The sequence below is a fragment of the Colletes gigas genome, unplaced genomic scaffold (genome assembly GCF_013123115.1).
Source record: "Colletes gigas isolate AHSC1104 unplaced genomic scaffold, ASM1312311v1 Colletes_gigas_Sc00015, whole genome shotgun sequence".
Taxonomy (NCBI): domain Eukaryota; kingdom Metazoa; phylum Arthropoda; class Insecta; order Hymenoptera; family Colletidae; genus Colletes; species Colletes gigas.
In genome coordinates, this window is record NW_025106644.1 from 6,091,981 (window position 1) to 6,379,458 (window position 287,478).

At 41.0% G+C, this 287,478-nt stretch overlaps 19 protein-coding genes and 1 long non-coding RNA gene across 56 annotated transcripts in view; 9 read left to right on the forward strand and 11 right to left on the reverse strand.

Annotated features, from left to right (window-relative positions):
• The first annotated feature begins 48,485 nt into the window (after window positions 1–48,485).
• LOC122400028 (nesprin-1) lies at window positions 48,486–137,283 on the forward strand. 17 transcript variants are annotated; one of them, XM_043401218.1, is made up of 53 exons: window positions 48,486–48,761; window positions 50,987–51,384; window positions 52,101–52,329; window positions 64,083–64,144; window positions 64,622–64,717; window positions 64,799–64,882; window positions 64,944–65,036; window positions 65,689–65,867; window positions 65,935–66,337; window positions 66,402–66,548; window positions 66,625–67,165; window positions 67,238–68,921; window positions 68,999–69,107; window positions 69,307–70,351; window positions 70,425–75,965; window positions 76,032–76,320; window positions 78,075–78,594; window positions 78,687–79,135; window positions 79,212–79,407; window positions 79,604–79,678; window positions 80,050–80,202; window positions 80,273–82,520; window positions 82,597–83,908; window positions 83,972–84,335; window positions 84,425–85,033; window positions 85,121–87,067; window positions 87,157–87,936; window positions 88,036–88,686; window positions 88,758–89,359; window positions 89,450–90,092; window positions 90,152–90,490; window positions 90,564–90,869; window positions 90,957–91,108; window positions 96,344–97,154; window positions 97,474–97,632; window positions 97,717–98,079; window positions 98,272–98,382; window positions 100,898–110,299; window positions 111,218–111,322; window positions 111,432–111,737; window positions 111,988–112,122; window positions 115,427–121,266; window positions 121,352–122,048; window positions 122,137–122,436; window positions 122,511–123,467; window positions 127,592–127,897; window positions 130,137–130,394; window positions 131,764–134,529; window positions 134,646–134,830; window positions 134,931–135,431; window positions 135,536–135,779; window positions 136,333–136,388; window positions 136,643–137,283. In XM_043401218.1, exons 2-53 carry the CDS (start codon window positions 51,025–51,027, stop codon window positions 136,863–136,865), a joined length of 45,933 nt encoding a protein of 15,310 aa, XP_043257153.1. In that variant the 5' UTR covers window positions 48,486–48,761; window positions 50,987–51,024; the 3' UTR covers window positions 136,866–137,283. The 17 variants fall into 17 exon arrangements, 11 of the variants coding, with proteins under 11 accessions (XP_043257153.1, XP_043257159.1, XP_043257158.1 ...); XR_006259322.1 differs by lacking the exons at window positions 48,486–48,761; window positions 50,987–51,384; window positions 52,101–52,329 and adding exons at window positions 54,458–55,631; window positions 135,900–136,010 and having other exon boundaries at window positions 136,643–136,728; XR_006259324.1 differs by lacking the exons at window positions 48,486–48,761; window positions 50,987–51,384; window positions 52,101–52,329 and adding exons at window positions 54,458–55,631; window positions 135,921–136,010 and having other exon boundaries at window positions 136,643–136,728.
• Window positions 137,284–140,320: 3,037 nt separating this feature from the next.
• LOC122399901 lies at window positions 140,321–141,794 on the forward strand. The gene is made up of 5 exons (XM_043400959.1): window positions 140,321–140,623; window positions 140,686–140,864; window positions 140,965–141,198; window positions 141,324–141,462; window positions 141,732–141,794. The coding sequence occupies exons 1-5, from the start codon at window positions 140,321–140,323 to the stop codon at window positions 141,792–141,794; spliced, it is 918 nt and encodes a 305-aa protein (XP_043256894.1).
• Window positions 141,795–143,294: 1,500 nt separating this feature from the next.
• LOC122399701 lies at window positions 143,295–151,790 on the forward strand. The gene is made up of 5 exons (XM_043400579.1): window positions 143,295–144,729; window positions 146,481–146,633; window positions 148,314–148,664; window positions 148,835–150,702; window positions 151,678–151,790. The coding sequence occupies exons 1-4, from the start codon at window positions 144,139–144,141 to the stop codon at window positions 149,057–149,059; spliced, it is 1,320 nt and encodes a 439-aa protein (XP_043256514.1). The 5' UTR covers window positions 143,295–144,138; the 3' UTR covers window positions 149,060–150,702; window positions 151,678–151,790.
• A 4,728-nt stretch (window positions 151,791–156,518) lies between these two features.
• On the reverse strand, window positions 156,519–162,883 carry LOC122399771 (rab3 GTPase-activating protein non-catalytic subunit). Of its 3 annotated transcripts, XM_043400713.1 has the most exons (19): window positions 162,477–162,883; window positions 162,296–162,403; window positions 162,049–162,130; window positions 161,826–161,952; window positions 161,534–161,735; window positions 161,126–161,453; window positions 160,477–160,917; window positions 160,022–160,401; window positions 159,565–159,942; window positions 159,278–159,478; window positions 158,871–159,207; window positions 158,712–158,806; window positions 158,380–158,631; window positions 158,116–158,289; window positions 157,856–158,037; window positions 157,529–157,750; window positions 157,156–157,446; window positions 156,924–157,076; window positions 156,519–156,835 (listed from the first exon to the last, which is right to left on the reverse strand). In XM_043400713.1, the coding sequence occupies exons 1-19, from the start codon at window positions 162,559–162,561 to the stop codon at window positions 156,668–156,670; spliced, it is 4,206 nt and encodes a 1,401-aa protein (XP_043256648.1). In that variant the 5' UTR covers window positions 162,562–162,883; the 3' UTR covers window positions 156,519–156,667. The 3 variants fall into 3 exon arrangements, with proteins under 3 accessions (XP_043256648.1, XP_043256649.1, XP_043256650.1); XM_043400714.1 differs by lacking the exon at window positions 162,477–162,883 and having other exon boundaries at window positions 156,522–156,835; window positions 162,049–162,126; window positions 162,296–162,390; XM_043400715.1 differs by lacking the exons at window positions 162,296–162,403; window positions 162,477–162,883 and having other exon boundaries at window positions 156,522–156,835; window positions 161,126–161,466; window positions 161,534–161,716; window positions 161,826–162,210.
• A 247-nt stretch (window positions 162,884–163,130) lies between these two features.
• LOC122399772 (exportin-1) lies at window positions 163,131–169,967 on the forward strand. Of its 5 annotated transcripts, none has more exons than XM_043400717.1 (14): window positions 163,131–163,261; window positions 164,353–164,587; window positions 164,732–164,926; window positions 164,991–165,341; window positions 165,413–166,129; window positions 166,210–166,444; window positions 166,624–166,787; window positions 167,776–167,910; window positions 168,001–168,144; window positions 168,216–168,362; window positions 168,455–168,703; window positions 168,774–169,023; window positions 169,121–169,371; window positions 169,469–169,967. In XM_043400717.1, exons 2-14 carry the CDS (start codon window positions 164,390–164,392, stop codon window positions 169,613–169,615), a joined length of 3,183 nt encoding a protein of 1,060 aa, XP_043256652.1. In that variant the 5' UTR covers window positions 163,131–163,261; window positions 164,353–164,389; the 3' UTR covers window positions 169,616–169,967. The 5 variants fall into 5 exon arrangements, with proteins under 5 accessions (XP_043256652.1, XP_043256653.1, XP_043256654.1 ...); XM_043400718.1 differs by having other exon boundaries at window positions 163,141–163,356; XM_043400719.1 differs by lacking the exon at window positions 163,131–163,261 and adding an exon at window positions 163,366–163,561 and having other exon boundaries at window positions 164,336–164,587.
• Window positions 169,968–174,155: 4,188 nt separating this feature from the next.
• Window positions 174,156–178,514, forward strand: LOC122399731 (protein HIRA homolog). Its single transcript, XM_043400636.1, has 12 exons — window positions 174,156–174,184; window positions 174,491–174,663; window positions 174,743–174,805; window positions 174,913–175,023; window positions 175,102–175,700; window positions 175,806–176,087; window positions 176,221–176,486; window positions 176,576–177,119; window positions 177,228–177,417; window positions 177,492–177,776; window positions 177,846–177,940; window positions 178,105–178,514. Exons 2-12 carry the CDS (start codon window positions 174,627–174,629, stop codon window positions 178,225–178,227), a joined length of 2,595 nt encoding a protein of 864 aa, XP_043256571.1. The 5' UTR covers window positions 174,156–174,184; window positions 174,491–174,626; the 3' UTR covers window positions 178,228–178,514.
• Window positions 178,515–181,130: 2,616 nt separating this feature from the next.
• On the reverse strand, window positions 181,131–183,806 carry LOC122399809 (START domain-containing protein 10-like). Of its 3 annotated transcripts, XM_043400780.1 has the most exons (9): window positions 183,685–183,806; window positions 183,451–183,615; window positions 183,089–183,260; window positions 182,859–183,006; window positions 182,616–182,768; window positions 182,410–182,534; window positions 182,212–182,334; window positions 181,995–182,102; window positions 181,131–181,939 (listed from the first exon to the last, which is right to left on the reverse strand). In XM_043400780.1, exons 2-8 carry the CDS (start codon window positions 183,492–183,494, stop codon window positions 182,013–182,015), a joined length of 855 nt encoding a protein of 284 aa, XP_043256715.1. In that variant the 5' UTR covers window positions 183,495–183,615; window positions 183,685–183,806; the 3' UTR covers window positions 181,131–181,939; window positions 181,995–182,012. The 3 variants fall into 3 exon arrangements, with proteins under 3 accessions (XP_043256715.1, XP_043256714.1, XP_043256716.1); XM_043400779.1 differs by having other exon boundaries at window positions 181,131–182,102; XM_043400781.1 differs by having other exon boundaries at window positions 181,131–182,102; window positions 183,089–183,302.
• Window positions 183,807–184,440: 634 nt separating this feature from the next.
• Window positions 184,441–186,754, forward strand: LOC122399714 (microfibrillar-associated protein 1). Of its 2 annotated transcripts, none has more exons than XM_043400602.1 (4): window positions 184,441–184,668; window positions 184,970–185,646; window positions 185,720–185,889; window positions 185,959–186,754. In XM_043400602.1, exons 1-4 carry the CDS (start codon window positions 184,572–184,574, stop codon window positions 186,392–186,394), a joined length of 1,380 nt encoding a protein of 459 aa, XP_043256537.1. In that variant the 5' UTR covers window positions 184,441–184,571; the 3' UTR covers window positions 186,395–186,754. The 2 variants fall into 2 exon arrangements, with proteins under 2 accessions (XP_043256537.1, XP_043256538.1); XM_043400603.1 differs by lacking the exon at window positions 184,441–184,668 and adding an exon at window positions 184,702–184,728.
• Window positions 186,755–186,758: 4 nt separating this feature from the next.
• On the reverse strand, window positions 186,759–195,439 carry LOC122399713 (endoribonuclease Dicer). The gene is made up of 26 exons (XM_043400601.1): window positions 195,371–195,439; window positions 194,813–194,979; window positions 194,400–194,577; window positions 194,007–194,246; window positions 193,558–193,849; window positions 193,421–193,497; window positions 193,213–193,316; window positions 192,917–193,055; window positions 192,720–192,850; window positions 192,388–192,628; window positions 191,956–192,201; window positions 191,543–191,812; window positions 191,286–191,462; window positions 191,016–191,220; window positions 190,209–190,530; window positions 189,777–190,135; window positions 189,496–189,647; window positions 189,195–189,305; window positions 188,824–189,123; window positions 188,459–188,674; window positions 188,061–188,261; window positions 187,851–187,932; window positions 187,531–187,751; window positions 187,260–187,431; window positions 187,082–187,157; window positions 186,759–187,014 (listed from the first exon to the last, which is right to left on the reverse strand). The coding sequence occupies exons 1-26, from the start codon at window positions 195,404–195,406 to the stop codon at window positions 186,855–186,857; spliced, it is 4,875 nt and encodes a 1,624-aa protein (XP_043256536.1). The 5' UTR covers window positions 195,407–195,439; the 3' UTR covers window positions 186,759–186,854.
• Window positions 195,440–196,369: 930 nt separating this feature from the next.
• LOC122399825 lies at window positions 196,370–197,339 on the reverse strand. Of its 2 annotated transcripts, XR_006259296.1 has the most exons (4): window positions 197,271–197,339; window positions 197,027–197,183; window positions 196,722–196,817; window positions 196,373–196,649 (listed from the first exon to the last, which is right to left on the reverse strand). It is a non-coding gene; the product is annotated as an uncharacterized LOC122399825 (long non-coding RNA). The 2 variants fall into 2 exon arrangements; XR_006259295.1 differs by having other exon boundaries at window positions 196,370–196,649; window positions 197,027–197,295.
• A 315-nt stretch (window positions 197,340–197,654) lies between these two features.
• LOC122399804 lies at window positions 197,655–202,337 on the reverse strand. Of its 2 annotated transcripts, none has more exons than XM_043400772.1 (10): window positions 202,215–202,337; window positions 200,721–202,139; window positions 200,262–200,623; window positions 199,851–200,204; window positions 199,503–199,773; window positions 199,010–199,428; window positions 198,719–198,934; window positions 198,151–198,626; window positions 197,961–198,072; window positions 197,655–197,856 (listed from the first exon to the last, which is right to left on the reverse strand). In XM_043400772.1, the coding sequence occupies exons 1-10, from the start codon at window positions 202,228–202,230 to the stop codon at window positions 197,701–197,703; spliced, it is 3,801 nt and encodes a 1,266-aa protein (XP_043256707.1). In that variant the 5' UTR covers window positions 202,231–202,337; the 3' UTR covers window positions 197,655–197,700. The 2 variants fall into 2 exon arrangements, with proteins under 2 accessions (XP_043256707.1, XP_043256706.1); XM_043400771.1 differs by having other exon boundaries at window positions 198,719–198,937.
• A 349-nt stretch (window positions 202,338–202,686) lies between these two features.
• Window positions 202,687–207,048, reverse strand: LOC122399805 (serologically defined colon cancer antigen 8 homolog). Of its 5 annotated transcripts, none has more exons than XM_043400773.1 (10): window positions 206,953–207,048; window positions 206,144–206,229; window positions 205,929–206,063; window positions 205,491–205,830; window positions 204,631–205,405; window positions 204,292–204,530; window positions 204,024–204,135; window positions 203,724–203,841; window positions 203,151–203,227; window positions 202,687–203,074 (listed from the first exon to the last, which is right to left on the reverse strand). In XM_043400773.1, exons 2-10 carry the CDS (start codon window positions 206,167–206,169, stop codon window positions 202,728–202,730), a joined length of 2,169 nt encoding a protein of 722 aa, XP_043256708.1. In that variant the 5' UTR covers window positions 206,170–206,229; window positions 206,953–207,048; the 3' UTR covers window positions 202,687–202,727. The 5 variants fall into 5 exon arrangements, 3 of the variants coding, with proteins under 3 accessions (XP_043256708.1, XP_043256710.1, XP_043256709.1); XR_006259289.1 differs by lacking the exon at window positions 203,724–203,841 and adding an exon at window positions 203,457–203,548 and having other exon boundaries at window positions 202,944–203,074; XR_006259290.1 differs by lacking the exon at window positions 203,724–203,841 and adding an exon at window positions 203,336–203,548 and having other exon boundaries at window positions 203,062–203,074.
• LOC122399807 (major facilitator superfamily domain-containing protein 12-like) lies at window positions 206,793–209,555 on the reverse strand. The gene is made up of 7 exons (XM_043400776.1): window positions 208,836–209,555; window positions 208,571–208,778; window positions 208,184–208,395; window positions 207,549–207,908; window positions 207,318–207,468; window positions 207,140–207,258; window positions 206,793–207,070 (listed from the first exon to the last, which is right to left on the reverse strand). The coding sequence occupies exons 1-7, from the start codon at window positions 209,140–209,142 to the stop codon at window positions 206,958–206,960; spliced, it is 1,470 nt and encodes a 489-aa protein (XP_043256711.1). The 5' UTR covers window positions 209,143–209,555; the 3' UTR covers window positions 206,793–206,957.
• Window positions 209,556–210,065: 510 nt separating this feature from the next.
• On the reverse strand, window positions 210,066–210,971 carry LOC122399794 (ribonuclease kappa-B). The gene is made up of 2 exons (XM_043400757.1): window positions 210,795–210,971; window positions 210,066–210,437 (listed from the first exon to the last, which is right to left on the reverse strand). The coding sequence occupies exons 1-2, from the start codon at window positions 210,861–210,863 to the stop codon at window positions 210,216–210,218; spliced, it is 291 nt and encodes a 96-aa protein (XP_043256692.1). The 5' UTR covers window positions 210,864–210,971; the 3' UTR covers window positions 210,066–210,215.
• Window positions 210,972–211,555: 584 nt separating this feature from the next.
• LOC122399767 (pleckstrin homology domain-containing family F member 2) lies at window positions 211,556–214,249 on the forward strand. 3 transcript variants are annotated; one of them, XM_043400707.1, is made up of 9 exons: window positions 211,575–211,604; window positions 211,932–212,062; window positions 212,230–212,294; window positions 212,402–212,539; window positions 212,681–212,744; window positions 213,078–213,203; window positions 213,298–213,404; window positions 213,486–213,743; window positions 213,825–214,249. In XM_043400707.1, exons 3-9 carry the CDS (start codon window positions 212,262–212,264, stop codon window positions 213,876–213,878), a joined length of 780 nt encoding a protein of 259 aa, XP_043256642.1. In that variant the 5' UTR covers window positions 211,575–211,604; window positions 211,932–212,062; window positions 212,230–212,261; the 3' UTR covers window positions 213,879–214,249. The 3 variants fall into 3 exon arrangements, with proteins under 3 accessions (XP_043256640.1, XP_043256642.1, XP_043256641.1); XM_043400705.1 differs by lacking the exon at window positions 211,932–212,062 and having other exon boundaries at window positions 211,556–211,604; XM_043400706.1 differs by lacking the exon at window positions 211,575–211,604 and having other exon boundaries at window positions 211,727–212,062.
• A 973-nt stretch (window positions 214,250–215,222) lies between these two features.
• Window positions 215,223–217,004, forward strand: LOC122399827 (exosome complex component RRP43-like). The gene is made up of 7 exons (XM_043400821.1): window positions 215,223–215,368; window positions 215,677–215,713; window positions 215,771–215,908; window positions 216,082–216,376; window positions 216,465–216,585; window positions 216,674–216,777; window positions 216,867–217,004. Exons 1-7 carry the CDS (start codon window positions 215,352–215,354, stop codon window positions 216,992–216,994), a joined length of 840 nt encoding a protein of 279 aa, XP_043256756.1. The 5' UTR covers window positions 215,223–215,351; the 3' UTR covers window positions 216,995–217,004.
• A 315-nt stretch (window positions 217,005–217,319) lies between these two features.
• On the reverse strand, window positions 217,320–218,951 carry LOC122399762 (caltractin). Of its 3 annotated transcripts, none has more exons than XM_043400699.1 (3): window positions 218,837–218,951; window positions 217,999–218,095; window positions 217,320–217,915 (listed from the first exon to the last, which is right to left on the reverse strand). In XM_043400699.1, exons 2-3 carry the CDS (start codon window positions 217,999–218,001, stop codon window positions 217,406–217,408), a joined length of 513 nt encoding a protein of 170 aa, XP_043256634.1. In that variant the 5' UTR covers window positions 218,002–218,095; window positions 218,837–218,951; the 3' UTR covers window positions 217,320–217,405. The 3 variants fall into 3 exon arrangements, with proteins under 3 accessions (XP_043256634.1, XP_043256633.1, XP_043256632.1); XM_043400698.1 differs by lacking the exon at window positions 218,837–218,951 and adding an exon at window positions 218,730–218,835; XM_043400697.1 differs by lacking the exon at window positions 218,837–218,951 and having other exon boundaries at window positions 217,999–218,195.
• On the forward strand, window positions 218,819–224,861 carry LOC122399760 (protein PFF0380w). Of its 2 annotated transcripts, XM_043400693.1 has the most exons (10): window positions 218,819–218,954; window positions 219,196–219,539; window positions 219,782–220,373; window positions 220,457–220,664; window positions 220,747–220,943; window positions 221,015–221,119; window positions 221,215–223,977; window positions 224,044–224,288; window positions 224,392–224,644; window positions 224,719–224,861. In XM_043400693.1, the coding sequence occupies exons 2-10, from the start codon at window positions 219,415–219,417 to the stop codon at window positions 224,770–224,772; spliced, it is 4,542 nt and encodes a 1,513-aa protein (XP_043256628.1). In that variant the 5' UTR covers window positions 218,819–218,954; window positions 219,196–219,414; the 3' UTR covers window positions 224,773–224,861. The 2 variants fall into 2 exon arrangements, with proteins under 2 accessions (XP_043256628.1, XP_043256629.1); XM_043400694.1 differs by lacking the exons at window positions 218,819–218,954; window positions 219,196–219,539 and adding an exon at window positions 218,961–219,161.
• A 322-nt stretch (window positions 224,862–225,183) lies between these two features.
• LOC122399761 (glucose 1,6-bisphosphate synthase) lies at window positions 225,184–228,217 on the reverse strand. The gene is made up of 9 exons (XM_043400695.1): window positions 227,753–228,217; window positions 227,393–227,649; window positions 226,860–227,322; window positions 226,479–226,666; window positions 226,232–226,409; window positions 225,937–226,160; window positions 225,736–225,841; window positions 225,409–225,635; window positions 225,184–225,323 (listed from the first exon to the last, which is right to left on the reverse strand). Exons 1-9 carry the CDS (start codon window positions 227,828–227,830, stop codon window positions 225,221–225,223), a joined length of 1,824 nt encoding a protein of 607 aa, XP_043256630.1. The 5' UTR covers window positions 227,831–228,217; the 3' UTR covers window positions 225,184–225,220.
• Window positions 228,218–265,572: 37,355 nt separating this feature from the next.
• The window catches only part of LOC122399792 (lachesin-like), a 139,485-nt gene continuing 117,579 nt past the window's right edge, over window positions 265,573–287,478 (reverse strand). Inside the window, exons 8-10 of the mRNA XM_043400754.1 lie at window positions 287,263–287,325; window positions 281,427–281,582; window positions 265,573–265,682 (exon numbers count right to left, since the gene is read on the reverse strand). Of these exons, the coding sequence (XP_043256689.1) occupies window positions 265,573–265,682; window positions 281,427–281,582; window positions 287,263–287,325 (329 nt within the window). The remainder of the gene's footprint in view (window positions 265,683–281,426; window positions 281,583–287,262; window positions 287,326–287,478) is intronic.

Consider the following 287,478-nt stretch of genomic DNA (forward strand, 5'->3'; position numbering starts at 1 on the left):
ATTGAGGTTTGCACGGTGGTAACCACTGGTTCCAGGGTTGCAACACCTCCCTTGGGGTATTTGAGAACTTTAGAGGCAGCTACATTATTATGGAGGCGGAGGGAGCGAGCGCCTCGCAACCCGGAATAAGTATCGACAGTAATAATACTGCTAACCAAAATGGTTCGACCCCGCGCCTAACGGAAACCGTTCGTAAGAGTTGCGGAAAATCGCTCCAGGAATAAAAGATGTTTGAAAGAATAAAACAGTAAAGATAAGACGGATAAACAGAAATGGAAACAGCGATGAAAAATTTTGAAATCGCGAATATGCATGGAAATCCTCGCGAGGATAAAGAACAATTGCTTCCAAAGACCATTTCCTTGCTCTCAAAGTAATTTTACGCGTCGACCGAATAGACGATCCTACAACTTGTATCAATAATAAATTTCTAAAGTCGCGCGATCAACTATTTAACACTGAGCCCTGGATAACTAACAAATATTGAAAACTGAACTCGATAGCACGGAGATAAAGCATAGTTCGCCTTCCCAAGACATTAGGAGGATTTACTGCCTTTTCGAGGGCTTCTGGAACCGGAAGAATAACTATATATCTTAAGTGTAATTACGTTCCATCCCCCGGCGGTATTCAAAATTCAATCAACCGGTACAATTCTTTGGTGATTTAACGTTCGATGCCGCCGAAAGTAGAATATCCGTCTCTATTTCAATCGAACAGACTTTTCGCTGGTATCGAAGCGTATGAATCGACGGTAACTCCTTCGTGCTAGTTCGATTGCTGGCGGTCAAAGTCCGCCCGGGATACGTTTAAGCTCGAGCAATTTCTTCGACGAGCGAAACTTGCACAGCTTCCCAACCCGCTGGCAGACGTACAACAGGTAAATTCGCACGGTTCGAACACCGATGCCGCTTGTCGTCGTTGCCTCGTCGAATTAGCCGACGCTGAATCTAATTTCCAGCATTTTCGTCGCCGGAATTTCCGTGACGCGCGTTCCGCCTCGCGATCCTTCATTGTGTCGCGAACAATGAATTTGCTTGTGTGTACCGCTGCTCTTGCGGTAAGTTAACGTTAGTTGAATTAGAGCAATTTGAATGGCGTGACGCAGAGTTATACATATGCATACGCGTGAGCGTAAGATTCACCGAGTTTTGCAGAGTGTTCGCAAACGCATACGACACGATTGAAATGTTCAACGAACCTCTAGCGTTGCGTCCTAGAGTCGATGCAGGGACGATCGTAATATAAATAAATTGTATCATGCATCGGCCGGCCGATCGGTTGGTTGGTTGGTTGGTTTACATAACAGAGCGCGGAATATACACGCCTGTTTCCACGGCTATTTCAATCGGTGCCGCTCAAAACGCATGAATCCGGGATTTCCCGGTCGAATATCGCTCTCTATTATCGAGTTCGGTCCGTTGATTTCGATAAAATCAAATCTAGCAATAGAAGCTTGCGCCGCGTGGATCTCATTACCCTCCGGTGTGTGCGATAGGTTGCATCGCGCATAAATTATGTCGCGTCATTCTACTTAACCAACTCGCAGTATTAAACGCACCGTCGTCGTCCGCGTGCCTGTGTCGGCAACAATCGATGAAAGCTTTTAGGGAAATTGAAATGTCTTTTCATTAAACTCGTTCGCTTTGCCGGGACCGGGAGATCTTTAATCCATCTTGGAAATGCAACGTGTCGAAAAAGTCAGCGGTGGTCTCGGAATTACGACCGGCGAATACTTTTCGGCCCATCTTCGCGGTCTGTAGACGACGCCAGAATTCTTTCCGTAATAATAATCACTGGCTGTCGAAAAGATCCACTAAAAGAGAGTAGACTCAAAAGTATTTCCTCGTATTAAAATCTTTCGTAAATGAAAATACTTTCTTTCCATTAGTCTACAAGTTTGACAACTACCAAGCAGTCGAAACTGTTTGAGAATTAGATCGCGGAGTCGACGGATCTGCAAGATCTTAAAGCGACGAAAGATGAAACAACGCGGGGGAAGATGGGCAGAATTTCGGCAGAAAAGCAATTTGATTCGCACAATATCCAGCCGGCACACTCGCTGGTGGTCCGTGGAATCGTGTCCGGATACTAGGTACATCGTTTTGGCGTGTTGGCTGGAGCTCGCGAAATATATTGCACTTTCGGGACGAGGTCAGCTGCGACTGTAATTTTGGTACAACATTTATCTCGCGGTAACACCGCGGCTGAGATCTTTATTGAGTCGGATCCAAATATATCGAGTTTAAACGATCGCGCGTACAAAAGCAGCCAGTTTGTACACAAACCGTGAGCCTGTTCGATCTTGTGTCCAACCGTGGAATAATTGGAATTGTTCTACACAATGCTCGATTGATCCGGCTTCGGAAAAAACATCTCTCTCCGTCTCTTTCTCGTTTTATCCGTGACAAACGCGTCCAGCCAGCACTAGTCTCTTTCACGGACCGGCCTGATAACAGTTTATTAATGCGACGCTATACTGTTTATGCGCCGTTGTAATGCGACCGGAAAATAAATACACTCCACCGTTCGAGATTTATTTTTGGATTTTAAATTGCATAAATTTCGATATACCCTTCAGAAACCTGCGTAATCGTTAATTATGCACCGCACCGTTACGTAGCCCACGATAAAATCGACTTATTTGCCGAATCGTCCGTGTTATCAAAGCGTACATTGTGTGGAATTTAATCGCGAGTGAACAACCTCGTTACTCTTTCGTTATTAACGGAAAGTTATAAATATAACACTCTACATCGATCGACGAAATAAAAAATAATTTCCGAACGGTGGAATCGTTCGGAGCTCGAAGAGGATGGAGGTCGGACAAAGATATTTGCAAAAAGGTGCCACGCAAAGTTCCACTTTTGAAAGAATGTTGCCGGGGGGATGCGATCGATTCGCCGGATTTTAAGATCGCTGCACAATGAGAAACACGACGCCAGAGAACTAGGACACTTTTAATCGGTACCTAGGAATCTAGGAAACTGCTTCTTCGTATTACGGCTTGTAAGCTCCATTGTCTTTCAAAGACATTTTCGTTCAGCCCGCGTGCATCACCGAAACCCGCCAAGATTATTTCTTCTTAAACGTGCAAGCCAGCGCATTGCATTTTTATGCGCGTTAAGAAGAGAAGGTACATTTATTTAGGTCCCGGGTATTGCTAGTAACTGTTAGGCAACTGCTTGCGCGGCCAATAGTAACGCGATTTAATGGTAAACGTTTCGTGGGAGCAAAGTTACCATCGTGTGTCTGATACAGATGGCCAACGATGGGTTACGATTGCGTTTCACGGACAAATGGATTCCGGTATATTGGGAATCGTAGGCCAAACGGCTCTCCAGCCTCGCGCATTCCTGCGACTCGACGCGATCGAAGATGTGCCCATGATGGTTGGACAATCTCGCAGCTATCATTTAAATAAAAATGAATTTCCACTGTCGAACACGCTCGACGGGAAGCATTTTCTCGTCCCTTTGCTCCATCTTTACCACCGACTACGGACCTCGCATCCAACGTCTACTCTTATCGTTATAACGCGTCATTTCTACGCGACGTTAGGTTCACCTTTTTACTTAGTAGTCACAGATAACAACGCTTTCAAGGATTTTCGCGTTCGTCCGATCCGAGACCGGTGCGTTCGAGTGGGAATTTATGGCTCGGAATGGTAGCCATGAGCGTTACCGTTCTCACGTTATGTTCCCGTAAACTTGTTAAAGAACAGAGTGGAAGTCTCGTTTGCGTCGTCGCGGATTTTCAACGAGAGATCTCTACGCAGCCTTCTGGTCTCGCTTTTTAAATCACAGTCAACGAAGGAATTTAGGGCTCGCAAAGGAATCAAATATTTCGAGCCCTAAACTCGTGGAAGATATCTCGAAAAACATTCACGAGTATTTCCATTTCCGGCGGTAAACGAGCGGTCTCGTCGGTGACCGCTAAACGCCAGAAAGCTGCAAGAAATCAATGGTTCCTTCGTCGATGTAAGGTCCATTTGTAATCTCAGAGACGTTCCCGGAAAATCCTAAAATTTCTTCGCCGCGACGACGACGACGATGACACACGATTCGGCCCCGTTCCCATTCGTCTTCATGATTTCGCAAAGCCAGTAGTTCATTGGCCGTTTGTGCTTGCTCGGCTTCCTCCGATTTCCCATTATTCTTCGTTTATGGAAATAATATCGGCGCGCGGGACCGCCTAATGACATCCGATTCCGTCCAGGCGTACGCGAAATAAACATTCCCATCGGCTCACGATTTTCACTTGCACCCTAATTAAATCGGTAAGCTTTTACGAAAGAAACCAAACGTTCGGGACTAGGTTTAGGCGACAGTTAGATATCTGTCTGGAAGATCGATCAAAGCAACGGTAGAGGAAACATAGAGCGACACAGTACAGCCATTAAATCGCTGTTTATGGTGTCGTTAACGTAATGACCGTCTCTGTCGTACGTTCTAAGAGCCAATTGCCGTGTCTACGGAAACGTACAACGTGCTCCGACGTTCGCAGCACTCTCACACGATTAACAGTCGAGGCAAAAATTGGGTATCGTCGGCTTTTTTAGCGCCGGTACAGTGGCCAACTTCTTTTCCATCGATAGACGCTATAAATTCGGGCAATAGAAAACGCGGCCATAACTCGAACCGAAACGACTCCGTCGACGGACGATTTTTTTCTTCGAATCGTATGTAAGAAAACTAGGAGAGAATCTATGTGTGTACGCGTGCACGGAGAAAAGGATTCCGAATCTTTTTCAAGCCGAAAGCTGTATCGACCAACAGCGTCCGGGCGTGATCTATCGCTTTCCATACAAAAGATCTTTCGTCTCTTTGTTCGCGCTACCTCGCGTCCAAGAACGACACTTTTATTCGGCGAATCTCTAATTTACGACACCTATAAAATACCGCTCGAAATTCGAATCGCAAACATTGTATCGCGCCTCCAAATCATTCCGCGATATTATATTCGTAACGCCATATAGTTTTCGATAAATTTCGCGACACGAAAGCGCTTAGGTTCGTCGTCTCGAGCGAGAAACTAATGTGCTTCGCGAAAGAGGAACGATACGCGTACCCGTGAATCTGCAGTCGAGCGAAATCTCCGTTTAATTAAAACACAAAATCATTCATTTCGTCGGCGACGATTACAGTGATCGTCGCGAACGATTCGAGCCGGTAGCATCGAATAATTGCGATCGACGTAAAAATTATTTCGCAAATTGGACATCGGCCGATCGAGCGCGATCCATGGAAGCTGTTAATCACAGAGACTCGAACCCTCCGCGATCGTCCTTTCCCCGTCCCTCATTTCTCTATCATTTAGTCCTCCCCCGCAGCTCGAAATTTCTGCTCGTTAAACGACGCGCGATTCTCGGGACGTTCCCATTCGACCTACCGCCGCGCCGATAGAAACGAACAACGCTGTTCAGCGACCGACTTTTTTACGTTAATGCATTCGCATGCGAAAATAGGAGAGAGCGGTTCGCGGGACAACGAAGAAAGTACTTTGTTCTCGCGTTAAATATGCCGCTGTCTCGCGCATCGCGGAAACCATTTCCCTCGTATTTCAATATCGCTGCCCGCGCGATGATATTTTTAATAACCTTTAGCGCGATTCCGCCGAGAACGGGTTCCCCGCCACGTTAATTACCTTCTATCGTACAACGATCAATTATAGTTTTAATAGTTTAAAACGTTCCGCGTGGAAACACGTTTTTCCGAATCGTGGAAAACGTACAGGTATCCGAGGAATGCAATTGCGGTGCCGTCGATTTTTCCCCCAATCTCTTTCAACGGTGCGTGTCGCGGTTCGCGTGCGCGCGTTTGTTGACAGTTCAAAGACCAACGCACGCGGTTTGATCCGATGCTCTCCGGCTTCGATTCTATTGATTCCACGTCGACGTAAACTCGCTTTGAAATCGTCAATGAAATCCGTTCGTCGACTGGAATGAACGCGTTCCACGAAATCGTCGCTTACGCATTTTCGTTCCCCTGCCCGCCTCGCAGCTCTGTTTTTTTAAGCCCCCTGCCACTCGATGACTCTTTCAACGATCCTCCTAATGATCTTTCCCCTTTGCGACCAACAGCAATGTCGGATCGCTGCAGTAAATGAAAAGAAACCGATGCATCGAAACGAGAGGTAATTTCACGTGCAACGCGTAACCGCGACAAAACATCGTAAAATTTCTTTGTTGGAATCACGGCATCCGTCCAACTTTGTTCCCGGTTTCTACGGCGATCAGCGATTTTTCGTTTCTCGCGAGCGGAACGACTCGACGATGGAGGAATCGGAAAAAAACACGCGGCGAGCCGAGCATCGAACCGTTACGATTCCCCGAGTTTGGATCGCGTCCAAGGGTGGACCAGGATCGCGGCGCATAACTTGCACGCTTTCGCAACAAGCAAACCGACGCCGAGACCGCACGGATCCGCCAAACCGTTTCATTGTTCGCCGCCGTGGGCTTAATCGCGCACTCGAGCATCAAAAATACTGGCCAACGGAACGATACGCTATCGGGGAGGCTGTAATTCGCGAGAGTGTACCGATCAAACGGCACGCATTATTTACTTTCGTTTATTACACGTACAGAAAATGAAAGAAAAGGATCTGCCTCGGTTATTTCGTCCCTCGGTCCTGTTTAATAAAAAATTCTTCATTTCGGAGCCAAGGTCCCCGAGCGTCGTCGAGGTTCGAGGCAAAAGGCAAATAAAGGAAAATTAAAAGAAGAAACGATATAAAGGGCTAGGGATTTATTTAAGAATTCCGTCGGCCGAAAGATTAAAAGCAACCCCTCGATTCCGCTGCATCAATCTCGACGCGTCGACGAGCCCGAATCTCGTTCCTACTAGCCGCGAGACGCAATTATAATTACGAGCCGCCGAACCGACACTACGTGGCCGGGGGAAAAAAGGGGCAAGTAGATAAAACCCGTTTCAGGTCGGACGCTCCCGAAGCCTCGATCAAAGGACAGGAAAGACGTTCGCTCTTTCATCAAACACAGGGCAACTTTCCAATTACGCCTCTGTGTTCTCGAGTCGATGGCGAACCGGGTGGCTTTCGATCCACGAATCCCGCCAACCGGACAACGCGCAGACGAGCCTATCGAAACGCGTCCACCGTTAAAAAAAATTTAATATCGATCGAGCTTCTTCAATCTAACTTTGAACAATTAGATACTAAATTCTTTCATTACACGGCGACCCTTCGACGTAGCAGATAATTAAAAATAATAGATACTAAGTAGTATTAACGACGTAGGAAGTACGATTAAGTAAAGTTCGAAATATGAAAAGATCCGAGCAGGGGATGATTCTACGTGTAATAACAAGTCTGTAAGAAAGAATAATATATTTTCGATCGTGGCTTTGTTCTCGAGATAATTAAGTTTGAATATTTCGCGCGTCTGACCATTATCCGACTCTTACTACTTGGATCGAGTGCATTCCTCAAAGTTGATTTTCTTGTAAACGGAGCCTCGAACGAACAAATATCATTCTTTCTTTTCGACTTATTTTCACGCGTAGAATCACACTCCGTCGTATAAATCCATCTGGAAACGATTTCAAAGTTTCTACCCACAGAATCACGAAATATTAAACGGTTGTCTTTGGGCAGCGACAAAGCATGATTTATTTCATGGAAATTGTCAACCATCAGAGGTACACAGCGTCGCTGACAGCGGATATCGAAACGCCCAAACCTACAAAGATTATTCAACGCTGGAATTAATATCTAATTATGTATATGACGGGCGGAAGCTGTCAGTAACAGTATTTGAACGTCCACTATGCACACACTGTGCTCGACCGGGCCAGTTCTCGTCGTTAACAGTGAGCAGGAACCGTCGTAAGCCGGCTGTCAATGGTCCGCGGCCTGGACACCCGGTATCCCATTTCCATTCGAAATGAAGCTCAACAGCCGAGAGTGGCCGCGCTTCCTCGAGATTCCCGATACGCTGCTTGCGCGTGGCATTCGTGAACCCGCGAAACTCGATGCAGCTTCCTGCATACGAAGCTTATTATGCGATTCAATACAGATCGCATTGTGCGGCCACCTGTCCCGCCTATCGATTCGATCGACAATTAAACCGCCGATTACCGTGTTCCTTTTTCTCGAAAATATTTACAACTAATAACTTTCATCCACGAACGTGAGATAGAAATAAATTGAAACGAGCGACGGGCAATTCTTTTTCAATACTTTTAACTAGACTAACGAGCGTAATTTGCAACGAGCGGCTCGTTCTCCTCGATAAAATATAGAATTTGCGTCCGTAAACCGCGACGCGGTCTCGGATTCAGCAGTTTTCGAATACCCCGTTGAAAATGTTCAATGCGGTGAAACGATTTATCACCCTGCACAATGAATTCGTACACAACATTGAAATTGTAACCGTACACGCGCGCGTATCATCATCAATCCACGCTCGTCCAATTATTTCGTTTACATTGTGCAAATTCATGATTTATGGGGCGACATTTTGATCGGTCTCGCGCTCGACGCCCCTGAGCAAAAACTGTCGTTCTCGAAAATCGGGAAACTGTTTAAACGATCCTGTATAAATCGAGGGGAGAGGATCGGAAGCAGCCGATTTGCGATCCGAAGAAGAATGCAATCCCAATTTCGAATTATCGACGGGAGGAAAGAGAAGCGTTCTCGAAGAGCGTCGTTAGCGACGTGATTCGCGTGTGAAAACGACCAACGACACGGCGATCGACGCGTATCGACGTCAACGTGCACGATTCACGGGAGCGTGAGTTACCGGGGACGATTATAGTCGACGCTCGTCGAGATATCTCAATGTGTCGCTAGGCTACGTGACTCAACTTACATTAGTCTTATCGAGACGAGGTTGTACCACCGTCGGGAGGACGAACTTGCCAGACCTAAATCGCGTCGGAGCAACTGCAGATCAGGAGTTGACGCGCGCTCGAGTTTGAAATCGGCTTGCATTAATATAACGAAGATAATACGGCCTCAGAACTCGGGCTTCTCCACGAGAGTTCGCGGAAAATCGTGAGTTCACGCTCCAACGGAGTTATCGAATCCCGTCGCTCGCCGGAAATGATATACGCGGCCGAATAGACGAACCCTGTCGCGGAGATACGAATATATTGAAATAATTCAGACGTTAAATATTCCGCTGGCGACAGAACCCCTTCGCTGCTCCCCGAGATTCCACTCCCACCCCCGACCGATCCTATCGGATGCTCTTCTCTACCGAGAAACTGACAAACCTTATGCTAGAAACCGCTAAAGAAGATTTATCGGCTAGAAATCACACCGTACTGACCACGATTCTCTAATAAAATAAAGTTCCAACGCTTGCAACGTGCGTGAATGAAATTATACGTGTTCAATGCGGCGTGTAAAACTAGTTTTCTTATGCAACGATCGCGAGAAATGGATTATAACAGCGTCGATTCATCACCGATTAGCACGCAGACTGTTACACCGATTTACTTATAATCCGGTTAAATGGCGGCGGCTCGATTTAATCGAATTAGAGTGGATTGATTTATTTTTATCGTCAATTACCACCACAGCGTGCAATTTCCACTACACGGTTGTGTATTTACCTGGACATTATACAAGTTCGTCCGACGGAGAGAATGAACGAGCACGGTCGATGCAGTTTCCACATAAATTCTTCTATCCAGGAAATTGCTGTTTTTCCTCTGGTCCTACCTTCATCTTCCTGTCGTCCGTCGAACACAGATATGCTAATAGTTCGCTGGTCGCTTTCATCGGTCTGAAAGTAAATCTCATTGAACCGTATGCCTGAATGAAAATTCAGAGCGCCGGGGATTAAAGAGCGAGGCATTACCGTTCGGCTCAGAAATAAATAACGCCAAGTGAACATCGTCAATGGACTTTCGACTTGGTTGTAGGTTAGCCGTGTCCAGGGTATATTGAATATTTAAATTACCGTTTCAAGACACTTTGGCATTTGTTGCCTACGATAAATAGAACGTACAAACACGCCCTTATCAACAGGTCAACCTAACTTTCGCGACACCAAACTCTTTCTACGCTCTTTCTATGCGTCAACATGACGCAACAACGTCATTTTAGCCGAGCAAACAGCTTCAAAGAGTCATTGTCCGCAAACTGGAAACGTAACGGTGGGTAAACATTTTAAAAATGTACGCAGCTAACGCAAGCCAAAGGAGCCAGGGACTAGGCGAGTCTCGTTAAACATTTCGCGAACCGGGTCGTGTCGTTTCTCGGATTTAAACCTACAACGTGGTCGTGTCTCGTCCAAGAGGACAGTTTCTTAGAGTTTCTATCGCGCGAGTCTCGAACCAAATGAAATTCAACCGGCTTTGTCAGGAAATTAAAGCCAAGTTCTCCGCGAGACATTAACGCGAAGCGAAGGAACGTACCGGTCGCGTCGCGGTGCCGGAAAACGAGTAGTCGAGCTCCTTTTGTTAACGCCCGAGCCGATAATACCTCGCGACAAACGTGAAAAGCTAAGCACCGTTCAGCCCCGGAGGAAATTCGACCTTCTGATCCGTTTCCGGGACGGTCAATATTTGCACTCGACTATTCCTACAACGAAACTCCCCTCCCGAATTATTATCAGCACCCGAAGGAAATGAGAATTTGCGCCGCGACGACGATATCTCGTTCATTTGGACGACTAAACCCGAGAAACGACCCCTTTCGATCGTTATAATACGACTAATGAAGTTCGAGGGTTAACTATCGGAAACTACGATCGATAGCTGCAACTTCGATTCCTGTGACGAGGATACGGACGATCCTACCTAGGAGCCCCGCGAGCGATACGTAATCTGCCCAACTATTGCACGGATTTCAACCAGAGGATCAAGTGGAATCTTGCTTACCAGAACAACTATAACGAAATCCGGCAATTAGAGCCTTCTCGTTGCCCGAAAAGATCAGGGAAAATTAAAAAGAAACAGTGAAACCCCCTTAACTTATAGACGTAGGATATAGCATGGATGGGGGTGGGTTTCCATCGCGTGAAACGAACCTGGCAATCTCCATTCTCCGACAGACCCTAGCCGAGCACGAATGCAGCTTTTTTCTTCGTTTGCCCGGCAACCGAAACATCGTGCGGAATCACTCTCGTCGCGGCGTACAAAACATTCCCCAAGATTGTTTACGGGCAAGCCCGCCGGGCATTTTTAATTTCTCACCGTCTGCCATTAGATTTCGCATCTGTCTCTCTAATCTACCCTCTGACGTTCAACCCTTCTCATTCGCATCGCCACTGTCTTTGTTCTTTCTCATCAACGTCGATACGTTCTCTCTGTTTTTCATCCCTCGACGTTCCGATGCCATTTACAGCATCAAACGAAAACTAAGGTACGAATAAACCTACGTGGACGATATTTGGAGCGACTCGATGGCGAACGAGCAAGTTTTAAGTAAAAGAAAAGAGGCAGACTGAGAGAAAGGGAGAGTTCAACGACGGGCATAATCCCAAAGACGCGCGTCGAGAACGGGCGGAAAGAGGCCGCGTTGAGAAAGAAAAGTCTCAGCGCGGTTAAGGAGGAAAGTTTCCCGGGCCTTAGAGTACTCGAGGGTGTACTGACCGAGGAGTAAAGGCGGTGACGGAAACTGTAAAATGAAGGTCTAAGTAGCGGAGAAGCTTAAACCGCCACATGTGCGGGGGTATTCCGAGAACCATGTGGCCGGGAGGGGCTGGCAGAGTAATCCGGACTACCATTTGCAGCCACGAAAACTAAGTACGCGGAGCGAATTATTATCAGACCGCGGAACGAGCTTCGAGGCACCTCCGAGTCGAGCTATCAGCCTTCTCTTTACCTCGACTCCAGAGTTCGCGGACCGGTTCCCACGAATTCAACTGGTTCGTCGCGCTTTTTCGACTCGATTCCCATCAAAGACCGAGCTGAATCCACCCTCGCGTTCTACTTCAATTTAATTCCCGCGCGAGCGTTTCACGATCGTTCAAAATTCGATCGAAAAGCGCCTGTCGTTTGAAACATCCGCTAGGAATTTACGACTCATTGGAATTCGAAACCGTACATACACGCGACAGAAATTATAGCGAAAAGCAATACGCGCTACTTCGCTTTGATTATCTTAAACTTCTATTAAACTAGACTCCTTTCGTTGGTCGAAGCAAAAGCTCTGGCACAAAATTGGCTTGGAATTCGGGATAAGGTACCAATTTAGCCAACCACGTCTACCGCCGATTCTACTTCTCTTCGAGACCGTTCTCAGTCTCGTTCGAGCAAATTTAACTCTTCCGCTGGCTGTCTTTTTTGGAATTAGTTTTATTCGCGTGCGCCAAAGTTTATTTCAAAATTATTATATGCTCAACCCCTCTTCGCGTACGATTTAATTACAAGTAGTTTTTCATGCGTGTACCATTTAATTTCGTTTAAATTTGTATTTACGAGTGGCTCGCAAATATTCGCGATAGAAACCTTCCGTCGACCCGTAGAATTTAGCGTACCGCGTAGATATTCGCGACGAAAGGCGCGTCGACTGGCTGCGAACGTGTCGGTTATTTAGGACTTTATCAAGGAGTTTATGCACCGAACGTGCCAGAATCTCGCGGCGTACTTCGTCAGGAATTCCTCGGGTCCATGACAAATACCCGCTACGAGCCGGATTTGAAGGAGAAACTCTGGCCACTTCGTGCGCGGCATGTAACTGTTCCGGCGCCGCGACCGCAGCGATTCGTTACAACGGCGACGGTTAAGTGTGCTTGGACATTTTTTTTTTCTTTCGACTTTGCTCCGAAAAGCTCGCGGCACATGCGCGACACGGCTTCGTTCTTGGCACGGATCCGTGCCCGTTCCCGTCCATCGTCGATCCAAAAATTCCACGCAAACCCGTAAATAACGCGAACCTCCTGTAACGATCGTTCCCGACGATGTCCGTGATTAGTTTTGGAAATTCGACCCAACTTTCCGACGACCGCAAACACCCGAACCCGCCGCGCCGACTCTGCAACATTTACGAGCTTTCAAACTCGAGACGTTGCGCTCGTTTTTAAAAAAATCACGTTCGATCAAGGATCTGGAACAAAGTTTGCGCCGATTACGCGTGTGCCCGGGCGGATACCGTTCGTTTCGAGGAGGGTGAATAAACTTGAATAATATCGCGCTACCCTATAAACCTGGCAACGGATACGAACACGGTTCCCGAAGCCCGGACATTCTTTCCGCGTTCCCCGAGGAACGCGCCCGAGCCCTTATAAATACCGACCAAGAACTTTCTGCCTGGCTTTATAAGAACACGGGAAATGATAGCAACGCGCTCGAAATGTGCAGCTCGTTGGTAAGAAGTACGCGGCGATAAATCCCGAGCGTGACCCGAACGACTGGCTTTCCCGCAGCGTTTTGGTCTGGTTACGCTGCAGCTAGTAGCTCGACCACCGCTGAGAACCGAAATATTACCTTGTTTCCGCGAAGAAGGATAACCGCGAACAACCATACGACGGATGAACTGCCTTCGATGATTTAACCCCGGCCAACGCGCACAGTTTTCCTAAAATTTCCCCGCTCGAAACCTAGCCTTGATTACTTGGACTCGTATCTACACTTTCGACCACTATTCGTGATTAAAATCTTGGAGCAAAACGATTTTAAAATAACCAAACTTCCTAACAAATTTTCACAAGATTTTCTAGCTTCGTTCAAAGGATAATTCGAGGATACGTTCCGCGAAACTTTGCTCTCCTTCGCCATAGCACTTTCATAAACTACGTACGAAGGTAACGACACTTGATAACCTAATTAAGGTTCGACGGGAAACGCGTCTCTGCTCCCTTCGCGACACTAAATCCAGAGTATCGACATCGTAGGTAAATCTTTTTGGAGTTAACTCGGGGGATGAAGGAAAGGTCCGAAGAAGGACCAAATTTTATTACGAGGAAGAAAGATCCCCGCGAAAGGGAGAAACGCGACGTCAGAAAATTCCACACGCAACGCGGTGCCATCGTTATGAGAATTCCGGCCAAGTGGCCCCTCGCTTAGAGTCTGCCGTTATGAAATTCCGTCGAGACGCGAGTCGAGCAAACGGGTTACAAATCCGCAGCGTCGCGACAGTAAATATTTCCAAGTACGCGACAAGTGTATCGGATTAACATCGCCTATTGATTCTGTACGTGTGTCGCGACAGCCACGGATCGTTAATGGAACAATAATAAACGCGCGTTCGGATGCTCGTATTAGCCGCACGAGTACGACCAAATTACAGGGATGGGTAATTAGTGCTCGATAATGGCCGTCGGACACTCGGTAAAATTATATTCTCGCGAGTTTTACGTCGCCTGAACCGCGATGCATAATCCATCGGGACCGGGGTCATACATAATTCACGGCGTTACAAATTATTACCGGTAATACGAATGCCCGACATCGCGGCGCATCCTCTGTCTCCGTTTCTCTCCGATTTCTGTGCAACGATACACACCTCGAACCATGATTATTTTTCGCTCGAACGGATCGGTAACGGCGTGCAGAGTCGTTCCGTACGCCGTAAAATTCTATTTCGTCGAGTCCCTGGTGTACGCGCAAGATTAGTTGGCCAGAGATAGCCATGACGACGATATGGACCGAACGAATTAGATCAGAGGATCCTGCGGGGCCTCTCGAAAATGTCGAACCGAGCGAACATAAAACAACCAAACTAGTCTTTGTCGACTAGAAAGGTTCGCTGGCTCGTGTTGTTATTATTTTTCCGAGCTGTATCGATCGAAAGACTGAAAGGCGGCTGACACCTTTCGTGCATCCGTCGACGGAAGAATCGTTTAAACGGAGTGTATAATGCAAAAGAATCCGTCGATCGCCGGAGCAAATATACACACCGACGAGGCGCAATTCGAAGAAACGCCATGCTCCGGAATGTATTATTCACGACAAAGAGCTAGGAAAAAGTTGCGAGTTTGGTTAGCCTTAATTACAGTGGCCCCCCGACGGAAAAGTTGAAATCTCAGCGTTCGCCTGCTGGCTGTAAGTAAAACGGAGAAAAAAGCTAACCAAGAGAAAAAGATCGAGCCCCGGGTTCGAGGGGAACGTAGATAATCGAAGCGCGAGACATTATCGGCGTGTCAGGAGTTTTCAATAGTTAACGAGCTTTTGATCTGATTATCGACGAAACTTTCCAAGAAGAGCGACAGCCTCTCCCTTGAACCAGCCGTTAAAAGTACAGCGGACTGGACTAATTTCGCCGTTTTAATCCGACCCGATGGAACTAAAATAATTTATAATAACCAACACCGGCAAACATTATACGCAGGCTTATTGGAACGCTGAGAATAGGAGGAGCGAGGGGCGAGGGACGAGACGAGAAGTATCCGTTTGTAGTAGAACCGCTTCAGTTTCTACGATCCCATTCGATGGTACTCGACTTGGTCGGCTATCCTGTATTTCCTTCGAGACTCTTTCTCTCCCCTCGATTCTCCTAGCTTCCTGCAGGAATTATTTATTTTTCTATGGAACACGCTTTGGACGACGAACGAGAATGCTTCCCGAGCGGAGAACGAGCCGGCTCCGGCGATCGTTTCGATGATCGAACAGCCGAGAATCGACGTTTCTCGTGCACGCCACAAATATCGAAACAATAATGGAACCTCGGAATCTAGGGCCGCGGATACGTTTGTCATAGTTACTTGGTCCGCTCGTAAAAACTCCCGCTACTTTCCAACCGTTCGTGTATTCGGGAAGAACGTTCCAGCGAAATATGTCCCTGGTACGTGATGCGTGTTTCGAGTCGCCAGAAATCTGCGAACTTACAGCCCACTCCTAAATATGGGAAACAATATCGTACGTGCTCCGGCGAGTTTACGATCGAGTGCATTTGTCGCGTTTTATATATTATTTCGCCCAATACACGCTGCTTCCAATTCCTACGCTCCAAAAAGATACAAATACACACCACGAATCGGGGATATTCAACGTACATTCTCAAAACAAACACCCGCTTAATTAAGTGATCTATAGTTTTCAACGCGCGTATGGAACACACGTTTTCCAATTAAGATACAATCCGTTGTCGTTGGTTTGCGCGCGTTACCACTTTTGCCCTGCCTTAATTTACTTTCGATCTAATTAGTCAAGCAAAAGTCGCCGAGCAAACTCACCGGAAGCCCTGCTTTTCCGCGACTCGGGGCAACGAATGCAAGAAAAACGCCAACGAAACCGTTCGGACGGAACTTGAGGCAAACTTTTTCGTGCAATGACGAGGATCGACAAAACTTTTTATTACGTTTACCTACGATGCAACTTAATGTTTGCTCCGAACGTAGTTTGAATTTTAAAATAGGCATCTTTGATACCAATTTCCTATCGAAGCTAGAGAAATCGGTACTATCCTTACACCGTGAACACGATATTCGATTGCATCGTCCGCAACCGCACAGTTCTCGCTGGCCACACGCGATAATTTCGCTAGCTGCGTACGCGGTTGCAAACCAATGGCATTCGAATCCGGAAAGCATTTACTTTAACCCCAAGTGTTTTTCCTTCAACTTTACCCAGCCGGTCATTGTTTTGTGCCCCGGTGAAAAGGGTCGAGCGGCTTTCAATCGACCTTCCTTTATCGGCAGCATGTACACAAAGACCGCCGCACGTTCCTTTGTTGGTATTCACGACTGATTCGCTAATTAAGGTTCTCGAAGCCCGCTCGATATTTCAAGTAAACGGAAAGAGTCTCTCTGTTGCTCGAGGATGATTTTCAATAGGGTAGCATCTGGTAACTGTGGATTGCGCTTCGCGTTTAAGACCGATAAAAACTATATTTTCTATCGAAACACGATTCATATGCAAGTGCATACCTTCGCTAGGGTGAAATGATACGTTACAATAATAGAAAAATAAAAGAGAGCGATAGCAAGAAAAAAAACTGACAAGATATATTTATCGTTGTATCTATTTGAAACAACATCTAGAAACAAACAGAACGTAAAGAGATCTTGAGCACTGTGTCTCGAATCTCTGATAGAAGCTTTAGTGTACTTTGCGAAAGAAAATCAAGGCTTGGTGTCCTCTGAAACTACTTTTCCCGTCCCGGGTCTCTCCGAGAAAGCTCGTGTCAATGAAATACCAAGATCGAAGGATCTTCGTTTCACATTTTCGCATAAAAACACGCAGGAGATTCGTCGCTTCGAGCAATAAGGAAAGTTTCCTACCGACTTGTTATCGTTTCCGTTGACGTGTCTATCGGTAACGATTTCAATTTTCCGCGCCTGGCTCGCTCGATGATATCGATCCAAGGCGGATAGTGCTAGTTGACCCGGATTCAAAAGCCCCGGAAACGATCTTAAAACACAAAGAAATGAATACAACTGTATCGTCGATTTGCGGATCTGACTTTCCATTAGCGAAATAGCGTTTCTCTCGTTCGGTCGGTCGCCACTTTCAGATACGCTGTGCGCTCGCTTGCCTTCGTATTTTTGCGTTTTTTCCCCTCCCTTTGCCCCGTTTCGCCGGCCTCCTCAGGAATTAAACATCGTATAACGCGCCAACGAAAACTTCCAACCACCCTCAAGGAAGGGAAACAACGGATAATGGGACATTGTTATGCTCAATAAGCAATAATGGAATTTTCAGTTTTATAACAGTCGCAATTACCGAACAGAGGAATCTCCATTACAGTACATTAGAGAATGTACATCTGCCGTTGCGGGTAACTGCGATACTCGAGTCCCATTGCCGCGAATTTCTAAGCACGCCAGAACGACGACTATTTTGTAACAAAGAGACAACCGCCAGAGTAAATAATAATCTTACGAGCAGAAATTGCTATCGCTGTTTGTGATACGAACTAGAAGATCCTCTCGGTCGACCGTTACGAGAGTTTTATTCGAGACCACTGAATAATGGGGCTTGAAAATACGCAGCGCGGAAGAACGGAACAAAATTTGCTTCGCGGATAAATAATTTAAAATGCTTGTTTAAATTCATGATGTGTTCCGTGTCTAACGTACGGTACTTAAATATTAAATTGCATCGAATAGCCGATAGGCATGGTGAGCAAGCACGATTAATCATTGATCCAAGTGTCCATCGTAGAGTCAATCGTTCGAAACTGTAATAGCGTTGAACCTCGACGCGGACGAGAGCTCGAATTTCAAGCATACAGCAACGAAGATAATTAACGATAGATGTAACTATTTAACAAAACACGAAAATCGGATCAAAGATTAAATTTAAACTCCGAAATACGAGCACAATTACCTAAAGATTTAATTTTAATGGATATCTGCTCGATCCATTAAGCACAAATTTAATTATATAGTCATATATACCAACTGAAATACAGTTTAATTCCAATGTAAAATCAAGCTCGTTCGCGTGCACGAATAAACATAATTGAATAATTAAATCACCACCGACGAAGGAACAAAAATTGTAACCTGCTCGATTCACTCGTAACTTTATCAAGCATCAGTCGTCTCGAAATTAATGCCACTTATATGGTCTAATCTCGAATTCGACTCACCTAAATCAGTTTAAGTTCCGCATTTCGCCTGTTCGCATCCGTGAAAGAAGGCGAAACCGATGAGTTCGTTTTCACAGCATGCGGGCAGCGAAAATACGTCGCTCGTAACCAGTTCGCGAAGAAACCAAAAATATCGGACCACGCACAAACGACACACCTTTAATCTCTCTCATGCACGGGACGATGTTTTCGTTTCTGCAACCGTAAACCGAAAATATCGATCGGCCACACGATCACTTCGATCGATACATCGGTCCGCACTTGCCGACGACGTGCGTAAAATTTTCGATTACTCGTTCTTCGCGATCACGGTCACTCGAAACGTTTAATCAGGAATCCATGGATCCTCCGTAGATCGATGGTTCATCCTCGAAAGGGGAAAATGTCTCCTTGAGCGCGGACACTGTATCGTTAAATCTGTCTGATCGGCCGATCGTCGCACCACTTTTACCAAACTTCCGGCGACAGGAGCATCGATAAAACGGTCGATCGAGTTCCGTTGATCTCGCGGGATCGCGCGTTGTCGATATTCTCGCGGCGGGCAGTCGATACTCGCGGCATGGGCCACTCTTTAAACGACCTCGTTATCGCCGATTTCACCCCCGCCAAGAGGACAAGTATAACACCCACCTGAAAACCGTGCGCGCCGAGGATCGGGCGGTGACTGAAACCACCGTGCCAACTCCGTGCTATCACCCCCTCTCTTTTTCGCGTCGAACTCACCCCTCCAACGCTTGCGATCGCTCTGTCTCGCTTCCACACGCGAGCAACCAAATCTTCTTTTTCTAGTCGCCCCTTCGTCTCCCTGTCATTCTCGGTTTCTGTCTTGCTTCGCGCCACTATCTCCCTTGTCCTCGGACCTTCTCCCTCCCTCTGACGAATTCACCAGTATCACCGTTACCCTCCCTCTCTTGGTTTCCCTTATCAGTTATCCGTCCTTTTCGCCCCCGCGTCCCCTCGACCCCCCGCGTCTTCTCGACACTCGGCGTCAGCCTCTGTCGCAACCGCGTTTCGTCCGTCTAATCTGTCCTCGCGGATCTTCCGTCCTCGTTCGCGACAGAGGATCTCGCGTCTGTTCCCGTATCGCACGCGTGTGTAAGCTCTCTCTCCGTTTCTCTCTGTGCACGCGCAACCACCCGACGCGACGCGACGGGGCAAGCGGCGAGTGCCACGCCTACCCCTTCCGTATATGTGCCAGCGATGCGAGAGAGTCGCCTAACCTCGGGCTTCCTGGAGACGCTCGAACTTGAAGCTTTCTTTCCGCGACGCGGGCTGCATCCGAATTCGCGGGCTCTCCCGGCTATTACACCCCCTGCGACGAGGCTGATCCGATGCTCGCCAGACGCCCGCTACGATTCGCTCACGGAATGCCTAACGACGCTTCCGACGATAATTACAACCTCCGAGGAAAAAGCTACTTAACCCGTTAACCTGCCCGCGGATATTTTACTTCGTTGCAACTCCATCCAGTTGCAATTTTACTACTCCCGTCGACCGTTTACGCCAAATTTTTCTACAATTCCTTTTACTTTCTTAACGTCCGATGCTTGCTATATATTTTACTGCACCTGCGATATTTCAAATATGAGCCAGGTATCCGAGTGGATAGGAATGATCAAAGCGGAATGGTCGTATCTTAAAGAACAGCTTATATCGTCAAGGATAGCAGTTTCCGCTTTGAATACGATCCTCGTATATTCCTCTTTAATCCCATCTCTATTATCCGTTGTTACTCTTCTCCCATTTTCCAAGAAAAAGAGAACGTTGCGCGCCAGCCCTCTACCACTACCCTTAGTGGCGAAAATTGTATCCCTAACGGTTCGGGAAAAATTGTCGAGCGAAACAATTTCCCCGAAACTGCATCGCGGCTCTGAAGTCTCGATACCGCGTGATCGTTACACCGACGCTTTATAGGCCGTTAGTGGAAAAGGGGTAGGAAGGGCAAAGGTTCCTTTGCAAGTCCCTTGCGAAAACGCGCGATGCCCCTGCCGTGTACGTAGGTCAATACATATACTACCGCGTATAGCCACTTTGCCAGTGGAGTAAACCAATATTGCTGCGACAGTGGTATCAACCTGTGGAGTATCAGACTCGCACGCAATACACCCGTGGCTATTAAATTACCACGCACGAAACGAAGCTAACACGTCCACGGGTATACGCGTTTGCAAATTATTCCATCGAAATATTAATTCGACCTCCCATTTTTCTTTTGTTCCTCGCACAATGGACATAGTTAGCTAACTTCGACTTTTTCTATACTTCTTTCCCATACAACTGTTCCGTGAGAAATACTTGGATCGTTTTCACGCGCTCTCCTTATTCATTGAAGTTTCGGAAGTAGAATTAGTCAGTCTCCCGACAGAGGCAAAAGCTCGCAACTGTCGTGGCATGCAAGAGTTGGAGTATCACCTCCGAGACACGCCACGTTTCTGTTCCCGCCGTTTCGCGTGGACGGCCTTGGTGGGCATTATGCATACATAAGACAGCGCGTGATTCCCATCGAGCAAAGGGGATTCCCCGACACGTACCACATCGCGATAAGGATCTACCGATACCGTGAAATTACGTAAGCCCTGTGGCTGTTGTACTTCCGAATCGTCAATCTGCATATTTGTCTCGGGAGCGTTCTGTATGCGCGTCCGCGATTCCGTCGATATCGCGAGTTGCAATTTACCGCGACGAACAAAGACAGGGCTCAACTACCGGATTGTCAATTGTTTTTCGTTAGCTGATACGGCGTCGGCGGAAAACTAATAATATCGTCGAAATCCCGAAATTTGCACAGCTCCGCGGAAAACAAATACCCGGCGAAACCGCAGTCGAAGCGTATCGTCCGCGAACTAGCCAGAGTGCATCTCCCGTGGCAACTATGCAAAGCATTTCCAATTTCCACGTATGCATACGCGTGGCTATCGACGCCGGACCTTCTTTATCCTCTATCTTCCACCTTGCCCGTTCTATAGAACTTTTCCGGGCCAGCAGACTCGCTCCGCGCTTCTCCGCTCGCTTTATTACGCGGCGGACATCGCGTCGTGCAAAGAACGAGCGTTCATCGCGCGGTCGTTTGCTTTCGACTCGCATCCCCCGACAATATCTGCGGGATATTTCTCCCGCCGCAAAAAAAAAAACAAAAAAACAACGTCCGCGACGCTACGCGGACCAAGAAAAGATATACAACGCTCGATAAACTCTTTTCAGCGAGATTTTTACGCCCGATCGACTTGTACACCGATTTTCATCAAAATTATCGCGTTTCGAGCACACTTTGCCCTCGACTCATCCATTTCGCGAGCGCATGCATATATTAATAAACGGTTTCGGCGACAGAACGCCGTGTAAGACATTCTAGAGCGGCGGGAAAACAATGGACAATTAATGCACGCCATTCGTCGAGCGAATTCCACGATGTCTGAACTCCGGCGGCAGCCCATTTCCTCCGAGAAGTTGCACAAAGGATGGCCGAATGCCATCGTCGGAGAAGCCGCGTATCTCGATTCGTTTTTGAAAATTAACCCTTTGATTCGTCTTGCGTCGATTAGGCGACGTTGGGATGGAGCACGATACAGAGAAATTCCAACGAAACCAAGACAAAGCTATTACACGTGTGAGCTGAAACTTTATCCAACTAAAAAATTTTATTTTAATAAATGTATAGCGTTTGGTTTTCAAAGAATTTTCCCTTTATAAATAAATTTCTCTGTTCGACTCTTTGGATACGTAAAGAAACGAGGTCTAAGAACGATTAATAAAAATATAACGTATCGGAAGTGGAAGGAAAAACGAACAAAAAATTCATATGGTTTGTACGCATCGCTCGGGGGCAATTGAAAATCCAGCCTCCGGAACTCCGGCAGCTTAAAAAATGTTAAGCTTCCGCACACTCTTGGCGGCTCCTTTGTATCTCGAATTTAATAATACTTTTTAATAGCGAGCCGTACAAAGCCGTGTCGTTTCTTTGGTCCGTCAGCCTTCATTATTTAATATGTACCAGGGTCATTCCACGTGAAATTGTTTCCAATTATTTGAAAGAAATGCCCCGCTTTTGTGCCGCAGAAGTATTTAAAAATCTGAAAAAAAATTGATAAACATGGCCTCATTTGTTTTCTTCATAGAGATTTGTAGAAATTAAAAAACTGCACCGTATGGCGTAATGAAAATCATGGAATTCTATAACCATGGATAAATTAATTTTCAGAGGGCCAATTTTAAGTTGCATTCTCATTCGTTTATTAGTACAGCAGCTCGAAAAAGTCTCCGATTTCGCGTGGAATGACCCTGGTTATGCTTTATGGAGGTTTGCCTACGAGGACAGAAGCATTCTAGGAGAGTGGAAGAGCAACGAATGATAATTAATTCGCACTGTTTGCTGGCTTCAAAGTTTCGCGAAGAATCCGGACTTGTTCTGCCGTTGAAAGGAACTCGGTGACCGTGCAGCGTCTCGAAATTGTCTTTTTTGAATGAATCGCTGAAAGGAGCCCGGTTCAGTCGGTTTATGCCACCCGAAACTACGGCGACATTCTTCTCGACGCGAAAATAGAAAAACATGCAAGTCAGTCCTCCGGAACATAAAAGCCCCATCGTTATTTCGTCGTGTCTAACGTCAACTGGAACTATTTACTCGATTTTCTTTAAAAACTTCGTCTACTACCGTATCGTATTACTAAATAAAATAATACAAGAAAATAACTATCTCTTTTTGTACGTTGCATTAATTCTCCACGAATTATGCTTGATTTCGTTTGAAACTTTGCTACTCCGAATTACCAAATTATAAACTAGCCCAGGGAAATTGCTTATTTGGTGCAACATTACTATTTGAATAAATTTTCAGGCTTCGGTGGAGCACGCTCCGAAACCCATTCCCGCGTCGGTCGAAAATCATGTGTTTTAGATATCTCGCTATCGAACACGCCTGTTTCCCCTGTAGGTAACCGCTGGTAAGGGCCAAAAACCTCCGAGGAAGTTCTGTTTGCCACGTACGTGTCCAATTTCGTGTTCCCAGACACGGACCGTGTTTCGCAAACTCGAACTTTGACCGAGGCGGTATCAAAAATTTACATAATCGTGTAAAACCTATGCATTCCGTATTTTCTGACCATGCATGCGACGCGATTCACCAGGGTTTCGTGACTAGACAGATCCGTGTACGTATGCCGGGACGAAAATTTTAATTCGTTCATTTTTCGACGATCCTCATCTCCCTTGATTCGGTGCAAAACTCGTAAAAATTTCTGGGACAGAAACCGAAAGCCTCTGACACGTGAAATGCTGTTTCAAGATTTTTCAACGTCTCCGGATACTCTGTAAACCCCTTACGATCTACGAAATTTCCACCTTGGAATCGTTTAAGAGATTCCGGTGCTCCTACACGACTAGACTCCCAAGATCTACGGTATCAATTTGACCTCACGAGAGCATAAGATCGACATAACGATAGATCGAGCAACCAACCGTATCCCAGAGACGTACACGGAAACGTTTCGCCACGGTATCGACGCAGCTTTGGCATTTTCAGTTCCCAACCAAGCCAAAAGTCGATTACTTTTCGGCTTTACATTAATTAACCAGAGATTTGGCTAATTAACGTAACCCAGTCCGGTCGTATCCCCTCATTAAACAAGGAAGAGCGGTTTATCGAAACAAAAGAGGTACTAAAAGTTGCTCGCCGCGATAATTATAATAATTACTTACAAAGTTACCCTCCTGAAAACTTGATAAAACTTAATAAACCGGATTAACCATCGGGGAGTTTCGAGCTGGACGGCGGACTTCCGCAATTATCGTTTAAATACACACGATCGCGCGACACGCCGCGGCGTGGTTCTTCTTCCCTTTTTATTCCCGTCGTCGATTAAAACGCCTGCCGAAAACCGGTACCGGCAACTCGCGAGTAAACCCTTCCTAAATTGCTACGATATCTTCTCCCGGAACGGCTCAATTTCATTCACCGACGCGAATTAATAATGATTTGTCAGCTTCCGGGGAACGTTTCTCCAAACAATCAGATAAACGTCCGCCCATTAGCGTACAAATTATTCCGAATTCTGCATACTCGGGTCGCTCGCGAACTCGAACTCGAACCGAACGAGCCGCATCGCATCGAGCAGAAGTATCGATCGATCCCATCGTGGACGAATCGGCTCGTTCGACGTTCGACGTTCGACGTTCGACGTTCGACGTTCGACGTTCGAGATATCGAACTTTTTCTCAGCGACGCTCGTCGAACAGAGATATCGGGCTTCTCTCGACGGCTCTCGTCGAGCTGAGATTTCGGACAAATTTTCTTAATAATCCGTGTTCTTTCTTTCCGTCATTTTGCCCAACGAATCTCCCCTGATTTCGATCTCCTTACGATGCAACTTTTCATGAAAAATCTCGGCGTAACCTTTCCTTCGTCTCAGGATCGTCGCGTCTTATTTGTTTACGTTCGGATGACCAAATTCTGTCTAAATGTTTCCTGTAGTCTCTCGAGCGGCTACTAAATTTCAAATAATTCCGCGTATCGACCCGTCGGCAATTTCCAAAATCGCGGCCTCTCGTCCCGGAAACGACAGGCTCGTCGTCGATTCGAGAGAGAAGTCTCGGCTGGAGCACGGAAGGAGGACGCACGTGTCCGGCTTGTCAAGAAGTACCTTTTCGTTCTCTTCCGTTTCACGACGAAAAGAGCCACGGAGCATTCTCTCGCGCCCAGCTCCGCCTTCTGTTACCGTTAGTACGTACTTTGCATTTATCGCATCCCGGGACGTGCTGGGCTCCAGCGAAGAAACGTTCCTGAGCTCAAGAGGTAAATCGAAGTATGATCAAACAACTTGTTCCGTGGAAAAACTTTCCATAGACACGGTTTTAAAGTTGCATCAATTATAAACAGCAGAAATTTCCTTGAAATTTATATCGCGTTTATGAAAGAAATGCACCTCACAGAGGAACCGAGGAACCGACAAAGCAAGAGACTTGTGAAAGAATACGATGATATCGTAATAAATTAAGAAAACATAGAAAAGATAATTCCATCGGTACTTAAACCCTTTGTACTCCAGTGTAATAAAGAAAATTGTTCGAGTTGAAAGGATTAAGTAATAGGAAGAAGAGCTCGATGGTCGGGGCACAGAGAGTACATATAACACCAAGTACGCAAAGCTTCCGAGTGCATTACCGTCTGGCTCCAGGATAGATGTAAATGTTCTAACATTGCGTTTCTGAATGCCGCGTGTGCAGCCATCGTGATTACGTATGTTGCAAAATATTAACGCGGTGTTGCACGGAAGGCCATCCACTAGCCAACCATTTCTAGAAATTCCCTGGATGATAAAGCTGCGCTGAGCCGAGGTTTCGAAAAGCACAGCGAGCTTCCCTTATTAAAAGTTAAGTAAGACAAGTATATTCCAAAATAAATTTCTGAAAAAGTGCACTCGGAGCGCTCGAAAACAGCGAGAAATGGAAAAAACTGTACCGCTTCTCTGTTAAATTCAATAACAGTCGGTAGAGTCAAAATGGATGACGTTAAAATGTTTTCGATCTTTCCGTTTCAAATGCATACGCGGCAACGTCACTGTTTGTGCCTTGAACAATAGAACAGCTATTCCACTATCCAGTTTTAAGTGTTCCGCCCTGCATTGTTGACACATTTCCAATAACGATAGCGCGATAATACTTTTCAACGATTATAAATCGCGACAGCAAAAAATTCCAATATTTTAGGCGACTTATCAGCGCCAAAGTTACAGGTTACGTATAAAACAAATAACATTTAAATATATCTACGTAAAACTTGGAAAGTATCAACATTGGTGGACGAGGTGGTCGTTTAGTTTTCAAACGATCCACGTATATCAACTTTTGTAAGCGGCAATACCATGTTAAAGCGTATCGCGTAGGCTGGTTTATGTCTCCTCGTTGGTACCGAAAGGGTTAGAACGCCTCTCGAGGCAAGAGGCCATCGTACCGTCTACATAAACCCTGTAACTCAACGTAGGGTGGCAGTAACCGAACTTCCAGCTGGCTCTGCTTCATCAATTCGAAACAGTGGGAGCGCGACGTTGATTGTTTGCGTTGATTTGTTACAGTGCTAGCTGGGAGCAGGAAAATCGCGGTTAATTTCGAATCTCGATAACCGGGGGAACCCGTTTCGAGCCATGTGTCTATTGCTCGCTGGCTGCGCGTGAAATTTCATACAATTCTCGGAAGAAGAACGCGCGTGTATCATTTAGCAAGGCGGTCTCCTATTATAGGAGAATTAGCGTGCCGAAGGCGCCCTGTTCCGGCTAGATCATGAATATTCAACGCGGCGAGCGCGTAATCTTCAAGAGGGTACGTAAATTTCGAATCGCGAGAACCCTGCGCCTGTGTCAAACGTATCGAACCGGGACGATTTGTACGATAAATTCGATTCCGGTTGGAAATTTCGCGCGCGTGCCTCGCGAGAAAGAGAAGTTGCTCGAGGAAAAGTTAAAACGTACCCCGACTGCCGTCGCGTCGTCGCGAAAGAACGTCCCGGATAATGGATACCGGAAAGAATGAAAATTTCCGGCTCGAGCTATATACACGGGACGGAATATGATCTCGGTACGTTCGAAAACAAAATTTCACGTTCAATTAGAGAAACTCCGGGGCGAATAAGTTCGGGCAGCTTGCAGGGAAGTCGGAGCCGGTTAAAAATTCCGGGGAGCAACTCTCGGAATTTAACTACGCGAATTGTCTCGCGGCGTCGTCTTTAATCAAGGCGGGCGAAAGCGGCGGACGCGGCGGAAAGTTGGCGCGGAAAGATCACGAGTCGTTAGCGCAGGAGTTTTCGATTCGTTACTCGCCAAGGTGCTGAAATCCTTGCTTTCGAGCATTTCCGTGCAAAACGGTGTGCAAATCGTACCGTTCTCCGTGTTTGTTATATAATATATATATATATATTCGTTAAAAGAATAGAAAACTCAAAAGAGTTACGAACGATCGATTGGCTCTAATTTTTTCCAAGCTGCCAGTGGCCGACGACAGACAAGGTTTTATTTCGCGAGATACATCGGATGATAAATGCTTGCCCCGCTAGCTGGAGTTGACGTAATGGGGGAGGCCACGATATAATTAAAATTGAAAGCGCACGGATGTCGGGCTGCGTTACTGTAAAATGCACTTTGCATACAGCCGAGCTGGTCCTGCAATATGCATACAGAATGACTCGCGCCTCGCGTAATTCACTGCCCGTCGCATCCTCCGCGGTGGACTTTTTATTGTTATGCACTTACGAGCATCGCGTTTCTCCTTCTATCCGTGCTCTATAAACTTTGCACGCTCGCAGGCCCAACGGGTTTCCCCGAGACGCGTCCCACGCCCCGCGACCACCCGCCTATTTTCTTTCTCTTTTCCATTTTCTCCGGAAAAGAAAAATGAACGGGATCTATCGGAGCTGGGTTCTCGCGATCCTCTACCGGTGCACAGTCGATTCTAATTCCCGGCCTCTTGACAGACCGGAGAGCGACTCCTGCTTACCGCGCGGAAGAAATATCGCGACGTGCCAGAAACGCGGTAAAGAATAATGACGGCTGTGGAGCTCGAATGTCGCCAGTCGATACCCTAGGGACGAATTCTGTACGGTGTTTCAACGCCAACACGACAGAGGAGTTTTACCCTTTTACGCATTATTTTATGAGAACATTACAACTGTCATCGACCACGTTTCCCCCACGCTTCTAACACAAGGAATAGTTTAGATGCAATGGCCCGAGAAAGTTGATAATCCTAATGATCGACGATCGTACGCGGCAAGTTTCAAAGGCACGAGAGAATGAACGAGCGAATGGTATTTAGGTGGTGAACGAGGTTCATAAACGGCGCGGTAAAAGGTGAAAATCTCCGGCGGAAGTGCAGGCTGGTCTTAATTAAAATCTTAACGCTTATCGCGATCCCGGACGGCCGAGTCGAACCAAACTTTCTCAAGCTGAATTATTTAATGGAGGATTTCCAAATTGTAATGCCAGCTGCTGCTAGCGCCGGTGCTCTAGGCAGACTGCTGCGAATTTCATACGCGAAACTTAAATACCTCACACGCTAATGCTCTCGCGCTTGTCGTACACACATTTAACCGTTCCAGAGACTGCCTTCGATGAACTCGACTCGACCAACCTTCTGACGAAACTTGCCAACAGATTCGCCAAAATCTTCCCGCTTTCCTTAATTAATCTTTCTACTGCATCGACTTTAAATACGACGAGATGTAATATTTTTAAGAATTTCTGATTGCTGGTCTCGACGAGGCGACGTATATTTTAATATTTAAATTTTGATAAATATTATGGTTACTATTTTTGGAGCCCGGTGGCCTCTTAAAAATGAAAAACAGGACACCGCGACACGCGGAGCAAACGCGATTATTCCAAAGTGGAACCGACGAGGGAACTGCATCGCGCGTTAATGAATTGCGCGGCGAGTTGCCCGTGAAAGTTCATAAAATTCAGTCACAGTGGAACGGCTGGAAATTGTTTCGGTCACTCGATACGTGTACCACCTCGTTCTCTGTATCGCCGCACAGAGAGTGAGAAAATATCCCAGATCGCGGACAAGCTGCAACTTGAACCGCTTTATTTATGCGGTCGCTTTGGGGAACGCGCGAACGTTAATACACGTCGGCCGGAATCGTTTCCGAATTGGTCGGATTTATTTCGACGGCGCATTAATGCGGCCCTGCCCGGGCAAAATTCAATATTTCATTTCGCGAATGCGTCGTTATGGGAACGTAATTTGGCAAATTTATGGCTCGAGTGCGGAGAACCGGACGACACCGAAAACGCGTTTCAAAGTCATCGAGCGGATCGCCGATGAGCGGACCGTGTGAAAAATGCGAAGGCAGCCGCGACAAATCGAGTTACGCGGTAACGCCGGCCGACATGCAAATCGACGGGTTCCGGTCGCGACACCGCGCCGCGAGTTCAAAGGTAAACTGAAACGGAGCAACGTCCTGCTCTTCTCCGAGATAAATTTAATTACAACACAAGCCGGGTCGATGCAACGCCATCGATCGATCATCATCGTCTACAATTACCGGATCAAGATGGATAAATCTCATTGATTCCAACAACATCGGGATCGAGTGTCCTCGAAAGTAACCAGAATCTCAAACGGACATTACAGCTCTTTACAATCGACGATTAAAATTCTTCGACTAATTTAAATTGCTAATAGTAACTCGGAGACACCGTCGTCGATTTGGAATTAATTTAAATCTTGGTAAACGAGTTTGGGTTCGTTATTCCGAAAATAATCTGAAAGGGTCAGCAAGAACCGGGCAAGTATCGGACGCCGCGGCGCGACCGGAGAATAAGGAGATACCACGGGGCAAAGTTTCAAGATTTCCGAGTTTCTGGCTACTTATTGAGAATGCACCAACACCCCCGGGAAGTTTTAACCACAAATTTCGTCGACTCGTGCCGATGCTGCTATCCCAGCGAAATCTTATCGCAGCTTTACCGCCCAGAACTTGGTCGTCCTGCATATCATAATACAGCCACCTCCTATAAATAAACCTTTCGTCGGTTTATCGTTCATCGCGGGAGAAAGTAACGATATCTCCTAATTCGCAAGTTGACAAAAAGTAACAAAGACGCGACTGTACTTTTTCCATTAGAAATGTGTTTCGGACCAACGCGTATCGATCAGAAAATTCCAACGTGTAGAGAAACGAATTTACATGTTTCTATTTACCCGAGCTACGTTTGGGATCTGACAGGTCCCACTGGAACATCCATGTTACAATTTCCAACTGGAATCCGAAGAGTTTAAGGACATTTTTATCCGCAGAAATATATGTATATTCTGTCGCGGATCCATAGAGTTGTCGCGTACAAAACCAATTACATGTCAGGAATACAGTTTTTCGACGAGCAATTCCGTTTAAAATTGTTCGTTTAATCTTCGGGATCTCACGATTATCCTTTGTGAAGCGTTAAAGCATATAAGAAGCGTAATGCGACCGGCGACGTTCAGCGATATTGTTTACTTAAATAACAACGTCAACGTTGAAAAAAGACCGAAGCTTATTAAGAAATTTCCAGATCCCGCGTCCCGATACGGCTGATAGCGAATGCATGAACAGCGTCGGAAAGTTTTACCCAGGAAATTTCATCCGTTCGTACCGATAACGTTTTTATACAGAAACCTCATTCCACTTTTACTGCGCGGAACATTTTCGTGGAGAGTGTTTCTAAGCGTGGCTCTGCAGCATAATGGAGAATTACGTGCATTCGGTGAACGTTTTTATAATCTATAAAATGTACACTTCGCGTTCGATATAAACTTCGTTGAAAGCTGCAGTCTCCGTGAGCGTAAATACACTTTCGCCAGCGCGATTGAATAACACTATCTCAATACTCTTTTCGTTGTCGGAGGAATTGCATAATTTTTCTTCTCAAAACTAGCTCAAAATGTAACAAGGTTCGCCAGGTATACGTAACGAAAACAAATTTCACGAAAACTGATGCACTTCCCGATCCGATGTAACCTGGATATCTGATCTTTCCATTTGCTAATTCAACACTTTCGACGCTTATGAATATGCAACTACCTTCTACGAGTACTATGTCGAGCTATTAATTTCAATATCTCTACTAGAAAGTGTACATTTTAAGAACCAGTGATCGATCTAGTGGAAAACTGCTAGCCACGGAATGTCGTACGAATTCTATCGCGATCCAAAAACATGGAATGCGTAATTCTGTTTCCGGGATGGTTTGGATAAGAGTGCGGCAGAGGAGCAAGTGCGGTGGCGGGGGCGTTTATTAAGAATGCAAGAACATCCGCGGAAAGTTTCGGCCGCAAATTTCACGGTGTCTACGCCAGTGGCGTGTCCCAGGGGCGAAATCTTATCGTGATTTTACCCAGCGCGACTCCGTGATCGCCGGATGCGCATATATCTCATCCCTTGATAAATAAGGGTGACCTATTTTAACAGCGACACTGGCGAAGGGTCAAAGTGCATTCCGTATTCCAACGCAGTGGCGGCACAGTTTATAGAATGGGGTCGTGGTAGCGACATACCAATTAGCCGGTTTGCATGGCAAGCCGCTAGTATTTTCTCGTTCGTGGAAAACAACCGACAAAAAGATCCTCGTGACACACCTTCGCGCGCACCCCACACGCTCCGAGCACTCACTCGCTCGTGATAGATGTCGTAATTCGTAACACGGAATTACTGACACGCCGCGCATCGTCAACTCTGACACGTCAAAATTTCCAGAAAATATTTCAACCAAGAACCAAAATTTGTTAATTATAAGACCGACGAGAAACAGGCTGTTACAATTAATTTCGTTGCAAGTTGGCCAAGAAATCTGGCATGATCCCATTTACCTATAAAACCTATCAAATCGAATTCAAAGTCTCCTAATAACAGTGCTTTCCACATTCCCTACGAATCGAATTCCATTTTAGAAACTTCCATTTCATTTTCATGTTACTGCTATTCCGATAACTGGACGAATCGTCTGCTTCTCGAATGAAATTGTCCACTTAGAGTCGCGGTGATGGAATGAAATGCAAAACCGGTAGATTCGGAACGCACATCGTCTTCCAAAATTGGCCTAAATTATTTAGACGGGACGAGATGCAATTCCACGACCACTACTCACGGATCTCGTCCATAGTAATTATGCAAAGATAAACGTCTCTACTACCCCGCAGACTTTCGTAAACCCCGTCTCAAAATTATGAAATTTCTCTATTTGTTCGTAAACTGGCCAAGAAGACAGCAGCGTTCCAACGCTGTGACAAGGGTGGTTTCTCCGATGCTATCGAGAATACCCGAAGAAATATTCAGGGTGTCTCGACGGACGTACATACGTGTGGCACACGTGTGGACCACACAAACCCTGACACGAACGCGGAATTGGCGAACCTGATACGCCACCTCCCAAGATACCCGCACACCGCGCTTATCTGCCTTCTTTCCCAAGACAATTTTCACTCTTCCGGCAATGTGATTTAGTGGAGCATCGGGCTACGGGAAACAGTAATTTCCATGCATATTTCGCTCCAGGAAGCAAACCGGTAAATGTATTTACTGCGATCCGGCGGTAAGTCAAAGCTGAGAACGTGAGGGAAATATGGCGATTTTCGTAGGATGAATGGGCGTGGGAGATGCATGGAAGCGGACACGATGCATTGTCTTGAATAGTATTAGCGAGAGGGCTGAGAAACAAATTATATTTATCGCATGATACACGATGGAACTTTGAACGCAAAAATTTCGACGTATCAATTTTAAACGTTATAAATAATAGGCTCCTCCGTCCTGTTGTCGCGAAATAATTCTATGCGTTATTGTTTCGAACCATGATCACGATGAAATTGTATTAATGACACCGGACGCGCGCGCACATTCTTTCAATTTTCCGGATTAACAAACCAGAATAAAGAAACGTTGGACAACACGATGAATGCCAAACGAGCGGAATGAAAAGTATTTCATCAACGAATAATGGAAAATCATTAACTGCGGTGTTTCGCTATCTACATATGTATATGCCATGACCAACGAACGAAGCATTTCAATAATCAAGAGAGTTAATCAAGCTTTCAAGAATATTCGTTTACAGCTTTACGAAACAAAGGTTGCCACCAGGCTGATTGCTTGGATAAGAAATAGATTTTTAATTAACAGTGATCAACGTTTTCTTTCTTGCGTAATGTTCGCAAAGTTACGGCTGGCAACACTTGACGCAATAAAATCAGTAGCCTCGATTAAAACGTTTCGTAACGCCGATAAATAGAAGGGAACTGAGACAAATTACCAGCTTGTTTCACTTTGTCCGGCGAAACAAAGCCCTGATTTAAAGGCACGCCAAGTTTTACCGTCGAAGGTGCTCTAATTTTTCTCTGGACGCGTGCTTGTTCTGTCCATTGTTATTAATGAATATACGCAGGAAAGGCGAAGACATAATCGTCGAGTTACGCAAAGAGTACAGAGAACAGTGATTCCTTGTTGCCACGAGCTTGATAATTTCGTAGGCTCGAGGTAACAACCGAACTCGTCGATGTTCGATCGTTCGCAATTTGTCCGGCATAACGTTATCCTTTGTTATCAAAGCGGCACTTTGAAACTCTGGAGAACCGTGAACTGGCAGGAAATCGTTCAAGGAAGTACGAAAACGTACGTCGACGCGATCTGATTCGGACTAGCGGGGTTTTTGGAAGTTTCGGAAAATGGCCAGTAACTGGAAGCCGTCGACAGAAACATACTGGCAAGGACATACTTCCGCGTCCTTCCTCCGTTATAACTCGGGGCCATTTTTGTAACAAATGACCCGTCGGTCCGGATGCTGTGCCGGACGGACACCGACAAATACCTACGCCGTTTCGAAGTTTTCGGTAGCGCGCGTTCGAGCGAAAAAAAAATGAGCCAAGGTAACGGTACTGCTCATAAATATTTAACGCGCGCGAGCTGCTTCTGTGGGAATTTTACTGGCCGTTTTCCGCCGCTTCTTCAACGAAAGAGCGAAGCTCGAACGACTGCAACCGCTTCCTTTAAGCGACCGCCCAAGGAAAAAATTAGGGCTTTCACGACGGAAGTTCTCGCGTATTTAAGCTTCGCACTTATTATTCCGGAATGAATAGGCCGCTTCAACACGTTACCAGACCATAATGTATTAGACACGAAACCGTTTCACATCGGAGGTCAGTCGACCCGAAAAGCCACCGAGCTACAAAGATCCCTAATATCGTTTGAAGGAAACGATTCTAAACGATTCTTCGTTTGCAATTTTACAGACAAACTATAGTGATATTAAACACTTGCACCTTTAAAGAATTTATACGATAACGTCCGCCTCGTTATATTTGCGTTTTCACTGCGTTCATACGTTCGCTCTTTGCTACATTTTATCGCTCATTCTATCTTCTTTTAGGAGAGTACTTTCGTAAGAGTTAGCCTGTTAAGAAGAAATGATAATAAACGGACCGCCTTAATGGCGAATTTGTGCCCAACATCGACCATTATCGAAGAGCCGCGTTATTTTATTTTTCTTGCCAGTTTATTCACCGAGGACGACGGATGAGCCTAACTTAGAGAGGTTAATACGGGGTGTTCGGCTACTACTGGGAAATAATTTTATGTTTCGTCTTATTTTGGCCTCTAGAATCTCCCGTTAAAATTTTTCCCAGGGGTGGCCGAACACCCTGTATAATCCTTCTTCCCCTCTAGTTCGTTACGGACGGCTAAATTACGTAGTACTCTGACGGTAATTATCAAGTCAGCAACCCATTAAACGAAGTGTGCTTCGATAAGGACTCGACGTCGGTGAAACCTTTCTTTCGAGAATATAAAATTAAGCGGATGGGTACGATACCCTTGTCTTTGGCGTCGATGTTGCTTTCATCGCCGTCATCGTGCTCGAATACTTGAATTTTCTCTGCGACGATGACGACGACGAACGCTCGAAAAAGGAATACGAATAACGATCGACGTAATTGGACGGTCAATTCGCACCGCGAATGAATCTGTCACAGATACGGATGACAAAACATAACTTTCGGATTACGTCGAACGGTAGTGCAACAGCCCCGTGAATTTCACACGGTCCTCCCAGGCACGCCGCGCTTTATTAAACCTATATCGCGTTTCATGGTCCAATTTTCGTTCGATTCTTTCTGCCAGTTCGATTGGATCGCGGAAAGATTTGTACGGACGATCAAAATTTAACACGTCGTTGTCAATTCGTAACAAAACTGATGACTCCTCGAACATTTTATGACAATTTTCAGGGAAGAATATCGAAATGCGTAAACAGTAAACGACGGTGAAACCACGCGTTTTTAAATAAGAAAACAGTAAAAGATCAAACGTAAAATTTAAAGTTTGCGTGTACTTTCGGTTCATAGGAATATGCAGCTTATTATTAGTATCGACGCGACGTGTCGTTTCGCCGCGCGTGGTCGTTAAAGCTGATAAAAATTGCAGCCCTTGTCAGTCATTTTCTCCCCCCTTCGCTACAGTCTTTTCGCTAAAAACCACATTTACGTTGCTTTGATCTACGTCGCGACGCGTGCAAATGTTTCTGACACGTAACATACGCGGTTGCAAGATACAAATGCGGTCACCGCGTATCAACTGAGAGGAAAAATAGAAGCCAGCTACCGGAACGAGTTCCCACCCCTGCGTCGCAAATGTATTAATTCGCGCAAAACGCTTTCATCGTGTTTTGCATGCATTAACATTTCATCGCCCGTCACCGTGTACGTACGCGCTGCCGCGGCAGATTTAAAATTCAAATTACGCGCGCACTCGTAAACGCGTGACACCAAGAACCGCCCTTACCGTGTCGCAATCTTTATTGAAAATGCATTCTTTTTTTTTTAAACGCGACATACGTTGGGCTTATCGTTAAAACTCGCAAGCTGTTTAGGGTCGGTGAAATTGTCTCTATTAAAAAAAAACAACAACAAAAAGGAAATGTAATTCACGGTATCGTAGTAGGGGATCGCGCAAATTTATAGATCCTACTGATTTATTATTATTTGCAGCATGGATTTCGAGGCATTTAGTTTTATTCGCGTTGCATTCCACAGTATTTCCAAAGCATCAATCTCCCGATGTTTCAACGACACATCGTAACCTGCATTTTTGGCTAGTATGCAGCGAAACGATATATCGCCGTTCGACGATCAAAAGGGTCATTTCACCTGCGTGGTTTCGCCCCTCGTAACCGTTCTCCGCAAATTTATTTTACGGCTCGCTGCTGGAAACCGTCTAACGCAATAGAAGCGGAAAACTGCGGCTCGAAATGGAAGTACTCGAAACTCGCAACTCTATTGGACGATCCGCAATTAGTCAAGGAACGATGCTGCAATTACCCAGGACGCGTGGAGTGTGGACCGCTTTAGAAACCGGTTGAAAAAAAAAAGAAAAGAGTTCGACTTCCGATAATCATATTATAATAGGGTGATTCTAGAAACTGGGAGAAGCTGCGACTCTTTTCGAAGCGAAGATACGAAAATACGATACGGATAAAAATTGGATTTTCCAACGAGGACCATCTTCCGTACGATTACACACACGTTTTCCAATATACCGGTAAAGCCGAGCTTTCGTTAGCGTTCGAGAGAAAATAAGGTGTGTAGACCGGTGATAGACATCCTGCAACGCACAAACTACGCGATATCCTTACCTCTAATCATCGTAATCGATTTGCACAGGGTAACAATCATCGTAATTGCGGGAGAACACACGACTAAATCAGATCTGGCAGAGTGGAGATCCTGTTAATCAACAACGGCCGTTAGTGCCGGCACGGAAACGCACTGTCGTTATTCTCAAGATCATTGCGCCGCGCCGGCTGCTTATTTGAAGAGGAAACAAGCCCCGTCGCGAGCTGCATTTCCTGCAGCTATGCAAAGCCATTTCGACGGAGGCTCTACGCGTATTTCGTGTTTTGTCGTTGTATAAGCACGGTAAGCTCTCGTGCCAGTCGCGTGTTCTCGGGCCTGTTCATTCGAGTAATCCGGCTCCCGCCGGACGAGAAAAACACACAGCATCCTTTCAAAAGCGCAACCTATTCTAATGCCCTTCAAATACTACATGTACAAGAATTACAGGCCTACGGTTTATTAAGAGCGTGGACGCAATACCACCGAAACTTTATCCGTAACGAGAAATTCTGATACTATAAACGCTTCCATGTTTTGCAAACCATATTTAAAAGTGCTTACAATTATGTACACTTTCGCTCACTTGTAGAAACTGATTCTTTCGCTTCTCGCGTCCTATTCACCAACGCGAATAGAAGCATCGAGCAAGAAACAGAAGAAACAGCTTCCCTACTACGTATTGTTCCTCCATTGCCATCGAACCTATCGTTGCATACAAAAAATCTGTCGACCAAACGCAGAATTTCGGCTTCGCGTATTTACTTTCGTATAATCGCGTGCCGTCTTCCGACAATCGCAAACGGAACAGCAATCTTTCGTTTCGTTTCCGTTCTCGTGCATTCATAGACGGGCGCACGAAGCGAGAATTAAAAAGCTTCGAGAGGATTGGTGTATCGAAAGGGATCGTTGCACGACTCGCGATGAAAGAATCGAGCAACGAAATCTCGGACAAACGAACCTCTTTAAAGGAGTAGTTGTATTTTCGGGCCGGGAAGTAAGCATTTTTCTGGAATTTATTCTAAGTAAACGGTACAATCGACTCGACCGAGATTTTCTTTTTTTACCATTCATTCGGCGTGTTTTTTTTTTCTTATTGCGGTAAAATGAAAAACCGGTATAATACTGAAAAATAGTACAAAGGTATTGCGTCGAAATTATGGACGTTCATATAATAGCTCTGTAGTTGATTCTGCGGCTGCGATTCTACTCGCGTCAGAGATCGAAAGACGGTAGGAAGGAACGAAACCTAAATTATTATTAAAGTTATTAGCTTGTTTCATTTACAATTGTTCTGTCGGTTAGTGTACTGATCTTAAGCTCGCCCATAATTACGATCTCGAACAAACATTGTTATATTGCTATATGCATATATTAGCCATCTGATTGCCGTTTATCGATTGTGTTTTTCTCTGTCGCCTGTTACTCGTCGCCCGCAACGAGGAACGATTAACCAACCCGTTGTATGCAAATTAACAAAAGCTTAGATGATCCGCTTTGCGGAAAATCCGCGGTGGTAACGTGCGGCCGATGATTTAATTGCTATTACCATAATAGCGATTAATTTTCTGGCCCACCACTAATTATTAATTACAACGAGCCATGGTATGGCGATGGGATCGATCTTGGTCGGTTATTCGATCCCGTGGCGCTAGAGGAGAATCGAGATTGCGCGAAAACCTCCTGGACTTGAATGAAATTTCAGAGTTTATCTGTTTACATAAAGCTTACATCGAACCACATTATGCCTATATTACTAGCTACGTTATCGCCTAATCGCATACCAGAATTTCTTCAACAAATTCGCTCATTAAATTACTACTCTTACTTGCGCACAGTGTGTTTTAACACGTTTCTTCGCCGAGACGAGGAAATTCTAGTCGGATCTAATCTCGACGAAACACGGCTACGTATGTTTCTCGACGACCCGAAGTTGAAGCGGGACTTACAGTCGTAAGCGAGGATTAAGGCAGTAAGCTTATAACCAGGCCGCTATAATTATCTAAAATCTGTCCGTTCCGGGTAAAGTGATTACAAAGACTCTCGTTCCACGGAGTTTCTTAGTTAATTTCCAAGATGGGACTCGGCGTATCGCCGAGCAGACCAGCCTGGAAATTACAGACAATGTTGCATCAGATTTAGCGATCGCCAGCATCCCTCGCAAATCCGATAAATGTTCTAGACGTGCCGATTACCATTCTCTCTTTCTACAGACTCGCGTATATGTCGTTGATGGAACTATTTTCAAAATTAAACGAATTCATCTATTCTATCTATTCCTCGTCTGCGATAGTAAAATAAAACGACCTCGTGGAAAATCCAGTGGTTAATATAGCGCACTCTACGTTTAAGAATGATGACTGTATGAACCACATTCCACGGAAACAAACAAGTCAATAATCGTGTGGTAGAAATCTACGTTAACCCAGTTCATTTCTGAGAACAGTCATGCACTTTCTTATCACGGTCTAAAATTCACACATATGTCTGCACTCGCTTATCATTGCACGATAAACACGAATCCATGTTATCGACCGCAAAATGATCTGTACATCATTCGTGTCCATTACAAGAGAATTCTGCGCAAGAATTAAAATTACTAATATTAATAAAATTGCAAACACAATTCGATATGTTCGATCGAACCTTTTATTCAAAGACTCTGAGGACTGTAGAAAACCTCTTTGCCATTTCAACATTATTGATTTAGTATGGAATAAGAATTCAACGCTGTTCACGGTGAGAAATAAAACTAAGTATGCCGAGAGTACCTATTTGAAAGTGATCCAAACCTCAATCGATCTGCATTCGACGAGTGTATCGTAATTTTTATGAGAACTAAGTACACAATGAAATGCTTTTGCGATTGTTACGACAAATGGGATAGTTTCGGAAGAACATGTGTGAAACTATACGAGGAAGATCGCAGCCATTAGCTCATTTTATTTACTATGTAATTAATAACTATTAATTACATACCAAATAATAATGACCCAGGTCTCACCACGAGGAGGTTGCTGCGAATGGAGACCCGCCCTAGCCTCGCCCCAACCACCCTCCTTTGGCGAGGAATCCTAACTATCTTTGTCCAGAGAAACTAGCAACAGAGGAAGAGTTTTCGAAAGAACTGCTCGAAAAAACAGACCAAACACTAACAAAATACATGCGTGGCAATCCACCACATGTTTTCTAAGAACGAAATTGGAATGTGCAACTGCACGAACAAACTCTGATCGATCAAGAGATCAAAAATCTAACAGAATGTTGATACACGCGTGACAATTCATCACATGTTTTCTAAGAACGAAACTGGAATGTGCAACTGCACGTACGAACACTGACTTCTAGAATACCTATAGGTATCTTGATATCAATTGTTCCTATTTAAATGGAATCTTGTATCTTGATGGTGTCTAATAAGACACTGAAGAACCATGTACAAATCTACAACTGCACCTATGAACCTTATTTACTAAAATACTAATACGTAACTTAATATTAACCATGATAAGACGCCGCTCTTACAATATGTTACGATAAATGTACGCACGCGTGTCTTACAGTCAAAGTATTTATAATCGCGTAATTATAATTAATACTTATATTCTAACGCAATCTGCAGAAATAATCTTCCTGATGATGTCTTTGTCAATCCCACGATGCTTTTCTAAAACATAACTCCCATACAATAAATACAATTCATACAAAACAAAGAAATATGAAGAGATATTTTCTTCTTGAAGATCTTCTATCGATGCCACGATGTTTTCCTGAAACATAAATTCAGACGATAAATAAAGTTGTATGCAACAGATATTTCCCTAAAAGCGATCAAATTCGAATCCAATTTCATTCTTCGATGCTTATGTACTCTGTAAAAAGAACTTGTAGAAATGATTAATAGCTGAAATGAAAATGTATTAGTACACACGGAAAATAATAATAATGTATGTCAAAATAAGATGACGTTCATTGATCATAGTAAAATTGATATTATAAAATTAATTTTTGAGCAATTAAAGAATTTTCATTTTATTCGATGCGTGAATTAAGACGTATATATTGCAATTATTATATTTTACTGTATTGAAATCAAGATTAGATTCGTACTAAAAAAGCAATGACGATTCTACGCGGAAATTAACTCTCAATACGAAATATCCTATTGCAATTCGCATACCCTTTTCATGCAAGCATTTTATTTTTCATTAATTAAAAGAATGATCGCGATCAAACTTTAATCAATGCAAGGAATTCCGAAAATTTATAAAAAAATCCACTATTTACAAATAAATATTGCAGCCGAAAAGATTACTATACCCCGTAAAAATGAACAACTCTAATAATAAATAATTACTGATATATTGAAATCGTGAATTCAATCTATGATCAATTTAATTATAAAAGAGCATTTTTAAATACATGAAAATTATAAATTCATAAAAATTACAAATTTGTACACGTTATGAAAGATGAAACATTTGATCTGTATAAAACAGTCATTTCGAGCAGTATTTCCATTGATAAATATATATTTTAGATAGTTGGAATAAATTGTCCACTCATAAATTCAGAAAACAACCCGTGAGTGGACCATTCTTTTTTTCGCAACGCTAATTTATAAAATGCAAAAGTATACGCGAGTGGTGCTTATTATACGTAAAATAAACGACAAAGAATTGTTTTATTAATTATATCGCGTGCACCTATATTCAATCATACGCAACACTAATTTTTATAATAACGTTGAGCCTTCTGAGGCTTTGAAGAATAACAGCGGCGTCTTGATTCTGCAGCAATGGCCAGCATCATTTTTTGGGCAATGTATCGCAACATTACTTAATAAAAAACGCGATAAATCATGATCGCAACTCTAATTTATAATAGAAAAATTCCAAACGCGATTTATAAGATTAAAAGCAACCGCGAATGCTGATTATTCGCGACACTACCCTGAAAAGCAAACGCGAAAAATAGTAATTCGCAACGCTAAGATCAAACCGATCGGTGAACTCGCAACGCTATTTTTAAATAATAATAAAAGCAATCGCGTATAGAATTCGCAACACTACCCTGAAAAGGAAACGCGAAAAATAGTAATTCGCAACTCTACAGGCAAACGCGATTATTGTATATTTTTCGCAACTCTATCTTTAATGGAAATATATTTATGTTTCGCAACGCTAATTCAAATTGCGTTTTGCCCAAAAATGCTAGATCAGGTGCTGGCGTCTTCAATTGTAGCTAGAAACATACATGCACACAATAAACTAACTACTTCAAGCTACTTCAAACTACAATAGAGTGGCACATATGGGGATGAAGTTAGACGTTTTAAATAACGCAACACTAAGGGGCAAACAACGCGATAAATCAACAATCGCAACGCTAATTTATAATAGAAAAATTCCAAACGCGATTTATAAGCATAAAAGCAACCGCGAATTTTGATTGTTCGCAACGCTACCCTGAAAAGCAAACGCGAAAAATAGTAATTCGCAACTCTAATGGCAATCGCGTTTATCAATAATTCGCAACGCTATTTTTAAAGCAAACTCCCGGTTCCTAGGTTTGCATTAAAACAATCACGAATCGTGTTTATTCGCAACACTAACATATCAACGCGATAAATATTTGTTCGCAACTCTACGAGCAAACGCGAACATTGTATATTATTCGCAACTCTAACTTTAATCAGGGGCTAATGGTACATGTAAATTTACATGTACTGGCCACAAGATGATCTAACTACTTCTAGTACTACAAATGGGGTAGAATTTGGGCATTCAAAGTATCGCAACGCTAAATAAAAAATCGCACGATTGATCAAGATCGCAACGCTAATTTATAATATGAAAATTGCAAACGCGGTTGATATCCATTATATGTACAAGAGTAAAAAAGCAACGCGAATCGTGATTATTCGCAACACTACCCTGAAAAGCAAACGCGAAAAATAGTAATTCGCAACTCTACGAGCAATCGCGTTTATCAATTATTCGCAACGCTATTTTTAAGCAAACATTCGGTACCTATGTTTGCGGAAAACCAATCGCGAATCGTGTCAAGTCGCAACACTACCCTGAAAAGGAAACGCGAAAAACAGTAATTCGCAACTCTATAAGCAAACGCGATTATTGCATATTCGCAACTCTATGTATATCATAACCGCGAGTTATGGGGAGAGATGGCTGGCATGTATGGTGCAATCATGTACCATCAGGTACATGCATACGTGAGCCAGCTAAAAAAACAAACTAACTACAAAACTACTGACGAGATAAAGTGACAAAGTAGTAACAGGAATGACTTTCCATTCTCATCCGAGGATGAAGATGAAAAGCCATTTGTTGCAGCCCGCTCTTGAAACAGTTTGTCAGGGCCTCTTCGACTCCTTGAGTCTTTTCTTTCTTCGGCGGTCCTGCCGATGCCTGAAACTTACATAAGACTGGGCTCGAGATTTCGTGCAATACGTAGTCTTCCAACAATGTACGAATTGTTGCAAGAGCATACGTGGTCATCTCGAGGGGGACGAACGTTTCGAAAGGGACCTGATCACGACCGCGAACGCGAGAGAGCGACTTTAAGAGTCGCGCGATTCGAGGAGTCGAAACTAAAGCCGAAACAAACAGCATACTCCGTTTGAATCAGCAACATTTCTACTCTCGAAATCGTAACTACAGGAACAGAACTGCCACGCGAAAACGCGCCTACCCGATCTATAACTAATGTGGACAGTCCTGCCCTGACCCTACCTACTTACAATTAACACACATACCAGAAAGTTACCTACCTACCTAACGCTATATTTAAAAAATTGCAAAACTCATTCTCTCAAACATACACTCCACGGTTCTCATTCGGAATGTCCGGGCGCGACCTAAACTAGAGGGGACTCCCCGGGGTTCCCCCGACACCCGGACATAACACTTCATCATTCACACTCTAAATGTACGTACCAGTTTCTGAAATCGATTGACAAAGGCTAGAGACCATTGCGTATTTTTATTATATATAAAAACATATCTATGGAACGTTTTAATTTATTTATTTAATTCATTTAACGTTTGAAAGTACTGAGATTGTAAATCTATTAAGCATTCGATAATATTACTTTTGTGAATGCAACATTGACAATTATCAAATAAATGGTATACAAAAATTTTATATTATCATTACAACTGATAAAAATCTATTCTTAGTAAATTCTGTATAGATATTATAATTGCAAAAACTTCTGAAACGATGCAATTCCCACAACCTAACCACACACACATATGTGGAAAGTACACCGTGCACGATACACTAGCCAATGTCAATCGTCGATATATTATTAGAAATTGTTATAATCTAAGTCATCGTGCCCGTTGCCTTCGCTCATGCAAATAGCACCTGGGCATGTGCATGAACTTAGGCAACGAACACGGAAAGAATAATCTGAAAATCCTGACTAGAAAAAGTTAATTAAATATATCTAAACGGTAATTTTTATTTAATTTTTAATCAAAAAGACTCGACTTGTTATATCAAATATATCAACAACACAATACATTAATATTGAAAAATATTATTATTCAAAACAAACTATTAGAATTGAAATTTAATTATGTGAAAAAAAAAAGACTTTATTGAAGGTTCTATGATAATTTACTTTAAAATTGAATTAATTTATTTGAAAATTGAAATATATTATTGAAATAAGTGTAATAAATCATTATATAAAAAATTCAACAATCCATGATCGATTCTATCGTCAAAGTAAATTTTTAAAAATATGAAACTAGTATACGATACATGTTACTTTGACTCAAAAATCGACTAGTCGCGAAATGTCTTCTTGCACGTAAAATACATCATATGATGTATTAATTAAGGAAACGATCAATATATAAGAATTATATTAATGTTATTAACATTATTGCATAATGTTATAAAAATTGATATTTATATTATGCTCTATCATATCTTCGATATAATGTGAAAACATTATATCAATTCATACTCCATTGAATCATATAATTCACATGAAGTTAATAAAAATATTTCATATATTTTATAAAAACTATTTCATATATTTTTATACAAATTTTATAATAATCATATTGTCTAATATTTATTTGTAACTTTAAAAACGCGAGTGCAAGAAGACTCTAGCCTGCACTAAAGAAATATAGCAATTGGTGTTACTACTCATGGGTATTTTCAATACCCATGGTCACTTAACTCGTCATAGAAAGCAAGTATACAACTGGTCACCCGTGTTGATTCGGATCTTTCATCCTACAACATGATCGGGGACCAGAGGAACAAAAATCACATGCGACTCACCAGTGATGAACTTGTACCTCTGCAATGGCTGCGTTAGGTTGTCCTGCTGGTTAGGTTCGGGTCCAGACACTGTAAGAAGAACGCAAGAAAACAATTAGAATCTATAGTTCAAATTACAGAGATTTTTAATTAGAAATTTCAAACTATAAATTTGTACTTACGTTGTCCACTCATGGTCCAGCGCCAGATACCCCCTGGGTACAGCTGCTGCATTCCACGATCAGGTTTGGAAACTGTAAAAAGACTGCAAGAAAACAATTAGAATCTATTGTTAAAACTATAAAGATTTTTAATTACAAATTTCAAAGTATAAATTTATACCTACATTGTTTGCTTGTGGAGCATTGTCCAATATTCCTTCTCAGTGATGTATTGACTCTAGTACCGGCAATGAAAAGTTTTAATTTCAAAGGGAAAAATTGATTAAGTTTAGTGGGAGGAATAAAGCTACATTATCGCGACCGAAGATCAAAGTCGGCGAACAAATGACTCTATTTTCGCGAGCATAAAACAAAGAGAGCCACGATGCTCTAGAAATAATTTAAAATTGCGTAAGAAACACTGATTCTATTGTCGCGTTTGCCTAACATATAAAGGACTATTTACCGAGGGCCATTTTGCCCCAAAAAACAAAACTGTTGCTACGAACAATCACTGAAGCTACCAGCCGCATTGCGCGCGGCCAACAAATTTGCTGAAAATAATAATGGGAGAGGACACAAGAAATATACAAGAAGCACGCCTGTGCTTTCCTATCTTTTGTTATTACTTAATATAGTAACTATTCATGGAAATACTGCTATTTGTTTAAAATAATACATGTAGTACCTTCTTATTGTATTAGATCGTAAAGATAAAAGTTACATTTTAAAATATTATATATCAGCGTTTTATTGCTAGAGTCGTAAGCATGATGGTATTAACCGAATTATATTTTAATATATGTTTCGACTTCTATAAATGTTCTGAAACGTGCAGCAATTAAAGTTTGTTATCTAATTGTATCTGCATGGCATATAATAGTTACGTAACTTCTACGTTTTATTCAACTTGCATAGAAAATTGTATGCGAATGCAATCGCAACGATTCATAGTGAGATTTGTAAAAAGTCAGCAAGTATTTGACACCCCGAAATATATAATCGCGATCAGAATGCAATAAAATACGTCAATTAATTCTCATTTAATTTAATTTAACCTCAAAACTGACACATCATGCTTCTGACATATAATAACTCGATAAGACGATAAAAATATATTAAAAAAATGTATAAATTACATTAATTTTACTAATCCTTAGTAAACCATTTCAAGTTGGCGCCATTGCAATGTTTCCAAGTGTAATGGCGTTGGTTGCATGCCGATAGTTTCCCTCGTGTTTGAACTCCAATCAGAGACTGCAACAGAAATAAAATAGAAATTAAAATCAAATGCACTACACTGAACATACCTAATCGTAATTAAACAGTAATTGAACTTGAAATAATATGTACATGATACGAATATAATATAATGAATCAACACCGGTCGGAGAAAGCACGCCGAACACGATTCACTTTTCGTCACGATTCCGACTCAATTTGTAATAGAAACGTATAAATTCTAACCAAAGACACCGTTAGAGAGTAATGAAGAGTAAGAATGGTGATTAGAAGCGTTTAGATGTCGATATGTAACACGTATATACCTTAATAATCGAGAGATTGCCGACGCGTCTGCTCGCACCAAACTCTACAGGACAAATGGCGGCTGACCTTGTGCGTGCACGAACCTGTTCCGCCAGCAGCGACATCGCGGATCGGAGCGGGGGGTAGGGGGAAGGTTCAATGTTCCCGATAGCTATTCGTTTCGAAGTAAACTTTAATTCTCGTAGTAATATTATACCTCAGGTAGAAATTACGACGTAGTGTAATAGGTTTCGTTACGTTTCGACAAGCTTGTTATCTGCTGGCGTGTTTTCTCGGAATTCCGTCCTTCTCGGAACTACGGTCAACGCTCGACTCTCGCTCCCGAACATACAAGGTCAATGCCACGAAACAAACACGTTCTCAACGACCGTAAATACTTTAATTTAGCAAAGATAAAACTTTCACTGACTAAGCTATGTACATTGACGATGCTACGATATTTATTACGTTAGACACATCACAAACGACTTGAAATACGGACTTGATAGAATAGGATTGAAAGTCACGTACGCTACGGTCAGTCTGCCCCATGGAACTAACGCACAGTTTCTCAGCTGACCACCATATGGGGAGAGGGCGCTAAAATCATTACTTAATTTTTATGTCGGTATGACAGTCGATTTAGACCACGTTTCCGCCCAATGGTAACTTTGCTAAAACAGAACACCATCGTTTACCATCGGTAGTAAAACTTGTACGAATTTTATTTTCGAAAGTGTGTAGGAATTTAGGGGTATGTCTATTGATAAAAAATGATTGTAATTGACCCCTGCAACTAAAAATAATTTTTTTAGAACGATTTGGAATTTTTAAATTTCGCCGAAAAATTTTTGTTTTTGTTATTTAATAAACTTGTTTGACGCTCTACGGAAATATTGTTTAATACTTTTTTGTAGGTGTCCACGAGCTCTACTTCATAAATAAATTTCAATAAACGTCATTCGCTATTGTAGGAGACCATTAGAGTGAAGTAGTTCCTCCTCGTATTGCAAAATACTGTCGCAAAAGTTAAACGAGTCAGAAACAGACACGACATTCGAGCAATATTTAGGGCTAAATAGAAATAAATATCTGTCAGTGGAAATTGATGAGAATAGTTTCCCCGGTAAACGCAAAGGGGTCAAGGCGATCATCAACATCGCGGGCACCAGCTGTCAACTTCCGGTGGCAGTTCCCACTCCTGCACTCGTTCTAAACTTCACCCATAGAGCCTACGATCGTTTTACCACACGTATCGAATCGAATTGCATAGAAAATACTGTTCGACGTGAGAAAAGTTAATCCATATTCGACGATACTACATTCGATATATCGCAGAAAACGGTTCGACGTGCTAGGACGTGCAATTTAACATTCGTCGGTTAAAAGTCAAAGTCATGATAAATGCAAGTGTTATGCAACAAAGTTGCAGAGGAAACTGAATGTTTGCACGTTTAACAGTCGAGGTTTTAATTTGTTTGCCATCCCCGTTACTTGGACAATGGCGTTTCTGGGGAAGTTAGTTATCAAAGACCCCATCCCTGACGGTCCCATAAAGTATTCCTCTTTTCCTTGTAGAGCCTTTGTCGCAGGCTGTAATCTCGTTTGCATTGGAAAAGAAACGAGCGATTCTTGGTGTTACATCACCGGCGTTAATAAACGGAAACGCGCGATGGCGGTTCGGTCGGAGGTAGGAACTCGCGGACCGCGAAAAGATAAAATAAAGAAGGGGAAGAAGAACGCATCGCGGGCGAAAGCGCGGCAAAGGGACGGGGAAATGTAGAACGGGAACGCCGGCAAGAATCACCGAAGTGTAAACCCAAGCCGAAACTGCCGAAAGTCGAGCGACGCCAAAGTTAAATATAAATGTCGCGGCAAGCGTCCTGGACCGATGAACCAGCGTACCGACCAGTCTCTTCGTGGTCTTGGTCGTGGACCGACACGAAAAACCCGACTACGGATCCGTCGTTGCGCGAGACGCACGATTTATTCCGCTACGATCGATCTTCCTCGATCATCGCGGGCCTTATTCGCTGGCCCAGAAAGTGTTTACGCGAAAAACCGTGCCCGATGAGAGTTCGAGGAGTCGCGCATTGAACGAACCCGATCGAACCGCTCTTCTTGATCACCGGAACGAACCGTGACCATTACCGGTGTGCCCTGCTGGATTTTAAAACCTCGATTACGCTCAACGTCCTACCGGTATTGTTACATTTCTTATTTTCACTATCGTTTTATCTACAGAAATTACTGGTTTGCGAAATTTCTTGGACTAGGACTAAATCCTCCGCTGGAGATCGCGCGTGGCTTTTATTTATTTCGGTTCCTTTTTTATCGAGAAGTTTTCGGGAGTTTAAACGGAACTCGCAGCACTGTTTTGTTCGAGCTGCTACCCGTTATGGAGACGATGAAATTTTCGACCCTTCCTTAACAGCTGGTTTCCCAAATGCCTCGACGAGACTGTACAAAGATCTCCATGTTTAATTTTAACGATAGACTCATGCTAGAGAATTGGTCGATGGTTTGAACAGTAATCGCCCATCGGGGTTAACCGATACGAGCAATCTGTGTCAGGAACATCCGTTCTGAACCAAGACTATTTCTGTTCGTTAATTCGGCGGTAATCTTATTTTTGGACGCAGCATCCGAGGTCCAGGATCCAGCGCGCTAACAACCGTGGATAACGTCCGTGCCTCTTCTCGATACGATAGAATTTCAATCTCGTTTCGTTCAACGTAATTTTATTCGATGCAACGGCTGTGCAACCTTTTGCGCCAAGTTCATTGCGTTCTTTTAAACCTCATTTAGGAGAAATCGTTTCGAAATACTTTGACTGAAAACGGTTTCCTTCCTTCTCGTAAATTTCTTCGTTTCTCGTTGGCAAAGGAACAAACAGTTTTCCACTTACTTTCTTTGTATCGTTCAAAAGGAACCCGAGCACCCGGAATCTATGTCTGAATTCGTACAAGATCGTTCTCGAGTGATCGTTATAAATAGACCGGCACTTGATTCTTCTCGATGCTTTATTGAAATCGGTGTATCGAACTCGAACGTACGAGCCGTCGAATCTTGGCCCGTAATGGCGCTCGTGAACTTTAACAAGAACAAAATGGATGCGTGCCTTTGACCAACCGTTTGTTGGTTTTAGAGGAGAGGAAGCTCCTGTATAAATCTCGGCCGGTTTTTTCCGAAACAGATGCACCGTTCGCCCCGTTTATTTTTACAGCTCGAAAACGAAACAGTGTACAATGTGCATAATAAGCAATCTAATCTTGGCCGTAGAAAACACGTTTTCAATTGAAAAAAAACACGCGTATCTTTTAGTAAATTGCTTGTAACGTTCAAATCACTATTACGTTGCTTAAAAAGCGAAAATAGAACGAAGACTCGGTATTATGAGAGAATAGGCTGGTCGAATGTCGAGTATAAATTATTGGTTTTAGCGGTAAACGTGAGATTTTTTCCTCGACGGAATTGAATGAAAGGAGAAGACGCGTGGCGTTGCATCGAACAATGATGGCGCCATGCACCCCCGCACATTCGTTTAGACGCACGCGTGCGACAGCAAGGCTAATTGTAGGTGTTAATATTCGCGTCACTTTCTGAAATATCTGACGCAGTCGGTGCAAATATACCTGGCGTGTCGGACACGTCTGTAGGCGCTGCTCGAGTCTCTCTAAAATAGAATTGTCGCTATATTTAGTCGGCCTACACTCGATATCCAGCCAAAATCTTTAGACCTTCGACCCGTGTAACCGCACTGTCTTAACTTCCTTATATTCTCGATGAAACTAAAGGAAATATTTCCTGATGCTACATTATTTTTAGGGTTAGGGTTTCTCTTTTGGATCTTCGTTTGTCGTGTCGTCTAGGAAGGTTGTTTTTACGATCGAATGCTCGGAGGAAAGTTTTGCTAGAACTTATTTTTTATTGCTTCAACGTGAAAAGTTAATCGACGTGTATTGCTCGAAGCATCGTTTAACGCGAGTGCTCGAGCGTAATTTCAAGCGGTACGCGTGTCGAACAAGTACACGATCTCGCCGATAAGAAGCGCGGAAAGTATCGCGAAATCGTTTCATTTAACTTTGCCGCTTCTATTTCGACGTCTTCGCATTGTGTAACGTCACGCATGCTGCGCGGCGCCACGATTTTCTCCATTATCCATTTTTCACACGCCAGCCAGCATGGCCATGTCGACGGAAAGGCAGACGATCTAAGCGCTTATTTCGAGAGACTTTTGGACGAATGCCCATCCTAATCTATTTGCTCACTGCCACTGCGCGACCCAGAGCTCGTTAACCGTCCAAGATGCTTCGGCTTCCAGAAATTACCACCGGACAATAATAATAAATAAAAAACTAATAGTTTTAATCGAAAGGATTAACAGGAATAACGAAGGTATGAACGAGAGATTGTGTTGGTTGCAGCGATGTTAGGTGATTGGGAAGTTTCGAAATAGCCAAACATGTCGCAGCCACCTTCGAAACCACCTGGAAAACCCGGCCCGGGGGGTGGTTGGTCCGGCAGACCGAACGTGCCGGGTCATTTCAGACCCCCGTCGCCGTACAGCCCCACGAGTTCGCCGCACATGCAACGTCCTCGGGGAGCAGCCACCACCCCGGTTCATCATGCTCATCCTACGTCCCCCTTGACGTATTCCGGAATGATGCACCCAATGAGCCCGGTACCGATCGGGATGCCGATTTCGCCTGGAATGTCGCCGGTCTTTGGATCGCCGACTGGCTACATCCAGTGTCCAAGGCCCAGATGGCCTTCGCCGATTCCGGTGGCAAGTCAGGCACCCAGACCCTTCATACCCACACAGGTACGTTGTTGTTTACCAGCCGCGTACTTTCATCTCTACTCGTGAATTGCAATTAAATTGGCTCGTCTCCGTAAAGATAGAATCGATCGAGGAACGTCGATAATCGTTAGTCTCGAAGCGTCTCGAAATGATTTCGAAACCGAGAGGCGTTGCATGTCAAACGATGCTCGCCGACACGGAACGCGTGTCAACTCTCGCGAGAACGAGCGGAATTGAACGTGGCAGCGAAAGACTCGACGTTTCGAGGGTTCTCACTCGACAGAGTCGAAATTCTTTCGAGTCACGAATACTCGAAGGCAAGAGGCGTCGCGTCGTTTCATTGTTCGTCGAACTCGTGTTAAATTTTACGATCTGTCCGGAACTTTTCATTCAAGGTACGTGTAATCTTGGCGCGAAGAACGTTCGACGCTACGCGCGATGCTTGTACTTTCGCCACCCACGCAACGCGAAACGTCGGTCAAAATAAGGACCTAAATAAAATGTAGGCCGTGGCGAGTTCCAACGAACGGGTTCTGTAATGCACGCCAGGTGCAAATTGCACGCCGGTAATTTGCTAACGTGATAAAATTCACGTAGACGCGCGTTCACCTCGGCCGATTCGGCTCGACAAACAAGCGCTATCGTGACTCTCGATACCGAGAGAACGAATCCTGCCTGTTCCTGTTAATTTTTCTTTCGTTGCACATCCGATAATAGATTTCTTTTCGTTGAAACAGAGCTCGATGGAAAGTGGCACAACGTCGCCTTTAGTCTGTGGACCACCGGAATACATGATCTCGCCGTACAGACCCGGCGATTACGAATACGTCGGCGTGCCGTTGGATCACTCGCAGACAGAAGAGGAAGCCAGTGGTCCCAGCACCGCAGAAATAATAGCCAACCAGAGTCAGGATTACGTCGACGAGAAGCTCGCCGAGTACCAAGCTACCATACAGCAACTTCAAAGTGAGTACCGTCTTCTAAAACTGCTCTATCTTTGCTTAGCCATGCCTATCGAAGGCGACAAACTAAATAGATCGTCCACGATGCAACAGAATTCTCTGAGAACCAACGCTTTCACCGATCGCTCTTGGACTATAAGGATCGTTTACTTGACTGAAAATGTAGGTTTGATTGACGTCGAATGCCAAGAAATGTTATTCCCGTGCAGTCCGTGACGGACATTGACAATGATCACCCGACGTTGATCATTTCACGTACAAAAAGCAATGTGTTCGTTGTGGTTACATGATATTTTTGGCAAGCACCAAGTCAATGAAAATCGGCCAATTCAAATTGCAGCTCGAGTCACGCTTTCGACGTTTCGAAGCGTTCGCGCAAATTGAATTAAATCAGCCCCTTGAACTCGAACGAGAGAAACGATAGTTGTTTCTCAACTTTGTAAAAATATAATAGACTAGCTATCAAAAAATCAGGCTAGAAAATAATTTACGAAAGAATCGGTAAATCCTGATTCGCAATATTCCGCGTGGATCGATTGCTGATCGATGGATATCGGTAGTCGGGACGAGTGTCTGATTCGCATATTTATCCGGTGAACCGTGCGGGAGAAATAAAAGACTATAGCTCGACTATTTATAAATAGACGTGACGACCACCTGCCCCGTGGTACGTGTACGTACATAATTGTCACCATTAACTATTTTTTTCCTTGCACGCACAAAACCTTGTCGACCTCCAAACGTTATGGTCAGATAATCGGTAAGATCGATCGATTTCGAGTCAAAATGTGTATTGCAATCGGAATAGATCGAGCGAAATCGAATGCTTTAACCCACCTTGCGATCACAGAAAAGTTTTTTCACAGATAAAGCGACATAATTCCGATATAAATTTATTAAAGAGCTTACCGCGGACTTTAAATAATCCCTGGTTCGAACAATGGGTTCGATTTAATTGAAGACGATTAGATAGGAATCGAACGATAGGAAAAGATATTTAATTAAAGAATTCTGCAGTCGTTTAAAAAGACAAGTACCTGCGTTTCTTAGAAAAAGGGAACGTACATAAATGCGATCGAGTTACAAACATTATTTCGGAAACGTTCGTCGAGTAGTTACGAGTTGTTTTATTTACTACGTACTGTTATCGCGTTGAATTTGGATTACGCAACGGTGACACATAACGATCGATAACACGTAAACGTTTCGCAGAATTACGCTACCGACAATATACGTACTTACAGACTTTTATATCCTGAAAACGATAACATTTCTATGAAATGTTATTTAGTTACATCGTTTTAAAGCACCAAGAAACCGAAGCTTCAAATCGAATCTTAGCACCGATGATAATATTTGCCACAGTCGCGTTTCGCGCTCGCTTTTCGAAATTTTATCCGCGGATTAATAAGATCCTCCGGACGATTAAGTTTCGCGTGGGCGACCCCTTCGATTTTCCCATGGAAAATTGTATTTATTCGCCGGCGACTCCTATCGACGACAATTCACGCAACCTTCTGGAAATAGAATACTTGGTTCCAATTAGGTACTTGTCTCGGTCGTGAAACTTTATTAATTCGCGAGGGCTCTTATCAACGATTTTTCCACCGTTGGACGCGTAATCGACAGTTTTTCGCAAACATATTGGAGAGAAGTGCGTAGAGCGAGTCGAATTCAGCCGTTAGCTGCGGTTACGTCATAATGCGAATGACACGCGGAACGAGCCGAGCCGGTGCCGGCGCGCGTGGTTTGAAACGAAGGGACGCGTCGCGGCGCCGCGGTGCCGTGCAAAGTGACATTTAGCCGGCTGGAGGAGAAGGACGCAGGATAAAGGCATCGATCGGCCGGCATATTGCCATCAGGAAGGTTGGATCGGGTAGAGGAGAAACGAGTTGAAGCGAGAGGGAGAGGACGCGGCAGCCGGTCTATAGAGGACAACGGCGTGGAAACGTCGCGTCGCGGCGCATGGCTCGGCGGTTCGTCGGAGACGTCGTGATCGTGCCGATCGTGCAATGCGTCTCGCGGGCACATCGAGTCGGGTCTCGGGGGGTATAGGAGGGGACGGAGGGCACCGCATGGAGGAACGAGGTGGGGACCCGGCGAGAGGTCGGGAAGAGAGGCAGCAATATCGAACCGGCGCGGCGGCCGTGGTGCGCGCGGCCAGAGTGCATTCCGTGAGCGGTGGACGCGTATCGGACATACTCCTCTAAACGGCCGATATGCTCGCGTACGTTATTTCTTGGACGTAATTGCACACGCTGGACACTCACCGAACACGATCGAACGTTGTACGAGACCGCGATAAAGGTTCTCGTCGTGCTCGTGTTGTTTCCCAACGCGCAGCGGAGCCGTTGATGTACGTGGTGGTGGTGCGCGTAGGGTGTGGTGTGCGGAGAACAGGTGTCCACGAGCTTAGCTCGACCGTGAAACGATCAAAGGCCGGAAACCGGGGAGCGCACCGCGTTCACCGGCATGAATTTCGAAAGATTCGCGTCTAGGTAGGTATGTCGACGCCACCGAAGAGCGAGAGTCCTGCCGGGAACCGGACCAGCCCCGGCAGTCCGAGGACACCACGTGGTGGTCGGCTACGGGACAGGGTTAGCTTTTTCGAGCAGGTGTGGTCAGGCCGACGTGCGGCCAGCACCGAGGAGCTCTTCCACGAGATCGATGCCAGGCGACAGCACGGTAATTTTCGATCGGTTACCAACACCAGGCCCTCCTCCAGAGCCAGCGACTCCTCGTTCGAGGAGAGTTTCGAGAGATTGGTAGAAGAGGGAGAATTGAACGGCTCGAAGGTGGTAAAGTTCGAAAAGATTACCGTTAGAAAGAGCGTGAAGGAGATCGGTACCGACGACCTGACGGCGCATCACCATCGGGTCCTGACCGCGTCCAACAGGACGCCTAGCGAGGAACACGCCCTCGAGGACTCGGCTTATCAGAGCCACAGCCACGGCGCAGCCAGCCATGGGAGCAAATCCAGTTCGGTTACCTCGTTCACGAGGTTCCCCTCGGAGGAGAGTCTGTCGCAGAGGAGAGGAGGTAGCCCTCACCAGCATCTGGGAACCGACTATCGAATGCCGTCCGAGTGGTCAACGGAACATAATGCTCCGGGTTTCCACAACACCGACAGAATCGAAAACCTGCACAGCAAAAGCGAATTCGACGCTCAGCAGCATCTGGGGCCCGACGATCGAACGTCGTCCGAGTGGTATGCAGAGTATCATGCTCAGACTTTCTACAACACCGACAAGATCGAAAGCGTGCTCAGCAAGAACGAATTCGATGCGCTCATCGTTAAAATTAAAGGTATTGATTCGTTTATCGCGGATCCAGCTTAAGGTTTAAGAGTTGATTCACCCTGCCGGAGGGGGTTGCGAGTGCCGAGGGCGGACGAGGGACGCCCGAGGGACGCCCGAGGGGGTGGGTTCGCTATAATCGGGAAACGATTGGGCGTTGTGCCTGATTTTAAGTATGTTTTATTTTTCCAATGTTCCCGTTACTTCCTGAACCAACGACAGAACAAAGATAGAATCGCGAAACGAGGGACCAATAGTACGTCCAAGATAAAATAAACTTGGCTACGACGGAATTAAAAAACGTGAGGTGTTATCGAATTTACATAACCGACGATTCTTTGTTTTCGCCGAATATGAATTCTCATTGCAGTTAATCTGCCGTTAATTGCATCGCCGTCTGGTTTCTTTTCGCGTTCCTACGAGGGAAGTGGTTTCAAGTTGTTCTAGTTCGAAAGGTAAACTAAGTACTTGTGTCTCCCTTTCACGGAGTCTAGGAACCTTTTGTCGCTGCTCGAACGATCGAGCTTGCCTTAAACTGTACGCGCACCGCGTCGATACTACCTACTAGACGGCTCCTCGAACAACGGACAATACTATAATGCATCGTAAAATGTACAAGAGAAGAATAGTTTTGACTCGAAAGGATCGTTGCCTTCGTACCGAGCATTTACATAGCACCTCGTCCGAGAGTCGAATGAACTTTTAATCGGCCAACGCAGATATGTATTTGTTCGTAATTTCATGGCGAGTCGGGCAGTAGCGACACGTTCGCCTGAAAGGACGAATCCAACGTGTCAGTCCTTGTTCCTGTTTCCAGCGTCTGCAAGGACGAGCCACGATCTCGATACCGCGGTATTATTCCATTTCTATCTTCGAAAGACGTCTCTGTCCTTCCCGTTCGTCTCCGAACGCCAAGATTCGCCTTAGTTCGCGTCACGTATTGCGCGTCAGCGACGAAACGACCTCGCAGCTTTTTTAATACAGCCAAATTGTCCCAGTTTCCACGGTTTCCGACGATTCCCGTGTCTGGAATCTCGCGGATTTCGAGTTGCATTCAAGTTTTTAACTCGGCGACCGAAGCACCACGGTCCAAGAACCTGCCTATTCCACGATCAATAGTTATTCGTCGGCGTTAAGTAGCGTATTAGCAATTCTTCCCTCGGACCATAGTCCTTTTCTCGCGGAAAATTTCTGCTGAGAGAAACGTGCCAGATATTCAGAATCTTCTCTTCGTTTCTGACACGACCGGAAACTGATCCTCCGGGATAAGATAAGAAAAGAGCTTGCGTATCTTGGCAGATTCGAAACAGTTCTTGCATGTACACGAACATACGAGGACGAAACGGTTAATAACGCGTGTCGCGTGATCTGTCTTGCACTTTGATCGATAACATCAATTTGCGGTTTGCGTTCGATAATGCCGTTTGCCCACGCTTCGCGTGCGTTACGTGGGATAAACTGGAAAGATCGGTCGAGAATGCAGCTTTCAGGGCCACGGTCGGTGTCACTGCTACGAAATATTTTTGCCTCGAACGAGACAGACACACGCGTTGAATTGAAACATGGTCTGAGTAGAGGACAACGAGGATTAATGCCACGCAGTGGCGGTGCTCGCAGTAATTGACGGATCACGTTTCTGGACAATTTAGGAGAATGACTTCGATACGAACCACGATCGAATTACTTTGCGTTTAGCGTACAGGCTGGTTATAAAAATATGGACGTCCACGATATACCGAATCGAATTAGGATCGTTTGCGAGGTTCTAGGGTCGTCGCTTCGTCTAAATCGAGACTGTCTTACGGGTGTGTGTTAGGCTTGCTTCAAGATATTCGCATTGTTCCATAGCACACGGAATCTTGCTATGTTCTACATATATTACTCATCGGTGAGGTCCGTTAGAAACGGTGCCGGGGGCAACCGTTTCGGGCCGGGTGCAAAATCGATCGATTGCACGTGTCGCGGAATATTCTCGGTCCTCGAAGGCCCGAGAATGTTCCGCGGCGCGCGCCTCGAACTTTTGCACCAGGCGCGAAGAAAATCCAAAAGACGATCGGGACCCTGGCTATATACCCCTGGTCCCGATCGTCTTTCCGTGATGAAGATTCCGTGTGCTATGGAACACGCATTGACATCGTGGCTATTACGATTGAAACGATCCGATTGAAATTCAGATAGTAGCAATTTCGTTGCCAGATGGAGGATAAACGGCTGCGTCGTTGGCGTTTCATTGCCAACAACATCGATCATCCGAGTGCTATTCCGACGCGACGTTAATCCACGCGAAAGAAGAAAAAAAAGAAATCGATCACGATGCGGTTTATATGTTTTCTGAAAGTCGACGATAGTAACGGACAGTATGCGGTGAATACGGCTCGTTCGAGACGTTTCTTATTAAAAAATGGGGAGAAAAGTGGAACAAAGTTGTCGGAGAAGTTGGCTGAAAAGGGGCTTTGTATTCTCCGCGTTCAGAGCAACGCGATGCTCCGAATTCTACGAGACACGATACAATTTTGGCATCAGTTCTCCCACACTGCGATACCGCGGCACTGCGTACGTAAATGGTTACTCAATGAGCGAGAATCAGGGCAACGAACCGTTGATCTGTTCCACGCGAATAAATAAAATGAAGCCTGTTGGGTCGAGATAACGAGCAGCGCCGTACGAACGATCTGCTCGCACCCGGTGTCAACTGTAATCACTCGTCGTGCGTTCCTTCTTTTTTTTTAATTAAAAATCTTTCTACGAGCATCCTGCACGCGATAAAACATAAAAATATATATATTTCTTCGAGTTCAATATTTAAAAGCGTTGCTAACGTCTGCGTCCGGTTCACCGCGCACACAACAGACCGGTCTCCGCTTTAATTGGAAGCAGGGGAACGGAATAAAATCTCTAGACGGATAAGACCAGCAACGAGTAAGCTAAGAAAGAGCGGTGGCGGGAGCGAGGTCAAGGTCACCGCTAGTCCGCAGTTATTATATCGTTACGTCACCAGTGGCCACCGTTCCGAAAGACTTTGAATTTCGTCAATGCGTGACAACCTTCCAACCATTAAACTCATGCTGTTTCGTTTAAATTTATAGGCGCGCTTGTAAACATATTACATCAGCGCTAAACTCGATCTCTAAATTTAACAGGACAGAGTCGAACAAAACATTAGCAAATCGTTGGAAAATCTGATACGATCGAATGTGTTGATGATGTCTGGTGTATGGCGTGCAAAGCGTAATGTGGTAACACGTGCTAATAGTAAACGATGACGTTATTGGGCGTCAGTTCAAGGCCGCTCCCACCGTACTCGCCTTCTCTGGAACCTTTTCGTTCCGACTTTCCTTGTTCCTCCACGACTTTCGACGTCTAAACGACTCCTGTTGGTCGTTCCTTATTATCACGTCATAAAACACGAGGAAAGACGAATCGTTCGTTCGTCGATAGCCCCGAAAATCGACCGCGCGAGGATTGTTTCGTAAAATTGCACAGCGCGCAAATTAACGAGAGGAGACGACCTCCTGGCGAGTGTTATCGGTGTTACCTGCCAATCAAATTGGGTCGATCGATAATCAGCTCGCGAGACGCCGTTCATATTACGAAACTTTAATCTCGAACGAAAGACAAATTCGATCCGATCCTCTCGAGACGCGTGCTACATCGACGTAGGCTTCGCTTCCGGGTAATCGGATTTCATTTTTTTTATCCAAGGTCGATGCAAGTGTTTAATAACTGTACGCGAGACGTTTCCTCGTGCCATCGCTCATACCTTTCGGATCTGTCGTGCATTGATCGATGCTCCCAACATTGAATTCCGTGCCATCGAATACGATAACGAATTCTGTTCGAAACACGCTAGAATTTAGCGAGCATTTTATATTATCGTTACATTGCGTGCAGGTGCGTTTCCATTCATAAACGGCTGGCAATTATCGCCGGTAGGTACTTGCAATGTCTTGACAATTGAATGATACCGTGTTATCAGACCAGACGTAGACCGAGTAAGTGATTACCTATGCTCGAGACACGTGACAAGCACGATAAACTCGCAGCAAAAACGAGCAAGTTGCGCGTTGTGTAGGTCGAACCTTTGCTAAAACTAGGAAAACCGAAACGTAAAAATAAACAAAGTTTTTTACACGTGAGACTCGAGAGGATCGAATTGCAGTTCGTAGAGCAGAGCTTGCAAGATTTATGCTTCTTTCACCGCTTTTATGACATACACGAATAGAGAGGCGTTTCGTTATTGCCACGTAACAACTACAAAGAGTATGTATACTCTTTCGCAATAATTTCAAAGACCGTTATATCATCGTCGCGGAAGTGAGTTCATTTGCAAATTTGTGAATGCTATTTACATTAAGCGTCGATAAATTTCCACTAGAAAATACACCCGGCTCTATACAATTTAGAAAGCATCATAGATTCTATTTAAAGCCACGACGCTATAGCCGATTTCTCGTTCCGAGAATCGAGCGTTGACCGAAAAGGTTACGATGCAACTGTCCCGGTTTTACGCGGCTCAAGCCTTGCGACTCCGACGCGATAAAAAAATCCTATTTAGGCTCGATCCGAATCGGCTCACGTACGGTCAGATTTATGGTCGATTCGAGGACAAACAAACGATCGTTTCGCGATCGGGAAAAGAGGGAATGCCGGGTGGGGCCGCGTCGACCACGAGAAGAGAGTTTCAAGCTCGCATGGTCGAGCTCGCATGCCTCGATTTCTCCAATTTGCTTGACAAGCAACGCGCGCTCCCCGGTGGCATGCGATCTTACCTCATCCCCTCTGAACGCTCATTAGGAACTAATTAACAAACAATCGCTCGTGCAAACATACGGTCAGTCGTTTTTAATGGAGAGTGATCGTGACGACCGCGGCCAATTCGATCCTTGGACAGATTCCTTTTAATTTCACGAGCAGTCGTATGCTTCCAGAACCAATTAATAACATGCATGAATGATCGACGCGAGCTAATTATAGTTTTCGCCCCTTAAAAACTTCGATCCTCGAACAGTCGATTAGACGGCGTGTATACGCGACTGCATGCATGGGAAATGGCGTGCAGTTGCATTCGATAATTGGAAGTTTGCTTTACGTTCTTACGAATTTCGAGCCCTTTAGGAAAGTCGTTGCAGCGAACATTATTATCGCGTTGTGTAAACTTGTTGCTGAAATCGCCGGCTATTTTAAGCCACGATCATCGCTAAAAACAGAGCTTAACAGTCGCGAACTAAATGTACGTGCACTTCACCCTGGCATAGGTTTCTCGGACACCTCTAATGATATCATTTGGAAAAAATAAAACAAGCTCACGCCGATGAATAATTACGTATGCACGCATCGTGTTAAATTCGTTCTAGGCGATGCGTTCTTTCTACTTGTGCAATGAATCAATTCTCTTATCGCGCGACGAATGTCAAGGTTGCATTTCATTATCACGAGATACATTATATTTTACTCGTTACGATCAATGACCATGAATTTCTTTCATCGATCGGATAAAAATGAACGTACGCGAGTAAGTACAAGTGGTTCGCGAAAATATTCCAACGTAACAACGTTAGCGTTTATAAATAATTCTAGTTACAATGTTTTATTATGAAACATTTTATTGATGTAATTAAAAGCATCCGAGTCTGGTATCATCAAGAGATTCAAACTTTTATTCGACATCCGTTTCGATAGGATTGCTGCGCATTCGCGATCACAATTATTTAGAATACCGTTATAAATTACAGAATACACGAAGAAGAGCTAAAACTGACGTCGTAAAAATTTCGAAGGGACGCTGTCTTTGAAGATTTCTCTTGATCTTTGTTTCGCTAATGAAAGAAACGCCACGCGGACGGCTTTTGATCAAATGGAACACACTGACGCGTAAATATAGTGTAACCCGGTCGAGTAAAAATGCACAGAAATCCACGGTTGATGAACCAAAGGAAATTGTAGATTCGTCACGGATATCGTTTACTCTCGATGAATTTAATATCCTTTGCGAGCATCGAACGTACAGTGGTTACGATCTCTTTTTACTAGTTCAAGTTCGACAAAAATTCGGAGCAGGAGAAAAAGGAACCTCGATCGATTTCCTCTCCCCCGAAAGACGTTATCGTGCATATGAGCTCATCCACGAGAATTTGTCCCACATCGCCGATCGCCGCTCCTTCCACTCGGTGGCTTTTGCTTTCGACATCACGTGGCCCAGAGACGAAAGCGCTAAAAATACAGATTTATATGTGCGTCCGGTTTATGCCTCTACCTCTTTTTCGAGGGAGAAAGAATTGGTGGGGGAGAGAAAGGCGAGATAATTTTAAATGTTAGCGACGATCGAACGGGGAAAAACGGGCAAAGAGAAAAGGATCTGCGTCGTCCACGTTTCCATCGAGCAACTCGAAACCGACTATTATGCGTTCACGTTAAGTAACGACTCGCCGCGTTAATTGTTTCTGTTAATTGTGTGTTTTTTTCAAAGCACTCTTCGAGTCCAAGACATAGCATGCTGGTGCATCGTTAATGAAAACTAACTTAACTATACCGACTTTGACAAGATTAAATGATGCCAAGTAGAAAAAACTATATGATACAAGTACCAAGGCAACGCAAATTGATTTGAATGATAAATCTCCGTAATTTGGTCGTATGGTTTCTGTTATTCGAAAATGATTATGGCCATGAATCTCAGCCAATTTAGAATGAGCCCTCGAAGGATATAAATCTCGGAGTTCGATCCATCGATCTGCTAATTGAGGGAGTTCCTAGACGTAAACTCCAGTCGCTTTATTAATTCATGATGCAATCGGAGATCGCGTTGATCGTATGATTGATACGCGTCGCGAAGAAATGCACGCGTAATGCGCCGTGAAATTACACGTTCCGAACGAAGGATATAATTTAGTTGTTCGTCTCGATCGCTAGACGCGCGAGGAACGGGTACAAAAAAAGATAAAGAGTTGAAACGAGGCGTCGTTGATTCGTAGATCATCGAAACGGAAAGAGGCAAAAACGAATGAAAACGAGGTGCGAACGAACGATTATGTTACAGCATGTACGACGATGCATACTCGGTATTTTATCGGTGCTTTTAATGGCAAGGTACTGAGAATCTTGGCCAATAAATTTTGGTGATCTGGTATATCTCGTATACCGTTAGAATTAAGCGTAATGATCAACTAATATGCAGTTCGCGTGCAGTCGTAAATCAGTCGCGTATAAAAATGACCAACGACGAAAAATTCTATATATTATTGTAGTTTGGGTCAGGACTATTGCCACTTTTATGCTAGCTCCGATATTAATCGTTCGAATGGCACGGTACCTCGCGCGAAAAATAAAATTTGAACAGACGCCGCCTGTTGGAACAGGGTTGGACAGCTGTTTATCGTACATCATATGGCGAGCGTATAGTATACCGGTAACGATCATTACTATGCTTGCATGTAGACTGCTATTAAAAACTGTCTCCGTGCCAATGACACGGCTCGTTTCATCTTCCGCTCTCTATGTCTCGGTAGTTGTTCGATTTTACGCGCGGCACTATGGCAGCTACATATGCAAACAAGAGGATACGTATTCTTTGCTTTCAGATGCAAATACGCTTTGGAAAAAAAATTTCCATCGAAAGACGAATGGTACGAAGGAAAAAAATCGTTGAGACAACTCTTAACGATAAACGTATACATATAATAAGAATTGGCATGCTACGATCGTTTTCTTGTCAAAGAGATAATAAAGTTCTGACGCAGGTGTGCGATAAGCTCCAAGAGTATTTTAAGTCTAGAATATCGAAGCTTACTGCCGATCAAACCACGTTAAATTTGCAATGCGAGAAACCGATTTCGACCGCTTCTGCCGCGATCTATTCACCGTAAAGAATCGATCGATGAATCTTTCGATGTGTGGAAATTTTACTACTTCCCATTCTGGGAACGCGAAATGTAGCATTTTCAACTCGATTTACGGTTCGCACACTGTAATGATCACGAGAGTACGCAATTGACGATGACGTAATGCGAGTCAAGACTGAATCACTTGCAAGAACGTTGCATACATCATTGCATCATATATGTAGTTTTCTTTCGAACTTTCTGTCAGAATTATTCTTGATATACATATAGTTTACGAGGTATGTAATTCGCTTACTGGCGAGTATTTTTCTCCCTAGGTAACGGAGAATTTTATTACGAAGTAAAGTGTATTTCTGTCTACGATAAAATTATTTTCCCGCGGTATCTTTGCTGAAACGACTGACATAATTCCATTATCTAAAGACACTTAACATTTTTCATGCAAATATCCGATAAATGGCAACGCGATACTAAATCACGTAAGTACAAGTCGTTCGGTACGAGAACCTTGAGATTAAACACGCATCGAAGATTAATGCCAGTAGCTTTGCAGTCTCCGAAATATAAAAGATAAGATGGAACGCAGGTATTCGTTTGAAATGAAAATATCGTTCTCTTTTCAGACGAACAGGAACGAGTACAGAAGAAGACCTTTGTCAACTGGATCAATTCCTATCTATCCAAGGTGAACAGCATTTTAAATTTCTAGATAATAATAATAATTAAAAGTATTTTGTCGTCCACGTCACGTTACGCGAACCTTTCTTCTTTTCTATCGTCCCTTCGTATGCATATAATAAGGCAACGCTGAAATTACTTCTCATCACGAATATCAGAGGCTAACTGGGATAACTCGTGCCTGGCTCGCGAGTCTCGATACCGCTCCCCTACTTCCGCACTTCCGGATACTTGGAAACTTTGAATTAGACATCCCAGCCCGCTTCCTCGCGACATGCATGCCTCAGAAGCGGCACGACATTGCGTTCAAAGCCCGTTCCGTGGACTCGACTTAATTACCCTCTCGTTCCTGGCAAGATACGAGTAATCCCGTCATCGCGAGAAATCTTTCGAACTTTCCGCCTTCCCGATTAATCCACCGGTATCCGTTTCAAACGTTATTCCAGCCTGAGGACTAGTTTCAATAAACGGTGTCTGCTTTCAGAGAATGCAACCGCTTCAAGTAGTAGATTTGATCGAGGACCTAAAAGACGGCACCCGCTTACTCGCGTTGCTCGAAGTGTTATCCGGCGAGAAGCTGGTGAGTTTGTGTATGAAGAAGCCTCGAATAGTAGAATTTTGAAACGTTCCGACACAACGAAACGCGTTTATCTGTTTACAGCCGGTCGAACGAGGCCGTAACTTGAAGAGACCGCATTTTCTTAGCAACGCCAATACCGCGCTTCAGTTCTTGCAGAGCAAAAAGGTGAGCAAACGACAGAGTGTAACGCGTCTGGGAGTAATAACATGTTCCGATCTCTTTGCAGATTAAATTAGTGAACATCAATTCGTCCGATCTAGTCGACGGAAGACCGCCGGTGGTGCTAGGCCTAATATGGACCATCATCCTGTACTTCCAGGTAGACGTTGTTTCGTTTCAACTTCTACAGTCGACGCTGTACGCAAAAAGCACTGTTACATCTAGAATGCGGTAGCTGCTTAAGTCTGACGCTCTAGCCACGTATAACGTTCAATTACATAAACATGCTACGACATACGCGGTAGCATTGCAATCGTTTACAACGGGAATTAATTTGAGAATATCGAGGATCGATCGTTTTTTTAAATAAAATTCTTGACAAGGTCCCCGCGAGCAACTACACCTCCGCGTACGCTTCTGTCCGGTAAACATTATAAAGGGACCGTGAATCGTTCGATCGGGAAATACCTTGTCTCGAAACAGAAATGAAATTAGTTCTCGTTTAGAGCGAAGTAAATTACTTTCGATTCTGCTAACCGTGTTTATTCTATAAAAACAAGCTACGATCGAAGGATCGAAAAAAGGTGAGTAGCTATAAAAAGAGATTGCTGTCTAACTGGTACGACTTGATGAAACAGAAAAGCCGTAGAGAGAAAGTCTCTGTACGCAGAGAGTAAAATATAGCACGCACTTGCATGATTTTACGCGTCACATTGATAATACGCACGCTAGTACCTTATGTATTCCGTGAATTCTTGTCCATCGCGGGTCTCGTTGGTCCGCGATCTATCGATCGTCCGTTCTTTTTCTAGATCGAAGAGAACACGCGTGCTTTGGAGTATCTTGGACAAACGTGGGGCAGCCAGAGCAGCCTGGAGAGTCTGAGCAGCCAGGGTTTGGCCGCCAGCGAAAGGAAACGCATAAGCAGCGAGAAATGGAAACAGGGAGCAAGGAAGACTCTGCTCCAATGGGTGACCAATGCCCTACCCAAGTTAGTATTCGCGAAAATCATCGTCTCTACGGGTGGGTATAGTACACGCACGATTTCGATATTTCAGGGATATCGGGATCCAAGTTCGCGATTTCGGCGAGAGCTGGCGGGACGGCAACGCCTTCTTGGCGATCATCGACGCGATTAGAGCGAATCTGGTGAACATCGCTGCTATGCGAGAAGCCTCCAACAGGGCTCGTTTGGAAACTGCCTTCCAAGTAGCCGAGGTGGAACTAGGCATCGCCAGACTCCTCGACCCGGAAGACGTTGACGTTCCCCAGCCCGACGAGAAATCCATCATGACCTATGTCGCGCAATTTTTACACAAATACCCGGAACCAGGATCCAGCGCTTCCGACTCGTTCGCCGCTGTCCAGCAGGAACACGATAGATTGTTTAACTGGCTCAGCGAGAGAGTCAGATACCTGGAGCAGTTGGACAGAACCAACTCTTTCCCACTGAATTACGAGGTACGTTCGTTAAAAAATCAAATGGAAATACACGTTATGACATTACGACGACTCGTGCTTTCAGGAGTACGTTGCCTTAAAGACGGAAGCTGACCAGCAGTTTGTGGTGTACAATAAGTTGCAGCGTCTCGTCGAGACGCCTAGTATGATTAGTATTACGAGAGACTCTTGGAGACGCGTACAGAATGTATGGAAGACGTTTGAAATACTTGTAAGCCACGCAACCTCGATAGAATCGAACGCTCGTAGCATTTGTTCCAAGATTAAGTGAATAACCTATTTTGCAGATGCTGCACTGGCTCTGGTTCCTAGACTCTACCCTGCCAGGCGAGTTGGGCGAGCTGGGCAGATGGTTACGACGCGCCGAAGCCCTTTTGATCTCGGACGACGACATACCGGAGGAAATGACGGAGGAAACGGCCAACATAATATCAAACAAGCTGGAGGATCACAAAAAGTTCTTCCTCGACCTACCGCCTATGATAGAGAGGTTCCAAGCGGCTAGAAATTCTCAGCTCGCGCTGCAGGTGCAGCCTCAACAGCTGAACAACACGGCTGCCCGATTCGAGAGTCTAGCAGATCGCGCCGCGAAGCGCAGGATCAGATTAAAGTTCCTCGAGCACAAGTGCTGCCTTATTGCTTTCTTGTTCCTAGTCGAGACGAAGCTAAAAGGATGGAGCGTCAAGTACGGCACCGAGGAGAAGGTGCACCAGATGTTGGAACAATACAGAAACTTTGTATCACGAAACAGAATCTTCCAGGAGTTCCAGAAGGCATATTTGGACATGCAGCAAGTCGTCGATGATTATAAACGCGAGGGTAACGTTGGTAAGTCGGAGTAAACAAATCATATTGAGGATGATCGTATCGTTACAAACCCGTTCTTGTATTCTGTTCTAGACAAAGAGGAGAGCTTGAGCATCGATCGTTTCATGCGAGAAACCAGCGATAAATGGAAAAGCGTCTCGATGGACCTGCGTTGCGTGCAAAGCATGCTGGAAGAGGTTGTAGCCTACTGGCGCCGATGGAACATCATCTCGGACGAGTTCGAGGCTTGGCTGATTCGCGCGGAACCTGCCTTGAATCTACCCGAAGAGGAGAAAATGGAATTCTTTCAGGACATAAGCGTGTGGAAGGACAAACACCAACAACTTTCGGACACCGTCACTTTCCTGATCGTCACGTCCGACGAGCCTGTTGCTCTGCAACTCAAGCAACGATACACGAATCTGACGTCGAGATGGGAATCTCTGTTCCAAGAAGCCAAGCAGTACATGCACGCTGGCGACCTGATACGAAACAGAAAAGATTACAGAGCAGGGGTGGAGACCCTGCAAAACTGGCTAAGAAGCGTCGAGGCCGCGTTGGCAGCCACCGACCTCACCACCACCGAGAAGATCAAAGCCTACGGTGAGAAACTTCAAGTCTACCACAACGAGGTGGAGGGTATCGAGGATCTCTTCAAGATTATCAGCAAAAAGTTCCAAACTCTGATCCAAGACTTGTCTCGCGACGAAGTGGACAAGATGATGAACACGTTGAAGAAAGAGAAAGAGGCTCTGGTTAAAGTACGAGCCTTGATACCGATGCAGCTGCACTTGTACCATCAATTGCTGGTCCAGCAAGAGTCTTTGGAAGCTGGACAAAAGGAGATTGCCGCCTGGTTGGACGAAGCCGAGAAAATGTTGACCGGTATGGATCTTTCGGGCGGCAGGGAGCATATTTTGGCTCAGTTGGACCGCCACAAGGCCTTCTTCTCGAGAACCCTCTACTACAAATCGATGCTGGAGTCGAAGAACAAAGTTTTCACCAGTATCGTAAAGTCCGTGGACAGCCACGCCGACGTTGCGACCGCGGAGGGTGGCAGGACGCTCAGAGAACTGAACGAACGGTTCAACAGAGTGTCCCAGGCTGCTCAGACCTGGGATCAACGACTGCAAGAAGCAGTCAGATGCTGGACCAAGTTCAAAGAATGCGAGAGACAAGTCTCCGAGTGGCTGTCGGTGGCGGAGGCGATGATCAGCGACAAGCACACGGATAACAGACGCTCGATAGAGTATCACAAGAACTTTTTTAGCATCGTAAACGAGAAATGGGTTCAGGACTTTGTAAACGCCGGACAAGATCTAAAGAATATTCTGCCCGTTGGGCAGCAAGCTCCCATCGCCGAGGCGGTCGAGGCGCTTCAAAAACGCTGGAAGGAAGTGCTCACGTTCGCGCCTCTTCATCTTATGAGACTCGAGTTCCGTCTCGACGAGACAACGTTCCTACAGTACCTCAAAGAAATCGAGGTTGAGATCAACTCCGAACAGCAAGCTCTCATGAAGAACGACAACGTGGAAAGCATACTCCATCGAAACAGAGAGTTTTTCGTGAACCGTGGCACGATGATGGAGGTCGAGAAATGTTTGGAAACTTTGAAAAAGATTAGCCACGCGTATAGTAATCTGAAACCGAGCGACACCAGTCTTTCCGAAGCAGCGCAAAACGCCGAACGTCTATGGGAGTATTCTGCTCAGAAAGTGGAAAGTTTGAGGGAGCAATTGAAGCAAGTGCCTCAACAATGGGCTGCTTACAAAAAGAAGTTAGTACGGTGAAACTTTACTCAGAGATTTTCCGCGTTTCCTGTCTGCTGACGATCGTTGGTTGGTTTTATTTCAGATTCGACGAGATGGTCAGATGGATGGATCACGTGGACAGTAATCTCAGAACCATACTGCACGAAGTGAACACCTTGGAGGAATTCGAGACGGAGAAAACGATATTCCAGGTAAAAACCCCGGTTTTACTTTTGCATATTTCTGTTGCTTCGAAATCCTCTCGTTTAAATTCCACTGTTTGTATATTTTACTTTTGCATTCCACTCTGCTGGATACGTAGGTTCAACTTGTGACGGTAAATATAACCGTAGACGACATTCTATTTAAAAATGTACAGACTACGAAAAGGTGGTAATGTTTTTTGTTTAGAAAATTTGCCGAGAAGCGGACAGCAAGCGCGAAGAAATGAAGTGGTTGGTTCAAAGCCTGGACAGCTTGACTTCCAACCGATTCGACCACGAAGCTCTATCGGAACAGAATCGTCTGGAACAGCTGATAACTCGTTACAAGAACTTGATACCAACGATAGAGATCACGATGACGAAAACTGACATTTATTCGAAAAGCTACACCTACAGGAAAGAAGTCCGCGAGGTGTGCACGTTGTTGCACAAGGTCCGCGAGCAATCAAAGATCGACGTGGTATCCGAGAGTCCCGAAAATCTGCATAGCGCGGTATCCCACCAGGAAATTCGTCTCAGTCAATTGGAACAACAGAGATCGAACATTGTGAGCATGCTGCAACGCGGCAAGGATCTTCTAAAGGACCAACACGCGCCACCTTTCGTCTCGTTGGAAGTTCAGCAGCTCGAGTCCAGCTGGAACGACACGTACGGTCAAAGCGTGGAGACCCTCAAGTCCCTGAAGAGCTCGCAGAAGCTATGGAACACCTACTTGAATCAGAAGGAAGAAATCCTGAAGTTGATCGAGCAAGCCGAAGAAGAACTGAGGAAAATCGAGTCGACTAGCTATTACGATGCTTCCCAAGTGTCTTCCGACCTTCAGAGCAAACAAGACTTTGGCTCGACTCTGAGAAAGACTGCCGAAGAATTGCTTAAAAAGCTCCGCGAGACGTACGCGAATCTAACAGACGTCGCGCCAACGGAACGCAAAGAGATTCTCAAGAAGGAGATCACGCACACCGAAAAGAGAATGGAGACCACATTGAAGATCGTCCAGGAGAAGGTGGTTTATCTTCAGGAACACAGTACCAGATGGAACAAATTCCAGGCAAAGATGAACGAGCTACAGAGCTGGGCTCAACAAAGCGCTCCTCGATCGATCGCGGACACCGAACACTTGGCCACCACTCCGGAAGAGATGGTTTACAGAACCGAGAGCTTGCAGAAGGAAATCCACGAGAAGACCAAGACGCTCAAGTTCCTGGAGGAGGAGTCGCGGAAGCTCGTGAAAGGTAATCGTCGTTCTTCTCGATCATTTTTATTCTCGTTGTGTATTTTAAAATGTCAACGTGTTTGTACGTTTAGGTGACAGCGAGAGCGGGCCGGGCAGGCAGCTACGCAACGACATCATAAACCTCGAGAAAACGCTCGAGATGCTGAAGAAAAGTATCGTGGTTCAGAAGGAAACGGCCGCGCAAAATCTAGAAACATGGAAGGAATACGAAAAGGGCATCCGTGAGCTGAAACCCTGGATCGAGGAGGCGGAATCGAAAGCAGCCACGATGGGTAGCAAACCCACGACTCTGCCCCAGGCAGCCCAGATGCTAGAAACCGCCAGAGCGTTCGAAACACGATGCCAGCAACGCTTGCCGAAAATTCAAGAGCTGTCTATGATCGGTCAAAGGCTCGCAGGGAAAACGTCAGCCTCGGACGAAGTAGACGCTGTGCATACGCGTTGGAACGCTGTACACGACATAGCCGTTCAGGCGACCACCAAGCTGGACAAGCTGGTCACATCGTGGAACAGTTTCGAGTCCGAGATCAAAGAGTTCAACGAATGGTTGGAAAAGTCTGAAAAGATGGTCCTCGTAGAGCCTAATACCCAGACACCCGAAGTGTCGGTACTGGAGAAGGAATTGACGCGTTTGAAGGACTTCAACAAGACGATATCCGATCACCAGGCTCAATTGATATCGCTCACGCAAGTGTCCGATCACATCAGCCACGGTTTGTCCCTCGAAGGAGCCTCCAACTTGAAGGCTCGAGTCTCCGATATCAAATCCCGAGTCAGCAAACTGGCCGACACCGTCAGATTACAGATCAATAAGGTTTCCGATTCCCTGTTGGCGCGGCAAGAGTTCCAGATGAAGATCACCGATTTCGAGAACTGGATGTCGCGATTGAGATCGAACATCGCGGAGATCAGCGAAGCTACGGTGGACACCGTCGACACTAACCTCCAAGCTGTGCACGCTTACATTCAAGAACACTCGGAGAAGCAGCCCAGTTTCGCGGCGATCTACGACGAAGTGAAACAACTTTCGTCCAGAGGATCGGTCGTCGAGGCGGCTGCCCTCGACGAAACCTACACTACATTGGCGAAAAAGTACAAAGCACTGGAAGACGATCTGCGAGAGAAGAAGAAGGGTCTGGAGAAGTGGATCGAACTGTTGAGCTGGTTAAACGACGCGAACGGGCAGCTCAATCACTGCAAGTACGAGGCAGAAGCTAGAAAGCCGACCGTCGCGGATTTGGAAAGATTCTCTTCGGAGTTGCAATCGATATACGATAAGATAGATGGCTGGAAACAGCACGTATTACCCGACAACGCCGTGGGTATACAAATTCGCGACAAGCAAGGGAAGCCGTTGTCGGCCTCGGGTCTCTTGAACGACCTAGAGAACAAGGCTATAGCTCTGAAGAACGAGATATCCGCGAAACGCGACAGGCTCGAGAACCTTGGCGCCAGATGGACCAATTTCCGAACGCTGCAGCAAAATATCACGGAAAAGATACTGAACACGCAGACGGCTCTTCAGGAAACGGTTTACAACGTGGACTCCTGCAAAGAATTGGCGCCTGCCGTGGACAAGATCGACCGACTGATCGAGGAACACCAGAAGAGAGAACAGGAAAAGGAAGTGCTCCACTTCGAAGGCAGTTCCTTGATGAAAGAAGATCAAAGATCGACGACCAACATCCAAGTTGTCCTCTCTTGCGTCGATGCTAATTGGGAAAAGGTAAACGAACTTCTTCGAGAGCAGAGGAAAAAGTACGCTGACATGGACACGGATTGGAAGATTTACGAGGAAGCCAGACAGAGGCTGATAAAGTTCATTGACGAGGCAAGAACTCTTTGCCAATCCGTGAAGGGAGTTCCTTACGATATCACCCAAGCAAACATCAATTTGGAGAAGCACAAGAAGGCTTTGGAAGTGCTGAAAAAGGGTAAACAATTCTTGGAGAAAATGGACTCGAAAGCTCAACAGCTGACGAAGGAGGCGTCCCTGATGCCCAAGTTTAATTCGGAGTTGATCGAATCGGACCTGAACAAAGTTCGAGTCCAGTATCAGGATACGTACAACGACATAAGTGAAAAATTGCAGGCCTACGAATCCCAGGTGATCATCTGGAAGCAGATAGAAGAGTCAAAGTCCGAAGTGACAAAGTGGCTGACCAATACCAACGATGCTCTGACCACTGCCTGCGATCGTTTGCTCGACGCGGAAAATTGCCAGGCTAGATTGGTAAGATATCGAGAGGAACTACCGACTTACCAGCAACTCTATCAGAACGTCGTCGCAAAGATCGGGCAACTGATCAAATTTAACAACGACGCGGACGTTCCTACCTTGAATTCTTTGCGGAAATTGTTGGACGACCAGTTCAAACTGGTCAAGAGCTCGGCGGACAAGCTAGAATCCTTGACCTCGACCATGAACGAAAGAGAGAGAGCAATCAGACAGGAGATGAAACGATGCGGGGACCAGATCTCCAAGATCCGAGAAGACATAATAAAATGCGACGACCTGACTGGCGAAAACACCAAGATCCTTGGTCGAATCAACAAGTGCCAGGAGCTTAAAACCGAATTGGAACAATGCGATTACGCTCTGTCCAAGGTCGAAGAGACCCTGACGAAAATGTCCACGGAATATCCGAGCATTTCGCGATCCAGTCTACCCAAGGAACTTCAAGCTCTGCAGCTTCGAAGGGACGGCGTGGCTAGTCACGCGAACAAGGTGATCGCAACGTTGGTAGCGTTCCTCACCAAACTCTACCACGAAAAGTTCGGAGCTCTTCAGCGCATGGTGGTGACCCTGAAGGAAAAAGTTGCTTGGTGCGAGCCCGAACAGAGCAGCGATCGTTACAATCTCGAAGTGAAAATGGCCTCGTTGATGGACGTGGAGGCCGGTATTATGGACTGCACCGGCAGAAAGGAGGACACCGATGCTTCCTTGAAGCTTTTAGCGTCCGTCGAGAGCGCCGAAACGATGGCTGCCCTCGAGGCTGATCGCGATAGAGTCGATCTCGATCTCGAGTCCCTCAAGTCCAGCTACGGAAAGATTAAAAACGATCTGGAACGGAACATTGCTCTGTGGCAACGCTACGAGCTCACTTCCGAGAGCGTTCTGTCCTGGTTGAAAGAGAACGAGAACAAGATCAGAGCCGAGGCGTCGGCGCTGCTCAATATCAACGACATCGAGGAAAAGATCGCTGAAATGACCGATATGCAAAACACGGTTACGGAATATCAGACCGAATTGAAGGAGCTTTCCGCCCTCGCGGAAGACATCACGAAAGTCAGCTCCGAGTCTAGAGTGAATCAGTACATAGGGCATCTAAACACTCGATACGAATACGTGGTAAAGTTCTTGTCCCAACACTTGGACAGACTGCGGGGACTAAAGGAGAACAGGGATCAGTACGCGGCGAACAAAAATAAGCTGGTAGCTTGGCTCGAGAACGCTGAGAAAACGTTGAAAGCCTTCGACGAAATCACCGGGCCTAAACCTATCACGTTTTATCAATCGCGGTTGAAGGAACTGAAATGTTTCGTCGAGGAACGAGAAGTCGGACAAGCGATCTTGAATCGAACCGCCGAAGCGGGCGAAACTCTGTTCGCTAGGATCACGCCGGATCAGCGGGAAATGATCAGAGCCGAGTTGAGAAACTTCCGTAATCGCGTGGACGCTATGGCGGATCGCGCCAACGTAATCTACAAGAAGATCGAGAGCGACATGATGCACAGATCCTCGTTCGAGGACAAGTTCTTCCAAGTGAAGCAGTGGCTGGTGGACGCGCGGAACAAATTGGGAGAGAAACAGGATCTATTGCCTACGCTGCAGGAAAAGAAACTAGCTCTTCACGTGTACAGAGCCGTCGCGCAGGACGTGACCGTTCACAAAAACATCCTCCAACAGCTTCAAGAGAGGCTGAGTACAGCACCGGACGACGACGCGAGCGAAATGTTGAGCAGCGTTATCGAGGCCTACGAGAAGCTATCGAACGAGGTCCAAGGGCGAATAAACATCGCGGAGAAACATGTGTCGAACCACGAGGCGTACCTGCAAACGTTCGAAAAGACTCGCGATTGGATCAATACCGTGATAAACGAAGGCTCGCCGATCATCGAGGATTTCTCCGTGGAACGAGACACTGCACAGAACAAAATCGTTTCGATAGAGAATTTGTTGCAGCAGAAAGCGGAGGGCGATCGAATCCTGTTCGAGTGCAACCAACAACTGAACATCGTTCTCGAGCAAACCTCTCTGCCGGGTCATCCGGCCCTGCTGACCAACTTTGAGCAGCAGAGCAAAATTTGGGATGACTTCCTCAAGAGATGCGTCGCCGCCAGAGACAAGTTGAAGCACATGTTCGATCAGTGGTCCGAGTTCGAGAAAATCGTGGAAAGCTTGGAGGCCTGGATCAAGCAAATGGAGACTCAGTTGAAGGATCAGAGTCTGAAAAGCACCGAGGAGGCAAAGAAGGCCCATCTTCGGAAACTCAAGTCTTGGGAGGAGACTATAATCGCGAAGGGGTCCGAGTTCAATGCTGTGATCGAGAAGAGCCAGAGCATAGAAGCCGAAGCAGATCTGGCCAGAAGGGTTTCCAGGCAAACCACCAAGTACCAGGCCATTAAAAATCAGATAAAGGAGGCCGTGATGCGGTACGAGCAGTTCGTAAAGGAGCACAACACGTTCAACGCCAAGTACGAGCAACTGTTGCAATGGATCAATGATATTCAGACCGAGTTGAAAAGGCAGAGCGAGATCGTGGGCGATTTGTCTGTTTTGCAAAGCAGACAAAAGCAAATTCGCGATCTCAGCGATACCAGGACTAAGGAAAACGCTCGTTTCGAATCGGTGATCGATCTAGGGGAGAAACTGTACGTTCACACGTCTCCGGATGGCCGAGAAATCATCAGACAACAGCTGAGGAACCTGCGGACGCTTTGGGATGGATTTTCCGAGGATCTTCAAACCACCATGCAAAAATTGGATCAATGCTTGATGCACTTTGCAGAATTTTGGTTGTCTTACGAGCAACTGAGTACCTGGCTCCGAGACGTGGAGCGCGCGGTACACCAGCACACGGAATTAAAATGCACCTTGGAAGAAAAGAGGGCACAGCTGCAGAATCACAAAATCATGCATCAAGAGATAATGTCCCACCAGTCTCTGGTTGAGTCTGTCTGCGACAAGGCTCAACAACTGGTGGATCAGACCAAAGACACGTCTTTGAACGTCTTCCCGCCCTCCATCAAGCAGCTTTTCCACAATATCGTGGCCAAGTCGAAGGACTTGCTAGAGAACCTGGCCGACTGCGTGGAAAAGCATCATCGATTCAATCTACAAGTGAAGAGCTTCTCCGATTGGCTGAACGCCGAAAAGGAGAAGCTCGCAGAATGCAACGACGTCACCGGAGAACGTGCAGACATTTCGAGGAGACTCGCGACACTGGCGATGCTCAAGAACGATCAGATGCAAGGAGCGGAACACCTTGGAAAGCTCAAGGAACTGAGCGATTCTGTGGCTAAGAGGACCGCGCCGAAAGGATGGGACGCCATCAATAAGGAAATCACCGTTCTCGAGGGCAATCTCCGTCAGTACTTGGCCGAAATAGGTAATTACCTCCAACGAATCCTATTCGTTACTTACGAATTTATTTAATCGATCGTTCGCCTTGCAGAATCGGTGGAACAAAAGCAAAGAGCGGCATTGCAAAAATGGCAAGACTTTGAGGATAAATTGGAAGCGCACACCAAATGGTTCTGCACTATGGAGGCCGCGTTCAGAGATCAACAATTGCAACCTACTTTGCAAGATAAGGAAGTTCGTTTGCGAGCTCTGAAGGAAAAACGCGATTCTATATTGAAGGAAGAATCCACGATCGACGAGTTCGTCGATAAATCTCATAGTTTACTCCACGCAAGCGGCGTTGAACGGATCAAACCGATGATCTCTCAAATTAGTAACAGGTAACTGATTCAAACGTATTTACTATGCGTAGATCACGAAAAAAGAAGCAAAAGTCTATTTACCGAGTACACGAAATATGCAAAATATTGTTTACATGCATCATAATTCATTTTAAAAATATTATATTATAAATTTATTCTCGAAACATAACGATACGTACCTGATATATGATTGTTTCATATTTACAAAGAAAATAGAAAATGATAATGATTGTAGCCACATACCGATCGTCGAACAAAAATTAAAAGTGCAGTTAGTGCCACTATCGATGAAACGCCCGAGTTTAAAAAGAAAAATAGTTTCAGCTGCATCCGCTAGATGATGCGACATACATATGTTAGAATTCGCGTTTTTTAGAACGATCGAAAAATGCTTTCCTTGTCTATTCTAATCTCGCGATGCTTACAGTATTAATGCAAGTACATTAACGACGTTATTTTACATTATTACATACTTTAAGACAAGAAAAAGGTTTCGTACATCGTGTATGTGGCTACAGAATAAACCAAAAGACAAATTAAAAGATTTTACTCACGTTTGATGAATTTCCTTCCGAATTGATCAGCAATCGCCATGACATCGATGAAATTTCTTCCGAATTGATCAGCAATCGCCATGACATCGATGAAATTTCTTTCGAATTGATCAGCAATCGCCATGACATCGATGATGTTCTCCTTCTCGCGTTCGAACTTGTATCCATAACCTGTGTCAAAAAGAACAACATGTTTTAAACATATTCGTTGAAACAAACGCATGCTTACCATAATTAGGTACAAATCTAGCTGAAAATAACTCGTAAACGATTATGATTTAATTAACAAATAGTATTAATTGGTACGGGGCGGTGAACGAAAAAATAGCACGAAGCCGATTTGATTTTTCTCGCAATGTCGATTGAATTTACAACCAAAAGTTTATTAAGATTGAACTGAGGCACCAATAGAGACTTTACGGAAGTAGTATCAACAATTTTTAAGAATTTAAAAGTGAAATACGTACCTATAAAGTAGAGAAGCCAGCAACACGTCCACTCGCGCCACTTTCCAGGGAACAAGTCCAGACCTGCGCCTGTCGATTTAGGCGCGGGGTGGGGGTGGTCGACGATGGGGTCCAGTTACTGCTAGAGTCAACGTTAGGCTTCCATTGCTGTTAATACTTGTATAAGAAAAGTTTATCACGTTAGAAGCTGTATTTTCATTAACATTCTTGATACATGCAACCTTTAAAAGTAAGAAACAAAGAGTACCTGGCCAATGTTTTAATTTCGAAGCGATAAATTATGATTACACTTGACTAGCGTAGTTCCTCCATTTATTCGTCCTTTCGAATATCTTGAAGTTTAAAACTTGATGCTTGAACAATACGATTACTTAATTTTCGAATCACAAGACCGTACAATATGCATTATGCGTAAAATATTACACAAGTATGTATTTTGAAAAAGAACGACGATGCATGTAGGCACGTACGAGCACTTTTGTCGTATCGGCATGCACTGATTAGTGCTGCCAACTAGCGGTAGAAAAGAGAAGTACACTTTTCTTAGAGCGCGGAATTCTGCGCGATTTTAAAACTCCTCGGTTACGAATAGTATTGTTACTAGAAACAAGAAGTTTTATTTAATTTGAAGGAGCAGCTTCACATCGTTGCGGAACAGCCTTCACGTTGCCGCAACGATGCATCTTCAGTCCGTCGCAACAATATTAATAATCGTGGCTTGATGAAAAATCATTGGATTTGAATATTATAGGTATCAACAGCTGCACGTGCTCAGCAAAGAGGTAGTTACTCGATGTCAGAGTATCGTCGACGACCACCGAGCCTACGAAGAAAAATTGAAAGGTTTCGACGGCTGGCTCACTCAGCTGGAACAAAGTCTGTCGAGTCTGAAGAAAGACGAGACCGGTAGAAATTTGGAAGAAAAGGTATCGCGTCTGCAAATACTTCTAGCCGAGAAGGAGCAAGGAGAACACCGCCTGGGCGGTCTGGTTTCTTTCGGAGAGAGGATTCTTGCCGACACTTCGGCCCAAGGACGAGAACTTATTCGCCACGAATTGAGACAAGCTAGGGAACGATGGGACAAGCTCGCGGAGGGAATAGTCGAACAACAAAAGAAACAAGATACTCAATCTTTGCAGTGGTCGAATTATCAGGTGACTTTGCAGCAGATCTTGGCTTGGCTGGACGCCATGGAAAGATCCGTGAAACAGGATTCATCCATCACTTGGTCCTCCCTCCAGGAAATTAAATCTAAATTGCTCAAGAGCAAGGTAATCGCGTCTATATTTTACGTTACTCTTTTTAAAAATAAAGTAATCGAATCTCGCCGGAGATATATCGTTCGTTGACGAAACTTTTCCAGGCAATGCATCAGGAAATCTTGGCCTACAAGCGCATCATCGAAGGCGTCTCCGAAAAGGCTAACGCGCTTACGTGCACCGTTCAAGCACCCTCCGACGCCCAGCAAAAGGCTGCCTCGGTCTCCGAAAGATACGAAGACCTGGTCGACATGTCGCAGAAGAACATATCGAACTTGGAGACCCTTCTGGACACGTTCCAACAATTTTACGATCTTCAAAAGTCCTATCAGGATTACCAGAAGCAGCAATGGGAACAGTTGGCCAACTATAGCGACTACACGGGCAACAAGACCGCTCTTCAGGCTCAGTTGACTAAAATCATGGAACTCCAAGACGGTCAGAGGGAAGGGGAATTGAAGCTAAACATTCTGAGCGAACACGTAGCGCAGAGTGCTCATAATTTGACACCGAGATCGCTAGAGACCATGGAAAGAGACCTAGCTACGTTGAGGTAAAGATCAGAGCTTGTTTAAAGGGAACGGTTCTTCGATAAAGAAGAAACTTTCCAACGTTATTTTGTCCGACAGATTCGAACACAAGAAGTTCGCCACTGCTGTGAACGATATCGTCCGATGCATCGAGGAAAGGATTCAGCAATGGAGCGAGTATGAAAATTCGTTGGAACGCCTGTTGGCCTGGCTGACCGACGCGGAATCTTCTTTGAAGAATTACTCTTTGAAGAACACGCTGGATGAGAAGCAGGAGCAGCTTGAAAAGTACCAGGTATCGTTTTAAAATCGTTTCTTCTATAATTAATGGTTCGGATGGTAAGGGAGACACACTATGCACGCGATCTTATTTTACACCACGATGTACGAACACGTTTTTCTTTGCCAAGAAGAGGAAAAGATACGAGAGAGAGAGAGAGAGATCGAAACAATAAATAAAGTCAGGAATTGTATTTGGTAAACTTTCTTAGGCACTACAAAAGACCGCCTTGTCGTGGGACACGGAAGTCACGGAACTGGTGGCCCTCGGAGACCACCTCGATCAAGTAAGGAGAAAACCTGAAAATTCTTGTCATGAGGCGTGTGGACACTTTTGTACAAATTTCTCAATACTGTCCTCTTCTCTTCTTCTTCTTTTTCTTCTTCTTCTTCATCTTCTTCTTCTTCTCTGGTCTTACTCTACGTTCTGTTTCTATACTTCTTTATGTGTTTTTTCGTTAACGATTCAGTGTGATTTAAAACAATTACGTACCAAGCAAGAAAGATTAGTTTTAAAAAAATACTCGAAAGAATGTTTTACAGTACTTTTTTGCGTTTTCTTTTTTCTTTTTTTTTTGTACTACGCATCTACGCTATAAGACATCGATATTTTAACGCGCATACGTAACGTACATCTTAGATGCGTTTCACCCTACAGATGTTGATAGTGAATCTCCGACAAAACGAAGCAGAATTTGACAGAATGAGCGACGAGTCTTCGGAACTTATGCAAATCAGCGGCGAGACCAGATTCTCCGCCAGCGTTCAACAGATTACTTCTCGTTTTCAATCCATACAATCTACCGCTAAGGTAACGTAACTCTTCTTTACTGAACGATCCTGCTTCGAGTTTCACTTGGCTATTAACAACGGAATTGTAGGAACTTGTTAAAAAATGCGAGCAAGCGGTGGCGGACCACGCCGCCTATCTAGAACGCTACAAGCAGTGCTCGGAATGGCTAGCAAACACGCGAACATCTTATCAATCCATCAAGGACGACTTGAGCAGCGCTCGTCAGGAACTAGTCTCGAACGTGGCGACCCTGAAGGATCTTCTGGGACGGCAATCTTCGGCGACCCTCTTAATAAACAACACGGTCGAGGCTGGAGAGCGATTGTACCCAACGACTGGCATGGAGGGCCGTGAAATTGTCCGTCAGCAACTGTTGGACCTTCAGCAAGCCTTCGAGGAACTGTACGACAGCATCTCGTCGACGGAACGCGAGCTTCAGTCGAAGATATCGCGATGGTCCGGCTTCGACGAGTCGAACGAGGCGTTCGAAGAGTGGTTGAGAAGCATCGAGACTCAGCTGAAACCGGAAATAGAACTGAAGACGACACTGGACGAGAAACGGGCCCAGCTGCAGATTTACCGCACGTTCCTGCACGACGTGCAGTCCCACCAACAGGACTTGCTCGATCTCCGCGACAAGGCTGACAATCTGCCAGATTCTACCGACAAAGTGACCCAAACGTTAAAGAAATTGAACGAAAGGCACGCAGCGGTACTAAAGCGGGCCGCGGCGTTCGTCGAAAGATACGAGGGTATCGTCAGCGATCATCAACAATACAGCAAAGCCGTTCTGGACACTCACGAGTGGCTGGATGCAACGCACAACGCGGTGATATTGTGGGGCGACACGGAACTCGAACGAGTGTCTCTGCACACGAACCTCGATCGTCTCAGAAACCTCCTGCAGAGTTTGCCGGAAGACAAACCAAGGGTTCAGCAGATCCGAACGCTGGGAGAGAAAGTGATACCCGGGACTTTGGAGTCTGGCCAGATCAACATTCGCTCGCAGATCGATTCGTCCCAGCAGGAGTGGGAGAGTTTGGTCACCGCCGTCAAGTCCACCATCGAGACGCTGGAGAACAAGCTTCAACAGTGGAACGAGTTCGAGACGTCCAAGGAACGATGTCTCGCCTGGATGAGGGAAACCGACACGAAGCTGCACGCCGTGGACTTGAAGGCCACGCTGCAGGAGAAGAAAGATCAGCTGGAGCTGTTGCGCACTCTTCAAGGGCAGGTTCGCGCGAAAGAGCTGGAGATCGACGCCGTGACGGAGAAGGCCCAACAGCTGCACAAAAACCTCACGTCTCGCACGACCCACATGTCGGAGCTGAGCATCAAGTACCAGCAAATCTCGAACAAAGTGAAAGACTTGAACAGCCGTTGGCACCAGTACGTCACCACTCATCAGGAGTTCGACAATCAAGTGGCGGAGTGCACCAGGTGGCTGGACGACATCAGGAAGAAGCTGGCCTACTGCTCGGACCTCGGTGCGTCTTCGCAAAAGGACCTGGAGAACAAAATGGAGATAGTACAGGACCTGCTGCTCTACAAGGAAGACGGATTTGCCAAGGTTCAAGGAATCGTGGAACTGGCTCAGGCCGTCCTCGCCAACACTGCACCGACCGGACACAAAGCTATCAACGACGCGGTTGGAAAGCTTCAGGAACAGTGGAGCGCCTTAGCTTCCAAGATGTTGGAGGCCAAGACCAACCTGGACGACTCCATCAATAAGTGGGCCGGACTCCTCGAGCAGATACAGTCCATGAACAAGATGGTGGACTACATGCAGACGGCTCTCAACGATTTCTTACCCTTCCAGACGACCATGTCCGAGAAGAGGTGCCAGCTGGAGTGCATAAAGACCCTGGAGGAGAAGGTTCGATGCGAAAACATCGAAGTGGACAGCCTGAAAATGAAAGTCGCGGAAATGATCGCCAGCGGACCGCAAGGCTTGGCCGCTTCCCAGGCGCAAAGTATCTTGAACAGATTCGACGCGCTGTTCGAGAAAATCAAGTCGTTGCTGGCTGAACGAGAGGAGCAATACAAGGATCATCGACTTTACAAGGAGGCGCACGACGATATCATTAACTGGTTGAGCCGGTCTCGCGAGAAGATCCCGTCGATGAAGCAGAGGCCCCTCAGCGATAAATTGGCCATCGAGAACGCCGTGGCGCCGTTGGAGAGCTTGTTGAACAAGAAAGCTCAGGGTGAGCTGCTCGTCGAGCATTTGCAACATACTGGAAAAGTTGTTTGCGCGAGCACGAGTCCGCAAGGGCAGGAAATCATTAAGAACGAGGTGCGCGCGCTTTCTCAGAGTTTCGAAGAATTGTTCAAAGGTAAGAAATATGCTTTCCAAGATTTTGTTTCATCGTGTTTAGTTCGATTCCTATAAAACGATTAACTAAATTTCAGAAATTAAACAACAAAAGGACCAGTTGGAACAGACGGTGAGCCAATGGCGCGACTACAAGGACGAATACGAGAGACTGAGCGATTGGTTGCAGCAATACGACATCCTCATAAAGGCGCAGAAGAACTCTCTGTTGCCGAACGTCGCCGAGAAGGAGAAACAGGTGCAAGAGGTCAAGGGGATCCTGGAGAACCTTGTGAAGGGACAGGAGCAGATCGACAAGTTCAACAGAACAGCGTCGGACCTTCTTTCGTCCCACTTGGGCACTTACATAAACAACCAACTGCGTCATTTGAATTCGCGGTATCAAGTTCAGGTGAACCTGGCGAAGGACGTGTTGAACAAGGTGGAGACGAACCTGGCCCAGCACAAAGAGTACGAGGCGAACCTGGCCAAGACACGCGCGTGGATCGAGAACGCGAAACAGATAATTCGCAAAGGAACCGAGGCAGCGTCTACCAGCAGCCGAGAAGAATTGCAGAACAGGTTGGACAACATCCAGGAGCTTCTGAGGAAGCGAGAGGAGGGCCAAAACCTGGTGCACCTGACCGTAAACTGCGGCGAGAAGGTGATGCGGAACACCAGATCGGACAGTCGCGAGGAGATCAACGGACAACTGAAGGAGATCCAGAACGATTGGGAGAGACTGGTGAAGAAAATCTCGACGACCAAGGTTCACCTCGAGACGAGTCTCCTTCAGTGGGCGGACTACAGTTCCTCGTACCTGCAGCTGCAACAATGGATCAACGACCGGGAGGCCAAGTTGCAGCAAGTTTGCGAGCAGAAAGTGTCCAAGGCTAGGAAAGGCTTGGCTGGTCTGAGTTCTTTGGCGATCGGCGAAAGGAAGGCCAACTTGAGACAAACGAATAGCATCGTTCAGGATATAGTGGCGTTCGAACCGATGATACAATCCGTCACGACCAAAGCGGAAGATCTTCGACAGGCAACGCCGGCCACCGAGATCTCGATCAAGTACGAAACCCTGAGCAAACAAGCGCAGGAGCTGTACGCCAAGCAGAAGGAGACCGTCGAGCAACATCAGGCCTTCATAGACAGTGGGAACGAATTTATCCAATGGATACGCGCGGCTAAAGAGAGGCTCGGAAAGTGCTCGGAGCCTACCGGTGACAAGGAGTCGCTGGCAAATAAAATTACGCAGCTGAAAGTGCTGCAGAGCGAGCTGTCCGAGGGGCAAAAGAAACTCGAGCACGCCTTGGAACAGGGCAACGCTGCCTGTCAAATCGCAGACGAGGAGGACAAGGAAATAATCGAGGAAGAAGTAGCGTTGTTGCAGGAAGAGTACGACAGCTATGTGTAAGTATACAACTATTACGTTTCCATTTTGCATTTCGATAACAAACGATCTGTTTGATCCAGGGATTCGCTAAACAACACCAAGAGTTTGCTAGAGCTAGGAATAGTGAAGTGGACCGAGTACGAGGACCAGTTCTCCGAAGCTACCGAGTGGCTCACGCAAACCGAGCAATTGGTGCAATCGTTCAATAAATTGCAAGACAGCCTGGAGGAGAAAAAGAACGTTCTCGAACAGTTCCAGATCCACTTGCAAACCTTGTTCGACTGGCAAAAGGAACTCGATCGTTTGAACATGAAAGCTCAGATGTTGCTCGAGACCTGTGCCGACACAAGAATCTCAAACGCGATCACGCAGCTCACTACCAAATACAATGCGCTATTGTCGCTCGCGAAAGAAATAATGAGACGCTTGGAACTGCATTACCAAGTACGGTGAAACGTTTAACGCGATACGATTTCTACTATTAGTCTTTACGTCAGTTTCGTATAAGGATACGTGTACTATTTCGGTTTCAGGAACATCAACAGCACAACACGTTGTACCAAGAGTGTCAGGATTGGATCGAACGAACGCGCGACAAACTCGGCGAGTGCAAAGAGATTCCAAACACGCTGGTCGAGGTGAACAACAAATTGCACACCTGCAAGACCATCAGGCAGACCCTGGAACAGGGTCAGAACAAGCTACGGTACGCTCTCGAGTTGAAGGAAAAAGTGATCATGAACACCGAGCAGAACGGGGCAGCGAAGATTCAGGAAGACACCGAGAATCTGAAGACAGAGTTCGAGAAGCTGCTGGTCAACGTCGAGGAGATCAGACAGAAGCTGTCGGCGAGAGCCACCGCGTTGGAAGAACTCAACAAGATTCATCGACTCACCACGGATTGGATCGAAGAGATCGAGGGGAAGATACAGCCGGGCGAGATGTTCAAGAACGATCTCAGCGAGAAACGCGCGGTCCTCGAGAAGTATAAAACGGTTCAAAGAGATATCCAAGGCCACGGCGATACCGTAGATCGTCTGAAAGCCCGTCTCGCCGAGGACTCGAGCATCCCCGCCGGTCCTTACCAGTCTACCTTCGCAAAGTACGACCAACTGAATAAACTCATCTCCGAGAAAATACGCGTACGTACTTTAGAGACTGAAATAATTCAAGTTTAATAACCTTACTGTTCGTTAGTTTTAAGCAACGATTTATTTGTCAACTTGCAGAATTTGGAGAAGCAGGTGAACGACCACGAGAAATTCCAGCAAGCACACAACGAAGCGGCCGACTGGGTCCGTCACGCGAAACTGGAACTCCATCAACACTGCGACACCCACGGTGAGAAGGAACGGATCATCGAAAGGGAGAACAAGGTCAACCAGATCATCGCCTCGCTTCCTAGAGGAGAAACTTTGATCTCCAGAGTGATAGAGCTCAGCGACGCCGTGATTTCCAGCACCGGTCCGGAAGGTCAAGAAGCCATCAGGCAGGACATGAAGCAGCTGCAAACCAACTGGAAGTCCCTGCAAGCCCAATGCTTCGAGTCTCGGAAAACCTTGTCCAACTGCATCTCCAGTTGGTCCCAGTTCGCTGCTGCATTGGACAGCATGAAGAGGTGGATAGATCACTTCCAGAAGAAGGTGAACGACGAGCAATCGAAAGAGAACAACACCCCCGAGGACTTGGTGCGCTGCAAGAGTCTGGTGGAAGAAGCTGTCCAACAGAAGCCTGTTCTCGAGGACCTGAACGACAAGTGCGAAGCCTTGTTGGAGATGAGCGCGTGCAGCTGGGCACGCGACAAGACCGTGCAACTGCAATCGGCTTACACGTCCTTGTTGACCGACATGCAAGGTTTGGTTTCCAAGGTGGAGAAAAATTTGTCGGACCATACGGAGTTCCTCAAGGCAAAGAAAGAGATGGAAGATTGGCTGCGCGTTGCCCGCGGCTCGGTACAGGATTGCATGGGTGTCGGAGACGCTGAATGGGCAAAGGATAAATTGGAGACCATTAAGATCGTCGCGACGCGAATCACCGAGGGTCAACACCTGCTCTCGACGTTGCAAACTGCCTTCACCAAAGCGATCGACACGGCGGTGCCGGAACAACAGGAACAGTTGAGATCGGACATGGCTGGACTGCGCTCCAGTTGGGAGCAGCTCAGCATCGATCTGAACACGGTTCAGGCTCAGCTCAAGTCTCTCTTGAGTCGCTGGGACGATCACGCTGAGGCTCGCGAGAAGCTCAAACACTGGCTGGAAGAAACCGAGAAGAGCATGGAGGAACTACCGGATACCAAGGGAGAATTCGGCGACATGAAAACGATGTTGGAACGGTACAAACACATCCAGGAGGAAGTTCGCGGGAAGAAGACCGAGCTGGATCATCTGCTGGAGGAAGCGAGCGAACTGTCGAAATTGGCAAAGAACAACAGACCGTTGGATCGAACGAACAAACTGTTGAAACGTTGGGAGGACTTGAACGAGCGCGTAGACGATCGGAAGAAGCTGATCGAGAACGAGATGCAAGAGTACAACTCTTACTACGCAGCCTTGCAAGAAACCGAGAAGTGGTTGCTGCAGATATCCTTTCAGTTAATGGCTCACAACTCTCACTATATTACGAGCAAGGAGCAAACCATTAGCCAGATCAAGCAACACGACAGCCTGTTCGAGGAGATCGAGGCGTACACGAACGTATTGGAAGACCTGAAGATGAAAGGCAATGGCCAAATCGGTCGCTACGTGGCCGCGAATCCAGAAATTAAAACCGTCATCGAATCTCAACTACTGAACGTGCAGCAGAGCTACAATTCTCTGTTGAACATCGTGTTGCAGATTAAGAAACGATTAGCGGAATCGTTGGTGAAGTTCCAAGAGTACGAGAACACCCTCGAGAGCATCATGAAGAACTTGGACGCGTACGAGCCGGAAATCGCGCAGGAGATGGAAGCACCTATGGACAGTCTCGATCAAGCGAAAGAAAGATTCGAGAACGCTCGTGTGTTGCACAACAAATTGCAAGCCGAGAAGACACGATTGGCCTTGGCGGTCGAAGCTTGCGAGGCTGCGGTAGCTTGCGTTTCCAGGCCTGGAAGTCCCCTCGATGCTCCGCCCGTGCAAATTCCAGCGAGGGAGGTCGAAGTTCGGACCAAACTCGAAGATCTGATCGATCAGGTACACGGCAGAGCATTCGAGCTACTCTAAACCACTCGAATGGTCGAATGGTAAGTGTTTTCTAATTATTTAAAATTCTATTTTCACAGGCGCAGGGACACCTGATGAACGTGACAAAGGCTGTGAACGAGCTAGAAGAGCAAACCCGACAGAAGAACGCTCTCCGCACGTGGATAAATCAACAACGAGCACTCTGCGCCGAGTGGAAGTCCCGACCAGCAAAATTGCGATCAGAGGCGGCACACGCCGAGCTGCAAGCGATGAACGATCTCTTCGGAAACGTTGGAGAACGACGAACTCACGCCATGACCGAGCTGTCGATTCACGAGGACGATCACGACATCGAGGAAGGCCTGGACAAACTCGAGGCAGAGCTGACGGACGCCATCGCCGGGAAACAAGCGGCCCAGGAGCTGATACAGAAATACCGATCGCAGGTGCAGAACATTCAGTCCTGGTTGGATGCGCTGTCCAAGAAAGTCGACGTGATCGAGAAAGGCAACGGGCAGACGATCGGCCAGAAGATTGCGAACGTGCAGGAAATCACGTCAGAGTTCGAGTCCCAGGGACCCGGCAGACTGAACGAAGTGAAGAACTTGGGCGACCAGGTAATGGACTCTGTGAGCAATTTGGATTCTCAGCAGATAGAAGAGCAGATAAAATCGGTCGAGAGACGGTACGCCGACACCGCTAAGAAGCTGCAGAGGAAGGCGCAGGTGTTGGACATGACCGCCCAAGGCATCGATGCTACCCGACAGGAGATTGAGGAGAATCGGGATTGGATTCAGCTGAAGAAACAGCAGGCACAGTTATCCGAGCCTGTGGGATACGACAGCAAGCTGGCGGAGGAGAGACTCCTTGCTCTGAAGGTACATATTTTAACCAAGTAGTTTGATAAATTAATACTTCTGGTTCCAATCATCTGTAAAACTCTCTGTCTGTTTGGTAAATACTTTTATAATTTTCAGGCAATGCTGAAGGAAGCCGAAGGGAAGCAAATGGTGATCGATACCCTGGAAAAGCGGGTTGGAAACATGCAGAACGAGTTAGAGGCCAACGAGCAGCAACAGCTGGAAAACGAGACGAAGGCCTTGCGAGGAGAACAGGCAGAGTTGTGCACCATCCTGACAGAAGGAATTTCCAGCGCCACGGCTGCAGCCGATGCTCGTCGGAAATTCGAGAATGAACTGGAGCGAGCCAGAGCTTGGATCAAGTCCAAGAGCAACAACTTGAAGAAACTGACCGGCTACCTGCCTCTGAAGGCAGTCAAAGTCGAACAGGACATCGAACAGCACGGCGAATTGGAAGCCGACATCGATTCCTTCAGCGAGAAGGACCTGAACGACGCTTTGAAGCAGGGAAACAATTTGCTGAAGGAGTGCAACGACGAGGATCGAGCCAGGCTCGAAGCTATCTTGAACGAGCTGAACAACGACTACGAGGAACTTAAAAGCGAAGCGAAGGAGAAGCAAGCGGCACTGGCGGATCTTCTTCAGGGTCGGAAATCGTTCGAGAACGAGATAGACAAGTGTCAAAGGTGGATCAACGAGGCCGAAGTAGCTACGTCTTCGGATCTACGATCGTCCAGCATCGATATTCTGCGGGAACAGCTTGCCAAGGTACGATGATCCGTTTAAGCTTTTAATAACCATCTTTTTTGCACATACTCATTATTTATTAATTGTTCTAGTACGATCGTCTAAAGAAGGAGGCGAACGAGTACGCGGACGACATCGAAAAGATCATCCAACAAGGAAAGTCGATCCTCCCCACTGTGAGCGATGCTGACAAACTCGAACTGAACGAACAACTGCAAAACATGAAGGAAGCGCACGGAAGAGTGGCTGGAATCATAAACGAGAGAGCTCTGGCTCTTCGGAAGAACATCGACGAGGCCGAGGAATCGTTGGCACGAGTTGCCGAGGCCGTACAGTACATGACGGACGTACAGAAAGAGCTTCAGGAACTGAATAAACCTATCGGTGCACGGGTCGAAGACGTCGAAGCCATGCTGGACGCTTACGAGAGAATCCTGAACGACCTGAAAGAGAACAAGGCGAAACTGTCGGACTTGGGATCGGTCAACGTCGCCGATCTCCACGGCGTGCTGACCCAACAAGACGACCTGATGAAAGCCATCGAGTCGCAAATAGCGAAGCTTCGCCAATTGCTTCTATTGCGACAGCAATTCATCGCTCTGATCGCCGAAATCACCACCTTTATCGCCAAGTACACGGAAATCGTTCGAGACATCGAGACCTCCGGTCTGACTACGGAGGAGAAGATCAAGAGGTACGGTTAATTAACGCCGTTTAGAACGTTTATTTTCTTTAACAAGTTCCTGTCGCGGTTATAAAAGCTTTTCTTCCTTTCCTTCGACAGGTACGACGACGCGATCCTGAAGATCCAAGAGTGCGAGGCAACCCTGGCCAGCGCGACGGACAAAGGCCAGCAGATCGCAACGGAGGGCTCGACCGTAGACAGAAACAACATAACCGAGCAATTGCAATCCTTGAAGCAACAACTGCAAGCTCTGAGGAGAGCCGTGGAGACACAGAGAGAACAACACGAACTGGCAGCGGCGGAACACAAGAGATTAGCTAACGAACTGGCCGAGATTCTCGATTGGCTCGAGGATAAGGAGAAGGAGGTAAAGTCGAGGCCTCTTCTGGAAAGGGATCCAGCCAATGTCGAGACCGAGCTGCAGAAGCACAAAGAACTCTGCGAGGCTGTCAACGAACACCTCGACAGAATCAAGAACCTGAAGAATTCTATACCGTACGAGGAAGGAATGCCCGGCTCGTTGAAGGAAATGCTCAGCGAGGCGGTGTCCTTGTTGTCTTCTTTGCCGAGGGAAATGGAAGAGCGCGGAAATTACCTGGAAAATAACATGAAAATGCGTCTGGAGTACGCTGCGCTCACCGACAAACTACGCGGTTGGGTTCGCGAAGCGGAGATTCGACTGGAAAGCGACAAGGATGGACTCGATTTCGAAAACATTCACGGCGATCTGGAGGAGCACAAGGTTCGTACGCGACGATCCTGTGTACGATACGTGTACGATAAACACGAATTTTATTTCAGATATACTTCAGCAGCGAGCCATCCATGCGAGAGCTCGTGTCTCAACAGATCCAACAGGCGGCAGATAAAATATGGCCGTCGTTGACCACCTCCGAGCAAGAAGAGTTGAGCGCCGAACAACAACAACACACTCAATTGTTGAAGAACACACTTAACACCGCAAAATCGCAACGCGCCAGACTCGAACAAGGCGCCGAAACATGGAGAGATTACGCTCAAACCCTGGAACGGGTTCGAGCTGTCGTCGCGAGGTCAAAGTTCACGGACGAGCCTGTCACGACTTTGGCCGGTCTGCAGTTTAACATTCAGAAAATCACCCACGCGCTCAACGACATACAGGTAAAGTTTTAATTTGTTAAACTTTTAAATATCGTTATAAAAGTAATTTTATTTTTAATGTATATTTTCGCAGAACCAGCAGTTTGAACTAGATCTCCTAAACGAACGGGGTCACGAAGTCCTCCGTTTGGCGAATGCCAACAACAAGAAGACGATAGAGGCTCAAATTTCCGAGATCGGTGCCGAATGGAAAGAGTTGGTATCCGGTTTGGAGGGTCGCAGAGATGCTCTCGAAGCACTTTCGAAGCATTGGGAGGAGTTGGAGGCGCAATGGTCCCTGATCGAAACGTGTGTAAATGCGATCGAAGAGAAGAGCAAGCTTGTGGATACGGTGGTTCGATCTAGACAGCACTTGCTCGACACCATCAAAGCTTTGCTGGTAAGTTGGATTATTCTTATCATTAACGATTAAATTTCGTAAAGTGTTGGAGAATATGTGCCTAAATTTGTATTCTATTGTGCACAGGAACTGGTGACGGAAGCTGAAAAATTGAAACCAATGACGGAGGAAGTAAAATCTCTGGTAGGACCCGTTCTAGCTTATCTCGCAGCATTCACCGAAGCCCCGGCGCACGCACTCGAGAATAAGCTCAACAAATTGCAGAATTCCGTCGAATCGTGAGTCACAACGCATTTTTCTACTTTTATTTCAAGTCACCGAATCACCGCCAAAGACACTGCTGCACTGGTGTCGCTCTTACTCCGCAGGAATTTAAAAAACTTTATGAATATTGGAGCGTGTTAGCTCGCGAACGCGTTTCGATCAAAAGTCGGAAGAATTTTATGCAACCACGCTGCACGCGATCATTTCAATACAATGCGTTCGTTTGCTTCGTTATTTTTCTTTTAAAAAGTATCTAATTGTCTTTTACTTTGCGCGCAGCTCTATGGAAACACAATTTCGATCGATCATTCGATAAATCGACAATTTTCCTTGCAGCGACGACGACTTACTCCTCGCTGTTAAATTATTCGAACGTAATCGATATTGTTCGTTGTTTAAAAAAATAGAATCGCTCGTCACGACGCATAATCAACGACGAAGGAATAATGCGGTGCGTTTGTGTGCAATTACGATGCATGTGCATGCGTGTGTTTCCGCTTTTGCATAGTACCATCCCTCTCAAAGTGAGGGGCAACGTCTGCTTCTCCGACCACCCTTTTATAAGTTCTGTTTCAGGGTTTCGTCGCGTCGAATATCAATATGTTATTCATGTGATTCTCTTTTTAACGCACGTTTCTTTACAGGCCACTTTATTAAATCGATATTTTCAGTTATCATCTATCGTCGATGAAAAAGAAAAGCATACTGTGAAAAGTGACGTTAAGCGCGCCGTTCTCTTCTCTCGATTCGAATTAGCCGCCTCGAGTTATCGAGCACTCGACGCACTTTTCGCTTCGTTTAAATATCAGACGTTCGTCGAAATCTTTTCGATGGCGTCACGCGTCGGGAAATAAAAATGAAAACAGATGCAGACGCGAGGGAAAGGATAAGCGTAAAAGTTTCTCGATAGTGAACAAATTCCTTATGGGTTACGACACGCATCGATTTAGCATGCATTACGTGTCGCGTTGCGTTCCATCATACCCAAATTAGTCCCATGACGTAATTAGGCCTTGTAAATAGTTGTGCACCGTGTCTTACGATACTATGCGTCAGGAAATTAATAATCAGAAACGAATTTAAATAGGCCGGCGAAGGGCACGCGCTAGAAAGTTTAATGCTCTTCGACGATAGTCACGTCTATTAGAGTCCCATAATCGAAGAAATCGCGAATAGTGTCGAGTTTAGTTGTCGTACATTTTTTTCTCGTTATTAAAATATGCGACGCGTACGTGCAAGCAAACAAACTCGTATCTTTACGTAGAATACGAGGTCGTTAAATGAAAATACAAGCAAGATAAGTTAGCAAATTGAAATTTATAACGAAATGACATTTTACTCTGAAGTGCAATTGCACATTTCTCAGACGGAACTATCCGACTTCTCTGCGCTGTTTGTAAACATAGATCGTATATTACATGACGCGTGGTTGGAATTATTTACAGCAGCGGGGCGTCATTGATCGAGGAACATTTCAGAATGCAAGATTCCCCGGATTCCCATCGATTCAACGATCGCACGACAATTCCTCTGTCCAGACACGTAGCACGCCCACGATTCGGAACTCCCTTTCCATTGGGGTGCATTTCGCCCGACGAATCAGGGGTTCCGTTCGTTGTCGATCGAATTCGCACTAAATATAGATTTGCCGAAGAAAAGTGAGAAGCAGACAGTAGCGGCGGCACGTTGGCCCGCTTCTGAATTTCATAGCGTAATATCCGCGGCCGGTTTACATGCCAGTCACCGGTTGTACGCGGCACGGTACACTGGAAATAAAGTATGACGAGTCGTGGCAAATCCACACGTCACGCGTTATTGCGAGAATAATCTGCGCGTCCTTTAAGCAGTTCGTTTATTAACGTATCGCGGGAACTGTGATAATAGTATAATACCTCGCGTGACAGTTGCGCGTCTCGAGCAGTCGGAATTTACTCGCTATTTTCGAGGAACTTTCAACACTTTTTCTCGACGCCGCGGCGCTTTACGATCGCGTTAACGTTTTCTTTCGTTCGGTAAATCGTTGTTTCGACCGTGACGTACTTTTGTGAGGATAACCGTTACTGCGGAAACGTATCTGGCGTCAAGTTGTGCAAGAGTTGGACACCCAGGGGTCCGTGAAGAACGTAGACGCGATCTGTCGCGTGGTTCGACATCAACGACCACGGCATGTCGATTGGCAGTACGTAACGATGAAATTTTCATCGGTGTTTTCGCCTTTATTGGGTTAGTGGGATTGTACGCGGTTATTGGCTTAAATATTATGACCGTCGGAGGGCCTCCTCTATCACCAATCGATACGGAAACGGAACGGGACGGAACAGTAAAACGTGTTTCGATGCACGTGCCTGTCAGCGTAGTCTTCCGTGAAATCTAACGAGTCGAAAAACAAGTTCCCTCGCCCAGAAAATGATATCGATCGTAATGCGTCGATTCTCAATCGCCGGAAAAAAGTTTCTAGTGTTTGACGCAAAGGTAGATAAATTGCATAGTTGGGTTGCAATACGTTCCATTTAAACTGTCGGAAGTGTAATTCCTGCTATAGTGTTCAGCATTTCAATTTACATAACCGATTTATAATTATTCAAAGTTTAGTTATTTTCGCAATACTTGATGACGCATTCAGATTAGAAATCCAGCAGTAAGTAGTGTTTCAATGGCACTCTCATGTGCATTCAACTCTTTGAACTATTTTCGAGCAAAAAAAAAGCTCGTGCTCGTTTAATGCCGTGGATCTTTACTCGGTGTTCGATATTGGTTTGCAAGAGATAGTGATTAATCTGAAAGGGAAAAATGCAACGAAAAAATTACTCTACGGAACTTTTGATTTGCATTGTAATGGTATCGAACGGGGTCGGTCTGGCAAGGCAGCCTCTACGGATAAAAAGCACGATGGCAAAGATCTTCGAGGCAATGAACCCGCGCGTCGAGCCGTTCTCTCGTTCGCGAAGAAGACTGGTGTATTATTCTTAGGAACGGCGCGGCGTGCGCCGCTTTTCGGCTGTCGTTGATTTTCGTTCCTGGCCGGCTTGGCCAGCGTTTAACCCTAAGCCGCATGCGTCGCGGCGCATCGCCAAGACGAAAATTCAAAGCTAACGCTTTTATACGCCCTTCTAATAACGTTTCGAACCGCGTACGCTGCTGTTTAGCTTGATCGTGCCGCGCCATACTGTTGTCCGATTTCCACGGCGAACTCCAATCAGATTATCGCGAAAGACAAAACAGCCCGAAGGGAAAACCATCGATAAATCGACCAACTCGAGGGAAAATAGAGGAAAGAACGAGCGTGATCGTGAAATCGATACTCCTCGGATAGGTACGATCGCCGATAGATTCGAAGGAAAAGCCAAAACATTCTCGAGCCTCTGTTGACGCGGTAACCAACGTTTCCGGCTTTCGCTAGAGTCGTCTTTGAGTGTCGGAGAAAAGTTGTGTTCATTTTCTAGATCGTAGACTGGTAGTCGTTCGGTGATTCTTAGTGATCGATGCTTGTAAAGAGTGGACCGCTCGGTTGATGGTACAAAAATACCTCGGCGAGTGATCTTGCCGCGATGCTGTTGCCGGAGCACATTGAATCGAGAGTCACATGCCCGCATAAGGATTGCATCACGTGGACGGGACACTTCCGCCTCGCGCTACCGGCGCCGATAACGGTCGTCTTAATCCATTCTTTTAGAAACAATATTCGCTTTGCCAGCCAACATTTTTAATCGCCGAGTAAAGAAGTTTGTTAAATAACGGTTACGGTATTTAAATCGAACAGTACACTCGTATACGGAATAATGACGAGTCTAGTAAACATTTTACGAAGGTGATCAACGCTCGATGCAGCTTTAGATTGTTATCGATAAAGCACAGAAGACCAAGGTGTATCCGATTGTTCGTTGCACCGGCTCGTCGCGGCGATAAACATCGTTCATTCTTAGCACCGATGATGTAATCGTATGAAAAGAAACCAGTGACGTGAACGAAACGTTGACATTGACATCGCGAAGCTTCCCTGTACTTTGAAATCACGCTGCATCGCGGTGATATCAGCACGTGGTTCGGCATAGTTTTACGTGATACTTTTTCAACCAACTATCGGAAAGATTAACAGTGAATTCCGAGTCGTCCATGTCCGTGAAAAATCTGCGACAGTTTCCGCGACGCAGATCTTTCGTAAATTATTTACAAGCCAACGCGCCGGAGCAAATTCCGCGGCGATATCGCGCTTTTGTTCCCGCGAGCAATCGAAATCGTGGATTTAATACCGATATCATTGTTTCGCCACCAGAAATTACGAAAGCACACGTATCGCGTAAAACGCAATGCAAATACAAACGAAAAGACGTCTCGTTGCGACACTCCTCGTGGTTCTCTATACATACAACGACGATGTTGTCATCTTTATGAAAACACTTGGCAGTTTAGTTGGACGAAACCGTTGTTCCGTTCTCTCGTTCGCGATACAAGTAATAAACGATGACCGGACACGAATACTTGGCAATCGATCTTTGCCAACTAGGAACTTGTTAACTTATTCGTTAGATTTTTGTTCGAAGAAGCGAGAAGAAAAATATTGAAAATAATTGAAATAGACGTAGAGTGGCGGTGAGGAGCGAAAGAATAATTTTGATTCGAACAACTTCTCTTCGAAATAGAGGCGCGCGCGCGCGCATTTCGTTCGTCTACTTTTAGCCAAAGCGTCCTCTGCTCCGGCTGGAGTGAAGCCAACTACGGCCGAACCAGCGGCGACACGCATTTCCGATTCTAAATTTGTCGCACCTCTGACTCGGATAATTCCTTAAGGCCGGCCGATCGATTCGAGATGTATTCTTCTTTTTCTCTCGCTCTTGGTGTTAACCTTTGTCCTATAGTCGGCGAGGCGATGATGATCGCGGGCTGGCTGGCACGTATTATCGGAGACCGGTTCGCACAGAAAATATGCCGAAATCTATTTTTACCGCTGGCCGGCGCGGCGGCGTGCACAAGTACGCTGCTAAGGGGCAATTCGTTTTCCGCTAGTAAGGTAGCCAGTTGATTTGCTAACCGCAGACGTTGGTATTCCGAAGGTCTCTAAACATTCGTAAACACTCCGAGGAGATTTGGTTTGTTAGCCAACGCGGATGCTAACGAAAATCGTTACACAATGTTTGGAGCCCTCGGTGCCAGAATCCCTTCGAGCAAGGTTTCGACGAAAAACCTTCGTAGAACCGTTATTAATAGTTTGTTTAAAACCGCGAATGAAACGTATCCGGTGATCCTTGCAGGCTCGTTGACTCCCTGCAGACGAAATCCAAGAAAGCGGACGAGGACTTGGAGGCGTTCGAAAGCACCGAGCGTGAGATCGATCAGTTGAGGAAGCGTCTGAACGAGGCGCGAGATCGCGCCTCGATCCTCTACGTGTTCGGGCCGGATCAGAACGCGACCGAGGAAGAGCTAGAGAAACTACGCACGGACATCGAGGAGCTTCTCGACGCCGCGAAGGATTTCTCAGGAAGCACTAAGGCGCGGTACCAAGCTAGCCAGCAGCTGGTCCCAAGCGATCTTGCCCAGCATCTAACAGCCCTAGAGCTCTGCGCTGAAGCGACCGCGCAGGTCATGGAGGAGAAACAGAGAGAACAGAAACGAGCCAGAACCGTCAGGTCGGATTATCTGACCGACCTGGACGAGGTTCAGGCATGGATACGCCAGGCCGAGCTAAAGGTGCAGGACAGGTCGGTCGAGCCTGGCCCTCTGAAGGAACAGCTTAAGCAAGTTCAGGACGAGATGGCCACCATCGCCGACAAGCTCGAACGACTAACGAGAAACGGCCGTTCTATCGCGGAGAACACGAGGGACGAGACCGAAAAGCAATTGATCCTCAGCACCATTCACAATGTCACCGAACAGTTGAACCAGGTCAGGAGTTGGCTGGACGAGAGGAAGCAAGTGGTGGCCGATACCTTAGACGGCTGGCAACGATTCATGTCGTTGTACGAGGCCGTCAAGGCATGGACCGAGGAGAAGAGACAGTTCCTAGTCGAGCCCTTGAAGCTCACCACTCTTGCGCAGACCAGGCAGAGGCTGCACGAGTACTCGGTACGTGAACGACTACTCGGAAGGAGAGTTCCCAGGGTCTGGACCCGCGGTTTTACACAATCCTAGGTGTCACGGTCCTTACAAATAGTTCTATTATCTTCTTCGGTACCTTGACACCTACTAGTTACGGTCTCACCCTGAGACCTCGCCTCTTGGTCTTGGAACGCTCGGGTTTCTCAATAGTACCGAACACCGAAACAAACGTTGGCATTACGCTGATGTAATGCTATTGAATTCGGTGTTTGAAACCTATTCGGAATACCCACGCGTTCCCCTCGAGATTACAAAATTGAAATGCTGGTTCCGCGTCGCGTTGCAGACAGCCGTGAAAAGCTGCAAGCAGATGAACAAGAATCTCAGCGATATGGGAAAAGAACTCGAGAGTATCGGTCAGGTTTGCTGCGTGGGTGACTTGCCCGAAAAGCTGCTCGAGGCGGAGGAGGGCAAAGTTCAGGTCGAGGGTCAACTGTTGGAAAGGGTTAGTGTCGATCGTTTAAGCGGAGAGGGGTGCACGCGCGCGCGCGCGCGTAACATGTACAGAGTTCGAACTTGTTCCTTTCAGAACGCTTTGCTGCAAGAAACCAGCGAAGAATGGGAACAATGCGAGAAAAAGATGAAGGAAGTGAAAACGTGGATCGAGAAGGCGAGACAGAGCCTCGAATCGCCGCAGAGTAAAAAGAAACCGTTGCGCGACCAGCACATCGTTCGAGAGAAAATGCTCAGCGACGTCGCGATACAGAAAACGAAAATCAGTATATCGATGGAGAAGCTTCAGGTTCACTTCCGGTCGGGAATAGGCGGCGACAGTCGAATCGGCGAGACGGTAGACGAACTCCTGGCCGATTTGGACAGTCTTCATAACACCGTGAAAGAACAGACGACGTCCCTAGAGGCTTGTTTAAGTCAAATCGATCAATATCAACAGGTTAGAGGGCTTTATGCAGCTCGCTGACGACCGAGTACTCGTTGTATTCTTTTGAAAGGCGATTGCCGATCCGTCGAAAATCTAGAGTACATCCTTTCCTATTTGTCGTAATCGTAATCGGTTTATTAGGATCGGTAATCGTTTCTACGTTTTCGAAAAGAATACGGCTGAGACGTCTATTTGTACTTTTAGGAAATACAACAGTTGAGGCAGCAGATCGTACAGGTGGAGCAGCAACTGAGGACAGTACTCAGCCCAACTTACCTTTCCAGCGACAAGGAGAAAGCTTTGCAGGAGCAACAGGTAGGTTCGCCTTGGTCCCACCTTTTCGTCACCTGCACAAGTGCGCTAAAGCAGCAAGTTGATTGTTTGCATTTGCTCGATACCAACTGAAGGCCACCACCAGGATACCGCGTTTTCTCGCCCCCCTCGCCCCTCGACCCCCACCCCCACCCACCACCCCCCGTCCCCCTTTCGAGTCACGTCCGGGAGGCGTACGTTTATCGAACGGGGGTAGTTTTCCCTGCGACGCGCGCAAATTTCTCTCCTCGTGCCTGTTTTCCGAAGCGACTAACACAATTAACCGTCGACCGAGCCACATTAATCGTTACCCTTCGTCGAGACAATTTAAACACCCAATTGTATCGGCCGCTTCGCGATACACTTTCTATTAATCTCGTGGCGAGCGGAGCAGCCGATAGAAACGTCCAACACACTAATCGAAAATATTGCCCTACGACTGGAAACATTTTGATGGTCCTCTTTTGGGGATGTCGTTTACCGGGAGACAGAGGTCGAAATTATAATTTATTTCAATCACAGCTTATATCAAGGTGTTTCCATCAAGTTCAGTCCAACTCCACGCGTCCCGATCCTATTTTAAACTTTAATTTTTCTATTTTTAACCGATTAATTGAACCCTTTTAACGAGTATCATCCTTTTCCCTGTCCTTCTTATACTCGCAATTTATTCGCTGCTTCGAAACATTGGAAAGTTCTCGAATCTTTCGGAAAGGAATTAGCTTTTTGAAACGATCGCGATCGTGTGGGTATCGCGACGCATGTTATCATCATGGTGGTACATCTGCTACGCGGTGTTGGTTGGTATCACGCTCTAACTAAAGTTTTCACATTTTCTGTTTCTTTACATTGTACGAGACCAATCTCGACCATGTCACTTTCACGCACGTCCTGGTTTCAGTCTTTCTTAGAACTTAGTTTTTCTTTCTTTCTTTTTCATTCTTCTCCACGTATATTTTAACGACACCTATATGTGTTGTTGTTCCGACAGGGGATTACTTGATTTTGCTTGTTTTTGTGTAATTCACGTGTTCGTTCTTTTCTGTTACTTTATCTCGCCGTCTCTTGTGTATCACGCGAGGGAACACTTAAAAGTTTTCTCTCGACCAGACACATACGTAATCACCGTAGGCTTTTTTTGTCTCGAGTTTTTGATCGTCACGAGTAGCTCACCCACGCAAAAGCGAGCGTTCGTTGGTCGGATCCGAAACAGAGACACATGTTTCGACAGCGAACGCGTAAACGGAAGATATACGCAAGAAAATCAAGTGACCTCCACACGCGCGTCGAGACTTGTGCGGAAACGCAGCGTGCACAAGCCGGAAGTTGTTGAGAAAAATCGTTTAATACGTTTAATATCTCTCCTTTGTTTGTTTTTGTTCTTGGTGTGTTTTGTTCTGTCCTCTTTTGTTTCTTTCGATCCAACGCATTGGCTATTTGATTTACGAAATTTTGTTTGCCGCACCCTTTACCCGCTACCCTTCCAAAAATCGATCCAAACTGCTCTCCGTTCACCCCTCCGATCGTTCACTTTTTCGTTTTGGTCTCGACTCGTCGTTCGATCGGTTTTGTCATCGTCGTCTTCTGGTGTTCCTCGTTGGTTCTCGTCCATCATTTCCCTTGATTTCTTGGATCTCTGTCTCTCTGCCTCCCCCCGTCGAAACAATCGATCGACGCGCGATGCCGATGGCTCGCGTTCATCTTTCCCGCTCGCTCGGCGCGTCTTGTTGTTCGCTCGTCGCGAACAGATTCACCGGGAGAGGATCAAATCGTTGCAAAGCAAAATCCAGTCGCGCACGGAGAGATCGAAGATTCTCGCTCAGCGCGGTACGCCCGACCTGGAACCGTTGGATCCATGACGGTAGACGGCTGGAGACAACCTCGAATCTCGTCAATCGTCCCTCGCGTTCTTTATTTTTCCGGACCCGTGCGTTCCGGAGTGTTCCGTCCGCAAGAACAACGATCCACGTCCCTTTGTGCAACGATCGTCCACGTTCTTCGGACGGAATACCCCCGATCGTCGTTTTTAATACCTCGAGAATCTTTTTTAGCGAACTTTGTACCGTACACTATATCGAGAGCAAATTGTCCTACGCGCAACGTCGATCGATCGAATATATTAAACGTGTACTCCTAAACTGATATATCGTCTAAGAGTTAACTGCGAATAAAAAGCTCTCTTTGTTGCAAACACGATGAGCAAAGAGAACAAAAAAAAAAAAATAAGCAAAATGGTAACGGTGTTCAGTTCTTTTCTTCACGAGCCACGCCACCGCTGATCATAACGTTAATCTAGCATACACGCATACTAAAACTCTAAAGATTAATTTCTCCGATATTGTGCCCTGCTCCAACGCCCTCGAAACCGAACCCCGTCCCCCCGCCCCACCCGCCCCCCCCACCCGCCCCCCTCCCCCAAAAAAAAACAAAAAAAAACAATCAGAAAGACTCCCAGAAAATTCACGTATGTGTATTCCATTGTTGTGCCTTGGCTGTTCCTCCGTGGCGGATTAAGCAGAGCCTGCAGCAAAGGATGGACGATTGGAAGCTGCGCACCAAGACACTGCTGGATCAGATTTACGCCGTGGACCCGTGCTATGTACAGAGCAACGAGTGCAGGCCGACCGGTCAGATCTCGTACGCGGACATCACGGCCGGTCGTTCCAGCCCTAATTCAAGGGGCTCTAGCCCGTTCAGAAACCCGCGGGACGAGGCAGCCTCGTCTTCGCCGCTCGCGATTCAGGTGCTGAAACCGTCCGTCCAGAAACCGATCGTCGATCGAGCACGCCACGATTCCACCAGCCGAGTCGCTGGCAACGAGGATCGGACGAAGATCGAGGCCGCGGCCGCGACCGAAGAACAGAAGGAGTCCGAATCTCGGGCGCAGACCCGACACGAATCCAAGATGGACGCGATGGACGGCGCGCCTAAACACAGGCCCAACTCGAGGAGAGCCGCTTTCGTCAAGAAGGACGCGGCAGAGCCGATCAATGAGCCGATTAACAACGTGTCTTCCACGGAGACGGTCAACGCTCCGGAGACTCTTCGGCTGACCGATCGAAAGGTGGAGCAACTCACCCTGAAGAACACGTTGACGCCTCGGGAAGAGAGGAGAGGAAGATCGGCCAGTCCCATTTGGATGCCTGGCTTCACCTCCTACGCCGATATACTTCGTGGGCAGGCGAACGCGTCGCCAAGCCCCTCGGTAGAGCCGACCAAGACCAAGGACTCTGCGATCGAGACGACCTGCCTGGAGAACGAAAAAGTCGAACTTGGCGTACCGTTGGTCGAGATCGAAGAAAGCGTAGAATCGAATCAGCAGGCAACGGAGAGCTATCGACACCGACCGGAAGTTTCGAGCACCGTGACGCCTACCGAGGAAGAGCCGGAGACGGAACCCGGTAGCTGGGCCGAAGAATCCATCGAGGATTACGATCTGTTAAACGAAAAGAGTTACGAGAATTTAACTGGTACGCAGCAAGTTCCCGAGGTCTACAACTACGTTCATCCACCAATGCCAGAACTGGTTGGCTTCATTGGTTCCCAGATCGCCTATCCGGTCAGTTCCTACGTCTACATGCCGACTGCACCTCCTCCTCAGCCAATGGCTCTGCCCTGTTACGACGGCCAGATAGCATTCCCTACGGAACCGTACGTTGCACAGAGTACGTACATCCCAGAGACGGAGCTTTATCAGCAGAACCAAGCGCAGAAACAACCACAGAGGCAACAATCGAGATTTAAGAACCCTGGTAACCCTTCTGTCGCGATCCAGAACGTGGAGGAGAAGCGCGTCCCTTGTCAAACGTCGTCGATCGCGAATCAACAACCTATCGTTCAACCGGTTCAACCCGTCGAACCTGAAAAACCGGTAGAATCGGAAGCACGAGAATCTGCGTCTACTCCGGAGGCGACAGCAGCCAGAGCAAAAGCTCAGACAGATAGTAAGACGTTCTCGTACGCTCAGATACTGTCGCAGGGTTTGAATTCTCGCGCAACCTCGACGACCGGTTCGTTTTCTACGACTACGACCAATCTGCCGTTGAAACGGGCCAAGGAACGGTCTCGTTCGCCGACGAATTCGACGACGTCCTCGGTGCACGAAACGACGCCGCCGCAGCAGGAAGCCCAAAAGGGAACCCGAGAATCCTCGGTGACTAAACAAGAGGTCAGGCAAGAGGAAACCGCGTGGGACACGACCAAGAAACGAGACACCAAAAAGATTCAGCAGGAGAAACCGAAATCGAAGACGAAAGAAGAGAAGACGAAGAAGAAAGTTCGGAAAGGGCCCGAACAGCCGAAAGAAAAGGCTCAGAAGGAAAAGGTAAACCTGTCGATGATGGAAGTCGAGGTGAAAGACCAAATTTCTCTGGAGAAAATTGTTAGTTCTACGAAGAGCGAGGAAACCGAAGCTCGAAACGAGACCAAAGATAATCCTAGAAAGAAGAAACAAGCTGACGTTCTACAAGAGAAACAGACGAACGTTCAACAAGAAAAGCAAATCGTTGCTCCGCAAGGAAACGCATCGCAGGAGAAGAAACGGAAGGCAAAGAAGAAGAAAACGGAGAAATCGGTCGACGATGAGATCGAGAAAGCTCTGAAGGAGATCGAAGATATGGACAAGCAAAAGTCGAGAAATCAGAGAGACAAGTCGAAGGAACAGGCAAAGTTTAAAGACCCTCCTCGCTCGACGCCCGAGAAGATCAAAGAGGAAACCGAAAAGAATAACCCAAAGACTAACGAGAAGAAGAAACCGACCAAGTCCAAAGCAGAATCGAAGGCTAAAGATGCGTCGCCAATTATAGAGGAAACTACGGAGTCTCGGATCAGCACGAAGGAACAGTTAAAATCGAAAGACGATGCGAAAGGAAAGAAAGAAAATAAGTACATCGATAAAGTTAAAGAGAAAGAATCGAGAATCGAGACCCAGCCGATCGATACGAAAAAGTCTGAAGCAAAAATAGATTCGATGGGTGAAATCGTGTTGCTGGAGGAGCTCGATTCGAAAGAAAAAAAATCGCAAAAGGAATCTACGTTTAAGAAAAAGCAAATGGGGAAAGATCAAGAAAACGCAGCGAAGGAAAAATCTAATAATGATACCGCGAAGCCAACTAAGCCTGAAATCTGTATGGAAGAAACAAAGAAATGTACATCCACCGATGACACAACGAACGTAGAAGCCAAGAAAGAAGAACAGAGCGATACAGACCAAGCGAAGATACAAGAATCCAAGTCGCCTAAAAAAGATAACGTATCCGAACCGAAGGATAAAGCCCAAACTGAGTCGAAAGAAAAGGTTGATGCTAAAATCATGGAGCCAATAATAAAGTCCAAGGAACAAGATAATGCGAAAAAGATCGTGACCAAGGAAAATGCCAAAGGGAAGGGTAAAAAGGCAAAGCAAGCGAACGAGCAAGATGGCTCGAAGGAGCAGACATCGAAGAAATCGAGTCAGCGAAAGAATCCTCGAGAGAAGACGGCAGAGCAATCTACGCAGAAAGAAACTGTCAAGCCTGGCGAGAAACCGGAAACCCAGAAAGCTACGGTAGAGGAAGTAGTAGCAACCGACCATGAGGAAAAAGAAAATAAAACACCTGAGAAGGAAGTTTCTGAAACGGATCAGGGAAAAATTGTGGTGGGTGAAGGTGAACCGATCTCCGAGATTATTACAACCGAAGGAACAAAAGCAAATGTTGCGAATCAAATAGAAGATAGCGTCAAAGAAGAAATCACAGTGATGCAAAATGAAGGAAAGTCTAAGGAAAATGTTAGTGTACCGGATAAACTCGATGATGTGAAAATAGATAGAAAACAGACGACTGAAAGAACGATTCGCGACATCGATCCTACAGAAAATATCGCTACGCCTGATAACGATGGTAAAGAATCTAATTTGTCTGGCTCGGAGGCACCATCCAGCCCAAAACCCGATACTGAGAGCCAAGTTGTTACCAACGAAAAGAAGGATGTTATCGATCTTAAAGAGGTTCCACGGAAACCTGACGAGGAAACGAAAGCAGAGATATCTGAACAGAGGAATCGACCGCTCGGGACACCATCCAAGATTAAGAAACCGAGTAAATCGAAGGAGAAGGTTGTAACGGAAAAGATTGCGCCAACTTACATCGTTGAGTCTAAAGAGGAGCCCAAAACTAGTCAGCCAAGTACACCAAAGCTGGACAAGAAGAAGAAAAAGAAAGTAGTAGATTTGGATGCAGCATCACCGCCGATTCTGACGGATGAACCTGATGTTACCTTGACAAAACGCACCGAAATAGTGTCTGAAACGGAATTTAATAAAGCTGAGACGAAAGTTTCCAAGGTAGTGACCGAAGCAGAAACAGTGTCGTCTAACGTGGAAACTGTAAAACCCGTTGACGACAATGAGAAAGAAACTTTGAAAGAACCGCTTAAAGATGTAGCAGTTACGAATACCAAAAGCGATTCTATGAAGAAGAAATCGAAAGGATCTCGCACTACCGGGTCTAACGAGTCTGAATCGAAAGGTTCGGTAGCCAAGATGTCGAAGGAAGAAGAAATCGGTCAGGAGGAATCGCGAGGCAACGCGTTCGCCATCGAAAAGATGCTGACTACCGTGACGACCACCACCAGCAATCCTGGGTCCGTCGAAGTGAAACCACCCAATGTACAATCCGTTAAATCCGTAGAGATCTTAGAAAGCATCCCCTTACCCAAGATCGTAGGCTCCAAACCGACCGAACTAATCACCCTACGTCCCGAAACAGTAGAAGCTAGTCTAACCACCAGATATGCTAGGGTATCGGATGATTCAGCCGTTGGTATCCTTCCGAAAGCGTCGTTAGACACATTAGCAGACTCCGAGAAATTAAATTCCGATTACGCGATCTATATAGACAGACTATATACCGACGATGATCAGCCGGTTCTGTTCGGTAGCGTTCAGGATAGGAAGAGAGGTCGTTCTGGGGCACCGTTGTCGCCAAAATTGATAGAGGGCTCGAAAGGTGAATCGAAATTTGGTGTAGCGAAGGAACAAGGGCCAGATCCAAACGTTCCGCAAGGTAAATCGAGTGAAATTAATGTTAAAACGATTCAGGCTAAACAATCTGACGATATCGTCGAAGCAAAATGCACAGGTACGTTGGTATCGAAAGATGAAAATATAATTGTGGAAGGGAAGCAAGAAGGTAGTACGAATCTGGACAAAATTGTTGTTTCATCGTCTTCCACTGGGAAAAACTTTATTCCAGACGAAGAAAAGGAGGTGATTGTTGTTGAACGAATAACATCCGATGCGTCGAGTCAGCCTAAAACTTGTGCGAAAACAAAAGATGTCTCCTCGCACTATTACGAAGACTTGGTTAGACCGTATTGGTTGAATTATCATTCGTACACCGAAGCGGAAAGTGATTTCCATCGACGCTTTAAAGTAGTTGAATTAGTAGAAGAAAACTTACCTGCTTCTGCAGCTCCAAGATCGGCGAGCATCGAGAGAATCGTCCAGGAATCGGTCATGAAGAAGCCTGATGAGGAAAAGCCAGCCAAAGAAGAAATAAGTCGATCTGAAACGGAATTTAGAAAAGATGCACTGGTTGCAGAATCTGTGAAATATCCAATCAGTACGTTCTGCGAGTTGGAGTCTCAGTGGGTGAAATCTAAACTAGCCGAAGAGAAGAAGATCGCATCTGTTTTATTGGAAGAAGCTGAAACGATCGTTGATCAAACGCAGAAAGAAGAAAAACAACGACCAGAAGCTACAGATAAAAACGAAGGAACGGTCAAGATAACTGAAGTAACTGAGAAATCATTAGAAATTGATATTAATAAAGGCATTACAGATATTACTAAAAAGGATGCAACGAAAAATGAATCGTCAGAAAAGATTCTGAAAGACGAAACAGTGGAGGATTTAAATTCTACAGATCTAAAAATTGCAGTAAATACAGAGAATGAGATGCAGTCTACCGATGCACCAGTCGTTAACGATAATACGAACAAGGAACTTTGTACAACAATGAAAGAAGAAGAAGAGGAAAAGATACAGCCTGAAGAAACAAGAGTCGAGGCAAAGATGACTCTTGAAGTAGAAAAAGAAAAACAACCAACCGGCGAGGGAAAAGAAATGACGATGGAAAGTAAAATTATGACAGAAGAAAATGTTGCGGAAGAGAAACTGTTTCTCGATAAAACTGTTTCTAAAAATGAAAATATTTCCCAAGCGAGTAAAAAAGAAGATATTGAAAAATCAACGAAAGAAGAGAAATTAATCCTAGAGTCCACTGTCGTAAATGATGCAAAGAGGGCTGAAACGTTGGTAAATGGCAAAGTGTTAGAGCCTACGACTAGAATACCTCAGTCTCCAACAAAGGAAGAAAAAACCAAGTCGAAAGAAGACACAAAAACTTGTGTGAAATCAGGCAAGCAAAAGCACTCGGCGAAAAACAAGCCTGACGCTAAAGCAAAATCTATCACGACGGAAAAAGAACCGATGAAACAGGCGGATAAAATAGAAGCTAGTGTTTCAGAATCAAAGAAGAAACGCGACGGAAAATCAAAGAAAAGAAACGAAATCGTAGCACAGATACCTCCTCAGCCTGTTGATTCGAACGAACAGATCTCGAAGACAGAAATTGAAGGGAAAACGGAGGTAGCGGAGGTGGTTCCTGTACAGGAAAGCAAGAAAGAAGATAGTGAAATTGAAAGAAAGGATAGTCCTAAAGAAGATATTCACCCAGCATCGTGCGGCAAATCTTGGGCACTCGTCGTTAGCACAAAAGTGGCAACCGAAGGGACCACTGAAAGTTTACAAAGTGTAGCAGCAATTGATACACCTCGAGAGTCGGTGGTCGAGACCTCGAAAATCGAGAAAGCAGTGCAACAGGTAGAAAAAACTATACCGGAAGAGTCTCAACAGAAACCAACGAAACGTCAAAAAAAGAAAGATGCGAAACAAGAAAAAAGTGGTGGTACTCGATTGAGAACCTCTTCTATCGAGACTGAATCTAAGAAAGAGGAAGCAGAAACTGTTGTCGAAAAGATTCAAGACTTGTCAGAAGCTACCAGGGAATGCAACAACAAATCGTACGCACAAATTACAGCAACCAATCGCAGAACACCTCCGCAAACTGTTCAAGATGATGCGATAATCAAACCTGCTCCTCTCAAGTTTAATCAAAGCTTAGAGAAAGTGTCTGGAGATAAGGCAGTTGTACCAGAAGAGACAGAAACGACAGCTGTACAAGAAACGAAAGAAGAAGAAATTAAAATTGAAGAAATTCCAAGCAACAAAGCTATGGAACCAACTATTGAGCTGGAGTTGTCTTCGTGGGTAGAAGAAATCGAAAGAGAAGAGGAGGGAATCGATTCGATAATTAATGCTCTAAACAACACGACGAACGTTGGAACACCTGAAAAGACGAAAGGTTCGTGGGCCGCCATTGTTGGTGAACACGTCGAACCAAAAGAGTCTCCAGTACCAATCATTGATCAAAGTATCGTGAAAAAGGAGCAAACTTCCTCCGAGTTACGCTCTCCCGCTCAAGTAAAGATTTACGTGGAAGAGTCTGTGGAACCGATACCGATCGAGAACGTGGTTCAAGTCGACGAACATGGATTCATGGAATTCGTAAACCGAAGAGAGCTACGATCCAGGCGATCCAGATCGAGGTCTCGAAGCGCTAGACGGGACGAAACGAATTCGCCGATGGAAACAACCACGAAACAATCGAAAAATAAAGGAAAGTCAAAAGCGAAGGGCATCATCGATACGACTCAGGAAACTAAGAAGGGTACAGGAATTCCCGTTACAAGTACGCAACATCCTGAAGAGAAGAATAAATTAAAAGAAATCGAAGAGACGCAACAGACGGTGAACAGGTCTGAGAACCTGGAAGCAGATAAGAAGAAAACTACGGAACAACCGAAACTAGAAACGAAGGAACAATCTAAGACCGCGACGAAAAAAGGCAAGAAATCTAAGAAAAGAGAGACTGGTAAGGGTGAAGCTACGGAACAAGATGAAAGCAAAGAGCATGCGAAACAAACTGACGTTCGGTCGTGCTCAACAGGAAACTTGGAAACCACGAAAGAAAAAAGAGTGACGGCAGAGGAAGAGAAAACTGAACCAAAGAAAGAAAAAGACAAAAAAGTCATAGATTCTGATGAGCGTAAGTTTGATTCAACTCGTAAAGAGGAAGTACAAGTGTCAAAATTGAGCGAAGAAATGGCAAGCGCATCAAAATTCAGTAAAGATAATGTAGATGTATATGAAATAAGCGACGAGATGGAAGAAACGTTAAAATTACGTGATAACAAATTAGAAGCGTCAAAATCGAGCGATGAGAAAGTAGAAAAATCGAAATTAAGTAAAGAAAAGACTGTTGCGTCGAAAAACGAAGATGTTGATAAAATAATGCGTGAGCTTTTGGATGTAGCATTTAATAACAGAAAGGAGAGTGAAGTAACGTCTGAAACGATGTTAGAAACAGATAAAGAACCACAGAAGTCAGAGGTTGAAGAGGAAGAAACGGCTGAAGATAAGCAGAACGAGGAAGTGAAAGACGGTACCGAAATGAAGGAGAACGCCGATCTTAAACGTCAGATTGGTATAAAAGAAAGCGTGGAGGAAACGTTCGTTGTAGAAAAGAAACAAGTTACAGAGACGCAGAACAATGAAGATATTCCTAAAATAGAGCCAGCGATAGGAAACTGTGCCAAAGAAGATAAGGTTATGACCGAAAAGATTGCGGTAAGAGATCAGGAAGAAACGAGTAAAACTTTGGACAAAATTGAAGTAAGCAACGTGTCTACGAAAGAAGTAATAGATAAGAAAAGCAAAGAAACGTTAAAAGAACCTCAGCCACCGATCGTAAAAAAACCTGAAACTCTGAGCCAAGATACAGCGGACCAAGTTTCGAAAGTCAGCAAGCCGATAGACTTATTGGAAGAAGAAATTGAAGAAGTGCCAATAGTATTGGACTCGATCGAAACCCAGTTACAAACCGAGGAAGAATTTGAGAAATGCATATCGGCTGAGCCGGAAATAGAAACCGCCGATATCGTGATAGAGCCAGCAAAGCCAAAAGTACAATTTTACATAGCGGACGAGATCTTGGTTTTGAGTCCCGAAAAGAAGAAGCCTGTTCAGACACCTTTGATCTTGAAGACCTTATCGGAACTGAGCAGATCCAAGTTCCTCTCCCTCGACAGCGGATTCTGGCCAGAAAAACACCCCTATCACGAAGCCGAACGCTATCTGTTCGAGAACTTGGCCAATTACACGAAAGGAAAGCCTTCCCGCGACATTAAACGCGACTCGAACGATCCTGGGGACTTTGGCGGAGATCGCGACGGTAGTTTTAACGATCGCAGGGGAAACGATGGTCCCCTGAATTCATTTCTGATGGGCGGACCTCACACGGAACGTCTGATCGCCGACCTCCCCGGAGGCATAGGTAGTTGGAGCGATTACAGTACTTACTTGTCGAGCGAAAACGAACAGAGAACGGATCGGTCATTGTCGGAAGTCGTTGAAGAAGAGATCGCGACTCCGGTGTCGGGTATCCTTCCTACCGACGAACCTCCTTCCCAACGATCCTCTGTCTGTCTCGAGGACAGTCGATTCGAGTCTCCCTCGCTTCCGGCGACTTTCGACCAGCCTTCGACCTTGGATGAAGAGATTACGTGTTACGCGAGCTGCAGTCGTTTGCCGCTCGGGTCCGATTCTTCGATCGGTGAACAGTTAGAACAGTCCAACTCTTCCAATCCACGTGATTCATCATCCCCGACCCCACCAAGCATTCCTCGCCATAGTCCAGGTCCCAAGGAACATTTAGGTAGAGAAAGAGGATCGATGCAACGACAGAGTCCGAATGTGGAGACCGAGAGAGAGACGGGAGTAGCTGAAGATGAGGCTGAAAAGAGGATACGAGGGATCAAGGTGCGATCACGTGACAACCAGCGCTCGATCTTTACGCAGTTGATCTTGAACGAGCTCGCTGGCCCTGGCCAGCTCTCTTGTGCAGAATTAGTGTGTATGCGTATGTACATACGTACACGGCCGCGACGATCGCAAGCGCCCGTCGCCGATTTTTCAACGAAAAAATGGTGGCGCGCGAGCGACCGATCGCGGCGCGTATGTTTGAGCGTGTGCGCGTGTACTTGCCATATAATATAATGTTTTGTACTGTTTTTTTCTTGTGCCCTCGTTTTCTGTCGATTTTCTGTGTACTTTCTTTCTTTTTTTTTTTGCTCATCATTTTCACTTCTCTCGACCTCTGTACCATCGAGCGAATCTCTTTTCTACTCGCAGACTTTTTTTGCCTTTGCGCGTTAGCCGATTGTTGTTAATCGTTGCCGCTAAGCTATCGTACGTACTGCTATCGCTTTTACTATCTTCCATGGACTATTTTTCTCTTTTTGCCCTGCATGGTAGAGTTTAGACACGCATAACGCGTAACGTTACTTGATTTTCGGCTTGCGTTGCGGTTCGATGGGACCCGTAAATTTTGCGAGGTCTCGTGATACATCGACTTTCAGTCGAATCTTGATTCGTGGGAATTTCATTTTTATTGTTCTTTACAAAACCTGCATGACGATAGCGTTTCTGACCCAACTCACAAAGCGACCGTAGAGTTGCAGGCTCCACGATAAACACAGTCCTTTTATGTATTTGTGTGTTATGCGTGCGTAGCCCCGTATTACGATTTCCTACAGTTTTTCGTGAAACACCCTAAAGCTAATCCATTCGTTAACAGATTGTAATTCAGTTGAAGTTGGTCGTGTGCACGGCATTGTATTTCCTCGCTATCGTTCGATCCACCGTCGACGCGTTTATTAACCGATCGCTGTGTTACAGGACATCATACAGGAGCGTCTGATGGTTTTACAGCTGAGTTTGTCGAACTTGAAAGGAACTTGTTTGCCCCGAGATAACATAGACTCCATGCTTTCTGCGCTTACGGTGAGACCACGTGCGATAAACACATAAAACGCTTCTCAACTTGGAAAGAAATAGTATGCTCGTTAAATGCAATTCGTAAGACGGATAGAAGAATATAAATAAATTTTAGATCCTCCTGACTGAACTTGACGGCTACGAGCAGGAGACGCGGAAATTGGAGGAAGAGTTGCGTAAAATTCCAGCAGACGCCGAGGCCCAGAGGCTTTTGAGCAATCTAGCGGAAGTTCAAACGCGCATTGCCACCCTCTTGGCGCAGGCAGAACAAGGACGCGCCACTCTCGAGGGGGCGCGTGGCCACCATGAACAACGTGGCCATGACATTCACGCTTACAAACAATTTCTAGACGAAACGGATGCCTGGTTGAAGAACATCGTGGCAAGCATGAGGGAGCAACAACCGATTGTCACGAACAAGGTGCGTTAAGTACTTGCATCTCGCGGAATCGAAACCATGAAAATAGTAAGAGTGAAAATCACGTTGGAATACTAAATACGTTTAAACTCGGTTGGTTTACAACTGTTCGTCTGGCGCCGATACGCGTCGCGACGCGCCACGCCGATACGCGATATCACCGTAATCCCCGGTTTTAGAATACCGGCGTTCCCGGTTTATTTTTAAACGGAATCACGGCGATGGTGCTACGTTTGTGTGTCTATGTGAACAGGCTTTGCAGGACGAGTTGAGCAGTCACGCGCAGCGAGTGTCGGAGCTTGAATCTCTGCCAGAAATCAGCACGCTGGCAAAGGTCCTGAAGAATGCGCTGTTGGAGGTGATGTCTCGTCTGCAGCAAAGGCAGCAGGTATCCAACGTTTTCCAATGCTCGGGGGCTTTCGCAAACTGCGCTGACCTTCACGCAACAATCTCGTCAAGTATGGGATGATTAGAAAGGGAGACGAAAGTCCAACGCGAACCACCAAATTCCGAGAGAATTTTTTTTTAAAAAGACAAATGCAAACTCGTTTCCATCGAGACAATCTTTCGATCGGTTCGAAAATAATGAGAAACCTTCGGTCTAATTTTCTAGTCGTTCTGATCGTTCTAGTCTAACCGTCTAGTCATTTCGAAGAAACGGAAACTACATATTATTCGATCTCTTGCCAAACCAAGAGACACCGAAGAATAATATAAATCTGCACAGTATGTATATGTAGAATTAATATACATATACTGCTTGTATCTTGTACAATAATAGAGGGAGCAGGGTGAGTGTTAGATGGCGAAGCATGTAATATTCTTTTACTTTCGCTGCTTCGACGTAGTAATTTATATTCGTTACAATTATGTTTCATATTGCACGTGTATGGGTAATCCTGAAGGTATGATTCCACTGAGGCAATACTATGCGACTTGTAACATGCCACATGTCGCGTTTGGTAACACTATGCGACCTGTAAGCATGCTACTTGTCATTAACTGACGACATTGCTCGACATGTTCAATCTTGTCGATCCGACAAAACAATATCAAATAATCCCGCATTTCTTTATTTCGGAAAGGAAACAAATGAATGTGTAGCAAATACACATGTCAAGTGTCTACATAACGTCGATTTCATGTTGCATGCGTCGTAATCGCATGCGACATGTTGCCTAAATGTTGCCTTAATAAAATTGTGTTTCGTCGCATGAGTCATTGCCGCATGCTACATGTTGCCTCAGTGGAATCACGCCTTGAAGGTTCGTCTTATCAAACATATATACGTTTTCACTCCTCTCATATGCTATAAACACCGACATCGCGTTAATTTCTTATAGGCTTTTCATCACGCAACATCGCAAACATTTCATCACTGTCGCCGTTTGTTTCTTTTCTTTTCTTTTTTTTTCTGCTCTTATCTCATCATGTATTATTTGCAACGCACTTTATATTCCTTTAGCTTAAGGTATTGGATATATATACATACATATATAGGCCACAGCATTTGTTTAAGGAATGTTAATAATATTGTTACTGTAATTTTTTCATGCAATTAAAGTATTCTCATTAATCCCCACCTCCCCCTTTATTTATCCCCGATGTCACTGTACGTAGCATATACTGTATATACACATCGTGTCTCGATATATGGTAACGAAAATAACGCGAAAGATAATTAATATGTAATCGATGAACGATGTAAATATTTTTTTATTCGTTAAGATTCGTAAAACAAACTTTTGAAAAGTTGCCTTGAATGCTATTTTATTTTCACCGGTACACCGTTTCGTCGAGAAATTTGGTTCGCTTGATGTGTCCAAATAAATAGATCGCAGGTTCTTTTTTTATCTACATATACTTTACGGTTCAAGTATATGACAAGTGTGCTCGAAATAGACGCATTGAAATAAAATCGGGCGTTGCGTTCATTTAAAGCTAAAAATACGACAGTGTTACGCGGAGTGTTCTGGTCCGCGGATATTCTCTTGTTCACGGTCCTGAGCGATTATAATCATCGGATAACTTTTTCGTCTACGTTTCCATCGACTCCATGCAGGTGCAACTGTGTTGATTATTAAAATGTTCAAAATTCAATCGAATCACGTAACAATCGGCATCGACAAACAAACATATGATTAACGTAGTGGTACCATTAACAAACAATCATTAGATTTTGCTACTTCAGGGTGGCTCTGCTGGTGCCTTTGGCGCTGCTCTCCAACATATTACATAATACATAATGAATTGATAAAATTTTCTTCATTAAATTCAGCCCATTGCTTCTACAGTTTAAATCACAAAGCTTACAAGTAGCGAAATTTAACACTAAACCTACCGACACTTCATGTATACCCATTCCTACCATGACCAGTCTAATGACCAGTGTTTCATTTTCTCTCTCACGAGGCAACGTAATTGTAATTTTTGCATTATATGTATAGAAAGTTGTGTTTTAAAGTTTATTCCGTAAGATATTTTACTGAGAACTGTATACAGAAAAATTACAAACCACGTCTACTAAAAAATGGTGTCATAGTAATTACGCAAACATCCTGTGTGCAAAGTTAAATTCATTTTCGATTAAATAAACAATTTATAATCTAATTTTATCGCACGTATAATCGATAAGAATTGCTGAAACAGTTTTTGGTATGTAACGTCAAAGTAAATTGCAAAATAAACATAGAAGACGGCATAAATTATGGTAGTTGGTATAGTCATCGGATAGGGGATGAAATGCCCTTTAAAATGAGAGGTCGTACAGGTCGGTTAGCTTAATTAGTTCCGGAGATATAGCGATTTTACAATAGTTTCGAGTCGATCGACGGTGGTCAGATGCGGAAGTGCATAATCAATGAACTCTCGCGCGCGCGCGCGCGCGCGCATCAAAACGTAATACAGTGCGTAGTAAATTCTTGGAAATACTACGCCCGAGAAACTAGGTCACGTCAGTCACGTTCGTGGGGTAGGTCAGCACGATGCACGTGCGACAAAGAGGTCCGACACTCAAGACGAAGACAGAGATAGTCCAATTAAAAAAATTACCTTTTACATAACTTACGATATCTCGAAAACGGAAAGTCATTTTAAAGGGGAGGCTTTGCCGCTTCTAACAATGCCTTAATAATTAATGAGACGCTAATAGTTTCGGAACTGCACGCGTCTAAACTTTTAGTATTTTTAATACGCGTGAATAGGCTATTGTACACGCGACGGACAGTGAGGGAGTCGGATTAAAAAAAATTACCTTTTACATAAAATTGCGATATCTCGAAAACGGAAAATCCGATCGTCAAAAACCAAAAGCCATTTTAAAGGGGAGGCTTTGTCGCTTCTAACAATACCTTAATAATTAATAAAACACTAATAGTTTCGAAATAGCACGCGTCGTAAAGTTTTAATATTTTTAATACTCGTTGTTAGACAGTTCCAAGACTCTCCTTTTATACATATATTTCCTATTTACATCGGAAGCTAACCTGAATTTGATACAAAATTTTGTTCAATTCATTACAAAAAAAAATATAAATCATTTAACCAGTTAGATGACCGGTCGTGGAAGGTTTAGTGTTAATGTCTGCCATCGAATTAAACTTCATTCATACTACATCCATTATTGAAGCTCTGTCAATGAAGTTGTAACACGTCTAACATGTTCGTTCACCCAGATCCTTTAAATTTTTCAGGAGCTCTGCGAGGAAGAAGCGCAAGCGGACGACATGTCGGAACGAGACGACGCTACCCTCGATCAGGCACCCTCGATTCAGTCGTCGTTCGAAAGTAGCATGCCGTCTCTGGTTGACGTGTCTCTGCAAACAGGACAGAGTTTGCTAGCAAACGATATCGTCGAGAAACCGCAGCAGCTCACCAAGCAAACCTCCACGAATCAAATCCCGGAGCCAGCAACGTGTCACTCGCTGACCACGCAAACCGTAGACAACCCTAATGAGAGTCCTCAGGTCCAGGAAACTATAAAGATTGTAAAAACCACGGACGGAAACCACGACGTGATCGAGATAGCCACGAAAAATCTGGCAACCGCGTTCAACCAGGAAATCGAACAGGAACGTCTCGACGCGATGCCGGAGGATATCGTCGTGGACATGAAGTACCAAGATCCTAAAAACACTGACAATCCACTGACTACCAGCGAATTGAACATAGTCCACGCAGCTCCGCAATCGTTCGAGACGGTCCTGGTCGAACCTGACGACGTGACCACCGAGGTCGTGGTAGACGAAGATGGTTCGAAAAGAATCATCGTGAGGAAATTAAGACGCACGATGGTGACGAGCAGACAAACCGCTCAACAACACTCGTCCTCGATGACGACGGCAATCGGAGACGCTCCGTCCGTGGTTCACGCGTTTTCGGAAGCCACCATGAGGGATCAGCAGATCACGGTGACCGCCGAAAAGCCGAATGGGACCATCGAGACCACCACGAAACAGATCTACGGTGGTAGAATCGCCACCGGGACGCCTTTCAAAGACGTAGACGTCGAGGAATACGAGTCGGCTCCTCGGTACACGCACACTGTCACGCAGGGCAACATTCGTGACGTTAGTCCGCAACCTCTCGAGGACGGAATCCAGACAGAGGCCGGAGAATATCAGGCAAAAACGTCCAGCGTGCACGCAATGGTGCAACAGGTGACCAGACGAGTGGTCAGAAAGACCAGAAGGATCATTCGAAAGGTGACGATCGTCGATGGCAAGGAGACCGCTTCGGAGGAGATAATAGAGGAGCCCGAAGAAGTGGAAGTGGACGAGAAAAACATACCACATATAAGCATCAACGTCGTCAAACACGAGGAACAACGGCAATTCGGTGGAGACGGCCGATCGACGGAGGAAAGGACGCAAGATCGGTTTCCGTCAAAGGAAAAGGAAGAGAGTAAAAGGGGAAAAAGTTTAGAACAGGAACAGGGTGATGACGTCGACGACACTCCCATGCAAGGGCCATTCTTTGGCGCATTCGCTAAGGACATGCATCCAGGACTTCCAACGGGGTACCTGGACCCAAAGAAAAAGGAATCTCTCCCCGAAATGGAGAAAGAAATCGTCATAATCGAAGAGATAGTCACAGACGCAAAGATTCCGAAAGAAGAGGTTCCAGAAAGTTCCGAAGAACAGCCTCCGGAAAGTCTCGAAGAATCTCTGGTGCAGATTGATCAATTAAAGAGTGACGGAAGCGTCGAATCGGTATCTGTTTCAGAGAATAAGGTACCTCCGACTGTGGACAAGTACGAGAGCGAGCAGTTCGCGATAGAGGTAAATGGGAAAAAGTCACTCGCGATGGATAGTCAGGCGTTTATCGATGCTGAAATATCCGCTGGTTTACAGAGTCCTATTGAAGAAATCAAGGTACAAGAGACACAACAGATACCAGTCGAGTCTCCGATCGATTCCGTCACGTTGGACGATCTACCAACCACCACTAAAGCGACTTGTAAGTCTGTCGATGCACCCGTAAAGATCGAAACACCTGGTATCGAGCTAGAAGAACGCACGGTAGATTTAGAAAAGCACGATGACATTAGCGGCACCGTAGTTCCTGACGTCTCTGTATTAGAGGAAAGTTGGACGATCAAACCGATCACGAGCGAAACGCAAGGCGGCGTACCGATGTTATCGGAGGAGCTACAACAGAAAATTGAAATTTCAGGAGATCAACCTGACCAAGTCGAGAAACCTGACGCGGAAAAGATGGAAGACGAACCACATATTGTACCGATCAACGACAAACAACAATTGGTGAAGGACTCGTTCGTTCCAGAGTCAGAATACGACTACTTTGACGAAGCTTTGAAACCAGAATACAAACCACTCTTCCATAAAGTAGAAATTTCATTAGCCGTGCGGAAGGAAGGAGAAGAAATCCAACCAATGGTGTCTGTGACAAGTCAAGCCGAACCGACTGTCGCGCCTTATAGAATGGTGAAAGAGGATGTAGACATCAGTTTGCCAGCTGACAAGGAAAGCACCTCGATAATTCACGACAAGATCGTTCAAACGTCGCCGGTACCGGCACCGGTACCGGTATCGGTACCGGAACAGCAAATTTCCACCGCGGATAAATCGATCGTCACGACGGAGAAGGAAGTCGCCACCTCTGACAAGTCGGTGATCACTTCGGAGAGAGAGGAGACGTCCGACAAATCAGTCATCACTTCGGAAAAGGAAGAAATTACGGACAAGTCCGTGGTTACTTCGGAAAAAGAAGACGAGTGTCACACAGATATAAAGACCGAAGAAGAAGCCGGCTCGCCAATAAAGTCCCCAGACACGAAATCGAGTACTTGGATCGTTTCGAACATCGCCGATTCGGTGGAGATCAACGTCCCGTTGTCAGACTCATCGATACACGTAAGCGAAACACCGCTACCGGACGTTGCGGAGATGATCGAGTCGACCGAAATCGATTTAACGTTAAAAGACGAAACTTCGGAGGACGAAGATGGGTACAGAGCCGACGACAGAACGATGGCTTCCACCACCACGCCGGACGATGAAAACGTGGCGAGGAAGAAGAGAAGGAAGAAGAAGAAACAGCGGATGAGGAGTTCCAGGGAGGAAGAGCAGTCGGAATTTCCAAAGACCACCACCGACGAAGGAGAATTCACGGACGATCTGGTTCCGACAGAAACCGAGGACGCAAAAGCTACGAAGAAGAAAAAGAAGAAAAAGAAGCGGGAAGATCTTAGCAAGGAGGAAACCGCTCGCGTTCCAGCGTTGAACGAAGCGGATACTCAGACCACTCCACGAGAATTTAATGTCACCGTAGCTGCTACGTCTCCGCAAGAGGAAACGATCTGCGAAACGTTTGTTCAAACGTCCCCGCAGCTCTCGGAACGGACAAAAATATTCCAAGCTGAAGAAATACAGACGTCGATGGAAATTCTGCCGGAAGATTCCGAGGAAATCGAGACACCGAAAGCGGAACAAGTCCACGCGAACGTGCAAACGTCTCCCTTGACAGCTTTGGAGTTTGGGGCGCAAACTATCCTCGAAGAAACCTCACCAGCCGTTACACACCACTCCGAAATACAGACTTCACCGGTCTCTGTCTTAGATTTTGGCATACAAACGGCTACAGAAACGCCACGAATCGAAGAAATAAGCACACAGACTCTGAACACGTCAGAGACGCGAGTAGAAGAGGTTCAAACCAGTCCGATAGAAGATGTCCAACCGACGATCGTTTCAGCAAGAACGGAAGAAACCCAGGCATCTCCGAACGTGGTTTCCATGGAGGCGCAGACTTCACCTTGGTCGGCTCCATCTATAGAAATAGAGACTCAGACGATAGAGAAAACGCTCGTGGCTACCGAACAACAAACAACAACTCCACCGGCGAGCGAGCAAAAGGATCTGACCGGTATCGGTGTTCAGACTGTGACCCCGGAAGAGTCAAAGACCATCGAAACGGAAGCACAGACCAGCATCAGTCCGTCAACTAGTCCGGAAAAGAGCACGTTAGACTTGAACATCCAGGCGGATCTAACGCAACAGCCATCCGTCGAGGTCGTCGAAACTCAAACCACTCCGGAGAAGAGTCCTCGACGAACCGAGACCCAGGAAACAGAGTCGCAGACGGTGTTGCCCGAACCGACTCAAGAAACGGTGACCCAGACCAGTCCGACAACTTCCGTCTCCCCGATTCAGGTCCAAGTTCGCGAGCTGTCCGCTCAAACCAGTCTGGAAGATATTAAACAAGAGACGATCGACGAACAATCGCAAACCAGTTCGCCAGAGAAGATAAAGACGTCGGACAGCTCGGTACAGATAAAGGCAACCGAACTGATTCCACGCGTCGAGGAAAGCGTGCAAATCGTTCCTGATACGTGCGAAGGCAGCGTGCAAACGCAACCAAGCGACGAGAAGAGGAAATTATCGTTGGTGACGGTTTCCCAGCAAACGAACGGCGATACGGTTGCGGATCACGCTAAAGAACAAGAGGAGACGATAATGAAAGACGATGCGGAAGAAGACGTGTTAGCAGCCGCAACAGTCGATGTACTGGATGCGGCGATAGAGACGAAAACGCCTCTAAAAGACAAAAAAATTCCAGCAGCACCTGATGTACAAGTACAAGAAATCCAAGATTACTCGAAAACGGAAAAAGTGAAATCGGTGGAGGTGGAGCCTAAGTCGGAGACAAAGGAATCGAACGACGCGATTGAGGATACCACGTTTGAAATATGTTTGCAGGCAACCATAGAATTGTCGACCAGCGACAGTACCACCGACACTAGGAGCATATTGACCGATACGTCGCCGGACACGACGATCGTCCAAGAGTCGAGCAACACGGCAAAGGCGGAAGATAGTAACGCCGCGAAGAGACAGAAGCGAAAAAGGAGGCACAAAACCATCGAAATCTGTTCGTCGGGAGAAAAGGATCTGGAATCCATATTTGGTCAGCCTATAGAGTCACGGGATGTTTCATTAAAGTTATCTTATTCCGACGTTGCTAGAAAGAACGCCGGCAAAGAAAAATGTCCAGTCAGTGAGGTGTTTGGTTTGGAAAAAGTGCCCGAACAAGGTGACGACGTTGGACAAAAGGAATATGCAAAATTTTTACCGGAAGAGACGGTCGACGAGATCAAAGAGTGTATAGAAGATACTAGTTTGCCATTTACAACAACGACGGAACCAGCAATCGTCCAAGCACCATTAGAGACGAAAGTCGTAGCGAGTATGCCTTCTCCGGAACCAATGACTACGGCCGAAGAATCATTGTCGCCCGTAGAAACGGAGGAGGATCGACCGAAGATCAAGACCTACGCAGACATTATAAGCGAATCTTCCAAGAAACCGTCTAGACGAAAATACGACGAGAAAGAACAACCTTCGTGGGAGATGCCTCATCAGTCAATTTCACAAAAAGTCGAAAGTTCGGAGGCTTTTATTTTGCCCGCGACCATGGATGCTGATTGGTCGCCGCCGCTTCAAATGACTCTGTTCAGTAAAACCACAAAAATGACTTCGGATCGAATGCAAAGTCTTCGAAACGCTAAACTACCGAGTCATCTGGGGAACATTCTACACGTCGTTCACCTAGATAGAATAAAGAGAAACATGCCAGAAGACCTATATTCTTTCGACATAAACAATGAACTGTCTGACCTGAGGAAAGCGATTAGAGAAAGGGATACGTTTATCGTGGAGGAAGCGCTGGAGAATATCGTGATAATGATTACAAATTGGTTGGAAACGATCGAGTACAGGATTTTTTGGAGAAAATCGTATCCTGTCGTTGATTCCGACGCCGATAAATCCTACACCGTGCTTAAAGACGAAGCGAAGAATGTAGAAAAATACATTCAGAAACTGAACAATATGTGGCAGTTATGCCAGACTGTTTATCCGAAGGAGGACCGCAACAATGTACAGAAATGCCTGGAAGCTGTGACGTGTCAAGCGAAGCACATCCAAGACCTTACCAGCTGCAGCGTAGTATACATCACCATGGAACTGGCCAGGTGGGAAAAATTCGAGCACGGAGTAAAGAACATGTACAGGTAAGTGGTTTTCTGTTCGGTGATAAACAAGTTCTTTTCTGTTATTACAAGTTATACGAACTTTGTTTCGCGATCGTTGCGACAGGTGCATCGAAGGGGGACGTGCCGAACTAAACGTGATAATCGATCTCGAAGCGTCCACGAAATGGAAGCTCCAGGAGCTAGAGAAATTGGAGATCATAAACCGGTGTAACATGCGGGAAACCGAGTTGCTTATCGCGGAGTCGCATAAATGGCAACGCGATTATCACAGAATAGATATCCCGGAAGAGACCTACACCGGCCACGAGATGACCAAGGCGATCGAACACGATATAGCCATTGAACGGGACCGTCTTCTGCAACTGTTGGCCCTGGCCGAGGAGTACGAACAAACGCTTCGGGAATTCGCGCAGATCACCGAGATCGCGGAGAACTTGTTGGGAAGCCCGATCTCTGTGATCAGCCTGGAACATCTGCGAGAAGAGATGCAGAAGCACAGGAAATTCTTCGTCAACCTGAACCACTGTCGAGGAATCCTGGAATCGTTGGAAGGGAACCTGGATCCTGAAACGAGAACCAAGTATTCGGATCTTCACGAGGAACTGCACAGCAGAGCTATGTCGTTGTTGGATCAAGCTGCATCCAGGGCTCAGCAAATGGCATTAGCTGCATCTCGATGGATCATCCTCGAACAGGGAGTGAAAGAGGAAAGGGGATGGCTCCAGGTTGCTCACCAACGAGTTCCCGATCTCCAAACAGTAACTTCGTCCGATTACGACCAGTACATCTCGTTGCATCAAGTAAGCCGTCTATTTATCCTGTCTACTTTTATGGAAAATATAAACACGATCCTACGAATAATTATAAACTGCTTGATTTTCATTTCAGTCGCTGGTGGCAGACGTAACGACGCATCATGCTCGGCTCGTTCAGCTCTTGAACGTGGCCCGCAGTCTTCAGGATCTAATAAACATCGAGGATCCCGAAGATCGTTACGGAGAAGCTCTGGACGTGATCGTGAAGCTTCAGGAGAACGTGGAATCCTCGTTGAGACGTCTGCAGGGGTTCAAAGAGAGTTGGTGCAATCAGGAAGTGTTAACGAACCGTCTGGAGAACTGGATGACCAAAGTAGAGAAGGAATTGAAGAATCTCGGCGACCCATCGGGAGGCCACGTACGTCAATTTTGGGTATGTTTTCTTAAAAAGAAGGTTCTACGCTATTCCGATTCGATACATCGCGAGCCTCTCTTTCGTCTGTACAGGAATTGAAAGCGCAATACGAGGTTCATAACAACATGCGGGAAGAAGCGAACAACAGCTTCGAACTGGCTCTGAGAATCGTTCCACTCTCGGACGAAATGTTACAAAGGCAATTCCATCGCGAGCTTCAGGATCGCTGGAACGATCTGGCTCAACGGATCAATAGCATCCAAGAGGACGTCACACGGAACATCTCCTCCGAGGAGATCTCGTCGAACGAGAAGCTAAAGCTGCTCGAGAGAGAATTGAACCAACTGCGAATGACGATCGACGGTTTTCACGGTGTCCTGAAGACGGAGGAAGAACTGGATCTGTACATCGAACGACTGACAGTTTTGTTCGACAGGATCTCGTTGATCCAGAACGAGCTGGGCCGACTGGGTCTGTTACCCGTGACGGAGAGCGAAAAAGTTGCCGTCCTGTTGTCTTCGGCTCGTCGCGTCGAGAACCAGATAAGCGAGGAACTGGACGCCGCGCAACTGATCCGAGAAAGACTTCAGGCGATTCAGCGTGGCTTCAGCCGTGTCCGGAAAGCTCATAAACGGCAATCATCTGTATTGGACCAATGCGAGGGAAGCGAGCAACAGGGAAGCGACGTGGTCGCAGCGGCTGTGGATCGCTGTCAAACGATCCTCGACGAACTCGCCACTTTATGGCAAGACATTATGGGACTCAGACAGATGCTTCATACTCTCCCGATCGTGATGAGAGTCTCGGTCTCGCCGGTCAGCGTGGAACGAGACATTTCCAGCCTTCAAGACGCTCACGCCGATTTGGAAGCTAGGTGCCATCGTTTGTTGGGCCTGTTGAAGAACAGACTTACCTTGTGGAGAAGGTTCGAGAAACAATTGGAAATGGTGCAGCAATCGGTTCAGGAAGCCGACTATATGATGGAGCTGTTAACCGTGCAGGGGTCCGTCGATTACGACAGGCTGCTGAAGGCTACCGAACGTTTGGAAGTAAGTTTAAACATTTTCTTACTATCCTAATACATACGCGGCAACAAAAATAAAACTACGTATTTCCACTAAAATTATTCTCCTGCCATAGGGAAAGAAAATTATAAATCAATGAATCCCCGTGTAGACAATTAGATAGTAAGAAATTCGTGCAAGTAAAGTAACCTGGTCGAACGACGAAACGATTCAAAGTATCCAAGATTTATAACACGAACGACACCGCTCGGTCAAACATTCCTCCAACCGTGTACAGTCTTAGAATCCGGAATGCGTTAAAAGTTTTACAAGTTTGTATAACTGGGACTCGACAGTATCGAGCGACCTGCATTCTTACAGCAAAGCTTTCGATTCCAGTGAAAAAGAAACTACATATTATCTTTTCTGGTAAAGCTTAAAAGTATTACGAATCGTTGCACTTTTAAATTAGTATTTATTATGGCGTCGATAAAAACTAGTTTACCTACAAGTGTACAGCAAAAACTGATTTTAAAAAGGTTGAATTTTTAGTGGCAACACATACCGCGCACCGGAAATTTCGATCCTAAAGTGCACTGTTACGCGATGCACCGGTGCATCGGCAATTGCAGATCGATCGGTCGACGGTAATACCGGAAGATGCACTTTTCGACGCTATAACTTGCGCCACGTGCAAGAGAAGCGCGGCTCGGTTTCGCGCATGCGTGGTTCAAGGTTTAAATCGGCGTTATCGCGAGTTCCCTATCAGTGGCACGACTACCGTCGTTGCGTTCGCATCGCCGGCGCGTATATTTAAATGTCAAACGGCTCCGTTCGCATCGGCAATTCTACGCCGCGACGCTCAAGTTCGTTCGTTCGCTTTATTCTTATGCTTCGTGGCGGTTGTCGTCGCGACGATCGCGTCATCGTCGAGACGTCCAAAAATTTCGTCGACGACTCGACCGATCGTGAAATGAAGAATGAGGAACGGCAGTGACGCGATTCACGCGGAAGATCGACGGAACGGTCGACGCTACGTCAATTTGCGGAGGGCCGAGTATGTTTCCGCGCGGCACAGTGAATCGGCTGATCGGAAGTAAGCGTTGAATATTCATATCGGTCGCTGACAATTCGCCGGTAAACCATTTCAAAAACTCCAAGGTGATACGAATTCGATATTACGTTAGAATGCGTGATAAGCGAATTTGTTCTGTGCCCCTTTCCTCAGACTTTGTGCGTTATAAGCGACGATTGCTGTTTTAGTTTTTCAGTTTCGGTTAAAGCATAGTGATGAGATATGCGTGATGGGAAAATTGAAGAACAGATAAGGTGCCCAGAAACTTTGTAATCGTTTGTTTCTTCTTGATACCGTGTAGGTCACGTTTCGTTGTACATACAAACAAAAACCAGGCCGAAGGATAGATATACAAACGTACGGAAACTAATGACTCGTTTTAAAAAGAGATACGTGTACTATGTAGTTACAGCTGTGCTAGCCACAGTTGACGTTTTTTAGCTTCGAAAATGTTTGACGATTAGCAGTATTCGAGAAACATTAATATCCATTACAGTTTCGTAGATCTTTACGCGATAGCTATAGGAATTTTACGTTTTAACTCAAAGTTTTTATAATTAATAGCTGCTACAGAAATAAAGAAGAATATTTCTGGTAGTAAGTTTTGATAAATCGTCTTTAAAGAACGACGAATGCCAAGTCGTCGTGCGCATAATTCTTCATTTACATTTTGATCGTGCAACGTTACGCTTCATGAAATATTCCAATTCCACGTGGCACGATTGTGAAACTAAGAGTAAGTACAATTAAAAGCATGGTAATCGCAATTCCCGAAATAATTACTGTATCTAAAAGAATCGTCGCGATCGAACGTGTTGCTTCATTCAAGATCGTAAATTTGAAAACGGTATCGATGTAATCGTCAGGGAATAAGGTAGCAGATATTTTTGTCACTGTATCATGTGCGGCAATGAACGTGACGGATATTAAACTGTAAAAAAAACAGACATGTGCCAGACAAACGTCGCTCGCTAATCCACTTTGATATAATTACGCGGGATGACACAAACGACCAAAGTGTCTGGAACTATGACGCAGTGATACGGTATGTAAACTACGCCACGTGGAAAAGCCGTGAGTTTACCTAGCCTCGAAGACGCTAGAGGCTTGTTTACGAATTCCTTCGTTGGCGTTCGTTTTCGATTACGCTTCGCCTCTCGAATTTCTAGTCACGAATTTAGATGTCGATTATTCGCAGTTTTACGGCCCCTTTTACGATCCATTGCACGGTTAATATAAACAAAAGTAGTAATATTCGTGAAACTTGTAAGGATTTCAGCGTTTACGACTAGACGAACGGACGAGGCGGATATTTCTGGCAGGCCGCAACATCCTGTCCCGTTGCTTATCGCGATTCAGCACCCACGATTCAGTGACTTCCGGCCTGTGGAAAATCGACCGATCGGGTTCGTTAAAATCGACAAGAGCAGAGCTGCTTCGCTCGTATGGCGCGCGTCGCGACGCGGCCCAGCACGCGTAGTCTTTAAATAGACATCGGCAGAACTCGATTATCCGAATTAATCGCTGAAAATTTCGGAAGCTGTGTTTGTTCCTTAATTTAAAAAGTTGTCTTTTAATCTAATATAATGTTTCTATGTACACACACGTGTGTATTTTAGCAAGAATATTTCTAGAAGATGACTTTACAACTATTTTTAGCAGCGTATTATTACAGATATTAAAACAACATGGTTCGCAGCCAACGGAGCACCGTAGCAAACGTTTAAATTGTTTAAACTTGAATGCGAGTTTCTCGTTGCTAGTATACGACACGGAAAATGAAGGAACACGAGAGTAAAGTAAAATGGGAAGTTTACGGAGATTGTTGGATGAATTTTAGCGGCGCGAAACGCGCGGTTCGCAGCGATTCGATTTCCGCTTACGGTTTCGGTGGAAAATTCTCAGGCAGGTGAACGAACTCGAGTACACGGCACAGAATTAGTTCAACCACGCTCTGACCGAATTCGAAGGCGCGAGCCTCGAAACGTGCTGGTCTCGTGACTCAAAATTATTTATAGTTCGTATTTAAGGGAAACCAGCGTGTACATTCTTTGAGCAATGCGACGACGCTCTCGCACGGGGAATCTGATTCGAACGATATCTTACGATCGTGCGAATATCGCGGAATCTCGAGTTCTCTGGATTCCTCCTTCCTCTTTTTCCCCACGTCTCTCTCGCTCCCTGTCTAAGGGAGAACGCGAATATCCAACGATATGCACGAGTTTCGCAACGATTTGGAATTCGAGCCAAGTAAATTGATGCACGAGTATAGTGCCGGTATAGTAAAAAATCAAGGATTTTCTTTCTACTCGACTGTTTGTTTTGCAAATATACGTTCAAGCATCAAACTGTGGACTCTGTTAATTTTAATAACGTGTCTCGAATAGGAATGAAACAATAGAACAATGTTCGATCTTCCTTTTTTTTCCATAATTGCGGTTGCGCAAAGGCCATGTTCGATTCCATGTGATATTGTAAGAAATAGACGAAACCTCCGACTGTATCGCGGTCGAATATCATTGTACGTACGTCACAGATAATTTTAATCGTCGCTAATGAGCATGATTTCCGTGCAGTGCAGTTTCCCTCGTTGGAATATTTATTCTACGGCGCGTCGTTTGCTCGATGAAATCATAAACTCGAGCAGTATTCTCATTGTTGTCGTATTAACATACTAAACTCGCTATCGTGGTTATTTGAAGAAAGGAATGGTAATTAATGTTAGCAACGAGACGTTTAATCGCACGGAGAAAATCAATTGAAATTACATTCAATTCCTGGCCCAATAAAACAAGCTTCACCGCGCAAGTTCGTTTCGTTGATCTGTACGATGAAACGCGGGTAAATAAACTGATCAAGTGAACTAGATTAAACCTATTTAATTGATGTACACGCGTATCAGCCTCGATATCAAAGGGACAGAAAACGATAATACGTAATTGCTAACTTTGTTGCGTCGATTAGAAACCAATGGCAGGAAATTAAACTCGCAATGGGGTACGTGAACACGATGATAGGACAATACTAATAAGGCGTGGAAAAATAAAAATAAAAATACGCGCATATACGAAGGATCGTATGTCTGTCTGTTCAGGGTCTCAACGGTGATTTGGGCGCGCGAGAAGTTCTCATTGGTGAATTGCGAGAGGCTGCCGAACCTCTGCGGGAGGGTTGCGCTGCAGAGGTCCGCGAGAAGGTCGAAGCGGCGGTAAATGAGGCCGTACAGGCCTGGGAGGACACCAGGGCCGAATTAGATGCCCTTTGCACCAAGTATCAGCACGCCTGCAGATTGTGGGAACAGTACAAAGACTCCAGCGCCGCGGTTAAAGCCTGGGCGGACACGCAGATGGACAGCGTCGTAGCCAACCTACCACCCGAAGAGGCTGTCAAACACATCAAGGTATGCATTTACGCCACTCTGTTTTAACGTCTCTCTATATGCGCTTGATTTCGATAAAAAGAAACTATCGTACGAACGAAAAGATTAGCGCTCTCTGTATACATGTATATGTATAACACCCGAGTCGTCAGATAAAATTGTGTGTATACGTATACACTGTGAGTTGGCGGTATACAAATTATTGATTTCCGTTGAACCCATTAATCGTGGAGTTAATGATTTCCCCGGTTAATGGATCAAGCTTTACGTACCATAGACCCAAGTATATTTATTTCTATGAGTAAGGGATAAAGTTGTTTTTAATCCCAACCCTGAAATTCCATTGTCTTTTGTCGATTTTAGAAACATGACTCATCGGTCTACCTGCTCCGAGTATCGATCGTTATTGATATCACGCGTTAAACATCCATGACTAATATTTATTATCAAAGTCCGGTAACCATTTGTATGCATTGCCAAACAAGACAGGCTGTCTATCGCGTTTAGATAAACCAAAAATTTCGTATCTTTGGAAGTTTATCGGCCACCACCATTGATCAAAATACTAACACTATGAGCAAGGATCTCCGTACGAATTCGTTTCGTTTCTTTTAACGTCTAGTACAACACGATCATTAGGTGAGAAAATTTGATTCGTTTCACGGATAATGGAGGTTTGTGCATAGTACGGGCATCGTACTCGAAGGTTTGGAATCAGAAGCTCGTCCCTTGAATGGAGCCTTCGGGATAGTGTCATTGTCCCCGCCACGCCTAACCGTAAGAAAAACAGGACGTAGGACGAGAACGATTCACTCTACGCAAGTGCGACCGAAACGTGACTCTGCGAGGGTAGGTCGTTGAAATACAGGGCAAGAGAGTCCCCCCACTCGGTCGGGGTATGCGCATCGATCCCGGAGACGCCAGTCCGGTCCAGAGCGTCGGGACGCTTGTTTCTGTCCTCGCGAGAGAGTCACTGTCGATCGCGTTCTTCTTCGCTTCCACACACACACACACACACACACACACACACACACACGAGCTAATCGCGCTCGTGCATCGTAAACACTCGCAACGTTTCTCGATCACGCGCGCACCACGCGATTATGTGCGTTTTTTTAAATCCTTTTCGCCGTGACGAGCCGCTCGCCTCCGGCCGAACGAAAATCCGAGGCATGTGCTCCGTTTCGGGACGACACGTGTCCGCTTCGCTACGCCCGCGCGGAACGACGCCGCGACGAGCCGCGACGCGCAGTGAAAAATAGGAACGATGAACGGTGACCTGAATCGAAAATAATGTGCACGCCCGAGGAAATGAAGGTACGATAGAACGATCCCTGGATATCGTCGATCGAGAGGGCGGTCTTTTTCTAAGGGGGATGCTCCGCTCTTCCTTTTAATAGCGGTGTCAGTCTGCCTTCGACGTTGCACTCGCTTGTTTCGCTTTCAAACTAATAAAAAACGATATCGTCATGACTCGTTCGATTTACGTGGTTCTGTGAAATCATTGCGTACAGTGAGTTTCGTTTAATCTCGACGTGTATATTAACTCGCCACAATGCTGCTTATGACTTGGCATATCGGAAGACCCCGTTGCGTCGCACATAAGAATATAAGATAACGAAGCTCGGAAACATCGATAACTTGTATAGTCGGTAATTTTCAAGTTGCGTCCACAATTCCGTTTGCCGTACGCATCTGTCGCTTGCACTCGCTTCACTTTTTTCGACAACCGTCTTTCTGTCTCTGTTTCATTCATTCATTCATTCGTACCATTCATCTCTCTGCTCACCCTCCATTCACGTATACTATCTCTCACGTGTGTCTACGTTGTTGCTTCGTATCATTGACGAAATACGAATGCGTTGAAACAACACGATGTCATTCATCTAACTTGCCTTGCAACACCTTTCCAACAAGAACCTGTCACTGAAATTGTTAAGCGTCCACAATATTCAGACAAACAACATATCTAAATCGTAATCGTTTAACGATCAGCTTGTCTCCAATTACCTTAAACTTAACAGAACGCGACGTTAGTAAATTGAAGCGAGTCGTTAAGATAAGCCTTTGCGCTCGCGATATCTAAACGAGGGTAGCCCACGTTTTTTTTTCAAACACCTTAATTGAATGTAAAGCGACTCGTTACATATCCATGAAAGAATAAATAAGCTAGAAATAGTGTTGACAGAGTGGTGCGTAAATTTCACCGAGCGCACATTACGAGATGATCGTTAAATGTTTTGATTGAAATTTTCACCAGATTTGCGAGGAGACGATGGCGGAACACAAGGAGAGATTGGCGGAACTTCGAGGCCTGGTGGCACAGATTGCATCGGACGTTGGTCTGGATGCAAGCGAGCCGTTGCACTGCGAAGTGGAGGCCCTGGGGCAACGTCTCGAAGATATCCGCGAAACCTTGTCATGTCTCGCAGACGCGGCGGATGCCCGTGCTCTCAACCAGGAGGCCGCACGTGGCGATTTATGTCACACGAAAAATTTCCTGGACTCTGTCGAACAGGCGAGTAGTATTAATCTTTTTCACAGGTCGTCGCGTATAACTAATATTCCCTTTTGCCTTTTTTCTTTGAGGTTCGTCGTATTTTCGGTGGCGTAACTCGCGTAAGAAATGGTAGTATACAACAGAGTGTTCGGCCACCCCTGGGAAACAATCTTATTTTATTATTGATTTTCGTTTTATTTTAGCCTCTAGAATCTTCCATTAACATTGTTCCCAGGGATGGCCAAACACCCTGTACGTTAAAACATGTTATACGTATTATGAAAATTGATAAACAGTGATTTAGTTTCGTAAATATTTTGGTCCCGCGTTACGAATATCGATGGAAAACGTGTTTACACGTGCGCTGAACGTCGCCCGATTTAGCGGACCCCGCGTTTACTTAAATTACCGCCAGACGCTTCTCGGAACGATAGTCTTCGTTGCTATTGGATTAGAATTCGGAAGGAAATCAGTCCGACTCGTGCCGGTACATCGATCGGTGATTAAAGTAAGTAGAGTTTACTTATAACGTGCATCGTCGGTGTCCGAAAGATAATACATATGTATATGTACAAGTAGTAGGTGGATAAATGAAATTTTAAAATTACTTGAGTCAGCTACTATAATTTTTTCGTTTTTACAACTTGTTCTTGGAGCGGCGCGGAAACGCGGGGCCAGGCACGCGTTAGAAAAGCTCAGCGATGGTTATTTTTATTATCCTGCAAGGTTAACAGAGTCCGAAGCGCGGCGACTGGGACCTTGGCCGATTCAGATTCCCGTCGTAGTTTGAATTATTTGAAATTTTTCGAGAAATCGGTGCCTCCGTCAAGGTGATATCTCGATCCCATCGGACTTATCCGTTGCACGCGTCCATCGGTTTCCGGCTCGCGCGTACTATTGGTGCTTGGCACAGGCTCGCGATCATTACCTCGCACGCGCGTTTATATTTTAATCGTGGTAGTTCCGAAACAATTTGTTGTGTCAAGGCCGAAGGGCCTAAACCGGGGTGGCAATTACATCAGTCACGAAATCCGCAACAGCTGAATCCGGCCGTGCACCCGACACTCTTGGCGAAACTTTCGACGCCCCGAAACGCCTTCGATTTGCGCCGCGTTTCCGATAGAATTTACGATGGGATCGCCAACGGTGATTCGTCGATGTCGATGGAAATCCTCAAGGACGCGACCATCACGAATAGACAATGTTAGTTATTATAGGCTTACAGTGGCCGAATCGCTGTAACACAGACCGTGGCGAACGAAACACGATTAACAACAACAGGGTTAAAAGTTACGATTTCTCGTGGCCGTTCTTTATTTCTTTTTCTTATTATCGTTGTTAACATTTCTAGTATCACGAATAAATTGTTCATATTCCTTCTGTATAGAGTCTGCCCGTGGTGAGCCAGGATGAGTCCAATGAGTCCAATGAGTCCAATGAGTCCAATGAACAGTTGAAACTGTTGTGGAACCATCTTCTCGCGCTGACGTGCACGGAACCGCAACTCGAATCCATCAAGGAGCGAAGTATTTTGGAGGCAACGACACAGATACCGTCGGTGGTGGAAGTGTTGAGGCTGTGGCAGACAGTTTTTAAAAAAACCTTCGACCAATATAACCGTTTATCGGCTCGTCTAGTGAAAACTCAGGATGGTGCGACGGCGTTGAAGCTCTGGCAGGAGTATCTATCGCACGTGCAGGATTTCCTATCTAACGGTGTGCCCGGTGACTATAACGGTCTATCCGAGCACAGAAATCTGTGCGAGGTGCATCGGAACCTTCTGGCCCATCAAAAAGATCTCATTCTGAAGGTGCGCACGAAAGAAGGCAGCACCCTTTCGACTACCGAGCAATTCAACATCCTGACGAATTTGCACAACGAAACGCTGGCTAAGATCATGGAGAGACACACGGCGGTTTACGACAGGTTGGCTGGTTGGGACAGATACAAGCACGATCAGAGCAAACTTTTAGCCTGGCTGAAGAAGGTCGAGAGGGAACGTAGCCAATTGCGCCTCAGGTTCATCCACCTTCGGAGACTGGAGGAGATCCTGGAGAGGATAGTGACGTTGTTGGAGACGATACCGCAGGGCGAGACTCAGTTGGAATCGCTCGAGGAGCAACAGGAATACCTGCTCGTCGACTGCGACGAGGCACTCGCGGTCTCTATACGCATGGAGCACGCAGCCGACGCTCAAAGGATCGCCAATCTGAAAGCCAGCCTCGAGACCTGGAGGGACTTTGTCCAGAGGATACAGAAGCTTCACGCGGACTACGAGAAGCAGAGTAAGAGAATTGGCGAGACGTTCGACGAGATCGGGCAGGCAGTCAGCACGGCTTTTCACTCGAAACCACTCAGTTTGTCGAGAACGAACGAGCTGCTGGAGTCGGTGAGGCAGCTGCAGGTCAGGCTCTCCGGCATGAGCTCTGATTTAGAGTCTATGGACGTTATCGCGGAACAGCTTAGAGAGTGTCTCAGCCCTTCGGATATGAAAACGTTAAACCAGCAACGTATGCTATACTATCAGCAGCACGGCAACCTCGAACACTCGGTGGCGTTGCTGGTCTACAGGCTGATGGAAGACAGCTGCCTGTACGATCGCTGGAAAGACAAATTGGCCAGACTGTTGTCCTGGATAGAGGAAATGGAGATGCGGATCCAGAACTGTGACACGATTGCTCCGAACGAGCCCGAAGAGGCGCTTAAGAGACTGGAGTGCGAGCTGCAGGCGGAGATCGTTTTAAAGCAACGTGAACTTTCGTGGTTGCAGAACACTGGACAAGATTTGATTCAAGTCGCCGAGGAGGAGGAAAAGGAAAGGCTGCAACGCTCTTTGGACGAAGCGAACGAGAGATGGGATCGTTTGCTGGCCACGGGAAAAGCCAGAGCCACGAAACTAGTCGATTTAATGAGAACCATGAGCACGTTGGAGAGGAGGATAAACGAACTGAGGGCCTGGCTGGCCAGCGTCGAATCTCAGTTGTCGGAGACGCTGGTGATCGAGACGATCTCTCAGAGCTGCATCGACAAGAAACTCGAAGATCACGAGCACCTCCAGAAGGCCATCGAAGCGGAAAGCGGAAACGTCGGCGAGGTGCTGAACGCCTGCGAGATACTGTTGACCGATTGCGACGCCTGGAAGGCCTCCTTCAACACGGACGCGATCAAGATCGGTATGGAGGGTCTGGAATCTAGGTGGACGGCCACCTGTAAGAAATCGGCCGAGAGGAAAGGAAAGATCGCCCTCGCGTGGAAAATACTGCAAGAGTTGCAGGAGATCAAGTCGAAGCACGAGGGTTGGATCGACGAGACCGACAAGGCGCTCTTGGAATTGGAGTCCAATCTGGACGAAATTTCCAAGGACGAATCGAACAAGGCCATCGAAAGGGCGAAAACGATTTCTCGGGGCATGGAGGCGCGCGAGTCGGTGGTCAAGGTAATCGAAGAAAACTTTGCCCGCCTAGCGAGGACAGGTTTGGAGCCAGATAATTTGAAATCGCTTATCAGCGAGATCAGACGGCTTATCGATAAGTGGCGAACGTTAAAGCCTAGAACCGGCGCTGTTCTATTAGCGCTTCAACAAGGACAGAAAAATTATCGAGACTTTATTACGGTACACGGTGCGGCGGTGGTCGGGCTTACGCAAGTTGACGTCCGACTGACCAGAATTCAACATCTCGCCACGCCTGAACAGAAAGCGTCGATACGACGCAGACTGCAACAACTGAACGAGATCGATGACGAGCTGAAGACGCAAAACATTACTTTACGGAAAGCCGACGATCTGGCCTTGAAGGTAATGCAAGAATGCCATCCCGACGAGGTGGCCACGATACAGGAACTGGTGGACGAATATCAGCTGCTGTGGAAGGACATTCAGAGCAGAGTGGTCTCGTTGAGGGCGGAAATCGACGGACAGGACAAGGTGGAAATCGACGAGGCTGTGCAAGTGGAAACATTGAAGTTTGAACAAGACTCTGCCGTTCAAGTGGACACATTACCGAAATTATTGAGAATGACTTCCAGCGACGCGTACTTGATGGAACTAGAGGCTGCGCTCGTCGAATGCAGCGAAGCCTTGGACACGTTAGAAATCGCCGTTACTCCGTATCCTGTCGCTGGACCTGGGCTCAATGCAACTGCTAGGAATATTGTAAGTACGATCGTTGTTCGAACCTTGTTACAGTTACTCGACAAAATTCAATACCCCTTCTCTCTCTCTCTCTCTCTCTCTCTCTCTCTCTCTCTCTCTCTCTCTCGTCTGTCTAGAGTAAATTGATTGGAAGCTGTCAATCGTCGATCGAACTGGTTCGTCATCTGCACGGTTTGCTCGTCGAGGATGGAAAGCTTAGTACGCAGGCTGCGAAAGGTAGCGAGGTAGCGGCATTGACAGAGAGATACGATAACCTTCTAGTACTGGCGAGAACTCGGGAGCAACAGATCAGAGAACTCAGGTAGAAATTAAAGTAATCGATGCTTTTAGCTCGTAGCAAACTCTCGTCTGAAATTTTATGTCGATTTATCGTTACGTAAGCAACAATTTACTGTGTGCAGCGATTACGGCAGACTTACCTGTCCTCTGTGCGCTCGTCGCAATTGGGCACAGCTGGAGAACGATGTATGGCGACTGGAAAAGTGGCTGGAATTCGCGGAAGGCACACAGAGCGAGCAACAATCGCCACCCAGCAATATCGAGCAACTGGAAGACGTGATACAATATCATCGCGAATTCTTGTTGGATCTAGACAGTCATAAGAGCATTTTATCCAGTTTAAACACCGTCGGCGCTCATTTGGCCGACCACACGGAGGACACTCGTCGACACACGCAGCTCAGAGAAAGATTGGCCATCGCGAACGAAAGGTGGGACAAAGTTTGTACACTGGCTGCAAACTGGCAGGAACAATTGCAGACTGCATTGAACCACCAGTCCCATCGAATCATAGAAGAGCTGTTCGCCTGGCTGGAGAAAACCGAAATTAGCATAAAGTCTAGCGAACCGGTCGATTTGACCGAATCGTCAGAGATCATGACCATCAAGTACAACAAATTCAGGTACGCGAAAACGACAGATGTAATTTATTGCACGATCTAATCTATCGTTCCATAGTTTGTCTACCAATAAGAGGAAAGTTGAGAGGAATTGTTAATGGTTTCAGGGAACTGAGGAGCGATTTGGAACGATGCGAGCCACAGGTCCTATCGCTGCAAGAGTCGGCCAATCAATTGTTGGACGAAAAGGGCGAAACCAGAGCGTGCCTGCAGGAACTGCGACTCAGATTGCAGTCCCTTCGACGATTAACAGGAATATACGCCCTAAAGTTGGGGGCAGCACTAGGAATGGATCCGCGAGACGTTGGTCTTGCTGCTACGACCACGTCTCTCGCTTCCCTTTCTCACGACGTAAGCTCCACCCTGTATTAATCGTATTATTTTAAAAAAAAACTCGAAACGATGTAAAATTTGACTTAAAGTACCTTGAACGAAAATTTTGCAAATTCGCAAACACCGTATTTCCAGTAGCTCCCAGACAAAATTTTCCAGGAAACGTCTATCCTCTGAGGTTACTTGCCGATACTCGTTGGTTCTTGCTTCGTAAATGTTAGCCTTCAGGGAAGACCTGTGCACCACGTTGTAGGTAGAATCACGTTAACCGATACTTTGAACACGGAGCACGGAGTCCAATAAAAATTCGACGATCGATGAATAGAAATTGTTGCGAACCAACTACTGGAAAGATTTTTAACGGACGATTGTTTTCCATCCAATTAAAATATTTTTTTTTTTGTTTTTAATAACGACAAGAAATTTTTGAGTGAGTTTGAAAACGTCTAGGTACATACATGATAGTATTTCCCTTCCCATTTGAATGACTTTATTGTTCCGTGCCTCGTATCAGTAGCATTCACACGCACAGTACCTTATCGTTTGTGTTTTCTCTTTTACTGTATTGTAGCTGCTCGACGAAGCTGCCTCTGGAACCATTCAGCCCCACGACACACTCGGCACAGAGTACGTTTTTTTCATTTTCTGTTTTTAGCTTTGAGCAGTGTTCCCCAACAAATCAAACACCCGCGCTCTTATCATTGTTTCTATCGTGTTTGTTCCGTATAGTACGCCCTCGCAAAGATACATATACAATTGGGAACACTGACTGAAACAAACTCTCGATTTTTCCTACTTACGTTCTCCAAATAAAGTACCAGCTTGAAACGTCGACGAAATCCACCGCAATAACAACGATATATCGTTTACACGTGTTTCAGTGGTGGTGATGATGACCATGGCACGATATTGTCGCGGGGATATCGTTTCCTGGGACGAGTATTGCGCGTTTCCTTGCCGATTCAAGCTCTGATGCTGGTGGTCCTCGGAGCCGCTTCGTTGGTGCCGTCCGCTGAAGAAGATTACAGTTGCATGCTATCGAACAACCTCGCAAGAAGCTTCACGCCGATGGTCGTTTATCCGAACGGCCCACCGCCGATCTAACGGTCTAAAAAGACTCGGTCTCGCGAGCCCGAGACGATCGTTCGGCCGAACCGCTCGGAAAAGCCTTGCAAAGCGGAAACGCGAAACCGCAAACGATCCGCCTAACTATTTTACTCGTAGTCTGTCACGTGGTCCGGATCGTGTCCGATCCGTACAGAACTCGAACGAATGTCAAGGATCGGGGTTGATACACCAAGTTCGAATCGTTGCCGCGGCCTTCTCCTTGACGACGATAACGATTTAAACACTTGTAATAAGAGTTTCTATTTGTAATAAGCACGTTATACGGACCAAAACGATCGTCGCTGCACGGCCAACATCCGTTCATTTGTCGTTCTGTGTGCTCGTGATCTGCGTGCGATTATTCCTGTTTTACGAGTCCCCGTGAATCGATTCGACACTTCCGGCGTGGAGGTAAGAAAAGAAGGTTCACGACGCGTGCACGATCCGGTTGCACGATAATCGATGGATCTGTTTTGTCTTCTGATTCTGTTACCTCCGACATTCCATGTAACATTACCGCGTTTCTATTTGTACCTATACATGCATACATGTTATATGTGTGCGTGCGTCTGCTTGCGTCTGCGTGCGTATGCATATGTTATGTAGATATCGTTTCGTTCATGATTATCTTTCCCCATTCACCCACTTATCCTTCTCTTCGTTCGTCTCGCATAGTGAAAGAGAGTGAGAGAGTTGATACGTGAGACAGAGATGCTAATGTCACATGGAATGCGCGAAAACGTTTATTAATTACGATTATTACGATATATCGAATCGCTTGTGTTGTTTATACAGCAGGTACACGCGAAACGCGTTCGTGAGAGAGAGAGAGAGAGAGAGAGAGAGAGATGTTCTCTTCCGCGCGTTTTGCATTTACGCTAGTAACGTAAACGAAGAAAATAATAATTGTCCGACTTTATTTTTTATACCTTGCGTTGATATATCGAGAAATATTAAGAAGTTTGGTGTAATTCGAAAACGAAACGTCCACTGACAGGTATTTTAGCGTAATCGCCGCGCGAAAATAGTCATTGGTGCTAATTCGATCGATAGAGATAAACAATAATATTAATATATATATATATATATATATATATATATACGATTATCGGCGAGATGTATCGAATTTGTTCTTCTTACTTTTATTTTGTACGGTTACTTAGAAGAAGAAACAAATACACATGTATCGCATAATACGAAAATGTTATTGTTAATTAAACGAGGCGTTATTTCCGAACGAGAACGATACCGGACACGCACAAAAGGATCACGAAGTTCATTATTCGGGGTATAAACTAATGTAATGGTATATTTAACGACCCGCTAGTTTCGCTTCCTAAATTATCGGTATCTTGCTTGCTGCGCGATCGAGCTTTATTATGTATTTTTATAACGACAGAGCTTTCAGAAAGCGGTGTACATCTGTCGATGTAACATAATTACAATTAATTGAAATATACGATACATCATTTGGTTATTAATTTACAGTTTTCCTTACATCCGATACTCGCCGAGATATTATCCATTCCTTTTCAATCCCTGAGAAACCAACGATAATCAAACAACAATTATCGAAATTATTAATCATGTGTTAAATATATTCAGAGTGCCAAAAATTAAACACAAATCAAAAACAACTTGTTGCAACTAGGTACTTAGGATACTTTATAGAGTGCAAAACACGTCGGAATATTCTGGAGAGACAATTATCGTGGACGTGTAAAATCTATTTATATTTTCCGTTCAAATACGGGACGATTCGATTCAGACAGTCATTTAGTATTTATTATTCTATCAGTTCATATTCAGCAACGGCAAGAATAAGAGCAATATTTCTCCCGTATAGTAGTTGTCGATTGAAAATGCTTTCACATTTATTTTTGATAGATCTAGCTTGTATAGCACTATCATTAGGTGAACCGGGACAAAACAAAAAAAGGGCACATTATTATGCCGTTCAGAATATGTTAAAGAAGAGAAAAATCCGCGAAGAGTATTGGATGCTGCTCAAACGATTGACGGACGATGAAGAAACGTTCTTCCTATACTTTAAAGCGTCTATGCACAATTTCAACTTTCTTTTGAGAAACATAAAAGATTCGATTAAAAACGAAAATTTATCTTTGAAGAAGGATATAAGTCTAAGAAGAAAGCTAGCAGTATGTTTGAGGTAAGTTATTCAATTAATTGAAAACACTTTGTCGTGGTTCGAATGGGGGTAATTGTGTGGATGTTGAAACTATCGACGAATCGAATGAATGCGATGGAGAAAGATCCTGGAAATTCTGAAAGATCCTGGAAATCTTTGAAAATACAAAGATCTTCTTGCCTACTTACGTATAAGAACAGAATGCCATGTAGATATTCGAGACAAGTGTCTACTTGACTCTTCGATCGTCACCTGCCATCACCTTGAATTACAAAAATACAAGTTACAGGCAAGTTCCACGTCTAAGTGGCAAAATAAACACACGTGTGTCTACTGCATGTACTTAAGTATAATTTCTCTGAACGCAGCGGCAATTAAAGACGATCCGCAGGATGCAATCGCGTTGTCACAATCGCAGTACGACGCTTGGTTTTCAGGCGCCGCAATTAACTTTTATCAGTGGCGCCTGAGAAAGTATAATAAAAGAGTCCGTCCAATCAATGACTTGGCGTAAACGGATATGTATGTACTATAGGTACATATACAGCGAGGAAAAAACTGAATATGTTAAAGATATAATTACATTTGACTGTCTCGTTCAATTATTAAATATTCTGTCATCGCAGAAAACTTTCTATATTTATCATAGGATCACTCACGACATTCACTGTTTGCAAAGATTACCTCCGCAATTTCGTTCTGTTAGAGTTACTTCCGATAAAATGTTCGACGCTCCAAGCAATAACATTAACGTCGCAATAATACGTTATCGTGTTACGATATTGGCCACAATAGTTTACGAGCATGTGTTTTTTCAATTTTAAAAAACAAAAGTAACAAATAATTTTAGAAGAAAAAAATGTTGTATGTTTTTAATAAAGAATTTAAAAAGTGCTAGAAATTTTAAAACCGATAATAATCAACGATGAATTTACGATTGCTTGACGTTGTCGCTGAAAATTTGCATCGTACCGCACCCATCGATATCGTTAACGTAATTTTAAAAAAGCTAAAAGGTGTATGTATGCATACAGATATAAACAGATTATATCTATTTTTGTTAAATCGAAATTAAATTCGCACATGTACATCAGGATCAGATCTAATACGGTCTATCTCCAGCTGCATGAATTTATTCAATGCAAACAGGGTTCTGCGCAAGCGTTTCATTCACACTGTGCCTACTGTTATCATAAGAGCCTCTGACAATTAGTGTTAGAAAAACGTTAGTACGTTTGACAGGATTTTTCGAAGATAACAGTTGAAAGATCGTTTCGTCGCCGTGTAAAAAGCATCTGATAACATGGCCAAATCAAACGAAAGAAGAGTAAAGAGCTTGAACGACATTGCCGAGGTTTTTAAAACGTGTGATAACAGAATCGTAAGTAACGAATCGAAAATACCGAAACTTTATTTGACGAACGCTGCGAAACGCTTTAACAAATCGGACCAAAGCATGAAAGGCACTCTGGTTTCGCGGGAAACGGGCAACGAAAAAGCTAGGAATGATTTCAGAAAGAAGGAGGAGGACAGAATGAAAAAACTCGAAGAAAAGCCGAAATCGTTGAAAGTGGACGTCAACGACCGATTAGAAAATTGTTCGAAGGTATAGGAATTGATATCAATCGTAAATTTGTGGCTTTTTAGTCAACAAAGTTTTGTTATTAGACCAGCCCCCTCGACGCGCCGAATTCGCGGATATCAACATTAGTTTTTGGTAAAAAATTGAACAAACAAAAACGAATTCTAGCAACAATCGACATATTTCTTTCGATGGTTTTAATTACTCCACTGACCGTTGGTTTTTGGAGAGGAATATGGACCTTGATGGATCTTCACGCTGAATGGTGAGACTTTAGCAATCCGAGACACGAATAAAAAGCATAGTTAAAAAAGAAATCACAGTTAGACGTGTCATGAAATTACATAATCGTCTAACGTTTCAAGGTTTCCAGGAGCAATCACTTTCCTTTCCGGCATCCTGGTGCATACGAACTTCGCGATTTTAAAGAATTTCCTACACGATCGCGTCGCTGGCTCGTCGCGAAAAAAAACCTGCTCGAGCAATATCGTTTCCAAGTTGACGCAAATTTTGTACACATACATCTTTGGCGTTGCATGCAACATGCATTGGAGGGGCGGCTGGATTATTTTCGACTATTTCTTCGGCGGCTATATTTGGTAAGATCATTAAGCATTAAATTTTCCTGAAACGCGATTCCGAGTATAAAGTTTTGGAATGCTCCTATGCAAATGTTACACCGAATCGAATAGTTGTTTTATATTAATTTTATTTTTAACTTCAGGGCAACGGTAATCACAATGTTGGTAATACTAACGTGTCTAGCGATTTTACGTTCCATTCGAAATATTATCGCAGTTCCCACGGCGGTCTTCGTAGATAAACGCACTTATGCCTTCTGGTTCCCAACGAGATACAAATTGGTAAGACTCGACGCAAATCAATCCATTTAATCTACGATAAAAGATTCCGAATTTTTTGCAAAATTAGAGAGAACTATGTTATAGATAACAGATAACAGCGTTCTCTTGAACAGTAAACTCTATCGTAAAATTTCTTTGATATGGTAAAAAGGATCTATTGTCAAGGAATACAGTTATCGCTTTATCTTAACGGGATTGTTATCTACTATGTATATGCCGTTCATTGAAGCCTGTGAATCATGAAAATCATGTTTGTGTATGTTTTGCAGAACATTTACAACGTGTTTATCGTGCTGCAAACGTCACGTGTGTCAGATTACGCATCTCCGTAGCAAAAAGCAAGTTTACTTAATAATCGTGCAAATATTATTAACAAGAGATTTAATGAGAGCCGAATTTTATTGTATCTTGGCCAGTCTAAGATTAAGTGAGAGAGGGGGAAAGAATTTTGTCGGTGAATTTTAACAATTTCTCGCGTCGATGCTTATTGTCAATCTCCATTGACAATTCGATAATGACAGGATATCGTAGAGTGAAAAGGTGGTAGCCCTACTTCCTCCGAAAGCTGTGTATACAGAAACAAATGGTTACACGTGAGGAGTAACGAAACAGCTCGCGACAAAGAAACGTAATCGGACGCGGTGCTGGGATTCAGAGGGACTCTTTTTTTTCGTAACTAACAAAGCCCGTCGCGAAAAAGATGACGGGTCAAGGTGAGAGGATCGTCCTAATCCGAGCTTGATTGGTGTACAAAAAGGTGCCGATTAGCGATGCGTTCGGCACGACAAAAGCTCGATGAATCTGACGGACAGGAAACGCCACTCAGAAAAATGAGGCTCCAAGGTGGCTCGACGGGTGGCTAGACTCTTCTCCGACCACTATCTTGTTTCTTATCAATCAACACCGGTCCCCGGAATTGTTAATTAGCGGCGGTGCGTCGCGTACACGTTGATCACGATTTACGCGGTAGCTTGTTTTACTACTTCTCTTGGTTGTAATTACACTGGTCAACAGTAAACGTGTTACCTTCGTCTAAGCAATCAATTCTTGTTCCTGTTACGTCTCCGACTACGAAATTGAAAGTGAAGTTAAGTCACTGTTTGTGACGGAGCTTGGCTAAACAATCCAGAGACGGATAGACCAGAGAATCTACCAAAAAGATAGTGACACACTAGTGACGATATCGAATCGAACAAAAAAATCTTGGAATCGTATAAAAACTGACCGTCGCGCTACGTCAATCTAAATCATGATAGAGTACCGTATATGTATACATACCTAGATAGGGAGAATCATTAAGCATCCTGCACGCTTGACGACCGAATGGAGAAACTAGGGCTAGGCGATAGACAGATTGGTAAACAGTGGCCATAACGAGAAACGTTGATAATCGTTTGATTCGTTCAGCGAGCAGAAAGCTCGAAACGCATTGGAAAAGCTGTCTGCTGGGAATAAAGGATTACGAATATAAATTTCCAAAGGATCGTTAGCGTTCCTCGTTTACGTGAAATTACAAATTTCTGTTGGTTCGTGTCGATTCTCCGTGTGCGCCAAGATCCAGTTTTTGTTTTTGGACTTTCTTAGCGTCACCGGCGTGTATCGAAAGCTTGTCCCTGCATTCGTTAATCGAGCGTACGTGTAGGTTTACGGGTGGGGGTTGTTAGAGAGATCGCGGAAGGAAGGGAAGAGAGCAGAGCACCGTACTATTCTCTATGCCATGGTCCGTATGACGAAGCCGTTCATGATAATGCGATAGTGTTGGTCTGTGCTTAGCACTTGATAAAAGATAGCGGTGACTGAACAGATGCCAGTACTCACCCGCAGCTCGACCTGTCAGCTGACAGTGTCGCGTACTCGCCCCGTGTGCATCGGTGCACCATCGGCAGCGTAACGGTTATAATCGTTTGAAAAGTGTATAAAAAAATATATATCTATGTATATGTCGCAATAATTGTTGTACGGAGGTTCGAAAGACAATCGAGGTGAACGGGAATCGTCGTATCCGAGCAACATTTATCCAAAGTTGTTCAACGACACTCTGTACTAGGTGAGATGCGCCGTGCAATAACAAAGTTGCTCTACGTCCGAACATGTCGAGAGGAAGCTACGAGATTCGGTTCGATTTGTTAGAAACAATACCAGAGTATCGTTCTCCGGCGAGTGGGAACGATCTGCGAACAAGTAGATTCATTCCTTGGATAGAATGATCATTGCGATCCAGCGACAGTATTACTTCAAGAAGATTCGCTGTAAACGTTGATCGTGTAAATTGATCGGAATCTCGATAAATACACCTGCCAAGAAGATTAATCGCGAATGCCAACGAGAAACATGACCAAGTCCTTGAAAGTGGTTTTAGATGAAACGTTAGCATCGAGGATCGACAGGGAGCCGGATCGTTATTGACGAGAATAAGTAAAGTACATAGATTCGGATCGTGGTGAATCTGGATGTTGCTCGAGACACGGATCGAGCTAGGACAATCATAGTCGTTCATCGAGCGTAATTGAAAGACTGCCAACTGCCATTGTGAATCGCAGGAACCCCGGCTAAAGGACAATCGCGGTTTCGTCGAAGAATGACAAGCTCGGTCTGTAGGTGGAACAGTTGGAAAGCTCGGCCCAAAGGCATGCATCATCATCACAGAGAGCGTACCGCCACAGCCTCGAATGATGCATGATGAGCGGTGCGACTAGGCTCGATCAGGATTGGATGAGAATGGTCGAGTTACGCGGTGGCACCGGGATGACGAGCGGGCTGAGCGGTCGGTCGTCGAGTCGTTTCCATTACACGATACTGACGATTTTGGACACGATGTTCTCGGCCACCGTAGCTGCGCCGACCGTGGTCGGTTACTGGAGAGGCACCTGGGGCCTGAGCGACGTCTACGTCTACCCCGAAGACCCGATGCTCAGCAGCGTGACCTCGATAGCGATCGGCTTCATCGGTCTGTACGCGTTCAACGTCACACAGCATGTTCTCAACGACCTGCTACACCCGGACAAGCACCGGCTCTCCTACTACGTCGGTTCTCGGCTCTACACCGCGATTTTCGGATTCTGCTGCGTAAACGCCTGGCGCGGCGCCTGGAAGGCCCTCGACCTGTACACAGAACTCACACCTAGTACGGTTTTCGCCACCACTGCTGTTAGTCTGCTGGCACTAGCCATTATGCGCGCCGTCAGGAACATTTCCGCGCCGCCGTTCTCCCTTTGCCTGGACTCCTGTCCAGGATACTTTGAAGTGCCGACCATGTTCCGCATGAACGTAAGTAACGCGTTTATCCTGTCGGTGTGTCGCTTGTGTACTGCTTGGACTCGATGTATTTGTTCTGTAAGAGCGAAACAAACTAGACAGAAATAGATACAACTAAAACTAAAACAGCTACTCTCCTCTCTAAATGAACACCATAAGAGAGACACCTTATCCTGGCATAGGAAATTTCGGTGTACCTTTAACGGAGAATCTTTAATCGTTTGTCGATTACACGGGACATTTTTTTTTATCTTAATGTTTACGAATTTCCAGTTGGATCGATTTCGATTTCTGACTTCGCGATTTGCATCGCAATATTTACGTGGTTCCGTATCGGTCATTTGTAAATGACGTGTGATGTATTTGTACCTGCACGAGATTGCGGAAAGTTTTCTATCCCTGTGATCCGATAAGACCGTGTACCCTTTTATCTTCGTAGATTGTCGTGGCACGATCTTTTGCAATTCCGTTTCATCGTCAATTACTTTTTAAATACTTTCGAAACCTAAATATTATTCAAACCAAATATGATGTGGTGAGATGATATAACGAACGATCGATCGAAAAATTGCTGAGCCCTCTGTATCGATGGAAAAAAAAGTTGATTTTATCGAAAACTGTAGAGAGAAGAGTAAATGTTAAATTAGAAACGTAAGAGCCTAGACAGCATATTTTGACGCATCGCTAGAGCTCGAGCCGTGTGTTGCACGACATCAATGTGTAAGGTATAAGCACAGTTTCCGGCTGTCTCTCCCGACAATCGAACAGCATCGCGTCCGTGCAGTTTGAGCGAGCGAGCGAGCGATCACAGCATGCAACTGCACCAATCTCTGTGCCTCTTATTCGATGCTTTCCCCCGATCAAACGAAACACGAATATTCAAGACTTATTAACATTCTCCCCTAAAAATTAGACATCGTTCGGACATTTCCTCTTGTTCGAACGTATGAACCGCGACGTACTTGATGCCTTTCATATTACGTTTTTAACATTGTGTACCTAGTTTATTAGTAATCTTAGTTAGCTTGAAAACAAACACCTTCGTTTCAATTTTGGACAGAGTCGTATCTTGTTACGCTTAATAAATTATTCAAGTTAAATCGAACGAGTTTCATCTCGGCGAATTGTTTTCTATCCGCGCTGATATTTATCAAGAATTATATTAAATCGTGTTCAAGACTCGTTAGAAAGTAAACGGAGACAATGAAACGAATCTTGAATTAATTATCGCCAGTTGAGTCCTCTCTGTCAGTTAAAAATCGAGGACAGAAGGGTGTCATGTAAAGTAAGCGGGTGATACACTCCGACCAGAGTTTACCTCGTAAACGATGGTGTCAACCGGAAGATCCTTTGAAGATCGAATTGGTCCAAATGGTTCTTGTCAATATACAGTCGTACAAACTCGTCCAAGACGCTTCGATTAAAAAATACAACGTAGATACCGACGGTACAAGAGTCGATTTCACAGACACGACAAAATTTTTATCCGTTATTTCTAACGTATGAAAATGAAAAAAATGTTACGTTTCCTTGGTATCGTGTTCGGATAAATAATCTAGCAATGTTTCGTTACTCGACTTAATCAACACCTATCGACGGGTAAATTAGGAATTCTTTTGTCATAAATAATCTTTGACGTATGTAAGTACTCGAGGAGGCAATCGCAGAATGTTGCTTATCGTAGTTCCCAAGTCTCCTCAAATATTTCCCAAGTCCTCATCTACAAATGACGCTTATCTATTGTTTATGTTGTTTGATTACAGAACACGAGAGTCTGGTCGTTGTACTTATTGGACTGTGCGTTCAGCGTTCTTGTCGTCGGTTCTCTGGTCGTGTTCGTGTGGAGGGGTGTTTGGATACTTATCGATCACTACCTGTTCCCAGATGATCGAGAGTATTCCGCGATTGGATCCCTTGTAAGTGTTAATTTTACTTTTTTTCAATCAACTCATTCGTTCGTGTTTTATTTAGAAAATAAAGAAAAAACTGAGCTCGTATTTGGCTAGATTATCGCTCGATGAAACACAACTGTTGGCCCTAAACAAAAATAAATAAATAATTGTCGAAAATTAAGAAACGAATCGTATGAGAAATTGTAGATCAGAGAATGAAGAATACTTTAAAGAGCACATTTATCAAAGGTTGGATGACATTTTTGTTAATGAAGAAGAAAATCATACCGCCGCCGCGCCGCACAAACAGTTTATCAGAATCTCCTATCGATGAACGCGTGTCGTCGAGTGTCATTAGCAATCACGTGTTGAACGACATTTTGAAACGTGCCACCTACGCACTGTACGCGAGCGGCACGCTGTTGGTCCGATTGTATAATTGAATATTCGCCAATTGCATGATTGCGAGGGCACATGACAAAACTGTTGATGTATGTGTAAGAGACTTTATTGCAGCCCGCGTTTACTTGTCTGAATACGGTTTGGAGAACGCGGTCAACGAGAGGATTTGTTTAATTTTTCAATAATGACGATCGTTGATCTCCAGGACGCCCGTTGGGCACGATTAACGTCGCTCCGGCGTGTTTCGTTTAAAATTACGCCGACGGATTCGTTTCGAACCGTTCGTATCGGATGGTCGTTGGCGCGATCGACGCGTACCGTCTATCGTTTTCGCGGCTGTATTTTTTTTTCTTTTTTGCGCAATTCAGACAAAGCAATCCAGTAAACACGAACGAGCACGCACAAATATTGCAACATTGCAGGACTTTACGACAGATCCGCGGTATTATTCTGTCGCAGAACGATATTCGTCGATCGGGGCGCCACGTATCCGCTCCGATAATAATAACAAACGAATGCTCGCGTGAAAAAGAACCGCGATTTCGTTTGGACAGCCGATCAAAATTGGCGTGCTTGAAAAGAATTGGACGCGACAGGTGTCTCGCCGATGGGGATACTCGATAAGATCTAGGTGCCAGACTATTATATACCGACCGTCTTGGGCGTGAATTCGTTATCTGAGATCGATGAAGCATCACGCGGGTAAAAAGAATTAGTTTAGATTTATCTTGTCGATCGTAACTTTCCGATTTCGATAACACTGGTCACGAGATAGTAGGTACATATTTCGTAAATAAATTTCGTGGCCACAGGTGGCTTCGACGAGCAAAGTTTTAACATTTTAACGTACCATTGAAATCTGCCCATAAAAATTGTTTCGATGAGCGAGAGTCGTGAAACGAAACGTCAGATAAGGGTTGATATCGATTGCGGTACTCGATATCGTTTATTCGATTGATAGAATTAACGTAAACGAAATTTTACGCGATTTCGAACAAATTAAAAAAATTCTTAAGATAAGTGGCCAGCCGATAGGGTTACACGATGATCGCGACAAGATAAATTCTCAAGAGGGTCGATGATTACGCGAGGGTCCATTCAGTTGACGCATTCGCTCGGTTTACGCGTTTCACGAACGGGTTCGCTGAAATCGCCGGCCAACTGGTAAAATTGATCCGAAATCGGGACACTTGATCGAACTAGTGGCAGTAATTGTGACGCTGTTACGGGACCGGGATCGATCTACCTACATAAATCGTATTTTACGAACGCGTTCCTAACAGTTGGCATATTGAATTGCAGGCCATCGGATACGCGATAGTAACGGTGACGTTTTCTCTGCAACCATTGATGCGATACGCGTGTGCCCATCTTCGGGGCCTGGCCCGTTTAATAGCAGCGGACAGTTTCCTCCTGCTCAGCTTCCTGGGCACGGTAAACGTCTGGCGCGGCATTTGGAACGTCCTGGACCTCTGGCTAGTGCCGGATAACCCGGAGTTATCCTGTTGGATCACTCACGTCGGATGCTTCGTTTTCCTCGTACTTCTTAATTGCAGTAACTCGATCCTCGTGCGCGGCGTCTATATCGACGCCGAAGAAGAGGACGGCAAGTGTGTCGTGTTCCCTTGCCACTATTTTCGATTGTTCTTCAAGGTTAGTTTTACAAACTCTAATCCCTTCTGTATCGTAATAAATTCAAAAGAATGTTGAAGGGAATTCGTACTCGGGTGGCGAGGGTGGGAAAACAGAGAGTCCATCGAACCGTTAAAATGGTCCCATCGTATATTCTCGCAACGGAAGCATTGATCGATACTCGTTTTCAGATCGAACGCGAAAAGAAGGAAGCAAGACGACGAAACCTGTTGGTAGCCTCGAAGGACTTTCGGCCTCGGGCGGACGGAAACGCAAAGAGCGCCGAGAACGGGGCACTCCTCCCGAACACCACCACCACCTCCACCGCTACCAGCACCACCACCACCACCACCACCACCACCACCACCACCACCACCACCACCATCTTGCCAACGAATCCTGAATCTCTCGTCTAAATTCAATGCCGAGAAACTCTCCGAGAAACTTTACTCGATGCCGAAACTCTCGCCGATCGATCGTCGCGAACAACGAACCACAGTCGTGTTTATGCTCCTGACCAGTGATCGTGCAGCAGTAAAGTCACATTGATAGTCGTTAAAAAGAGGAGTCTGTTAAGCAGATAGAGAGATAGACGTCGATCGAAGACAGTGCAACGACGCGATACGTGTGTACAGATCGATAGATAGCCGTTCTAGGTAGACCAGCACAGATAGATCCTTAGAAAATCGATTAAGTTAGGCAGAGACGGGCGTGAAGAACCGATAAGTCTGGTGAAGAATCGACGAAAAGCTACGAACGACAAGTCTAAGAAGAATCGTAACGAACACGACGTTTGATTGGATAACTCCGCTCTACGTGCCTGATCGTGCACGTCGAGTGCAGAAATCAATTTGTAGACCCAATGTCGTATCGAACAGTGGGACTCGATCAATTTGCGACTCGTTGACGTTGAAGAAGCGATCGAGAAACCTTCTCTTTCGTGGAGGTTCGTAATTACTCGCTGAAATATTCGTAACCGACAAACTCGCGAACGAACGTTTGTCAGCTCCGTCGCGATTATGTAGGATTCATAGGATTTCTAGTCATCGCTACCCTACGTTAATCCCGCTTTCGTCGTTTGATGCCTGTCGACCGAACAAACGTATTGAATTTATTTTTGCGACACTTGTAATTTTACCAAAGCGTACACTCTCGCGATCCTAGCGTTAGATGAGACCTTGATGATGACAATGGTAATAGACTGGACGCGATCATTATAAATGGGTTATAACCTTCTTCCCCGCATCCTGTACACCCCGCAGATTTTGCTCTTGTGCGCCAATTACGACGTCATGGCGTACTAATAATTAATTAACTGGAATAATGACGGGACAATGGGCGGTTGGGCGCATCGATGGGGAAGTGGTTAGTTTGACGATAAATGGCTGCCCTCCTGGCCTACATTTAATATTTTCAGAACGAACAATGCGCCAACCGCCCCGGGCCGGAAGTAGTTTTCCAGCAACGTTCGCATACGGGAATCGAAAATGAATGTCGTGCGGCGAGACGGCGACGACGACGGCGAACAACGAGCGAAAGAGATCGATCCTAGTCAAATTGTCTCCCGATAATCGTCGAATTCGCGTCGCATGGCGTCTACGAAATAATTATCCTCGAAAGTGCGACTTCGAACGTACGAAGATGTACAGGGTATTTCAGAATAAATGGAGCAATGGTATATATATATATATACATATATGTATATATGTATACATGTATATATATATATATATATATATATTTGTACGCAGATATATGCGACTTTTAAGACGGAACGTTGATTGAAATAAAACGAAAACTAAAATACCGAATCGAGCCATACTTGACACCGTCCCATCAATGGATATTGCAAACGAACAACGAGTGTCCAGAGCAACCACGATCGGAAATCACCAAGGGCGAATTAAAAATACTTGGGAAGGGTCGAATCTTGGATAAGGCAGGGTACGCATCCGATCGATTCTCGATCGATCGTAATTGGATTTTCGTCCGTGGAGTGGGGAGTGTCTATTTGAGGCAACGCGAGACGGCCCCGTGGTGCAACGATCAGAATCAGTCGGTAGGTCGCATCACGAGAAAAGGTGAAGTGCCGTCAAAGAGAAACGGGAGATAGAAAATAGTTGCTTGCAACCGATAAACCTAGTGCGTTATTTATGCTGATCGCGTCCCCGAAACGTTTCGAACTTGTACGAGTCGAACAAGTGGAGCTTGTAAGGTGACTAGCTTTCCCTCCCCCGAGGTAAACGATGGCTGCGGACGACCCTCTCCGCAACGAACCTTTAGTTTCCGTCGAATTCGAGGTCTTTGGCAAGGTGCAGGGTAAGGGTGAAACTTTTATTCACCGAGTTCGCTCTACTTAATCGTAGATTAACGTTTTATCTTGGCTGGACGGTGAAAAACGCCACTGAAACGTCGTCATGATGTATGGATTCGTTTTCACAAACGATTCTCGTAGAGGTAACAAAATGTCATGGTAAAAAGGAAAGGTTTTCTTTTGCGTTTGGTACGGTCGAAACGTCCGCGTATTCATCGTACCGATTAAGGGGTTGGTACATGCCACGATATATGTAACATCGGTTAAAAAACATTAGCGAAACGTTCGTGTGGATGTGCACACATGCACAATGACAGAATTCCGTGAATTTATACGGTTATTGAATCTACAGGAAGCGATCAATGATAATTGTTTCGGTCGAACCAACCCGCTGTCTACGCGGTTTTTATCCGGAACGTGTTGGATAATTTGTTGTTCATACTGACGTACGATGGAGTAATTATCACGGTAAATAACACGTGGTGTTAGGAATACTGCATTACCAGGGGATAATTCCGGTCTAGGTTAATTTTTATTGAGATTCCGTGTTGTGTTTTGGCTATATATATATTTTTCAAGTAAAAAAAGTCGACGCGACTGTCATGATTCCAGCACGTATACACATTTTTCGAAATGTTGTGATCTTGAGCGTACTTTTCTATACCCCTGATAGATCGTCGCGCCGGGGCACACATTTAATCGCAACAAACGCGTTTTCAGGTGTATATTTTCCCAAGTACGTAAAGGACATATGTCTACAATTGGGGATCTGTGGCTGGGTGAAGAACAGCAAGACCGGAACGATACTCGGAAAAATGCAAGGACCACGCGCGCTCATCGATCAAATGTGAGTGTTCCCGGGATCCCGCGCGCACCAGAGCGTTCCCGCGAACCGTCAAACCTCGATAGAGAAACAAAATAAAAGTTGATTTTTATTGAAATTGAACTGTTTCTGATTGCCAACAGGCAGATAGAATAAGGCAAATTTATATTATGTTTCCCTATCGATCGAAGAAACGTTTTATTTTTGTTCATCGTGATCTTTGATCTATCTACATATCTATCTGGCTCGGTTCCGGGAATCGGTGACACGTGCGCGCAAACGCAAGCCCACGAATTCGCTACCGTCTTAAAAATTGCCTGACCTTAGCCGCAAATTGTCGTGTCACGACCATTAAGTAGTTGGGCCTGGCTTTAATAATGATACTAATGAAATAATGGCGCGCGAAGCGTGTCGTCTCTTTTCTTCGCAAGTTATCGCACCGAATTACACCGACGCATTTCCGACATCTATGTAGAATCACTCGTGTGCGTTTATTCGGCAGATTACGGTTCTACGTTGTACCGAAAACAACAATTTCACGGATCCTCCATGTTTCTCTTAACACACTGCCAACAAATCTCTCATAACGCGATTTTATATTGTAATCTTCTTCTAGGAGTGATTCTCGAATCCTCTGCTTTCGCATCCCTAACATGAATTTTGTTTTAACAATCAAAGTTTAAAGTTACCTTCAACTTTGATGGCCTATCGTTGTGATTTTCGTTCTACCGAGATACAAAAACGAAATCATTAATGTAAAACTATAGTCCGGTAAAAGGAAACGTTACGCCGTGACTGTGCTACGAATTCTGTTTATGGTACACCGAAAAAGAATAAGACGAGTAGAGTGTAATTGTTATTTAGAGAAGTGAGCCAGACCTACTGATCTATATAGTATTTTGCCGCTTGCGTTCGGTTAGAAGAAGAAACGCCGCACGTAAAACTAATTAATTTTCATCGTACGAGTACACCACACTGCATGAATAAACATAAACGGACGCATACTGGCACAAGTATATGGTAATTAGAGAACAACGTCCTACGTAGCCAGTTTCTCGGTCGGATTCGCGCGTTCGTGAACCTGAAGTTAAAGAAAATAGCCCGGTCGAGGACGAAACGCATCGGTGGTTTCGTTTCTGGCTTCACCCCAAAAACAAAATCATCCAAATTAAACTTTAATCCCGCGAGTGACATTTGCCTGATAAAAAAACTAAACCATTCACCCTGGTCCAACGCATCCAACATGCTCTTTTACCACGCACATTCTCGTTCGCAAAACCCTTTCTTTACATTACATTAAACGTACAAAGGGCAAAAGCTAAGAATAAAAAACCGTTTCAAGGTATTTGCTTTATTGTGCAAATTCGAATTACTATCGTGCTGCAATTTCTATTTCGCTGCCTCTTTCTAAAACGAAACGGCTTCTTCTCTGCGTGCCATTCGATTATTCAATTATAATTAATTAATAATTAATTAGCGACGCGACGCGACGATATATCCGATCACCGACAGATCGATAACTGGTCCGTGTTGTTGTCACGGGACAGCTGATCGACTTTAAACATCCTACTTCGATACAACCGCTTAAAATATCTGCACTCGGTCTGATTAGCCGCTAATTATAATCACACGGAGCATTCAAAATCCCAGCCGCGGCCGTCGCAGATAGACGCGCGCGTATACACTTGGCGCACACTCGTGGCCGATCGTTATTTCGCCTACCATTACTTTTCCACGGCCATTGATCGACCAAATTTCACAAACAAATTGCTGTCCCCGTTCACACTGTCGATAGCCTCGCAAAATGTTCATCAACGAGCCGTAATTCGTAATGACACGCTAAAATTAAAGAATAACAAGAGTGATTTCGATGCATGGGATAGCGTCGTGAACAATTTCACGATCCTCTTGCACGATGCAGCCTCTTTCAATACTCTATGAAATTTCAGCCTCGGGAACGAGGCAACGTACTTACTTACGTGTACAACAATAATGAAATCAAGTTTATTTCTTTCAGGACACAATGGCTGACAGAAGTGGGAAGTCCTGGTAGCGAGATACAACGTTGCGAATTTACGAATTGGGAAGGCGTTAGTAGGCTACAATATAAAGGATTTGTCATACGTTTTTAATAAAAAATGATATATTTATAATTGATCGTATCTTCGGAAAATTAATCGACGTAATACGTTTCCAAGAACAGACCAAAGGACACTGACACGACATAACATTTCTGTAACAGTTTCCCGATCGATGCATAAAACGATTCGACAAAGTCTCGAAACGATTTATATTTACATCATGAATATAGTACAGTCAAAGAAACCGTACGTTTAATTTAATTTTAGAAACTTTGTAGTACTGGAAGTAATGTATAATACTAGAAAATAGCGATTACCTTTCCACCATGTAACTGCATCAAAGCAAAATGAAGAACATTCTTATTACCAATGCACATGGATTGTTTAAAATAAATATGTTGCAAGATTGTTCGTGCTGCACGATTGCTTCTACGAACTTTTAAGAATATTGCAACAGTAATTAAACTACTTGAAAGTTCTAATATCTAAAAAAATTGTACATTTATTAAAATCGCATAATATTAATATGTATAAATGTTGCCTTTTTGACTATTACTAATGCTAACTGTAGAAAGAGCACCCGATACTTTTTCTATTTCTGACACCCTCGATTCCTTGTTGACCAGACGCACTACGACATTCTCAAAGGTCTCTTGATCTCCTCTTCAAATATGGTATTTTACGTCAGACTAATTAATAAACAGTGTCTAAAGCTTATTATTATTATACCTACATTACTGTCCACATAAATGACCGCGTTATCTTCATCAATGACTGCGTTACTTAAAGCGTGGTCATCTAAGTGGGGACTGTACCACTGTATATCTATATATATCAAGACGACATCTACGGTAAAACGCCCAAGTTTGTCGAGAAATAATACACTTCTTTGCACGCCAGATGGCGCCCCAATTATTTACGATCGAAAATTAATTTCAATTTATTTATTAATACAACAATAGAGTACTTGGCAATACAGATCGCTTATAAATATTTCACAATTAACGCCAAAGGCCCAAATTTGTCCAGAAACAGTCCTATTCCTGTCAGAATACACCGCCAACATCCACCCTAGTTTCTACGTTTCTTTGAACAAATACACGGTTCCACGTCGTGTCAATCGCAATACACATTCACTTGAGACTATATGCGCGTCAGTCTAATTAATAAACAGTGTCTAAAGCTTATTATTATTATACCTACAGTACTGACCACATAAATGACCGCGTTATCTTCATCAATGCCTGCGTTACTTAAAGCGTGGACATCTAAGTGGGGGCTGTACCACTGTATATCTATATATATCAAGGCGACATCTACGGTAAAACGCCCAAGTTTGTCGAGAAATAATACACTTCTTTGCACGCTAGATGGCGCCCCAATTATTTACGATCGAAAATTAATTTTAATTTATTTATTAATACAACAATAGAGTACTTGGCAATACAGATCGCTTATAAATATTTCACAATTAACGCCAAAGGCCCAAATTTGTCCAGAAACAGTCCTATTCCTGTCAGAACACACCGCTAATCTAACCATGGCGCTGCAACATATATTCCTAGTTTTTACGTTTCTTTAAGCAAATACAAGGTTCCAAATCGTGTCAATCGTAATACACATTCACTTGAGGCTATATATACGTCAGTCTAATTAATAAACAGTGTCTAGAGTTTATTATTCTTGTAACAACAAAGTAATGCACTCTATAAAAATAGTACGTTACCCTGTAATATTATAATAAAGTATAGACACTGTTTATGAATCAGACTGACGCACACATAATCTAAAGTTAATGTGCATTGCGTTTAACGTCACGTGAAACCGTGTATTTGCTCAAAGAAACGTAAAAACTAGGAATATGTGTTGCAGTGTCATGGTTAGATTAGCGGTTTGTTCTGATAGGAATAGGACTGTTTCTGGACAAATTTTGGCCTTTGGCGTTAATTGTGAAATATTTATAAGCGATCTGTATTACCAAGTACTCTATTGTTGTATTAATAAATAAATTAAAATTAATTTTCGATCGTAAATAATTGGGACGCCATCTAGCGTGCAAAGAAGTGAATTATTTCTCGACAAACTTGGGCGTTTTACCGTAGATGTCGTTTTGATATATATAGATATACAGTGGTACAGTGCCCACTTAATTGTCCGCGCTTGAGGTAACGCGGGCATTGATGGAGATAACGCGGTCACTTATGTGGGCACAGTTGTAGTTATTATAGTAATAATAAGCTTTAGACACTGTTTATTAATTAGACTGACGTGCATATAGTCTCAAGTGAATGTGTATTACGTTTGACGTGATATGAAACCATGTATTTGTTCAAAGAAACGTAGAAACTAAAAATATGTGTTGCTGTGACAAGAGGGGATGTCGGCGGTGTCTATCTGCGAAGAATAGTACTGTTTCTAGAAAAATTTAATATAATAATAGAGTACTCGATGTTTTACAATCACTTATAAATGCTTCGCTATTTACGCTAATGGCACAAACTTGCCTAGGTCATCCTAGTTCTTGGATATATGTATATAGAATCACTCAATAATAAAAGCACGACGAGAAAAGAAAGAGTTTAATATTTACAAATATCAATAAATGATGCAAAATGAAATTCAGGAGTCTCTGCAGTGTAGAAGAAATTAGTAATCAAATATATCAACAACATCGTACGACATATTTACTGTTAATTATTTACGGTGCAACAGAATGCTTATTATTAATTACAAGAAGATTAAAAGCAAAACCAAACTGTGGACAGATTTTTATTAAACTTATTTCTTGCTACTAATTAGTTTTATTTTAAACATTGGGATAACGTGTTGCATTTTCGTAAACGAATATCGCATCTAACATCATTTGCACGAGGTGATAATAAGAATGCGTTTCAGGTAAATATCTAGAAATTCTTCTTATCAATTCGATAGTGTCGTCATTCGAACAATTTGTACAAATCACATCCGGTACGTTCTGAAAGGGATTAATTGTCTCTATTACTATACCAGAAATAAATGAAAGCAAAGTATGAAAAGTAAATTTTATAACATACAATACTTACTAGATTCATCAAATATTGCGTGAGAGCAGGATTTATACGAGCAACTTCCTCTAAAAGATCAAGTGATCTCGAAAGATATGACAACAATCTTCTTCCAGCAATTGGTACAAGTTTTACCCCTAACTTCTCAACATCATTTACTGCTGTAACAACCTATCCGGCAATGGCAAATATGAAATATGTACTCTCTATACAGTAAGATATACGTTGAATTACAACCCCGTCGGCCTACCTCCTCCGCTAATTGATCAAAACCATTCACGTATAATTGACAAACTTGGTGTATCCTTAATTCATCATTTTTAATTTTCCAAATCGACGCTAACGTTTGACATCTGCTCATCCACTGAACAGCTTGTGTTGAACTTAATGTGTTAGCATCTGTGGTCTGTTGATGAATGAAATCCATCGATGCGGTAATTATTCGACATAAGAATTCGGTTCTTACACTGTCCCTTTTATCGTCTCTATACCATGTGAGTACCACTTCATCGGTTATAGTTTGAAAAAAGTATGGTTGCACCTATATGTTCAAAGTTAAATATACACTACAGTTACCTTTATAATTTACGGTTTTTATATACAATATTAAGAGTTTTACTTACCACAGACTCAAATAAATTGTTTAATGGTTTTGTTACTTTTAGATTAAAATGTGCCATCATGTATAACACATTAGCTACCTGTACATGTAAAAGTATTAGACAGTACGAAGCTGGTGGCTGTGAAATAGCTAATGCCGCGAATGGTTGCGAACCGGAAATGCATCCTTCCAGTATTTCTTCCAACTTCACTACTGTACTTTCACCAGCTTCAAGTACTTCAGACTAAAAACAATATTGTTTCAAATTTGCAGAACAACATAAAACTTGTTTAAATCTTTTAGACTAATTTTAAATTGCATAAAATGTTTATCTAATTTACAAACTTACGTCAATAAATATTTCCAAAAATGTGATACAATGTAGTAAAAATGTAACTATCTGTACGTCGGTCAAACCAACTTCTTGAATACACAACCTTTCCTTTGGTAGTTTTCCAAGCTTATTCATTAATTTTGCAACTGCTTCCATTCTCTTTTTTATGTGAACTGACCATAATAGACAACATACGCCTATGTATAGAACAATATATTTGTAAAAGATAAGGAAAATGCATACTTTTAAATGCAACGGTACGGTTTATTATTTACCGTGCCTCATATGTTTCATTGGTATTTGTCGTAAAATGGATAATGCAGCTTCAAGAGAGTTTAGTTGCGAGATATCCTTATTCCATGACATTGCAAATTCCCAACATAAATTAGCTAGTAAAACACTACTAGTTAAACTGTATGGAAAATGACGCTTTAATAGTCTAATTCGTTCTAAAAAATTTTAAAATATGTATAATATAATTTACATGGTAAAAAAATATAAAATTTTTAAGAAAATCCAAGTATAAAAATACTTTTTACCTAAAATACATTTACTGGCAACGGTATTACCCTCTGATTCATTCTTAAATTCATTGTCTATCGTAGAAAACTTTATTGAGTCCTGTTGCGAATCATCGATAACGTTACTAGCTTCGTCTAAGAAATTTGTTACTTCGGAAGAGTCATTTGTTAACTGCGTTTGATGAAACTCAATATCCGTTGCATCTACTAATTGAGATGGATCAATACCCGTTGAAGCAATCCATTTTGCAACAATCTCTGACACCGAACCTATGTATAATACAGAAACAGAATTACATTACATGACAATATAATCATATATGTATATCTTATAATCCAATCACAGATACCTTTTCCTCTCGAAAGAACTGATCCTAACGAGATATCGAATTTTACATATGGTAATGCAAAAAATTGTGTTGTGGTATCTGTTGGAGGTTGTTGGCTGAAATCAAACGTTACTCAACAGTTTTGCAATCTTTCATTAACAATGCATAATTACCAATTACCTTATGATAGCATCTAAAATTGTAATATCTTCGAGATTTCCAATAAGTAACGTAAACTGACAGCCATCTTTAGTAACATTTTCCCACTCACTTGTCAAATTGTATATTTCATTGTCTAACTTTAAATTACTAACACATTCTACATTTTCAGTATCATTATTGTCTGGAATTTTGTCGACCCACTTTTCTTTATGCTTTACTAAAAACATAGCAACAGCTCTACATGCTAAAGCAGCACTAAGAGCATTAAATGAATTTGTTGAATCAGAAAGAATGTTACGAACATTTTTCCACCATAAAGATATTTCATTGTGTTCTGCACATATTTCTTCAACATCTGTAAGTGTTAAAATTAATATCATGATAGTGATCGTATAATAGTTTTGTTAAACAAGTTTAAAACTTACTAGCTATTGAACAAATAGCATTTAAAAGCTGTGTGAATTGTTTCAGTTCTACTCCTAAGTGCATCTGTCTTTTTTTATTAAGCCAATAGATTAAAGCAAATTCCATTAAAACATATGGTTGAATACCACTATTAACAGCTGTTTCTTTCCAACTTTGAATTCTATCATTTGAATACATACATCCTCCATATATTAACTGAGCTGGAAATCATAATAAAGACAAAAATTTAATTAAAACATCAATAAATATAACACCTATTCTTAATACCATACATCAACCTACTTACAAATTTCAAGTTTCTTTTCCATTTTTAAACCTTTTTTAATATCTATCAATCCTAATGTCCCAAGTTCAAAACAAGATAAAAAATCTGAGAAGATTTTGTCATCTTCTTTAAACTTTACTTTATTTTCCATCTTAAGCTTTCTACATTTTAAATAATTTATTGTATCCGATAGTTTGAAAATTCTACAAACTTCTCTCTCTGAAGTTAACAAAATCGAGGCTAAATCACTACTAGTCAATTCATCATCATTGGTAGGATAACAGTGATCTTCGGAACTAACAAAATGGAAACTAATGTGTTTATAAAATTTAATCAACTGCTGTAACTGCATAGTTAATAAATAGAGAGTCTTTGTTGTGTATTCCATCTCTTCTTTGTCTGTAATGTACAAGTTATATACTTAATAATATTAATAAATCAACTCTATAAAAAAAATATTAACAATAAATAATGGTACCATATTCATCTAATTTTTCAATGAAACAGTCTGTGGCTGCGAGCAAAGCATCAGGTGTAATGTGTTTATTTGTTATTAACATTTCTATTACATGTACTCGTATTTCATTCGTTTTCAAATCTGTACACACATTGTGAATTTCTGATACTAATTTTTCCTCGTCAAATTCTTCTTCGCGTAAAAACGTCTTTAATTTTTTAAGAAGATGTATATCACGAGCTCTTTTACCATTTTTACTATTAAGTGCAAAATGAAATGGGACAGTAATTTCTTTTAATCCGCCCAGTGGGTCCATAAAAACACATGAATATTGTGGTTTATTCTTCGGTAGATGTATATTATCGTTTGTACCAAAAAGTCCATAATTGATATAAAGTAATCTATATTTTAACATAAAACTGGTAATTTTGCGTTGATCATTATTGAAATAATCTAACAAAAATCGCTTTACTCACCGCCCCTGTCTGCTAGCCGTAAACGTAGTAATTTTAGGACCCTGTTGAGTACCCCATATGTCTATTACACCCTTTTTTGGAGCATAAATAACTAAAAATAAAGCAGAACGCAAATGCGTTGCTTGTTTAAATTTATTAAATACTCTGTTCATTCCAGAATGTTTTTCTTCCTCTACTTCGATCCATCCACATTGAGCATCGCGATAACCCTTCCACATTCTTGTGGCTATACCATGTTTATTATCTATTAATATTATTCTACCCATTACGTCTAATATTACAGACAACATTTTATTTGGACTGGTTACAACCGAATAACCCTCTCGTGTAACATCGCTTAAACCAAACCTACAAGTCATTGGTTCAATTGGTTCATGAGTTGTTTTAGATGCCTCGAGCAATGTCTGATGTTTTGAATTCCCCCAACTAAGTGGAAACCAACTAAGAAAATAGTACAAAAAGTATTTATGTTAATTAAGTAAGACAATACCAATACATCATAAATTAAATTTCAAAATTGTTATTAATGGATTATTATTAATGAATTACATATTGAATCAATTGAATAATGTACGTTAGTAGATCTCTCACAGGTTGTATATCATTCGATACTAAATGCATAACATGAATTTATTATGTAAACACTCACGGAACAGCAGTTCCAATAGCATTTGCTAATTTGCTGGCCATTGCTATAGCAACATCGGATAACACAGGAGCTGCGCCACCTTCCAATGCATAATGAAAACCAACAAATGGTCTTTTGCCGGTTGCAATAACTAAACTGTGTTGCGGTGCACTGAATCTGTAAGATGCATGATATCCACCACATATTGAAGCTGTCATTAAATGATCAAAACTATTTACAGAAGTGGTGCCGATTACTTCTGAATCATTTATGATATCCTGATTTTTGTAACCCCATTTTTTATACGATAAATTTGTGATGGGTGGTAAATCATCGCAATTTGCTTGAACTGTAATTATAGACTATTATTAAAGTATAAAATGTGCATAATTAGAATTGTTAATGTCTGAAACAATTATATTACTATACCTCTGGCCAAATGATTTCGGCATGCACGTAATGTTGAAAACAAAGGAAAACCTTGCAATATACATACAACATTATTATAAATTACATGTAGTTCTTCAGCCAAACTAACGTCTCCTGAATGTTTAGCTGAACGAAAAGACTGGCATTTCAATCCTATGACAGACTCGTTGTGTAACTGTTCCCCTAACAATAATGCACCTGTCTATATCAAAGATAAATATTTTTACACCAAAGTATTCAGTTTCGAATACATATTTAAAATTAATAATAATAAATGGAAATTAAAACTTACTTCTGTGTAGAACCTAATGAAACCAGTATTAAAACCGACTACGATACATGTCCAATCTGGATTAGGTCCACCGCTAATTTTTCCCAATGACAATAAAGGTAAACAAATCACAGACGTTATCCATTCGCTAAAAAGAACTTTTAATGTATGAACATATTTTCACAGACACTTGAAATTTTAAAGAAATAAAATTCAACAGAACATTATTGTAATAATAGCTCACTTTGGCTCTTTTACAACTTCCCCATACCATACCATATGAAACTTAGTTTTTGTCTCATCTGGTTCTAACGAATCCCACCTTGCTGACATGAAATTATAACGTTAAATATTATTGCATTCGTAGTTTTAAATTTGAAGCTTCTTACTCTTATTTATTAGGCAAATTACACATATTTCATTTTAGAAATACACTAGATTAGAAGATAATTAAACAAAGAACATATGTACATATATAAAACAATACGTACAAATTAATATAATCATCTTTGTATTATATGCCATAGCAAGTATATCTCCTGCAGATGACAGTGATACGAAACAATCTTGAAGCGGTAACTCATCCTGTGGAATGTCAACTGAAAAATTATTAACATTGACGTATGTCATACATCTTTTCTTTAAACGACAAAAGAAAAGAATATAACTCACATTTTCTAGTAGAATCACCAAAAAGTACCTCTTTAATATTGCTTGTATTGGTTAAATTTGCAATTCCCTTAATCTGACAAGACATACCTAATCGATTATATCGAATCCACTTATTTCACCAATTTATAATTTTCCCCGCTGCGATGTTGAAAATATCTATGTACCATTTATAGTGAATAAGCCATTGACAATTTAAGATACATGTCTAATAAAAAGACAATACACGAGGAATTTTCGTATGTTTGCAAACAAGATAGTATATACTGCAGAAAGTCTTCGTTTACGAATTTGCAATTTGTCAAAAATAAACACTGGTAAACAGTGACACTATTCTTATCATATCGATAATGCGATACGAGTAACGAAAAGAAAAAATCATGCAAAGGTCTAAACGAATCGACAGAGTTATGTAGGGAATATAGATACGGATCATTTATTCATACGAAACGTTAGGTAGGTAGTATGTAAGTACATACATTTCAAGTCAAAATGGAGAACACGTGTTGCATGACATCACGTGACGTAATTTGCGAGGTTTAGAAACAATCGCTAGAATTTCTCTGATTGGACAAAACAGATTGTTAGGACCAATGGTGTAGCCCGTTTCTCCGCAATGGTCCGCGTAACGTGTTCAGCCATTTTGTTATTATTTTCGAAAATCTTTAGGTTGGATTTAAGGACGACGTACGCGGGTAGTTTTCTCGTTTCTCATTAAAAGTTGTAGGGAAAGAAGAAGAAATTCGTATGAGATTTAAGAAACAAAGTTACAACGAAGAACAGCCTCGGTGGGTATCGTACATTCGCAAGTACGGAACTTTCTTCGCTGACGATCATCGCAACGCAGCAGAGACAGGAGAGACGAGCGAGAGAACGTGCGAAAGTTAGTGAGAGAGAGAGAACGAAACAGCGAGGAACAGCGAGAGTGTGTGAAACGAGGAACGAAATTGGTCGCGCGCGGGAATCAGCGGTTGTTGTGTGTTTAGCCTTTTTCTGCTTGTGATTTATTGCGAGAGATTGTGATTGCTGATGCGAGACGTGTGTTTTTTTACTTAAGAATCGAAAATCTACGTGTGGGAGTTGATGCGGTATGTTCAAATGTCGTTTACGATACATTTATTCGTTGGACAACGACGCAATGAGTAAAGTGCACCCGGACAACAAAAACTTACGAATTCCAATGATTTGTTTACCGATATATTTACACTTTTATCATCGTTTGCTCATACTTGATTAAATATATTATGAAAAATATTTTTACACGTTTAATTTATAAACATCGCGCATAATAAATTTCCACATAACCTTGTTTGCGATTGTCAAATGTAGGTTAGGTCGAGCGGTCGCAGTGCGGTGACCTCCCTCGCTACACGTTAATAGCGATTTCCTCGTTTATTATTGCTTCTGTTTAGTTTAATCGTTTACGCTATACAGTATTTTTATAAATAATTCGAACTTTGTTACAAAGAAAAGTAAAACATTTTTGGAACTGAAGCTAAACAATTAGTTGATACTGATGCCTTTTACAAATTCTTATAGTGTTTCTTCCTATAGAATTGTACCAATGTAAAACGGTTTGTTAAAAATAATTAAACAATCAGCACTGAATCAATGCTCAAAGTATAACATGTTCATCAACTGTAAACATTGATTTCCTTTTATGGTTTCAATTATATTTTTAGACATAATTCTGAAAATGTTTATTTCGTTTAATTGTACCAAATTATCTGATTTTTTTTTATTATTCACTATATTTTCCTCTATATTAGTATCCGTAAACATGGTACTTTGTAATATTTATGTTCAATTATAATTCGATGTACTATATGTTCAATTTTAATGAATATTAAACTATTATATAGATTCTAATTATTTTCAGATAGAGTGTATGGAAGCTGGACGGTTTATAATAAATAATGGCAACTTTAGCAGAACAAGCATCTAAGCTTTTGGATTTCAATCAGAAGCTGGACATAACGCTTCTTGATAACATAGTAGGTTGTATGTATACTGGGATAGGTGAGCAACAGAGAGTTGCACAGGAAGTATTAACCACACTTAAAGAACATCCAAGTGCATGGACACGTGTAGATACAATTCTAGAATATTCACAGGTAATTTTTCCTGTTCAGAATTATTGTTTCTCAAAAGGATAATAGAATCTCTTTACTGATGTATAATTGTTTATGTATATATGTATGTATATATGTATATATGTACATATATATATATGTGTGTGTGTATATATATATATATAGTACCAACAAACAAAGTATTATGCTTTACAAATATTGGAACAAGTAATAAAGACTCGATGGAAAGTATTACCACGAAATCAGTGTGAAGGTATAAAAAAGTATATTGTAGGCCTTATCATAAAAACAAGTAGCGAACCAGAAACAATGGAAGCCTCTAAAGTTTACCTTAATAAACTTAATATGATTTTAGTTCAGGTAAGCTATTTAAGAAAACAAGTCTTGTTTAACATTTTTATGAAATATATTTTTATTGTTATAGGTCTTAAAAAGAGAATGGCCAAAAAATTGGGAGTCCTTTATTGGTGACATTGTTGGAGCAAGTAAAACGAACGAAAGTCTTTGTCAAAACAATATGACAATTTTGAAATTATTGTCAGAAGAAGTATTTGACTTTTCTAGTGGACAAATGACACAAACAAAAGCAAAACACTTAAAGGATACAATGTGTAGTGAATTCTCACAAATCTTTGAACTTTGTCAATTTGTATTGGATAATTCACAAAATGTTCCACTCGTAGCAGTTACGTTAGAAACTCTTTTAAGGTTTTTAAATTGGATTCCCCTTGGGTATATTTTTGAAACAAAATTGATAAGTACTTTAGTATTCAAGGTAACTAAAACATTTCTTCTAATACGTATAACTGTATTTTAACACGATTATCTTTGTCATTCCGATTGCAGTTCTTGAATGTACCAATATTCAGAAATGTCACATTAAAATGCTTGACCGAAATCGCCGCTGTCAAAGTAACATCATACAATGACGCGTTTGTAATGTTATTTATTAGTGTAATGCGCCAGTTGGAACAAATTCTGCCGCTTGACACTAATATACGTGAAGCATACGCAGTCGGTCAAGATCAAGAACAAAACTTCATTCAAAATTTAGCTATATTTCTTTGCACATATTTAAAGGAACATGGTCAATTTATAGAGAAGAAACAGTTAAATGATATGCTACTCAAAGCATTACACTATCTCGTCTTGATTTCCGAAGTCGAAGAAGTTGAAATCTTCAAAATCTGTTTGGAATATTGGAGCGCATTAGCAATTGATTTATATCAAGAAAATCCATTTGTAAATCAATCACTGTTTATGGCTAAAAATGTGGCAATTCCGCTTAGAAAATTATTCTACTGTCCAGTTCTGACAAAAGTGCGATACATTATGATCAGTAGAATGGCTAAACCAGAAGAAGTTCTTGTTGTAGAAAATGAAAATGGGGAAGTTGTCAGAGAATTTATGAAGGATACTGATTCTATTAATTTATACAAAAATATGAGAGAAACTCTTGTGTATCTTACTCACCTTGACTATGTAGATACTGAAAGAATAATGACAGAGAAACTACAAAATCAAGTAAATGGTACAGAATGGTCTTGGAAGAATCTTAATGCTGTAAGTATTTTTAAAATGTTTCAATAACGTTTAATAACAGTATAATCTTATGCTAACCATTTTTGTAATATTTTTATCAGTTATGCTGGGCAATAGGTAGTATTTCTGGTGCAATGCACGAGGAAGATGAAAAGCGATTTTTAGTAACTGTGATCAAAGATCTTCTTGGCCTTTGTGAACAAAAAAAGGGTAAAGATAATAAAGCCATCATTGCTAGTAATATTATGTATGTCGTCGGGCAATATCCAAGATTTCTCAGAGCACATTGGAAGTTTTTAAAGACTGTTGTAAATAAACTGTTTGAATTTATGCATGGTAAGAACATTATATTATACTTGATGTATTATAGTATAGGAACAAACAAATATATGAATAATTAAAATAGAATAGTAAAGAACCTGATGATATTTTTTATAATATGATTTTTTTTCTTTTATACGATAAATAATATTGTAGAAGATGCCCCTTAAATAATTAATAAATATTTGTTACAGAAACCCATGATGGTGTGCAAGATATGGCCTGTGACACGTTTATAAAAATAGCAATAAAATGTAGGCGACATTTCGTTACAGTACAATTAGGGGAACCAGTACCATTTATTGAAGAAATTCTTTCTACTATTAGTAGTATCATCTGTGACCTTCAAACACAGCAGGTAAAACAATTTAGCGAAAGAAACAAACTGGGAGATAATATATATATATATGTTATTCATAAAAAGTATCAATATACTCGTTCAAATTTGACGCATTATTCTCTTAATCTAGATATTAGAACGATATTTTAATTAGGATTAATACTAGATTCATGGACATTGAACATATTTTTATTAAAACTTGTCATATTGATGGTCATATCAAAATACATTTTTTCTTTTAATTAAAATATACAAAGCGCTTAAAAAAGAAAAAAATGTTCAGGACTTGCAAGACAGATAGTACTCGCTATATGGAGGAATAAAGTCCTAATAAACATGGGTTGAAAAATTAATATTCTTGAAATAATAAACAATTTTTTGTTTAATGTTAGAGTCAATAAGCGATTACCTTATCTTTTTTTCTATTGACTTTTACAGAAGATTTTCCACGTCTCCTCCTCCCATTTCCAACACACGTTTCACATCCTTGTACGAGAGAATTCAAACTTTTTAAAAATTCCTCGGATTTGTTCACACAACTTGACAGGCATTTTCTATTCGCTCATGTGGATCGCTTGTGTTATTTACCGGTAAATAGTACATCATACTTGTAAGGAATCTTCAAAGAAAAAATCGAGTGATCGAGGAGGCTATGGGATTGTTCCATCACATCCTATATATCTTTCATCGAAATTTTGATTTAGATATTAAATATTAAATCAAGTAAGTCGCGCGCTTCAACCAAAATAGAAAATTATTTATAATTCTGAGAATATTAATTTTTTGACCCATGTTTACTACGAATCCTTTTTTGTTATTAATCTGTTAAGTTCATATCGTTACATCCAAGTCAACATAAATTACTAATAACAAAGAATAGTTATGCGTTCTGTAAATTTAAGAATGGTATCTGAAGCTCGTCAAGTTGGCGGATTCCGTAAATCTAGTGTTAATTGTACATCAAATAAAAAAATGTGTTACTAAATTTTACTGAACTGTACTTTAGGTTCATACATTTTACGAAGCAGTTGGTTACATGATAAGTGCACAGACAGACACAGTAGTTCAGGAACAATTGATAGAGAATTATATGCTTCTACCAAATCAAGTTTGGGATGATATCATAAGTCAAGCATCTAAAGTAAGTAATATGTAACATAAAAAAAATTATCGATGCACCTACTAATTTTCTTTTTTTATTATTTTTTCATTTAACACACTTTGTTTTTAGAATGTAGATGTGTTGAAAGACCAAGAAGCTGTAAAACAACTAGCTAGCATTTTAAAAACAAATGTTAGAGCTTGTAAAGCTCTTGGACATCCATACGTAATACAATTAGGGCGAATATATTTAGATATGTTGAACGTTTATAAGGTATATTTATAAAATCCAGTAATATACTTAATTTTTTAATGAATAAATTAATGCTTGATTCCTTTCTTTAGGTTATGAGTGAAAATATAAGTGCTGCAATAGCTTTGAATGGTGAAATGGTAATGGAACAGTCTTTAATTAAGAGTATGAGAGTAGTAAAAAAAGAAACATTAAAGTTGATCTCAGATTGGGTTAGCAGAACAACTGACCATCAAATGGTAAAATTTTTTTTGTTTATGTGCATATGTTAAAATATGTGTTGCACACTGCAGAAGACACCTAAATTTAATTTATTGCGTATATTTATCAGGTTTTAGAAAACTTCATACCACCATTATTGGATGCTGTGTTGTTGGATTATCAAAAAACGAATGTTCATTGTGCTCGAGAACCAGAAGTACTGAGTGCTATGGCCACTATCGTAAACAGATTAGAAGGTCACATTACGAGTGAAGTGCCGAAAATATTTGATGCTGTGTTTGAATGTACTCTAGAAATGATTAACAAAGATTTTGAAGAATTTCCGGAACATAGAACAAATTTCTTTTTACTCCTACAGGTAGATGTATATATAATATTAGTCGTCGTTGTAACACGTATTCTATATTTCAAATTTTTTTCTATCTTAGGCCGTGAATGTTTACTGTTTTCCTGCATTTCTCTCAATTCCACCAGCACAATTTAAACTTGTTCTTGACTCAATAATTTGGGCTTTCAAACATACAATGAGAAATGTTGCAGATACAGGGTTACAAATACTTTATCAACTTTTGCAAAATATTGAACATGAGCTAGCTGCTCAGAGTTTCTATCAAACATATTTCACAGATATTCTTCAACACATATTCAGCGTAGTAACAGACACGTCTCATATAGCGGGTAAATATATAAGAAAGAACAGTTCCTAGTCGAATCATTTTACTTTTTATTTTTTCATTATTCTTTATAAAATTAATTTATTATCGCAATTACCTAGGTCTTACCATGCATGCTACTATTTTGGCATACATGTTTTCATTGGTTGAACTCGGACGAATTCAGGTACCATTAGGACCTGTACCGGATAATACATTATATGTTCAAGAATTTGTTGCAAGATTGCTAAAAGCCGCGTTCCCACATTTGACTGATAATCAGATTAAAATTACTGTACAAGGTTTATTCAATCTTGATCAAGACATCCCTGCATTCAAGGAACATCTTAGAGATTTTCTTGTTCAAATTAGAGTAAGTGATAATGATGCTTTCTATTATTTTTTCATGTTTTTTTCATCATTTTTTTCTATTATACGTTCATGTTACGTATTGTATTTTTTGTTTTAAGGAATACACAGGCGAAGATGATTCTGATCTCTATTTAGAAGAACGAGAAAATGCTTTGCAGTTAGCTCAAGAAGAGAAAAGGCGACAACAAATGGCAGTTCCAGGAATACTTAATCCTCATGAAATACCAGAAGAGATGCAGGATTGAATCACCAGTCGATCTCGTTACTTGCTTCCTGCACATCTCAATGAGAAACATTGTTACAGAGACTATTGTATCCTTTAATCTGCAACTTTTCCCACAATGTGTACCACCATTACCATCGAAATGGATATGCATCATTATATACTTTTTAAAACCAAGTTTAAAATATAACATTCTTGTTAAGGAGGTAAGCCCGAAACGTGGTAATTGTTTGTCTGTTATGCAATTTTAATAGAATTGAAACTTCTGTTGTAAGTAACATGTGAATGTGTGCTAAACAATACTATTTAATGTAATAAAAAAAGTTAGCATTTGTATACTGGTATTGATACTAGTAAATAATATTTTCTACAAAACGAGCATAATAAAAAAATTATTAAGAATATTGAAAAATGTATAAAAGAAACTTTAAAAGCATTTGATATAAATGAAACATGATAATACATATTAACATTGTATTTCATGTTTACGTAAAACAAAATTTTCTTGCAATGTCTTATTTGTAAGTTATATCTTTATTGTTCTAGATTGTTTCAAACTATAACATAAAGTGGATTATGCATGTCACATAATAACCGTTATATTATGATTAATTGATAATCGTACTGTAATGCAAAAAATAACAATATTATGTATGATATCTGTATGTATATTAAATTGAAAAGCCTGAGTAAAACTGTTTTCCAAAATAGATTACATTTCAATTAGCGATGTCTAGTACGTATTATACATAAAATAGTATTGTTTCGGCAGATTTAGAGTATGTTACACATATATGTGTGTTTTTATCTGCATAAAGTTGTACGATAATGCTATTATTATTACTATATATAGATATATAGAGATATAGATATATATATATATATATATATATGATACATTGCAAGTCATACAGAGGAATTTTGTAAATTAAATGAAATGTCAAACATAATATTTGTTTAGGGTTTCACTTCTCTGATAATCCCTATATACGCATAGATCGATCAGAAATATGTTCAAAGTGAAGCAGTTTATTTTTTTTATATTTAACAAATTAAATTGACGAAATAAATATCTTAATAGCTGAAATATTTTGCACATTTTAAATGCTGCGTTCAGTGGTGAGAAATTAGTTAAGTCGATTTACATGAACTTTTTCCTTCTATTACATTTCTTTCTCCATTTCACAAAATATTTCTTTAATCAGATTTAATACAAAAAAAAAAAGAAGCAACTACTGAATTACAGACATATAGCAGCTATCAGTTTTCTAAATAGGATATAAATGTATGAAGTGATCTTCATATTTGACTGAATATAAATAACAAAAATAATCAACAAAACATTTTCCATAAATATATCCTTTCTAAAATGTGAAGAATAGTATTACATCAAACAACATCAATGTTGACTAATATTTTTAATATCTGAAATTAAAGCAAATTGATTTTAGCTAATTATGTTCTGCTCTTTTCTGTTACATTTATATAGTTACATATTTTTTACTATAATTCGAAAAATTTAATGAAAATTGAAATCCAAACTTCAAAGAAAGGCAAATGTTCTTATCGTTCGAGCTTGCCTCCACCCCAATAAATGCCACAGGTGCTTTAACTTACGAATCACAAATAATTTTGACGCATGGTAATACGATTGAATACATGTTTAACATTGGAACATGATCTATAGAAGAAAAAGAATTGTGAAGGTAGTAATGACTAAATAGATATTATAATAAATTTCATAAAAAAAAAACTGCGTGAAAATGTGACAAAAAAAAATGTATAAAATGCTTGGTTCTGTTCGGAAATTAACAATTGTTTCTCATGATTTACATTTAAAAATCTCTCATATACATCAAAGTTATTCGTTCGTGGATGTCATCATCATCATTACCAAAATATTCACTGCCGATATCGCACTTTTTTTTCGAAGTGGATAGGAGCAAAAACAGATGTCACAACAGAAATGTAACAGATGTGTATACCGTTACTGCATTTTAATGAAACGTCAATGATTTGTATCATACAAGTGAATCGAAGTAGCTCTGCTTGAAACCCTGAAGCCATTACATTTGATACTATGCGACTCGGGTCTCAAGTCAGGCCGCTATTACTACAACAGGAGGATCAGAAAAAAAAGAGAGAATCAATGTAACTTGATTTCTTTATTAGTAGGCTGTATTTATTTGCAACCGGTATTGCAAACAAACAAAAATTTGACGGCATTTTTCAAACTATTCGTGGTATACTTTATAAACATTCATCGCAGGAAATTATTTGTATGCATAGATGTAATAAGTTACAGAATGTATTTAAACATACATACTCGTATGTGATAAGACTACTTGTAATGAGGAAAGTGCTTAAAAGTCGTAAGATATCGAAGTAATAGTCGTATCTAAAATAAAGCTGCAACTAAATGTTTTAGAAGCTGTTCGTTTGTTATAAGAGAGTCTTAAATTTAGCAAAAACTTTTTACAGTATAAGTGATTTTGGACGTAAATAAGTACAGCTAAGATACAAAATTGATACAACACGTGTATCTCTTTTGTTATGGAACCAATCTTTGATTGACTAGAACATGTTTTCTGAGAAAGCAAGCAAAAGGAACAGATTTTTTCGAAATTAATATTAAAAGTAATTCAACAACGAATTACGATAAACAACGTTAAAAACAGAAGTATGCATTTGTAAGAAGCAAATAATAGTGCATATCTTATTCTTATAAAAAAGAATTACATCCAAATTTTGATCTTAAGATGAATACAAGTAACTACATCAGTTTTTGAAGTCTATAATAAGATTCCAAATTGACAAGATATTAGAGAAGGTATTGCAATTTACTTTCTGATCAATGCACAGCGAATAGAAATACTTTAAATATGTTTATGGTCGCGATGCAGTCGACACAATTTTCTGTGGTTTTTTTTAAAGAAGATTGATGGATGGAAGGCTCCTTTGCTCTCCTTGAAATTTCATTCAGCTTGGAGAAGAATTAACAAATAGATTTTGTAAACTGTTGAGTGATGGCATTAATCTTATAAGTTGTCGGGGATCATGTGACATAGTTGTGAGTAGAGTACATAGTTATGGAATGGTCTGTCACGCGTGCTTGAATGAATGGATGTATAAGTTAAGAGTTCTACTAGTTATTCATTATAATGACAAAAATATGTAAAGAGTTTAATAATACTTACTAATGAAATAAAAAATGCCACTATAATAATGCTTTGTATCTTCGATGAGATTATTATGTATAGTAATTTTTTTTATAAAAATGAATCCATCTTATTTGAAGATATTGCATCTTTTCTATTTTTACGGCCATTAATACTTTGTGTGTCAATAAAATTCGAAAATTTCATAAAAATCGTATTGCCTAACAAATAATTTTATTATATTCACATGTCATGTTGTTAAAATATTCTTCATGAATTTACATTTAACTTATTTTTTAGTGTTTTAAAAAATGTAACAAAATAATTATTAAATGTCATGTAAATAGTACTGAAAGTGCCAGTTGAAAGTTTCTTATGAAAATATAAATAGTGTGTGTATGCGTGCACGTGTGTAAATATATATTTATGATCTAAAATATTTAAGGAGTGTATATATAGTTCGAAAGTATATAATTAATATAAATCTGAACGATTTATGCAAACTAAAACATTTTAATATTAAAAGTTATGGAACAATCCCTAACTATCACTAACATTAAAAATTAGACGACAAGTTCGAAAACTTGAAGTTAACAAATACAAAGTTGAATGAATGTTGTTGATGACTGGTAATCTCACCAGGCTGCACCTCTCATTCTTTCTTCTAATATCTTATCTTTCTTCATTGCCTCTGCTTTTTCGTATATTGCATACCCCCAATGTATTTTGCGTCTTCCATATTGTTCGCTACAGTTTTGGCCCATTTGGCTGCCCGAACTCCTTCTCCTTGGTATTTTTCTGGGATTGCCGCTATGTTTTGATTAGGAGAGTTGGGCAGATTAGATCTTCTAAATTCGGATGCTAAGATAATGAACAGTTTAGATGTATGCAGTAATACTTTAATTAAACCGGCTTCGCACATCTTTAAACACTCCACACATGGAGGAGAAAACGGAGTTAAGGAGGGAAATGCGTTTTCTCCTTTAGTTTAGCTAAAACTCTATCATTCCAACCTTCGATGACACGTGCAGTGGGTTTATGGATAGTAGTTGATGCATTTTTCCATCTCTTCTCTAGGTACTTCATTCTTTCCTTCCTTACTTCCGCCATGTCTTAATCAATGATTATCTCTCTTACTGAAATATATTCTTTAGTATTCGATAGTATTTAAAATTTAAATTAAATATTAATTCATTAAAAGTATATCCAACCAGAGGCAGTCAATTTCCGTTAGTTTTTCAATAACACTTACGAATTAGTGTATTGTATTATGTACTCCACAGAAGAGTCTGTAAATAAACCGTAAACCTAGAGAGGCATAACGATTGTTCTGAACTCTTATTGGTTAATTCGAATGTTATTCTAAATTTTAGCACAGCAAAGTATTTCTAGGTTTAATGCTGTAATGTGCCCTAGGGGATCAATGGATCTATGTAATACATAATACTTTTGTAAACGATATTTGTACGATCCATAAGAATTTACTAATACAAAATGTATGAAAATATAATTATAATTACATCAATAAATTGATGAAATTAAAAATCATATTGTTATATATTTTGTATTAGTAGATTGTTACTAAATCGCATTTTGTCATTGAAAACACTAAACGAACGCACCCCATTTTAAACGTGGTCAAGACTTCACCTAAATTCATGAATACTGCCCTAAATATATTAAATATATTACCGGCATGGAAATTTATACATACGTACATATTTGTTTTTCAATTTAAGGTTATGATATTTACAAAGTGTTATGTTTACACGAATGAAAGTTCTTGTTAAATATTAACGTACTTAAAATGAACTATAAATTAAGAATTGCAAAGTAACAATTCTATTGATCCAAGTTTTATTAAATAGAAAAAGTATGAAACTAGTAAAACCAAATTGGGTTACACACGATGGTTTGTATAAAGTTTTTTATTTCGGCGTATTTGTTTCGTTCTTTATCATTGAAGTATACATATTTGATTTATTTTGTAGGGTACTCAATATTTTCCGTGGATATACATCCAGACGGGAAAAGGTTTGCAACTGGTGGTCAAGGTACTAATGTTTTTTGTTTATATTTAATTTTTGTAATAAACATAGTATTATATTTATGTTTCTTCTAGTTTTTACATTACATATAAATTCTACTTTTCTAATTGTAGGTGGAGATTCTGGAAGAGTCGTTATATGGAATATGGAACCAGTAATTAATGAAATTGCAGAATTAGATGAGAATATTCCAAAAATGTTGTGCCAATTAGATAATCATCTAGGTATGAATTTCCGATACATTGAATATATTTTATTGAAGCATGTAGTATATGGTATTAATAAATTTATTATTTCTACAGCATGTGTCAATTGTGTCAGATGGAGTAATAATGGATTATTAGCATCAGGTGGTGTAGATAAATTAATTATGATCTGGAGGTTGTCTGGTGGATCAGGTGGTAGTTCTTTATTTGGTGGAAAATCTAGTGTTGAGACATGGCGTTGCATAGCTACATTACGTTCACACGAGGCTGATGTACTTGATCTTGCATGGGCACCACATAGCCCATGGTTAGCTTCTGCATCAGTAGACAACAGTGTAATTGTATGGGATGCTTCAAAATTTCCAGCTATTGTAGCTGTATTGAAAGGTCATACAGGATTTGTAAAAGGAATTACATGGGATCCAGTAGGAAAATATTTAGCTTCTCAATCTGATGATAAAACGTTACGTGTATGGCGCACTACAGATTGGACAGAAGCAGCTTTGATATCAGAACCATTTGACGAATGTGGAGGAACCACTCATGTTTTAAGACTTTCTTGGAGCCCAGACGGTCAATATTTAGTATCGGCTCATGCAATGAATGGTGGAGGACCAACTGCACAAATAATTGAGAGAGACGGTTGGACCCAAGACAAGGATTTTGTTGGACATCGTAAAGCTGTCACATGTGTGGTGTGTAAAAAATATGTATAACAAATATGATTTATGTATTTACAGTTTAAGTATTTATTTATTGGACACCTAATTTATTAACAAGTTTTCTATTACTTATTGCAGAGATTTAATGGCAATATTTTACAAAAGAAGCAACCAGGTTCTTCTAAACCACAGCAATATTGCTGTGTTGCTATAGGCTCTCGTGACCGTTCTCTCTCCGTATGGTTAACTTCATTAAAAAGGCCTCTAGTAGTAATACATGAATTGTTTACACACTCTGTCTTAGACGCTAGTTGGTCACCATGTGGTCTACGATTAGCAGCTTGTTCTTGGGACGGATCTGTTGTAATTATTGAATTTACGCAACAGGAATTAGGTCAACCACTGGATCCTGCTGAACAAGTAAGTATCCTGTACATAAATAATTTAGAATATTTATATACACGAACATTTTATATTTAAATAATTTATATATATGTATACAATTTACATTAATCTAATCATTATTTAGTTAATTTGCATTTTCTTATCGTAGAGTAGTCTTCATGAACGTTTGTATGGTAAACCTCTAGTTCAAGGTGGTTGTACTGTAATGGAAGCACCTGAACTTCTTAATTTAAAAACATCAGCACCATCGACTCAAATAACTCAAACACCAGCAAGTGCAAATTCAACATATCCGCCTGCTAATACTTCAACTACTCCTGCTAAGGGTCCTATTAATAAACAAATTGAAACAAGGACATCGGATGGCAAAAGGCGGATAACACCAATGTTTATCCCGCCTCCATCGGACACAATGTAAGCCAATCTACATTATTCATAAGGAAAGGAAAGAACAACTTCTAAATATAATTAATATTAAATCGATTATTTTTATACATTGCTAGGGACTCGCCAAGTGGTAGATTGGGAACACCAACATTTACAAGTCAAGTTAAAAGTTCAATTGTTATAGAAAAACGAAATGACGTTGTAGCGCCTAATGTTACTACTTCTATAAATTTAATTAACATGAACACACCATCGTCCACACTTACTTTGAAGCGTCGTGAACAAGCTACACCAAAACCACATCACACTTCGCTTAATAAGAAACCAAAAATTACATCTGAAAGAAATACAAATCAAATATTACTTCCTCCACTAAAGCCATCCAGTTCATTGTCTCAACAAGCTGGACACTATGCAGTAACAGTAACTAATAGCCAAGGTTTAGCTCATTTGCAAGTATTTAAAGGTACAGATTCTGAGCCAACTTGGAATCTGTATTTGGGATACAGTGCAGTAGCCTTAGCAGCATCGCCAGCGGTTATAGCAATTGGTTTGGAGGATGGTAGCCTTCACACGTTTCATCCTGCAAAAGGATGTCGACCGGCACCACCTTTAGCACCACCTGCACCACTCGCAAAAGTTCATGCAGTTGGAAATGCAGTATTACGATTTCTTTATTTTAAAAAACAAATAATAATAATAATAATAATAATAATGAATTATTATTATTTAAATGTAATCATTGTTCACCGATTATTAATGTTTTAGGTAATGGTTATTTCAAGCTGCGGGGCTGTACGTGTTTGGGAAATTGGATATTCTTGTAGAATGATAGTTTCCACTTCTGCTGCACATTTAGCAGTACCTGGCACCTCTTTATTATCTTGCACTTTATACAATGGAATGCCACACTTGGCTTTTACCAATGCCAGAGCATACATATACCATAAAGAAATGGGTATAGAAATTATAGTCAATTGTAACTCGAATAAATTTTAGTAAACATAATAAATTATACTAACACACGTTTAGGTACATGGCTATTAATTGGTGACAGTCAAGACCCTGTATGGCGTTGGGCATCGTTCAATGCAGCAAGTACATCTGGAAGCAGAGTTCCCAGGGGTCCACTTTCTTCTTTACAAGAAGGATTACTTAGAACAGCTGGACATACTTTACCTAATCCAAGATTACCTCATAGTGCTCCAAGTGTTGTATCTTATTTGGAACAACAATTACTCGCTTCTAAAGCTCTTGGAAGTACTCAAGAATATGTACATTGGCTCATAGCCTTAGTATCATTTCTATTAACTCAAGGTGTGCGTGTATTTTTATCTTTTAATCTTTTATTTATTTACTATATTTTATAAATTAGCATGTTTTCAGATGGATTGGAGAAACGGCTGAGGTTAATATTGGATGAACTTTTAGGACCAAGTCACACATCAGCTTCTAAAAGTATATGGGATCCTCTGATACTGGTATTACTTTTAATATTTTTTATTTTATACTTTCCTTATAATTAACAGGGGAAATATCCCAAGTGTATTTCCCTGGTAAGTCATTATTTAAGCATTATTATGTCAGCCATCGAAATAATAATACATTCATTGTAACTACCGACATCATTATTTCATTTCAACAGGGGATTAAAAAGCATAAACTTTTGGAAGATTTGTTGTCTGTTGTTGGTGGACACCTTCGTTGGCAAAGATTATATCTTGAATATACAGAACAATTAACGACATTGAAGAATCAGACTATTTAAAAGAGTTTGATCAAAATATAGATCTAATATACAGAGTGTCCTGTCTGAAATCTGACAGGATTATTTTCTTGGGAAGTATTAAAGATTGCAAAACAAATTTTTTGTACATCATATAAAAGGTACCTTTATATCCCAATATTGCACAAAAAATCTTTTCACTATCCTTACTACTTTCTGAGAGAATAGAAATACTTCAAACGGTACACATTATGTATATAAAATTCGCATTGTAACTATAAGTACATGAGAATTCTAAAGTAATGTCGATAAATTTTTAGGCAGATTTTATACCTCAGCTAACAAAGTAATCATAACATATATTTATACACTTTTTATACCCATAATAAAGTTCTTTTCTTTGTTTTGAATTGTAAAAAAAAGTTTGAAAATATTCTGGCATTATTTTAGAATTACTCTGTATTTCTTGTATATTTTTAAACAGTAATCTTTATGGAATAAAATACTTGTACAGTTATTTTATCACATATGATGTGGCTATTAAAATAAGAATAAAATAAAAATAACGTTTTATATTACAAATTATCTTGATATTGTAATGTTTAACCTTATAATCAATTCTGTAGCAAAATCTGTACGCTTTCACAAATTGAGGATAATAATGAATGAAAGAGAAAAATTTCATGAATAATTAAGTGATTAACAATTTTAACAAGTTTATGTCACATTCATACAGTATTTTATGAAAAAAATAAATTCAGAATATATACTGCTACGCAACAGTAGTAGATATAGTATTATCACAAATACTGACGAGATAGGACACATATTAGAAACTAGAAACTTCAACGTCAATTTTTAAGTACAGTAAAACCTCCGTATCTGCAGTCTAGTGACAATAAAAAAAGAAGAAGAAACAGTGTGGATGTTAAACAACAAACTCGTCGAATGCGGATCCTCTTATGAAACAAAAAATTAAAGTTATACGAATGAGATTATAGATGTGTTGAACTTTCACAATACCATTATAAACAATTGGAGCGAAGAAAATTATTGTCGATCACTATGCTTTTACAAAAGATTTCTTCAAAAGAATTTTCTACCATTGAGCTTCATCGCTCGATGAAACAGGGTTTCTAAGATTAATATACAATACTTATCTTAAACTGGGCCTACATTCAAATAATATTTTATATTACATATATCATTCATATAATAATTGTTATATTTTATTATCGGTTATTTTTATTATTATTTGCTTTATTGTATTTTACAAATCTTCATAATAACACTTTATTATAGATGTATAAGTATAGTATATACATACAATACGTCGAGTTTGCTATTATCCGCGAAAAGGCTTGGAACCGAACTCCCGCGGATACGAAGGTTTTACGGTACTTGTAAAACTTGTGTTATAATTATGTTTATGAATACCAAGAAAAGTGTATATTAATACAATACATACAGTTTTAAAAAATATAGTATAACAAAAAAATAAACTTAAACTCATAATTTGAACGTTATAGTTAAAACTACATGTTCTTCGATGTTGACTAGTATAATGTATTATTAATTTGATGTATTTCATACAATTCATTTTATAATGGAAGCATGTATAAATTTACTCGTAATAAGCTAATTTAATTATGAAAACCAGAATTTAAGATAAATGTAATTACCTATATTATAAATCTTATTTCAACTATAAAGTTAGAAAATGAAATCTACGAAATACATTAAATTGAACAGCTATTGTTGAAGAATAATTCGCATAAAATTATAGACATACTCGATTTTTAATAAATTATTCATTCTTTTTACTTCTGTTATTTTTCCATAAGGAATCACCTCCCGCCCGCTTGTATATGTTATTCGGGAACACCCTGTATGTATAATGCTAAACTGTTAATTAAAAATGCACAGGTATATAGAGAAATTTTAAACTATTTATTTGTCTTTCAATTGACACTGTAATTTAGAAAATAAGAACTTATTTCTATAAGTTGTATTGGAAATATACTGAATTCATATAAAGAATTTATACCTATAGATGAGAAGTATTATACTTGAATGCAATTACTGATCCAGCATAAAGTAATACCTGTTTAATTAAGTATATAACATGTGAAATAAAGATGAGGACACAAAATTATTTTAAATTATTCATGAACGAATCAGTTGAAAAAATTATGTACTCATTCTTAAATGAAAGATAAATATTTAACCATTTAAAATTCTCTATTTTACGCTATTTTAACACATTCTCATAACAATATAACATTTGTGTATACTTTCTTTAAACGTTTGTCACACAATTTGTAAAAGTTTAATTTTTAATTAAGTATTAAATGCATGAAGTATTTATATATACTTTGAACATTACACAGTAATTGTACAAATTTAATAATTTATATATATTTAATGAAATTGTATTAAATACAGAAAAATGATGAATTTGATAATAAGCGTTGAGTGTATCAGTCGACGAACATGTGTAATTAGGATATGTAATTGCATTAATCTAGGCAGAATATAAATATTGATAAATATTGTATACCTTCATTTCTTCTAAAAAATGTAAAAAATTCTGAATAGGGAAACTACTGTTGCAAAACTAAGAGAGTTTATCTTAGTTGACGAATCTGTTTACTTTATCTATAACTATTGTCTGAAGAAACTAGTCAATATATTGCAATCTGTAGATGACGTTTTAAGTATTTTGTGTAACAAGAAGTAACCGTTTTTAATATGAAGCAGCTAAATAGTATTTATTTAAATAAAAATAGATTATTAATTGTATGTTATAAATTTTGATTTTTTTAAGTTTAACGAATAATATTATTTCAAGATCTATTATTTTTCTTTTTTTTTCTTTAGAAATTGTCGCAAAAATGCTATCCATATTTAACTACTGCTTTTGTATTTATTTGAGATTTCCCTGATATTACCAAAATCACATTTTTAGTACCACAACACTATTATCGGTGTCTTTGCACCAAGATATAACTTGAACAAATGTTCAATGTTGACAACATGTAAGTTTTGTACCATTAGTGACCATTTTCATCTCATAAAAATTATAGTATTTGTATAATACTTATATACTCATTTACATAAATGCACATAAACAGAAATTTGATAATTAAGACCTACGTATTGTGCGTTATATGTATATATGAGGTTGTAGCGTATGTAATAAATTACGTTTTCAACAACACATACGAACTTCAATTGAGTAACACGCCATAACTAGTATTTAATGCGACGCAGGTCATAATATATTTCGTTACTCACACTGTCATTCATTGCAGTAAGCATCACTAAAGCAATAAATCCAATACTGTTATTACTAACATAATTAACACGTTGAATGCCACAGCAATCTTTGATGACCGACGCCAGATTTTCCATTAAGACCGTGTTGGTTATCAATAACAGACACTTACCATAAATAAACTATAATATGTCTCCAGTTCTGAATGGCACTAATCTCATTGGAACTATTGTAAAATAATTAATATGCCATTAAAGAATTCAGTGTTTCTAATTTGCACATGATTTGAACAAATATTGATGATAATTCTCAAATGCCTCTGCGACGTTTTGTGTGAATAGAAATACATGCAAAAATTACTTAATACTTAATGTATTAATGAAATTTGATTAGGTAAGTGTGTATGTGCTCAGACACACATATTATGCATCAATTGAATCTTATAAAGATTTTTTGAGACTCTGCAATATTGTAATACTGAATTTAATAGTTGAAACTATTCTTTTCTAAGCCTAGCAATGTAAAAGTATACCTTCTTATTGAAGAAAAGCTAATCACTATCCATTGTAGCAGACTCTTTCAATTCTGATTCATCAACATCATGATTCTTTGAATTTCTTTCTTCTACAGATTTTACACACTATAAAATTATTTTATATTCATCATACTTGCAAATTACAAATATTACATGTTTATCAAATATTGTTATCTTATGATATTTGAAATTACACAAACAGGTACATACTTACATCTTCTATACGAATTCGAGGTGCTGCAATTTGTTCAGGAAAATGCCATGGCTTATAATTTGGATTATTTAATAATTTCCAATTAGGATAAGCTACCGATGCTTTATGTAATTTTTTAACCATCTATAAAAGAAATACATGTGAATAAATTTGCAACCTGAATAAAATTTTTAGTAGAATCAATATAGGGGAACTCACTTTTGGAGCAAATATTTCTGTAACTTTATTTACTAGCCAAACTGGTAGCTTTCCATGCGGATCAGTATGAGATACATAACCCAGTTCAGAACCATCACCATTGCGTGATGGTCTTACAATATATCCTTAAATTATGGGATTTAATAATAAACTAGTGCAAAAGAATCAAATAATTAACAGTTTATATTTTGATTTTCAAAGTTTACCTGTGAGATAAGATGTTGCTCGTACAAATTGCTTTCTTGGTGGGTAATCTTTATGAAAAACAGAATGGTTTAGAATCAACTGTTCTACACCAGTATCAAGCCAGGATCTTTGTAGAACAAAATCTCTGTTTTTCAATGGAGATGGACAGGCCACTAGATGACATATATTTAATTTTTCTTTAAATAATTTCCATCTGTAGATACATACAAACAAAGATACAGCCAATAAAAATAAATACTTACTAGAATAATAACCAATATCATTGTTGGGATTAAAAAAGCCTATATCTTTTGATTCGATCATATGTGTATCCCAAACTTTCCTATATTCAGGATCATGTAATACATCATATAAAGTTTCTGGCAAAACATCAGGAAATCGAGTTCTGATCTATAAACATTTTAGACAGTATTAAAAACGCGTAGAGAATGAAAGACATAAAAAATTTAATTATGACCAAAACCATACATACTTTTACCATTTTAAAACTAATTCCTGGTACAGACTTTGTCCAAACAGACAAATCAGGTTTATTGTAATCCAATTTCCATTCATTATTACTATCATACAAATGCTTCAATTTTTCAAAATCCTTATCTTCGGCAATTTTAACAATTCCAATATCCATTTTAAAAGAATATTGTCTATAAAGCGATCAACATAATTAATTCTGAAATACACTGTTTCTAGAAGAAAGGTACAATAACATTATATTTATAAATAAACAATTACACAAAATTTATTCATAAAACCGACAATTGAACAAAATAAATATAGTTTAAAAACATTGCATTTACAATATTTATCACTATTAAAAATACATTATTAAATTACCTGATATTCACAGATTTCATAGTTCTTTCATACAAAATCTGCATGTATTTAGTTCTATCTTATAATAGGCCTTATACTTATGCCGAAGTAATCTTTGATCAGTCTTAACCATTGTTCTACTTTTGAAGAAATGATTATACGTATAATTTATAAAATTTATTCATGCTGAAAAAGCAAATTATATTAATTATTGATGTAGCTTGAAGAAGCAAATATATATGAATAATTACAAACCATAAGCTACACACGTAATTATACTTTAAATAATACATTATGTATAATTATAAACTTAGTCTAATGGGTTAAACTCAAATTCTGCTCAACAGAATATACTGTACTTTAAAAATAAAGAGTTAGCGATCAGTTTGTCTTTCTCGACTCCCCGACAGTGATGCCAAACGGAGCCCTCGGTGCACAGGGAACTCATCATTCCACTTTCTCACACTATACTAGATCACGCGTATGTACCACGTGAGTTCGTACAGTTTCGGAAAGTCGAGAAAGACAAACTGACACTCCTCTCCTCATTCCCAATTTTCAGAAGCTACCAGAAGTGAGCACGGTTACACTTTGGATCATTTCCAGGGAATCGAGAAAGTAGACAAACGTGAGCATTTTCTTTTCGCTCGAAATTCATGCAGTAGCAACGTCAATCTATTTTAATAAACTTACTCCGTAGCTGATTTGTTTAAATTCAAAGGTACGCGCCACTTTACGATTATACCACCATCTATGGCAGAACGCCCAAGTTCGTCGAGAAATAGTTCGTTGCTCCAACGTCCCATGGATGGCGCTCCAAATATAATAGATCGAAAAGTATCTTTTTTATTTATTTATTTATTAAAAACAGTTTAACTTCTCTTGGGCTTGTGTATATATTTGCTTAGTAGCAAAAAAATGATTCCCTGGAAATGATCCAAAGTGTAACCGTGCTCACTTCAGGCAGCTTCGTCGAATCGAGAAAAAGGGCAGTTTGTCTTTCTCATGTCCATGGTGCTTTCGGTGCGCAATCTGGTGGCACTGGTTTAGTGAAATGGTGGATTGGTGTTGATTGAAAATAAAACACACAATTTCTAAAATTGTATATTACTTTTTCAATAACTATTTTATAAGTTATCAAAATGATGATGGATTATTTTGTTACAAATAATTCTTTGGCACCTGCACCGATGGGAATTCAAAGTACAGCAGGCGCTGTACCTGTAAAAAATGATAAAGGTTAATAATCCAATGTTATTTTTCCATTCGTAGGTTTTATATAATATTAAAGCTAATTGTGTCAGTGATTTTTTTGTACTCCAAAATGAATACAATCTAAGTACATTAAATCAAATTAAATAGCAATTTTATTCAAAACTTATTTCTTACTTTCATCATAAATGAATTATAAAAATATGTTTGTTTGATTATGTAATGTAATGATGACATATGTACCGTTTCATATTTTCGTAAATGAAACAATTATTAATATGTGACATTAAGTAATCGTTATACAATAAAAATTAGTTTTACATTGTAGGAGAACTTTCTATGAAAAAAGTAAAGGTGCATCGTTATGTCTCTGGCAAACGGCCAGATTATGCACCAGCAGCTAGTTCAGAAGAAGAATCTGAAGAAGAAGATTTCTTGGAAAGACGAGTACATAAAGGTTACGAAGAAAACGAAATTCCCACAGCTATTCCTATACAGTCGCAAGTCAGAATTCATGATGAAGATGATCCACGTATAAGGAGATTAACACGACTAGAAAGACAAAAAGAATCTAATACAGAAATTCGTGTAGAAAGACATAGACATATTCATGAACCAGAATTAATAGAAGCTGAACCAGAAAGAACTCGTGAAAGGATCAAATTAGAAAGTTCAGATTCATCGGAAGATGAAGAATTATCAGATTCTGAAATTGAAAGAAGGCGCGAAGCACTAAAACAACGAGTTTTATCTAAAAAAGAGAATGAAGAGGAATTGATTCATGGCGAAGAAGACGAAAGATCAGGTGAGAGTTCAGAGGAAAGCTCGGAATATGAAGAATATACAGATTCAGAAGAAGAAACTGGGCCAAGATTGAAACCAGTTTTTGTACGTAAGAAGGATAGAATTACAGTAATGGAAAAAGAAAAAGAAGCAATGAAACAAAAACAAGCCGAGGTTGAAGCCAAAAAGCTATCCGAAGAACGGAAAAGACAAACTTTACGGGTAAAGTTGACAAATTACGTAAATAAAAAAAAGTAATTTCTTATAAATGGCTTTAACATTATTTATTGCACAGATGGTAGAAGAAGCAATAAGAAAGGAAACACAAGCTGGTAAAAATAACAATGAACACGAAGGAAAACTTGAAGATGTTTGTACAGATGATGAGAATGATGAAGTAGAGTATGAAGCTTGGAAATTGCGAGAGTTAAAAAGAATTAAACGTGATCGTGAAGAGAGAGAACAGTATGTATTGTTGAAAATAATAATACTTATGCAAATTGCATATTTTTATTAAATAATTGCATTTTTCAGGCTTGAGAAAGAACGTCTTGAGATTGAACGTATACGCAATATGACGGAAGAAGAGCGAAGACAAGAAGCTCGCTTAAATCCAAAAGTTATTACAAACAAGGCGGCAAAGGGAAAATATAAGTTTTTGCAAAAATATTATCATCGTGGAGCCTTCTATTTGGATAAAGAAGATAATATATTTAAACGAGATTTCTCGGGTGCAACTTTGGAAGATCATTTTGACAAAACAATTTTACCAAAAGTTATGCAAGTAAAAAACTTTGGACGTAGTGGCAGAACTAAATATACTCATTTAGTTGATCAAGACACTACACAATTTGATTCACCTTGGATCTCAGAAACTGCACAAAATCTGAAATTTCATAATAATCAAGCGGCAGGAATGAAACAAGTATTTGACCGACCGTTGTTAAAAAAGCGAAAAATTGAAAACTAATCATGATATAGTATGGAATAAATCTGTTTTAATATATAATACTATAACTAGATAGATAGATAGATAGATTTATTTCCTACTTCCCCTTAGGGTTACACTTCCTCCCCACCTTACATTTCCATCTCTCCCTTAACCTAACTTATCCTACTTATCCTACTTATTCTACTCTTACTCTACTCCTCACTGCCCTTACATCCTCCCCCCGCCGCTTTTCCCCTCTCTCTCATTTCCTTTCGCCGCACGCTCTTATCCTAATCCTACGCTACTCGCTCTCTCTCTCTCTCTCTCTCTCATCTCCCCAGTACCTCCCCCCCTCATCTCGTTCCCCATCCTATACCTAGCTAGCCTTCCATACCTCACTTCTCCCCACCCTGCCTTAATACTATAACTATTAATTACAATAATAAATGTAAAACAACGTAAATAAAATTTTTTGTAAATAAAAGTTCTCATTTTTATCTTAAGTTTTACATAACAAACTTTTTAAAACGTGTTTTGCAGCAGCACATTTGGCTTGCTTTTTATTGGTACCAAACCCATGAAAAAGTTTCATTTTCCCATCAATAATTACTTTTAAAGGTACCATTACGACATTTGTTCCTTCAATAGGAACTGCTTTTCTGAAAAAGTGATTATTTAATAAATAAGGAATTTTCGAAAGCGATGAAAAGCACAAAATATACTTACAAAAATCGTGGCTGTATACCTTGAGTTTCATACAACATACGAACTGGTTGCTTTGGAACATTTTTACTAAATTCAACTAAAAAAAATTAAATATTACTATAAAATAATAATATAGAAAGTAAATAGTATCGGTGTATTTACTTGTAGTAAAGGCACTTAAATTTTTATGGAAACTCACCAATTTCTATGTGCATTAAAGAATAAATTATTTCCCAAACTTTCAAAAGATTTTTATTGCAATCTAAATATATTGCACCTATTATAGACTCAAATAAATCTCCTAAAACTTTAGGAACATTTACATATTCAGTTATATTACATTCATCTTCTTCCATCAATGTATATAAAAGCTATAAAATAGAATATATTGTAAATATATGTAAGATTATATAAAGTGTAATTTTTTTATAAGTGAAAATTATTCTGTATTTTGTAATAACATAAAGTACCTCATCATTCACTATATGATCTCTTTCCTCTTGATATTTAACAAAGCGTTCTATAATATCATTTAATTTTGGCGCATAAGCTAGTAATGCAGTATGTAAATTATATCGTACTGCCAAACATGCAAATGTGATATTATTAACAAGAGCAGATCTTAAATCTGTCAAAGCACCAGGATTCAAATTTCCGCAGTTTTCATAAATATAACACGTCACTAAAAAATCTGATGTAAAAAGAAACTTCAAATTAAATATAAATTGTTCAAATAATTTTTAAATAAGTGTTAGGAAATATTAATTCAAGTTTCTAAACACTCTCTTACCAAGAATAGCATCACCAAGGAATTCTAATCTTTGATAACAATCAGTTATAGTATTTGCTGAATATGAAGGGTGCGTAAAAGCCTAAAATATTTACATTTTATATAAAATTGAAGTTTGTACATGGTAATGAAATTATAGACACACAGCATATCTGACATACAGCTTTCTACAAGGGAAAGGTTTACTTTTAAAGGTATATGTTAAATTACCTGTAATAAGTATGCTCGATTTTGAAACTTGTAACCAATTTTTGTTTCTATATCAGAGGCCCAAGGCATGAAATAGTTTACATTTCCCTCAGAAATAATAGGATTCGTCAAATTAACAAACAATAATGTATGGGCATTGATATCATTTGGTAAAATTCCAAACCATTTTAATAAAGTCGCTGTATCTTTAATACCCATAGTCTGTTAAAATGCAAATACGTAATAAAATATACGAAGAAAAAGTTATACTTAATATTTCAATTATTATAAACTTCTTTAGTTCAAATTTATTCAAATGAAATTAAAGAAATAACTTGACAAACATGAAATGAGTTAATTAAGTACTTCATACAAAAAAAAAAAGAAGCAAAATCATCATATTAACTTTTATTACTTACTGAAAGATAGACACCAATCAATGCTTCTACACAGTCAGATACTGTTTTGTCAGAAACAGTTTGTATTCCAAGATAATGCTCCATACCAGTTTGCGAGTTTGCCGTTTCCCAATTTAACACTTTTGCTTCCATTGTATTTATTGTGGTCTCACTTATGCACCCAGTAAATTGTTCCACTTCAGGTATTTGAATTTCATATAAAACATTCGGTGAGATCTAATATATAACATTTTACAAATTATATTCATTTTAATAAATATAATAAATTTATTTTAGTATAAATAATACAACTATGAACTTTATTTACAAAAAAATATTTTATATAAACGTTGGATATTTTTATTTTAAATATTGAAACAACGAACCTCTTGTTCTAACAACAGTTGCTGAAATAAACGAAATGCTGTATAAGCGGGAGCAATGAAATTACTAAATGGTACAAAATCATCAACTTTTATACGCCCAGGAATCTGTTTTTTGACTCCACAATAATAAAGATTACGATTTCCAATTAGTTTTCCTTTTAATGACGTTAAAGGACCTTCGTTGTAGTTTGGATATTGATCATGTAAAAATAAAGATATAATAAATTTCAAATAGGAATCTCCTAGAGTCTCTAATCGTTCCAAATTAAATGCATCATGTCCTAATTTACTTGTCAATGCCTGTAATAAATTTAAGTTTTTGCAGAACAATGCTTCAAATACAGTTTACAAAAATTAGAAAATATACTTACAAACATAATCTGAACAGGATTGGGACCATCACACAAATCTTCTAACGATAAGATTTTTAGATGAGGCACTGGTATCGATAATTTATTTAAGAAATTAATTTCCTTCTTTTTCTAAAACAAAACACCCGTGCTTTATAGATTTACACAATCACAAATTGAATATTGTTGATACTATATTGAGTTTTCTCCATAAATTAGATATAATCCTATTAGTAGTGAAATTAAAACTTTCTCATTGAAATGAAACTTATTTAATATTACATCTTTTGTACTAAAAAATTATGTATAATATTATAATTACCACTATTTCGTTATCAGTTTGGTCACACGTTCCAGACATAAATTGACAGTAATGTTCAATTTGGATCATTTGAATGTCTTCAATATTCCTATACAAATTAGGTGGTTCTTCATCTTTTTTCCATGGATAATTACATGTTTCTGTATTTAGTACTGTTTACAAAAAGAATTATTTTCTTGGTTTTAATAATGTTTATAAATGAAGAATAATACAAGAAATTAGGTGTACTTCTAATTTCTTGTTCTGGAAAAGTATACTATCTTTGAGAATTAAATATATACCGTCTATTTCTGAGACATTTAATACTGGTTCTGGTTGTAAATTTTCAACATTTTCATCGATAGGAATTTCTACCAAAGATTCAAATAATTCTTCTGTTTCTTCATCTGTAATTTGTAGTGGTGGCCACTTATTATTACTCGATCTAGATCCTAAACCAGTTTCTGTAGCAATAGTTTCTCTAAGATCTTCAGCAATTAAAAGTTGTGAAATTCTATGTAGAATGGACGGTAACATTGTTGTTTTAAGCCAATACAAAGCTGGAAACACGATTCTGGTGCATAATTCTGGTACTAAATGCTCCCTCAAATCTTTGTTCGACTCTGCTCTTTTTCGGCTCTTAGATTCAGACTGCATGCTTCTGCATTAAGGAAACAAGAACATAATCATAAATTTAGATTTATTCAAGTTACCTATTTAAATTTATACATTACCTAGGAATTATACAATTATTTTTCCTCGATATAACTTTTACTTCTAACATCGGCTGCTTTAAATCATTTATTACCAAACCATGCTTTTCTTTATAGTAATGGGCATATGAAAAGAAATTATCACTTGGAAAACATGAACCTGGTGTAAGATCTTCGCAAACTTTTGTAACTAAGTACATATCCGGGGATGCTCTATAGGTAGGTATAACTAGTGCTAACTCATAATCACTATTTTTTAAATGAAAAGGAACTGGTGATGGTATACGCTCTATACATTGATGTTGTTTCAAGACGTTCCAATTTATTTCCCAACTTTCATTAACTGAAAAATTATAATTTCTGTTAAACTAGTAGGTTGTCAATTAAATTTTAGCACTATTTTGAATATTTGCTGTCTTATTCATAAAAAAAAAAAAGAAATAAAAACAAATAAACAAAAAAAGAACTCGGTCCTTTGGCAAAAAAAAATTCTAAAAGCTACTGCTGAATTTTGTTGTAGTTTTAAAAAATATTGTCTGATTCAATTGCTCTAGGCTCCAAAACAGATGGAAATCAGTCAGTGAAATGTCCAGACTTTAACAATATTAATGAAGGTTTTTCCAGCCTTGACACCTTTTAAAAACTCCTAAACATAACAATTTACAGCTCCATGTTGTAAACAATAAGCGATGTTTTATTTTTACTTAATCATTACCCTAAATGAAAAGAATATTTGTAATATTTGTAATGTTTGAATATTTGCAAATATTTTTATGCTAAAAGTGTAAAAAACGTGTAAAAAGTGTAATATTATAAAGTACAATTTACCTGGTACAATTAGAAAACAATTATCACGATTGTAATTATCAAATACTAAAAAAGGTTTTATAACTGATACAACTTGAGTAAACATTAAAGTATGAAAGACTTTTATAAACCCAATTTGCTCTTCAGATAAATGCATTGTTGCATAATTTACTTTAACATCAACGTTTAATTCTCCAACATTCATAAAGATTGGAAATGATGGTATCTGTAAAAAAAATATACGTTATTAAATATTTCATTTAAAAGTATATAAAGAACTTTAATTTTTACCTCTGGCAACCGTTTTGTAGATAGTATTCCAAAACCTGCATTGTCAGATAGCAAATCATAAAATACTAAATATCGGTTATCGTAATGTGGTGCTGAATATGTGGGTTTAGCATGAAGAAGGTGAAGATATAATAATTTTTCTGGTAAAGGGTATGCACCATATAACGCAGATGGAAACTGTAAATAATGTTTAAATGACACATACAGATGTAACTTCATTTTTAATAAAACTGTAATAAATTTATATTTTATTATACTTGTAATTGATGATGTCGTTTTTTTTTATATGTCCCAATAAATGCATTTTCTGACTTATCTTCATCTATCCAATTTGGGAATAGATGATTCGCGTTCTGAATAATATAACTGTTTACATTTGGTAGTAAATTGTCAGATAATTCATTAATTTCATGTAATTTTATACATGTATTCATAGCAGCAGATCGTTTTGCATAATTAATGCTCATCATAGGATCCCCAAGAACTACACTTTTCATTGGAGATAAAATTGGTAGTTTAAGAGAAACCTACAAATATTTTAATAGAGAAACTATTGTATAGATTAGTAATTATGTAATTACTATACAAATAATAATATTGTATAGAATAGAAATCATTTACACAAATAGACAAGTAAATGAAAAACAAAATACTTTAAGGTTTTTAATACCTGGTACATTGTACGTTCATGTTCCTCAATGGTATTTAATGTCCAAACTGGTGTTAAAGACAAAAATTTATTGCTGAATAATGTGCCACAATATCTATTTATTATACTAACTGCTATTTGCTCTGTTATTGTACATACTGTTCCATCTTTATTTGTGACAACATATGGTTCTATGTTGTGTGTATATAATTTATTTTTTATTGCATTTTCTTTTGGTTCCTCACGGGGTGTCCCACTTATCAAAAGCTGTTTAAAAAATAAAAATAAATTTAATAAATTTTTATACAATCTTATGAAAATGTGGATAAAATTACATTTGTAATTTCTATGTTTATAAATAACTAGTACGTATTTAGTTACTGTTTGTAATATTATATTAAATGAAGAACAAATTACAAAGAAAAGAGTAATAAATACAAAAAGAGAAAATACCTTCTGCAAATACGATTCCACTTCTTTAAAGTTTGCATAACGTTTTAAATAATTCATATCATTTTTCGACACTAACAATGTATATTGACTATTATTAAATCGTGCTCTCCCTTTACTTTGGACATATGCCCTAACATCCATTGGCAAATTATATCGTATAACCAATGTACAATGTGGTATATCTATACCTTCATCTACTATATCTGTCGCAATAATACAATTTGTTATACCACTCTTGAATCTAAATAAATTTTTATCAAAAATATTACTTCAAAATTATTATTACACATAGTAAATTAGCTGTAAAACATATGAAATTGATATAATTATACCTATGTATAGCTTCGTTATTCCACTTTAAGAAACATAGTGCTTCTCTATTATCTTTGTAAGGGTGACATGAACCCCCTACTATAAAGTCAGGTTGTAGAAATTTGAATTCTTCATCGTGCTCACTTAGATTCTAAGCCGATAATAATTAAATAAGAATAAGTTAATATAAATTATCAATATAAAAACTAATTTTCACCTTTAATATCTGATATAATATTTTAGCCGTAATTTGTCGTTGTACAAAAATAATGCAACAAAATGTCTGATCATTAGACATATTACTTTTGAAATCTTTCAACACTGTAAAAAGTTTTCGAACTTTATCAGATGAGTATCTGTAATTTAATATTATTTTTTAAATCGTATAATCTTATCACTTGAAGATAATTTAAAAATATAATTGACATTAATATAACTATCAAAACTATGTTCAAATTATTAACAAACTAAGGATTAAATAGATTAGAATAAATACAACTAGCATTGACTAACTTGTAAATTTTTTCCACTTCTGTATTGTCTTTCATTTCATCTTCTAACAATTTCCTACATTTAGTCAATTCTGAAATAATGTACTCCAAAAGATAAATAGTGTCCTAAATATAACACAATACATATTGATCAATATTATAACAAACCATGAAAATCAAAAGATTAAAATTTATTCATTTTTTTTTATTTACTCTGTTCTCATACATACCAAATTGTCTGTATGTTTTTTTATAGATTCTAATTGGATCAAAAGGAGTAAAGCACATTTACTTCCACCATATATTCCTATATTAAAAATGAAATTAATATTGATAATTTCTTTTATAATAAATTTGATGCATTTACCTTCAGCTGCTAACTGTACTTGCATATCAAGTAATGTGTTGCTTATTTTTCTCTCCTTAGATAGTGGTCGAAATTCTATACTAGATTCGTTTTGCTTTAATATACTTTCTACAGTTACATCCTTCAATATTTTAATTATTTCGTCTACGATATTACTTATATTTTTTTCAATATTAGATATTGTGTATTCATCGAACAAAACAACTGTTTCGTTTGGACATGCAAAATAACTTTTAATTTGTAATACTGAACTTACTGTAATTATTTTTGCATTATATGTTACTTCCAAATTCTGTAATAAAATGTGAATATCACATTAGAACAATTAGGCTACAATACTTTACTCTTTTATTTTTATACTTAAAAATACTAGAATTAATATTATTGAATGACTACGTAATAATGGAAAAATATAATCAATATATAAAAAAAAAATACTTTAAACTTACTTCAATAATTGATTCTATCATATCCAACTTTATGTTTGAATTTAATAATGAAGCTGTTAAACCTAAAACTCGTGGTTGTTGATCTTTTGGGCAGTGTACAAATTTTTGCATAATCTGTCTCATCGGATGATCATGTACTCCTTTGTGGCATTCATCAAAAATGAGGACATTTATTTTGTTTAAAAACATATATCCATGAGAAATTGCATCTACCAAAATTTGTGAGGTCATTACGAACACCTAAAATGAAATGTTCTTTAAATAATAAAATTAGATCTGTAGACAATCTCTATAATGATAATTTAATAAATTATATGTAAATTGAATAAGATAATACAATATGTACATGTAACATTTACAGCAGTTACATAAAATATAATTAATTATTAATACCTGATATTTGTCTAATTCTGCCAACCATTCTATATCTTTCCAATAATCAACGTTTTTGTCACCACTTAACTGTCCACATTTCAATCCAGTTAATCTTCTTATATATTCACTTTGTTGGCTAACTAAAGGTACTGTATTAACTAAAAATACAGAATGTTTTCCACCTTCGCTGTAAGATCTAAATGTAAAATTAAATATGTAATATACATAATTATTTTTAAATAATAATTAAAATTACTTTAATAATGTGTTACTACTCTACTGTATTAAAAATTTGATGTAACAAAATATATCAATAACATGTTTTATGTAAAAGAAACTTTGTTGACTTATTAATTTAACTATTATTGATAATGTCAGATATATTTTAGTTAATAGAGAATTTGTACAAATACAGAATTGAGAATAAATACTTTCGTATATCTGCACTTAATTCTTGTATAAGCTTGACAGCTATAAAAGTTTTCCCAGAGCCTGTTGGTAAATAAACAATAGCATTTTGTTTTAGTGCAAGTTCTAAGAGATCAATTTGATAAGCTCTTGGAATAAATTCGTTTGTATCATCAATATTCTCCATAATCTGAAACAAATAATATGCATAATTATATTATATTTGTGAAAAGTATTAATATAAATAATATAAATACAGCCTACTGCACACAATGGTAAACATAAGTACATATTAGTATAATAGAAAATTCTGTATATGAACATGCATATATCTTATTTAACTATAGAGAAGAACAAAACAGAATTAATAACTTCTTTAATAAAAATTGATAATTATTTACTAAATCAATTATTGAACAGGAACAAAACCAAATAAAATAACTATCCGGGCAGTATTCACTAGTTTCAACAAATAAAGAACAATATGTTCATAGACTAGTATGTATAAATGAAGATTTTCAAGTGCATGTCAATACAATATTCCTTATATTATTAATTTTATTTTGATTTTATATACACACAATGATATGCACTTTTTTTTCAGCACTTATAAACATTCGTAGGTACACAGAATCGTATATTGTGCCAATATGTACCTACTTACAGTCACTCACTTTGTTTGAACAAAAATTATTATTCCACAGTCTACTATTTAGTAATTATTGAACAAAATATGATAACCGTATCAAATTTTAAATCGTCCTGTCCTCACCAACCAAGAGATTGGTATTCGCTATCCGAATTTCGGGGTATTCCTATTGAAAAGTAGTCATATAGAATAACACTCTGTAACTTGACGGCATTGCGGTACGATGGGACAATTCCCCAACTTGGTTACGCCATCTATAGCAGTTGTGTTAGTTCTGGTCACTACATTGGCAATACGATTTTCGTCTATACACTAAATTTTAATACTATGTATCTGAGACAATTTCCAAGTACGCATGCCCGAAAATGCGACAAATCTAGGTATACTGATCGGCATACTATTATAACACGACTTCTACAAGTAGTCTGTGGTTGTCCCATATTATACAGGTAGAGAGAAGATAAAGTACGTAATCTGGGATTACAATGTTTATTCAAATTATTTAAATATTTCGTTATTCGTCACTTTTCGAATGGTACAAACATTAGTTATATTTAAAGAGCAATTTAAAATATTAACTTGACATTACATTCTTACAGACTTATAGCAATGAGATTGGGGAAAAAACACCTGGAAATAGCTACGAGATGGTAAATACTAACAATCTTCTTTATAAGATAGATATATTGATTAATTTATCGCATAAATATTGTATAATGTGTTCTTTAGTAAATATCTTTTAAATTGTAATCAAGTTACTGCTTTAATAATTGTACAGATTGGGAATTAATATTTATGTTAATCAGGTTGCCGTCTGCAATGATTTATGGAGGTTCTGCGGGCATGGCAGTAGTATATTTTACAGATTGGAGAGTAATAGGTCAATATATTCCCCTTTACAATGGAAAATTTAAAGACTAGATTGTGAGATATACTCATGATGTTATATTATATAATAAAGTATAGTATTATATAATTATTGGCTGTATCATTTATTAAATGAACACATATATTGATATATTGCATACAATATTGTAGATATTAATCGATGTACACATATTAAATATTAATAAATATATGTTAAAAATTCTTAAAAGCCTTAAGTTTCCATTTCTACTTTTTCTTTTTCTTTGTAACTTTTATAAATGATATTTGCATATGCTTCAGATTCTTTGTGTCGACCTAATCTCAAATAATTATATTTGTAATATCTGTTAATAAAATATATTAGTTAGATACTTATTTTCCAATAGTGTTTCAATAGTACAGTAAATTATACTTACCTGTAACACTGTACGACTACTAAACAACATGATACGCCTAAAAACACCTTTGTTGGTAATGGCAACAATCTTTTACTTCTCGCCATCAGATATTTTCTGTAAAATAATTTAATACTTATAAAAACAATCCGTTGATATAACTTTTTGAAGATTTTAATAATGCTCTATTACTACATATAAAAATATTTAACTATATATTGACCCACAAAATTTAATCTTGGCTTAATGACAAAATATTAATGTTCTTTAACGTACACATTTATAATGTATTCAAGCCATTATTTTCGTTACAAAAGTAAACTTACTTCGCTTAAATTATTATTAGGAACATTCTCTCGAATATAAGACTTTAAAGGTTCAGTCCACACAAAATAGCTAGTGGTACACCCTAATATAATGATCAAATAAATTTGATGCTTAGGTAATCTGGAAAATCGCATTGTTTGTTGTAGTTTCAAAATTCTAAAAACAACAATTGAACAATTCTTACACACTATTACTCCAGATAAAAATACTGATATATTCTAACCAAGTTGTCGAAATTCTTACTGTTATTAATTTAGATTTAGATCCTGCGGAATTGTATAAAACTAAAGGCCTGTTTCCATGTGATTCAACGCTAAACAAGTGTTCGTACTTGCATCAGTTTACTTCCGCACCCTGCACAGGACTGGGGTTTTTTACGATTAAGAAAATTAAACGTGACGGCACGCTAGAAACTATTTCTTAGCTCGACTAACCCATCTATGTACATATATTACTAGCGATAAATTCTAGTCACTACAAACTAACCAGACTAGTCACAAAATGACTAAGGATCATCTAGAAAGGGATGAGATAATTCGTTGTAATTGATAGGGTGATTTATAATGTGTATAGAGTATTACTGGAAAACGAACGACGGGCATGACATAGGAATTGTGGTAAACGATAACTAAAATTGTTTTACATTATAATTTTACATTTCTTCCTGCAGAAGTTAAACCTTCCCTGAAAATTTATAAAATTTATTAAATAGATCTAGTTGAGTTTTGAAAATCTCTTGCATTGAAACTGGTAGCGTACGAGATAATAAAGCTATTCCATGTTGATCGCATATACTAATTAATAAATTTATACAATTCTGAATAGAAATCTGAAACGAAAAAATAATAAAATATAATTTTCAATATACATTTATATATTCTTTATGTTTCAAAAATATAACTATCGCACACAATATAATATTCGAAACATTACCTTAACAGAAGTTGCTATTAAAGCTTCTGAAAACAATTCCAACAAATCTGCTATTACGTACGGACTTAATCGAATCATATCTTTTTTCAGTTTTATCAAAGAACTCGTAAATCTATAAACAAAACGAAACAAATAAAATCACACGTACTTATACTTTCTTGTAATAAATAAAAAAAGATTGGTAATTTACTTCTCTATATCCAATGCGAGACATTTAAATGTGTGATCTTCAGATTTATCGACTATAGCTTTGGATTTTTGTACAACAACATTTAGTATACGTCTATAGAATACCAATAATGCGGGTAGTCTATCTGAGATTAGATCTGTTCTCATTTTTAATAGCGTGTTACATAATGTCAGTGCATCGTTACACGTTGTTATTGTTGTTTCTTGCAATGATTTTAAACCGAGAAATATACTCATATCAATCACATTACCACGAAGATATAAATGTTTAGTGGCAAGAATACTCTGAATTAATTTTAATAAACTTGGCCAAAATTTGTCTGGTATGTTTATAATTTGTACTGCTTGTAATAATTTATTAATTGCAGTTAAACGTAATTTATTTCGGTCGGCAGACATATTTGTTTTCAATATAGCATGCCATATAATGCAAACATTTTCCAAGTCATTTTTTTGTACGTTTGAAAGAATTTTTACCTGTAATAAAACAAAATAGTAAATTATTTCTATAAAATATTATGTTGAGTATTTTGTACTATTTAATTTAAACACTCATAACAGATACATACCATGTGATCATGCAAATATTCTAAAAATTCATTGAATTCTTGTGGTTTGCTTGATTCAAACAGAGGTAAAAGTACGTCTGTACATGGATACTTCAATAGAGCATACCATATACCTCTTACAATTTGGTTGGTCACTTGAAATATTTTTCGATTGTGAAGAACAAGAACTGCTAAGCATAAACCGTCCTTCAACAACTCACTTCTATCAGTATCATTCTGCTTATAAAATATTTTTATGCATTAAAAGTGTAATAATTTCAAAGTAAGCCTGATTAGCTATCTTATATTTACCAGAAATATATCACCAAGTATTAGCTCTGTTGCACTTTTTAATTTTTCATCAATATCTTCATTAGGAATACTTATTTTTAATAATATACTTAATATTTTCACATCGTCGGTTTCTGTCATTTTTGATGGTAGCATCTTTATTATAATTTTATTTAATTTTTCTGCTGCTTTTTTAACTATTGCCTTTTGGTCAACATTTAATTTTGGTTTAACATGTTCTATAGATTCTAATATAAAATGAATGTTTTTCTTAGAATTTATGGAAGACTTTATAAGTGTTTTTAACATTGTATACGATAAATCGTTTCTAAGAGATAGTTCCACAGTTTTCTGGATATTTCTATTTTGTGGTAACTGGTCCAATAATAAAGAAGGATTTATATATCGAAACATGTCGAGACCAGACATTTCTAAAAGATCTGAAAATAAAAAACTTGTTATATACTGATTTTATAAACTTATTACTCTGTTTCTATAGGAAAAAGAAGAGCACCTGTGAATATCATATTACATAAGGAAATTATTTCATCATTTCCATCACATTCTTTTCTGAGAGCAAATACAATTATAAATATTATTGACCTTACACGGGTACTCAAAAACATCAAAGGTATATGAAGTAATATTTCCAGATACATTTTTATTTTATATAATGATGCACTTTCAATCTGTACCCATTTATCTTTCAAGAATTCTTTTCTCATAGATATCAATATTTCATTTACATCTTGATTTTCAGCACTTTCACCTCTGAGTAGAGTTTCCTAAAAAACAAAGTACAAATATTACATAAATGATATTATATGTATCATTTAATTAGTGATTAAATATTTACACTTACAGTAACAAAATTTTTACATAACGATTTTGTCACTCTATTGGTTATCAAATGCGCAATGTGTTTAACAATACAACATAAAAAAGATATTATGAATCTCCTGTTTCCTTGTAGGCTATCTTCATGCAATACTTTCATCCATTCACAAAAATTACCCATGCTAGAAGTCATATCTACTAATAATAAATATGTTACTTTCGACATCTCTTCGTTAGACAAGAACGATATTACTTCTGTATCAAGCTTTAATATAGTGGGCCAAGAGTATTCTAAGCCACCTATCAAACTATTAAGTTTAATGGAAGAGTCATTTACTGTATTTTGGGACATTTTAATTCTTTGTAAAATAAGTTTATTCTGAAATTATAATATATTAATGACAAGGTGAATAATAAAAACATTTAATTAACATACCATGCTGTTTTTGCAACTGTCTTTGCCAAAATTTGTTATTCTTTGAATCAATTGCTGCCACTGAATTTGAGATATTGGAAATCTTAAATCTCGCGTTGCAACTTTTGGCACATAATATTTCAGTGCCATTTGTGTTTCATTCCATGAAAATATTGCAGCTAATAATATTATAATAATTTTCTTGCTGTGGTTTAAATGTAAAACTTGATCTGTTAGAAGTGATAAAACACTTCCTAAGTCGTCAAAGGCGTTTATAAATTTTTGATGAGAAGTTAATGTTCCTGTATATTCGAAAATACATAAACCATCTAAAAATGTAACAAGTAAATCAACAGTTGATTGCATAAATGAAATATTTTTACCTGGAAGAAATTACAAAAGATTAGAAAATTTTAAATAAGAATTAATATTTAATTAATAATATCGGTTTAGTTACTATTTTATGATCCTTTCCCTTACATGTGTCATTAGATTGTAGTACTTCCATGCAGTCATGTTTTAAATGATATATCAATGTTTTTAATATAGCTATACTTTGTAAAATTGTAATATCACTCAATGATTTCAAAAACATTTCTTTGAATTCTTGCGGAAAAAACATATTAGATTTTGTATTTGAAATCTGATTCAAAGAATGTTTTAAAGCTACTAATATTGCTGAAATTAATTTTTCCTCTTGCCGTAATTGTATAGTAGCATTTTGAATAGCAATCATTAAATTTGTATATTCCAATGTTGGACTTCCAACAAATACTTTTCTCAGTATATCTTGAATTCTTTTCTCAATTATGAGAGGATTAAAATAGCAAAATTGTGTAAGAAGATCATAATCTACATTGCTCATATTTTTATTTAATAAAATACTGTTTACCACATTTTGGCAATACTCAAATAACGTAATACCATGTACTTCATTATCAAAATCGAATGCTATATCATTCAAATTCTTCAAAAGGGAATTTAAAATTTGTTTTCTATAAGTTCCAGCACATTCTACTAATTCTCGCAAAATTAAATCCAATACAACACTGTCCGATTTATAAACACCTATTGCAGCACGAAAAATAAAAACAAATGTCGTTAAATTACTATGAAGATCTTTTGTTCTTGCATTTTCAGTCAAAGTAGGTAATAAATCTGCAAAGTGATCTGTGTTGTCATCCTTTAAAAATATTTCACGTTGTGCATGTATTCTTCCAAATACTAATTGTTGAACACATTTATGAGCTACTGCTCCCAGTCTATTCATATTATTGGTGCATTTATGATCAATTATAGCACATAAAGGATACAAAATATCATGTATGAATACATTTCTTAATGTATTTTTTGTCATAAAAGCTGATTTAAAAATTTGTATTATACTTTCTATAACATTAATTACAATGTTGTATGTGATCAATATCAATCCATTGCTTTTGTTAATTAATGCTATATCTATTCCATCCGCTGATTGTTCTTTAATATTAAAGGTATGTTTATAAAGTTTAAATACATAATTCAATAAAGACTTTACCAAAAGTCCTAAATCTTTTGGTTCATTAATGAAATACTGTTGCATCCCATTATTCGAAACCAATAATCTACAGCATTCAAAAATACCACTGTGTACATTTTCTACATCTTTTTGTAATTTTTCAATAATCACATTAATCAATAACTTTTTCACATCCACTTTAACATCCAAATGTGTAGTTTGTAAACAGCTCTTTAAAGAAACCCAAACATTTTTATCCATGGAACATGATTCACAAAACCACTGTAGGATGAGATCTTCTTTGCGCACTATTGGTATGTCAGCAGTACAAAAAACATTTTCTGCCAATTTCAAACGTTTTGCTAAAGGTTCTTCGTTCGTATCAAGGCGCTTCAGTAATTCTGTTAAATATACATACATATATAAATATTTATTACAGATATTTAAAGGTTAGAACTAGTCACGTGTTTACTTACCCGTTGATAGAGCCATATTAAATATTTAAAAATTTTATATGTATATTCTTAATTGTTAGCATTATTTTAAAAAATCTTTTCGTAGAATTAACAAATTTTATAGATTACTTAACATTAGAATGTAACATGAATACACCATACGTATGTATTTAGACTAGTTGAGCTGTGCAAGTTAGGTATTGAATCTGCCATGAGATTACAGCGCTAAATATATGGCGCTAAACTTTCAATTTGATAAAATAAATTTAATTATTAATTTAAATATAAATTTAAAAAATAAAAGTCTTGAATTAAAAATTAAACAAAAAATAATAATGCATTTATAATACTACAGTGTAATTATCAAATGTATCATTAAATAATATTATAAACTACAACATTTAATTTTGTACATATTTTATTGAAAATGTCTGTGTCAATTTGCAATGTAATATTTGAATATGGTTTGCAGTGCTTTGCATATTGCTTTACAATATTTTCAGTATCATTTTAATAAATATCTGATAAAGCATACTAAGGCAAATTGTGAGTCATTTCATTAGGGTTCTGTTTTGATTCGATATGTTCCTGCTGATCATGGATTTTTTTATCGCTATCTTCGTTTTTGTTTTCATCATATTTTTTTATTGCATTATTGAAATCATTGTCTGTTTCATTTCTGATGTCATATTTTCTCTCATCAGAAGAATCGTTATCCAAAAGTTTATTATGTTTGTCAATAAACTTATTTGCTTTAATATCGTATTCTTGATAAACCATATAAGGAACTGTTGGCTTTTGTGTTTCTATCGATGAATTAAGCGATGCACTATGAGAATAACTTATTAAAGATTCATCTTTATTTTTCATTGATGCGAGTTCTAAACGATAAATTGTATTACTTTGTGGTAATTCAAATGATCATATGAGCATATAACTTTATGTGGAAAATATTACCTTGTTGATTACTAATAGCATTCTGTATTTTATCTGATAAGTATTCTATGTTAGTTTGTAGATTGGCCATATCTTCCCTACGAAATAGTAGGTATTAAAAACACCATTTTTTGAACTTTATATTAAATTCATCTACAGTATTATTATGAATGTCAGAATTGTACTCATTGCATTATCTTCCTTACAATATTGTTTACTATCCAGTATCATAAAATTAAGCATATATTTAATTTGCTACTATCGTATATGCTATTACTGTGCTGATAGAGGTATATTTAAAAATTTTCACTTTTGCTTTGGAATTACTTTTACTTTCAGATCAATCTTAACAGTACGTTTCTTGTTCGAAGTTGATGTAGTTTTTCCAATTCTTGTTACATCTCTGTCAGTGGCTCTCTCTGTCAACACAGAATAGCTCTAGATGATAAAATTATTATTAATTATTATACTATTAAGTTTATAAACTATTGCAAACTATTTATAATTAAAAGTAGTGCAAGCCAAATGATATATTATTAGTTACTAGTCAAAAATAAAGTCAATCTTCTTATCTACACAAAAATAAGAATATACTTGTGCTTGAAGTTACTAGCTTCCAAACGTTGTGTGAGAGATTGGCATTCGATGGTCAGTTGAGAGACGAGTGTAGCCTGATTATTCAGGACATCTTCTAGACCAGCCACTGTAGCAGCTAAGAAATACAATTTCATTAGTCAATTCTTAATAAATTGACTAATTTAATTCCTACCCATGCTAGGCATAGTGTCAATATGCCGATTTCTCACACACAAAATGTTTTTAAATAATATGAAATTTATACACTTTTCCAAAGACAATATACCTAACATAGGCAAGTATAAACTATTACCTTACCATGTTTAGTTTCCATATCCATTATCATAGAAGCTAATTCTTTTTCATTTTTCGATATCGATGAAGCTTGTAGAGAAAAATTTTCTGGACATGTAGATTTACTTATATTAATCTAAAAGAAACATTTTATCTTAAACTTGAATTGTATTACACTATATATGAAAAGTGGAAAACATAAGAAAGTAGATTTCTAAACTCTGAATTATGTACATAATTGTCATGAAATTGTATAACACATAGTGTCCATTTCAAATGTTTAATATCTTACTTCTTTCTCCAAAGAAGTTATTTGTTCTGAAAGTCTTAAATTTTCTCTTTTAAGATGTACTAAGTCAGTTTCTGTTCTCTCTAATCGTTGTTTATATGAATTTATTTCAATTTGTAATCTACTTTGTTCTTGATGATTTTGTCTTTCATTTCGTTCAGCGGCTAATTTTGCAGCTAGAACTTCTTGTTCTATACCATCCTTTTCAGTTAATGCTTCATCTAGTTTACTTTGCAAATTTGCTATATGCGACGCAAATTATATGGTATTACAATTTATTATATTTGTTTCATTAAATATCATTAAACTTAATAAGATTAACAATTAAATTATAAAACTTACATATTTCGTTTTGAAGTTCTTTCTTTAAATTACTGATAAGTATTTGTTTCTGAGATAATTCTTTTTTAAGTTCTGTTAGCTCTCTACGTTGTTTCTCTGATTCTAATTTAGATTTATTAACCACATTCCAATGGGAAGCTACATCATTAGATAATTGTTCAACTTGATGATTGTATTTGCGTTCTATCTGCTGTCTCTCTTCTGCAATACGTCTACTTGCTTCCTGAGTAGCTTCTTTAAGTTTATCACATTGTCTATCTAATTCTTCTTTCAATGTTTTGATTTCTATTTTAAATTGATTCTTTTCAAATTCAATTTGCTGTATAACATTTATGGTTTGTTTTACTTTCTGTGCTGCCTCAGTTTCCTTATTTTGTGCAAAAGCTAAAGACTTTTGTAAATCTTCCATTTTCATTTCAGTTTCATATTTAGCATGTAATGCTTGTTCCAACTGAGTTTTTACTTTCGATGCATCATTTTTTAAACAACTTTCAGATAATTGTTTCAAATTAAACTGACTTTCCTCTTGAGTTTTACGGAGTTCTAATTTTGCTTCAGTAAGTTGCGCTTCTAACTCACTAATCCTTGACTCAAACAGTATATTAGGACCTTCCAAAATTTTGGGTTTTATAATTTCAGAGGCTTCTGTTTGAACAGACAATTTTCGTTTACTATTGTCATTATCATTGTCATCAACGTGTATATACTCGTTAAGAGCACAGTTGAAAAATCCTGTTTTATTTTTATAATGCAGAGCTTCATTTTCAACTACAACCTAAAATTAATGAATTTAAATTTTGAAATAAATTATTATAATAATGACTATTAATTATTTAATTAATTAAACATAGTTCTAATACCTCTCTAACTTTATGAATTAAATTAGTTAATTGATTTCTGCAAAACTGAGATTCCTGTTGTAATTGTTGTATATATTCTTCTTGTTGCTCAATAAAAGAATTTAATTCTGGAGGAACAGATTGTATGTCTGCAGTTGAAGACGCTAAACTGTTACATGCTTTCATCTGATACATAGTTTTGAGAGAACCAAAATTTGGATTCACTACTTTATTTATATCTTCTTGAAATTTCTTTGCTTTGGAATTGTCAATTATCATACTTCCATCATCTCTTTCTTCATCAAATTTATTAATTTTTGTATTATCAAATTGATAAATATCTTTAGTTCCTTGTAATCCTCTATGTGAAAATTATTTTTAACATTCAATTTTATAAATATCAAATTCCGTGTACAGAATAGATTGTAAAATTAATAAGAATATTTAATATTAAGTTACCCTGTTATTGGCTTCGAGACATAAGAATCGGCTAGCAAATACTTTAATTTTGATACAGCCTCTTTATATGCCATTTCTGTATAATCTGTAGACTTCTTCTTATTTAAATCTACTTTTTGAATTCCATTTACTTTTCTATAAAATTAAGATCTACGTGTGTAAATACAATAAAAATATAGTGCAATTTTAGAAATTTAGAAATAACAAGTACCTACTTTGTCTTTAAACTTAATCTCTTCATTCGTGCAAAATTCGTTAGAACCGTGAAATGTGAAAAATTCTCTCTCAACTTCAGGTAATTCTGTAAAGAAAGTTTTATGTTATCTACAATTACTTGCCCTAAGCATTCTAAGCTCATTTTACCAGTTTGCCGAGTCGTCATATACATATAACAACATATGCCAATCAATGAATTAAGTGTGTACTTGTCCAAATTCACATTAATCAGTCAGCAAAAGTATTACAATAAGACTTAAGAAAATTGAAGTTGAATTCAACTGAACACAGACTATGGTAGATTGCATACAGAAAGATCGTTTGTGTCTTACAGGGACAGGCACCGTACCATCTTATACGAATATTTCGTGACTTATTATAATTATCAACAACTTCTCAGTAGTATACTAGTCATATTTGTCAAGATTCTCTTAAAAAAAAAAGTTTAAGTTTCGTTTCTTTTCCAAGATTTTCAGAGTCACATTTAGAATTTTTTAGAAACGTGTATTACTATTGACTTACTTAGTTTTATTATTTCAATTTAACTTCGTAATTTAACCACATAAATGAATACGCATACAGTTAATAGAAAAATTGATCACATTTCTTATATAATAAAATATTAAAAATAGAATCAAAATTTACGATAAAAAAATTAATATTTATATAATGCTATTAAAATAGAATTAAGACAGATCTTATTTAGTATGTAAATAACTAGTGATAACACTGAATTATATATAAATATTTCAGCTCATACGCATTTCATAGTTTTACATTTAATTTTGTTATATTGGAATTTTCTTTCCTAGATTATGTGGCAAGTTCTTGTCCTAGTAAGTTGCCAGGTTCATTTTCTGATGATGCTATGGAAACGAATGTGTTATCATGTTGTACAGTTTGGTCTGAAGGTACTGCAGTATATGCTGAAAGAAATTACAATATTTTTTATGATTCATAATTTATTAATTTGTATTTATCTGTAAGAATTATACCTGTGCTGTGAGAAAATGGTTTTATCCATAATATTATTAACAAAGCAAAGACTGCAAAAGAACCACAAACATAAACCACAACATCTTTGTAGAAAATTGTAGAACTAAACCAAGATTCTCTGAAAAAAATGATAAAAGAAAGTAGTCCCAGGTGAATGGAGTCCTTAAATATACTTACAAATACTGAATAATTATAACTGCTAATCCATTGCAAAGTTTATCCGTGAAACTCAATATACCATATACAAATCCACCACTATCAGTGTTTTGTCCAATATAATCTGCAGTAACTCCAAGACTGGTCACTAATATGATAGATCCTGCAGATCCTATACCAAAAAATGTTTAATTTTCAAATACTTTGTGCATTTATTAACTTCATAATATTAAAAAAATTACATAATATTACCTAACAATAAAGATATTACATAGATTTGATAGTTTGTGTACGTTATGTCTGTACCTAATTGAATCCAAATGCAAGCACATATGGTTAATATAACACCAAAACAAAATGAAATTTTTCTGCCTACTTTTGTATTTAACTTTTCAATAATTAAAGACATTGCAAAACTACTCAAAAATATTACTAAAGGTATTACAGCTAAAGATGTAGCTGGCATATTTAGTGATTTGTGCAAATATAAAGGAATATAAATTTGTAATAAATTTACACATGCACGTGTAGACATATATACACAGGCTACTTGATATAAACGTATGTCTGTTAATAAAACTGATACTGTGCGTGTATTTCTCTGCAATAATCCTAAAATAGATGCAACAAATTATTAATAACATTTTAATCATTATATAGTAAATATACAGGGTGTTTCCGTATAACATGTCAAAGCAGGCTGGAGGTGATTCCTTATAGAAAAATAAGGAACACTTTGTGTTACTTTCAATTACGACTAAGATACAATTCACCCACTGTATTCTTTTTATTTTTCTTATTTTTTCATAACGAATCACCTCCAGCCCGCTTTGACATTTTATTTGGGAACACTCTGTATAAACAGATTAATACAAGATTCATCTTACCATTAGAGATGTTAACAGCTCCTTCCTTAATAAAGATGTGGAAAAGAACGGATGCTATAGATCCTATTCCTATTCCAATGAATAGAATATTTTGAAATTTCTTTGCATCATTAGGACCAATTTGAGAACTGGAATCTTTGTTATTTGTTATATGAAATACAGCCCAAGCGATGCAATAAACAAAAATATTTGAGAGGACAGTGAAGCTATATCTAAACAGAATTGCAATAAATGTTATAATTGTTCATTCTTATGATTTTCAAGTTTATATATAATATTATATCGTAAGATCCAAATTATGTTTACAATATTTTTTTAGCAAAATAGAAACATTTAAAATATGTCAATTTTTTTTTTTTTTTTTTTAAAGAATATTTTAAAATATACCTGATAGCTATGAGTTCTGATCTTTCATATTCAGTTGGTGTAAGTTCTGGGACCAATGATAAATGAGATATTTGTACTGCAGCCCAACCAAATTGAAAAATTACAACAAATGTTGCATAATAAATTAATTGAGCCCACTTGTGAGAATTTTCGCATCCAATACAAGGTGAAAATATAAAAGGAAATGCAAATAATACGCAAAGTGTGCCTAAAATAAATTTTTGATATAACATAATACAAGTAATAATTTATATAACATATATACCTATTAAATGCCATGTTTTCCTCCTTCCATATTTACAGAACCACAATTCATCATATTTATCAGAATAAAATCCAACAAACGGAGTGGCTAAAGCATCCGCTACTTGTCCAATAAGTAAAATTACTCCAGCCAATGTTGCATTAAAACCCAATACCAAGTGAAAATACACTAATAAATATGTGAACCACATAGAAGCACAAATATCATTTAAAATGTGTCCTATACCATATGCTAGTCTTAATGAAATAGGAAGACGTTGTATTACTTCTGTATAATCATTAGTCAAACTTACTCGTTCACTTTCCATGATAATGAAATTCAATATAATCAATGTAATCAAAGATATAATAATATTTAAATTATATTTATTCAAAAGGAATTACTTGTAAATAATAATGTTTTTAATTTTAAGTCGTATTAAGTTAGCCTAATATATGTATATTACCACTGTGCTAAAATATTTGTCCATTTGCCTTAACCATCCTTTTTCTCATGTGATATTTGAGTTGTTGAGCAGATACATAACCTATGAAACTGTCATTTATGTACCAATTACAATCAATTACAATTCCACGTTTAGTTTACGTCATTTTTAGGTTTTCTCAATGTAATAACGTTATAGCGTTGTGAAAAATTCATTATTTTAAATATCTTACATAAAATTCAGATTATAAATTTAACAAATGCAGAAGTAGAAATGATTAAAAATGATGATTCAGTGGTGATAATCGTGTGCCATATATATTTACAGTAATACATACATAAACGTTAAAATTTAAAATATTATTATCGATGTATTCAATTTTTTGTTAATAAATGATAATAGTACATTTTTTAATATTACAATCAAGTTTAGATAAGCTTGCAAATATTTTTGTTTTTTTCTAGATATTTGTAATAGGTATTTCAAACGTCGTATGCATTATATTTATATTTATTAATATCTAAAAATGTAAGAAACACAGTTTTGAGCCTAACAGTGTTTATAAATGAAAGAACATAAAATATTATACATCATTAAAGAAAACAAATTCAATTGATAATACTATTGTACATTTTTATACAGATATAATAATATGAAATAATATTAATTTCCATATTTTATGGATTTCATGTTGCCTAAAATTAGAATGATATATATATATATATAACTACACAAAGGTTCAAACATTTTAAACTTAATTAATTTTTAGATTTGAAATGCAATGGATAAAATATCTATATCACCAATATTATATAGTTTGTTATTCACATCTATTATATACTTTTAAACATAATCTAGATTATTCTTAAATATGATTTCTTTGTTTACAATACAGCATTATTTGATAAATTTATACATATTTCTTATTTGTTGTGTAACATGCTATCAGTATTTTTCTAAACACTAAGAGATGATCTTGAATTTACATAAAATTGATGTCCTGAAAACAGGAATGTAATAACATAAATACAAGCAGCTATCCAACAATTATATGCATTTTGTGTATAGCCTCTGTCTGCTTCTGCATAGAAATACTTAACATCAGTAAAAGTTCCTTTTAATGCAAGATCTTCTACTAAAGCTACACTCTTGACATAGAAGAATATACCCATCAGGAGCTGAAAATTAAATATAATGTCTTTTTATTTCTTGACAGACTGACAGTTTCTGAAAAATGTATATATAATTACAAAAATATTATCTCATTAAAATATTATTTTGTTTGCAAGTTTTATATTTATTAGAGGACTAATTAAAAAATTCACTTTTTATTATAATATGATAAAATGATATAGATTTTACTGAAAGATAACCTGTCTTCTACTATAATCAAATTTTGATACTAATTAAAAGAGATAAAATTTAAATAAAAGAGTTGATTCAATAATGTTTTTAATTAACTATTACAACTATATATTAAGTTTGTTATATACATTGACATTAAATTGTCGTTGAATTAAACAAAAATTACTTACTAGTTGAAATATACCCCAAACAGATAATATTAAGCCACATAAGGCATACTTAGGTCCACATATCTTCATTTTTTTTCAAATATTATTTTCTCTTGCTTTTTGAATAGAATAACCTACATGGAACGTCTCGCTACAGATGTATTGCTACGCCCTCAGTAATCATATGATCTTCATAATGAGCTGTGTAGAAACTATCGATATCTCGAAAGAGTATATCCTGTTATGGCGACTCTTTAGGGATTTTACTCTAGTTAAAATTTTTTCCATAGTTGACAATGAATTTGTCATGCCATCTAGCATTATTTCCACTAGCATAAGTCCACAAATCTTTACAAGAAATTATACATGTTATTATTTATGTATAATATTTATAGTTTTTGCAATGAAAGAGTCAATAAAAGAAAATTTATAAAGATATCAATTAAAGTGATAAAAATAAAAATATATTTATCAACCAAATATGCATCGGCCCTAAGGTTCATTTCCAACTATAGACACAGCGAACCAATGAATTCTGACGTCGTTGCTTCGATCTGTTCACTAGCACCCGAGTTTTTTTCCCCTAGACAAAGTATAAATAGGGTAAGATTTAACATCAAATGATACTTTTTTAAAGAAAAATGCAGATTTTGTATTATTCTGAAAACGTTTCCTTTTAAGTGATCAAATAACTTTTCATTTGCAATTTCCATAATGTAACAATCATTGTTTTTAAATTACTTTGAATATGACAAATAGCGAGACATGGATGTGATTCATACTTCCTGTTGTTGTCAGCCCTGATTCATAGGATCATGGTTGACCGATTGGGTTAGTTTGTATCCCATTTATTATCATTTAATTATTGTTAGAAATTTAACGAATAATGTTACTTATTCTTAATATAACATTTTAAAATATTTAATAGTTGTTTCGGTTCAACCATTAAATGATTGTACTTTGCATATACTACAATTTGTAATATTTGTATCGAATAACGGTGTAGTTCGGTAGCTTGTGATTTTGACAGTTAAATCGAATACATAATACATGAATTACTAAAACGAAATAGCCAATACTTTGTCCAATTCTGTTTATTCACGCGTACTTCTCCAGGAACGACGATTAAAATTTATCAACTTGTACAATTTGTTACAGTAAATAGGAAGGCTAATGCCATTTAACTTATTTCTGACATGTATCATTTCAAGATATGTGACATTTGTTCCGGTTCAAGAATTAGAAGATTCACAATTCGCATGTTCTACAACTTGTGACATTTGCATCTGGTAACAGTGTAGCTCAACAGCTTATGTTTTTAACAGTTAAATTGAATACATAATGTGTCTACTATTGAAACAAAATACCTAATATTTCATTGCACTTCATCTACTACCTGATATTTTTCTAAAAATAGTGATTGAAAATTATTGATTTATTATATGGCTTGTTGCAGTAAATAGCGAAGCTAATGCCAGGCGTATTGGCATGGTTGAAAACTGCTTTGGCAGTTCCGGCCAGGTATGTTTAATATAGCAATCTTAAATTCTATCGTGTCTGCAAAAAAATATTGAACGTAAAATTATCAATATAATTTATTATTAATCTAAATATATTATTTATTTTAGCCAGTTGCAGTACCTGGAAGAGTTTTAGTAGGAGAAGGTGTCCTCACAAAAATGTGTAGGAAAAAACCAAAACCAAGACAGTTCTTTCTATTTAATGACATATTGGTTTATGGAAACATTGTAATAAACAAAAAGAAGGTTTGTTATTAATATCTTATTAGTTTACCTATAAGTAAAAATAATGATATACAAAAATATTTTTATTTTATTTATTACAGTAATTATTTGATATAATTTATTAAACATTTTAAAAGAAATATGTATTCTTTGTATTTACAGTACAATAAACAGCATATTATACCACTCGAAGAAGTCAAATTGGAGTCTTTGGCAGACGATGGTCGTAAGTTATGATTTAATTATCTACTATCTTGTCATGTTCTCTATTGCTTATAAATTATATTTATTATAAAACATCTTGTAACATGAGTTTAACTTAACAGTTCTATTTTTCATTGTCTGTTTAGAATATATTTGCAGACTAATAAAAAAGATAGTAATGTAATTACTAGTTCACTTAAGAACGCTTTTATTTAGAGTTAAAGCAGCATTTCTCATTGGTAACAGTTTCAGGATTAATTCTTGAACTACTAATTCATTTCAAATTGTATATATTCAATGTTGCATGTGTTCATAGTTTCATAAAGATAGTGTAGTAATTCATCATTATTTATAGAATATCGCAATGGTTGGCTTATAAAAACAGTAACAAAGTCGTTTGCTGTTTATGCTGCTACTGGTACAGAGAAGCAAGAATGGATGGCTCATATTACAAGATGTATCGAAGATTTATTAAGAAAAAGTAAGCAATTATTATTATTTTAACTAGAAATGTAATTATATTTAAATGGTTTTTTTTTTTCTTTTCAAAAATTTCAACATGTTTTTGTTGATAGGTGGTAAGAAACCAGTTGAAGTTCATGCAGCTGTATGGGTACCAGATAATGAAGCTACAATTTGCATGCACTGTAATAAAACACAATTTACAGTCTTAAATCGACGAGTATGTACAAAATTATTGTTTTAAATATATCATTGCAAAACATGGTTTTAAAATATTGAAAGTATCAATCAAATTTTTTAGCACCATTGTAGACAATGTGGGGCTGTAGTATGTGGACCTTGCAGCAATAAGAAGTTATTACTACCTGGCCAAGGAAATGGAAAAGCAGTCAGAGTCTGTTTACAATGTTATGACGCGGCTAGTAAAATAAAAGCGTCATCTCCAACTACTGTCGACAATCTAAATAATAAGGACCAGCAACGCAATTCTGCTGATAGTTCAGGAGGTGACAGTTCTGGCGATGATGATGACGGAAATAAGGAAGAAAATCATGACGAGGTGATGCATTTTGTCGAAAGACATTCTTGTTTTGCATTAGTAAAATCATAAACTAAATCACATATTTTTATTTCGTTACAGCCTAAATTTTATTCTCGCTTGCACCATGAAGTTGACTACATTATAAACAAATAAAGGAAATTACGGATAAAAGCATTATTCAAAACAATATTTTTGAAAAGTAATAACTTTAAATTGCCAATAATTAAAACTTCTAGTAATTTGAAGATTGTTAACCATTTCGGTACGAATGTTCAAATTACTGGATGAGCACTATGCACCCTTTAAAGCCCTTGTGTCAGTTATACTGAATGATTAGTATGCGTTATCATAGAGGTACTCTAATGACATGACGTGCGTGCCAGACAGCAATAATGCTTTTTGGCTAGTACCTACCATATCGAAAGGGTTAAAACTATTTTTAAATTGTATTTATGCAAAGTACCGAGAAAAATGTCTTATGTACAAATAACTAAAATGATTTTATATTAAATTTCGAGAACCAATATCTTTGTTATGTATATCAGATTTATATAAATAATTTGAAAAATATATTTGACATTTAAAGTTAGTTAAAGTATTATAGTATCTACACAGACATTCAAATAAAAGAGACTATTATTTTTAACTCTTTATATGTTGTAAAGAAATAATTCATCATATGTCAAATTATGACATTTTTACCGTTTATACTTGTATCTCTATGTTATATTGTAATATTTCAATATCTACCGTAATTAGATTCTAATTGTCATTGATACGATATTGTAAAATTATATGCCACATTGTGCCTTTCCAAATACACTGTTTGATCTTTTTTACTATTTATAAACAACTAATATTGATCTAATGCTAATTTCGAAAAAAATACATTAAATAACAAATTTTCAATAACACGGAACTAAATTTTCTTCAGTCATTTGTATATTATAAGAATACATGAATCTTTGTGAAATGCGATGATTGTAATAAATAAAATATAATAAACAAAATAATATTTAAATAACATCTGTTTAATTTATATGTTTTGTGATACAGAAATAGGTGATTGTACTTGGTAACGTATCGTGTACATACTTTCATAGGGTGACAAAAAGTCGCATAAACGCATAGATCCAGAAACTCTTTCTTTACAAGATATAAATGCACTTTGTTTATGATAAACATTTTGAAAATGCTTAAAATTTACTTATGAAATTGTAATAAAAGTACATACAGTATAATTTTAAAGTTGGGCAAATTTTATTCACGAATAACGAATAAAAATTTTAAATTAATTCTTAAACTAATTTTCGTTTCTATTTGATTCGTAAATTAACGGATTTTTAAAAACGACGATTATACTAACAGAGCTACAGATGAAAACTAGTTTACGAATGAATCTAAGACCCTTATATTTTATTATCAAGAATTTTAATTTCTAAATAACCTTATCTTTAACTTTGGGCAGTGTCATTTTTTTTATATTAAAACATTTTCCTTAATTTATACAAAATTCTTTTGCAGATGTATATGAATTAGTGTAGTGTTTTGAATGAATTCTATTTTAAAGCAATAAGAATAGTGTCGTTAACTTGTATAACTAAAAACCAATCAAAATTTTATATTATGGATACTCAATATAAGTTAGTATTTAACGCTTTAATTAATGCCAGTTTTATTTTAGGAAATAATATATATTTAAGAAAACATAAAACTAAAATTTTACACGGATAAATGATTGATTATTCGACTACGTTTATATGATTCTAATATAACCTGTTTAGTAACTGATTCCAAGTGTTTTTACATCATATGCAAATACATTGAAACGAATTTTTTGTTTCTGGATAGAATATCGAGTTTTACAAAATATTTCGATAACCATATTTTAATTTCATTTTCAAAAATTTATTATTTTATAATTAAATTAATCTAAACAATATAATTTTAGAACTATACACCCAATGAAATATTTACAAGATCATCTGGTATGTATAAATGTATTTAAGTACTATATACTGGAATTTACTATTCAAAATTTTTAGGCACAAGATGTTCGACCAGATGGAAGACAATTTTTATCATTTCGTCCAATAAGTGTTAACATTTCATCCATCACTCACGCCGATAGTTCATCAATATTTAAAATTGGTAATACAACAGTTGTATGCGGTATTAAAGCCGTAAGTATTTTTCATCCGATATTCTTATTTATATTTCGTTTGTTTATAATTACAATAAATATCAGTTAAAATAAAAGTATCTTACTTTCCTCTACAATTGTTAAATGTATATATCATGTATTCCTAGAGAATTCATCTATCTCATTATAACAAAGTGTTTAATCTTGTTATAGGAATTAGCAACACCGAAAACTATATCTTCCGAATGTGGATATATTATACCAAATATTGAACTTTCTCCATTATGTTCTCCAAAATTTCGACCAGGTCCACCGAGCGACCAAGCACAAGTTATTTCAAAAACAATAGAGAATATTTTAAGAAATTCTGCGGCTGTTGATTTAAAAGATCTTTGTATTTGTAAAGGTAAACTGGTATGGGTATTATATTGTGATTTATTATGTATCAACTATGATGGTTCAGTAATCGATGCTTGCATCGGAGCTTTGACCAGTGCACTTAACACACGTAAGTTTTATGCAATTATGTTTTAACCAAAATCTGATTATACCTATAATTTATTTCTTTCATTCATGTAGTATTTACTTTTGTATAGTATGTTTACCTGAGACAGTTTACAATGTAACAACAGGAAATATTTCTATACATTCTACAAAAAAGACAAAGTTTCCAATTAAAACATTACCAGTATCAGTAACATTTGCAGTATTTGATGAGTAAGTTAAATTACTTGCTTATAAAAGTTACATTAAATAAGTAATTTGTACGAATTTTCACAACATATTACTTTATTGTTTTGTTTAGTCAATTATTAATTGCTGATCCTACTGACGAGGAGGAAAGTTTATGTTTGGGAAAATTAACAATTGTAATGGACGAAGAAAAAATTTGTTGCATACACAAGCCTGGTATGTTGTATGTTAGTTAAGAAAATACATTTAAATATGATATGTCCCTAATAAAGTTTCAAATTATATGTTAAATATTCTTTATTTAGGTGGAATTCCTATTTCGCACAATCTATTTTCAAAAAGTTTAGCAAAATCTAAAAAAAGAGCAGAGTTAGTAAGATCACTAATTATCACTGCTATATCATCAACCAGAAACGAAGAATCAAAAGAATGATAAATTGTATCGAAGAGCTCTATATATATATATATATATATATCATTATATATTAATAATAAAGTATTTTATAATTATTTTGTAACACTCTTTAAAAACATGTTTGATATTCCATCTTCTCGTAAGATTATTAACATTTAATTACTTTATTTGTATAAAGAAATTCTTATTTTATAAATGACATTATACAGTTAAAAATTTCATATTGTAATGATAACTTGCATTTAGTGTAATGTAATGTAATGAACAATTAATTTACAATGAAATTATATATTATGATTTCTGTATCAAACAATTAATGCTAAAAAAATTAAAGTAATTGATATTTGTAATGCTTCTGTACAAACACATACAAATAAACAATTTTTAACGAATAACTTATAAAAGAAGAAGTAAAGTAACTTTCTTAAATTAATAATTGTTTGTTTTTTCCATAATACGGAAAAATTCTTCTTGAGAAATCTCTCCATCGCCATCTACATCTGCCTCATCGATCATTTCTTGTAGTTCTTCATCTGTAACATCATCACCTATTTGTCGAGCAACTGTTTGTAAATTTTTAAAAGTTATTTTTCCTGTATTGTCATAATCAAACAGTCGAAATGCTCTTAAAACTTCTTCCTTTGCATCCATTTCAAATATTTTGGCAGACATTAAGTTCAAGAATTCTGCGTACGATAATATACAAAGGCCATCTGGATCAGTATTTGCTATAAGCTTTTTCATTTCTTCTTCCTTTGGTTCGAATCCAAGTGCCCTAATAGCCACTATAAGTTCCTTGGTAGCAATTTTTCCAGTACCGTCTGGATCAAATAAATCAAATGCTTCTTTTATATCATTTCTGTGTTCTGCTGACAATTCCAGTTTTTGTCTACCCCCTTTTTTCATACTAACGCCAGATTGCTCCTCAGAAGTAGAAGCCTGAAAAATGATTATTTGTTTATGTAAATAGTATTTACTCCAGTATAAACATTACCAAAATGAATAATAAATGCAATACATACCATGCTTAAATAAAACTATTTGCAATGTTAGATATCACTGGATTACTACTTAAAATATGTGATAATAGATACAGTCATCGAAATAAGTATCCATGCACTGCAATGCGTTCAATTTAAATATAGATAATTTTGATCATAGCAGTTAGGGAATTAATTCGGCTTTAAAATTGTATGAATTTTCGTATAACTTGAATAAAAATATAACAAACAAGTTTCAAATGCCGAATGAAGTAAGGAAGTCAGCGTGAAAAAAAGTATTCGTACAGTAGCATCTACTGACGAAATATTGTACCAAGTACCAATAAAAATCAGAATGCCGGAGGAATCCCGGTTTTCTTTTGTTTCATAGTAATCAATCAATTTTTAGGAAAATAAAAGAAAATCCATTTGAAAGTTCTCTTAAAATAACTGATGAATTAAAGAGAAGTATTAGTAACAAAGTTTGTTAAAAAATAATAACGAATAAACTTCGTAAGAATCAGAGTAGTTTGCACGAGTAGTTGGAAAGAAATCCTACAATAATAAAGTTAATAGAAGAAACAGAAGAAAAATATGCTATTAATTAAATATAATATTTGAGGTCCAGATGGAGAAAAATTGGTGTATAGAGAAACTATACTGTGCTAGAATTCTTGGAGTCGAAAAACATTAAACCTACAACAATTGTATAGAACGTATTCAAATTACTACTACGTTATTATGTTATCGCGTTAAGATTATATGTATGTAACCCGCGCTATATTCACGTAGGTATATAGATTTCGCCCTGACGCGTCCTCAAATTTGATTTAACAAAAACGTGTCGACTTTATACGTTACTCTGTGATAATGTACGAACCGAGAGTTATAAAGAAAGAAAAGATTGTTTCTCTTGCAGGTACACTGGGTGGTAGAGCGAAAGTTATCATAAATGTTACGGTGATCACCGCGAGCGCTGTATTACTTTATTTATGGAGGTTAATGTTTGCATGTTTCGCGTGATATAATTAATTTCAGTCTCAATTAATAAAATAGTATTCTCGTTTAACATTGTTCTGTATGTGTTTACTTTATGAGAAACAGTTATAATATAACCTTGTTATTCAGAGTAATTAAAGATACGGCATTAGCACTTTTAACCTAAATCGTTCGATTTAAAAACATAAAAAGTTTCTTTCACCAATGTAAGTATAACAATAATTTTATCTTGCATTTCAGTAAAAATGTTATAAGGAAAGAGAGACTTGTTAAAGAATTTGAGGGAATGCCTGATCTAAATCCATTCGATGCTTTTAATAGGAGCATACTATTGTTAAACGAAAACAATTCTAATTATCTTGTTGGAAATTTGTACAGAAAGATTCATGTACCATAATCAACAGGAAACTCTTCAACAATGAACTAAGAAATATCTATGGCAAAAAAATTAATTTGCTTATGTACTCTGTTGTTTTGTTTAATAATTATTCAATTTTTGAGGTAGTCTTGATTTATAAAATTTATATGGTGGAACGTAGATTATATTTAAAGAGGATCGATGTAGAAAAGTATGATTGTGGAAAGTAGATAATGAAATTTTTATAATTGCATAGTATTTATTCTAGAATCTTGTACTATTAAACGAAATAAATTGTTCAAATATATGCATGATGTAATTGTTTAATCATTTATTGAATAACATTTTCGTTAGAATATTGATTGGTTCCTACTATTAATTATTGTTGTATTTTACATAAATCTATAAACTGAATGTTATACAAGTTCTTAATTTTATATTAAATATAAATACGTGTATATGTTACAGCACATCTAAGGAATTATTAAAATTTAATATAAAGCATTCCTTGTATGAAGGTAATATGGACGAAGAATTACAAAATAGTAATGTTTCGTGTAACAAATTGCTTCTAACTGAGGACGATAGTATATTAGATTTTAAAAGTCCAAAATCAAAAATTATTAAACCAACATTAAGTGAATGTACCAAGTTTAATATTTTGAAACAGAAAAGAAAAACAACCACAAAATTGAAGAATGTTGGCAAAAATCATAAAGAAATAAAGCTTAAGCAACATTCAGAGAAAAGAAAACAGTTACAAGAATCTCAACTTTCTATAGAATCATCTTTCTTTAAATCTAAAATTGATTGTGATAATAAAGATTCGACTACCGATGTAAAAGTGGCTTTTGTATGTCCTTTATGTTTTAAAACATTCAAAGATATAAACTCTCAGGTATTACATATGAAAATCTGTGCATGCAAAAATAACATTTCTACAAAAAAGCTACTAGATGCAATAGAGCTTCAAAAGCGTCAAGAAGATGAAAGAATATCTTTAGGTTTACTTGCTGCACCAAAAATACAAGACAAGAAGAGACCAGTATCATGTCGAATAGTATGTACTTTTTGTTTCAAACATTGTATCTAATGCCTTCCACAAAATAATAATTAGAATTACACATATTATTTTTTTAATAGAATTCATACCAAGACTCTGACCTTCAACTTGCATTAGTATTATCAAAATCTCTTCAAGAAGCAGAAGAATTTGATGAAATTAGTGAAAAATTATCTCAAGCACCAAATCAGTTTGCATTAAAAGTACTGGAACCAGTTAATAATAAACCATTGGAAAGGTTTGGATTTGCAAACAGCAAACCTGTATCGCTTATGAAAACTAAAAAAAGTATGCATATATTATATTTATGTATATCTTAATTTTAATAAATAAGTAGTTTTAGTAAATTATGTAGTAAATTTTTTATCAGAAAACTGTAACAGAATAACTGTTCTTCAAACACGTTCTCAAGAAGACAGAAATCGAATCTTAACGGACAGAATTGCAGAGATTCTCATGGGAGATGAACCAATTACTCAAAAACAGAAACAAGAAAATGAATTTAGCCAAGAAATTAGAGTGAAAACTGTTCTAAAAAGTTATTTACTCCAAGAACTGTATAATAAGGTATGAGTACTATTTGTACATTGCAATCATATATTTCATAAATTACATATTGCTTATTACCTAATTTAAAGGGTGAAAAAATATGGGACAAAGCAAGATTAACACCAAACCAAAAATCCTTTTATGTATCAAATCTCTCAAAATATATAATTCCACAAGAAAAACAAATAGAAGCAGTAAGTAAGATATACATACGTGTATTAAATCTTGTAAATTAATTACTTATATTTTATTGACAGAATTATTAACTATATCTCAATTATACTTATAGAAAGAAACAGTTGTTATAAAACGTGCAAATACATGCAAAATGGACAATATAAAATTGAATCTGAATAAGATAGATACAAGCAGAGACAGGAACAAATTTTTTGATATATCTCAAACAGATTTAAATCTTACAAGTAAAAATCATGAGAACTGTGAAGATAAACAATTCATTAGTACTCTTGCAATAAATTGGGGAGATGCATTGAACGATAGCTCTGCAAGTGATATAATAATATTTGTTAATAGTGGCAAATATATTTGGGCCCATAAATTAGTGTTTTACGTGCGTTGTTCCAACATACTGTTTGATAGTATGCCTAATGATACTTCACAATTTACTGCAATCAAAGAAAAAATTTGTTGGCTTGATACATCTTACAATATTGCCATAGCATTTTTGGAATTTATTTATTGTGGAATCATTCAAAAGTATTTGAATATTTTTGAAGATTTGGTAAACTTTTCTTTTTTAAGAAATTTGGCAAGAAAGTATAAAGTGAAAGAATTGTTTGCTTATTTACAAATAAAAGAATCTGAAATTAAACAAGCAGAGGTTCAAATGAACAATATGAAAAATATTGAATGCGAAGAGACATTGATTGTGAGAGAAACAGATAATATAAAATTAAATTCGAATAATTTAGAAGATTTAATCGATGATGAAAAAGATCTCGTATTAGATGAAAAATCAAGTCAGAAATACTTGGAAGAATACCTACCATATTTTTCCACGCAAAAGATAAAAGAAAATACATGCAGAGAACGATTGCCTCAAGAAGAACTCGATTGTCTAAATAAAATAAATATTATCCGACAGTGTAATGCATCTCCAGATATGTTTGATGATAATAATTATACAATGCCAAACTACAAAAAGAAATGTAGCGATCAAATTGTGTACAAAGAAACAAAAACAAATGAAGATCTTAGTATTCTTGAATCGATTGATAAGATAAATGATACCGCCAATTGTTCTAAGATTACAAACACTGTCCCATACAAGAATGTTGAAGAGTGTATAAATTCATCGTCAAATACACCTCACCTCAGTAGATCAAAACAAAGGAATATAAATCATTCTAATGTAATAAAAACAAAGAGTAATCTGAGTTTATTTATTGACCGATTTCAAATAGAAAATGCAAATTCAGATTTTGATACAGATTCGGAAGTTACAACGATATCGGATTCTCTTAAATTAAGTAGAAATCCATTTAATACGAATCAATATGACGATAGTGATTTAGATTCTATATCAAATGGAAATGCTTTTGCAGAAAAAAGATTGGAGGAAAAGAGAGATATTTTGAGTAAGTTTGATTATGATGATGCAAGTTGTAAATTAGATATAGATACTACATCCACAGAAAGTGATGCTAATATGCATTTGAATTTTGAGCCAATAGACAACTTGACGCAATTGTTGGAACATAATGTAGCAAGTTGCACAGAAAAGTATATGGAAAGTAACTCTATAAACAAAAGTGTTTCCAGCAGAGAAAAGAAAATTCAGAATGAAATAACAGCTTCTATGTCTGAAAATCTACCGAAGCAAAATGCAAATGTTAAAAGTTTAGATAACATTGTGACTGGAAAAGCATGTTTTCTATCAGAATACAATGAAGTTCAAAGCATTAATTCTTCCGATTTCGATACAGATGATGGTGAAGTATCTATATATACAAGATATAAAAAAAAGCATCAAAATAATAGTATAGTTAATTATCGGGATTATGTAGCAAAGCATGTACTAAATAATTCGGAAGAATGCGAATATAAAGGAACAAGTAATATGGATAATGAAGACGTTACTGTATTGTCTGATGTAGATATAGACAATAATTTTTCTATAATTACAGAAAATCAATATATTAATAAAGCAGAAAAGAAACAATTGGCCTTTGACATTGAAGAATCTGTGCAAACATCTCAACATAATTTACAAAACCGTAATGACAAAATTGATTTTTCTATTAATATTACATCTCCAATAAGTACTCAAAGAAATATTCAAAAGATTCGAAAAACTAATAATTTAAGCGAATTAAAATGTAGCAATTCAGAGAGTAATATAGATTTGGATGCAATAAGAAATAATTTGTTAATATCATCAACAAAATCAAGAACAGATAGATGCGAGTCAGTGGGATCTCCTATATTTATATCCTCTAGCCCGGAATTAGATTTTGATGCTGTAAATGTGGATGTATGTAATGAAAACAAAGTAAATCTCAATGTTCCAAATTTTAATAAATCTGACGATAATATCGAATTTTTTGAAAAAGATATTTATTTAGCAAATGTTTACAATAATGATGATGATGATAATAATCGTAATAATAAAAATGATAGTAGAGATACTTGTTTGCCAATTGTTAATAGAATAGGCCTGTTAACTGAATCTCCTTCTCTAATACGTAAAAAAAGAAAAGGAGAAATTTCATTTACTACAACGACTAATGAAAATAATAAATCGTTCAGAACTAATGAGTACTTTTTAAAAAAATTCAAAAATTCAGAAAGATCATTAACCATGAAACAAAGTAACAGAAAATTTCAAAGAAAATCTATGTCAGAGAACAATTTGCCCATTGATGCAAAAAATACTAAGAGTAATGTATCAAATCCTTATGATAGTTTAAATCAATCACAATGCAAGTGTGCTCGTAAAGGAATTTTAAAAACAGTTACATCACCTACAATTATCAGAGACAATGTAACTCCTTCTCCTAATTATAATGGCATGAAGACACCTGAACTTCATGTAAGTTAATAAATTATGTTTGGTAGACAACAAAGTTAAATTTACAATTTATTAATTTGATTTTAGAGAGAATTACAGAAATATGGATTGAAATTACAGAAACGAAATAAAGCTGTAAAATTATTGACATACATTTACGACGAGTTACATCCTAAAATTTTTACAACACCAAAAAAAATAGAATCTGAATCTGAATTTGAAGTTATAAGCAGTGACGACGAAGAACCACCAAGAAAAAAGACAAGTTACGATAAAAGTGACGTTGGTTGCGTCGATGATTATAAATATGAATTGAAGCTTTCTCAAGATAGGTATATGTAATTATTACTATACATATATTTAGTTTTTTATGATTAATTAAAATTGTAGATTTTGAGTGTATTTAATATACATGTAAATTTAACAATTCTATAGCCCTGAAACTATAGAATCATCAGTAAATATAATCAGCGATGAAAGAAAATTTAATAAATTCGAACTGACAACTACAACTGATAATCCATCAAATATTAATAATATGTTTTCTAAATTAATTAAAGTTAAAAGAGAATTACATAACAACATTTTAGCATACGAACCATTATGTATAGAATCATTATATTCCATGTTGAAGGAAGAAGGCTTGAAATGCAACATGAATATACTCATGAACTTTTTAGACGAACAGGTAACAACATTTCTATTTTTAAATAAAGTATAAAATATTTAAAATATTTTAATATGATAGTTATACTTTTTCAGTGTATTACGTTTTATTTTCAAGACACAAAACTAAAGAAAAGTAGGAAAAAATAGAATTTAACATAAGCGAAACAAATGAGATAGATATATGTATGTTGAATGAATAATGCAGATAGATCCACGTATATATATATTCATTAATCCTTATGGACGACTAGGATGATAACTAGTTGCTATAGTCGATTCAAATATTATTCGTAATGATCGAATGATGCTAAAAATATTGTATACTTGGATCAAATTGTTTAATTAATTAAGAACATAAAAATATTTTACTAGAATATAATTTTGATTGCGCATTTCATTATATTAATATTACGAGAAGGAATAAGAAATTTTCAAATTTAAATGCATCTCATAATACTTTCCTATTATGATGTATATTCCAGTATATCCTGCTGAGAGAAATGACTTGTTGTTTCGTAACTATTATTAACAAATTTCTGTTGTAAATTTTCATTTTATGTGGTAAATAATTCATGTTTAAAGCTTGTAATATTATTTAACTAGTACGAGATATGAGTCCATTTAGTTCGGGTTGAAGAAATTCTGCTACAACAGCTGACACCATTTCATCAAGCATATTCCTTAATATATTAAGGTTCCTAGAAACATTTTTGAGAGTGCTATATCTGTAGTAATTTAAAAAAATTGTGTATATCATTTCTTCGGAAATTTTAAGCAACTTACTGCTTCTCAGGGGATGCGCATAGTTCACTATAATATTTAATTTTAGGTTCGGTACCGCTGGTTCTTAATGTTACGACCAAACCATTCTTGAATGTAAAAGTAATCATCTGACTTGATTTTGAAACAGGTAAAAGTGCCTTATTTTCTGGTTTTGTATTATCATATCCAGTTGTTAGGTCACGAACACCTATTATTGAATATTTTCCATCTAGGATGCTTGTTGGGTACTGAAAAATAGTTTAGATTAAAACAGTAGCAAGTTTAAAATAATTTATTTGTTATCACGAATCTTTGCATTTATAATAGATTTCTTCCTGAGATTTTTACCGTATTTGGTTCATCAGCATAATTTCTTAATCTTTCAAATATTATCTTTATTACATCTGGTTCATGGCATATCCAGTACGAGTTTTTAGAAATGTGATATCCGTATCTAGATTAAATGTATACAGTTTTTTAGTTGTATATATAATTCTACAAGTTTTAATGTAGATAAATGATTGAAACATAAACAATAGTGTATCGTACCGAGCATATATTTCATCCAACTTATCACGAAGAGTAAGGCCCATAGTTTCAAGGTAAGTTGATAATTCTGCTATATGCATGCCAGCACTTATACCATCCTTATCAAGAACGTTAGAACCACACATGAAGCCAATAGCTTCTTCAAATGCAAAGATAACTTCTTTACCTGCTTTTTTCAATTCCACAGTTCTATTACCCATCCACTTAAAACCTGTTAGAGTTTCCTTTTGAAACACACAAAATACAGTTAGAATAATAGAAGTAACAAAAACTATTTTACTCTAAATGTACATACCTCAAAATTAAATCCTTCTTGTTTAGCCATCGATGCCAAAATTTTACTCGATACCGTTGATGCTAACATATATGTATGAGAAAAATCTGTATCAGGATGTTGCACTTGATACACATGCATCATCCACCATCCCAACAGTGCTCCTAATTCATTACCAGAAAATATGTACCATTCATCGCTGCAACAAAAACGTTCAAGTATTTAGCGTATTAAACATTTTCATTAATAAAATGCCCAAATTACATACTTGGTTATTTTTATAGCACAAGCTAATCTATCTGCATCAGGGTCATTAGCAATAATAATCGAAGAAGAATTTTCGTTTGCTACTTTTATACTGAGATCTAGAGCACTTTTTCCTTCTTCGGGGTTTGGAAATTTAACAGTTGAAAATTCTGGATCCGGTAACTTTTGTTGCTCGACTACTATAAATGGCTAAAATAAATAAAAATAAAAATTAGTTTTATAATTTAGAACAATTAAAATATATATTTTTTTTTTGGATTCTCAATAGGTAAATTGTAAATTGTATTAGTAGATTCTTTGGCCGTAAGAAGAATTCATTTTTTTAAATTGCTAAGCAATTTAGTTTGTTTATTTGCGAAAGCATTAAAATAATTAGCAATACCTTTAAATTTGCAGTATTAAAGGCTGCACTCATATATTCATATCCAACACCATGCATAGGAGTGTATGTGAATTTTAGTATTGTATTTTTATTTACTTCAGGATATAGAACAGTTTGTTTGAGATCATAACAATAGGATTCCATAATGTCATTCCATGGATCTTTGTATAAAGGACTGTTGTAGATTTTGGACACATTCCACGACGATTCGATCGGTTCAAGATTTTCAAGTATATACTTTTGGATTTTCTTATCGTGCGGTGAAATTATTTGGGCTCCATTTTCCCAATAGACTTTATAGCCATTATCATTTTTGGGATTATGAGAAGCTGTAATCATTATTCCAGCCGCACATTTGTATTTCAATATGCTATAAGATATAAAGGGGGTTGGAACAACTTTTGAGAAAAGATAAACTTTTATGTTTCTCGCTGCAAAAATTGTGGCAGTCAATTCTGCAAATCTAAAATAATAATGTGTAAACAAAAATGTAACGTGTTAATACAAAATACATGATATAGATTAATATTAACCTTTTACTATGGTGACGCCCGTCGTATCCTATTACTACACCTTTTGCAGTTACATCAAGTACAACATCGATTAAATACTTAGATAAACCTTGACCAGTTTGAACTATAACTAAATCATTCATCTGACTATATCCTGGACCCATACAACCTCTCAAACCAGCTGTCCCAAATTCAAGCCTCTTTAAGAATAAATTGAATAAAACTTTGCTATTATTGTCAGAAATAAGTTTTTCAACTTGGCGTTCTGCTTTTGGATCCTAAGAATGCATCATTTAAAAATAAGCCTTGTAATCAATATAGTATGTATTTAAGCTATAAAATATGAATTATATGTATTGAAAATATTGCCAATATCAGAACCTTGTTCCACATTAACCATTCATTGATTTTATCATCCAATTCATCATTTCCAGTGTTGATAGAAATTTTTTTAGCCATACTAACAACGTTCTTCTGTACAAAATAACCAATAATTTAATAATTCTTTTATTAAATATATCGGATACACTACTTCTTCATGAACTTGTTTGCTATTCATTCAATAATTAGACACGTTATCGATATTACGCTCGTAGATAAAATATATAAAAATTAGTGTAAGTAAGTACATGTATTGCGCACACATTAAATTGTAAATATGAATCATTCCGGGCGGCTACGTAAAATTCTGTTTGAGGTTTCAGGCAGTGTTATCAGACCGCGCACTACGTGCACCGGGAACTCCTCGCCTCGCACATTCTTATTTCAGAAATTATGCCAGATTACGTGTAAGTAACTGAGCTCGTACAGTTTCGGAAAGTCGAGAAAGATAAACCGACACTCGTCCTCTTTTAACTCTATTCTCCAAAGCTGCCCGGCCGGAGTGACCACGGTGTTCCCTTAAAACAAATTCGAATCTAACTAAGTTCTGAAACCATTTCTCTCTATATGTTATTTCATGTAATTAATTAGTTATAAACGATTACTGGGAACGATAGTTGTTATTTCAATATTGCGCCTAAAAAGTGCCGAAATATAGTGTCGCCATCTAATATCAGGGGTTCGAACTGAAAAAATCGTGCCCGGATCACAGAATGTGTGGGCAGTACCTTGATTATTCGCTAATAACTCCTTTTCTGGGAATAAAATATAAACTTTTAGAATCGAAGAATATAGTATAGACCCTTGGCAACATTCAAGGATACTTTTTCTAGCCATGCCATGCGTTATTAAATAGTTATTAACAAATATCTCAAGTCGGAACATTTACGGCTGTATCACAGTCTGCATTAATCGATGAGTTATCAATTTTTCGCCAATAACAGACATATTTTCGCTATTAGGGAATCAAGTAGACATCCCTGGCAACATTCAAGGATCAATTTTACAACGCTCCGCGCTCTAATTAGTTAGTTATTAGCGATACATCCGTAAGGTGTCGCGTTAAAAGTTCGAAAACGTGTGCCGACTTCCCGATATTCGTTAATAACTATTTAACAACGCGTGCCATGGTTGGAATAGCTATCCTTGAATCTTGCCATGGGTCCCAGCTATATTCTTAAACTCTAAAAGTTCATAATTTAATCGTAGAAAAGGAATTATTAGTAAATTACAATGGTACAGTGCCACTGTATATCTATATATATCAAGACGACATCTACGGTAAAACGCCCAAGTTTGTCGAGAAATAATTCACTTCTTTGCACGCTAGATGGCGCCCCAATTATTTACGATCGAAAATTAATTTCAATTTATTTATTAATACAACAATACAGTACTTGGTAATTCAGATCGCTTATAAATATTTCACAATTAATGCCAAAGGCCCAAATTTGTCCAGAAACAGTCCTATTCCTGTCAGAACAAACCGCCAATCTAACCATGACACTACAACACATGGTCCTAGTTTCTACGTTTTATAGACACTGTTTATGAATCAGACTGACGCACATATAATCTAAAGTTAATGTCCATTACGTTTAACGCCATGTGAAACTGTATATTTGCTCAAAGAAACGTAAAAACTAGGAATTGTATGTGTTGCAGTGTCATGGTTAGATTGGCGGTTTGTTCTGATAGGAATAGGACTGTTTCTAGACAAGTTTGGGTCTTTGACGTTAATTGTGAAGCATTTATAAGCGATCTAAATTACCCAGTACTCTATTGTTGTATTAATAAATAAGTAGAAATTAATTTTCGATCGTAAATAATTGGGGCGCCATCTAGCGTGCAAAGAAGTGAATTATTTCTCGACAAACTTGGGCGTTTTACCGTAGATGTCGTCTTGATATATATAGATATACAGTGGTACAGTGCCCACTTAATTGTCTGCGCTTGAGGTAACGTGGGCATTGATGGAGATAACGCGGTCACTTATGTGGGCACTGTTGTAGTTATTATAGTAATAATAAGCTTTAGACACTGTTTATTAATTAGACTGACGTGCATATAGTCTCAAGTTAATGTGTATTACGTTTGACACAACGTGGAACCACCGCGTATTTGTTGAAAGAAACGTAGAAATTAGGAGTATGCGTTGCTGTGAGAAGAGGGGATGTTGGCGTTGTGTCTATCTGAGAGGAATAGGACTGTTTAATAGAAAAATAGAGTAGCCGGGAATTAACGGGAAAGGGCGAAATGGCGAAAGGGCGAAAGGGCGAAAGGGCGAAAGGGTAAAAGGGCGAAAGGTAGTTGATGGAATAAGCAGGCCGTTATCGAAACGAGTGTAGGCGAGCCGATAAGATTATATTCGAATCTGTAGTTTTGTTTCTCTCAACTAACAAAGCTCTATTCATCTATCCTAATTTCCATGCAAGTTCGATACATGTTGGAATTGAACAGCCTTCCCCCGTAGAAGGATGAGGAACGTGCCGTCTCGGTGGAATGGCCATGGCCTGGCTGGTTTTAGCTCCGTTTCAAGCATTGTTATTCAGTCTACGCTCGCGCCTATGTAAATGTTGGTTAACCCCAGACCGGGTGGGTGGTGGGGTCCCTAGGCTCGTCCTACATTCTCGTTGTAATCCTCCCGTCGTCGAACAGGTTCATCCTCACCCTTGCCACGTTTAAGGTGGCAGGTTGGAAAGCTACCGAGAAACCGGTTCGGTAGAAAATCAATTTTTAAAATAAAACTGTTGGTTGTTTTGTGTGGGCAGACGCGTATCGGATGCGAAGACGTTGTTCGGTCACGGTCGCGGTCGCGGTCGCGGTCGCGGTCGCGGTCGTGGGGTCGGTGCAGGCTTGTTTCTTGAATGGAATAAATGTTATTTTAAAATTGCATAAGCCTCGATAAAAATGGTTGTATGCGTTCCCCTGTGTATTTCGGTATTAAGAGTTTTCGAGTCACGGTTTCGTGTTAGGTCTGGGGCGTGATTAGCGGGCACGCGTATAGATGTGTGTGAAACGACGTTGACGATAACGACTATGACGACGGCACAACTCCAACGTTAATTTGGCACTCGCAATCAAAGCAGAGCTTGAAATACCTGCTCGCGTTCGCATGGCTTCTGCACAGATTTTGGAATGAAATTTTCCTCGAAATTTCATCGTTGCGCCAAGACACAGACACCGAGAAACCATCATTCGCGTACTCGAGAATTTCGCTATTGCCACCGTGTTTTAAAAATAGCTCGTGCGGTAAGTTGATCGTTACGATTATTAAAGTCTTTTTTCTTATAGGAATATGTTATATGTAGGTGGTTAGCAGAACAGACGGGTAATTATAATAATTATTTGTAAGAAATAAGCCTCTGTAAGAAGCAACGCGTGCGACGATTTGATCATAGATGACGAGAGCAACGAATACATACATGTACATATATGTACGTAGAGTTTCCTTTAAGGCGGTCTGGGTTAGGTTGTTGCCGCGTCCTAGAATCTCTCACGTATTGTTCGCATCTCGCGTCGATTTATCCAGCTGCTAAGGCGAGAAAGGTGGTGGTGGTCGACAATTGTCGCGAAACGGTGCCAGGTAGAGAGAACGCTGGGGAACAACTCGTCTGGCAGTTTTTAGCAGCCTCGTCATATATCATAGGTGCGAGTGAAATGTTCAGGGCGAGAGAGGGTCACCGGTTAGACCATCTATCTATCTTGTACGGCTTAACTCGCGTGGATGTATCCGATGTACACGTGCGAGTATCTTGTTTGCGACCACCCCTTCTCTCTCTGTGTGTGTGTCAACGGTTGGCAAAGAAGTTGTTGGTTTCGTTGTTGCTTCGATAACGCAATAGTCGAGGGTCATTGATAAACGAGCAATTGTGAAATAAAATGGATTACTCGGAGAAAAAGAGATTCGATCAACAGTTGGTGGTAATTTCACTTGTGATACGCACTATCGTGTGGTTCCCTTGGACCGACGAGTGTCTTTGTTCGTACTGTTTCGAATAGAAAGCTGTACGTCACGAGTGGCACATATCGTATCGAATACGAGTCGAGAGGGATCGTTGCGCGACAGAGACCCCGAAACTGTTGCAACTTGCAAACCGTGCGCAGTGACGCGTGTCGTCTGTCGTGAAATACGAGTGAGTTAGCACGTTAGTATGTACATATGTACATACAACGTCTCCTCTCTTAATATACTATAATACATATACAACATAGATGTTGTAGACCGGTCGGAAGCGATTATTGTTTAGGAACGTTACTAGAATTTATTCGTCCTTCTATTTCTTCGACTTGTACATTGGCGTATGTACATACATGTATACGCGTTGTTTCTTTAAAAGAATAACGAAAGAAAGACTATTGCAATTATTCTCGCGTAAAAGAGAGCGGAAGTAAAGACGGGGGAGGAACGGGCGCGGAATTAATCCAGCCGTGTACGTGTAAGCCGGATAAAAGGGCTTCGGCATATTGGTAAATTGAGAACTTCTCCCCAGGATCACGGTGAATCCGCGACATTTACATTTTACGATATTTGTCGAGTCCTTCGACCCTTGCTTGCTACCGCGAGGGTAGACATTCCTTAAGCCAAGCCATTCCTTCGTTCCCACACAAATATCCTACCAAGAACCTTTTTCCTTTTCCACCTATTTTTAACCGCATCGTTGTGTATTATACCTATGATATATGCGACGGATAAAAAGAAACGAAAAAAAAAAAACTACCACCACTCATTACCGAGATAAAAGAACGAACGACGAGCTTCGAAATCCCGCATTCCAGACAATTTCTTTACTTTTACTTTTTTTCCTCTCCTCCGACCGACACATCCGACCGTACACAAATTTTATTTATTACTATATTATATGCGTCTTTTACTTTTCGGAATTCGGCTCAACGAACGCGCATGTATGCATATCGAATAAAAATTCTCCCACCAGACCCAACATGCCACACAGACCCGTACATGAATCGTTTATTTTCGCGATGCAAAACAATTATTTAGAAATCGTATTATTAAACCGTAGGTATCTGGAATCGATTCTCTTACTCGAGTGAGAAAACAGAAAACGAAAATAACAAAGTTCCATCCGGTCGATGGTCGACGGTCGACGGTCGACGGTCCACGGTCCAGTTTGCTTTGTCTTTTCATTCCTGCGACAATTACCGGTACGATATTTTTACGCGTTATCAAATAATAAAGAAAACAAACAAACAAACAAACAAAATTCTTCTTCTCCGTTCGTTATTTTTTCTTCTCGATTCTAGTGTAACAGTGTTTCAGCAACAAGCTTTCATCCCCATTAATTTCAAAATAATTACGCGCACGCGTTTGCACACGATACCGTGGTGGTGGTGGTCGTTATTGTTCCACTGATATCTGGATCGCATAAATACCGGTATCCGTTGCATTCATTTGGTCCGTTATCGTTGTAACGGCGAGCATTTATTACGCATCTGACCGAAAGGGTCGCTCGTTCGCGTTGTTAATTCCATAATTGAATGGCAACGATACGACCAGGATAAAGTTACCGGTTACTCGGTGAAAAATCGAGCACCGCCCGCCCTTTCTTGAGACTGTTTCCAATGAAACGGGCTAATCGGATTTTATCGACGCGGTAACGCGCTGTTACGTCGCCCCTGTTGAACGTGAATTAACGTAGTCGCCCTCGCCCTCGCCCTCGACCTCGCAAACTCTTATAATCTCATCCGATACCGACCTTAATGAAATTTCTGATCAGGCTGGCCATCAATCTGCACCGCGTGTTCGGTAAAACTTGAACCCAATTTTAGCGTGCAGTTCTATGGAAGAGGAGGTTTCATAAGGCGTTATTGACTCTGCGAAAAGCTTTCGAGGACTCTACAACGAGAACAATCCTTTTTCCTTCACCGTTACCATGCATCTACCATAAGCATCACGGACGTTCGGTCCGCGACACATTCGACACATTCGTCCACACCTTTTTCCACGACCAACTCTTCTCGACCGTTAACCAACCGTGCATCCATCTACTATCTTACCAACGTCCCACCTGAAATCGCTATATTCAGAATAATTTTAATAAATCGGTGAGTAGACCAAGGTAACCGCGTAAACTCAACACCACAAAACGACACCGGTTTATTACACGTTTACGTAATAAGCGGAATATCGAGCCAGCCGTGAACCAATTATCATTCCCGTCCAATTATCCCTTTGGATTAATGTCTCCGGTTATTACTATACCAAACACTATATTAATAAATAAATTCAGTGGTCGCGTCTCGTATATTTTTATTTCCGTTCCACGTGACGTTACGTCGCTTGGCGTCGCTTGGCGTCGCTTGACGTCGCTTGGCGTCGCTTGGCGTCGCGACTCGAATCGTTAGAAATCAGTATTCCGAGGAGAAATCCTCAAGATACTTTTTCAAATTCCTCTCATAGCTAATCAGCATAATTGATTAGCAGTTGGTTCTCTATCTCGGTGCTACGTTCTCGCGAGCATCAACGTCGTCGAACGCGACGCCGCGCGCCGGAATCTTTGCATAGCCTAATTAACACCTACCGAGCACGAAACTGTAATTAATCTGACAGCGCTACGTTAAGGTTCTTGTTTTCGTCGGAGAACGTAATGCATACGTATGGATGCTGGGAGTTGTAGGAGCGTTAGTAGATTCCGGAAGTCATGATGGGCGGCCCTTTCCAGAGAAACAGGAAGAGAATAATATCGAAACGGGGGGAAACTTTGACGCAACACTGTTTCCGTCCTAATTTACCGCCACTACCAACCCCACACGCTCAAAGTAAACAGAAACTTTGTAAAAACTCGAAAGTTTCACTACATATTAATAGATCGACTATTTTTACTTTTTCATAACGATATCCGAGACCTTGCTCCTACCTACTCTAAAAACTAAAACGAGATAACTGGACAAGTTGAATGTTTAGAAATAGTCAACTTTATGCTCCGTCTGTCTACTCCATCGAAATATCCCTAAATCTATTTATTTCTTATCCCATCTATTAATTATCCGAGACTTTAATTGTATAGAAAAAGCTAATCGAGGTTCATTTTCCGCACAATTCCTGGCAATTCGTTCCCCATCGAATTAATTAGCCACCGACGAACGAGAGACGGACGAGCCGCGATCGCACGACGATTCCGATTATTCGTCTCGAAATAACGAAACGTTATCCGAAATGGTCACGCGTGGTCAATGGCACGTAGAGGTTCCCCACCGATCCTCTATAATTTCCTAATAATCCCCTGGTGTACATTTCAAGCTGTGCTAGAGAAACCACGTGTGAATCACGTATCCGTTGATTCCTGGCCAAGTTTATCTTGAACGAGTCCATCGGATAGTTATCGCGCGACGCGGTCCTTCTCGGATCAATTGTGGCCAAGGCGAATGGAAAACTAGTTTCCCGCTAGTTTACTCGACATATCTATGTATCGTCGATCGAGCTTTTTCCAATACGGTTAAACAAACGACGGTATCATCCCTTACAACTATACAACAGTCTGCTCGATCTTGCAAACAAAAAATTGCCCGCTTTACTCCTGCCACACTCAACGTTCAACGCTTACGTATTTCCTCCTTTTTCGCTTATTTTTTCCAACGACAATCAACAACGTACCTACTGCCTGTTAATAACACGTTCAAAGTTCCATCTATTATCAAGCTGATAGAATAGATGGAATTTATTCGGATAATATTTTCCGAGATCGATAGGACGGACTAAATGTAGAATAGTCTCTGAAAGTGTCCGTTGTAATCGTTGCCGACGATATCGAATGGCGCGTCGCTGCGCAACATGCTGCTCGCCAGATATTGCATCGACGACAGGAAATAATTCCTGGCTTGTTAAAACCGAGATGATTACGTGCTTGATTCTCTTCTCGTTGCTCGTCTCTCTTAAACTTTCATTCTATTCAACATTTTCCATTCGACCCTCGAGAGGTTTATAATAGACGATATACACCGGTATACAGAACACGTAATACCCAGCTAATAACGCTAATGGTCAAACTATCGCTTCTCAACAAATTATACAGAGACTGGAAAAAATGTTTAATCGGCTTCCGAGGTAAGATCGCTTCACGTTCCTTCTAGCCGACGCGACGCGTCCTTCGCCTCTTACCTGCTGTCTAATGTTAATCGTTTCAATCGCGAACCACCATCACCGTCTTTCATTGATAAGTGTACCGTGCGCGTAACAAACGATAACGTAATTTCTAAACCCCCTTTCACAGCTATTCGCCTACCATAACTCAAATAGTTCAACGATCCGGTAATTTGTCCGCATACCAGTTGACAGACTAAATTCACTTAAACTGCTTTAACGGTGACGCGCGTCGCTATTTCCTGCCTTAAGCAGAATCAAATTATCACCGCACACGTGACAAAACACGGCTCGATGCCGTTTCTGGTTCGTTGCCGAAACACCGTCTTTCCACGCTGGTCATTCTTCCGACTAAATTAACCCACTTAATTAACACCAACGCCGGTTGATCATGTAATTACCTTTTCCGTTATTTATGCCGATTCGCATCATGTACCTACAATTTTGCACTCGGCTGCTCCTCAACTTTATTCAAGTTCGCTTACAACTCTCACCTCGGCTAATTCCATTTCTTATACAATTCTATGTACATTACGTGTACGTAAATAATAATTTAAATATAATAATTGAAACGCGACAACAGCGCCGGGATCAATTCAAAGAATAACGCCGACATTTTAAAAACAAATTCTTTAAACTTTTCGTCTTTTACCTTTGCGGGAAATCCGAAAGAAAGATGTCGCGAATCGATGACAAACGATCAGATGTGCTTTTCGGTAAAAAAGAGAAAAGAAATTAATGCTTTATTTGGATTTTCTACCATCAGGAACAAAGGATCAGACTCCGTAGACGTTGGAGACCAATATATCACGCGCAGGATCTCGTTACAAGCAGGCAGCAGCCCAGTCCGGAAAAAATGCCCTCTCATATTTATAACTTTACGTCCCTCGAAGGCGTTACGTCCACGCGGGAAGATACTTGCTCGTAACAGATATAAGTCGCGTGGGTCGCACATGTCTGGCATACGCGTTGCCTTCGCACGGTCTTGGTCCTTCCTCAGGAACAGGAGCTCTATTAAATATTGCAACGTTTTCGTTTTCGTTTTCGTTTTCGTTTTCGTTTTCGTTTCAGGCGATGCTCGGTTCGAACGTGTGTGATCGTAGTCCTTGATAGTATGTAATTATTTCAAGACTATTTTGGAGATTACGAGATCCTTGTCGTTGCTCCGAATCTCACCGATATGGCCTGGTCTGGTCTGGTCCGTGTAAATTGTCGTTTCGTTGGTTAAGAAGCGTGTTTGGTGGCGCGAATCATTTAATTCGGCTTTAGAGACGCTGGCCCACGCGACACACTGTTGCAGTTGCAGGGGTCCGGAACCGGATGCAGCGGAGCAACGCGAGCGTGCAGAGCAGTGTGGCGCGTCTAAGCAACAGCAAGTCAAGTACCGTGATTAGAGTTCCCGAGGGACCGCGAAAGGGGCTTAAGGCGTCCGCGGCGAGCGATTATACACGTCCAAGTACATATTTCCCACGCGTACGGTTTCTTTACGAACCGCCGCGCCGGATGAGTTTACTGGGCGGCTAATGAAATTATTTCTGGTCACCGAGCGGCGTAATCGTGTCAGGAGAACTTTCCGCGTTTCTGTGCCGCGACAAGGGCCATCCGGCACACGGAACATTTTCGCATGGCTCTTTGCGCTTCTCCCGCAGCTCCAGACCTACCGAGAAGATAAATATTTGCGAGCCCTCCATTACGCTTTATGGAATAGCTTTCTTTTTCTCTTCCGTTACCTTTTTCCCCGCACGAGCCGTATAATCATCGCAATTTGCTCCTCGCTCGACAAATTTTCCCGGGCCCATCGCGAACAACCCACCCGCCCGTCTTCGTCCGCCTGCCCCTTCTACCTTAACCCGTGCTATTTAAACCCGTGCTTTTTCTTTCCTCTTTCTACCCACTTACAGCCGAGGATATTTATTTTTACCGTTCGAGCATTCTCTACAAGCGAGATTTCGCTCGAGGCGCACCTGTTTCAGGCCCCGTTTATTTCCTCGATGATTTTTTATGAATCTCATCGTACCGGGATATATCTAGGTCTCGGGGAGACACGAATTCTCACCGATGCCAACTTTTCCGCGTGCATCGAGTTTTCAGCGAGTTCCGGTATGGTGCCGCGGACGTTCTCTCTCCAACTTCGTTATCCGTCGCGTCCTCTTTTCCCCTACATCCGAGTTTCGTTCTTTAAAGCGACAGCGCTGCTTGCTTTTGCTTCTGCTGCCGTTCTAATCGGGAAACGAAACAAATCTCAAAGGGATGCACTTTGGGCGCAACATGAAAAGTGCAGCACCAAACTACTCTCAAGTAGTATCGAACTTCTGTCGAAGAAACGTTCCGCGCGCTTCATCTATTTACGGTATGATCTCTTTGCCGTACGTAAAAGTAAGGAATCGGTAGAGAACATAAGGCTGGCTCCCTTTTCCTCTAAACTCGAGCAACGTGCTACCAACGATTCTTACTCCTAAATAGAAACACCGTTCGGGCAAACGATAATTATCGCCCACAAATAATAACACATTTATTATCTTTGTACGTTGGTAGAAAACGTTCCAAACTATCGGAAACCAATAATATATTATGACGTGAATTCGACCCCTTCTTTTAATAAACTTTTCTCTTTTCACCTTCTCTCGTCTGTGTATTCGTTTGTCTCGATGCCGGATAGAGTTTAGCGGATTGCATTTTATCCTTAGCAAAAATTCGAAACTTTTCTACGTATTGTAACAACGTTTCTTAAATTACCCGAGAATTTTCGAATCGTTATGATACCGACAATAAATACACTTCGAGTCATTGTTTTTCGTTGAAACTTGTAAGCAATCGATTGGCTCGTTATTACTTCCTCGGTTCGGAATTGCGAAAAATAAAACTTGCACGTGACAGGAAAATGTTGTTCTGCGTTATGTCGAGCAATCGATCGATTAATCTCACAGGATTTCCTGCGTGTACATCGGTCTACTGCCGCCGTATCGTTATTCCTGAAATATCCCACAAGATCTGTATTATGCCCCTTCTTTTTTTTTTTTTTTTTAATCTTTCTCCAAGCTCGATGCGACCCGTTTTTTTTATCGCGGCGTATCTCTTCGGGTGCATCGTATTGTACTTTGCATTACAATATTGCAAACAGCCTGCGCAACCGAGATAAAGCTAGAGACGCGGCGACAAACCTGAAGAAAGACCGAGTATGGAATATAAAGAAAAAAGGAAAAAGCAAAAAATATGTGGGAGAACGACCCGACACCGATACGGGGACACAGAGAAAGGGGAAAGAGGAGAAAACGAGCGACAAACAGAACGAACACGTAGTTTCAGGGAACGTATAGGATGAGTAATGAAATGGTCACGGACAGAGGTTCTCTAATCCCGACGGATATAAGATGAAATCGTTCTCAAGGAGAGGATAACGGTCGGTGAACCGAGGGAAACCAAAGAAAATCCGTGATCGTTACATCGAGCGCCGCCATCGTTTTTAGATTAGCTTTTACCAAACCTCCAACATAGTCTTTCGTTACGCAACATGCAAGAAAAAGCTTTAAACGTGTTAGCGCGTACAACGTTTCGCCGCGCCGTTGGTTAATTATATCGTCGTTGCCCGATCGAACGTTCATAAATCAACGTGCGATGAAAATCTTGATCACGTACCGTATCTGCACATAGTGGATCCTCTAAACTGTGTCCTGCTACTCATTTTTATGGTCTGCGATGAACGTCGCGTCGAAGCTACTTTCAAACGGTGGATAGATACATATAGTATGTACATACTTACTTTGTTCGATAATCTTTCTCGCTCAACTGTAAACGACACAGGGAAAAGATTGGATACAGTTTGATAGCAGAGAGAAAGAGAACGTTGGGATGGATAGAGGATAGTCTGTAGTTTACGTAAGTGCAGACGAGCCGTGAACCACGTGTTTGTCTTGGCTCGGTGTCGCGGCGAAACATACCAGCGTGTTGAGTTATTACTCCATAACCCGTTGCTTTTACAGGCTCTCGACGAGATAGCTGGTACGCGTCGCGTAAGCAACAACACGTACATACAACGTGTCGCCTAATAAACGTCGATCGAACCGTACAATCGCGATCCTAGCCGCTACGTTTCATCGAACAAAACATGGACTCGTTGCTCGAAGTTTATTTTTTAAATGGGTCTGTTTATGCGAATAGGCATTATTTAATTGTACTAAGAGATATAATAACCAAGAGTCGTTTAATAAGAGTTCTTGTTCTTGTTCCGACGAGAACCGTAGACGGTGAATCAGGTCGTACATACGTACGTACGTACGTATGTATACATATGTATACTATATAAGCGTCAGAATAAAAAGGGGACATCGATGATGTTGGAAATATCTCCGAGCGTCATATCATCGACGTATATTTCGGGTAGTCCTTTCGCTCTCTCCGCACGAGCACACTCGTTAAGCGCCTACGTGTTCCCGATTCTCAATCGACCGATCCTGGCACAGCGACGTTGCTTTCGATCGTTCGATCGGTCACGGCTTCTTCTGCCAACGCGTTTCGTATCTCTGCTCTTCTTTATCTATTTAGAATTAAGAGCTGTGAACCTCGTCGCCTCGACCATTTTAATTTTCCGTTCCAACTATCTACTATATTCGCAAGGATTAAATTCCATATGTATCGTATTGTGCGTTGATATTGTAAACCCATTATTTTCCATGTCCCTTGAGGCGATAAAATCTTTCGTAGGTACGAGTATATAGTGCAGACCGTCGTTGAAACCGAGCAATCTGGTAAATTTACTACGGATTTGTCGGGGAAAAATTTAAATAATCGCTTGTAATCGCCGGTGGATGGACACGGAACGCAACGACGCGACGCATCGTCGTAAAGTCGGAGGACGAGTTCGCAAGAAAAGGAACGAACGAACGAAAGGCGAGCTAGTTCTAGGCAACTAAGTATGTACGTCACGTCTGGCTTCTGGATTACATTTATACCTTCACTATGATGGGGCGAACCCAGGGGGCTGGGCCGGGCCGGGCCGATGCGCCAATACGTGCCTATAATCTTCTATCCCGTCCTCTTTCTCTCCCTCGTCCTCTCGATCGCGTTCTTCGTCGATCGTAGATTCCTCGTCTGCAGATTCCTTCCATTTTGGTGCACACACGCACATCCGTGTCCGTTAACATAACTTTATTTCCCTCTTATTCCTTTAGCTTTCGCGAATCTATCAAGGTATACCGTTGTTTTTCAATCATCACGAGAAAGGAATCTCGATTTCGAACGTCGTCGCCACCTCTGAAAAAGTTGCCCTGTAAATTTCCAACTGGGACCTACCCCCGATCTCACCCTGTAGCTCGTCCTCTCGTAAAGGGTGTGATTTACGAGGAAGGCTTAACGCGGACCCTCTGGTTTGTTTTTATCAATAGTTAATTCGCAATTTACATCCGTTTAAATATTCATACCAACGTCGCTGCCGCGGAAACCCTAGGCTTTTGGTCCTCCGCATACTTATTCCAGACTCTCTTCCAGCTTTCTCTCTTCTCTCTGTTTCTCACGCGCGTTTTCCCATTCCTTTCTCGCCTTGCGTCTCTCGTTCGCCGAGAACACTGCCAGAGCAACGACAAAACCCACTGGGATACGTTCGAATACCCTTGCACCCGAAACCTCTCACGCATTACATTCTAAAGCCGCTTTCTAGTTTCAGGATGCATCGTGCACCCTCCATCTACTCTTTACCGTTTCACCCTTCGATGTTTCAGCCAGAGACAAAGGGAGAGACGAAACGTCGCGAGAGTCGAGGATGCCGAATTTTGTTTCGAAAAACGGTGGATACCGATGGATACCGGTTAACCATACTTTTCGGATAACCGCGCACCAAGGACCACGGACTCTGTGTTCAGCTGTTAGGTTTATTAATTACCGATTCATTATTATAGGTACCTCGTACCTAACGTGTGCTAATGGAAAGTGAGAATATTACTATAGTGTGACGTATATACATACATATAATGACGAATTCGTTCAGCTCCATTGCCGGCCGTAACGGGGATGATATCGGTGGCACGAGACGTGGATCAAAATTAGAAACAACTAAAGGCGAAATGATGCGATATCGTTAAGAGGGGTCGTTGTGTGGATAGTGCGCTTTAAACGCGACACCGTTAGGAAACATAAATTAATTAATCGAGCGCGGTCGCGACGCAACAATGTGTCGACAGAAAAAGCGCGATTATCAAACAATTTTCCGTTTGCCCTGTCGTCAGCCGGAACAGCGAGACGTGACCACAATTAATTAAATTTAATGACCGAGTGACAATGGCTTTATTAATTAGTAAAATTAACCGCGTAACGCGGCGATGCGCGTGACTAGGAGGGAGGGGGAACGGGAGCGGTCAGTCGACTGCGTATCCCGGAATACTCGACTTTGTTAATGCAATTTCCTGTTAATACCATTTTCGTTGTTTACCACGATTCATTTTCTAATTGCGTTCAGGCATTTTCAGCGAGATGCGAGTCGTCGTTTGTAACGCCACGCTGGATCCAATTAATTATCTAAACAATCTCAATTCTCCGTTTAAACGCACTTATCTATGCAATAGTAGCGAGGAAATGTTTGTAAAAACGAGGTACGGGACAATCGATGAGTTTAGTCGAATGTGGTCGGGAACACTTTGATTATTACCGTTATCGCGTGCGTCGCGATGCCATCGTGGCTTCGGTCGAGACCCACGCGGCACCGTGCATTGTAAACACCGGTTCGCCGGGTTATACGATCGTCGCAGGTGCAAGGTTAAATGCACGCATAGCTTCGTTCTACCTTGGTTTACGAAATGTGAACTTTGATATCGATGTTACACGGGAGCCATTTGGCATCCGGTTCCATCCAACCAGAAATCAAAATCTATGCGAGCGCACAATTACAACAGAGAAACGAGCACGGGTATCGGAATGATTTTATTAGCAACGTTCCGCGTTTTTGGAAGACAATTCGATTCTTGGTGTATGGTTGGAAAAACACGTTCGATGAAAATAAGGCCGGCCAACTAGGGCGGATTAATGCCGCGTTCTCCGTAAACCGGAGTCCTGTCAAGCGTATCCCGGACGCTGATATATCTTCAGTTTGTAGTCCGGCTACTAAAAATCCTTTATTTCTAGCCTGCAAACGGAGGGACGTCGAAGGAGGGCAAGAGAGAGGGTGGTTGCGCACCATCTGTGCCCTTCTCACGCTTTTAGCCAGTAGTGCCAGCTAGAGCGACAATAAGCTGATAATTGAGCTTTTGAATAATTCCTGCTATTTAATCCTGGTTTAATAAAGCTTCCCGTTTCAAAACGCTCGTGAATTTCATTAGAGGGCCTCTTGACTGGAGAATCTCGGAGGGGGGGAGGGGAGGGCGGGTGCGACATTAATGCGCGCAATTTAGCTTTTCTTTTCCTTCTTTCTCCCTTCCCCGTTTCGTCTCTTGCCAACGTTCTCGTTTTCTCTTCTGTTTTTTCGGCCACCGTGGAAAATAGGGCGTAATTTTAACAAAAAAACAAAAAAAGAATTCGAGAGACGCAGAGTACAATGGAACCCGTTACGCCGTAAAAATTTGGAGGTCGTTTCGCTTTTATTATCCCGTGAATCGTGCCACTCGTTTAATGCGGTTGTCGTAAACCAAACGGTCTCTTGTGCTTTCGTATCTGTTTTTTTTTTTTGTCATTTTTTTTTGCACATAATTAAATATCGAGTCCAATTCCATTGGAAATTTCTAACCACTCTATCGATAAACGATCAATGTACACGCCTACGATTTATTTTGACAAATCCGTTTCTACGGTACATTTTAAATTCCGCTCCGCGAGTCTCCGCGTCTCGGCCCCGACCTTGCTGCAATCAAATTTCCATCGGTGCACTCGGTTGCATTTTCCACGGAACCTGGTTCGGAATAGGAGGTATCAAAAGCCGTGTTCCTACGATGATACGAGTTTATGCGCTGAAGCGTTTAGTGCCCATGGGTTCTTTCATCGGTAGATTAGTTAATTTCGGTCCAGCAATACCCTAGTCCCTGAATCCCTGATGTAATTAGCTGTACAATAGGAAACAGCTGGCCTCCTATCGCATGGCCGATGTAACGTCTAAACCAATCTCCGACAACAGACAGTTATTACACCTGTATTTCATATATCCATCGGTTTTGCCCTCGAGATTCGAGACAACGAAAGTATTTCCCGTTCCGAGCTACCTCCTCTCCTCTCCCTTCCCTTCCCTTCCCTTCCCTTCCCCTCCCCACCCCTACTGTCTATCTATCGACTACTTTAATATCGCAATATCGGCCATATTTGCGACGTTCGTTATGTTACGCGTTTATTTAGCATTTTATGATGCTTCTTTAGAAGGCACTCTACCGATTTTTTAGGCGTAATTTCCGTTCGAGTTTATCCTAGTTGATGGTAATCGTTTGCAGTACGGGATAGCATAATTCTCAGCTGCAAATCGATTCGAATTAAACGTACAGCTCGCGTCGTAATACGATACTAATTAATCGACCTTAATCACGGTTATTCGTGTTGGAGTTGTGCGGCACATCGCATCCGAGCGAAAGCAATCGATTCGCTTGCTGGTGTACGTACTATAAGAGCAGTTTAGAGGTATTCGGAGAAACGCAACTTTTGCGCACCTTGTCTGTAAAATTCGATACCGTCCGATCGCCCCCTCCATTAACGATAGTTAGCACGCGCCGGTATCAATTTCCGCAACGTTAGTTCCTGCTCGAGCATTACTTAAGTGGACACCCATAAGCATTGTTCGCGAGTAATTCAAACTACTCGCGGAGTAGTTGGCGGTCAGTTTATGTAGAGTTGATGATCACCTGTAGGAAAGCGGACGAGGACGCGCGCGTGTAGGTACACTGACCGCACACAGCACGCGTGGACATAAACACAACGACCACGGGCTGGCTGGCCCTTGTATCGGTCGAAGCGATCGGTTAACAGAACCGGCCTAATACCTCTATACGAACCATCAAAGAGAATTCCAAGCTTCTGACATATTTGGTGGTCTCGACTCGCACTCTCTACGACTGTTGGCATAGTTAAAATCTCATTGCATTCTGATTCGGCAAGCCTCTTGCTCGCTGAACGTTCGAATCAGACGGTTACGACTAATCGTTGAATACCATTCGGACATTTGTCCGTACGAATGTAAAAATGTTTCCAAGAGACGTACAGTGTTTGTGCAACGAAGGAATAGCGAGAAACGTTCGAGTGCTAGTCGTTAGTCCGTAAACGGTACTTTAAACAGATCGAATCTAATATCCGTCGTCATAAGCGAACTGTAGAGTTTGTAAAAATTCTTCTTGTCCGGAGTAGTCTCATTTTCGCGGAGAACGCTTCCTTCCGAGTCTTTACTGAAACTAGGCAACAACTTGGATCGTGTTTGAGATTCGAGCACGGCGGCTGAGGTTTCTGTAACCGCTAAACCGGGCTTTCCTCCCTTCGAGTCCCTTTTGTACCCGAGTTTTTCTCCGCTCGATACGAAAAGGAATTTCTGGCAACAGCGTGCCACTTGGTAGATTTCACCCCGGGAGCCATCTTGTTGGAATGGAACATTCATGAGAGGGTTCGCTCGAGAATGCAACTTTTATGGGCAAGACTCGGAGCGGGTCATTGCATTTATACCGACATTCTCTCTTTCGAACTCACGTATCCCGTAATCGCGTGTTCCGTTACAAATAATTGATGCATCGAGCCGGGCTGGGTCGACGCTGCGCCGCTGCCGTAGGTGTACCGATGTACCATTCGACCCAAGATTCAACTTTGCAATCAATTACGAATGTTTTCCTTCCAACATGAATGTATCCGTCGAAACGTATCGATTCGATACTTGGCAATGGCACCAACAAATAGAATTTCTTTTGCCATTTGAAATTGTCAAATTTTCTCCGAGGATCGCTCCAACAGCGACAATATTCGTTAGCTTTTATTTCGTAAATAATCGTGTTTGCGAGCTTCGCAGGAACCAACAAAGATATCGGTTCTGTTTTTTCCTTTCGCGGTCCAGCGGCGTGATTGCTATTTACCGTGGTTTCTACCATAGATTCGCCGATGTGGAAAATACCAAGTTCTTCTTGTTCTGGTAATTCTCACTAGTTCCGCAACCGTCGGTTTCTGCTCTTTTCTCAGTCTACCGTTACATCTCGGAGGTTTCCCGAATGCGAATAACTTAGCTCGCGAAACTTGACGGTAACCGCGAACCATTAAACCTGATTTATATTACCGTTCATGAATGTCAGTGTGCATTATTTATTGTTGGTTAGCGTGCGTGTTCGCGCATATACCCTCGCATACATACATACATACATATGTAGCTGCGGGATTCGCATATTCGTATATTCGACTCCGAGCAGAATTTTAATTATTAAGCGCTGTTTTAAAATTCGTTTCTTTTTCGACGGTACTCGTCAATGGATATTTGTGCAAATTATTTTCACCGAAAGGGATCGCGCGATACGCGAGCAAGTCGGTCCAAGTTTAATTAGAAATTAAACCGTCGCGGCTTCGTCGAAACTAACATTTCCTCGCGATTCAATGTGTGTTGCAATTAAGTCGGCCACTCGGTTGCCGTCCAGTTGAAAATTAAATTCACCATCGAACGTAACTTTTCCAGCGACGCAGAGTTACTATTCCCGAACGGTTGCGAAAACGTGAAACGTGTTTACACGTGGGATACTTTTAAACGTTGTTTACCGCGACGAAGAAGAAACCAAGTATTCGCGGTACGAGTAGTACTAACAGTTTCCTTCAGTGTCATTTACAAATACCAACGCTTTACCGGTGCAAACCGACCGCAGCTCAGACACATATTAGTTCTAGGAAAGTACCGCCGGCTGCGGTCCTAGCAACGCGTTTAGCGGTAGGAAATCCAAACCATTGCGTTTGACACCACTCTCGTTTCTAGATTCGAGATTTTCCCTTCCACCTCGAACAACAACGTATTCGTTGCTTCGATTTTGCTGTACGTGGAAATAATTTCGGTTCTTCGAACGAGCATTACCCACCAATTTTTTTAAACAACAATGCAATGGACGTATCAAAGAAACTAACGATCAAATTTAGCGAAGAGAGAAGGAAATCGGAACCAATCGATAGGAATTCGTTTTGGCGAAACGTATCGGTCAGTAAAATGGCGTCAGGTTACAGGGGGTCGATGCCGCGAGTCAAACGCATTCGCAGGATGGAACAAAATGCGGTCCGCGAGCGGTGTGTTTAGTGGCGGTAAAACTAGAGCCGTGCAGTTGACACGCACAGGTTGCGATTTCGCTATTTTCTTTTCCGAGCTTTGATTTCGGCGTAGAGAGAGAGAGAGAGAGAGAGAGAGAGGAAAGAGGGTTGCGCCCCTCTGGAAAATTACCTACGGCCAGCTTGCGTTGAGGTTTTGCGGTACGACGATACACGCGCAGACACGGACACTGCCGAGCAACGTGTGCGACCGTTCGGCTCAATTTTACATGCAATTTCGCGGTAGAAGGTGCTCCCCGCAGGATGGCAACGTTTTTAATTATATCTAGCTGGTCTCTGCCGGTCCGCTACAATATTAACCGGAAATAATTCCGGCCATGAAGCTCTGCTATCGACATTGCGTTCGTTGCTGGAAGGCGGCCGATGTGTCGGCCGGGACGAAACGAAAATGGAACTTGCCGCTGCTCGACTCACCCTCCCTTATCGGTGCATCGAATGCAGTTGGACAGCAACGCGGGGAAAATAATGGTTTCGACGAAATCGGTTTCGCCACCGTAAGATCTCCGTCGATTCGGTTTTATCGCATCTCCAGGGACTGCTCGATTAAATAGTCCTAGCGAACTTTCCATTACAAATTCTATCCTCAACGAACCGTCCATCCGAGTTCAGAGTCGGTCTGTAGATAATTCGACGTCAAGCGAATTAAACTAATAATCCGTCGTCGAATTCAACTAACAAACCGGTAAATCCCGTATTACCCAAATAGTCGGCGATGGCTCGAGCCGCGTTGCACTTGGCTCGCGGAAGCTTACCCGATACAACCAAATAATTAATCTATTCCATGAATCCCGATATCGATCGGTTCGAGTTTTTGTTCACCAATTAGAGGAGCGTCCTTTAAAAGACGATTATGATACTATATTGAACAGCGCGAGTTGAGAATTAAACGCAAAATTCTTAAGTTTAGCACTAAACCTATCCCAAACCGGTCCATCCGAACGGTTCAACGATTTATATTTTATTTACAAAAAAAACGGATAAAATTTGGTATCAAATTCTGGTTAGCTTCCGATGTAAATAGGAAATATGTATATAAAAGGAGAGTCTTGGAACTGTCTAACAACGCGTATTAAAAATATTAAAAATTTAGACGCGTGCTATTCCGAAACTATTAGTGTTTTATTAATTATTAAGACATTGTTAGAAGCGGCAAAGCCTCCCCTTTAAAATGGCTTTTGGTTTTTGACGATCGGACTTTCCGTTTTCGAGATATCGCAATTTATGTAAAAGGTAATTTTTTTTTAATCAGACTCTCTCACTGTCCGTCGCGTGTACAATAGCCTATTCACGCGTATTAAAAATACTAAAAGTTTGGACGCGTGCAGTTCCGAAACTATTAGCGTTTTATTAATTATTAAGGTATTGTTAGAAGCGGCAAAGCCTCCCCTTTAAAATGGCTTTTTGTTTTTGACGATCGGACTATCCGTTTTCGAGATATCGTAAGTTATGTAAAAGGTAATTTTTTTTAATTGGACTATCTCTGTCTTCGTCTTGAGCGTCGGACCTCTTTGTCGCACGTGCATCGTGCTGACCTACCCCACGGACGTGACTGTCGTGACCTAGTTTCGGGCGTAGTATTTCCAAGAATTTACTACGCACTGTTTACGTTTTGATGCGCGCGCGAGAGTTCATTGACAATGCACTTCCGCATCTGGCCAGCGCATCGACTTGAAACTAAAATCGCTATATCTCCGGAACTAATTAAGCTATCGACTCGTACGACCTCTCATTTTAAAGGGCATTTAATCCCCTATCCGATGACTATATCAACTGCTATAATTTATGCTGTCTTCTATGATTATTTTGCAATTTACTTTGACGCTACATACTCAAACAAGTTTTAGCAATTTCTATTGATTAGACATACATATACGTCTGATATAGGAGATCATGCTACGTTACAGATAAAAGTTGACCAATTTTATAAAATGTGAATTTTATAAACGTGCAATACCTTTTAAAGATACTCTAATGGAAATATGATATTGTCTATCGTTTAAATCATCCCGGCATGTACTAACGACTAATAAATCGATCAATTGTTAGATAAACGAAGCTATACCCGTCCGCCGCGCGCACGGTCGACACATTAAATACGAGCGTTGAAATTCGCCGAGCAAGGTATAAAAATTGAAGATTTAAAAATTCAAAAGGCTCCGCTGCCGAGGGAGCAACAGACGCCTGTTTCGCGACTATACGTTCCTGGCGGTGTTGATTTATCGTCGCATCCGTTGAGCGCATTTACCTCTACCGTGGGTCATTACGCGGACGATATCGAGAGAGGTCCATCCTTTTTTATTCCTGCTGAAACGTTTCCATCGAATGCGACGACGGCTGATGGGGGCTCGCATACGGAAAAACCTTGGCGTCCGTAACAAATTTTACTTTCTTTCCCTACACTGTCCGCTCGATCTCGAATCTCGAGGCGCTCGAGATTTTTTTTTACTTGGGATAGAGAAGATGGAAGAATTTTCGGATGTTCGCGAGACACGAAGGAATTCGTGGTCTTTGGAAAAAGAGTAAAATTTGTCAGGATAAAATTGGGAAATATTTGAACGATATCCAGATGGCTGGATGAAACTTGAGCAGCGCCATTTTGGTGTTACCCAGGATATTCGACGGGTAGACGGTACATGCGCTTTTACATAAGAGATCGAGAATGATGAAGCGCGCTGCATATTCTTCGTATATGCATAACCTCTACGCTCAACGAGTTCAGCGTTCGTTCCGCTTCGTAGCTTGAGATATTCGGATTTCACCGCGGCACTTTGTCCCTCGTTTCGGAAAAATGTAACGACGTCGTGGTAAGATGAAAGAACGCGATGAAACCGGATGCGACGTCAGGATTAAGTTAGTTAAGAAATAAACATCTATTGACATCATGGTCTGAAAAAGGATTGAAAGATTCAGGTACATTCAGATTTACGATAATTAATTTACCGCCTTGGATTGTTCGTATCGGGACCGTTTTGGTAAATGAGAACAGCCGTGCTTGAACGACCGGCTCGCAAAGTTGCGCGTAAACCAAGTCCACCACGGCCAACGTCGAACAAAGTTGAAAAGGGTGAAGAGGCAGGGAGATCTCCTTAATTAAGATTGTCACCTTGGTCCACACAGAAGGTTGTATTGAACTAGACTCGTTACCATCTCCGCCGTCAGGAAAAAGCGACTGAATAATGACTATGCATAAGGACGCGCAAAGGATTTCATATAAATGATAATGTTCCCGGTAGCTCCTTCCGTTTCCTACCCGCGGGAGCTCGAGCTCAAAGGAATTACAAATTTCGACGGGGGCCAAAATTGGTCGCATGAAAAATACATTTAAAAATATACTCCGACCAAGTCCTGGTCCCGCCTCCTCCGATATCTCTGATATTGTCGACGAGCCGGTGTTCCCTTTGACCTTCTTTTATCTCCTTTACGAAGGGAAACTAGGACAATCGACTATCCCTTTCAGTTAAACCTTGTTCGAATTTGAAATTCCAACTTTATCGAGAACACTATAACATTGTCGGTCCGCGACAAACTTTTCAACGATAAACCGTATGGATCGTGCCATACAACTGTTAATCAATAGGGCTGCTCTACACCCCGGCAACGTTAAATATTTAATATTATTTTCAGTTTGACTATTTTAGGGATACATTATGAATTTCATCGTGATCCCTCGGGCAATTTCCCCGCGACACCGTAACAAACAGACAAATACAACAAAGTTTTAGTTGCAATAGTTTACTGCTTGCTTGACCCCGTTGAATACCGACGCAACGATAAATAGTCAGAATAGCGACGTTGTTTAATAAAATCGGTCGCCTGTAAACTGTACATCTAAATCGAGATCCCATAAAAATGTCAACGTCCACGTAGATATGCAATAGATGCGGATGCTTAAATTAATTCAGGAAAACGAACCGAAACGCATTTTTCATAGCGTTACGAACATAATTCACATAAATTACGTATTAACAGCTGCAAGTTTTCGTCGTAACGACACACTCGAGTTTCGATCGGTTAGTTTGGTAGGTAGGAAAATGCGCTCCGCGGAATGTGACAACAAATCACATTCAGGAGTACACTCGTTCTCGAGCAGGGGCGAAAGTCTGCGTTTGATGTGTCGACCGCCGTGCCGCCGCGTAAACGTATACGTTTCCCTAGCATTGCGACGCGTCGCGTCGCGACGCTGCACACCGGTGGGAGGGAAGAACGAGAAAATATTTTTTCTTCGCGCACAGTCTGTCGATAACAGCCATATTCGAGGAGGGTTTCAAGAAGCGAGCCATACTACGCGACGCTGTCGAGATCTATGAAACCAGGTAAATCGAGCCGTGACAGCTTGAGTGCTTGGTTTCACTCTGTAGCGCGTATTTGCATACTTATCCGGACGACGCGACGAAAGTAATGAGGCAGCTGCGACGACGATAATAGGAAGCTTAAAAGAAACGTCGTGATAATATCGCGTTCGTTATTCGTCCATTACGCCGTCCAGCGACGCGACACGACGCGACGCGCTGACCAGGCTAGCTATAAAACCGTATTCAATCTTATCTACAGGGTGATGCAAACTTGGCTTTGCAAAATTTACAGCCTTTACCATGTTCTACGTTCGAGAAACCACGAGTACCTAACGTTCTTCAAAGTTTAACAGCTCCATTAACGCAACAATTCTTCGCTCGAGATAATCGAGTCTAGATCATCTTACAGAAGGATATTTTTTAAGGAAGATACGTAAAACCGAAATTCAGCCAGCAGCAGCGGCAAGAAAAAAAAGAGAATTATTCAAATCGACGAGGCGCGGCGCGAGTCCTTTGGGTATACCGCGTGCCAGTTTGAAACCGACACGACGCAAAGCGTCGGTTCTTTTAAGGCTTTCATGCCTCCTTTCTTACCTAGGACTCTGGCCCCGTCAAAGGGAGTTGCAAGCGCAAGTGAGAGAATCAAGAAAATAGAGAGATTCCGTTTCGTGCTTTTGACGTTGAATAAATTTTGATGGTTCAAACGACGTTTATGAAAATTTAACAGTTTCTTTCTAATTGATTAGAAAATGAAACAAGGATAGGAAGAAAGGATACACGTATCCTCGACGTTTTCCCTGTCCATGACATTTTTCGATAACGGTTTGTCCGCGTAGCATTGGCTGGGCATATCGTTTTTAAGCGAAGGCTTTTTTAGATCGGTGCAGGCGAGATTCATCGTGACGGACGAAACGAAGAAAAGCAAAGACACTTTTAAGGAAGGACACCGGCCGGCTCTTTCTACGGATACAACTCGGGGAATCCTCGAATCCGCGGGGACAAAGTTGCGAAGAAGGCGGGGAGGAACTCGGGGTGTTTTACATCAGCCCCGCGAGTCGAGACGACTCGATATGGTTACTTGTGCGAGCCTCCACCGCGAAAGAAGCTTAAGGATAAAGTCTATTATAGTTTGGAAAGGTCGATAAATCCGCGCCACTGTCACGGACACGTTGCATCCGTCGTGGTTGCGTCATATCCACTTTTCTTCGGTGTCCCAGTCACGCTTTTTCTTGAATCACGATTCAATGCTTAGGGAATATCCACGGAGATTACATTTACCAGCTCTTGCAGTATTAAAGTTGTTGAAACTGCACCGATACGTACACTTAGAACAGCATTTTTCTTTCTTTACCTATACATATTTCGTCACTTCGATAGTACTCTAACGTAAACGATATTTCCGTTTGGAGAATACCATTTTGTCCCGCATTCGATGTTTTATACTTTTGGTCAGCATTAAATTGTCAACCAATTTGCATAGTGTATCGATAGTAATCGTATCGAATGCAAACCGTGCAACGTAAATTTCCAAAATTCAATGAGGTACAGTTACTGTGTTATTCCCCGGCTACATCTACAATCCACACAAACTTCCGTAGCTTTTAAACACGCGATTCCGATTCCTCTTTCGAATTTACACGATTCGATACACGCCAAGTATAATAAATATTATGTTACGTTTTAACGAATCCAATATTTATTATACAGGGTGTTCGGACACCCCTGGAATACAATTTTAATGGGAGATTCTAGAGGGCAAAATAAGACGAAAGTGAAGAATATCAATTTCTTTGTTCAGGTTTCGTTAAAATGTTATAGAAACATTTACAGCTACATCGTATACTTTCGACAAAAAATTTTTTTACGAGGTCAAGGAACAACTTTTCCAATATTTTTATAATTTCTACATATTCTCCATTAAAATACGCGTTATTTGCTTTTTTAAACTTTAAAATCCTTCGATCCGTTCAGAAGTTATGACGTTTTAAAGATCCGTATGAAATTTCAGTAGAACGTCTAAACGAATGGTCAGACATTAGATTTTCGGTAAGGAATTTTTTTCTCGAAACAGAGTAGGATTTCGGGGGTATGTCTATTGACCAAAAATGATTGTAATTAACTCTTGCAATTGAAAATAATTTTTTTAGAACGATTTGAAACTTTTTAATTTTATCGAAAAATTTCACTCCTCGAATTTCATTACAGAAAATTGCTTATTGCTAGGAATTGTCAGGCATGTACGATACTTACTTATCCGCGAAGAAACGTACTCGGCGTACTTACCTGCAAGACAGAAAAAGGGACGAACGTAGGTACTCGATGAACGGTGGTTTTCTCTCGCCGAACCGAATACTATAAAATTAGTACCGCACATAATAAGCATACGTACGATACCTATTCGTGTTTCCTTCCGTCTATTAAAGATCGTAAACGGGTAATGAAAACAAGGACAGGTTTTGTTTCTGGTTTTATTCGTACCTAGATAATTTATCACAATAAGGGAATCATGAAAAATGTACAATAACGCGGACAGAAAACACATTCCTGGGAAACCGAAAGAAAGGACCAGCCATCTATAACAATTCCTCGCCCTGGACATTTATTCTTTAATTGACAATTGTCCTCTCCGTTGTGATGAAACAAACGACGATCGCCGAGATCCGCCGCCGATCTCCTTTATTTTACAAGTTAAAACACAATCTATACTTAGATATTAAATGTAGCAACATTTATAGTAACACTACGCAGCGAGTTTACGATGCACATTAAAAGCGATTTTCGGTTTTTCGTTTTATTTTTCTCTCTGTCGTAATGGTTCCGGGTGTAAATGGGATTTTATTACTCTCTTACGCTTTCCTCTCGATTATTTCTGATTCGTGCAACAACGAGTTTCTCGTTGTAATATGCTCGTCGAGCTGGTCGAATTGTTTGAACAGTAAAAGTAACCCAGACCTAATGAAAAGATATTTCGTTTGTCAACGATTCTCTCCAATTATACAGATAATTTTCTATCGTCGCGTATACGTGTAAACGATCAAAACGAGGAATATTTCAGGGCGTTAAAAATTTGTCAAGGTGTTGGATAGAAAAGGAGGCCCGTAGTAGGAAATTTAAAAAGTAGCCGATGGAAAGTTTTCGCGTTGCGATGATGCCGGGATAAGGAAGACGAAGGAGGAGATGGGTGTAACGCGAGAAGAAGCTGGATAAAAATATGGATGTTGTTGGGCTGCTTGTCGATCGTGCTTGGTGTTTCGTAACTTTACGTTCGTTTATAATTACGTACGCCATAGTTGGTCTAAGCAGGTTACACTTTCGTTTATGTATACTTATTTACAGGAACACAGTGAACATTGCCAGCCACAAAGTCGATCGTTTCTCATCGGAACCGCGTCTCTGAAATTCGTTCCTCGGTTCATTTGCTGGTTGCAACAATAATAATCAACAAGAATAATTGGTTTCTCGCGAGAGGACCGATTTTGTGGCGAGCAGCTGGCGGGATTACCTACGAGATACGAGACTTACGGCGCGATAATTTATTATCGTTAAATTCCCCTTACGACTAGAGATTTTTCCCTTCTCTTTCGGTTGTTCCTCGCCTCCTCGTACGATCTTGGTCGGTATCGATGCCAATCCACCGGCAGACTGGCGCAGGCACCGCGATCGATTAGCCTAACTCGTTCGTGGATCATTTCTTTCGATTCTTTCGTTTCCCTAAATCGATCGAATCTTATCGATCGTTAACATTTTTTCTCATTCTGCTCTGCGAGCTATTCGCGCGTCGAGAAAACTCACAAGGCGACGTTCGTTGAGCGATTTAAAAGAAACGCGATTATCTATTTAATCAATAGAAAAAAGCGAGTAATGTTCGCTAGAAACGCGCTCGTGAATTTTTTCACGTCGGCAAATATTAAAAGATTCGCGGTGTTACTATATTCTAGGCATTCATCGTTCTTTTTAAATTTAGTTTTATTTATTATTGCGGGAAACGAGCACGATCTTGCTTCGCATGCAGTGTACATACATTCATGTATTTATGCGTACGCGTATGTGTATGGATGTATTATGTGTATGAATCGCGTATTTGGCACTTGTTACGTGATCGATTATTTACACAGCAGACTCGCAGCGAGATCGTATCGAAACGCGTCGAGGGAACAATGTAATTTTTACCGATCGACGCTAGTCGTCACGACGCGATGCGACGCGACGCGACGCGACGCTTCGATACGAACGATCGATGCGGACTCTCGTTTTCTCGTTTTCTCTTTTTTCTTTTTTCCTCGTGTATTTATAATGTTTATACAATGAACCTGGAACTGAAATTTATACACCGAGCTATTTACAATTCCCTCGTAGCTTGCGAACGGACAAAACGAGAGTTCGAAATAAACGTCTGTCGTTTTCTCTCTCGTAATTTCGGGTTTCGCTCGTTTTGTTCGTTAGACGGCATTTATTTTTAGACTTTCGGTCGATTAACGCTAAAACTTACAAATCTCCGTTCGCGTCCGTTGAGCACCGAAAGTGTGTTACTTACCTCGTGCAATATTTACGCAAACGGTCGATCTATAATAATATAACGATACATTAGGTGTAAGCAATAATACTTTCAACTTGTTTCACGACCCGTAGGTCGGTGAATCGGGACAATTGCTGGTCGTGCGTACCATTGCAAAAGGAGGAGCCGCATTCCACGCGTTCCATCGAAATTAACATCTAATATCTAGTCCGCAGGTAAAATGGTCCATCTATCGCATGCTCGTGTTTCTTTTCGATCGTCTGGGCAACGTGCAACTTGCTCGTACGGAATGAATTACGATAAAAAGGAATCCGCGACACGCGCGACACAGATATTCCGATCGATCATCGGTTTAGGTGCTTTCCCGAAATCGATAAACCCGTATTCTCGGGATTCTCTTAACTTTACATGCGAAACGCGAACGACGTTAAGGGATTCCGACGCCTTAACGACCGAAAGATTGCTTCTCTATTCTGTGCTTTGCCGTATTCGCAGGACGGAAGTTGCTCCGGAGTCGGTCGGTCGATCGATCGATCGGTCGGTCGGTCGGTCGGTCGGTCGGTCGGTCGGTCGGTCGGTCGATGGGAATTCGAAAGCCCGAGAGCTCCCCTGGATCAGCGTGCTCTGATACGGCCGTGAAATAAATTTGCCAAGTTTGCGGAAAAGTTGCCCCGTACCGATCAACTTGAACTCGTAGATATCGATCATTCCGGAAGCTGCATCGCGCGGCCAGCTTTTAAATCGACGCCAAGACGAAGCGGCGATCTTTCGCGTTTAAATCAAACTTTTCGATTAGACAAACGGTCGATAGAACTGGATAAGTTTAAGGATACGGACATACATCTCAAACTATTCCTCTTACGCGATACAGGAGACAGGTTGGCAAACGTCTGATTTTCTACCACCGTATGAACCTCGCTCGTCCTGGTAAACCAACAGACCGTATTATACGTATACGTGTACATGGAACGAAGGTTCGAAACAGAGAACGTTGCTTGGTAAAGGTTATACATTGTTACAACTTGTGTTACGTGGTGTTTGGCATTAGCTGTGCGTTATAAAATTGGTACGGGAATTTGTGATAAAACGCGTCCACGAATCTCCCACGGAAGACGAATTTACGTTTCAGGAATAAAGATCGATCATGTACCAGATAGCAGCTGGAAGCGTGCTAGGATAAAATTGTTAACCACCCTCTGATATTTAATATCAGATTTATCGGCGATTTTTATTCACCGATAGTTGTATGGGAAAGGCAGTTTTGTCGTAGCAATCTGGCAATTATGAGTCGCGTGGCTACTGTAAAAGTCTCGGCCCAGCGACCTCGCCTCCTCGTAACTCGGGACAATAGGTGTCCTACCGCGGTGGCGGAGGTGGTAAATCGGAGGTCGGGTAATGTTTGGCCAGCTACGTGGTGCTCTTGCCGCGATAACCGGCAATACTTTTACGGCCGTCACCCTATTATGAATGGGCCGTGTTAAACGAGGCGGGAAAAGCTCGCAAGTACATCGCAAAGTGATGATACAGACTGTGTATAACAGGATCTCTCCACCCACCACGACCTGTTCCTCTCTTCCGTTCCGTCCCCATCACCATAGTCATTCTGTACATTTACTCGTCGACCGACGGGACCTGTCTGTGACTTTTGCTGCACACTTTTCCAACGCTCGCACGTTACGTCCACGGGGCCGACCGAGTCCCGGACTCCTCTATAAATATGGAATTTATTGACAAACGAACTTGTTATTCGCGACCAACGATCGAAACGTATCTTTCGCGGACATGTTTTCCAACGTTTCCTATGTATATTTGTCCAAATTCGGTATATCCTTTCGCAACAGTATCCGTTGGTTCGTTTTAAGAAGGGGACCAATACGTACTACGTACCGAGTCAGTTTTATCGATTTCACCGGCAGCTAACCGGCGCGGCGGCGCCGCGATTAAAACAACTCTGGACGTATTTAAAAGATATGTATTTTGTTGGTGAAACGATGGTACCCGTGTATAATAGAGCACGGTCTAAACAGCGATCGAAATTGTATTTCGAGCTAAATAATAAAGTTTGTTTCATCGGCATGCATCGCGAACCAGTGAATTAAACGTTTCAACGACTCGTCGGCGAATAGAGAGAGGTTCATCGAGCCGAAAAAAGCAAATTTTACGAGGAGCAACGAGGGGAATCAAAGGTGGAAGCAACAGATTGGACGATACTTTAGCGGCAGAAATTCGGCCGCGAAACGGACGCGTTAAACCGAACGAGAAAAGCTCGCGAACGCCAACACAGATTACGTATAACAGGATCCGTCTCTAATCTCTGATCCCGTATAGTACGGACTACCGGACCTCGTCGGATTTCTCGCTGTTACGTTTCTCTCAAGTATTATTATGCTGATTCATGCACAGTCCCGAAAATCACTATCATGCAAATACGTTTACGCCGGCCACGCAATTTAAATCGATCCTTTTGTTCCCGACCCCTTCGAGAACCGGCAATTTCTCGAGTCGCATTGTTCGCCGAATAGTCGCCGGCGGGGGGAGGGAGAAGGAGCCGGAACAAATTTATTTCACCGGATCGCAAAACGCTCGCTTAACGTTGACCGTCCGTCTGTCTTTTCAGGGCTGTTTCCTCGGCATTTTTCATCAACGACCAAACGACGGAGGTCGGTTAACGAGAACTTTACCACCTCTTGTTTCCTTCGTAATCGTATCTAACCGTACTTGATACAACTTACTTTCACCGGAATCTCGCAGTAACAATAAATAGTTTAAACTTCCGGATCTCTCTGTCCGTCTAACGAGAGAAGGAAATACATTCCGCGGGGAAACGTGAATCTTTGATCGTGGTCCGTGCACCACCGGTTTTTCCTCCGCTTCGAGTTCTCACCACGTTTTCTTCTCCTTTTCACCACTTGGACAGGTACAAACAAGTATTTTTTACGGCCAAAGACGATATCTCTTCTGCTCGCGTCGCGTCGCGTTATAAAACAAACAAGAAATTTAACGATAAGCCGTTCAAGTTGTCGTTAAAGAAACGAAAGGAAACTTTTTCTCCGAAATCCTTTGAAATTGCTGCTAGATGGAAACGAGCGTAAATCTTTGCGGAAGAAGAAAATTCCAAGAGAAATACACAATACCGTGCGACGAAATCAGCATTTAATTTCCGCGAAACCGTAATAAAGAGCGAGAAAATAAATGGAATGCTGGAAGCATTGCATGCAAGCCGTTCAGCAGGAATTTCAATCTTGCCTTTTTTCCCCTACGTAACACGGTGTAACTAGAAACACCAGAATTCACGGACGACCATTAGTCTCGAGCCAGTTGACATCCGCGCTGTTGCAATTTTCTGCTTATTAATCGCAACGCGTGTCAGAGTGAACGCGCGTCATGTCCCCTTTCGGATTTGAATTTGGATATGGAACGCGGCGTTTCAGGTTATTTAACAGCACAGGACTCGCGTAAACGTTATCGCGTTCCCCCGCTAGCCGCGAAACATCATTTTCCGAGCATCTTTACCCGTTCAAGACGAATAATAAGAAATTTAATAGAGGCTACGGTAATTGAAAATTAATTGCAGGCCAGGAAAATTGATGCTCGGGACAAAATATTATGTGAGAGAGAGAGAGAGAGAGAGAGAGAGAGACGTGTTGGGGTTGGCTCTGGCCTGGATTTCGGTTAACTTTCGGCTATCTAGAACACCGAGCAACACTCGATATTATCTACTTACCGAGCAATTTACACAACCTCGATTCTTTGACGCGTCGAGCACCTCCGCGTGTACCTCTGCAACTTGCTACAGCCCAGTACTCTGAAACTATTTCCTAGCCAAAGTATTCGCGTTCTTAAACTCGCTAATATACTCTAAGTAATTTCGAATAAACCATGTCATGTTAATTTCGATAAGGAAAAGGATCGCGTCGCGTGATTCAAACTGTTCGATCGAACAACGCACTATGTAATATCAAGCGGTCCGCGTGAAATAGACCAACGGTCGATCGGAATAAAATAATAGATGGGCTGCGTGCTCGAAGGCTAGGCGATAGAACAGAGTGGGTCTGGTGCTATCCGGTCGCGCATCTAAATAGCGAGCGTGTATTCTATCGGCGCGTGTACGCGCGGTAACACAGCCGTGGCGTGTAACGACGTCACCGAGCAGTATCTCTGTTACGCCTGGCTTGCCGTGGACTGTGGCCACTCACGCATCGCTTAACATAATCCCCCATCCGACCAGGACTACATAGATTACGGAATGATACCTCTGAAACGCGCACAATTATATTGGCGTGAGATATTTCGGCCGTGCGCGGTGTTTCGTGGTCCGAATCTGAATGCGACCGTCCAGCCTGCTACGCCGGAATTTCTGCCAACCTCGGTACAGAGATAAATATCGAAAACTGCTGGCCTAATTCGTCGCTCCGTTCAAATGCTAATCGCGATCAACGAACTCGGAGAGAAAGAGAGAGAGAGAGAGAGAGAGAGAGAGAGAGAGAGAGAGAGAGAGAGAGACAAAGCCGTCGAGGTGACTATATTCGTTCGGTTTCACCCATTTCGAATAAGCGTCACGCGATTAAAAGCCTTTTTTCGTTGGTTTGCGAAACAACTCTGATTAAAACAATTTTAATAGGGGATTCTAGAGGGCAAAATAAGACGAAAATTAAGAATATCAATTGCTTTGTTCAGGTTTCGTTAAAAAGTTATAGAAACATTTACAGCTACATCGTATACTTTCGACAACAAATTTTTTTACGAGGTCAAGGAACAACTTTTTCAACATTTTTATAATTTCTACATATTCTCCATTAAAATACGCGTTATTTGCTTTTTTAAACTTTAAAATCCTTCGATCCGTTCAGAAGTTATGACGTTTTAAAGATCCGTACGAAATTTCAGTGGAACGTCTAAACAAATGGTCAGACATTAGATTTTCGGTAAGGAATTTTTTTCTCGAAACAGAGTAGGATTTCGGGGGTATGTCTATTGACCAAAAATGATTGCAATTAATTCCTGCAACTAAAGATAATTTTTTCAAAACGATTTGAAATGTTTTAATTTTGTCGAAAAATTTCACACATACTCGAATTTTTTTCTCGAAAGTGGATAGGATTTCGGGGGTATGTGTATTCACCAAAAAAACTTGTAGTTGTCCCCTCCAACTAAAAATAATTTTTTCAGAATGATTTGAAATTTTTTAATTTTGTCAAAAAATTTGACCCTTCTCGAATTTTTTTCTCGAAAGTGGGTAGGATTTCGGGTGTATGTGTATTCACCAAAAATGATTGTAATTGACCCCCGCAATCGAGAATAATTTTTCCAGAACGATTTGAACATTTTTTTTTTTCGTCGAAAAATTTAGGCACCTACCCCCTGTCGATTTTTCATAAATATTCGTTTTCCATTTTTAGTAATTTTGTTTGACGCCCTACAGAAAAATTGTCTAATACTTTTTCGTAGGTACCCATGAGCTCTACTTCAGAAAAAAGTTTCATTGAAATCCATTCACTGTTGTAAGAGTTATGGCTGTTTGAAAATTGGACCACTTTTATGGGGTTTTTCTAACTTTACGGGGTCAAGGAACAACTTTTTCAATATTTTTATAATTTCTACATATTCTCCATTAAAATACGCGTTATTTGCTTTTTCAAACTTTAAAATCCTTCGATCCGTTCAGAAGTTATGACGTTTTAAAGATCCGCACGTAGTAGAACGTCTAAACGAATGGTCAGACATTAGATTTTCGGTAAGGAATTTTTTTCTCGAAACAGAGTAGGATTTCGGGGGTATGTCTATTGACCAAAAATGATTGCAATTAATTCCTGCAACTAAAGATAATTTTTTCAAAACGATTTGAAATGTTTTAATTTTGTCGAAAAATTTCATTCCTCGAATTTTTTTCTCGAAACTGGTTAGGATTTCGGGGGTATGTCTATTCACCAAAAATGATTGTAATCGACCCCCGCAACCGATAATAATTTTTCCGTGAATGATTTGAAATTTTTTAATTTAATTTTGTTAATAACTTTTTAACGAAGCCTCGATCAATAAATTGATATTCTTGATTTTCGCCTCGTAGAATCTCCCATCAAAATTGTTTCTCAGGGGTGACCGAGCACCCTGTATACGTCTCTTCGGTTCAAACTGTCTATAGTAAATTTAATTAACGTCGCGGTTAGATTATAGGTAGAGTATCCGTTGCTCGCCATAGAAAGAGACACGCGTTTACGAAAGAGCAGACAACGATGTACAACAAGTAAAACGGAATCGTAGCGCACGTATGTATGTACATAAGTCGTGGCGCAAACAAGGCTGGGCAATGCACACTGTGCATAAGCAGGCTGAACAAACAGGGGTAAAAGAAGAAGAACCGGTCGTACAAGAGTCGTTGGTTGCTTCGGTCGAACCCAGTGTCGACTAGTGTGTCCAGTAGCCGAAACAAACTTTACAAATTTCATATGGGTCGAGTATACCCCAAAAGAATTTCTTCGTTCAATACGGTATTTATACATACGATACTTTAAGCGTAATAATTGTTTTACGAATCTCTCTCTCTCTCTCTCTCTCTCTCGTGTCTAAAGTTAAAATCTGGTGCATCCGGTGACCTCCATCAACGAACGAAACACACTTTTTCCAACACGTTTCTTTCGATAGTACTAAAAATAAGTAAACGGGTTATTTAAAGCGTCAAGTTACGGCAGCTTTATCCATAGTATTTTTTTGTTCCTTTCTCTGGACTAAAACCAGAATCGAGAAGCAAAGAAATACCACGTAGATTGGACGTTGCAAAAAACGGACCAACGACGGTTTCATAATAAGCATGTAAATAGAGAACGTTTCTTGATTAAATTATTGCAAGTTTGGGCAATTATGCCGGACAGACCGTCCCGAGAATTATAAATGTAGTTGTTCGCTCTATTTCGTGGGCCGAATTCCAATGAGTTTATCGTTTGGCTGCGTTAAAGTGGAAATTCCGCGTAGCATCGCGCCGCGGCGACGAATTCGCTCGAAAGATAAATCCAAAACTGACGTTCTAATTCGAGATTTAATTTAAATGGTAATTTCAAAATAGAAATCGCGCGACCGAAAATTTCAAACAGTCGCAGTCTCTGTAGAAGGTTTGCGTCGTTCATCTTTCGCCGTTATTCATCGTCCGAGCGACCGTCCTTTTCTTTTCCTTTTTAAAACTCGACGTTTTCGAGGAATCTTTTACTCGTGGATCTGGTATTCCGAGAAGATACAGCTGCCGTTGGTTTCGCCGATAAAGAGGAACTTTTCAATCTCGAAGCGAGCCAACTTTCCAGCTGCGAGACTTTCCGACCGAATGGTACTTTATCGAAGCCCTTTTCGCGCGATCGAAACTTTTTATGCTGGCTTCTCTGAGCCGGTCGCGTGACCGACCAAATGCGGAGTCGTTCCAACCAGACGCACAAATGCTTTCTATCTACCGATTCGCTGCAACGAATTATCGCGAGCATCGTTTTCATCCTTTTCATCGTTCGGATAGTTGTTGTAAAGGTAAAGGTAAAGGTAACGGTAACGATACCGCGAATCTGCGAGAAAAAGGATCGATAGATTCTATCGAGGTCGCCTGGATGCAACGACAACCGGAAATATCATTTTCCCCGATAAAACCGTTGTAATTTTCATCATCGAATACCGTTTTAATTATAATTGCCAAGGCTCCGTGAAATTGAATTACAGCACAAACACGCCGGCAATTATTAATATTTGCGTTTCGATCGCGATACGTTATTTCGACTATATAATAAATACGCGATCGTTATTCACGTACGATTCGACGCGTTTCGATTAACGATCGGTCCCCCTCGATGCGAACACGCGAGAACGACGTTTCGTGTCTTTGTGTCTTCTTTTGGTAATTAATTCAGGCTCGCAACGTGTTTTAATTTAGCGAAACGCCGCTTTGTTTCTCGCGTACCCGATATCGTAAAACGTAATTACGCGTTGCGTGCCGATTACACACGATCGGTAATGGAAAGTTTCGTAATTAGAGGGAATTGGATGATTAATACGTTCACGTTGGAAATCATAGTAATTTCGGTCTTTGATGAGCGGCCGAAGCGAGTGCACGTCCCAGCTTCGCCGAACGTTACAACCAACGCCTTTATCGCGGTTTCGGTTGAAAACGGTATTTCGTTTCGATTTCGATTTCACGCGTCGTCATGAATTTTTAACGAATCCTCGTATTTCTAGCCGGCAGTCTCGTTCAAACCGCATGGAAAAAAAAGAAAGAGAAAAAAATGAAACAAAAATGAAAAAAAGAAAAAAGACTAAAACGCTTTCAGAGGTGAAATTTTCGCCGAGTGCAATCGAAATGAAAAATATTAATTCAAACCGACGCGACGCGACGCGACGCGACGCGACGCGACGACGCGGCACGACGACGCGGCACGACGTGTCGCATTAATTGTGGCCCGAATTCGGTATCGCGCGACGAGCAAACAGCAGAAACTTGCGTCACGAAGGATCGTGCATGGAATCGCGAAACACCGAGACGAGGCTAACATTTTCAGAGACGAGAATGAAATTCTCAATCGCTTCCCCACATCCGGTTCCGAGCAACATTTCGATAATTGGATTTCCCGTGGCTTGGTCCGTAGTTAAAAAATATTACGGCTATCCGCGTCGCTACGCTCCGGCCACTCTCATGATTCCGCGAGTACGAGAGCGTGCTTGTACCATTTTTCACGTGCCGAAGCATTAATCAAATCACCCCTCGTTCCGTCTCCCTTCCTCTCTGGAGGGGTTACATCCGACGGAATACTACTTTCTGGTCGGGTGAAAAGTCGCTGCCGCAACAGGGCTCCGGTATAGAAACAATGACCGCGGAACGTATGTATGTACGTACGTGTCCCAAACGACGACGACAAACAACACTCTATACATAATATGCGTACACAACTTTACCTTATTCTCCTCGTTGCTTTCAATTATTTCAAATTCCATCCAATCAATAGCAAATTTCAAGTTGCACGTGCACGCAATCGACGACAAAACCGAAATCTTTTCTCCTGAAAATTAAGGCGATTCCAATGACATTGACCAACATAATTAATTTCCATTTAATCGCGGCGATTAGCCACACGATCGCGGCGGAATGTCATACAGTAATATTGCTTCTAGCACGGGGAGTACACCGTTCATACATCATTACTTGCCACAAATAATTCACCAAGATAATTCGCTTCACAATAAATATCTGACGCTAATTAAGCCCGTAATCCAATGGCAGCCGATACGTAATTCAATTACGCTAATTAATGTTCGATTGCGATTAACAATCCAATTAAAGGTATACACACCGGGGCTCGAGAAATAATTTCATCTGTTTCCGCTAATGCATCCTGTGAATCATCAATCGGAATTTCGTACGAAAGTCACGCGAACACAGACCGAGCGAGACTCTTTAAGAGTAAAATTGTCCTAAAACGTAAAAAACTGCTAATCCCGTTAGCAATCGTAATAAAAAGGGAAGATACCTTGAATCTGTTCCTGTTAATAATGTATCTGGCGTTTGATACACTACGTACTAAGAATGCACTTTGATGGTACATGGTAGTACGTTCGAATGCGGCTCCGCAGGGAAACGAGCGGAGAATGCAACGGTACGCAGGTCGCGAGAAAATGTTCTAGGCGAACACGGGCCACGTTTCTCGCGGACCGTGTCCTAATTCGCCGTCTGGGGCACATACGGGGGCATATAGGGCCCCGTAAGGATGTACTGCACCGCCACCACCATCAGCTGCGGGGCGCTCCACCTGATGATGTACGCGCTTCCTGGAACAGAAATGCATTTTCCACGTTACTCCGGGCTGCCTCTGTCTTATGTATCCGCAACCCTAAGTGCTACGCTATTCCAGGATAAAATTACGCATCGCGTACGCGTATGTGTGTCTATGTGGAGTTGGGTGCCAGAGCAAGAACGTGCTTTCGACCCGACACGACGCGCGACGACTACATACCACGCGTTAGATTCCTCGAGCTGGAAAAATACGAGCTCTAAACAGTCAATTCCTTGGTCCAACATTATTTTAATACACATGTCCATACATTCTCTGTAGAAAGAAAGACCGTACCAACCATCGTATCCGCGTTTACGAACAAATACGCGCCACTTTATTTCGAGTCTCTCGTCTTTCTGTTCGGCTACGCTCTAGAACCAACCAACCAACGAACGAGAGTCGATCTTGTTTATATTCCAACATTTTCCACTTTTATTTTTTAAAAGCGTCCTCGATAAAAGTTTCGCGCAACGTTCAGAATTTAGATTAACATTTAAGAGAGCACATTTTCGAAATACTTGGCGTACCAGCAGCATACGTGGAACGTTCCGGCTAAAACTTGTCGAGGAAAACTCGTAGAAGCGAGAGCAGAGTTTCAAGCGGAACTTTTCGTCCAAAGTCCCACGGGTGTTCCCTTTTACGCTCTCTCTGATCTAAAGCTTGCTCGAGCTACGGCAAAGATCTCGTTGCTTTTCCTACTAGTACATACACCATTGCTCGATACATCGATCAAGTCTTTTCTTTACCGTTAACGTCGCATCAAAAACTTTATTGCCTAGCAAACATCTGCTTTCGACAAAACCTTCTTCCTTCTCTTCCTTCTCATTGTTTCTTACAAACGCGTTAAAAATTATTAACAAAGACGAGTAATCGGTCTCGTTGGGTACGGGTCTCGGTACGAGCAAATAAATCGTTATAATAGTTTCGATCGAATAGTGGAAAGTTTCCGGAATAAATAAACCGGTAACGATATTCAAAGATTGCAGCAGTAAATTATTACGCCGTGACTACGTATTTTGCGATCAGTCGTGTATAGGAAAATAGAGTTATAAATAATCCAAGGTCCCGTGTATCGGCAGAGGGAAATATATCGGGCAAATAACGTCAAGCAGATTCATCGAGTGTTGGGATGATCGGCTCGCTCGCTCGCTCGCTCGTGCGCGGTCTTTCGGCTCTTTCGGCTCTTTCCTTCGGCTCGATGAACGAAATTACAAATCGTCTCGCGTATATCGGTTATCCGGCGATGAAAAATGTCAAATTGGATGCCGGCCGACACGATAGCGCGCGGCACCCTTTCGCACAAAGACCCCGGTAAGATCTTTATTTGCATCCCGGTCTGATTTATGCTCCATCTGCATCACGTCGTTCTCCGTTTCGCGTGGCGTGTTCTATTCGCGAATCGCGCAGCGAGTTTCGCGTCTGAAAAATATATTGCGCTCGTTCCTCGCGGCGGGATCGAGCAAGCTCGTCTGCGGAAGAGGGAGGCCGGCCGGCAAGGTAAGGGAACAAAGAGTGAGGACAAATAGACGAAACGAAAAGCACAAATAGACGAAATGGGGAAAGCATCGAGTTCGAGGAGAGAATAAAACTAAATAAGAGAGATCCAAAGGGAGGAGAGGATAGAAATGGATGGAAATTGTGCAAGAGCATAGAGACAAATAAACCAACACGAAGGAAAAAGTAACGCGGCTCGAGAGACGAGAAAGGAGAGAAAGAGGACTCTGCCGGGGCTCTTATCGCGAATAGAAGCTGCTGGTGTTACGGATTACTCGCTATCGCGACCAATATGTCAAGCCGTAAGAACGACGAGGAGTCAAGCGTTATATCGCGAAATAAAATGGCCCGTGGCATGTGTGACCATGGCCGGGTCGCGTCCTGAAATATACCGACCCAGCTCCGATACGATCTACGTATTTATTGGCATTTTGCTTCCGCTCGAATTATGTATTTTTCATAACACATGTCCGACGGCTCGTTCGCGAATCCAAAGTAACATGCTTCGCGACGACGACGCTGCCGCCGAAGCCGACGCCGACGCCGACGACGTAAACTTGATGCGCACCGCTGAGATACAGAGGCGACATCGACCGGAAGGTTCTCGCGAAATCGGAAAGCGTCACGGTGAATTTTAATGCCAGGCTACGATATCGACAGTCACCGACAGGAACCACCACCGACTCTCCGATCGAAAAATGCATTCGCATATCTGTATTTATATATTTATTTCGACATGTTGACGGCATATTCTTCCATCAATGTTTTTTAATGAAACGGTTTTTCCACTTTACGAGGTCAAGGAACAACTTTTTCAATATTTTTATAATTTCTACATATTCTCCATTAAAATACGCGTTATTTGCTTTTTTAAACTTTAAAATCCTTCGATCCGTTCAGAAGTTATGACGTTTTAAAGATCCGCACGAAATTTCAGTAGAACGTCTAAACGAATGGTCAGACATTAGATTTTCGGTAAGGAATTTTTTTCTCGAAACAGAGTAGGATTTCGGGGGTATGTCTATTGACTAAAAATGATTGTAATTAACTCCTGCAACTAAAGATAATTTTTTCAAAACGATTTGAAATGTTTTAATTTTGTCGAAAAATTTGACCCTTCTCGAATTTTTTTCTCGAAAGTGGGTAGGATTTCGGGTGTATGTGTATTCACCAAAAATGATTGTAATTGACCCCCGCAACCGAGAATAATTTTTCCAGAACGATTTGAACATTTCTTTTTTCGTCGAAAAATTTAGGCACCTACCCCCTGTCGATTTTTCATAAATATTCGTTTTCCATTTTTAGTAATTTTGTTTGACGCCCTACAGAAAAATTGTCTAATACTTTTTCGTAGGTACCCATGAGCTCTACTTTAGAAAAAAGTTTCATTGAAATCCATTCACTGTTGTAAGAGTTATGGCTGTTTGAAAATTGGACCACTTTTATGGGGTTTTTCTAACTTTACGGGGTCAAGGAACAACTTTTTCAATATTTTTATAATTTCTACATATTCTCCATTAAAATACGCGTTATTTGCTTTTTTAAACTTTAAAATCCATCGATCCGTTCAGAAGTTATGACGTTTTAAAGATCCGCACGCAGTAAAACGTCTAAACGATTGGTCAGACATTAGATTTGCGGTAAGGAATTTTTTTCTCGAAACTGGTTAGGATTTCGGGGGTATGTCTATTGACCAAAAATGATTGTAATTGATTCCTGCAACCAATAATAATTTTTTTACAATGATTTGAAATTTTTCAATTTCACCAAAATATTTCTTCACCTACTAAATTTTATATAAATTAAATAAAATAAAATAAAATAAGATAAAATTAAACTAAATTAAAATATGTTGGGAGCTAGGGCCGAAGCTCGTATCGTTGGAGATATCGTTGAAGAAGAAACAATCTACAGACCGATAACAAAGGTATTTTCAAAGTCAGTTACGATTTTTAATCGGAAAAATGGGCGCGTTTATATTTGCCGAAAAATGGTTGTCGCTCCGTCAGCTTTAAGAGACAAGACGAGGCCAGTTATAACGTTCGACGAGCGCGGAAAATGAGGTCGAAGGGAATAAGAAGGTTATCGAGTTATCGGTTATATATCAGCGACAGATAGATTGATACATAGCTGGATAGATATAATAGATAGATAGACAGTGTGTGTGGGTGTATGCGCGCGCGCGCGTATCAGTGAGTGAGAAGAGAGAGAAAGAGGGACGAAGAAGGGAGGTTGATCTCTCGAAAGTACCTCGGTAGTTGCGGCACATGCAATTTGCGACGTCTGAAGTTACTTGTAACGTGGTGTTGTTTTAATGGCCGCAGACGCTATCGGCAGCGATCGAGTCAGCACAATTTTCCTCATCACTCTTCTCGATGCAGGGAAATTTGTTGCCAAAGAAAAAAAAACGAGACGGATTTTTCCGGAAGAAAATCAAGTTTTGGTATGTAAGAATGTTGGATAACACGAGCGAGTTTATAGAGTGAAGGGTAATAGAAATTTAGCACGCATGGAATTACGAAGCCATTGATGTTTCCTCCATAACCGTGGGACGACTACGTTAGAAACGGCCAAGGCTCGAGCTTGGTCTTTTCGGCATATCCCGAAGGTGTCTTTGGTCTTTCCCTCGTAAAAGAATGGATGTTGTTTGTCACGTATCGGGCACGCATTCATTTATCAACGGTATCCCCTTTCCGGTTCTCGGTAGGTATACACGTCGTGGGCTAAACGCGGCATTTGTACAGGGGCTTTTTTAGTTGGTCGACGCGTATATTACGTGCCCGGAGACCAGGATCACGGGAACTCTGGGGAGAAAGAACCTTGGTTGACCCTTTTATTCCTCGCGAGGAAATTACCTTCGGACGAGTTCCTCGAGCTTCGTTTTTACCCTTCGCGTGTCCTGTTTAGCCGTTTCTCTCTGTCGCGTACCCGTTTCTCTTACCTGTACGAGTCGAGTTGGCGTACTTTTTCGAGACAGAGATTTCTTTGGAACGATATTAGGGACCAGGCCGCCCCTCCCCCCTCCCTCCTCCTGTTCATTTTGCTGGGAAAAATATGACTGGGAAATTACGCTGGCGAGAAACGACGTTTTATTATCTGCGACGCGTATTCGGTCTTCTTGGTTCATTTGATAAAAGTATTTTTCTCCATTGCGGCGAGACCATTTCCGTCTCGGGGAATTTCGAAGAAAGGAACGGCTCTTTTCTATGCGAAACAACTTTCACAAGTACGATCAACTGTAACGATAGTAATTATACGATGAATCGAATTACGGAAGAAAGCGGCTGTTTCCTCTGTTCGTCTCGGTTCTCGTCATGTTTCGACGGAAGCAGGAAGGAAGGCAGGCAGAGAGTTTCGAGGCCGTAAAATCGTCGAGAAGCGTTTCTGTTGCGACGTGCCACTTGATCGGTACTTTGCGAGAAGAAGGAAAGCAGAGAGAGAGGAACGCAGGGATTTGAAAAGGCAAGAAGATTTTTCCGGCCTGTTGGGGATAAACTGGAATCCAGCCACCGCACCGGTTGTGAAGAGCGGCCTCGGAAACGGCCGAAACGGGGATGAGAGGGCGTAGAACGCGAGGCTCGTTTCACGCCGCGACTGTTCGCGGAGTGGGACTTTTGCGGTGTGGAAGCACTCGAGCAACCCCCCTGGCGTTGCGCGGCGGACCGAGTAAAACGCCCTCGCCCCCTGTCCTGTTCTGCCCTGGCCTGGCCTGGCCTGGCCTGGCCTGGCCAACAGCGCTCCAAGAATACGCGTCTTCTCTGATCCTCTGCCGCTTTTTCGGCGACTTCCCGCTGCGAGTGCAACCAAGCGAATTTTCGTTCCGCGCCTCGCCGGGCTAAATTCTCTCGGCTTCAGTTTTTTAAGCAACTCTCGACGCCGAACGTTTCTACGTTCTAGTCTCGACGCTACGTTTAAACGAGATCGCGCTCTCTTGAGAGTTTCCCGTTGCTCCGAATCGTCGCGTCCTGGTGGTCGTTCCGATCGGTTGGCCCATCAAATTTTCTTTATTTCTCTGTTATAACGTTATCGCGTTGCATCGGGTTAGGTCTGGGTTAGGCAGTGGAGCACCGAACGGGTTTAAAGGAGTCACGTAGCGAGGCTGGCTGTACGTTGCAAACAAGGTCGTCTGGAGAAGTTTCCGTGGCCTGGGACCGGCTTCGGCAAGTAAGGACATTAGCATACCGTTCACCGGCTGACAATTTACCGAATTAAGCGCTCGCTGGAGGACCGAGGCGAGCGTAACGCGCGAGAAAGGATAGAGGGATGGAGGGTCGCTGGAAATGGCCGAGCAGGGACCAGCAGCAGCCGAGCGTCGAAACAGGCCGCTGAAAAACTCGGAGCTGTAACACTTGAACTCGAACAACAGACACGGGAGAAAAAATGGCCAAGAAAAAGCCAAGCTGGAAGAAGAAACGGAAAGGCGAAGGTCGATCGATCGGTTATTCTTTGCTCTTGTATAATTAAAACGTTTGCTCGAACGGTTCATCGAGAAATAACATTTCGCGTTCGATCTATGCGCGTAATTATCATTTAAATTGCACTTTTTCAAACCATTAGGATAGAATAGAATTACGTTTAAACCGATAGCTCGAACGACTATCGATTTGCACCGCTGATGGTACACAAACGGTGCATCTTTCAGAATTACTAGAATATACACCGGGAACCGAGTTCCAACCAACGATTGCCTCGTTCTAAAAATATTGCCTACGGTTCGTTACGATCGAATCGACGTTAGCTGCTTTATGGTTTCGATTATCTATCAAGATTGAAACGTCAATATTTCACGGATGTTGGGCGTAACTCTGTAATTCCCTATAATTTAGGACCCGATGCCGATGCCGATGCCGATGCCGATGCCGATGCCGATGCTGATGCGTCGCGTCGCGTCGCGTCGTAGGTCGACGAATAGGAGTTGGTCACCAGCGAGCCGATAATCGATCCGCAAAATATTGAAATTCCAATCGCGTAACGATCGACCAAGTTTGTCAGCGTTATCTTGGTTTCCTTTTTGTCGTTCGCTAATGGAATTCCGTGCAATAACACGCGGCTCGTCCATTGCCTGGCCGAAAATTGTTTATTTATCGTGAACCGCGCGTGCACTCTGATCGACTCTGCTAACGACACGCAACCTACCGAACCTATCGAATAGAAACTTTAATTAATTCCATTTTAATCAACGCATCGCCGTGTCTGATTTTGGGCTCGCTGTACACGGTACTTTTTGCCTGTTGCTGGACAAACTTTCAAACAACGAACACGAGTTTTTGCATTTGATTCAATCTGTTTCAACAATTTAATAGACTAACTATTAACTGCAATACTCGAGTAATCTGACTCCCGATAGAAATGTATCTCGAGAACAAGTTGAATTTCTTTTGCACGAATAGACGAGCTCGATTCGAGTCCCAAATGTCTCGATAGGTACTACGGTACGCATTAGTTTCTTGCAATTTTCGCGTAAAAATTCCAACCATTTCCGTGCACACTGGGTGTCGTCGTCGTCGTCGTCGTCGTCGTCGTCGTCGTGGTCGTCGTGGTCGTGGTGGTGGTTGAATTCGGGTCGTCGAGTCGCAAACGTCAAAGCGAAGCAAACAGGGCCAGAGTCGGTCACAGACGCGCTCTTTTCGATACGGATAAAAAGAGAGGAGGACGTTTAAGCTTTTCACGGCTCGAAACGTCGTTATCAAGCTCGGTGACAGAAAATTCGAGAAAGGTATCGTTCTCTGGTTGGAAGCGGCGTCGCGCCCCAGGTTATCCCGTTGCCGAGCAAAACTTTTTCATCAAATTTATCGAGGAACGCCTTGGGCCATGCTTCTAACGGTCTGGCGCAAACCTGCTCGGCGGTCAAAGTCTCTTAGATTGTCGCTAAAACCGGGTTGCTCTCTGCTGTTCGCAGCTCGCAGCTGTTAAACCGCAACGCGGCCGGAACCATCCGCGTCTGCTGGTTATCTCTTAGTTGGTTCGGTTCAGCTTCTAGCCACCCTATCTCGCAGTCTGGTGCTTTTTAATAATATGATCGAGAGAATAGCGCGATAGGTTCGAACAAAGCCACGTATCGAACCCACATATCGTTCAGGGTCGTTTCAACAAACCTTTTATCGACTATCATCGCGATACTATCCTCGAAGGGAACACGGGGCTGCTGGCACCAATTATCACTTTTTAGCCAAACGAGACGCGTGCCCGGTCGTTTCAGACCCACTTGGCCCTCCGTAAGCACGCTGCTGGCCGAGTTTATAGACCGAAATCGTTCTCGTTACCGTAAACAGTCGTTTCTCGACAGAACAGGAAACGGCGGAGCAGCGGCGCGACGAAATTTTACCGTTACCTTGGATCTAAGGTTTCGTGGTTGTCTGGCTGCGTGTGGCTCGACCAATCGATGAAACCCGGTCTCGAGAAATTTCATTTTGCTATGTACATATATTCTACGCGAGTACCGTAGGCTGGCCGACAACATTCTTTGTCCAGCGATCTTGTTGCTAAAATTCTTTCCATTTATGTATTCTTGACAGTTTCGGTAAAGCAATTTCTGGTGTCGGAAACGGGCATTTCCTTCGTAAAGTCCTTCTCAAAGAAGAATTTTCTGAAAATAGAGAGGAGAAAAGTGTCGCGGTTGTCGGGAATTTTAAGTACGAAACAAAGGAGAACGGAAGCGGGCAGGCGCGATCTTGGAAGCAACGCTGGGTCTCGCTTTCGCCGTAATTCGAGAAATCAAACCGCCAATGGTCCAATGCACCACTCGGTATTCCTTTTGTTGGAATGTCCGTTGCTCGGCCGAACCTGTGAAAAGTCCAGCTCTCCGGAAAAACAGAAAAATAACCTTCTTCGTACGGTTTTCTACTACATTTACCCCGGCCCGATATGTACTTTCCTCTCTCGATTTCCTCCGGATCGTCGCATATTTCCTTTATATGGCATATTCAAACGGAACAAACCAGAGAGTGGTTGTGTACCAGCTGAAACTGCGAGACAACCGAAAAATCGAAATCGTCCCGCTTGCCTCTCTCCTCCCCGTATCCTGCCAGGAGCAAAAGGATCGAGGATGGAGCACCAGAGAGCGCAAGAGACCGTAAGAGAGCGTAAGAGAGCGGAAAAGAAAACGAAGAAGGAGACCGTGGCGTGGCGTGGCGTGGCGTGGCGTGGCGTGGCGTGGCCTGGCATGGGGATGATGAAGTCGTCGTTTATACTTTATATCGTATGCATGAAAATTTTGGATCCCAAGAGTCACCGTTATTGCGCCAGGGGGGAAGATACCCTGCGAATCTTCCTGGAAGCTTACATTCTTTATGGATACGGATAGCGTCGAGGCGTCGAGGCGTCGAGGCGTCGAGGCTACGGGTGAGGGGTGAGGGAAGCTAGGGCGAGCTAGGGGCCAGGGGCTAGGGACCCCAGAAACCGCGATATATCCACGGTGCGCGGCTTACGGCGTGTTAAGCTTAAGGTCGGGGGAAAGGAAGCTTCGAAAACGTTTCTCGCTCAAGTTTTCTACCACCAGACAGATCGACCGACGAGCAAGACGTACGATATATCCACGTACACGCGTACCATGTGTGTTTTCGTTTTGTAACGCGCGAGCGTTTCCGAGCCGCCAACTTACACTCCCCGTACGTTATTTTCGAAACAAGTTACTCGCTGCTCGGACCATTTTACTCGTTTAAAGCGACCAAATAATTCAGTAATAGGAATAGCAAAGACAACTTTTAACGTCTTCCTAGTAAAACTGGTATAGCTTTCGCTTAAGATGCACCGGTTAAAAGGTTCGAAACTAAAAGCTCCTGATCAGCAACGGCTTAAATTTTAAGAAAAGGTTCCAACCTCGAGAAACGTTCTGTCTTCGTTATGCTCGAGATTACAGGTATTTCTAACCTTTAAAGTCTTGGCCGAAATGCTTTAATTTTTATCCTCGAACGTCTCCATAATTCGAGCGACAATTTTCTAATAGAATGGTAAATCCGATCTAAGCAAGGAATTTGTTTATACGTCGTGGGTCGTTCTCGACGAGATCGCAGCATTCGTTTTTACGAACATCGTTTGCAAAACGAATTTTCTTTGCGCTCTGTCGCACGGTGCGTTTTACCGTGCGAAAAATAATGACAAAGAAAATCCACGAAAGTCTAAGCACGCCGCGCTGTCCTGCTTCTACCCTTGTTAAACATAATTCCATAGGAAGCAAGGTTGCGACACGAGACACACGGTAACAGATGCAACGAAACATTCGTATTAACGTTTTTGTCGGTTTGTCTGGCTCGAGTATCTGGCTCGGGAAAAACGGAACTCGAGACCGCTCGAGACAAACTAGGAATCGTACGTTTCCCTCTGTACTGCTCCTTCCTGGCACATTCTTTCCTCGAACGCGATAAAATTCCACTAAACGTCGATCGAGCCTTTAACAATAACAATTTATTCCGCCTGGATCCTCGTAAATACGTTCTTCCGAAAATGTTTCCAACAGGGAGCGGATGAATTTTAATCGTTATCGATTGTTCTCGATTCGTTGGTAGAGTCGTCGCTTTTTAATAAGCTTCTCGATAGGTCTATCGATGGCCGCGCGCAACAGGTGTATTCTGTGCTTCTTGCGCATTATAACGTGACAGCTGTTGAGCTAAAAAATTTCTGATAATAGTCGACGACGATCGGCCTGCTCGATCGATTTTCACAGGCAATCCTCAAACAACGCGACGAGTTGTATTTTTATCGAACATTTATTAACGATAACCCCCGTTCTTACGAACGAATGTCGGTTTTTAACGACAGCTCGACAACATCCTTGTACGAATCGTCGCGTTGTCGTTCTTAAAAATATTCACCGTCGTATTAGCTATCGATTGCACGACTATTGTATTCGATTCCGCACAATCTTGCGCCGCGAAATATCCATCTACGTGTTACTCGATAACCCTATCGAGCAACAGGTACCGTTTTTTCTTCTTTTCCCGTACGAATCTTGTTTCCTGGTCCGCGTCACGATAATCGATGATCGATATCGAATAACTGGAGAATTTCATATCGACGTTATAACTGTTGAAGCGTGGTTGGAGATTCTTCGATCGAGCAGAGATGATTTTTTCTCCGTTAACAGTTTTTGTTTCAGTTTAAAAAAAAAAAAAACTATACGAGCTAATTGGTTTCCGCTAGAAGGAATGTGCTTCGACAGCAAGCTTCCACTTAACGGGGCATTAGTTGTTCGCCAAGTCCCCGTGATTAACTGTTCAGGAAGCGTGAGTTTAGAAGCAGACTGTGTGGTCCTGTGGGATGTCGAAGGATTAGAAACTTTCTCTGGTCAGTTCGGTGCGATTTGATGAGGTGTGGAGCGGTGCGATGCAGTGCCGTGGTTCGGTTCGTCGATGGAAAACCGTTTAGAATTTATCGCGACATCGAAACGTCCAGAAGAGTTGATTAAACGACTAGAACAGCATGGTCAGGCGTATTAAAAAGGATAACGTCGAGACTGGCGCGGCGAAGAAATCAGGGCAGAGAAACTTCTCTGTAGATTAATAAGAAAATAGAAAGACGGAGGGAACGGCAGCCTCGCTGTAGAAATATACCGCGCGTTAGAAGAAAATTCAGGGGGCAACGAGGTGGCGAGGTGGTAGCGAAAGATGGCCCAACACGATTCGCTCGAGCTAACCCTCGTCTTATCCCCGAAGACGAGGGTAAGCGCGTAAGAAAAGTCCGAACGACGCGACGCCCTGGAAAAGAGAGTTGCAACGGGGATGCATCCGGGCCGAGCACTAGCTATTTACTGCTCGTCAGCCGGCGTGTCTTTAACACCGAGCTCTGGAAATTGAGATTAAACCGCGCACTCCTACGCGCAAATACTTGGCTCAGAACCGGCCTGGCCCTCCCCGACTACGCCACGCCACGCCACGCCACGCCGAGCCACGCCAAGCCATGCCAACGGGTGCTTCTTGTTAATCTCAGCCGGTGTCGAATGCCGGAGAATTCGGGCCTTTCGACTCGACCGCGAAACTACGGATTTTCCCTCGCGGTTTTCCTCAAACGAACATACCTCGAGCCGACCACCGTTGCCTTTCGTTTCATTCGCGAAACAATCAAATTTAACTTCATTTCATTCAGGAAATTCTACGTCTCGCGTCGTCAACTTATTCGAATTTTATACCGTTTCCGCTGCACTATTCTTTTACCGACATTTTTTCACATTTTTCAAACTCACTTTCCCCGTTTAACCTGCTTACTTTATAGCTGTTCATTCTTCTTCCGGTTATAGAATTTTCAGCCTGGACAAAACCTACGAAATTACCGTAACAGTTTTCGCGATTCGGGGAACAATTACATTTCGGACGTTTCGACGAGAATTTACTCGCTGATATACGACCATACGTGAAATCCCAAATAAAAACCGAACAGTACCGCGGACCCGCGAAATCTGTTTCCAAACAAAGGGAACCGTATCAGTGATCACCATTTTTCTTTTGTTTTCCCAATCCCCCCCCGTTAACGCAGCAGTAACACGACCTTCCATTCGACGATCGCAAAAAGATTATGTATAGTGACCGTTGCTATTTATTCGTTGTGGAATTTATCGGTTCCCATGATTATTTTCATCAAAAGTGCAATACCTCGCGATAGTGATAGAAATTTGATTTTTCTCTTATCCATTATTGGAATATAAGTAAGTACGTCTATAAACTTGTTAACATTATTTTCGAATATTCCGCAATTGCGTTCCGTTCCGTTCCACGTATTTGGAATATTCGTGAAAATCGTGGCAACGCGGGTCGATGGGGTAAATAAAAGACATTAGCCGGTTATCGAGCCAGCAGGTGGATCGCGCGGCGGTTAACGAGAGCCGAGCGTACGGGGAATCGCGAGATATTCTTTAACGCGGAGCAAACGCGGGAACGACTCGAGGAAAGTAGGAAAAGCGCGGATCAGGATGAAAATTGCGAGGAAAAGCAAAAGGTACGCGTCTCGAAGCAAACAGCCGACATAGAGCAAGTAATTCGGTCTGTAGGAGGTTGTGAAGATTCGTTGCTTCTTGACGGAGCTCGACCGACGAAAAGCAAACGAACGATCGCTCGATTTTCTTTTGTTTCGACATTTCTAGTCGATTTTTAAAAAATTTCCTTTATTTTTCTCTTTTAAATTGCAAAATAAACATAGAAGACAGCATACAATATAGCAGTTGATATAGTCATCGGACAGGGGATGAAATACCCTTTAAAATGAGAGGTCGTACGAGTCGATAGCTTAATTAGTTCCGGAGATATAGCGATTTTAGTTTCAAGTCGATGCGCTGGCCAGATGCGGAAGCGCGGGATCAATGAACTCTCGCGCGCGCGCGCGCATCAAAAGTAAACAGTGCGTAGTAAATTCTTGGAAATACTACGCCCGAGAAACTAGGTCACGTCAGTCACGTTCGTGGGGTAGGTCAGCACGATGCACGTGCGACAAAGAGGTCCGACGCTCAAGACGAAGACAGAGATAGTCCAATTAAAAAAAATTACCTTTTATATAACTTACGATATCTCGAAAACGGAAAGTCCGATCGTCAAAAACGAAAAGCCATTTTAAAGGGGAGGCTTTGCCGCTTCTAACAATACCTTAATAATTAATAAAACGCTAATAGTTTCGGAACTGCACGCGTCCAAACTTTTAGTATTTTTAATACGCGTGAATAGGCTATTGTACACGCGACGAACAGTAAGGGAGTCGGATTAAAAAAAAGTTATAATTATATTATAAATTATATAACCGTCTAGTTTGTAAATTTTTCGTCGTTTGTGACTGTATCAATCGACATGGGAGAAGAACCGTTGCTTTACTTTTTCTTATTCCTCGTTCGTCTACATCGAGTCCCAAAGCTTCTTCTGCTACTCTTTCCTCCCGGCGCCCCTTTCCCTTTGCCAGGTTTACCGGGGCATCGTCCAACAAATTTCGATTCACCTCACGCTCGGGGTCTTCAATTACGTTTCGTTAGAGGGTTAGGATTGCTCGTGGAAAAAGCCGCAATTTGTCGACTAATTAATCGACTAACAGCTCGCGGGAGGGTAACGGGTAACGGGTAACGGGAAAGGGGTAACGGGGAACACCTCGCGCTTAGGATTCCGAGGGTTGGTTTGTCGCAAAGATGCGAGGTTCGCGTTTCGCGTTACCGAATTCCCTTGCACGAGCCACAGAAGATCTGTACCTCGTACGCACCCTAAAAGGGCTTCCCCACCGGCAGGTGGCTACGCCTGGTTTCCACTACCCCGTCGGATAATACTCGAGAGGCGTGTAGTTAATATTAACGGCGCGCTATAGAGGCAGCGCGTGTTGTTCCTACGTAATTTCCTACTAAACGTACCCAGGGATGTCCATGCATATTTCAAAGCACCGGCTACGACGCCCGTGGGTTTCTATCTGTCTGTGCGTCTCTTCGACACTGTTCCAATTTACAGAGGCTGTTTCTTACGCGCGTCCGGATTTCTATCGCGAACCAACCACACGAATATTTCAATTTCTACGTACACTAACGGGATTAGCAACACACGCCTAATCGAAACCACCTTTTGCACATTTTCTGCCTTTCTAGAAATTTGTCCCGCAATTTACTACATAGATAATAAGCCCGGTGACCCTCGGCCGAGTTTTCACGCGTACGAGGAATTTTTCGCGCAGCAATATCGCGAACATCGCCGTCAGTTTTTCGTTGCTTTTCCCCAAGGGAAACGTAGTCTAAACGACGGACAATCGGTCAGGTTCGATCGTGTACTGGAAACCGGACAATGAAATAAGACCAGCAGACCACACGAGTTACGTGCACTTTCTATAACGATAGATGGACTCGACGTATGTATACTCGTTCGCCTCTTCCAACGATTTTTAACTTTAAGTAATCAACGCGTATGGTTATGCTTATGAAATTTTACCGAAATAATATCCACTTGCAACCGTAAGCCGGAATTAATTAGTTACAGGAAGACCGAAACCGTCGTATTTAGAAAAATATTGCAAATCCAATGCAACCATGTTTCGATCAACTAATAATTCTCTGATCGGGAATTGGATCGTTTTGCATTGCATTTCGTAGAAGGGACGTCGGACAACGAACCCCGAGGATGGTAATCCACGAGAACTTGGCTGCTAATCGAGAGATTTCTGGGTGGTTCGTTGATTTTTCTCCGAGCCGGGTGAAATATCACGCCGCTAACGGCCGTTAATGAATGAAAATGAATGGGAAATGGTAGAAACGATGGTTCACCGGTGACACGGATCGCCACGTGATAACACCCTCGAGAATACTTTATGGCCCGTGCGCGCGGGACCATTTGTATCGCGACAACGAAACGGTAAATGCTTCAACGAGCCACGCCGTTTACTCTTTTCCAATATTCTCTTCATTCCCCTCCCTCTCTAGAGTATGTACGCGTGTATACGAACCGAAAACTGGAATTTTGGTCTGGGTTAGAAAAAAAGGACGCCAGCCATATGCGATATTACTATAGGGTGACTACAAGAAACGGAGATGGAAATACGAAACAGCTTGGCCAGGGAAAGAAAAGGGATCGAGCATCGACGACGGGACCTAAATTCTCACTCCAGGCAAACGTATCGCTTTGTTCATTGGCTATTAAGATAAATACTCTGCCTTACATTGCTCATTAAGAACTAAATTAAGTCTTATTAAGGGCTTCGTTCGGTCGGGGCCACGGTTCCTGTTTGAATTTAATGGCGCAACTACGGAATGGCTTCCCGGGCCATTTCAGTAAAGCTCGTTATCTCGTTAACGATCCATTCATCTATTCTGTGCTTCGTCAAAACGGCGGCCGATCGTGTACTACCGGTTGCCGTAAAGTAGTCGAGTGCATTATAGAACGTCTTCTATCCTTTCAAAGGGTGAAATGATCGAAGGGATTGTTTAAAACGGGACCAACCGATCGCGCAAAGAACGTTATTTTCATTCAAAGTATGTGACCGCGGATAACACCTTCCATGTTAAAATCAAATACTCGTCCCTCGATTTCGGTTACGTGTCCGAGGATCAGGGTCTCCTTGGAAATGGTTTAAACGGTGGTTTAGCGGCGTCTAGTCGAAAACAAGGCGTATAAGAATGGGAGAATGGGACGATCGCGTTCGAGAAGGTTGGTTTTTGCTCGCGAGATCGTGTATAGCAGCAGCAGCAGCAGGCAGCACGGTAGCGAACGAAATCGGAGAGAATCGGAGAAAAATACAGAGACACGAGAGAAACGAAAGAAAGAGCCGGGAGAGGGAGGGCCAGATGAGAGAATGCAAGCCTCACCTGTGCTCTGGGCATCGCGTAGCTTCTGCTCTGGCCTCTCGACCCTCTCCTCGCTCGGGGGAGGTGGCCTCTCTGTCCTTTTCGTATAGTAGGGGTTGTACGAGGAAGGCCAGACGGTGGTCGGCCTTTTTGCTGGTGACGGCGTGCTCGGTCGTCCTGAAAATAGATTAGGACCTTTCTCATCCAACCCAGCCATTCTCTCCGTTCCTTCCGCCGTTCCCCTCTCCTTCTCCCTCATTTCCCGGTCTTTTCGTTTTAAACGTGTTTCTTTTCCGTCCGTCGTTTTATTTACTTTTTAATCCTCCTCGATGCCCGTCTCTCTCCGTTCTAGTGTGTCGTTTCACACCACGAGAGGGCACCGTTTCCGCTCCAGTTACCACGTGTATCGAGTACATTTCGCGATCCTGCCATCCTCCTAACACCATTGTTTCTTTAATCTTTTTCCGACCTGAAGATCTAACAAACGCCGGACCGATCGAAATGATGTTTCCGATCGTTAATCCGATATCGCGACATCGACATCGACATCGACATCGACATCGACATCGACATCGACATCGACATCGATATCGATATCGAGTTTCTTCAATTCGAGTAAGGAGAATTTCGTCGAGTTTCCGGATGCTAGGACTTTGAGGGTCGTTGGTAAAACAACTTTATAAAAACGTGTTAAGAGAGCTATCGTCGGGGGTAGCTGTCGGAGAGCGCTCGAGAGAGGGACTTGAAGTTTGAAAACTGCGAAACTGCCGAGCGAGTTTTATTCTCTGGCACCTGGCGATCGTGGCGCGGCACGGTGCGCCACGGGCCGTTCACCTCTAACTTTCTAATTTTTATTTTCAGCTTACTCAAAGTCGTAAAAAGGTTCTGTATCCGTGTGTTCGGAATCGTAGAGCGAACGAATCGACAAAAAGACGTCGCGTTGGAATTACATATTCGAAAAGCGACGGGACGACCAAGAGTTACGGTCTTGGATCCCCTTTTGTCGCGCCGCGTCTCGTTTCGAGAGGAGACACGTTTAAAATAGCTACACGCCGTTTGATGAATTCCGACAGCTTCTTTGAAAACGAGCCAAGTTCAACTTGTTGCGTTCGATACCAACCACCAACTGGTCTCTCACCGCGCCGCGCCGCGCCGCGCCGCGCCACGCCGCACCACGCCACGCCGCACCGGCCGCCGAGCAAGAAAGAGGATCTAGATGCTTCGATAGGGGAAAAAAGCTGCCCACGAAGAACCGATTCGATCGTTTCGAATCCCACCATTGTAACCGTTTCACGCTACACGGGACACGTTTCTTCCTTTGTCTCTTTACCATTTTAATCGTTTTTCTACGACCGTATCGTACAATGAATTTCGATCGCTTTTCGGAACGTTCCTCATTTAAACGGAGTAGAAGAAGCGTTTTAAACGAGCCGCGCATCAATCCAGTACCTGATCAAAAAAGTATTATTACGTAGAGATTCGGACAGGAGCGAATTTGAAACTTTTTTCGGTCTCTCGTAACTCTCGTCGCAACAACCTCTGTCGGCCATTATTATGAAAAGCCAGCTCGAAACTGTACAATCTTTGCACAGAGTAAATCGAAACTTTACTTAGACGGTAATTCTGTATACCGCGCATCAACCGAGGGTGCAATTCGAATTCATGCTCGACGCGGGACCCGTATACCATTATATAACATCGTTACCCTTTATAGAGAGTCGCGACCCGGTAAGATGGCTCGCCACTTATTTCCGACGCCCATAATCGAGCGGAATATTCAAACCGGTCCCGTGTGTGCTGTACGATTGTATAACGTGGAAAGTTTGCCACGCGAGGTAACCAACCCCGTTGGACATTTTTTCAAACGGTGTACACCGTTCGTACAAACGGACCAGCTACGTATTTCTTTGTTGGAAGGTCTCTAGGAAATCTCCCTATCAACAAAAATGAATTCCTATTTGGTTAAACGAGTACGAACACGAATAAAACACATTAAAACGTAAACGAAAAGAGTTGTGTAACCGTTTGCATCGGGCGGCAGGCGCGATAGTTGCAATTTTCAACTAGTACTGTCGGTTGTTTGCGTTTCCTCGAAAATAGCAAGACGTTCGATGCACCGATTACACGGGTGGGTGGGGGGGAGGTCGAGAATTTCGCGAAATTTTCGCCGGCTCGTTAAGAATTTCTCAAAAGCATCCCGGATTGGACTCCCCGCCAAGAGTCGAGACAAGAAATAATTAATTCTCGGTGCAAGAGGAAACTTTGGCTGCGAATAACAAGTCCCTCTGCCGTCGTAAGGAACGTTTAAAAATAAACAGAGGCGAGCGTCTTTAAGCACCATCCACTCGATTAATTCTCTTCCGAGATCTCCGATATCCTCCTAGTCTCGCTTTCCTCCCACGGACGTTGCCTGTTTCTGCACGGTGAAGGTGGTGGGCTTTTCGGTGTACGGAAATCTAAGCCCGGTCTCGCAAACAACCGCGATCCACGAGAACGGGACGATGACGGTAGAGAAGGTGCTAAAAAGTTTTCGAATAAAAGTTTAAATACAGCTGGAAAAGTTTATTTCGTAGCCATCTTTCGTTTCCATCCCTCCATCATCCTGTTTCAATATACCTGGCCTCGAGCTACCATATTCTAGCTAGCATATTCTCGCGCGCCTACTCGCGGGGATAGTTTTCCTTTGAATCGCGACCAAACAACCTTCTGTCGTATTTCATCCGGTTTCGTCGGCCGGACCGGACCGGACCGGACCGGCATCTTTTGTACGCGTGCACCACTTGTATTACCTTTATCCAACACCGTCGCTCCTTATACGCGTGAAATTTTAATTCGGCAATTCATTTAGAGTTGCGCTTAGGCAAAGTTTACGTATCGACAGATTCGATAAACGATCTTTCCAGCCTCTTGGTTGGTCGACGATGCTCGAACAGAAGGAGGATGCATCGCCGTAGCCCAGAGGCTAATGCCAGAAATAATTCCAGCCTCCTTGCTCGGCGATAATTAATTACGGCTGCTAGGATCGATGGGTGTCCCGAGAGGCAACTAGTGTGTCGAGGCATTATTAAATATCGTATATTCTCAGGGGGCTAATCCCAACCCTTCGGCGAGAACGAGCTCCAGTCTACGTGGAGGGAGAACGATGGTGAACGAGAGCAAGAGAGAGAGAGGGAATTTCAGGCGATCGTAAAGTTCGCTTTTTGAAAGGAAGATTTAGGGACGCGTTCAACGAGTTATAAGCTCGTATAAATAATGGGGGCCAGCACCGCACCGCACCGCACCGCACCGCACCGCACCGCACCGCACCGCACCGCACCGCACCGCACCGCACCGCACCGCACCGCACCGCACCGCACCGCACCGCACCGCACCGCACCGCACCGCACCGCACCGCACCGCACCACACCGCATCGCACCGCACCGCGGAGCGGAGATTTTCCTGCTAGTTCCGCTTTATAGAACAAAATTTGCAATAAGAATTTATCGGTACGTGGACCGATATACATTTACGTTGCATATACATATTATGCGTTTATCGATAAATGTAAATACGTGTAGAACGTAGGTAAGCGTTAATTTTAGCTAGATGCTGGTGCGGACCGAATGCTCGGAATAATACGCGAGTCGAAATTCCGCTCGGGAGCTGCGTTTAAATTTTCTTCGACTTGGTTTTCCGGATGATATCGCGATTGTCTTGCGAGCGAATGCGAGCTGGTGAGAAATTTGTCGAGGACGATGCAATTCGGGCTCGCGTATTCACGTTCCTCTTCACAGGACAGCAGTAATTGAATTTTAAATGCGCTTAATTGGGTCACCGGTTAAGCCGGCGATGTAATACCGCGATATAAAATTAAAATATTCGACGGGATTCGCGGAGGGTCACTGCGCCGAAATAACCGAGAGATCGATTCCAAAGAGCCTGGTGAATTATCGAAAGAGCGTCCAACTGTCGCGTCGCGTCGCGTCGCGTCGACAAAATATTCCTGTGCAGAGATCGAGGCGGCAAAATCATGTTACCTATCCATTTACTATTGTAAGAGTTATGGCTGTTTGAAAATTGGACCATTTTTATGGGGTTTTTCTCAGTTTACGGGGTCAAGGAACAACTTTTTCAATATTTTTATAATTTCTACATATTCTCCATTAAAATACGCGTTATTTGCTTTTTTAAACTTTAAAATCCTTCGATCCGTTCAGAAGTTATGACGTTTTAAAGATCCGTACGAAATTTCAGTAGAACGTCTAAACGAATGGTCAGACATTAGATTTTCGGTAATGAATTTTTTTCTCGAAACAGAGTAGGATTTCGGGGGTATGTCTGATAACCAAAAATGATTGTAATTGACCGCTGCAATTGAAAATAATTTTTTTAGAACGATTTGAAATTTTTTAATTTAATTTTATTAATAACTTTTTAACGAAGCCTCGATCAACAAAATAGCATCCTTGACTTTCGTCTGATTTTGTCCTCTAGAATCTCCCATTAAAATTGTTTCCCAGGGGTGGCCGAACACCCTGTATATCAGATTCGATTTAGCTGGTTCCGCTTGGAATGTTATCTGGCCAGATAAGGTGGAAAGGGACTCGGTGGTCCCGTTGGAAACTGCTTGGTGGCTCTTAACGTCCCGTTGGTGAGTTATCGCGCATCCTGGTCGGATCATTAATAATTCGCTAATATTAAGATTGATTTCGAGCCACGAAGGCGAGGAACTTTGGAAAAGTTTCCCGTAGCTGCGCCGCAGTCGATCATCTAGCAGGCATTATGATAAAACCGTGCAGCAGTTGCATAAAGATTTCCACGAAACAGAGGACGGAACGTGTCAAGCGTCGTTATACGCGTTTTCGAGTAGATAATTTATCGAACGGTATGGATGGTAATCATCGGGCGTTTGAAAAAGTCCGTGTCCCGTTAAAACCGATAGGTAGACGAGACAATTGCTTCGATAGGAGCATCCCGCCAAGGGAAACGGTTTAAAATTACATTTCGAAGCGAACGCGATCGAACCTGTTCGGTGGTCTGGCAAGTCGAAATACAACGATCGTGTCCCAAGTGAAAATCCACGGCACGCAATTACCCGATGAAAGGTAACGGCGAAACCGGCAAGGTATAACAATAATCCAGGTTACCGGGCAGGTAGGGCTGCGAGGTAAAATTGCGAAGCTTAATGGCGGTAATACCGTCGTGGCCGAGCCTTGTATGGCGTTAATAATGCAGCATATTGAGATTGGTTTCGCTGCGAGAACACCGGGGCCAGAGCCACAGGGACCTGACCTAGGCATCCGCCCAAGTTATTCGCGCCGCTTTAATAATACACTCGCCAATGTGCACACACCACATCACACCACACCACACCAGCAGCCCAGCTGACGTAAAGATTACGTTCGAGAGATACGCTTAAACGCCATTCCTTTCTCAGACTCGTAGCCGGTATTTCGATCGAGCGTAAAAAGAGACGCTAAAAAAGAGTTGTTTCGAACTAGTCTCGATCTCTCGCTAAATTATTCTCATCGGCTCGATGTCGCTTAATGATCGTTCGAATGGCCATTCAAGCCACCGGGCGTAATTCACGGCCTTTCCCCAACTTTTCCACTTGCTTTCCCCTCGAATAACATGCGGGTCCCGAGGAATACAATTTTACCGTTTGTTTTTAGTCGCCTGCGAGCGAGCCCCCTGTTTTCTTCTCCTTCCTCTCGTTCTCGTAAACGCGAGGAGAGCCAACTTGACCAGTCCGCGATTTCACGATAAAATACGGATAATGAGTTCGCCGAAGAGGGAAGCGTGGTCGGAGAGGACCTACGTGGTATCGATTTCGGCCCTCGAACCTTTCGCAATCTATCTATTCGATCTGGATCTCACCTTCTTTGTTGGCGCTGCTCTTGATCTCCGTAGCCTTTGGCGCCGCGGATGGCTTCGGAATTTCTGAAATAAAAAAGTTGGTCGCCTTTAGAACTCGACACCCTTTTCACCGTTTCTCGATTGCGTCACTCCTGATTCGTCTCAGGCATGAATGATGTATATGTATGTGTATATCGTCGACGCGACCCAAGTAAAATTTACTTTCTAAAATTCTAT

Bases quoted from the DNA above. Each gene is read 5' to 3' on its own strand.
- LOC122400028 (XM_043401215.1), top strand. From the start codon at position 54,830: ATGTCGACGCCACCGAAGAGCGAGAGTCCTGCCGGGAACCGGACCAGC. The intron at 64,718-64,798 runs GTGAGTTTGTGT...ATCTGTTTACAG, and splicing joins TGTTATCCGGCGAGAAGCTG to CCGGTCGAACGAGGCCGTAA. The intron at 84,336-84,424 runs GTACGGTGAAAC...TTTCGGTTTCAG, and splicing joins GCTTGGAACTGCATTACCAA to GAACATCAACAGCACAACAC.
- LOC122399901 (XM_043400959.1), top strand. From the start codon at position 140,321: ATGGCCAAATCAAACGAAAGAAGAGTAAAGAGCTTGAACGACATTGCC. The intron at 140,624-140,685 runs GTATAGGAATTG...TTTTGTTATTAG, and splicing joins GATTAGAAAATTGTTCGAAG to ACCAGCCCCCTCGACGCGCC. The intron at 141,199-141,323 runs GTAAGATCATTA...TTTTAACTTCAG, and splicing joins TTCTTCGGCGGCTATATTTG to GGCAACGGTAATCACAATGT.
- LOC122399701 (XM_043400579.1), top strand. From the start codon at position 144,139: ATGATGAGCGGTGCGACTAGGCTCGATCAGGATTGGATGAGAATGGTC. The intron at 144,730-146,480 runs GTAAGTAACGCG...GTTTGATTACAG, and splicing joins CGACCATGTTCCGCATGAAC to AACACGAGAGTCTGGTCGTT. The intron at 146,634-148,313 runs GTAAGTGTTAAT...ATTGAATTGCAG, and splicing joins ATTCCGCGATTGGATCCCTT to GCCATCGGATACGCGATAGT.
- LOC122399771 (XM_043400713.1), bottom strand. From the start codon at position 162,561: ATGTCTTGTCAGATTAAGGGAATTGCAAATTTAACCAATACAAGCAAT. The intron at 158,807-158,870 runs GTAATTGGTAAT...GTTTGATTTCAG, and splicing joins ATTTTAGATGCTATCATAAG to CCAACAACCTCCAACAGATA. The intron at 158,038-158,115 runs GTAAATAATAAA...TTCTATACATAG, and splicing joins AATGAAACATATGAGGCACG to GCGTATGTTGTCTATTATGG.
- LOC122399772 (XM_043400717.1), top strand. From the start codon at position 164,390: ATGGCAACTTTAGCAGAACAAGCATCTAAGCTTTTGGATTTCAATCAG. The intron at 164,927-164,990 runs GTAAGCTATTTA...TTATTGTTATAG, and splicing joins TTAATATGATTTTAGTTCAG to GTCTTAAAAAGAGAATGGCC. The intron at 169,372-169,468 runs GTAAGTGATAAT...TTTTGTTTTAAG, and splicing joins ATTTTCTTGTTCAAATTAGA to GAATACACAGGCGAAGATGA.
- LOC122399731 (XM_043400636.1), top strand. From the start codon at position 174,627: ATGAAACTAGTAAAACCAAATTGGGTTACACACGATG. The intron at 174,664-174,742 runs GTTTGTATAAAG...TTTATTTTGTAG, and splicing joins AAATTGGGTTACACACGATG to GGTACTCAATATTTTCCGTG. The intron at 176,088-176,220 runs GTAAGTATCCTG...TTCTTATCGTAG, and splicing joins CACTGGATCCTGCTGAACAA to AGTAGTCTTCATGAACGTTT.
- LOC122399809 (XM_043400780.1), bottom strand. From the start codon at position 183,494: ATGCAGATTTTGTATGAAAGAACTATGAAATCTGTGAATATCAG. The intron at 183,261-183,450 runs GTAATTTAATAA...ATCGCTTTATAG, and splicing joins ATGAAATCTGTGAATATCAG to ACAATATTCTTTTAAAATGG. The intron at 182,535-182,615 runs GTAAACTTTGAA...CCATAATTTAAG, and splicing joins AGCAACATCTTATCTCACAG to GATATATTGTAAGACCATCA.
- LOC122399714 (XM_043400602.1), top strand. From the start codon at position 184,572: ATGATGATGGATTATTTTGTTACAAATAATTCTTTGGCACCTGCACCG. The intron at 185,647-185,719 runs GTAAAGTTGACA...TTTATTGCACAG, and splicing joins GGAAAAGACAAACTTTACGG to ATGGTAGAAGAAGCAATAAG. The intron at 185,890-185,958 runs GTATGTATTGTT...TGCATTTTTCAG, and splicing joins GATCGTGAAGAGAGAGAACA to GCTTGAGAAAGAACGTCTTG.
- LOC122399713 (XM_043400601.1), bottom strand. From the start codon at position 195,406: ATGTTTATAAGTGCTGAAAAAAAAGTGCATATCATT. The intron at 193,056-193,212 runs GTTAGTCAATGC...ATTAAATTACAG, and splicing joins GAAGTGGAAAAAATTTACAA to ATACTCATCTGATAAAGTTC. The intron at 190,136-190,208 runs GTAATGTATAAA...TCCTTAATGCAG, and splicing joins AATAATTGTATAATTCCTAG to AAGCATGCAGTCTGAATCTA.
- LOC122399804 (XM_043400771.1), bottom strand. The intron at 199,429-199,502 runs GTGCTCTTCTTT...TTTTATTTTCAG, and splicing joins ATGTAATATGATATTCACAG to ATCTTTTAGAAATGTCTGGT. The intron at 198,938-199,009 runs GTAAATATAAGA...ATATTTTATAAG, and splicing joins TACTTGGTGATATATTTCTG to CAGAATGATACTGATAGAAG.
- LOC122399805 (XM_043400773.1), bottom strand. From the start codon at position 206,169: ATGAAGAGATTAAGTTTAAAGACAAA. The intron at 205,831-205,928 runs GTAACTTAATAT...ATTTTCACATAG, and splicing joins GTCTCGAAGCCAATAACAGG to AGGATTACAAGGAACTAAAG. The intron at 204,136-204,291 runs GTAAGATATTAA...TGTTTCTTTTAG, and splicing joins TAACTTCTTTGGAGAAAGAA to ATTAATATAAGTAAATCTAC.
- LOC122399807 (XM_043400776.1), bottom strand. From the start codon at position 209,142: ATGGAAAGTGAACGAGTAAGTTTGACTAATGATTATACAGAAGTAATA. The intron at 207,469-207,548 runs GTAATATTATGT...TTTTTGGTATAG, and splicing joins TGTAATATCTTTATTGTTAG to GATCTGCAGGATCTATCATA. The intron at 207,071-207,139 runs GTATAATTCTTA...AATTTCTTTCAG, and splicing joins ACCATTTTCTCACAGCACAG to CATATACTGCAGTACCTTCA.
- LOC122399794 (XM_043400757.1), bottom strand. From the start codon at position 210,863: ATGAAGATATGTGGACCTAAGTATGCCTTATGTGGCTTAATATTATCT. The intron at 210,438-210,794 runs GTAAGTAATTTT...TTTAATTTTCAG, and splicing joins TTTGGGGTATATTTCAACTA to CTCCTGATGGGTATATTCTT.
- LOC122399767 (XM_043400705.1), top strand. The intron at 213,204-213,297 runs GTAAGCAATTAT...TTTTGTTGATAG, and splicing joins CGAAGATTTATTAAGAAAAA to GTGGTAAGAAACCAGTTGAA. The intron at 213,744-213,824 runs GTGATGCATTTT...ATTTCGTTACAG, and splicing joins AGGAAGAAAATCATGACGAG to CCTAAATTTTATTCTCGCTT.
- LOC122399827 (XM_043400821.1), top strand. The intron at 216,377-216,464 runs GTAAGTTTTATG...ACTTTTGTATAG, and splicing joins GACCAGTGCACTTAACACAC to TATGTTTACCTGAGACAGTT. The intron at 216,778-216,866 runs GTATGTTGTATG...TTCTTTATTTAG, and splicing joins TTGTTGCATACACAAGCCTG to GTGGAATTCCTATTTCGCAC.
- LOC122399760 (XM_043400693.1), top strand. From the start codon at position 219,415: ATGTACTCTGTTGTTTTGTTTAATAATTATTCAATTTTTGAGGTAGTC. The intron at 219,540-219,781 runs GTAGATAATGAA...TATATGTTACAG, and splicing joins GAAAAGTATGATTGTGGAAA to CACATCTAAGGAATTATTAA. The intron at 221,120-221,214 runs GTAAGTAAGATA...TTATACTTATAG, and splicing joins AAGAAAAACAAATAGAAGCA to AAAGAAACAGTTGTTATAAA.
- LOC122399761 (XM_043400695.1), bottom strand. From the start codon at position 227,830: ATGGCTAAAAAAATTTCTATCAACACTGGAAATGATGAATTGGATGAT. The intron at 227,323-227,392 runs GTTAATATTAAT...TTATTATTTTAG, and splicing joins GGGCGTCACCATAGTAAAAG to ATTTGCAGAATTGACTGCCA. The intron at 226,410-226,478 runs GTATGTAATTTG...TTTTTGTTGCAG, and splicing joins TGTGCTATAAAAATAACCAA to CGATGAATGGTACATATTTT.